This window comes from Epinephelus fuscoguttatus, linkage group LG11 (assembly GCF_011397635.1).
Source record: "Epinephelus fuscoguttatus linkage group LG11, E.fuscoguttatus.final_Chr_v1".
Taxonomy (NCBI): Eukaryota; Metazoa; Chordata; class Actinopteri; order Perciformes; family Serranidae; genus Epinephelus; species Epinephelus fuscoguttatus.
The window spans coordinates 31,587,650-31,876,007 of NC_064762.1; the positions used below are offsets into that span (position 1 = coordinate 31,587,650).

The window sequence follows — 288,358 nt, forward strand, 5'->3', positions numbered from 1 at the left end:
CATTAATCAACTAACATTTTCTTTAAAAATACTATTATTACCCATCATAACTGCATGATGGTATTAGACACATAAGACACCAAATAAAACACATGTATTCATCAAAAGTTTATTTGTCAAAGCATATCTGATTCTTTCCACAGATGTTAGCACATGCTTGCAGATGTGCTAACACCTGCAAGCAATGTCCCCCTGTTGGCACAATGTTGGACCGAAAATTAGATGAATTCAACTTTGTTATAATGTCAGAAGCTCCCCAAATTATAAGCGTTACCTCTCACTCTATGTTCACATCGCTCAAGAAATGTAATTTAGGGAAGATATGAACAATCATTTAAGAAAAGTAGGCCTAACTCCATAGCACAGACTTAAGGTGTAACCTCAGGAGTTTAATCACTAATATGAACTGTGCAGCACAGCACAGATCCACTGAGTTAGGTAGAGCAGTCTTCTCTGTTAGAGCTACAAACTATTGGAACTCAGCAGCAAGTGAGATAAGACCAAGTGCAACAGCTTTGTTGGTTTTACATTAAAGATGAAATCATGGCAAAAACCCAATCATGTACCCATGACATATGAACTCAAACACTTGATCTAACATGATGAAATCTTGTTATAAATTAGTGTTGTAGTTGTATTGTTGCTGTTGTTATTGCTGAGATGACATGTTGTGTTGTCTTCCTGAAGACGTTGTTCCATGAATATGTTCTATTTTGTAATTGTGTTTTTTATATAATAACAGTGTCTTTAAGCAGAGAAGTTATTCTGTTTCCTGCCCAGGGACTAGAGATTAAAATGATCTTACAGCTAACCCTGGTGCAGCTAAGTAGATGCACACTGTCCCTGTTGTATGTATATATATATATATATATATATATATATATAAAGTACAGTTCATAATAATTCAATCATAATTACTCTAGTGAGGACTGAGGAAGGTGATGAATGAGGAATGATGATGATATCTGTGCAAATCATATAATACAGCACATCACTGATTTGCAGCACATGAGGCCTCTGCTTAATTAGATTGACGATAATCCTGTCTACACACACACACACACACACACACACACACACACACACACACACACACACACACACACACACACACAGGCATTAAACCTGACTGAAAAAAAAAAAAACAGAAAAAAGTTTCTTAGGATGAATTTCACACAAAAACGCCTCAGCTCTCGCTCAAGTAGCCCACTCAAATTGTTGTGTTTGTGTTACTGTTCACACACCAGGAGCTGCAGCACTTTTACATGCAAGATACGAATCATCTGATTAATAACAAGTTTAACAACTACAAGAGCTTGTTGAGGGAAATGGAGCTCTTTTCCTCATCATGTCAGTCCAATTGAAACTGTACTGTAGTTTAATGCTAACAAAGCCACCGGCTAAACATGTTAGCGCTTCTTCTTCTTCTTCTTCCTCCTCGGACCCTTTGATTAGCTGATCCCTTTAGCCTGCACATGAAAAGCTCAGCAGGAATTCACATGGTATAATACAGCAATTTGTGTCTCCAAGGTTGTGATGTGTCCTCGGCGGTTTGTTGAATGTCTTCACATCTGAGCCTCTTTGAGTCGGTTTCTGCCCATTGTGCTGCAGGAATAAAGACCCACCAGGGCTCGGTTTATTTATCCCTCCTGTAAAACGCACACAGACTCACATTTTACTTCTCGTTTCTTCCTCCGTTTTTTGCTGAGTTTTACAAAACACTGTGATGTTTCTTTGTGGGATTGCTCTCAGGTGCCATGTGGGGGACAGTGTGATTGGTGCCATTTTGTTTTTGATTGTTTTGGTGGAAAAACTTTGAATCCTTAATTATCTAATTAGCTGAGTACCATAGTGGAAAAATGCTGCTTAAAAACCTACTTACAGTTGCTATAATCAATATTTTTTAATCATAACAAAGCATGAAATTACTGTGTGTGGTGTGAAATGTGTTGCTAGTATTGAGATAATATCACCAACTGCAGCTATACAGAGATTTACTGTAACCTTTAAGCCTTTGTTTTGGTTTAATGGCCCACAACTTTCCTGTTTTGATTCAGTCTCACATTAGAGGCTTGAATTGGGAATCACAAATCTCTGGAAATTTTAACTTTGCAAAAAGACTAATTTCACTGCCAGAATGTGATCACCTCAGCCAGATAACATTTTGAAAGTTTGAAAGAAGGAAGAGCTGCGTGATTGAATTATTTCATCCCCATTCAAGTTAGCATAGGGCTAAACCGGAAGTTAGCCAGCTTGGCTGGTGGAAGTCTCTGGTGAACATGCCCTGCCCATTTCATGACAGATAACACCTAACAATAACCATTTCTGGAGTTTCATTTACCTTGAAAAATGACAGAAAATATCATAAACATTTGCATTTTTTGTGTAGGTTAGGGTTGCAATAAATGCATGTGTAAAAACCACAGGAGTGCGTAGGAGTGGGATTAAGAAACCAGACCCGTGCAGGGCTCTATCTCACAGCTCCAATCAGCTGACAGACACAGTTAGAGACTAGCTGGAGAAGAAAGTGGAGCATGCAGCAGCTATAGAGTCAGATATTTTTCTCAGGTGGTGGTGGAGACCAAAGCAGAGTGCATATTCAGTGCTGAAAAGATTTCACGCGGCATGTGCTGTGAGTATAGGGCACCAGGGCCGGAAGGGGCACCAAAACAGCTCAATATGATCATTATCAACTATAATTACAGATATTGCATTACCTCTCCCAGGTAAGGCCCTCTCAGACAACAGTTAGTGCAGCTGCAGCATGAGCTCGCCAAGCACTGTGCTCGCACTTATAGGTTAATATTAGAGTTATTAATACAGTCATTTGCGTTTTCTTTTACATTGCTCATCAAAACATTGTTGTTGTTATTTCTGGCTAAGCTGCTGCTAACTTGGTTTATGTTCTTGCCCGTTGCCAGGCAGCCAACTCTGCATGGATATGTATGCAAAGTGTATTGTTTTAACAGCATAGCCAACTTTCTGTAACATGACTTGTGTGTTAGTGCATTTCACCACACATAATGACTATTGTGTTTTTACTTTCTATTGCTGATCTGCACGTCTGACTGTAATGCTAATCTGTGTGTTGGTGCTTCAGGTTGCTTGCATGTCTGTTTGTGCTAATATGCTGTTTGTTGTTGTTGTGTTATTGCTGGTGCTCTGCTTGTTGCTTTGCTGTCATACAGTGACCTCAATAGCGACCTTGCAGCCAGGTAATGCAGATGTGTGTCTCCCGCAACTGCTGAAAAATGCCCATACTAAAAGAGCACAAATTGCAAGAAACATGAGTAATATCACTACTAAATGTGTATTAGTAATGATGTTTAAAAGAAGCAGATTTTAGTTGTGCTGTTACATAATGACCTGCAGTTTTAGGGAAATTTACACTTTAAGATCAGTTGGTAAAGGAAAGGGAAGAAAGAAGGAAGGAAATGTCAAGGAAAGTAAAGAAATAATGAAAGATGTAAGGAAGGGGGAAAGGAGTGTAAAACGAGGGGTGGAGGGGCAAGAACATGTGAAAAAAGATCAAAGTGAATTATAAAGCAAAATTGTGCAGCTCAAGTCATGACACAAAAATGAGACCTAAAACTGAATATTGACATGAATATCGACGGTTGTCACCATGGCAAAAGTGGGACAATTCATAGTACGCACACTGTCGATGCAGAGGTAATGTTTCCTTTATGTAGTGAAGCGGAAGGGTGCGGAGGTCAGGCTGGTAATATTCTCGGAATTTCGTTTATCTGACAATTCAGCACCTCACAATATACACCCACTGCCAACCTTCAGAGTTAACACAGGAAGTAGACTGGCCTTTATGTTGCGAGGCAGTTAGTAAGTGTATGGTGGTCAGGGTTGCAGATAGATGTGTAGCACCCTCCATGTGGGTGGTCAGGGTTTGCATCCACTCACAGACCTCCATTTTTTTATGTTTATCATAGTTTTTCTGGTTGGCATGCTCACAGAGTACAGCTGAGGCTGAGGGGGATGTCATTAGTTTTGCAGGAAGTTGATCATAAACCAGTGGAGGAGTATTAGGACTGTGTTGAGGAAAAATAATTGGAGATTTTAACAATAAAATCAAAATACTGCAATAGTTAAACGTTTTAAAGAAAAATCTTAGTAGAAAAAGAATAAAGTAGTAATTTAATGTGGAAAAAGTCATTTTATTTCAAGAAAAATGTTGTAATATTCCACAAATACAGTTGAGAAAAAAGTCATAATATTTTGAATATTTACATGTGTAATATTGTGACTTTTTTCTCGAAATAATAGTAAAACTTTTTCTTATCAAATTACCTTTTTATTCTCATAATAATACATCTTTATTCTCTTAATATCATGACTTTATTCTTAAAATCTCTGATATTTATCTCTCAATTACGTCCAAATACACTGCTGTATAATCCATTGTATTGCAAAGTACTGGACGCATTATATTGTAACCACATGGTGGTGCTAAAGTCAGAGAATGACATAGGTGATGATACACTGTTAGTGTAATTCATCCTGAGGGGAGCATGAATGTGTGTGTACCAAATGTCACAGCAAACCATTCATTAGTTTTTGAGATATATCACTCCCAAAACCAAACTATCAGCCTTATGGTGGTGCCATAGAAGGTCAAGGGATCACTAAAGTCTGTATGTTTCATCCACTGTAGACCATAATTATCTCCACACGATTAAAGAACAGTCCATCCAATAGCTGTTGAGATATTTCAGTCAGTCCTGAGCACCTGTCAATCAAACACCAGTTTAATTTTCAGGCTCATTTCCTTTTTTTTATTAATTTATATTTTTATCTGTCTGTCTGTTTGTTTACCTATGTTCACTGACTAAAAACATCCTTGATCTCCATTATGGATGTTGGAGGTTATGTTGACAGAGCAGCAGCAGCAGCAGGTTTCCACCGCCACAGTCACAAACCCAAACAGTAATAGGATCAGTGGTGAATGTGCTAATTGAAAAGGCAGCAGCGCTCTGCAGCTCTGATGATGTGAAACACTCTTGGCAGAGGTAAAGCGCTTTAATTGAGCTAAATTTGTCTCAATGAAGGCGCTCACTTAAAAGCGAGAGTCGGTGCTGGCAGCGGGCCGGGTGAGATGCAGCGACGAGGGGTGCTTACCTGCACATTAGAGGAGAAGGCATTTTAATAACAACACACACCCTCCCCCCCCCCCCACCACCTCCCTCCTTCTCCTCCTCCCTGTTAGCATCTCGCTGGAGTGGGACTCAATTATTGTTAATGGAAGTTCACCACACATTTTCAAATGGGAGCTCTCGTCTGCTGCAGATGGGCCAATCTGTGCACTGAGTTTCAGTTACACAAACGCAGGAATAATCTTACTGTTAAGTTCAACTTCACTAGGACACCCAAACAAAAATGGGCCACCATTGTTATGTGTTGTCTTAGACACAAAATCTCAAAATCAAGTGCAGCAACAACTCCAGCAACCAGGGGTGAACTGAAAGATGTGTGCCTGGCTGTCAGCATCAGTAGAATGCAACTGTGCATTAATCAAGTGCAAAGTTGACATACTTATACTTTGCTTGAGTGTTTCCATTTAATACTACACTGTACTTCTACTCCACGACAAGACAGAGGGAAATATTGTACTGTTTACTCCTCTACATTAACCTGAAAAGTTGCTTTGCAGTTTCAGATTATTAATACATAAACTAATACATTATTATATATTATTGTAGGTTAAGGCGAGACATTATTATAAGCGAGTATTATTGTAAGTTAAGGGATTCATTTTTGCTTCAGTAACATGTCTTCTTTAGGACTAGTGAAAAGAAAACGTCCAAAATACACTTTTAGGGGTTCATTTATTATTTAAATTTCTGTTCTGTTCTGGAAATGTATGCAAATTATTCATATTTAATTAAATAATGCCTCATATGGAAACTTAAACATAACTTATCAGGAAATTTGTTGTACACACAAAAAAATATTTGTCTTGATCTAAGTAATCAGCTGATGAAGTTTCATGGTGATATCCTTCTAGTTAAATTTTCACCCTATTCACATGTAGTGTCTTATTTTTGATCTTGAAAGGTACAGAACTATAAAATATCTTTAAAGGCCATTTTCTCAAAAAGAGTTTTTCCTCATACTCTGAACTAGAAATCTCCACCTCAATAGCACTTCAATGAAACTTTCAAGTTTTACTCCTTTCTATATTCTGAAGGTTTTCAGAGAGTGGTCTGCTTGTTTATCATTCATAACCTGATTTATGAAACATTTTATTCCTGAAGACATAATGGAAGCAGATTTGTACGACTGTTGACAGTATTTTGTGATTTATGGAGTGATAAAAAAAAGAATTAAAAAGCCTTTGACTCTAATGTGTCAACAAAACAAAACAAGAATTTTGAACCTGTCTTGGCTGAATCAGTGTTCGGATTTTTGTTCTGGAATGCAAATCAGTGCTTATTAAATCAGAATAATTCATTTGCATATTTAACGGTAACATTTCAAGAAAATCATGACACAAAAAAATAATTGTCTTAATGTAAGTTATTAACCGAGGCATTAAGTTTCATGGTGATATCTATACCCTCCTGAGACACTGTGTCCTAATACGAGGACATCACATTTTGGTTTACTTGACCTTATACTTCATTCTGCTTGACTCATGATGTCCTCATTCATGGACACTTTTTCTTCCATCTAGTGGTAGTAAGAGCACAACACACTAATCCATGTAAAAACAAGATGGCAGCCATTTCTGTCAAGTCAGTCTTTAGCTGATCCTGACACAAAAGTAGACAAGGTCCAAAACCAGATCACGTTATGGTCGAAACTTGTTTATTTATGATTAATAATGTTTGTAGTTTGATATGGCAACAAATTTGACCAATTTTAGAGAAAGGAACAAGCTAAGATGCTGTTAATTTAGAAGTACTTGTCTGAGGACGCTGGGACTTTATTATGGTCTCGTTTGAGGATATTGGGACTTTACTGTTGTCCTGTTTGAGGACGTTGGGACTTAATTATCATCTTGTTTGAGGACGTATGGTCTTTATTATTGTCTCATTTATCAGGTCCTACTGACTCTAAATAGGTTGGAGGAACTGAAAAAGCAAACCAAACAAAAGATCGGGTCTCAGAAGGATAAGTTTAAACATTCACTCTATTCACCTGGGGTGTCTCCCCTTAATCTGCCCAGCAGTATAAAGCAGCTTAATAACATCCATCCATCCATTTTCTAACCGCTTATCCTCTTGAGGGTCGCGGGGGGGCTGGAGCCTATCCCACCCGACAATGGGTGAGAGGCAGGGTACACCCTGGACAGGTTGCCAGACTATCACAGGGCTGACAAGTAGAGACAGGCAACCATTCACACGCACATTCACAACTACGGCCGATTAATGTCACCAATGAACCTATCCCCAGCCTGCATGTTTTTGGACTGTGGGAGGAAGCTGGAGTATCCGGAGAGGGTCCATGCTGACACAGGGAGAACATGCAAACTCCCGCACCCAGGATTGAACCAGGAACCCTCTTGCTGTGAGGTGACAGTGCTAACCACCACACCACTGTGCCGCCCCAGCTAAATAACAGTGAGTAGTTCCATACTGGACCTTTTGATCTTGGGTACACGCCTGACAGACAGACAGACAACAGACAAACAGACAGACAGACAGACAGACGGACAGATGCATAAACACCTGGCAAAATACTCAAAACCGCATCTCTGGTAGTTCACGCTACAATATCTGTCATGTCTAGCACATATAAACACAGATCCACAAGGTGAAAACAACATTGTGACATTGTCACAGCTGTTAAAAAAATATATACATATCTCTATCTGCAGATGAAAATTATAGGCCCGTTTCCACCGCAGGAACTTCCGGGTAATTTTACGGGGCCGGGGCCGTTGGTGCGTGGCTCCACCGCAGGAACCACCCCCGAAGGACAGAGTTCCGGAACTTTTACGGGGCTAAACAAATCCCTGCCTTGGAGTAGGTACTCAGAGCGGCACCGAGAAATTCCTGGCTGGGGCTTGGGGATTACTTGGTGCTGACTGGATATACTCAAGGAGGGATGTGACGTTTTGTAAATAACAACATGGTTATCGTAGTTTAGCTAGGCTAACCATTAGCTGTTAGCAGTGTCTGTAATAACTCAATAAACAGTCGGTGAAAATTTTTTTTTTTTCAGCGGATATCTTAGTTACAACATGATTGAGCTAGCAAAGCAGTTTTGTGTTGCTGTGTGTGGTATTTATTCAGTTTTGGGAAATCATAATGTCTAGAAAACATTAGCTGACAGGGACAGCTAACAGCAGCAGCAAAGCTAACATCAGGACGTCGTCTCTTAAAAGCCTCCCGTTGTCGGATACGACATGAAACTACTCCATGTCATGTCCGGAGTTATTACAGACACCTAACGGCTAACGGCGTCCCTACACCCCTACGTCGCCCCGGTCAAAATGGTCGCACAACGATTATGTCACATACAGAGCCCGACAGCTTTACAGGAACCTTCCTCCTACTCCGCTCTCTCAGTGGAGACACGGCGGTTGAGAGGGCCAAGCAAGAGGACATTCCTGTAGTAGTTCCTGCCCCCCAAATAGTACCAGGAACTTCTTCAGTGGAAACGGGCCTAATTTCACAGGACCAAAAGCAACCAGAACAGCTACTAAATGGACCTTGTGGTGGGATTGTTTCCAATGGTGGAAGAAGTACTCAGATCATTTACTTAATAGAATTATTTAATTGAATTTAACTAATTTATATACTGCTGGGAAACCTAATCTATAATAATATATTATAATTTATTTATTGATTATATAATCTGTACAAAGTAGCACAAAATGGAATTACTTATTAACGTACAAGTACCTCAAAACTGTACTGTCCAGGAATAAATGAATAGTTTTCCACTACTGAAAATACATCTGTGAGATGAAACCTTTTGATAAGATACCAGCTTCGCTTTTGTCTGGTGTAACAGTTCTTCAGTTGATACTATGTTTTTACTTGGATAAAGGAAGGATTGAATATATTTCATGACCTTGAGCAGAGTATGTTTGCCATCCTTTCAGTTTGCCAGAACTCATTTCATCACATTGCCCTTGGAGACAAGTCGACAGTCTTTGATGTCCTTTTCTTTATTTTCCCCCAGTTGGTATTACTCCAAAGAAAGTACATACAGGCTTAAAAATTAAAAGTGATATAAAGCTGGCAGTGGTTCAAACAACATCCCATCCATAATATTTTCCCCAAACAACAGAGCAGCTCAGGCCTTGGAAAACATAATTCAGTTAAATGGGAGACAGGAAAGGGCACTTGAAGTAAGAGCTCTTCTGAAATGCATGAGATGGTTAGTTGTTTATTTGTTAATACCTGCTTTGTTGGGCCTCGTTCTGGGCTTGTTTTTCTATGTAAAGCTGTTGTTCTTTTGCTTCAAATGTACAGAAACGTAACATAAAATATAAACTTTAAGAATTACCAGAAGGCACCTGTTAAGCCATTGTGTGATAATGTTTAGGTGCAAGTTTACATACAAATTAAGATAATGTGGTTCTGGTTGGTCTGTCCACCACTTTGGTCCAGGACAAATTTGCACAGATTTTGTATAGATATTCATGGTCCCCAGGGGACGAACCCAATGACTTATAGCTTTTGCAAATCAAGGCCATAATTTTCATATGCTTTTTTAATCCCATCATCTTTTAAAAATTGTTACAAAGAAACCAAGAAACCTTGTCGCTGAGTTTGATGCGTTTATTGATCTATTCATTGCAAAAATTTGCAATATGAGGCAAAATGGTTAGTCACATTTGCTTCTCTTCACTGGTGGTGCCTCTCTAGACTGGTTTTGACAACAAATTAAGTCAATCAAAGAATATCTCCTAAGGATTCAATTTTAAAGAAGCTCCATGTGAAATTCAGAGCATATGAGCTGTCTGGACACGCTTCTTAATGTGGAGGTGGTTAGGCTGGCAGCTAACAGCTAACGGTGCCAACCAATAAACAGTGCTACACAATGGCAACAGTGCTGACAGAGCTAACAGTGTTAAACAGGGAGGGTGGGTGCTGTGCTTCTCTGACAACACTGTCCCCATATAAGTGGCAAAAGGATGGTGATGAGTGAGCTGGTAGGATACACACATTAACATGCATGCACGGTTGGCTGGATTGGCTTATAAAAGCCAATGGAGAAGACTGGATTACAACACACACACACACGCACACAGGGGGCGTGACTTCATCTCTGCTAAGGATGCTGTTTCTCCACTACAGAGGTTTCCAAACTCTTTAGACCATGTACCTCTATGTACTAAACCACATTTCCCAAGTATCACATCCAACTACAGATACCAACAATGCAACAATGAAAGAGCCACCTTGCCTACAATAATAATAATAATTAAAATAATATCACACATACCATTTCAGTGAGATGGATGAGCCAGTTTGGACTGGCATACTCTTGGAATGTCAGACATCTACTTGCTTTAACACACTGTGATAGGCTACATCTGACTCCCTTTGCCATATCTGAAAGTCTAACACTGTGTTGTTGGACAGTGGGACTAGACTGAGCAGTTTACTAGCCTTCTCACCACATATAATATGAGTCATCTCCTTGCATGGGGAAAACAAAATGTTTTTCCTAATAGTGTGAGATGTACTGGCTTTTGCGATACACAAGCTTGCATGATAAGAGGCTACTTCATGGGTGTTGCACAGCTCTTGATGGTTGTCTGTCGTTATTGTAATTCATCTAATTTTCTCTGAAAAAATCCAATGGTCTTGCTCCGCCTCTTCAGGGCCTCATCCAGTCATTGTTAAGAATGTCAGCACACACAAGACACAGGGATTTTTGCTGTTCCTCTGTCCCTATGATAGTAAATCCTAGATCCTAGATTCATTCTCTTGCTGTGAGTTGTGCTGGCAGTGGTGTGGGTGGCCGACTTCAACTCCTTTTTGGCATTAAAATATTCTTCTGACTTGGACCTGTCAGCACCAGGGTGGTCACTTGCCTCTTGACTGTTTTTTGGACCTTGTAGCCATTTCAAAATTCCCCTCATTTTGCTAATTACCAACTGAGAAGTCCGAATCTGAGTTCGTTTGGATAATGTGACAAGGTCATGCTATTTCAGACAGCACAGCATGTCACTTCACGTCATGTCTACACAATGTAACTATGCACAATCTTTATTTCTAAAATATTTAAATGATTGAGAACTCTTTTATATAATTGTCATGTGTTTTTAGAACATAAATGTTAATGAAATTGAATTAAATTACATCATTATTTTGGTTTAACTTTGTCTATCACTTTAACTTGGGCCAGTTTGGTCTTTCAGCAAGGCTCTTGCTTACCACCAGGTTGCGTTACCACACTTTGGGAATCACAGCTAAGTGATACCTTAACATAGCAAACAGTGGTTGGCTGCTATATTATTGCTCTGAATGTTGCATACAGAACCTTAAAAAAATAGTAATAAAATCCTTAAAGAGCCATTTAGTGAAGCTAAAATATGTGTAGCTTCAACAAATTCATTTCTTATATTTTTTGAGTGTTTAAATGTGGCTGTTGGCCAACTACTGTTTATCTTTGGGTCTGTAATTTGTAATTATTCCATTGATATACACACTAGTTGAGTCACTGTGTATCTACATGTAAACAATAATTCATTTGATCTAATTTTATGTCAGTGATGTCATGTGGTGTCCCTGTCCTCCCAGATATAAACCTCTCTGACTTGAGCTTTTCCCTGTAAGATCAGAATTCAAAAATAATTTCATAATATCCAGCGTACAGAGGATAAGCCCTTTTCATTTGGCTAACTACATGACCACACCTGCGGAGGAACTTTACATGTTTGCGCAACTATTATTGAAGATCTAACAGTCGCTTTGATGTCTCCTCAGGGAAGCGCCTTCCATTTCATACATCTCCAGATTCAACCTGCACACACAAGGTCTGTCTTCACTGTGATGTACAGTAATACAGTGTTTTTTTTTTTTTTTATTTACAGTGTTTATTTTCTTGACCCACTTAAATCCCTTGCTCTATTAAAACATAGCTCTTAAACTGACATTACAGTGATCAAAAACACTGTTTCACATCTGAAGAATATACACAAACCAAATGTTCAATCCTCAAGTTCCTCTCGGGGACTTCTTGCCTCATGCTGCCCCCTAGTGGTGAATAGCCACAGCCGCATCTAGGGCCCCTGGGGGCTCTGAGGCTCTCAGATGGCTCCCAAAAGGTCACAAGTGCAAGCCCGGGGCTGTATGAGAGGGATTTGGTGTTACTGTGTTGTTTTTTCCTCAGTCAGTGCACTGGAAGTGACTCTGTTTGAGCAGAGGCTTAAAAACAGATTTGAATGAAGCTGTAGCCGCCACACTTTCAAGTCAAAATGCAGTAAGACTTTGTACACTTGTTTTGTACACAGTATTCTTTCACACTTTAGAGTAGAGCTGCAAACATCTGATTTAAAGTGAGTGATATGTGGGGTTTTTTTTGTGAATCAGTTTGTGTCTTTTGACTCCTGCTGTGTTTTTTTTTTATCAGTTGTGAACTAAATAAAATAGAGGAATGAGGGCTGATATCCGTACTCGAACCCACAGCAGCATCTCTGTTTCTAGCCACCCTAGCTGAACAACTGATGGGATGTTAATGTTGGCTTGTTGGTCCTCCACTCTGGTCCAGACTAAAAAAATCTCAAATATTCACGTTCCCCTCTGGATGAACTGTAATTACTTTGCTTGTTCCTGTCACTTTTCAGGTGGCGCCATCATCTAGTCAAAGTTTTAATTTTTCAACCTCAGTCCCACTTTGTGTTTAGTGTGAATTAGCAAATGTTAGCATGCTAACATAGGCTGACCAAACGTCCTCTTTTGCCCGGACATGTCCACTTTTCACATCCCGTCCGGGTTTTTTTTTTTTATAAATTTATGATAATGTCTGGTTTTCTGTGTGTGTGTGTGTGTGTGTGTGTGTGTGTGTGTGTTAGAGTGCGGCACGGGCCACATATTTCGTATTTTTCAAAACCCGACCCGAGCCCGACATTAGCCTATTTAATTACTAAAGCACTGAGTTTGTGTCACACAGTTGTTACGGTTGCAGGATATTTAACAGGCCAGGCATGCGCTGTGGGTGCTCAGTGGAGAGGGAGACCTCCGTGTTTGAGATGGGAGCGGGAGGCGAGAGGTCCGACGCTTCCAGCGAGGGGAGAGGGAGAAATTAAACAAAATAAGATAAAATAGGAGACACCTGTCTCCCTCTTTTATTTTATTTTCAGCGTTTAATCAAGGCGGAGGCGAGCGGCTGGAGGTCCGAGACTTCCAGCGAGGAGAGAGGTAGAAACAAACAGCCAATGTGTGTCTGTGTGTGTTATGTTCAGGTGTTGTCAGGTAAATAACAGTGCCCAAGCAATAAACAGGACAGACAATAGGATTTTATTTATTTTTACACTACATTTTCACTGAAAGCTGACCGAATCCGACCCGAGCCCAAATACAATTTATAGCTACATTTTTGATCTTAGCTAAGATTTTTGATCTTACACCCTGCTATTATGTGCTGAACTGTCTCAGGAGCATCATTGCACAGCCTGCACCTGGGGTCCTGTCTGCTGTGGTAGACCCCTGCTTTTATTGATCCTGTACTAAGTGCCTGTTCCTGTGCTGCCATGATTAGTGCTTCTGTGCTGTCTTTCAGTCCAGCCTTTTCCAGGTTTTAAAATCAGGTGTGGTCAGATGCAAAGATATTTTGAGGCAGCAGAAAGCAATTGCACCACTGACCAACAAAAAACAAGTCAGAATGGCACAGTATTTTCATGCTAGGTGACCTTTAAAGGTCACATTGTTCAGATAGTAGAATAATAAATCATTAATGAGGAAAATAGTTAGTCTGTAAAATCTGAACATAGCAGAGAGATGAGGTGCTGTCCGACTCTCCATTTAAGAGAGACGCTGTGCACATTTATGTACAAGGAGCAGCGTAACATCATTGATTATTTCAGAAGCCAAAAGTTTAGTTCTGTTTCCTCTGTCATGTTTAGAACTATAGTTTGAGTTTTGCTGCTTAAATGTCCCACTATATTTCCTGGAGTTGGACATGCGCTAAATACATTTGCACCATGTACTTTGGACCATGCACTATAGATTGCTTAAATAAGCCCAAGAGTTATGCAAGGGTGTCCAAACTTTTCTTAATGGGGGCCAGATTAGATAATGTGAAAACACCCGGGGGCCAGCTATCGCTTGCATCACATGGGTTATTGAAAAAAAAGAATCATATAGAAATGACACAAACACAACTGTTTCATCTATAAGCGAAAAAGTATTCAAATTCCACCACTCCTGAAAGCAGCGGCCCGTGTTCTTGACTTTGCACTTCTTTGCCGTGGACATGTCTGCTACCATAGCCCTCGTCTTTATTTTTTTCTGCATTTCTTTCATTCTTGTCTGATTATTTATATTTTTCTTCTCATTTTTTTCCTTCCTCCTTTTTCTTATTTCTTTCCTTTTCATCATCTACTGGTCTAAAAACCTGAAAATCTTGGCCGGCAGTGGAGCTAATCTTCATCCTTTAACCCTGAGTGCTTTTGACTGTAGGACTTAAACCTGTAAGTGAGTCTTCCACCTCTGAAGAGAAACTTTCTCCACTGAATGTATTATTGTTGTTGGAAGCAGAGCTGTGTGAAGACCATTTGTGTTTCCAGCCATTCTGATTCAGTCTTTGACTCTGCGTATGGTTTTGTGTCTAAAAATGTTAAAAACAGCACATCGTCGGTGTAAAAACTCACTAAACTTGTGACAACTTCTGTCCACAGTGACAGAGGCAGCTGGGATGTTTTGATCTGTGTTATTCATCCGGCCCTCCGCCTCATGCTGTGACATTCAAACATTGCTGCGTGTCATTAGCCTGGGAGATCTTTGGCTGCCACATGAAAGACGGCTGATCAGCAGCGGCAGCTCCCCGGGGGGGCGGCTTCTTACATCCCTGCGCCGGAGGATGTGCATAGGCCTGCAACCGCCACCACGGCTTCTCTTGTTTCCTCCAAACAGGAGGCTGTTTAGCAGCAGACTTACAAATGACCTGGGTTGGCCTCGTTTGAAGTGAGGCAGAGAGGGGGCGGCCTACCAACGAGCAGAGCCTCTGCGCCGCTTACACGGCTCATTACTCACACAGATCATACGGACAAAAGGCAGCAGGGAGGAGAAGTAACTAATGAGGAAAAGAGCAGATACTAAACGGAGGAATTACGAGCCTCCTCATCAGCTTTTCTGCTCCTTGTCTGTCACTCAGAGACACTGAGGGGACATTCACCTGAGCAGAGCAGGAGGACACCTGCTGGACCTGTAGGGGCCAGGTAGTGCTAGGAAAACTAGTGCTCCTGCTAGTTTTGTAGCTTTGCCACACTCAAAGGTGCAGTGAAAAGCCCTCTGATGTGATAATTGATTGAGTATGGGTACATTTTCGTGCATTCAAAGTATTGCACTCAGTCGTTCTGAAATTGTGACAGAAATAGTTGTGTAAAGAATGACGAGAGCACTGAAAGCATAAAGGTCAAACCCTGCTTTCTTTCCCACCTCTGCACCCAGATAACTTGTCACAATGTAAAGTGGGTGTCAATGTCAAATTATCATTTTTGAAAAGTTACAAAAATTGTCAGACACAGCTCCTACCTAAATCTAATACTGGAAAAGTGTTGGGGGGGTATGTTTCTGAAACAAGTTTACCAGCAGCTTCCTCAATTATTTCAATGAGATCGCTGCATTAGCAAAGTGGAGGTTGCTGAAAAAAAAGCAGAGTAATCTGCTCCATGTGGCTCAACCTATGCTGCAAAGCAATGCAATGTCATCCAGCAACGTCTGCATTGGCTCAAATAGGTGCAACTACACCCTTTTTGTAAATGAAGGTCGGATCACATTACTTCTGGGTCCTATGAATATTTGCTCCATTTTGCATTAACTTCAATTTTAGCCAGTCTGATCGTGGTATTAGGCTTTGATAAACCACTAAGAACAGCAAGGTCAGGTGATAATAATTTTCTCTGAGAATTTGGGGGTATGAAGGTTTCAGACTCTCAGAATTTTCGAAGCTCCGTAATGTCAGTCTCCTGTAGATTGCCTGTGTACAATTACGTGTACCCTGGTGGGGTTGATTTGTAAATTGCTTAATAAAGACTACATGTGGAGGCAGAGACAAAACACAATCACATGTACTTTAACGCCTGTAAGTCACTTAATTTGTGAACCCTGTTTGTGCTGATTCAGAATGCCACTGCTAAGGTTCTGAAAAAAACTAGGAAATATGAACACATTACTCCCTTTCTAAAATTCTTACACTGGCTACCTGTCACTCAGAGAACTGATTTCAAAATCTTGCCATTTGTGTATAAATCACTCTGTGGCTCAGCACCTGAATATATCTGACATATATCTACTTGCTGCAAGCTTTAAATCACTTTAACTTTTAACTTTCGCTGGAGCCTATCCCAGCAGACATTGGGCGAGAGGCAGGGTACACCCTGGACAGGTCACCAGACTATCACAGGGCTGACACATAGAGACAAACAACCATTCACACTTACATTCACACCTACGGCCAATTTAGAGTCACCAATTACCCTGCATGTCTTTGGACTGTGGGAGGAAGCTGGAGTACCCAGAGAAAACCCACTTTGAATTACCCTAGTGTATGAAATGTGTTATACAAACAAAGCTGCCTTGCCTTAAAACACTTCTGGTCTCACTCTCTGGGGGTCAAAATATGTCGCTTGGGCAGTGTGATGCCAGAGGCACCTTTTAAGCATCTTAACCCTAACCAAGTACTTTTGTTGCCTAAACCTAACTGCCAACCCCTTCTTAGTTATCGTGTGTTGACTCATGTGACTTACCGGCAACCCCATCAAGATGTAATGCAGTAGGCTACACCCAGTGTCCAAAAACTGACAACACAGGGTAGGACCTTATTTCTCTATTAGGGAATTAAACGTGAAGGAGATAAAACTTGGTTCTGTGTAACAACCTGTGAACTTGTGTTTTAATATCAACTGCCTAAATTGGCAGCATCCAGATGTTGGATTATTTTTTAAATAAACAAACAACTTTTAATGTTTGTTCATGTCAATGTACTAACAGGGACACAGTGAGCTGCAATGTGAACACAGCCTCAGTGGTCTTAAACACTGTGCAGAGATAAAGTCAACTCTCTGTTGAGCAAGAGTCTCACAGTAAAATGTAATTGGTGTCTCACAGCAGGACGCCAACTGCAAGCGCTGCCGTGAAACATTAATAAACAACAAACATTACTTCGAACTTGTTATTCACAGATATTTCAAACAAGGATGACACATATTTTCTTCTGTGAAGATGTAACAAGTGTACATAAGCACGGGGAAAACAACACAGTGAATGTTTAATCATGCAACATGAAGATGCTATTAAATAAAAAGAGAAAAAGAATTGAGAATGATCTTTAGATCAAAAGATATATTTCAAATCCAGAACATCCGCTTTGGGCCGCTGCGTCGCCTTCCAATTTGTCAGCAACGAGAATTGAGCTGCTTTAGTTGGATGTGTAATTCTGCCTCCCAGGGGGCACTGGGACAGACCACCAACGCTTTTCGGCCACCATGCTGCTTCGACACAAGCAAAACAAAAGCACAAAGCTGCAGCGGGGACGCTTTGTAGCTTAGCTTTAATGTGGCGGCAGGCCGGCTGCCCCGCTGACCCGCAGCTTTGTCCTGCTGAAGACAACACAAGCACTGCACAGATCCGCAAAGTATCTCTGTGCTCGGAGGGGAAACCTTCAGAGTTTTCTGTCCTGACTGGGACCATACTGGTGGCTTTTGCATTTCTTTAGTTAATTGACAAACCAAACATTCTTCAAACTTCTGCTGGGTATTTTACAAACCATCCTTATAGTTCAAAATTGTTTTTTTTTTCCATACAGACAGTATCAATTTGTGCAAAAGAAACCCTGAGTGGAAACACAGGCTAAAAATGAAGCAAACAGTGCATGTGAGTCCCAGTTTGTGTTACCCACCAGCTAGCAAATCTCCGACACTCTGTACTGCCCTCATATGGCGGTTCCTGCTGATATGGGGATGGCATCATTGTGGAAGTGTAGCGTCCAGCCTCTGGTTAACACTGTTAGCTCTGTCAGCACTCTTGCCATTGTTAGCGTTAGCACCTTATGTTGCCAGTAACAGGTGCGCTGTCCTGTTTTACACAGGAGACAGGAGACATTTGTTGTGTTTGTTAAGCACGTCGCTCTCTGTCTTTATTAACACAATTTATCTCTTCTTTTTTCCACTTAGTTTAAATGAACTGTTTCACAAACTTTGTCTTTCAGTTCACAATAATCCTTCATATTCACAGTTTCACACTTGAGTGTTTACATTAGCACACATAGGTCCATGAAGTCAGAATGGATCTAACCAGCTGCCTTAACACTGTAATTGAACCTGCTTTACTATTTTACTGCTTCATTAAACACATTAGAAAACATAAATGATCATACAGTAATTACAAAACACATCTGGTTATTCTAAATTACCGTAATATCATTACAACAGATGTACAGGTTTATTACTGACCTTTAACATGACCTGAATGAACGACTAGAAACATTCAAATACCTTTCCCATTAATTCACTCATTTAACGGTAATATCATAGTCACTTAAAAACTGTAGAAAAGTACAAGTCAGGGAGCTTCAGTGGCAAAATAGGACAACAATAAAAGTAAGATGGCCACCTTGTCACATTGTTTACAGGGGAGCTAGCAGTGCAATGTGCAGGACACTTTGAAGTTTCTAACTTGACAAAAACTACTATTTTCCAGGTTCAACAAGTCCTTGAGCATGTTTTGTGATGATATAACAGACATTACTAACCTGTTTTCACACAGGAAAAGCAGAGACAGGAAGGTTGTGTTTGTTCAGCAGGCCGTTCCAGTAGTCCCACTACATCTTGCGCTCATCTGGGTCAATACTGCCCCTAATGTCGCAATTAAGCAACTGCACCTTCAAAAGAGCCACTTAAAAACCATTGCAAAAACATGTTCGCATGCGTAAGGAAGTGTATTGCTGCCACACCAGGAAAAAGATAGTGGATCAGTATTATGTTATAAAGTGAAAAGTTTATTGTTCTAACAAGAAGTTTTTCACGTTATTACAATATAGTTTCATGTTTAAAAGTGATAACTTATATTGTAAAAATGTGAAAAGTTTAATGTTGTGATAATTTATATTGTAAGAGCATGAAAAGTTTCACGCTATAACAATATAGTTTCATGTTAACTGTATTTTGGACCATGTTGATACCTGTTCATTGCAAATAGCCAAGTGTCAAATCACAACTGGAGTATATGGGTGCACCTCCTCCAGAGACCAAATACTGCATTATAATGTGGAACTTTTAATGTCCTAACAATATAAATGATCATGTTTTAATGTGAAACTTTTCACGTTTTTAAAATATTAATTATCATGTTATAACGTGAAACTTTTCATGTTTTTACAATATAAGTTATCATGTTCAAACATGAAAATATGTCGTTATAACGTGAAAATGTATAGTTATAATGTGAAACTCTTCTTGTTATAACAATAAACTTTACGTTACGTTATAACGTAATACTGACCCATTATTTTTTTCCTGGTGTGGCAGCAATACACTTCTGTACATGTGGCCTCTTGTCAAACAAAAACATAACACAACTTTACAGTTGTGACCATATATTTGTGGTCTTTATATATTGAGTCAACACAGTTAGCTGCTAGGCACAGGCTCAGGCACCTCCATGTTGAGAACTGTGTGTAGACAATCCCGCCCCAGACTCTGAATCATAGATTTAGTTATTTTTTATTAAATATTTATTTGTATTGGAACAAGTGTGTAGCATACATAAATGCCACACACCACAGCATTTATAGCCATAACTAATTTGCAATGCCCATCACTAGCTGGGCTTTGAGATACAAAAGACACAGCAAGAAGGACACAAGTAACAGTGCAAAGTACAAACAGCAACAGAAATACAGACAGAACAATACAAGACACAAACTGCAATACGTAATTAGCACCATAGAAAAGGAAGCACCAAGTTAGTCTGACTGCATAACTGATTCCTCCTCAAACACTGTTTCAGTTTGAGTTAAAAGTGATCGAAATTAGTATCCAATTTGAGTTAAAGGTAAAGATAGGTAAAGAATTCTACATGTTAACTCCAGCTGTTCATCCAAATGAGTATTTACACAGGGGATCCTAACAGTTCCCACTGGCTGCTCCACGAATTACTGAGCCAGAACCTCTAAGTGGAACCAAAAGGTCACTGAGCACCTGGGGAGCCTGATTATGTAGGCATTTATAGATGAGTTTGAAAATGGCAAAATGATCAAAACATATTTAGTTTATAAAGAACATGGCAATGATGTGCTCTTATTGGTTTCCTGTCCAAAATTTTAATTACTCAATTGTATATCATCATAAGAGAATTAGTAATTGTAGATGCTACTTGTGACCAAGAGGTTACACAGTAACTAAAATGTGAAAAAATGATATCATGCATTAAACTGTTTGCAGTGTGAAATGGGAGACAAATATTTACCGCTAAGACCTGTTCAATATGCTGTTGATTAATATTTAGATTTAACACATTAGCTCCTGTTGATGAGCGAGCCCTGGCAGAAAAGCAAGCTGACACTATTTTCTTATATGGTATGAATGTCACATTCGGCTCCTTTAAACGCCCAATGAAGAGATGAAAATATCAGAACTGTGTGGAGCGATGAGGAGACTGTAACTTTCCTCACTTTAATGCATTAAACAAATATCACAACACCAATACCAGCATCCAGACAAGACAATCAATATTTTGTGTCCTCTTGTCGTGAATATTTGAGACATGTATAGCTGCGGCCACATTCCGTTTGAGGCTTACACGACATGTCCCTACATATTCAAACAAACCCACCAACACGGCAGGTATTTGAACCATGCTACAAGGTGACGTTGTTGTGAATAAATATGAGGCCAAATGTAACCATAACCCACTTTATTAGTTTACTTTGTGTATTTAAAAACATGCTTCACCTTATAAGTAACAAGATATTAACACATCATAGCTAGCTAAAAGCTAACTTAGCATTTTCTTGAGGGCTTTTGTAACGAGGAGCGAAGGGGGCTGATCGTGTAGGCATGGTGGGCATGTAGCTGGTGGACAGGTCATGTTGAAGCTGAAGCTACACCTCCTTTGAAAATCCTGGCAAACACTGACTACATTATGTAACATCCTGATTTTTGTAGAAACTCCAATAAAGTTCAGTCCAGTTTTCACCTGGAGACTCTCTGTTTGGTCAGCCTAGGTGAAGACAAACTACAATTCTTGCATATCAAATTTTATTTAACCTTTATTTAACCAGAATATGTTTGATTGCAATTAAATATCTGTTTCTAGGTAGACCATAATTTAAAAAAAAGCTGCACAGGACCCAAAACACCCCAGAAAGAAAAGAGAAATCCTGCTCACTGGTGTTCACTTAAGACTGTGTGTTAGTCCATCTCTCACTGGTTTGACTTTCCTCCCTGTCTGTGGTTCAAAACTTTAAGCCCATTGGTTCCTACCCAAAATACAGACCTTTAAAAACAGCTCACATATAGTTTGTTTGTTTATTCAGTCTCAGTAATTTTAGTTTTTATCAAACAAACAGGAGGAAAATTGTTGGGACTATTTTTAGCGGTGGATTAATCCACATTTAGTGCTATAGTGAGTATTTGGAGACAGTGTTTGTGTACAAATAAACTGACATGTGTGTGTTCATGATAATGAAGGAACATGTCACCCAGGCAGGAATCAGTCAGCCTGAGGTCCAATTAAACTCCACAAACTGGATTCCATCAAAAGGCTGTTACCACTCCCCTCTCCCCTCCCACTGACCCGCCCGCCACACGGCAGAGACCTTCCTTTCTTCGCGGCGGTGGTGGCCATGACTGAGCTAAGGTCATAGCTAATCCGTAGAGGGGGGTTCTCGCTTTGTGTTGTCAGAACCAGGGGGGTCAGAGGCTCTGAAAGGCCGCGGCTCAGTTTAACATCTATTAGCAGAAAGCTGCAACCCCCGCAGAGCTGCTCCTATTGGCTGCTGTATGAGTGTGTGTGTGTGTGTGTGTGTGTGTGTGTGTGTGTGTGTGTTTGTGGGAGATGCACATTTTCATTCCTCTAGGATGTTGTATTGTTTTATCAATATTTCTACACAGCTAAAACATGCAACATCTTCATCTATTGGTTTTGTTTAATGGCAATTTATTGCAATGTTCAAAAATGCTGACAAAATATGAGGAGCCGCATTACTCTGTGCAGTTCTACAATTGATGTAAAGCTGTTCTGTAACACGTAAAATGACTCTTATAACATCAAAAACAAGCTTCTTACAGTTTATTGCTGATCTATTGATAGTCGCCACGTGGATAAAACCAGCGGCTGGTTTAGTTTGGCCCCATTGTCATGCCTCAGATGTTTCTGGGACTTTCCCAGATATACGTTCATTTAAATAACTATTCTAATGAAAAATGAAATAAAATAAAAAGAATAGGAATATTAATATTAATCTGTGCAGCAGGTTGGGATCCACAAACTACCAAACTTCACTGTCTAATGTAAGTAAAAGCAGCTCCACTGACAGCTACTTGTGCATCGATTCACCGGTATTAACTGTCTAATAATGTAAAATATTTGCAGAATATAATTTGCAGTACAGTAGCTCAGTAAAGCCAGTTTATCTGTATATAAATCTACAATAGAGGCATCATAAAATTATACACTGGATATAAATTATTAAAGTTTCACCTTTTTCAATATATAAGGCAACCCTTGCTTTACTCCTTCATCTGTCAGATTATCGCTGTTGAATGACTAGCTCTGGGAAACCCGTCCGTTCGTCCATCTCCCTGGTGAACTGCAGGTCGACCGCCTCGCCGATGACCACCTCGGCTGTGGTAAACACCTCCAGGTCTCCCATCACGTGACCCCCAACCGTCCTGCCCTCCCCGTCCGACAGGCAGATGTGGACGTGGGCGTCTCGGTTGAGTGTGCCGACCAGGGAGACAATCTCGAACCTCCCGCTGAGGTGGATCACCTGAGGGGAAAGATCAAAAGTAAACACCATGAAACACGGACGCAGATACTGTAAAACCCTGGTTTATTTATAGTAACATAATTTTATTTATATATCCTGTAGAGACAAAAAACTCATTATAGGAGTTTCTAAAATAATAAATAAACATTTTTACTAAGAGTTAAACTACCAACTAGTAATGTATAAAATATGATAGATCAAATTATCTACAGCTTCACCAGCTACAGGAGTAATACTAATGTTATTATACTTATCATCCTCAGATAACATAGTGTACAGTTGCATTGCAATGAAAGGGGCCTTTCTGCTGCCTAATGAGTACTTTTACTCTTGATATTTTTTATTACTAATATTTTTATACTGTTAAGTTAATTTCCTAATTCAGTAATCATTAATTTAAATGATGAGACAAAGTATAAAATTTGGACCTATGCATATGAAATAAACCTGAAAAACAGACACCTTCAACTATTACACTTTTTAAATTTAAAATTTAAATGAAATAAAAAAAAAGAAAAAAACTGTTAAACTGTTTACAATGACACAGGTAGACTTTAAATGAAACAGGCACAATAATGAGTAAATAGACTGTTATAGTTTTATATTTTATAATTTTCTGCTTTATCTGTGTATAAATATTGAAATAGTATTGTTTGTCAACCTTGAACCCTTAATAATCTTTAACCCTGAATATATTTTGAGAGATTTTTATTAAAGAGCTGAACATTTTTGGATGTGTGTGCCTTTTTTCTTGTAGTGTATATAGACTTGTAGACCTTTTCATTACTATTCTATTGGCAGGAATTATAGATTTGTCCCGATTCATTTCCTGTCAGCTACTACATTAGCAAACATTTCAACAGGAAATACAAATGGGCTCATTTATAACATTTATGTTGTCAGTCCAGAAAAGGTGTATAGCTGAGTTTTGTAGAAAATAAAACCTGATACCATGCCTGCGGACATTTTAAAGGTGCTAACTAAAGACAACAATAAACACAGACAGTCTATAATAATTGACTGAAATGAAGCTGGACTCTAGAAAGTGAATCTCAGGCCTTCATGCTGCTGTCAGATACCTCATTTGTATTTGTTGCCGTGGCGTTGGCCAGCCGGAGTGTTGCCTTTGTGACGCTGCCCACACAGGTGATGATGAACGGCGCTCTGAGTCGCCTCTCCTCCACAAACGCCTGCAGAGATCCCAACAGCTCCTGACCTGGACCCAACCGGACCGCATGGACCTGCAGGGACGACCCTCCACCTGATGAACTCTGGGAGAAAAAACATGTTTAAGATTGTTAAGTTTTTCATATTTCTTTTCATTTCTCTTACTTTTTTCTGTTACTATTTACTATATTTTCTTTTATTTCTACCATTCACATAATTAAAAAAGGAAGGTTCTCTGTTTATAATGTAAAATCAAATATTTAATAGGTTTATTTAGAAATGAAAAAAAGGTGCATACATATGATAACATTTAAGATTTTACGGCACAATGAGAACTTTTAATTTTCATACTTTAAGTACATTTCACTGATCATACTTACAAACTTTTACTTAAGTAAGGTTTTGAATGCAGGACTAAAATGCCAGTGGGGTATTTTCACACTGCAGCTCTGTCTCCTAAATCCAAAATCAGGATCTTTCCCTAACCTAATGAATGTGCTTTTGTTCCATAAACCTAAGACAGGACTCTGGATGAAAACCTAAAATTCTGGTGTAAAGGTCCTGCACTTTGTACGCCTGCTATCCTCCTCAACCACCTCCTTGTGAAGCTTGCGCGGTACATGAATGTAGTGTTTCATTAGCTAAAAGAAACGTTGTCTCTGAACACAATGCAGGTGGCGATTATGGTGCCGGAAATCTGACAAAAATCTCTCTTTTTTTATTCTGTGTGTGTGTGTGTGTGTGTGTGTGTGAGGTCCATTCAGATCTCTAACTGGATCACTGTGTTTAACCAAACACCAGTGTGACCTCTGACCTCTCTGGAGGAGGCAGTCACGTGACCACACACTAATGGAGCTCACACTAATCTGCAAGTTTACAAAGAGCTTATAGAAAACAGCCAGAGAGGTGGAACGGACATCACATCAGGCAACATTTATTTACGCCAACATGTTGATGCATTAGTGTATGAACTGTCCCCTTATTTGATTATTTAAAGGTCCAATTTGATTCAGTTTTTATGTTATTTTTTAAACCAGTTTTCCACTAAAATCTGTACAGAACTTGCACAAACCCATTAAAGAAAATATTGTTTACATACAAAAACATAGTGATTGTTATAAAGGTGAAGAACAGTCACACAGATATGAGAAAATGTTATGTTATATAGGTGAGAGAAGAAGTTTTAGGCCTGTAGAGAGGCTGCACTTTCAGTAGGAACTCTGAAACTCAAGATAAGAGACTCAACCTCAATTGTACTGACATCTTATTAATGGCCTGCAGTTAATGGCATAATTGAATTCATTTATGACTCTTATTATCCAGCAATGCAGATGGATTTAATGGCTCATAAGACACAAGAGTAATTTAGTTTAAGAGTTTCCTTATTGTCAGTGTTGAGGATTGTCTGCAGCTCTCTAAGTCTGTAAAGACCTTAACCATGACAGACATCCAGTAATAAATTATATTTAGTCCCTATTTCCTCTGCTGGAGATTGCTTCTAAGCAAACAGATTCTTCTTCATATCTGAAAGCACAAGTCTTGTTACTTATGTTTCTACAAACTACTTCAGAAAGAGCACCCTGTGAGAATAAGTGTGGTGTAAAGATAAAAGCAGTTTGCAGTTTTTAGCTGTCTAAAGTCTGGACATCACAGGGAAACAATCCTGCAGTGTGTGCATTTGAACAGCTGGAGATCTGACATGTTGTTTCTGTTGATATGCTTTGGATTCATTTGAGTTCAGATGTTTAAAAAGGTTCAAAGTAATGAAGTGAGAACTCACCATTCTGCCCGAGTCTGAGGCTCCTAGGGGGACTAAACTCTGAGCACAAACACTTGAGTTGATCATTTACAGTCACACACATGTAAGACCCTGACACACAGTTTGAGTGGGACTGAGCATGCTCAGTAAACAGTACAGACTTCCTGCACTGTGAGTATTTTGTATTTCTGGTCTTTTACTGCCCCCTGCTGGTACTTTAGAGCTAACCAAGAGGAAAACAAGTTTGGGCACTCATGTTTGTAGCCTTCTGTGTTACATATTCAAATATTTGACAACAGATTTTGTTGTTTTTGTATTATGGTTACAGCATACACTAGAAATAGTATATTACATGTACATGTATATTATCTTTTCTTTTTCCACAGTTGGAGTCAGAGACTCTTTAACCAAAGAAAATATTGTCTATATTGTGATGAGGTGGCAATTTTTCCCCCCCATGGATCACAGGAAGAGTAGCTGTTGCCTCGGTAACAGCCAATGAGGATCCAAATATATAGGCCAGAAAAATAAATAATTAAATAAACATCAGTGGTGAAGTTAGGAAATGCAATCTGTTCTCCATAAATATTGATTATTATAATAAATAATGATCCTATGTAATAATAATAATAATAATAATAATAATAATAATAATTACAATATTTTTTAATTTTTTTTATTAATTTATCTGACTGTTCACTTATATTTTTGGTGTATTTAATCTCAGTGTGCAGTGTTTCAAAACCTCTATGATACCAGAAAAATAAGTCTGGTTGAGAAATATGAGGTCGCTTTATTTATTTATTATTGAAAGTGCATTTATTTGTTTGACAGAAACACAAAAAAATCAAATATGGTGAGTCAAAAACATTGGAATCAGCCTTTAAAAACTCAATATATGTAATATATGTGTAACTACTGAGTGCATAAGGTAATTAACACTCCCCATTTTCATAAACAAAACCCAGGACTTTGCATCTGTTACTTGTCTGTCTCCATGCATGAAACTTTATAGGTTCAACAAACTCTGTGAAGACCTTCTCAGTTTTCAACCCTAGATGGCGCTGTGGTTTGGAAAATGGATCCACTTGAAAATAGCCTGACATCACTCCCTGTTTCCCACATTGCTGCACACTTTTACTGGACACCTTTGCTCAAACAGACTGGAAGATCTGAAATGGATCAGTGAGTTTGTTGAGAATCCACAAAACCTGAAAACATTTTATTCATCTGTTATAGTGGTGTGAGAGTCGGTATCAACACAGAGGGGACTAAGATGTCATCAGTGTCAGTAAAAGGTGAACCTAGAGGTTTGTAGGGATGATGCACACACCTGTGAACTCAGTGTTTTACATCTTAAACATTGTCTGATGTTGTAAATTATACTTTCTTATAGATTCATGACCCTTTGACATTTAACCTTTAACTTTATTACAACTAACTGGCTGAAATGCCACAGTATCACCAACTTTCTTCCACTGACACTCACTTATACACTCAGTAGCACTGCTCTATAGTCCAACTGGATGCATACTGTAGCATTAAGATTTTCCTTCGGCCTAAACCCTGAGAAATGACAGATCAAAAGTACATGAGTTGCAAATACATAGGAGTATCATGATAGAGAAAATGGTCAAGAAGTTGGATTTTTGTCATTTGTAAAGAGTGACTTTAGACAAGACAAGACAAGCCAAAAAATCTAACACACTATACACTTCTGATGAGGAGGTCAGCAGGCCTGTAATTCCATGTCTGCAGAGGTCATATCAGAGAAATGCCACCAAAAAAAAGATTTCACCGCTACGGTATAAAGACAAGGAATAGATTTTCTCAGGGCAGTGATCCACACACCTTTATTATTGATGCTTTATGATAAAAAGGCATCTTTAGCTTTCATTCAAACTCCAAAGTTGTTGTGGTTTTTAAATGAAACAGGTGGAGCGTGTATTTTCCAGAGGGAAGAATGCAAATCACGCAGCCACACAGATAAATCACAGACCTGCTGATGTATTTTGTCTGTATTTTTCCGTGTAATAATGAGCAGATTAAATCAGGGCTGTGGCGGTGTGTAGGGGCTCCTGGGAGCCAACCAGGCCACACTCCGGCGATTATTTCGAGTAGAGGCGCTCGCATGTATTCCCCCTGCGAAGCCCTGATTACTATCCGGTTACAGCGTCCATGACAACAGCCTGCAGCTTAAAGCAACAGGACTTTACTGAGCAGGAACAGGAGCTCAGTTCAGTTCAGATTCGTAAAAGTTTGCATTGTTTGCATCCATCACTTGCTTGCAGTCTTCTTCTTCTTCTTCTGCCTTTGCTGCTACATTGTTAGAATATTGTGAAACCATCAGTGTGTGCAGGAGAACCAACAAAATGGGGGCCTTCACATAAAAACATTGTTGTTTAGCAATACCAACTGTCAAAACTCTCAGTGGTGTTTTAATTATTTATTTATTATTTTCGATGCCCTTTGTCACCTTGCTACAGTGATGCACAAGTGTTCTCCAGGATCCAGTGACATCACTGTTAGGTGTGGTTACAGAGCACAAAGAAGATGGTGAAACATTCCATTTCAGCTTGCTGAGTTGTTACTCCTTAAAGAGTAACAACTGACACCAAAGAACTAACAGCCTGAAAGGCCGACTGTTGTGTTGCCTCACGTTGTGTCCCAGCCAAAAAGTTGCACCTGAACACATCACAAAGACTACAGCCAACAGCCAACTAGCATATTCTAGTCTGTATTCGTCATTCAAAAAGGGGTACTGGAAGACAAGACAGATTCAAGATGTTCGTTAGCCATTCAGCACATTAATAATACAACCAAATGCTGAAAGAACAAATAACAATTACGGTATGCTAGTGAGCAATAACACAAACAATTATTAATCCAAATCCCTTTCTGTTAAAGACCTAAACACAATAATCTTACCTGATATAGCAAGTTTGTTTCAGTCTCACTCAGCCTTGACTTGAGCAGTTTGTTTGCTTTCCTCACTTCCTCTTCTCTACTCACACACTGAGCTGACCTGCCAATCAGAGTGATTTCACTCACCGCTGTGCTCCGCCATCTCCTGCCCTTAAAGCTTTGAGTCTGATGGCTCCCACTTCCCTCATCAGTTCAGAAAATTAGAAGACATGAAAGAAAATATGTTTATGTAGACACATTTTCAACCCAGTCTCACTCCGAAGGCATCGAAATCCGGCACTTGAGCACTGACTTGAGGCATCAGACACTGGCGGAAAAAGCCACCCTTTAATGTCGGCATGATATACGGCAGGTTGCCATTATAGTTTAATGATGCACAGCAGTGTCAGGGGGAAACGTGGCAGGAGACGAATGAAAGTTAAGGCTACAAAATCTGAGTAGGGCATCAACTTTCACCTGGGAAAGCAGTGTTTGTGGCCTCCAAGATTCTAAAGCCAAACCCTGTTCTTTTTTCCTAAATCTACCCATGTGCTTTTGTTGCCTAAACCCAACCACATGCGCTAGTTGTTGAAGGAAAATAAAACCCCTTGACTCACAGTGTTGTACCAAGATAGTGCATTTATTTTGAAAGAGACAGAAAGTTAATGGTAAATTTCATGTGAAAACAGAAGCGTATTTTGAAAGAAGACAACGCATGTAACAGGCAGAACTTAATGGCGTCCCACAACGTCAACAACCAACACACTCAGGGTACCTTTCACGTTGTAAATGGATGTGGAAAGTCCATGACCAAACGTTGATATGTGACGAGGTCGGAGTGAGAATATGTTGGCATTTTGGCGAGAATCTTTCCTCCTTAACATAATGTTTTGAGTGAACAGCATTATGGAGGAGGATGTGATGTGTGTGTGTGTGTGTGTGTGTGTGTGTGTGTGTGTGTGTGGAGGGGGGGGGGGAGTGTTTGTGTCAGGAGGTGTGGGCGAGGTCAAAAATCTGTGATGGTATGATTGGTTTATAAAGTCTTTACTGGTCTTTTGTTTGTTTTTCACTTAGTGGAGCTAAGTTTCAAATGTTGTCTTGTAAATTATCACATGAACACATAAATCTGTTTTTAGTGAGTTAATATTTCCACGGTTATTCCAGGAAAATTCCTATAAGCTACTGCTTTGTTTTTCTCTTTAGAGTAAAAAACAAAACAAAAATAAAGCTTAGCACCAGGAGGTTAAGTGTGTGTCCACCCACTCTTCATCACTACTGTACTGTTAAATAAAGAATTAAGAGATAAACCTTCCTTCTGCATCAATTCAGTAATGAACAATGACTCTTTAGAAAATACACATTACATTGTTTTACTGAAGCTTCCCTTTAATAGGATTTGGGCATTTAATCAGTGTTTTTGGCATTTACGTGTGTGTGTGTGTGTGTGTGTGTGTGTGTGTGTGTGTGTGAACTAATTAGGACCAGAAATTACCCCAAACTGTGGCTGCGTCTCCTGCTGAAGGGGGGGTAAACAGGGTTTGTGTGAGGGGCAACAATAGCAGACTGTCAGTGCCAACGCTGCCATGCATGACAGATGTATGTGGACACGCCAGACAAAGGCACGGCTGGCCGAGCGTGTGTGTGTGTGTGTTTGTGTGTGTGTGTGTGTTGGGGGGGGTCAGCTTATGTCCGATGCAGAGGAAGAAGAAGTGGAGGAGCGCTGCTGGCGGCTCAGGCATCGTTCCACGGCACCAGCAGCTCCCAGCAGCCCCTGCTGCCTCAGCCATGACCACCACCACTCCAGAGTTGTCAAACTCCCAGCAGCCCCTGCTGCAGCTCCTTCAGTCCAGCCTGCTAATGGAAGGATGACTCTGTTCATTATAACTGCATCTACATAACCAGCCTGTGATGCATTACTCTGATAGACCTACTGTGTGACCCCTGTTATCATCTAGACTAAGTTCTCTGCTGATTTTACACCTCAGTGTGTTTCCAGGTGATGGTGAGAATTACTGCACGTTTAAATGTTGTATAAAGCCTTTAGTGTCTCTAGAGGGAGGTGTGCAAAGTCTGATAAATGTCCTCAAGTGATGTTACTTGGGTCAGTGTCGGTTGGATCTCAAGCATAGACTTTACGTGAAGATGAACAACACGTGTCCACTTTCTCCCTCTGTACAAAAATGAAGCCACAATATCCTGCATACGGCCGCTGCTATCTTGTGCTGGTGATGTCATTTAGAGCCAGTCTGCACAGTAGTGTTCTCCAAAGTCTCAAGTCTCTGCCCATACATCTGTCCAACCAATCACAAGCAGTGACGTTGGGCGGAGTTTGTGGTCTATACTGCAGTCAGCCAGCTTTTGGGAAGCTGTCATGTCGGTCACCGTATGACAACTACAACTTGTAGTCTGAAACCTACAAGTTGTAGTTGTAGTTAGAAAGAAGTGATCTTATCATACACTACAGAAGAAATGGACGTCATCCATTGGCTTGTAGATTCTTGTTTGAAACTGTGAGTTTGGTATTTCGTCTGTTGCCATCTTGGTTTTTTGTAGCCAGAAGTGACTATATTTGGGTGAAAGGCTGGTGCTGTGGAGGAGCAAGGGATTGATCTGACTGAGAAGCCGAGGACACTATTGGCAGACAGCCTGTGGCTCAAAGCGGCCCACGCTTAACTGTGTAACTTTAAGCCTTACTAAAATGTAAATGAGTAAGTAATATAAAAATGTACCCTCCGTACAGCTGTCATGAACGGGGAAATTAGCTTTCACAACACTACTTTTGTACCAGGCTGTAAACATGTTTATTTCCACATGAGAATTGACTGGCCAGTCTCAAGTGGCCGTTCAAGGAACTGCAGTTTCTGGCACTTCTGTGTTAGCGTCATTCTTCAGCCCCTGAGATTGCCGCTCAGTATCAAGTACGGAGCCAAGAGGCACTTAGCTTAGCTCAGCTTAGCATAAAGACTGGAAGCATGATTTCCCCCCTAAATGTTAATTTATGGTTTCAGGGTCACATGCTGTAATATTTGCATTAAAAAACTGACAAATTTTCATTTTCAAGTTTCATTTTTGTGTAGACAGAGTCAGGCTAGCTGTTTCCCCTGCTTCCAGTCTTTATGCTAAGCTAAGCTAAGATGAGCTAGTTAAGCTAAGATAAGCTAGGCTAGTTGTCTTCTGGCTTCAGTTCAGTAGGCCTACTTCACACAGAAATATGGCAGTTTTATAAATCTTCTCATCTAATTCACGAAAGGAAGGCAACTAACTGTATTTAATAAAATGCAGGGTAACACTTAAATTACTGCTATACTACAGTGCTATACCTCTACTATACTACTGCTTCTTCTGTATGCTCAGTGTGTTACTGATGTTGCTATTGTTACTATGACTCATTTTGAGATGTAGTAATAATCTAAAATAAATAATCTGAAAATGTGTGAAGCCTCAAAGGTCATTACTTCCCCTCCAAAATGAACAAACAACAAACATGCCAGTCACACACACACACACACACACACACACACACACACACACACACACACACACATAAAGTCCTTAATTAGGTTGGAGTTTATTCAACAAGCTCATTAGTGCTTTCGGCCAGAATTTGTCCCCCTGCTGCTTCTCGTTAATTCAACTCGTACTGGCACAGTTCGTCCTCACTCGTTAACTTTTTAGGATGGTGTGGAATTAAATCTAAATTGTCTAATTAAAAGAAACAATTAATTCATTTCAAGGTCACATTATCACGTGAAAGGTCACCGTCTGATATATTAAAGTGGGGACAATACAAGGAGCAACAAACACCAACTGACAACACAGCAGAAGATTTCAGTCTGTCCTGTTGAAAGTCGTTGAGCTGAGATGTTTCCACGTGTACTGTGTGTGTGTGTGTGTGTGTGTGTGTGTGTGCGTGCGTGCGTGCGTGTTTGGGTGTTTTGTGTGAGATACCACTCAGCAGCATGTTGGAATGACATGTATGAACATGTCAGAGCCACAGGCAGCTGCATGTGTCAGGTGCGTCATGGGAAGTGTGTGTGTGTGTGTGTGTGTGTGTGTGTGTGGGTGTGTGAATGTTTCTATGTGTGAAGTCATTGGGACTAGCATGCAGCAGTGTGTGTATGAATGTTTGCATGTATATGTGTATGGGATTTCATGAACATATTTTCTGGTCTTACTAACCCATATTTGATTATTAGAAGTATTTTACTTCACCAGGTTCTTGGACTCTCTCTGATGTGGAGCTCTTGGGGCTGGCACTGCAGAATAGCACTTTCTGTGGCATTATGTTTAAGATGAAACTTATTCACAATACTTTGCACAGATATAATATACTGTGTTTATCATTGATTGAAATATTTGTTTTTAGTTAGTTATTAGCCTACTCCCAACTTTAAAAAATGCTTCTGAGAAAACAGACCTACTACTTCCCAATAAATGTATAATGCAGGAAAAGGCTGCTTATTTTATTATAATGCTTCACTTGCAAGCGCCCAAGAATGGCGTCAGCATTTGAAGCCAATTTTACATAGTGGCAAACGTGGAACTACAACTTCTGGGTCTGTCATGTGATGCCATTTAGTCCAAAAAGACTTCATCAACTGACATGGTAAAAGCGATGTCTTTAAATCAGTGGGTACATTTTTTGAGTATCCCATCCCTTACAAAATGATTAATTTCTCTTTCGGGATTTGATCCATATGGTGTGATAGCATTTGGAAAGTCTAAAGGAGCCACAAGATTAAATCGCTGTTATCCCCATTCAGTTCTCTTTATACATCCATGTACATCAGCTGGCCCACCAGTAGTCTGAATCCAGCTCTGCAAAGTCACACTCCCCTTAGCCGCCTCGTTCTGCTCTTTCTCTCTCTGCAATACTACGCAACGTGATACAGACGTGATGAGCTGCACATTGTTCAGAAGCAAATGTGGAGATTTTTATTCACAGGGCATCTCACTGATTTAACCATTTGTTGGTAAGGGTCCATGTCATTGGTTCGACAGCCCATTAGTCCGACTGTCCGCGGTGCTGAACGGTTCGCGGCGGGCGTATGGTGCGCCACGACCGGATTGAGGCGGAGCAGGCTCACGGCTTATATGTTTGTCACTTTCTTTTTCATTTTAACCCACACCATGATCTTTTCCTGACCCTAACCAAGTGGTTTTTGTGCCTTAACCTAACCAGACCTTAACCACAGAGCATCATGATGATTTCGGAACAGACTTCGGAATAATGAGTTTAATATGGTCGAAACAATGGGATGTTGAACCAATGGGCTGTCGGACCAATGGGCAGTTCCCATTGGTAATCATTCCCACAACCTAAAAAGACTCAACCAACGAAGCCTTCAACGAGCTCGGTCTAACTCTGAAGTTGTCAGCGCTTGGACAGTGACTTGCAGCATCAAAAACCAATGAAAAAAGGCATCCTTTAACGTCAGCATGATATGCAGCTGGTTGCCGTTATTGTTTAACAGTGCCCGGCAGCATCGGGGGAAATGTGGCGGTACAAGGTCAAAAGTTAAGACGGCGAAAGTCTGAGTAGGGCGGGCGGGAGCGATGCTGGTTGAGTCCAACAAACACCGACTTCCACATGGACTTCCACCAGTGTTCACTTCCCATAAGATTCTAAAGCCAAACCCTGTTCTTTTTTTCTAAACCTAACCATGTGCTTTTGTTGCCTAAACCTAACCACATGTGTTAGTTGTTGAAGGAAAAACAACATCGATTCGCAGTGTTGTACTGACATAGTGCGTTTATTTTGAAAGAGACTGTATGTAAATGTTAAATTTCCTGTGAAAACTGAAGTGTATTTCGAAAGAAGACAATGCATGTAACACGCAGAACTTGACATGATGTCCCAGAAAGTCAACAACCAATGCACCCAGGGTATCTTGCACGTCGTATATGGACGTGGAAAGTCCATGAGCAAACTTCAATATGTGACGAGGTCGGAGTGAGAATGTGCTGCCTCAACAGTTGGCATGGCAACAACAGTGTTCCATGACAGGGTTCGTTAAGTTATTTTTTTTTGGGTCTAACTTAAATAACTATTGGGTATTATCACAAATAAAACAATTATTTGTTTCCCCCAGAGGCACAGTCCAGCCAAAGACAGTAAATAGGCGGTTAAAACTTTAGCATGTACTAGTGCACGTCCTTGACTTTTGAAAATTGGGAGCATTTTGGGAAAAAGTGAGGACACTGAAGGGCACTGAAATGAAAGCTTTATTGGGAAGAGACAACATTTTTAAATGTGAAGAGATTTTTGGAAATTGGAGGCTTTTTTGGGGGGGAGGACATCTTTGAAACACAGAGTCCTTTTGAAAGGTAAAAATTAATTCCACATTGAGACATCAGTGTGTTGGTCTGAAAGTTTGACAGTGCAACTTTTCACATGTTCAGGAGCAGTTTTCTTTCCTTTCTGCCACTTTGTATCAACACCCTTTTTGTCTTTTTGGGAGTGCAGCTATTTCTCCTGCAGATTTTAGATCCAATCTTTAGATTTTATTGCTCTCACACCTCTAAAACTTCCCTTATTTTGAAATTTCAGGTGGCTCCAGAGTTGAAGAGGGCGAGAGGCTGCTGGACGGATCTCTGTTCTGATTAAAGACCAGGATTAAGGAGCGGTGACCTTTTGTTATCATGGATTCATCCTCCACGCCGTCTGAAATCAATAGGCGGCTCCGTAGGCTTTCACACATCCATCTACTCTCACAGATCAATCCCCCTACAATCCTCTCCAGCCCTCAGCAGGAGTGCCGGGGGCTTTTAGGGTGAAATTATGTGGTAGTGCTTCTGCTGCTGCTGGTGGTTTAGAGGAAGTAATATGTCGACTTTAGGGCTTTCTCATCACACCAAAATTGCTGTTCGTATTGATGCCACTATTAGCGCTCCCCTCGGCAAAGACTTCAGCCATTAAAGCCTGCGGTCTGCGCAGTACAAGATGGGGCTGCTAGCAAGTGAGATTGGCTATGATAATAGAGCTGCTGTGAGCCTATTAGAGCCCAGTGTGGTTCAACCGCCTCCACTGCAGGTGAGCTGAGGGGCGGAGAGTGTACACTGCAAAAAATATCCACCCAAACAATTTGTGAAGGCTTCAGAGAGAATTTTGAGTGATGGTTTTTCAGGTATTTTTGGTACACTGAATGCCTTTATTAGATAATTAGCATACAGTAAAGAGGCTACAGATGGGAGGGGCAGTTGTGGGGATAAAGAACAACATGCAGCAAAGCAGCTCCCCCAAAAAATTTTCATAGCAGTACCCAAATGGGGCCACTGAAAACCTTGAGATGGCACACCAAAACCAAAATCCACAACTGAATTCTATTATGCTGTTGTAGTATATTGGCTAGTTGAAAACTTTGCCAGTATGAGAGTAAAGCAATCGCATACTGAAATACTTTGGTTTCTTATTTTACAGTTAACCTTTTGAGTTCCACAAAAATCCTGTTATAATGTGTTTTGCATCTGTAAATACATGTTGGACGATTCATTGTTCATCCAATAGACTTTTCCTTTCCTTAAAAAGACAAATATACAGCTTTTACTTGAGAGACTACATTAATTTTAAGGAACAAAGCAATTTTATCAGGCCATGGCCCTGCCACCCCTTCAAAAATACCCATTACAGTTAATTAGACACATCACTGCACTATAGCTATAAAAGTAAAGTCAGCGTTGGGTTGACATACTGCTCCACATGCCAATGGACACAGAGTGCATACACACATACATATACATAATTACAAAACAAAAGGGAATGAAAATATTAAAAAGTGAACGATAGGGTGTGGTAGAAACCTGTACAGACTTATATGAAAACCATACCCGGAAGACATAGGAGTAGTACAATACAACAGTCAAATATGTCAATACATTTTGGAAACTACAATTCAGAAAAATGTCACCATGTAAGTATACAGTTAAAATTCAAGTATAAAGCAACTGCCGTTCCAAGAGCATGGTTTCCAGGAGCGATCAGTGTTGGTACAAATGATTATGACAACAGAGCATTTTAAGTATTTTCTTTGTACAAGGACAATGACATAGAGGAATCCAATAAATTAACATTTTCATTCCATAAAACAACTCCACGAAATCTGATAGAAAGCTGACCACGTTAAAAACACGTCACGTCCGTTGACTTTGTATTGCGTGAGGATGCCTCCTTGTCATTTAGGTCTGCTGGCAAATAACAGAAAAATGCCTAAAAACTGCTTTGTGGTTGGATGCACTACCAACAGGGTAAATGATCCACAACTTAGTTTTACAATCTGCTAAACTGAAAAACTGAGCTTTTAAGCTGTAAGATGTGAGCAATCAACAGAAAGCTATTGTAAAACTGTAGGCTCCTGACACTCAGTATGATTACATGCAGCAAGCATTTTTCAACTTTGGCCAGACAAACTGTAAAGATTGAAGCTGTGTAATGCCTGGTTTTGATCTTTGTTAGGTTAAATGATGATCGTACCTGGTGCGTCGAACAAATATTTGTAAATATCACAGTATGTACCGGTCATTCAGTGGGATCATTTCTCCAAGATAAGCAAGCTAAGAAAGGGGGGAAAGAAAGAAAAGAAAGGGGGCTGTTCGGAAAAAGAGAGATGGGGAGAAGTTATTGTCAGGCCAGTGGCTGAAGCTGGTCCTGATCCTGTTCTCTACTCTTAAAGCTGAGAGCTGCACAAAATGCAGCACAACAACCGCATCCAAAAAGGAGGCTGCTTGGTGAGAGTCCCTTCTGTAGGCTTCTTCTTCTCTTCCTTCTTCTCATTGTTTTTGGGGAAAAAATAGAAGCACAATCAACATGTCTCAGTACAGAAATACAGATGTCTACAGTTCAAATTTAATCTTGAATCTTAAAAAAAGAATGGCAATCAGAAGACATCTTCAAGTCAAAAGCAACTGGACTTGTTTGATCTAGAAAAAGCTTCATCACTTCACAGCTCATGAGGCCTTCGGACAAACAAGCACAAAATTGGAAGAACAAGGATTCTGATGCTTTCAGATGAGCTAGAAAATAAGGTTAAGAAAAGCAAAGAGAGGAAGCAGCAGGAAAGTGCAAAAATGATGAACCCTTGTATTATGTCGGCCTGCAGTTATAAGTATAACTGAACAATATTTCCTGAATGAAAGGTCAGTCCTGCTCCTCTCAAACTATCTAAGTGAATGTGTCCCACCCTGTTTTGCATAGAAATGAACTGCAGGACCAAATGCAGTCTGTAACCTTATAAGACAATTCAGAAATCAAAATGAAAAGCGTTTTATAAATAGACAAAACAAGGCACTCTAAAAAACGTAATGCTTGCTTTTTGGACATTAACTTACATTTCACAGCAAAGATTTTGAGGATATAAGGACTATTTTTCATTGTCAAGATACCTGTTTTACCATGTTCAGGACCATTTGATTGCGTGACATATAAGCTTGTGAGCATTCATTTTAAAACAGCACAGACAGGTTGTTTGAAATAGAAAAGAAACTCATCTTTACTCTGATGGAAGAAGTGTTGAGTGCTGATCTCAGTGTGACCAAATGTCTTCCATTCTTCAACTGAAGAAGCTTGACCGACATACCTGCAGTTTCCAGGCTCTGTAGAGTACAGTTATGGGTTTTAGTATTTTGGGGTTCAGTGTTGTGTATATGGTGACAATCTCCCCCTCTCCTCCTCCCTCTGCCCACTCATCCCCTGTCCCCCCCACCCTACCTCCCCTCTCTGCTTTCCCTGCTGCCTGGCTTAAACTAATCCCATTATCAGTGAGGCGGCCTGACGCTGATGTGGCCTGCTAACTGACCAGCTGCTCCGAGTCTGGCCACCACACACACGCTGCAAAAAATGTCACTCTGGACAAGTGAGTTAGAATTCATGTTTTCAGTCAAAGAGCTGTGAGGTTAAAGTTCAAACAACAGCAGCTGATTTATCGGAGAGATAAGTCACTTTGTGATCTTCACACCAAAAGCATGTTTTCTTGAATGTGGTTTCTTGAGTTTACTCATAGCTATATATATATATATATATATATATATATATATGAGTATATGAGTAAACTCAAGAAACCATGAAACCATGTTTTCTTGAATGTGGTTTCTCTCTCTCTCTCTCTCTCTCTCTCTCTCTCTATATATATATATATATATATATAGATATAGATATAGATATATATAGTATATGTATGCATATATATAGCTGTGAGTAACCACAGTGACAGTTATGATGGTTCAGGCTACATTACCAGTTAATTCTTACTGGTGAAACCAACTTTAACTAAGAGGCTGTAATTAATAAATAATTAAATAAATAAACACTACAAAAGGTAAGAATCATTAATAGAAAAAAAAGAAAAAAAAATAGCTGTTTTTATGCAGAAAATTAAAAAATAAGGGGGAAGGACTGTGCATGAGAATGTACTAATATTCAAGTATAAATAAGTATAATAATAATGATAATGACAATAAAGAGTTATGTATTATTGCTTTATGTGATCTCAAAATAATAATAGTTCAGCACAACAGCACGTTCATAACTGAACAAGGAATCCTTTGTGTCATAATCAACTCTTAACTACATGTTAAATTTTTTCGATGTTTGACCAAAACCACCACCGTTCCCTTATCTTAAAGGACAGTTCACAATTTTTTTTAAGTCTGTCTCATAACAACAGTCACATGCCACGACAAAAACTGTAACTGCTTCATTTGGCGAGGAAACTGTCCAGGAAAACACAAAGAGGGGTTTTTGTATGAAAAAAGACTGAAACTTTGGAGGATATCCACTTTATTTGTGTAACTCAGGCAGCCTCATGTTTGCTTCAGATAAACTTGTGATATATTTTGACACAGGAGGAGGACTGTGCATTTTGTCCTTCATCACTTACATTGAAAGCACATGAGGGATCTTGGATAGTATGACCAAGAGGAATGACTACAGCAACCAAAACCTGTTTCAGTGTTGATATGGAGACCTGATAATTGTTATAGGATTAAACCTGTCCTTTAACCAAAGTGTTTTAGTATCAAAACCTGATCACATGCAGGACTCAAGAAGCAACCCTCCCAAAAAATGCCAGTGAACATATTCCAAATCCGAATACATGTTTTTCAGGGGGACAGAGTTGCCTCAGGATGAGGGTTGCATCCCCATGAGGCTCTATGGAAATATGATAATGCATTATTAACAGACAATGCCCTCTGACTGTTACATAGTTGTGTTGAAAAGCCATTTACATTTAAATGTAAGTAGTCTCAGTATATATTTGCTTATTGGTTTTGTTTACTTTGTGTAATAGAAGCAGATTCTGAGACTCTTCCAGAGGGTCATTTCTTGCAGTGGGCTCTGGCCTGGCAGCCCAGCAGCCTGCCAGCCTGCCAGCCTATCAGCCACGACACTGGCTTCTCCTGACTGCTAGCTAGCGCGCTAGCCCGGACAGCATGTGGCATGGATCCCTGTGGAAATGGTGGCGTTGGGAAGTTCCACAACGCAACACAATAATGCCGAGTCACTCAGAGCGTCGCTAATCCAGCTTTCCAAACAATGAGAGAGGCCCCCGCGGGGTCCAAAGGCAGGTAGAAGGAGATTAGTGCAACCTGGAGACGATTCTTTGTGCTCAGCATGCCAAACGAGCTGAAAAGTCAATTTTAACGAGGCATCTTATTTTAAGTTCGCTCTAAAGACTGTGAGAAGAACTGACAGTTTGATGAGGTGATTGTAGTTTTTCATAACAGCTTACATATCCTTCTTTGTAGGCTTTTTTTTCAGTCAGTCAGGCTCCAGTCGAGATCAACACACTGTTAAGACAGTTATTTAAGAGAAAAAATAGAGCCATGACGTACCCTATGCCATAGCCTGAAATGTAACTACACGTCATGGCGATGCAGACCTCCTGTTTATTTTTGTGAGCTGAAAACCATTTCTCTCAATGGAAACAAAGCTTTTATTTACTTTAATTTCACACATAAGAAACAACAAATTGTGTAGTTAATAAAACCTCCACAAAAATAGCATTTTAAGTCTTGTGTGTGATGTATCCTTCCTTATACTTAGGGATTTATCCTGGTTTCATACTATGAGCAGAGGAAATCTCTGCTTGTTGCTAGGCTAATTTATACAATGTAAAATGCTATAGGCTTGTGCTGATAACGTTAGCATCTTATATTTGTTTGGAAAACGTGATCAGTTGTTTTGCTGGTGAAGCTTGTGATTTGTAAAAGCCAAATTTTATAATGTTACCTTTATTAAATGTTGCTGTTGTCCCTGGCTTCATATGAGAGGATGAAATCTCCACTAGCCACTAGGCTAATTTATACATTGTAAAATGCCATAGGCTTGTGCTAATAACATTAGCATGTTTTCTTTGAGGGGGAAATGCATCCAAACAAAGACAAGCGCTTTGTCTGTGAATGCTGCGACTTATAGTGAAGCCAATTTGTGTACTTGTGTTTGAAATGGTTTCTATTAAGCCATGTTTAATGTGTGTTTAATGTGTGATTTGAATCAACTAAACTTTGCAGCACATTACAGAAACCCCACCGCCAACTAGTGTTTTGGAGGTGTAACTGCAGAGTGACACAGACACACCACTGCACAGGTATAAATGCTCACAGTGGCGTAGGCGATGTGTGTAGGCTATGGTGTAGGGTGTAGACTATGGTGTAGGGTCTGCTGTAAGTATAAATCCCGGTTAAAGAAGGAAAGTGTCCTGAGTTGTCCAGTTAGGAGGCAGGTTGGGGTGGATGGGTCACAAAACACAGGACTTTCTCCAGGAGACCGGTGTTCGGAACTGTGTAGATTTTGAGTCATTTAAGGTATGTCTACACCCTGATTCTTTTCCTAAACCTAAACTCTGTAACTTTACATTAATCATGTAATTTTACATTAAGGACATAACGTCACGCTTGGGTCCCTAATTTGGATATCAAGGAGCTGTTGTGGGTGCATTTTCATAGGATATCAAACAAACAGTTGTATGAGGATATGATGCCTGGTTCATATTGCCACACTTTCTGGACCCGCATTTTGACTTTCATTGTGGCTCAAAAAGAGACACCAATAGAAAAGTTTGGTCTTATTGTGAACCAGAACATTTGGAGATTAATTCCATACCTGATATGTTATGATCCACCACAATTAGACACAACACGAGATGAATTTTGGTTAGAATTTTATTAGTCCCCGTTTTTGTTGTCTTTGCTGCCATCTTGACTGTAAAAGTGCGGACACACCAAACCGACATCAAAGAACTAGCAACGACAAAAGCCAACTGTAGCGTCATCTATGTTGCCTCACGTCACCCTGTGTCAGTTGCATTTGAACACACTACACGGACTACATCAGACGGCCAAGTGGCACGTACATTCTGCACCTGCGTGAGAGACAAAGTGGTACATCATGACAGCCAAGGTGTTACCTATCTGTGCAGCCAAGCACCACTCACCTCCACGGACTATTACATTCAGGCGGTCCCGGTGTTTCCTCCGCAGCCTAAACCCACTGCTTCTTCCCACTTCAACCTGAATAACAATCCAGGGCTCGGTGCTCTGGTTGGATCCAAGCGGAGAGCCGGGGCTAGCTCAGAGACTAGCGGAGGCTAACTGGCTGTGCGTCCCTCTGTCATGCTGCGGCTAACGCTTCGCTAGCCGCTCCCAGCTAGCCCCGGCTCTCCGTTTGAATCCAAATGGAGAGCCGGGGCTAACGTTAGCTGGGAAGCTAGCGGAGGCTAACTGGCTGTGCTTCCCTCCAGTCATGCTGCGGCTAACGCTCTGCTAGCTGCTCCCAGCTAGCTCCGGTTTGTTATTCAGGTTAAAATGGGAGAGGCAGCGGGTCTGTCAAGCAGCTGAGTGAAGTGGAGCCTGAGGAGGAAGCACCGGTTAGCCCCGGTTTCACTACAGGCAGATTCATTCGCTACAGGGACGAGGGAATAAAACCTGAACAGCCAATCAGAGTGATCTCTCTCACGACTAGCTCCGCCGCCGATTCAACGTGCTCAGTCATCCGAAAAGCCGCTGACACCAAAGGGCCGACGGTGCGGGACACATTGCAAAAACTAGGCCGACAGACGCTCACTGACAGCTCGACTTTGGTCGATGGCGGACCATTGGCTTGGTGTGTCAGGTCCTTAAAGGAGCCAGGAGGGACAACTCTAGGCTACTAGATGCAACTGCCAAGAGGTTTTGTTCTGTCTGCTGCACGCTGTCATACCATGCCTGGAGCATTTCAGAAGTGGATTGTTTTGCTTGGATGTTTTTTCTTGCTATTTCTTGTTATTTCTTTTTTTGTTTGTTTGTTTTAATTGTGTTCATTGTCGTTGTTGTTTCTGGGCATTAATTAATGTAAGTCCAATATTCACTTTCCCTTTAGCTCTGTTTCCTGGGGGTAATATCTGTCACTTAAGCTGCTAAATGCTCCACTATGTTCATCAGCTAGTCTCTAACTGTGTCTGTCTGCTGTTTGCTGCTGAGCAGATCGCATATAGTGGCTTTTACAGCTTTGTTGCTGAAAACAGCTGCCTGCTGCGTCCAAAAACAATCAAAGCGGTAAAGTTGCGGGCCATAAAACCAAGAGTGGAAAAATGACATAGGGGAGTTCGGTGATCATTTTCTGTAAGTTCATCACTACAAATTCAATTCATTACTCATCACTTATTAAAACATTTCAAGACTGAAAATAATATAAGCCTGCACATTTTTACAGTCAGTTGTAAGAAACCTTGTGTTGCTCAGCTCAAGAAAAAAGGAAAAAAAAAACCCTCATCTCTTCGCTGTGATTCTTGTGCAGCGGTGATGTCAGCCGTCCTCTGGGCTCAGCTCTAAACCAACACTGATTAATAATTTATGGATCATCCCATTATGCCACTTTACACAGTTCAAAGGCGGCGCATTTGCATCCCAATTTGTTCACTCTGGTATAAAGACACGCTCAGCCTTTTTGCATCAGTATTTCTCTTATAAATGGAATTTGGGACGGTCTGTCCTCACATCAGCGGATAAAGAAGATTAAAGTGCGGGCATCCTGCGTTCCCTCCCACCCTCCTTCTCCTCCTCCTTTCCTCCTCCCTCCATCTCCAGCTCAGCCTTGGGGCTTTGATGTTGCTCGTGGTGCTTCTGAGGAAGGCAGACATGAAATACAGTCGAGTTACATCCAAAAAAGAAAGGACTCAATGCGTAGCATTTGGGTTTCTAAAGGTTTTTTTTTATTTTGTTGATGAAAAGGAGACAAACAAAAGACTCACGAAGGACTATACCAGATATTATTTCCTAAATGATTTCTAATATAACAAAATTCTTTTCAGTTGTCCTTCTTCAATTACACTTTCTGATTATCAATATGAAAGGAACAGTTTCCCCACAAAATGACCATTTGTATATTACTTACTCAGCCCATGTAACATTGAATTTGTGAAGAAAACTTTTTCTTACATGCCTCCACAGGGAATGAAGAATCCAAAAACTGAGTAAATGGTATGGTTTTAGCAAAAATGCATGTGTTTGAGAAGTACCAAGCATAGGATTAGATAAATTACAGTTGGATTACTGTGCAAAGTTGTCTGAGAGTTTGAAAATGGATGTTTTGATATAGTCTTACCGTCATTAAATGCGGACCCTGATTACTCCTATTCATCAAGAATTTTCTCTGTTTTTGGATTCTTTGTTCTCCATGGAGGAATGGGAGAAAAGGAAAGTTTTCCTCACCAGTTCAACATAACACAGGGCGAGCGACTGATACAGAAACAATCATTTTGTAGGTGAAGTATTCCTTTAATCTCAATGAGTGTCAGTTAAAAGACTCCCTGCAAACCAATCACTTATTACAGAACATTTAGTTCCACCAAAAGGGAATAACAGACAAGACAGAAGTGTATTCTTACAAGAAAATAATCATCATTCCTCTTTATTTCTTATGCTTGTTATGACATCTTGCAAACAAAACACTGAACAAGGTCAATAAAGCTTATGGTCAGTGGATTTATTTTATGTTTTAGCTCTTTAAACACAATTAAATATTGTTGGAAGCTGTTCAAACTTTACTTGGGATCCAGAAAGTTTATTAATATACCAAACATATCAGGCTGGATTTTGGAGGAAATGTGCATAAAATGTTGTAGAATACATGAATGACTGATGCCGCTGTATTTGGTTTTAAATATTTCAAACACAATATAGCTGATACACAATATTTGTGATACTTTAAAACAGTGTGTGGTAAGACGACTTAAACAACCATGTCGCTGCTTAAAGGGCAGTAAAAAAAAAAAGGGAAACTGGGTGTTAAAGGGTAAAATGTCCCCCCAGACACAAGTTTAATTTGATGCCTCATCATTAATTTTCCTTTAATAAACTTCAACACGAATCATATTCCAGTGGTTTTTGAATTAAGCAAATATTAGTAGCTCAAACAACATCGTAAAAGTGTTGCCTAAACACTCAAAAATCTATTTTTTGTAAACAAACAGAAGGCATCTTCCTTGAAAAGAATAAAGGTTAAAAGGATAAAACTTTTTTTCCCCCAAAATAAGAAAATCGACAACAACAACAAAGCAACAGGAGGTAAGTTGAGAGACGCACCATTAACATCCTGCTGAAAGGAGGCCGAGCTGCATTAAATGTCACTGCATACATCTGCTTTCTTACAAATGACTATTGATTGTGAGCCTGACACATTCGGCCCAAACTCCTTTTATTTACAGGTTTTGGTTTTCAAGCTGTTTTTAGTGTGATAACGCCTTTGTTTGTCCCCGCCGCCGTTGCTCGCTGCTGCTGCTTCTGGCTCGCCACTTGTTTTTGTGAATCCCTCCACATCGCCAGTATCCGGGCAGATATGTACAGTCTCCCTGCCTGTCTCATTTCAATTGGCCTCCATCTGTTTTGTCTATCCATGAAAAGGTCTATTATGATCCTCTGCTCTTTGTACAAATGGACTACTAAGCGGATAGGGACCCCCACCTCCACCACCACCCCCTCCTCATTGACACCCCCACCCCCCTCCTCCTCCCCTGAAACATTAGATTCCAAGAAGCTCGTCCTGCTTCTGCTTTAATTATCCAGTGCCGACAGAGGGATCTTAATTTTAACGAGTTTTAAAAAGCTCCGTCTTCAGATTCGCTGCAGAAAAGGAGCAGAGAGGGTGGAAGGAGGGGTCTTTATTAACCCTACAGTGACTAGCTAATGTGATTGAAGTGGAACCACCTGGCGGGGGGAACTGTATAGTCAGCTGCCACTGAAGGCCGGCGAATGGGGAGGACCAGGTGCTGCGCTCCAGCCTCTTAATTGTTGCCATGTAATAGCTTGCTTCAGTGCACAGTATGGCTTGGGGCTAGGATTAAAAAAAGCTGTTGCTGCTAGCTAGCACACAGAAGTCCATTTTCTTTCACTACACCCCCCAACCCCCAACCCTCCCTTTTAACCCCCTCACTGCAACACACACACACACATACACACACACACACAGACACTCCTTCAGTCGTAATGAAAGAAAAAGGGAAGGAACTCCGGGAGGAGGGGATGAAAGGAGGCCAGGAGTGCTGTTGTTTATTTGGTTACGTGGCTCGAGGATGATATCTGAGGTGAACAGCCACCGTGTCCAGGGGTTTGGATGCATCTCTATCTGCTGCTGGGTGACAATAAGCTGCTGGATGGAGCCGAATATTTGCCTTCAGCAAATTTGATGCCTTAACTCTGGGAGCCACGGAGGGCCAAATCTTAGCCAGGAAAGAAAGTGCACAAAGAATTATTCAGCTAGAAAGAGAGTGTAACCCTCTGGGGAGGCTGCACAATCTTCTTAATCATTTTTCTGATAAGAAATCAAATATTTTCATTCCAGTACATGCAGCAATGAAAACTGTACAAAATGTCCATCTCATAAAAATAAAAAAATGATCACTGGTTCGTTGACCCGTGACTTGATTTTTTGAAAAAAAAAAAGGATTTTTTTGAGTAATAAACAAGAAAAAAGAAAGATAAGTAGTTCAGAGTTTAGCACTTTAGCCTCACAAACAGAAGACAGTCATGGGTTGGAACTCATGACAGCAGTAGGTAATACTAAATTACCCCAGAGCAAGGAAGTGGACTAAAAACTGGCAACCCAATCAGCGGATAAAGTGTTGCCTTTGTACGCTTCTGCAAACTGCAGATTTATGCTGTGTTATTACATAGCAGATGTTTCAGAAACCCTTTGGTTAACATGTGGTTATCTTTTGACAACAAAAACTACTTACACATGGTTAGGAAATGATCATGTTTTGGCTTAAAATACCCAGTTTTGTTGTTTGTTGTGGTCTGCAATGGTCTGCAGTTTGGCAGGTGACTCGCCTAGGGGACACACCATCCATCATCCACTCAACCACCCAGTGACAAAGTCAGCTCATATATTACGGCACCTTCAAAACTTTGATATGTATGAAACATGCAAATGTAACATATTCATGATTTGCAGAAACGTACAATGCAAACATATTCTTCCAGCGACGAGGCTGGAAAAAAAGGGGAAGTTAGTCTTCCTCCATTTTGTCCTACAGTTGGCTGTTCTGATATACCTGTACCTGTTAGGCAAATTTAAAGCCAAGGTGTGTAGGAATTTTTCCCATCTAACGCTGAAATCATATATTGTATTCAAACAGATGGCGCACTCTAGCGCCTCACTGTTTCAAACACGTATTGCAACAACTGTAGCCGCTGTGTACCAAAAAGCTATGATAACACTGATGAAACCATGTCATCCGATACTACATGGAGTATTCATTCAGGCTCCTACACAGACACATGCGACGCGAGTTGACAAACCCCCTCCTCACCATGCTGGCTGTGTTTACAACGTAGGACTGTTGGGGCGGATGTAAATTAAAACAAAACAATCACGTCTTATCCTTTGACAACTGACAAGTGGCTCAACCTCACACACCTCATCCCTCTCCTCGCATTACTGCGCCGCTAACAGCTATTAGTGGCCAGCGGCACTACTGCCGCATAACAAAGTCCCACTCTTTGAGCATAATGCAGGATCATGTATTATGCAGCATCACGGCAGACGGAATCCTCGTCGCCAAGAAAGTGCACAAGGGAATCAAAAAGGCAGCGTGACCGGCGAATTAAAAAAACAAGGGTCAGCACTGGGTTTGCCTTTCCCAGGTGGAGAGAGCTGCTGAAGGAGAAAGGTAATACAATCACAGGCCAGCGCTAACAGCGGCTAACAGCTTACAGCGGCGCAATGATGCGAGGAGAGAGATGAGGCTGTTAGCGACAGCTAACGCAGTGCTGGCCTGGCTCTCAACGAAAACGCCAAAGGTGGTGCTGTATGTCCCTTGCTGGCGGGTGTATTCTCAAGATGGCGAAACGTAATGGAACCCCACAGACGACTTACTCGCACAATATACAAGCAAATCTGAAATTCTCCTTTTACGAGAATAAGTCAGATTACTGGTGGAGGTAATAGTACACCAGTGATGACATATTTATGAATGCAGTCATCAATTTTTGCCAATAAACAACTGAAAATGTTACACAATGTCCCTTTAAAGCTTGTTTTAAAGAGATCTTGTGTGAGGAGATACATCACTAGCTTTAGCTTTAGAATTCCTCTTTAAAAATGATTGTGTGTGATGTGAGACAAAGCATCCCTACCCAGCTCATTCATTTGGGGTGGTGTTTGTGTCCACCTGATGAATGTAAGTCCAGCGTTCACTCTGTTTTAGCTCTGACAGTTTAGTCTCTTCAGCTGCTAAATGCTCCACTATAATGACCACCTAGTCTCTAACACTGGGTTCTACCAATGTTTTACCAATGAAGTGCATTTATTTTGAAAGGGACTGTATGTAAACCATAAATTTCCTGTGAAAACGCAGTGTATTTTAAAAGTAGACAATGCATGTAACAGGCAGAACTTGACACGGGTCCCAGAATGTCAACAACCAACGCATCCAAAGGTACCTTTCATGTCATACTTGAACATGGAAAGTCCATGACCAAATGTCGATATGTGACGAGATCGGAGTGAGAATGTGTTAGGTTATCATTTTCTGTAGGTTTATCACCACCAGAAACACCTTTCACAAAAATTTAAGTTTATTGCTTCTTCATAAACAAACAAATCACTTTCTGTTTTTTATGTGATAGACTGGTGATTTGGAATAAAAACAAACAAACAAACTTTTATGTCCTTGTTCATGTATTTGTTATTGTATGATTAAAACAGGACTGTTGTATTTGTCACCAGTAGTTTTATTGTTCAGTACAGATTCATTTCATAGTGTGAGCGCTCAGACACACTGTAGATGTAACATAATCTCCCTGAGACTGTGGTCACAGATGGAGCTGATGCAGTGAGGAGGATCAGTGGGAGGAGTGCTGAGTGCTGCTGCGTTCAGGGACCTTCAGCCTTCCCGCTGCACCGGCTGCCAGGTAACCGTCCACAGGGCCAGACTGACCTGATCTCCTGCGGGACCTCGGGGCCGGGGAGGGGCCCGATCTGGGACTGAAGCAGCAGCAGTAGCAGGATTATTCTACTTACTGACAACAGAACAACATGGTGAATGTTTAGGAGGCATGATAACCTTACCCTTAGTTATAAAACAAAAGAGTACATATATGCTGTCTGCATCAAACTAAGCTACATACTTGTACTAATATGGAATGTTGACATACACATCATACTGGTGGAGAGTAGCCTGGTCAATTTAAAATGCTGTTGTTATTCTAAATGAGCAGCTTTTCAAGATGCTTGCAATTTATTTAGCCCATTCTAAAGTTAATAGTCATTCAGATTTCACTTTAAAGTCTCAGTAAAGCAAAAATACTTGTGATAAGTTTGTCGGACCGTAGAAAAATGTTTTATTGACCACATAGTCAAATTAGAATGATCAAAAAAAATTGTCGAGTATAAAAAATAAAGTTATGAGAAAATGAGTCGTATCCTTTGCTCTGAGATGCTGGGGGTGTGTCCACTGAAGGAGCTGAAACAATGAACAAGCCGCTACACAGTGACAGACTCTCATTAGCAGCTAACCCTGAAGCGCACGCAATCGCACACAGCTCTCAAATTGAAGGATGAGAATGCGCAGTGACAGCCTCTCATACAGGAACTAACAGCAGCTAACGCTAGCAGTTACTGCCCACAAGCCAGGTAGCGGCTTTGTGCTGAAAGACCGTAAAGTAGGCTACTTTAGTGACTGCTTGTGTATGATTATGGAATTAACAAACATGTTTATTCATGCATTCATTAGACTGAAAGAGCTAAGAGAGCTTGTGGATTGTAGTGCACTGGAGAAAGAACAAAGTGACAATGAGGCTATACACACTCAAAAGTTAGAAGTAACCTAGTTTTAATATGACGGGGAGAAATTACGTGAAGCATGACTCCACTGCGTCATTTTGCTCTGCTTTAAAGACGAACAGTTTAACAGTCTATTTATACCTCTGCACTGAATCAACACCTTACTTATGGCGTAGGCTCTGCGTTGACGTAGTTGCAGCATCAATTTGTAGCCTGACATGCACCTCCCCAGAAAAGTAACTACGTCAGTCCTGTCTATTTTTGTGAGCTGAAACCATTTCCCTCAGTGGAAACCAGGTTTTATTTACATTCATTAATAAATAAATTGCGAAGACAATAAAGCCTCCACAAAAACAGCATTCTAAGTCTTGTAAGTGATTTATATATGTAGGCTATATATATGATTTATACTTCCGATTTATCCTGGCTTCATATGAGCAGAGGAAATCTCCGCTTGTCGCTAGGCTAATTTATACAAAGTAAAATGACATATTGTATATATATAATGTAATATGAATGAATGAATGAATGAATGAATGAATAGTTTATTTCGGTTACAATATACAATACTTAAATTGTGTGCAATCAACTGACAAAACATTTACATACATGTTTGCACTACACATTTTCTCACAACAAACTTTAACAAGCTCTGTAACCGAAAAAGGAATAGGCTGAAGCCGAGGCTTATTTTTTCCTATCCTGTACAATCCATAAGATAACCCAGAATATCAATAATACAAAAAAAAAACCCACAACAAAATTTACTCTAAACTCTTCTTCTTAATCATTTCACAATTCAATCATTTTACATTGTAATCCTTAATTATTTTACCTTTCAGTGTTTGAAACTCAACAGAGATCTACACAATTTCAACTCATCACTAACCCTATTCCATAATTTAACTCCCAAAAATGAAACACATCTGTATTTAACATTAGTTCTCACATTACTAATTTCAAAGACAATCATTAAATTACATTTTTTTTCTCTTAATTTAAAAAATTGTTGAATACAGGCGGGAAGACTATTATTCTTTACTTGAAATAGCATTTCTAATGTTTTCAAGTATACAATATCTAAGAATTTTAAGATGCAAGACTCTATAAATAAGAGTTTAATTATAGGGTCTATATATGTTCTGTATGTATTTCCCCAAGCCTCAACACAATATGACTTATATGGCATTGTAAGTGAAAAATATAATATACGCAGACATTCCTTGCTCAACAAATCCCTAGTTTTATAAATAATACCAATATATTTAGATAATTTCTGTTTAATATATTCTATATGTGGCTTCCAACTGAATTTATGATCTAAAATTACTCCCAAGAATTTAGTTTCATTAACTCTTTCAATTTCAGCTCCATTTAGGATTAATTTCATTTCACAATTATGCCCAACACCACCAGAGACCATAAATTTTGTTTTATTTTCATTTAATGATAACTTATTGATATCAAACCATTTTTTTTAACATGATCAACTCCTTTTCTACAGTTGTCAACAATTCTTTAATGTCTGGTCCTGAACAAAATAAATTTGTATCATCCGCAAATGTAATAAATTTCAACTTATTAAATACAGTATAAATATCATTCAAATAAAGTATAAATAACTTAGGTCCCAATACCGAACCTTGTGGAACACCACAAGTTACTTTTCTGAAATGTGACGCAGTATTATTAATTTTTACATACTGAAACCTATTATTTAAATAACTTCTTATCCAATTTAGTGTAACACCTCTTATGCCATAACGCTCCAATTTCTGCAGAGGTAAGGAATGATTAATTATGCCAAACGCTTTACATAAATCAACAAAAACACCTACAGCATATTGTTTCTTATCCATAGCTGTTGCAATATTTTCTACAAATTCCATCATTGCTAAAGATGTTGATCGGTTTCTCCTAAACCCATATTGATGGTCACTCAATAACTCATATTTATCCATAAAATCATCCAGTCTATTTACAAACAATTTTTCAAGTATTTTTGAAAACTGAGGTAGCAATGACACAGGTCTATAATGTGATATAATGTGTTTGTCACCATTTTTATAAATTGGAACCACCTTAGCCATTTTCATCTTATCAGGAAAAATACCTGTTTGAAAGGATTTATTACATATATAGGTAAATGGTTTGAGGACACAGTCCATTACTTCCTTTATAAGTGACATATAATATTTGTTTGGAAAACATGTTTAGTATTAGACAGTTATTTTGTCAGTGAACCTTGTGCGCTGTAATGGAGCCAAATTATGTACCGTTACCTTTGTTAAATGTTGCTTTTGTCCCTGGCTTTATATGAATAGAGGAAAAGTCCACTAGCTGCTAGGCTAATTTATACAATGTAAAATGCCATTGGCTTGTGCTAATAATCTTAGCATGTTGTATTTGTGGGGAAAATGTGTCCACCAAAAGACAAGTGCTTTGTCTATAAATGCTGCGAGTTTTTGAAACTGTTGCTCTTTAAGCCATTTTTAATATGTGTTTTGGGTGTGTTTTGAATCAACTAAATTTTACAGCACTCCACAGAAATCCCACCACCTACTAGTGTCTTGGAGGTGTAACTGCAGAGTGACACAGACACACTACCATACAAGTATAAATGCTCACAGTGGCATAGGCGACATGCGTATCTGCATAGAGCTGACGCACAAGTATATATCCCGCTTAACTCTACAATGCAGTACTTCACAGTCACAGTCTTTTTACATTTTCAACAAGTATTTTTAACATGTAACAAGTGTTAAGCAAGAAATCATTTTTTTTGCTTTGCCCAGACTTTACGTCAAGAAAAAATTAAGAGAACAGTCTGAAACTCCAAATGTAGACCTATTTAGTTAACAATGAAACTAACCTGAGAAAAAGGTCAACGTCTTATTACTCGTACTCTTTTTACCTGTAAATCTAAATATAACAGTGATGAATAACATGTATAAACATGTCTGGTGAAGTTTGTCGGCACAGAGTGGCAGAAAATAAAGTTACGTTTATTCTGTTTAAGATATACATTTGGCATTTTACTGCAGTTGCCTTTCAGAACATCTCTCTTCTCCTTTTTCTCTATGAAACATTTGAAAAGCTAAAACTCCAATCTGCAGAAATTTTAAGTGCTCTCCGAAGCACTTCTGTCATGTGGTGCAAAGTGTAATAAGGAATTCATTTCCTCGCCTGCTGTATGCTTGTGCGACACACATGAAAGCATTTAATCAGAGTGCAGGAAAGACCCAGGAGAGGAGAAGAAATAACAAACAAAGGAGAATAACAAGAGTGAAATTGAACTTTAAATCCTCTCATACAACCTCTGAGTTGTGCGTCAGTCATATTCGTCCATGTTTACAAATGGATGAATGGAATAGTAACAGCTTTAATGCTCTGAGCTGCTTCATCCAGCCGGTGCTCAGCTGCCTTTGAGGGGAATGTATCTATAAAATGTCTCAGGGAGCTGTCTCTCCATTTGACAGCCCTTTGGGAGAACAAAGGCTCAGCGCTAATGCAGCACAAATCAACCGCCTGCTTTTCTATTGAGGAAGGTGCCAAGACGCACAGGCTTTTAATGCCGACGCCGGCCGCGAGGGAATGGTCTTCAAAGCCTAATGCAAAGTGAGTCATCCACCACCCTTCTCATCTTAAGTCCCCTTTTAATTCAGCCCCTTTGGTTAATTATTTGCAATTGTGTTTTACCCATCTGAGCCGGTGTCAACAATCACAAAATTTGTTGGAATTAAAGGGCGGTTTTAGTGATCGACCTAAAAGCACAGCAGCCAGGAAGAATGTGTGGCGGTGCAGGCGGTGATGGTCTGTGACCTCTGCACCTCGCCAAACACTGACAACCAGCAGGTCCCATGTGGTCGGATGAGTTCTGCCGGGTGTCACCCTCTTGTTGCTGTTTTGTTGTTGTTATTTATTTACAGAAGCAGTGAGATGAGATGAGCGAGGGGAGAGCTTTGCCTTGAGTGCCAGAAGCAGCCAGGGAGTTTTTTTTAGGGGGGTGGGGGTTGATTTGGCACCAGTGTAGCGTCCAGCGGAGTGCCAGTCCAACCAGCGGACAGAGGGAGAGCGGGGCCGGGCCATCTGTGGGACAGACATGGTAGACGTCTCCCAGCTTGTCTGCCTTAGATGGTGCCAACAAGTGATGGCACTGAGGCTGATCTTCATCTTGACCAGAGTGCATTAGTGCATTTCAAGTCACGTCTGTTACAGACTAACAACAAAAGCCACATGGAAAAGTCATTAAAAACTCTCAGACAAGAGTTTAATTACACAAGTTTGTTCACACCTATACATTAATGTCATATTAGTTTGACCCTAAAAATGCAGGATCAAAGAACAGGAAATATGTCATGCATGGTTTCGTCATAAACATTTTTTTCTACGTTACACTGACAAAGATCTTCCTCAGCTGCCGAGAAGGAACCTCGTCAGGTATACCTGTTTCGTACATCTTTAGGGGTTCAAACCCGAAGCACTGAAACCGTGTTGTTTTTTCTTTGACCACGTTTTTTTTCTTTAGAAATGTTTTCACAAATATCCATGAAATGTCACATCCTAGACACATGAAATTTTCACCAGTTGTGTGCAAATGCTGCTCAGGAAATATGATGCCAGTTGGCCAGATGAGGGCGCTATAATTAAGGCTCAAAAATTATATTATTGAAAGGGACACACCCCTCACACCTTATGTGTGATCGACTTCAAATTTGACACGAGTGCAGCTGAATGTGCTCAACGAAAAAGCCTCAAGAAACATAATGCGACGCCTGGAAAACACCATAGGTCCAATTCATAACAAACTCTCTGTGGATTATTATTTGTACCAAGCTTATCAAAAGTTATTAAAAGCTTGTTGCTATCTCATTGTGTCTTAAAGATACTGACGACTGAACTTTAGAGAGGGCGTGGCTCAGCACATAAATAGACCTAACTCCATAACTGTTGAACCAATCATCATGAAATCTGTGGGAAATGTCCACATAAATACCTTACGCATACCCTGAATTTCTCATGAACCGTACTATAGCCACAATTACATAATTGCGGCTATATTTAATGTTTGGCATTACATTCATACAGGAAGGAAACACTGGGTGATCGTTTGTACCCCTACGGGTGGGAGGATTGTACCCCTTCCACATGCCCTACTCTGATTTTTCACTGCTTTAACTTACATTGCTGTCCAACCGCGTTCCTCCAACACCATCAGACACTGTTACACACAGACAGCGGCCAGCTGCATATCATGCTTACATGAAAGGATGGCTTTTTCATTGGTGTCTGACGGGGAAGTCACTGCCGAAGCACCGCTTATGCATTTTTTAAAAAAAAATTTTATCGTAAGGTTTTCGCAAAAATACATGTGTTTGGGAAGTACTGAGTATACAACTGGATAAATGAGAGTTGGATTATACTGCACGAGTTGTGTGAGAGAATTTGTAAACATTTGTTTTGATATAGATGGTATCTGGTCAGGCTGTTCTTATAAACTGTTCAAATGTTTTCCTACAAAAAGTAATGTGATACATATCCCACATATTTTGAAAGTCTGCGATCATGTGACCAATGCGCCAACAAGAGTAAACAAGGGAAAAGTTCAGAGCAGTCTTGTAAGGAGGCAGGCTGAACTTTCCCCCGGGACTTTTTCCTTGAGTCGCATGTTCAGGATCTTGTGAACTTTGAGTCTTTTTAATATACATCCTGACCATATTTCTTTTCCTAAACCTAGCCTCAACAACTTGACATGCCTAAACCCAACCTCCGTAACTTCACGTTAATTATGTAACTGTACATTACGGACATAACATCATGAATGGGGTGCTATTTCGTAGGATAGCGTACGAACAGATTAATGAGAATACGTTGATTTGGGAAATGGACTTGCACATGTGTAACACCTTTCTAGTCTTCTGACCCCTCAAAGTGCTTTTACGCTACAGAGTCACATTCAACCATTCACATATGGGTGACCAAGGCTCCCGCACAAATTGCCACCTGTTACTTAGTGTAAACACACTCACACACTAATGGCACAGCCATTGGGAACTATGTGGGGTTCAGTATCTTGCCCAAGGATACTTCAACATGCAGACAGGAGGAGCTAGAGATTGAAAAGCCCATCTTCTGATTAGTGGTTGACCCGATATAGTTTTGCTGTTGTTAGACGTGGACCCCATTTACTCCCATTCATTAAGAATTTTCTCAGTTTTTGGATTCTTCGGTCACAGTTAAGACACGCAAGAAAAACAAAGTTTCCTTGATGAATTTAACGTAACATGAGGTGTGTAACTGATATGCAAATGGTCAATTTTGAAGATGAAGTATCCCTTTAAAGCACTAGACTTTGACACAAGAGACCAAAGTTCTGAGTCCTGTAAGTGGTTATGTTAGGCAACCCACGAACTAGTGTTGAGGTAACAAGAAAGATCACAGCTTCAGTTTGTGTTGTTCTTTAAGACACTGGGGACTTTTTCTGGATTAAACTATATCACAAATGTTCCCTAACCCTGAACCAAACTCGTTTTGCTGCCTGAACTTTGTCATAAAATAGTGCTGTCATCATTGCGAGCGGATATTGTAAGATCAGTATCAACATTTCCTCATTCTGTTAATAAAAATTTAATCCAGATTGCATTGCATTTCCTTCAAAGAGAACAAAGGTGAACTGAACATCAGTTGTGCCATAGTCATTAAGCTCATGACCACTGGCCTGAACTCTCTTCACCTTCAGTGAACAAAATCATGATGATGTCTACCCAAAATCACCACACTGCCTTTGTCCCTACACATTAACCAGCAGCAGCAGCAGTGTGATGCTGCCTGTAACTTCAGGAGAGAATGCTGATGAAGAGTGAGAGAATGTCCCCGAGGTTCAATTACCGAGCCGCCACAGGTCCTCTCAGCCTTCATTAGCTGCCTGCTGGAGCAGACACTCCTTCCACAGACCTGATGGTGGAGGTTGTTGTATTGTGTCTAACCTCGGGGAGATGCCTCTCTGTCTCCTCTCCGCTCTCTAATGATCACACCAAGAGCTTTCTCAGAACTCGGAGGCGCTGCTGTGTGCTGTTATGTGGTTTGTTAATACGACTGGGAGGTTGTTCGTCAGCCACCTCCTGAGTCTTCCTGACGCCTCTGAATGCACTGTTCCTGCTGTTCCCACCAGATCGGTTAACTAGACGCCCGGGTGTAGGCATGCCCAGACAGGGTGGAGGCTGATCAGAGCTCTGCAGGGGGGAGAGGGTCACACAGACTCCAGATTCAGCTTCTATATGTCAGATCTATATCTGGATACACTGGTATTCAATATCCAATCACATCTATTCTCATACCCAATTGAGCTGGCAGAAAAGTGACAACCATATGTCATCTCTCTGAACTTTTTTTTTATAGTTTTTTTTTTTTTCAATCTAACACCAAGAGGGAGAACGCACCAATACAATATAAAAAGAATAAAAACAAAACAAAAGAGCAAAAAGTAAAATGGATATTTGACTGAAATATACAAATCATACAGGGTAAAATGTCATAAAGAAGTCTTTCTCCAGTGTTTATAGGATATGGCAGCAGTGTAGTGGTAGTTGATGAGGTGGGTGTACTACTAGGTAGATAGGTAGGTTACCGATGAGGAAGTGGGCATACTCTCCTATATATTACAATGGCTGTTTAGCTGATAGGTGGGTATACGGTCACTGGATAGAACGAGAAGTGGGTATACCCCGAATATACCTGAGTATATCCTCCACTACACCACTGGTTTTTGGTATATATACAGTTATTGATGGTGGTGAGCTTGCAGGACTGATGCAACACAAAGCTGTAATTTTTAAAATGGCTGACATAAGATGGTGTCAACAAACCAGTGACAAAATGGCTGCAAAACCACCATTACAAGCAGTCCATAACATCCTATTTTAATTCAGTTGATTTATCCAGTCATTAAAAAGGATAGTGGTTTTTGTATCCGCTGCCATTGTATGTGTAACACGACAAAACCCCCAAATTTATAGTAACCGTCAGTGGTGGCTCTTCCTACAGGTGACATAGGCGGCGCTATGGTGGATTGGAGTGTGGACTGGAATGCATGTGGAGGGCATTAGAGTAAAGCAAAACCCATCCATACAGTTGGAAAAAAAAGAAAAGAAAATAGAAAAATATGAAATTATCAAATTTGTTATTGTATTATTGTTTGTTAGCTGAGTTGTTTATTTGTGTTGATTTCTCATTCTCATCTCATGATCCTTGTTTGTAACAATTTTGTGTAACATCAAGACCATCCCACCATTGCAGAATAAAGTGGGATTTATAGCTGTGCATTAGTTCTATGCAGAGCCTATGCTAGCCATTGCATGTAGCCCACGCCATTGTGAGCATTTATACTTGTGCGGTGGTGTTGCTGTGTCACTCTGCAGTTACACCTCCAAGACACTAGTAATCATTGGGGTTTCTGTGAAGTGCTGTGAAATTTAGTCCAAAACACACTTTAAACATGGCTAAATAGAGACAATTTCAAACACAAATTCACGCTTCATTATAACTTGCAGCATTTATAGACAAAGCACTTGTCTTTATCTGGACACATTTTCCCCACAAATACAACATGCTAATGTTAGTAGCACAAGTGTAAGGCATTTTACATTGTATGAATTAACCTTGTGGCTAGCAGACTTTTCCTCTACTCATATGAAGCCAGGGACAACAGCAACATTTAACAAAGATAACATTACAAAATTCGGCTCCATTACAGCTCACAAAGTTCACCGACAAAACATCTGTCTTATACTAAACATGTTCTCCAAACAAATATAACATGCTAACGTTATTAGCACAAGCCTATGGCATTTTACATTGTATGAATTAGCCTAGCGATGAGCTGAGTCTTCCTTTACTCATATGAAGCCAGGACAAATCACACATAGGACTTAAAATGCTATTTTTGAGGAGGCTTTATTGTCTTCACAATTGATTGTTTCTTATCTGTGAAATAAAAGTAAATTAAAGATTTGTTTCCACTCAGGGAAGTAGTTTTCATCTTACAAAAATGGACAGGAGGTCTGCCTTGCTGCGACATGTAGTTACATTGTGGGGAGGTACACAGTTAGGCTATGGTGTATGGTATGGCGTCGATTCAACACAGAGGTATAAACCCCACATAATGTGTTAGAAATAAAGGGATGTTTTCATTTGGCCAAAATTGTCTGAATACAACTGAAGATGACAATTCAGAAAGGACCACTGTCATATTTATGTGTTAAGAAGTGCACATATTTATCTTCAGACCAAGAATAAAGAGAACTGTAGAGTGCTATTTTGAGGTACTTGTACTTTACTAAAGTATTTAAATTTTATGAAAATTTATACTTACACTACAATAGTAAGTATGGCACTTTTTAATCTTGTTTTAATGTATCCTATTGTTATAAACAATACCAAACAATAAATAAAGCAGCTAAAAATGATCTCAAACAACTCAGACTATAAAATGCCTCTTTAATGCATCAGTAATATAATACAATAATCTAAAACTGAAAACGGAGCAGCTCTGCATGAATATTCTTATTGTATATATTTTTATTTACATTATGTCTGAGGAGTTGAACATCCCTAAAACCTGAAAATCTAATCTCATTTTCCTTATACATCGTTAAAACACAGTTTCACAGAATATGTTTAATGATGCACTTCAGCAGATGACAAAAACAAACAAAAAAGAGCTAATTTCGGTGCCACTTAATATCATAAATGAGAAACAATCACATTTAGCGGCAATCAAGCCTCATCTCTGTTACAGCACCATCTTAATTCCCTAAACCCTAGATGCAGATGAAAATTTAATCTGCTCACTTATTTGGTTTAATGGGGATGGAAATTAGATTATGGCGTATCTCAGCGCCGAGCCATCTGGGACGAGACGGATGCTCGTAACTTTCAGCACCTCAGTTTTTCTCTTCCAGAACCAGTAAAAGTACCAAGAGGAGTGTTGACGTGAACCAGGTTTAACTACCTAAAATTTGCCTGATATTCACACAGAATGGTCATTACCAGCTATGACTGATGATTCAACCATATGCTTTTTATGATATTTCACAATCTGTCAGCTGTAAATGTGTTGGAAGAGTAGTAGTGGAAAGTAACTAGGTACATTTACTAAAGGGCTCTACTTAAAAACCCTCTTGGATCAGCTGGAAAATTCATCGTCACCACAAAGCTGAAAACAGGGCTTTTTTTTCTGACACCATGAAAAGACAAAGATACAGGACAGCCAGGCTACAAACATCTGATGATCTTATAGATTATGATGCTGTAGATTAAACCCTAAAGTGTATAAAGGAGGTAAAATTAGCACAAACTTAAACATCTTCAGCAGTAAAATGCAACATACACATTAATGTAGTGGTAATATTAATACAAAAACATCAGATAGCCTATAATAATAAAACGCTGACACAATGATTACTTGTACTTTTCAAACCTCAAGTAGTACATTTATGATACTTTTACTTCAGTAAGATTTTGAATTCAGGATTGTAGTGGAATATTTTCACAGTGATAATAGTACTTTAACATAAGAATACTTGTGAAATACTTCTTCCAACACTAGTTGCAGGTATATGTTACTCTTGTTAAAGGTTTCCCCCTGAATCCAGTCTTTATGCTACGTTACAATAGGCTAAACACCATGTCAGTGTTTCCTTCGTCATCAGACCTTCACTCAAAATTCCATATAGAAACATGCTCTTAGAAAATCCATGTCCCTGGAAGAGTGCTCTTTTAATTCGACATTAAGTCTGCACATTACAAACAGTGCAATATTTTGGATGTTTTGTCTGTGCTGGTAATTTTCAGTGACTTCTTTATGTGTTACCTTATGTGTGATTAAGCAAATATTTTGTGTTTCTAGTCAGATTATTAGGAGAGTAATGAGAATAAAATTTTCTCCTGGGGAGCATACTACTGAATAATTTCATTTTCACTATGCACGACTGCGTTGCCACTTGCCAGTAATTTAATGCTGTCCCTGATATAAAGCCCAGTTCAGACCAAATATTCACAGTGAGATGAGTTTAAAACTCAACTACTTAAAACTCTACTACTGCAATGCGCTGTTCTGCAACGTTCTAAAAAGCTGATGGTTCACACCAATGCAACTAGATGAAACGGCGTATCATCTCTATGCAACAGCTCTCTGTTCTGTTTTCCAGCTTTTCAGGATTATTCTGTGGCTGAATATAATTTGTAGCCTCTTAAAATATGAATGAGGACAGTGATAGTAACATACTGGCTTCAGCTGCATTTGTAGTAGTGATGAAATGGCGAAAAACAGAAACAACACAAGTGTCAAATGGTCTGTATTCATAATAAATATGCCACAATAATATTAAAAAACAGCGCTAATTTATCAGTCACTGAAAATGTGTGTGTCTGGGGGGGATGAGGACATACAGCGAGCAGCAGCATTTACTCACCGTCCGACACCGGCACACGTGAGGACGGAAACAGAGGGCTCAGTAGGAGGAGAGCAACTGCCTGCGATTATTTTGACTCGACCGGCGGACTTCACTACAAGCTGATTGGCTGTAGAAACAGGTGATGTGTTTTATGTTCTAAAACCAGCCGTCGGCGATTTGACCAGCTGAGTTGCAGGTGACACCATCAGTCGGCTTGAGTTGTGCTCAGATGGCCAGTTCACACTGCTGCAGCTTTTCTCTGCAAGGTTCCAAAATGGTTTTGTCTTGTTGTGAATCATTTGTCTGAACTGGGCTTAAAGGGCTAGTGCACCCAAAAATGATAATTCAGCCATTATCTAGTCACCCATATGCCGATGGAGGCCCTGGTGAAGTTTTAGAGTCCTCACATCCCTTGCGGAGATCGGCAGGGGGAGCGGCTAGCACACCTAATGGTAGACGGCGCCCCAGACTAACATCCAAGAACACAAAATTGAATCCACAGAGTACCTCCATACTGCTCATCCGTAGTGATCCAAGTGTGCTGCAGCCCCGAAACGTCATATGAACTCTGTTTTTAGCCTCACTGTAGCCTGTAGCTCTGACTGCTTCTCTGTGCTCCGCATTCACATGTGCACGTGCTCAGGGTGATCAGTGATCTCTGAAGAGCAGCAGTCTCGTCAGTACTGATGTCCAGATTCTCAAGTGCAGGCATCGCCAACTCCCAGTCTGAGCAGCAAAGACTTTCCTCATCCGTTGGCATTGCTTTGCATTTGAAACAACTACACCACCAGGTTTCCAGTGCTCGACTCCGGTATTCTACGGCTGGCTGAGGGTTAGGCTCATGAGCTGCGGCGGCTGCTTCGTCCAGTAGCCTGAGTTCCGTCCGTATACTCGGGCTCAAACAAATACGGCTCAACAAAGAAATGTTGTTCCTTCTCAATTTCAAAGTCTTCAGACATGTTGGGCTGTCCTTTGCTAAAAGACCGTAGTGCAAATTATCTTTTAGCTCTGTGGTTACTGCTGTCTCCCCGTGCGGTGCATGTGTCATGTGATGTAAACACGGGTGAGCAAAGCTCATGCTTTCGCTGGTCTTGTGTAAGTGCGCACACATGAATGCGGAGCACAGAGAAGCAGCCAGAGCTACAGGCTAGAGTGAGGCTAAAAACAGAGTTCATATGACGTTTTTCCAAACAACTTTTTATGTCGCGGCTGCAGCACACTTGGATCACTATGGATGAGCAGTATGGAGATACTCTGTGGATTCAATTTTGTGTTCTTGGACATTAGTCTGGGGAGCCGTCTGCCATTAGGTGTGCTGGCTGCTCCCCCGCCGATCTCCGCAAGGGATGTGAGGACTCTAAAACTTCACCAGGGCCTCCATCGGCATATGGGTGAGTAGATAATGGCTGAATTTTCATTTTTGGGTGCACTATCCCTTTAAGCCCTGTGCCCCCTTGGACGTTTGTTCTGCACTCCAGCGGTGTACTGAATGAGACTGACATTGATCTCATCTCACTCTCAGGAAGGAAGGAAATATTTCTTAAACTGCAGTACATTGACTCTAATGACTGTTAATTTCATCATATTGTATATATTTCTCTGTGCAAGTGATCATTGACATTCAGCTGTATTGACTCAGGCAGGAAGTGATGTGTGCCTCTATAGCTGCGCCACACTGAGCCCCCTGCGAACGGCTTCATATTTACGGGCCAATTATCTCTCTGAGGGAAGGTTGTCGTGACCATGGGCCTCTTGAGCATGTTATAGGAAGGTCAACGTTGTTGACGGGGGCTAATTAAGCAACCGTCGCTCGAGAGGCAGTCGAGTGAGTCACCCGGTACTTTACCCATCAGAAGAATGTCTTGTTTCTTGAATTCAAGGACATATCTGCTTCTCAAAGCAGAGACAGTTTCCTCGAGCGTGCTTGACCCACTTCACAAACACTTCAGTAATGCCCCCTGGTGGAATCTTCTTCATGTTTGGGATCGCTTCTTTTGTAATTCATGTTTACAGTTGAAGGAGTGCAGCATGATTCAAGGTTAAAGAGAGCAGAAGCTCCCTCCAGCAAAAACACTGGTGGAAGATAATGACCTGTCAAAGGCCAGAAGATTTGGTCTCCTTACATCATCTTTGAGGTGAGAGACTTCTCATCATGGTCTGCCATCGCAATAATCCCCTCGCCTGCAGCTCCATTAGGCAATGAAACAAGTTGTCCGACTGTGGGGCCGGAGGGGGTTAATCCAGCCTCAGCTGCCACCATCCAAACCTTTTGAAACCTCTGTCAGTTTATGGGGACTTCAGACGACCCTTTCCTCTCTGACCCTTATTGATTCGGGTGTGCACTGCACCCTCTTCAACTCCCCACCACCACACACACACACACACACACACACACACACACACACACACACACACACACACACACACGCTGTCTCCAAAGAGCTCAGGCCCTCGAGCTACAACACTGGGGTGCCGTAATGTTTCAATTACTGATGCCTGTCATTGTCTGGGTGTGACAGGGGAGGACATTTGAACAGTCTGGCTCCACAACTATACATTTTAGAAATATTATCCTAAGTCTCATTACATTTTTCCATCAATATTCTTTGCTATTACTATTAAATAAAACAACTTTATGGGAAAGTTAAAAGAGGCACTTGTGGTGTCACAATCACTGAAATTTATCACTGACTCTGCAGCTTACAGTTATTTAGCTTCTTTTAGCTCATAGTTTTGGTTCTATGTCATATTTACTGTTTCGTCAGTTTCACTGCTCAAACAGCAGACAGATACAGAGACTAGCTGGTGAACATAGCCGAGAATGTAGGAGCTAAAGAGACAGATATTTCATCTGAGTTCAATTTAGTTCAGTTCAGTTCAATTCAGCTTTATTTATCCTGAAGGGAATTCTTGTGCCAGAGAATGCTTCAAATTACAGTTTCACTGAGTACAGGGCCACTCACTGGGCCCAGTATTAAATATACACAAGATAGAAGTGTTTTCATGGAGGAGAAGCAAAAGCCAGTGCCTAATAGAGTAACAATAAGAATAAGATAAGTACAAGAGTTATTAAAAGTGAACTGAAATGGGTGAAAAAACAGACTGCTCCTAATAATCAATGTTAGAAGTTGGTGGAGACCAAAACTGGAGCTAAAAAGCAGTGGTGGAGGAAGAACTTAGATTTAAGTAAAAGTAGCAATACTACATTGTAAAAATACTCTGTTAGTAATACAAAAGTATTATAATAAAAATATACATAAATTAACAAAAGCGAAAATAGTCATCATGCAGAATGATCCATTTCAGAATAATATGTGTTAGATTATTGAATAGTAATTAAAGTGATAACTTGTTTCATTCATCACTTTAATGTTGCAGTTCATTTAAAAGGTCAGGTTAATTTAAAACTGAATTATAAACTGATGGGTAGCTCAAAAGTGTAGTGTGTAATGCCTGGCCACATGCTCCAAAATAATAAGGGGCAGCATTTCACCTCCAAGAAAACAAGTACAAAGTCTCTTAGCTTTTTTAGTCTGATAAATGGACAAAATAAACTCATAAAATGTCATAAAGCAAATGTTTTCACACCTATTTTCCTGTAATTAAACTGCATTAAAATTAAAATACAACAGCACACCTTCTGAATTCAAGTTTCTTCCTTTTACCAAAAAAGACCAGCCTAATGCTAACTGAATTGCCTTGTTAACACATTGTAAAACACACTTTATGCAAACTTAGTTACCCCCCCCCCCCCCCCCCCCAAAAAAAAGCAGAAGCTTGTTCTTCAGAGGCAGACTATTAGTAAAATAAAATGACAAAAATAATTCAATTATAATATAATTCATATTTGTTTCATATGCATATAGCTCATTCACTTTAATTCAATTTAAATTTTATGCTATGCAATAATAAGAAACAGCATGTTTCCATCATACATGACTCACTGTAACAGATGCCATGAGACAAACATAGCTCCACTCATTTCTGCAGAGGGATCAGAGGTCATGGACAGCCATCTGAGCAGATGGAGGTCCGGTGCCTTGCTCAAGGACACTACAGCAGGGACAGTGGGATGTTTTATGTAGCCTCAGATATGACTGTAAAAATATAAACAAACCCTCACAAGGTCGCTCCTTCAACCACTCTCTGAGCAGCTAGAACCCCAAACAGATGTGGTCTGTCTGGGATCAATACTCAGGTCTCCTTGCTCCTCCTGAGTCCACGTAACTAACCGGTTGCTCGTCCATCAGTGGCTCATTTCTGTGAAAAGCTCCGTTTCTATGGAGATCAAGGACACAGGTTAGTTTCATTTCAATTACTGCAGTTGCATGCAGGCATGTAGGGAAAAAATATTTAGCTAATTGAAGTTTATCTGCTGTTTTTTTAAAGCACAGATGGTTCAGTATTGAAAATTGAGCTCTTTTTTGTCCAACAGACCTCAGGATGACTCATGACATAAAAAGCAAACCCATGATGTGTTTCGGTTTATTGCCAGCGATCATTTTGTTCTGAGTGGGAGTCAATTTTCTGAAAATGGCAGTTTGTAAAGTCCTCATTTAGGCTTTTTATATAATTGTCATAAAATGTTGTGATATTGTAAATTGTCAAAATGTGTGCTGTTGTGATGATGATGATGATGATGTTGGTTGCTATAGCAGCTGAACTGGCGATGCTCCATTATGACCCCCAGTTCACCCTGAAGCTGCCTGAGGCTGCCAACATCAAACTCAACAGGACAGACATTTACATTACATTTATTTAGCTGATGCTTTTATCCAAAGAGACTTACAGTGAGTGCATCCAACCATAAGGGTACAACCCTTAAGAATGCAGGAATTAATCAAGCAAGTACATTGCTGAACTAGTTCAAGTGCTGCACTGAGGAACATGAGATTGAGAGTTAGTTTATTTTTTTATCTTTAGCACATCTTCAATCTGAAGATGCATAGAGTTTCTGCTGTCCTGATGCAAAGAGAAGTTTGTTACACCACTGGTAACCAGGACAGCAAGTAGTTGACACTTTGTTGAGTGGAAGCCAGGCCCCCTTCATATTGAGGATGAAGCAGAGCTTAGTGAATGGGCTGGGGTGTATGGTTTGACCATGTCCTGGATGTAGGATGGGCCTGAGTCATTCCCAGTAGGCGATTACCAGTGTCTTGATTAGGACTGAAGCTGCCACTGGGATCCATTGCAGCATGCAGGGGAGCAGTGTAGTAAGAAAGCTGTTTGTATCTATGTTTTCTTCCACTGGTTCCAGTGTATTCAGTCATATCATTTAAGAGGAGTGGGTTAGGCTGCAAGAGTTACAACAAAAATGCTTTGAAAATTTTCAAATGTGAAAAATTGAGGCAGGTGTGTCCAAAGTGTGGCCCAGGGGCCAATTGCGGCCCAGGAAACGATTTTAAACGGCCCGTAGCTTGTTGTTCAAAACAAACTACATGTGGCACACTGCAGAATACTGGGTAATCAAGCAAGAACACTTTGCATTTTTTCCATTCACCTCATGATGGCAGGACCAGAACTCTAATTCTCTGCCTGAGCCTGACAGGGCCTGACCCATCTTGCCAGGTTTGGACTGGGCTGGGCTGTAATTTCTCATTTTGGCCCCTGGGCTTGAAGTGGGTCAGGCTCTCACCAATTTAGCAGTGTTTTTTTTATGTTTGTTTTTATGAAACTGGCAGTTCACATGCGTAAATGGCAGGAGTTTTAATGGGCTGTATGAAGCAGGAAAGGGGGGGGCTGAGAGGGAGAGTGACAGAACAATAGAGCAATAGTGGAGAACCAGGGGAAAGAGAGAGTGCACTCAAGAGAGGGACAGAAACAAGAGACAGACAGAGGGCTACAAGGCAACTTGGTTGGCAGTGTTTCCTTCTGCCTCCTCAGCAGTGGGAGAGATGTGCATTAACATGCAGCAAAGAGCGGCGATCATCATCTGCACCCCACATCACCATGGACCATGCATGCACACTCGATGCACATTTTTCACATCATCCAATCTGACCCCCATCCAAAATAAGTTTGGACACCCCTGAGTTAAGGTAAACATCATATTTTATTGTGGTGGACATAAATTCCGATTGAGCACAGCCGCTGTTTACGAACTTTCCACAGCCACCTTAAACTTCTGGATGGAGCCTACAATAGAAACACTGCTCCTTTACATGGTGGTTCCTTTAACCATTTAAAGTGAACCATATATCTGATGCATACTGAACACCTTCCTGTGGAGGTATTCCAGCCACATTAAACTGATAGGAGTGACCAGAATGCACTGGAGAGATCACAAATCCCATCTGGCCTGGGAACGCCTCAGGATTCCCCAAGAAGAGCTGGAGGAAGTGTCTAGGAAGAAAGACAGCTGGGCTTCCTTGCTTAGCCTGGTGTCACCATGACCCACAGCTGTATGGATGCAGTCATGGTAACATCACTATAAAGAAGTTCAACAGGCAGCTGAGATCTAGGAACACAGTCAGTTTGTAAACCAATGTCAAACTAACTTTGGAAGAGAAAAATGAAGGCAAACAAATTTATGACCGAACTGTCGGTTGTATATGTCTATCACAGTTTACAGACTGACATCCGGTTTAGCTTTGACCTACTGTACATACGTGCATTTGTGTTTCCTGTGCCATGAGGCGTAACAAATAGTTCGTCTGTACTCACAAACCAGAAAATAAGCCCCAAATTGTGATTAATTCAAATTATCCTTTAAAGGGATGATTTAAAGAGAATAATTGGGGCATTGGTTTTTAAGTTTCTTCCTGTCTGCTTTTTTTCCAGGACCACTGGACCCCTCCCTCCACCCCCGACCGCTCCCTCAGCCCAATGGCTCAGGTGTTGCTCTGCGCGGCCTTGTGGAGGTTTCTTTCAGTGATTCGTCATGCCCTCGACTGGGCTGCTGCTGCTGCGCCGGCGCGTGCCAGCTCACTGAGGAGGGCCGCGCCTGCTCGCCAGACGGCCTGCTCGACCCAACAGCCTGCCGCTGTCAGCCAGGGGCCCAGGAGTCAACGTCGGCCCTGGCAACCGGTCCCCTGCCCCGCCCCATCCAGGGACAAGAATAGGCAGCAGCTCTCCCCCCCGACACACACACACACACACACACCTCCTTCCTCTCTGCAGGCTTTTCATTAGCTGCAGTCATCAGGAGGTTAAGACTGAATGAGGCAAGTGGAGGGGTTTGAACCGAACACACACACACACACACACACACACACACACACACACACACACACACACACACACACACACACACACACAGGGTCAACCTTTTATTTTGCCAAACAGATAGTAATATTCTAACATTAAGGCAGTTATGGTGAAAGTAATTCTGCAATAAAAGGCATAATGACATTATATTATAATAATTCATTTACATAATTATGCTCCCGCTTCCTGCAGCGGTAAGGAGACGAGCTGCTGCGACCTCTGATGACCTTTCTGCAGCTGCTGATTGACTCAAACACCTTCACAGCCAAAATCTGAACCAGGGCCCCCAACATGGTCCCTGAACGCAGCAAGACTGAATTACATGTGGCTTCATTTCCTGTGAATCTCATGTGCGTAGGTGGCAATTTAAATCCCAAGAGGCATGGAGGACCCCACCACTAACAATGAAGTAATTACAGAATACATTGAATAGCTGTTGTATCAAAAATTGCATATGATTTCATCACAGTGGTGAGGAATATAGAATTGAGGCTTAAAGTTAAAAGCTTTACAAACTACTAATGGCTGCCCTTTGTTTCTGCAGTAGCTGTTTAATGTATTAACATTAAATGACCTCTCTAGTTTTGTATTGTTGGTGATAAGTCCGCTGTTCCTTTTTTTTTTTTTTTTTAAATTCGGGTTGCCTACACACACACGTATTCTTGTACTTCTATCTTTGTGAGGACCCTCGTTGACATAATGCATTCCCCAGCCTAACCTTAACCATCACAACTACTGTATATGCTTAACCCCAACCCTCACCCTAACCCTAACCCGAACCTTAAAACCAAGTCTTAACCATCAAACAGGCCTTTGAAGAAGTGACAACCAACCAAAATGTCCTCACTTTCCAAGATGTCCTCACTCTGATATCAACTTAAATGTTTACAGCCATACCAGAGCTGTGTTAAGTTACTGCTAAAGCTTACAACATTTTCTGCTACTGCTGCTTCGAATTGAAAGCTGGCAAAACACAGGGCGGCTTTTAGGGCGGTGAAGAAGCCACAGGGAAATGCATAGTACAGTATGTGTCACTGACTGACTTAATTATTAAAACAATATGCTTGTTTGGTTGTGCTGTAAACTGACTCGCCTGTTCAACAAGTGTTTGCTGTAGTATTGAACTAACACTTGCTGTTGCCACAGCAACTGTGGGTGATGCCGAATCAACCAGCACTAACATCTACAACTTTAAGATTTTAAATTAATATTTAAACCTGAGTGCTGTTAGAGCTTTGATGACTACAGTCCACATTTTTAACAGCAATTTCTATGAGTGCAGTTTGCACTCATTAAGTTTATCTTTGTGTAGAAGATCAACTAAATGTTTTAAATTAAATTACATCTGTGTTCATTTCTTAGATTCCTTTATAGGCGGGTTGTCCGTCTGTCCTTTGTTAATCCAACGCTATTGGTTCACATATACACATCTCTGCATTGATGCTAAACAGGCGTTTGTTTCACAGCCGACTGTGAAGCAGGATTTCTGCAGACAGAGAGAGACAGGCTTCAGTTTGCTCATTAGAAATTCATTCTGAACAGCTTGTTATTATCTTTGGCCTCTGGATGTGTGAATAGATTTACAAGCATTAGGACCGGGGCATTGTGTGGGACATGTGTGGAGGAGGTCCTGGCCCCTTTGTGTTTGCCAGGGCCCTCAAATCAGCTGCATCCCCCCACCAAACACACACACACACACACACACACACATCACCCCCCTCTCCTGCCCCACCCATTACCTCAACGCACTGAACAAAAGCTTACAGAACACACTGATGTTTTGCAGGATTTTAGAAATTACAGAACAGACGTGTGCTTTCAACCACAGCAGATGCAAAGAGCTGCTCACCAATTTCTACCACAGCTTCCCCAGAATCTGAAACCTGTCAGTACTAACCCAGTATAAACCCAATAACAAATGATTTTATGCAGTAACTCACATGTAGAGTAAAATGTTTGAGGTTTGCAGGGACAAAAGATGACCATAAGATGCCTAAAATGCCTCAGCGAAGCCAGTAAGGAGCTGATGGAGGTTATTTCAACCTGTAGTCCTTGCTATGATACTCAACGTGCAAAGTGTAATGTAGTGAGGGGCAAATTCACAAAGATCTATGTGTCCTGTTTTAATGATTTTGTTATTACAGCACATACGCTACCATAAGGTTCTGCAGCTGAATGCAATTTTGCCTGTTTTGTGTCTGATTGCTATTATCCATGTGGCATAGTTTGCGCCAAGAACATACTGAGCAGAACAGGGGCAGAGAGAGAATGAAACAGATATTTTCAAACCTTGAACTACAGGTCCCGATGAGGTGTGGTGGCATTCCTTGAAACTTCTGGCAAGGAATTAAAATGAGACAGAGAGAGACTGTATATGGGTCAGAGCTGGAAATGGCAACCCTTATAAACATGCATTTAGAGGCAGTGTTGGATCGCAATATTTGTTCATGTTACTGTCCATCTGTTTTCATCTTTCATATATTATTTATCAGCATGCATGCTTTAAACAGCTGCTGGTGCTTCACTCATACAGAATCACAGCACTGATGGTGTGCTCAGTCTTTGTAAATACAACCTTGTAGTGCAAAAAGTTTAGGACGGTAGCTTTTCTGTGGTTCAGTGTATGTAGTATCTCGTTCCTTAGAGAACTCAAAGCACATAAACTAAACCATGCTGTGGCAATCTCAGGCAGACAAGTAAATACACCTGTGTGTATGTGTTTAGAAAGAAAAAACAGTTCCTTTTGCAGATATAGCAGATGCATGCAAGCACGGACATTTGCCAGATCTAGCCAAAGAAAACCATTAGGATAAATCAAACACTATGTTTTGTGTGTCTGAAGAAGACAAAACACTACACTACAAAATATATTTCTTGCAGAATTTTTGACACTAGAAACAGAGAAGAGTATATCTCAATAACAGCAGCTCTACTGCTGGAACTCCTCTCCGCCTCTGTGCTGCTGGTAGAGTTAATTAGCTTTCCCACTTTGAGATCCTTTCAAGTCAACAAGGCGATTAAGGTTTTACTTGAGCTCTGCTAATCAGAGGGGAGATGGGTATCACAGCCAGCTGTATCCTGCTCTGTAAAGCTGATCAGCAGTCAGCTGCAGACACTGACCTTGGACATGATGTCACAGATCCAAACAGGCTGGATTTACATGACACGCTTTAATTTATATTATTGATAATCTCTTGAGATTTTGTGCAGACAGAACAGGTGCTACTGGAGGGAAAAATGCTTTAAGTACAGCCTTTTCATAGCAGGAACACATACTGTATTCCTACAGAAACTGTCAATTAAATTAACACTTATACATCACATAAAAGCTGCTTGAAAGGTCCAGCATGAATGGAGTCTCTGGTGAATACCTCTGTATGATTTTCATGAGCTGCCTCTAACTTTGTCCTTACCTAGGCCTACTGTTGAATCTTTGTACGTACTGTAGCATTGTTGAGGATTCACTCATTCTAGACAATTCACAGCACTTTAGCAGTTTAACCTTTATAATCAGTTTCACAATCTACACTTGTTGATACGCATCGCCTTCTCAACACACTCTCAAGTTGCAAAAGGATTGTGTCATTGAAACAGGAGAACATACCATAAGCTACATACATATGACATGAATATACTTGTAAATTTGTGGAGTACAAATATTTGGAGGTCACTTTTCCTTAGAAAAAACTATATGCACTAAAAAACTAAGGAAAACTGATAAAAGACAGAGAAAAGCAGACAATGCTGAAAGACTATTTTTGTAGTTGTATTTATATAATTCTATATGTATTTATAAGTGCACAATAATGCATCGTCTGTAAACAGTATAACAAAAGTATAGAGCTACTTATATTACTGAAAACAACAAATCTTTGATCCATGTCATTAATAATTGGACTTAACGGAATTAACTTAAATAGATGAAAAAAAAACAAAACCCCAAAACATTTAACTACATGCCCAGTCAAGATGGCAGCGAAGATAACAAAAATGAAGATTTATTTAATGTCACATCATATTTCATGTTGGTGGATTATAACATATTGAATATGGATTTAATTTGGTTAAAAATAAGACCAAACTTTTCTATGAATGTTACTTTTTGAACCACAACGAGGGCCAAAATGTGGCCTGTAACAGACAGTAAAGCTTGCTGTTTTTAGCCAAGTCATTTTCCCTGAAAACTTGGCTCCAACCAGCTGCTAAAAGGGAAGGAGGAGTCACTAGTCAACGATGGCATAAAATGACCAATAACAGTAACACCGTGCAGCAGAAAGGACAAAAACTCTTCACAGTTGCGCCCAATAGAATTGTCCCTCCCGGCTCCCTTAGAGTCAAGATGGTGGCCAAGATAACAAAAACTGGGACCAATTTATCTTGCAATTAGCATCATGTTTTCTTCTCTGGTCATTGTTCCCTACAGTACCTGCACACACTGCAGTTTACTTTTAATATGTTTATCCTGTTGACAGTTTATTTATTTTATGACTACTGTGCACCAGTCTACCCCAGTATTTCACTTCATTGTTGGAGAGAACCTGAGAACAAAGAATTTAATAACCAAAGCACCCATGTAGCAAAAACTGAAAGGAAATGTGTGGCCCACTCGATTGTGATTGACAGGGGGCCTGTTGGACTTGTGGTGCAGAAACACTACAGTGTATTTAACAAACATGAGGATTTACCACTTTAACTTCATCACCCACATGTTGAGTGAACAAAAGTCACAAACACTCTACAAGTAGCAACAGCCAAAGCTTAATCTGCACTTAAAACACACTGTTCCTGTGTTTGTGTTCGCTTGTTCCACTTGTTGACTCTCGATGCCATGCTCGCCTGCCTCTGACACCAACACCTGCCAGCCTGGAAAATGCCCCGAGGTTTGTTTGACTTACCTCGGCCTACGCAGAGAGGCGGTGAGGCAGCGAGGCTGGTGTTTACTCTGTCTCCTCCTGCCTTTTTCTTTCTTTCTTTTTTTGTCTCTTTTGTTTGAGTGTGTTGGAGATAAGAGGAGACGCGTGCAGGGCTGCAGCAGCTGAGAGAGAGAGAGAGAGAGGCCATGATGGAGGGCAGAGCGGAGGAGGATGGGGAGGAGGAGGAGGAGGAGGTCAAAAGATGCAAGGTGAGGTGAGAGAGGACTGTAGGGAGCTGCTGTGATGTAATTTACCACCTACTCATCAGGAATGTCTGTTCTCTGAACAAAAACTGACATCAAGAGAAAAAGAAAAGGCATTTGAAATAGATGTTCTGATATAGAAAACCATTTTGTGTCTTGCTGTTCTGTATTATATGTTTGAATAATCTGCCTGTAAGACAATTCTATCATCACAATAGTCCAAACAAAGTTTACATTGGTCAGTAGGTTGAGTATTGTCTCCATGTGTGATTGACAGATTTCAACTTAAACCATTTGTCTCTTTTTATGTGTTTTCACACATTGGACAGTGCTCCTGGTGGATGTGGTGAAGAAATGTATGTATGTATGTATGTATGTATGATGGTTGGATGGATGGTTGGATGGATGGAAGGTTAGGTATTTAGTTGGATGTGTGGATTAGTGTATTGACAGTTGGTTTGATGGATGGAACAGTAGATGGATGGACTGATTAATGGATGGATAATAAATTTAGAGACTGGTGGTCTGATTTATGATGGATGGATGAATTTACACTAACTGGGTGGCTGATTGTGATAATGGATGAATGGACAATTACTAGTGTTGGAGCCATAATGTAGTTTTCTTTGTTTATTCTATTTTTATCTAAACACAGGGTAAATATAAATATACACATGCAGTCATGATGTTGTTCAAACATTTTGTTATGTTAAAAGTCACTACAAGTGGGATGGAATACTGGGTGGATGGATGGATGGATGGACGGATGGATTTGTAACAGATGAGCTGATAAATAGATGGCCTAAAAGCAGTGGGGCTGATGAGAAAAGTGGTCTCAATGGTGTGAAACATGAGCAATAACACTACTTGTTTTGTTGGACTTTTCATCAGAGTAACAATAAAATACAAAAATAGAAGCCTTAAAGTCCACAAATGATGCTGTTTATCCCTTATATGTACGTAGACACACACTCACACACGCAGGGTGTAACATTACTCCCTGTCCTGGGCTAACAGCATTAGACAGCAGTGATGTCTGATTAAACCAGACAAATTGAATCACATCGTGTCGCTTTCATGTCTGATAACAAGTGAAGAAAACACACGACAGCAGCACAAAGAACAAAGCCACCACCAGCAGAAACACTTTAACACTGACTGACCACATCTGTGATACAAGGAGACGTTAGAGAAATCATCCATAACAGTTTTGCATAGATAATCTGTTTCTCCTTTCTATCCCAGCATTGATTCAACCTAATAAAGCAAAATTTAAAGGAGTTTAATTTCACAAGCTCTGTTGCCTCCTTTTAAGGACAGGACTTGGACTGGAGGCTGATCTGCACTTCCTCTACAAATGAGCAACAGGTCACCCAAACTAAACATCTGCCATTGCCATACAAAACAACTGATCTGATCTGATCTGAACTGATGCTCCCATAAAGAAATGGTTTTCCCAGTTTGGTGTGGAAGAACTTGACTAGTCTGCACAGTGCCCTGAACTCAACCCCATCAACCATGTTTTGGGACTGGGGCTGGCCCAATATCAGATTTTTTACCACAAGAATTTACAATAATGATATTATCACAATATCTGTAACAAAAAAATTACATCCACTGGTACCAACCATGTAGGCATAGCTTTTCGTGAAGAGGGCTAAATAGCGCACGAAAGTAAGGCCAAATTTTGAAGAGGAAATGACTGCATTGCCATTTCCAAAGGGTTCCCTTGAACTCTCACCTCAAGACATCCGAATGAAAATGGGTTCTATGGGTGCCCACGAGTCTCCCTTAAACTTCAGAAGCCTTGGTCGCAGTAAATGTTTTGTTCCCTACAATCAATGTACTCCTTCAAATTAAAGCTGTATGTTTGTCTTTTTAAGGAAAAGGACAATCAGTCTGCTTAGGGCGCATTCACACCAGGATAGTCTGGGGGACTCAATTTGATTGGGTGGTGAATGCCGAAAAACTTCACACCTTCATTTGGTTTGGTTCACTTTCACATTGCACTTTTTAAAGCGGACCAAACCGCCTGGACAACATCACACAGTTACAACAGCTGCTCGACTGGGGGCGGTATTGCCTAAAACGACCACTGACCAGGAAGAAAAAAAGCATGAGGAAGACGAAAACCCGGCTCATCGATTGGCCAGGATCGAAAACAGAAATCCACCCCCTTCAGCCGGCTTGGTCACCACAAAAATAATGGAGCAACACCAAATTTATGCAGTTTTGGGGTATGCACCTGCACCTCCTCACTACTCCACAAGAAAATTTTCCAACTTTTTCTTTTCTTTTTTTTTTTTTTTTTTTTTACCTCTGCCTCTCCCAGTTCGCACAGTTGGCTTTGTTTTTTCTACCCAAAATGCACTGCGCTCTACGTCACTTCCTCTCTTTGGTTCACTGGATAGTCCGTTCGTATTTCCCACTGTAAGCAAACCGCACCAGGGTTCGCTTGCAAGTGAACCGAGACTCCCAGTTTTCAAGCGGACCAGGCTTCGCTCGTTTGGTCTGCACCAGAGTTCGAATGAGCATTCACACCACTCCAAAAAACCAAACTATCTGTGGAAGTGGACCAGGGTTCGTTTAAAGCGGACCAAATAGTGCCAGTGTGAATGCCTTAAAGAACACCTGACACATACAGATACATTACACGTTAAAACATGATTGTTGTGAACTCAAAATGTTATATGTGCTAAGTTTACATTAGATATAAGAAACCAAAGTATATTATTTAAAATTCAGTGACCCAATCTGGCCACCCCTAGTAAAAATATTGGAGGGTGCCACTACAGGTAGTTGGTCATAAATAAGTTATTAGACATAATGAAATATTGACCTGATGATGGTGCTAGATGAAGATGTTAATAGAGCACCAAAGTTGCTGAAATTCATCAATCATCAGTCAATCCACTCGGTAGTAGTTGAGATATTTCACTAAACTAATAATAATAAAAAAAGTCATATGTCATCCTAATGGTGGCGCCAGAGGAAAAGTCAGAGTATTACCAAAGTATTTGGAATTTATGGGGGAACATGAATGTCTGAACACCACAATTCATTTCACTACATCTTAAAAAAATAACTGAGGAAATATGTCTACTATTGAATAAAGCGATTACTTTTACTGTTGAAGCTCAACTGTGAAACATGTTCAGATGTTCAGTTAAAGTCCTGCAGCTCCGACAGCTGCTGCTTTTTGTTCAGACTCTTTATTTCTGTGGAAACGCTGCTGTGGTCCATTAAAGAGACAGTGCGTATGTATGTGTGTGTTTGTGTGTGTGTGTTATCTGTAGCTCTTATCTGCAGTCTGCTCCCCAGCTGGCTTACACCTGTCAGAGCCACACAAGGAGGGAGACGCAGACTGATGGCCTGCCTCTGTGTGTGTGCTGTGTGTGTGTGTGTGTGTGTGTGTGTGTGTGTGTAGTGAAAGTGAGTGTGTGTGGTAAAAGCTGGAGACAGGGAGAAAGGGTCAGAATGTGCGTGGTGGTGTGATGGAGGGTTTAAGGTGGAGGTGAGACAAAAGGTTTCCATCCAGATGTTGTGAAAATTCTCAGCAATTTCTCTCAAGAAAGTCGACAAAATAAAATGTGTGAGTTCGTTTTTAATCGACATTTCTGTTCTGTCAGTGACTGTTCTGCTACATTCATGAACTTCACCGCTGTTTAAAACACATGGGAGCTTTTGCTGATTTTTCTACTCTGTCCACAGTGTTCATGGAGACTGGAGAACACTCAGAACTGATACATTTATAAACCAATTTATGAATTGAAGGTTGCAGGTGCTGAGGAAGGCAGTCTGATATGATCGAAAGCTCAAGAAGAGACAATAACTGACCTTCTGGTAAGATTATTTTATCAGATGAACTTCCAGTCTCAATTTTAAAGCCTTTATGAACAAGGAGTCCTGAAAGTGTTCAGAAGAAAATGTAAATTTAAACATCTACATTTCCATTGGTAAGTGACAAAGTCCATCTGCTAATGAAGATCATGTGATATGATCCAAAAACTCCTGCAGACTTTGTGTTTAGATTATTTTGTCAACCAGTTTATGGATTATTTCACACAGTTGGCATTTGAATTATTCAAGTCTTCATTTTTGGTGTTGTAAGTCAGAGATCACCATGCAGGAGACAAATGAAAAGTGAGATTTGATTTGAGATGTGAGGCGCATCAGTAAATGGAACAAATAAAAGTAAAAAGCCTTTTAAAAATCACTGTAACTGGGACTCCATTTAAAGCTTATTAATTTATTTAGGACAAAATGATGAAATGGAATTATTAACTAGCACATTTGGTTATTATGTAAATGCTAATTTTAAGACATCAGAAGTAGTTTTCAATATAAATCAACAACTGATTAAAACTAAGAAAGTCAACTGAGTTTTTATTGATTTTTAAAGTGACTTTTGGAAACAACAATTAATAAGGTTATTTGTTCACTGAAGTAGTTAATAAGTTCAACATGCCCAAGTGGCAATAAGGAGAACACATGTCTGACTAGTTAACGTGTCATGTCAATCAAAGAAATACGCACATTAAAGAGTTTTTATTTTTGTAAGTCAACTTATAACAATCTGTACAGCTGTGTCAGTTTCCTTTACATGTTGCTATGTCACATATTTTTTTTATGAATGTAGCCATTTTATTTTGATTGTTTCTCCTAACCAACTTAAATGGCATTAGTGGGCAACACCAGACCAGTTTGCATCACTGCAGAGGTAGTCTTTCTAAATGTCTATAAATAGCTTGGGGAATAATTCTAAGCAGAACATGATGAACACTAAAGTCAATGCTGCACAGGAGAACATCTGTGACGTCAGCAGCCGTATATCTTCTATAGAAAAGCTGAAAGAGAAAGAGAAGAATGGATGGAACTACAGGAATGTCTTTCAGATGCAGAAATGCTTTGTGGATGTTGACCTGCAGGTGACCTCTGACCTCTGGTACACACACAGCTCACTCTTACAGTTCTTAGTTTCTACCTTAATTATATGATTTGTTTGATGAGCACATGAACCCTGCAGCTTCCTCTAGAGTGCTTAACTTTTCTTCTGTCTTCTTCGTCTTTGCAAACATCACATTTGTTAGTGACGGTGAGAAATTTTGAGATGTAAGAGTTGGTGGCATATATATGTTAAGTAATATGTTATATTGTACTTATCCTAATTTATTTTGGGTGTCAAAACCTTGTTTTTTTCCACACTGATATCAGTAATAATGAAAACTCTGCCGGATTTCGACACCAGAAATGTCGAGATGTGACGTCATCTCTTCAAATACCTTCACATGAGCTGCTTTCAGGGACATAACTGTCTTTCAGGACACTGATGTCATGTCCTCGGTGATATCTGTGGGAATTCAGCAATTTAATGACCCTGAGACCTTTACAACATGCAGTGGCAGAGGAAGCACTCAGATCTTTTACTTTACTAGCCATATCAATGTAGCTGTGTGAACATACAATATTTCCCTCTGAATTGTGTTAAGGTATAAAGTGGAAATACCCAAGTACAAGTATCTCAAATTTGTATTTAGGTACTTGAGTTCTATTCCACCACTTACAACATGTATACACATGTTGGCTTTTCAAGGCTTCCTCTGATCTTTTCAGACTAAATCTATTAAAATGTAGCTAAAAAACACATTAATGAAGATAAGATTAAGGTGTTTTGTATCATGTAAGAGATTTGGTTCTTTTTACACAACATTTGTGTTAATCTGGGGTTAAAATCCATCTTTTAAATCACCTCTGCAAATACATTTTTATATTAAAACCACCCAAAAGACACACAGAATAAAAACTGTTTCTCAGTTTGGTTTTTATTATATTTGGACATTTAGCAAAATACTGCAGAAACATCCAAAGCAGTATAAGAGCCAATGGTTACAAAGAAACCAAAAAAACAAAAAACAAAAATACAAAGTGAAATCAATGATTGCATTCATTATTATTTATTCAGGAGCGGCTGATAGAACTCATTGATTGCTATAATGTCACTTGAACACACCGTCCTCCTCTCACCGTTTTCATATAAGTTAAAGAAAATAAATTTGGCTACATCATGAAGAAAAACACGGCAACAGATCACAGAGCACACAGAGCAATAATTTACACAAATAATTTAATAAATACATAAATAAATAGAAGAAAAGGAGTTTGATATACTGTATAATGGTAATACAGAAGGCTTTGTAAAAAATAATAATCATATCGTACCCAGCCAGTGATAAATAAGTAATCAAAAGACAATCAGATCAGTTTAAGGCAGTTTTACAGCAGGAGTTTCTAATCCAAAGGCATTACCGGCTACACTAGTTTTACTCTCTTTTTTTGTTTTCAGGCAACAGCTACTGATCCACAGATCCACAAGCTATGTTAAAGCTAATCAGAGTGATGAGATAAGGTCTTCTCAGGCCTGTGAATTCTGCTTTTTATCGGCTACAGGTCGTCCCCTCTCTTAGGTCTAGAAGCTAATAGCACTTGTGCAGAGATGCTAGAAAAATAAATTAACAGTCTAACCTTTAAGTGTTTAGAGTATGACGTCAGAGATGGGGGGGGGGGGGGGGCGTTATAGGGCAGGGTTCAAACACACACCCAGAACCTGCTGAAGTGTCCTTGAGCAAGGCACTGAATCCCTGCCAGCTGCAGGTGAGCGGCTGACCTCTGACCTCTACAAATTGGTGCATGTGAGTCACATTATCGTTACTGTAGGAGTCACACTGCAAAAAATACCCTTTCATTTCTTCTTTTACCTCAAAAGCTGCCAGGAAATGGTGATGCAAGGACAAATGCCTCTGTATTCTTATGTGATTTGTGCATTTACTTGAATTAAATTCCCCAAATAAGGCAAAATGAGACACGTTATTTTAGAAGTGTTTAAGAAATTTGGAGTTCAGTGTGTTAAAATAGGAGATCTGTTTAGAATCTGGTGATTTTTTAACCAAATAAGAAACAAGAAAATAAATCACTCCCATCACAGTAAAGTCAAACAGAGTTAGCCTACATCTTCTCACCAAAGTGCCATATGTATGTCACACGGTTTTAAAAAAGTACTTTTTAGGAGCCAACATTTAAAAAACAAACTGGTATTTTTGCAGTGTAACCCTAAAATCCTTTCTGAAACAAGGCTGGACTTGGTTGTTATCTGACAGTGTGAAAGCAGCCCCGGATCAGCAGGCGGGGCGGAGCGGCATCTGCAGCAGGATCACCTGCCGGTTCTCGGACGGGTGGCATTTGTTGATGTGTCTGGTGAGTCCCGGGGAGCTGTAAAAGACGGCGGGGCAGTATTTGCACGGGTACACTTGTGAGGAGTGCAGCAGGCGGATGTGCCGCTCCTGGCTGCCTCTGTTGGAAAAGTTCTCCCCGCAGACCGGACACGGGTGGCAGGTGGAGGAGCTCAGGTTCAGCGGCGCCGCGCTCTGCTCGCACACCGGCGCGTCCTCGTCTTCCGCCGCCGGTTTTGGGGAGCCGTGCTGAGACGCCAGGTGCTTCCGCAGGTACGCTTGGCGTTTAAACTTTTTCCCACAGTGATTACAATCATACAGCCCTTCATCTGAGCCGGACTCGGACGGTCCGGGGCTGGGTGTGTCCCTGTCACTAGAATCCTTAGCTTCCTCCGGCGCTGTCTTACCGCACGCAGCCGCCTTGTCGCTCTCCAAATGTTGCACACCGGGAGCTCCGCTCTGCGGCTTCGGTTTGTGCCAGCGACGGTGCGAGGCGAGGTTAGCCGGGCAGCTGAACACCTTGTCACACTCGGGACACCTGTACTCAACCCGGACTATCCTGGAGCACTTGTGCTGCGCCAGAGCGAACGGGTCCGCGTACGCCTCCCGGCACAGCTGACACACGAATTCACCCATCGGGATGTTGTCACCTCCGGGTGGCTGCGGTTTGGGTGTCTTCTGGTCCACCGGAGCCTCTTTAATCTTGAGCCCGAGAACCGGAGATGTGGTGACATCATCCTCAAAGTGCAGTTTCCGGATAGCTTTGGTTTTCTTGGATGACGGTTTGCCTTTGCGCTCGGTGTCGTTGGATGGCCGTTTGGTCCCAGCGGTGGGGAGCGCCGCGGTGGATGTGGCGCTTGTTTCGGTGCGGCTGCTGTTGCTGGAGCCGATTTTCAGGTCCACCGGGGCGAAGAGGTGGTCCAAAGCGGGGAGCGCTGCTGGTGTAGGGAAAGACTCCGCGGAAACTGGTGATCCGAGGTTGAAGCGTCTCTCGAAGTAGGAGCGGTCATGGTCCTGGCTGACAGGGCGGGTGGGGCTGTAGAGCGCCTGGTACACAGCCTCCGGGTTCCCGAATTGCAACGGTCTGGCGACCTGCTCCGGAACCGTGGCCGCCGCCCCGCAGGTGGGCGTCGGCGTCTGTGCGCGCACCGGGAAGGAGGCGAGAGGTGCACAGGAGGACAGCGGCGGCGCATCAGCAGCTGTTTGCTCCGCTTCCTCTTCATCGGAGCGGACCCGGTAGGACACCGGGTTGGTTTTCTTGTTCCTTTTCACCAAAAATCCTCTCGGCATGTTCGCGCTGGATGGAGAGCTGAAGGCACTTTGGACGCTGCTGCGGGGAGAAGAAATCCACTTTCAGCCGCTGGCGGACAGAAACATCTGATGCGTCTTTTTGTTGTTGTTTCCTGCTGCTATTGATCCTCTGTTCTCCTCCCGAGGTGCTTTCACCACAACATAGCTGCACTCTTTTTAAGGCGACATGATGACATTGTTCCCGTCCCCCCTCGTTGACTCATCCCCGACCAATCAGAAGGAGCCGAGGTCCCCTGTGGATTTGGGGAGTGGGTGTGGGAGGATGGAGAGGCTGATGGAGGGGGGTGATGGAGGGAGGATTTGCAGATTGCAAAGCAGATGTACCTGAGGGTTTCATTGTATTGCACCCCCCCTATACACACACTCACCCCACACACACTCTCTCCTCCTCCCCCTCCTCCTCCTCCTCCTCGTCTCGACCCGGGCACACGCCAGGAGCCTCCTGCTTTTACGGTCTGATGAGTTTGTATAGAAATCTACACGTGCCTCGGCTTTATGTGTCTCCTTTGGGTGGTGGGGGCTCTGATTTGTCCGAAAAGGAGACATCCGTCCACATAACGACGTCAAGAAGTGATTGGAAAAGATAACAACAGCAGGAAAATGGAAAATGTAGAACTGCAAACAAATTCGGTTGCAGAGACGGAAAGGAAGGAAATTTGAAAGTGAAAATGAGGTCGGGTTTCAGACACATTTTTCTTTGGAGAAAAAGCACAAAACCAGCTCCAACATTCTGAGTTATAACACTTAATTGAACTGTTTTAGGACCACTCAATATATTGTGCTCATATTTTAGAATTTAAGACTTTCCAGGAAAACTAAAGATCCAAAACCAGATTTGAAAAGCGCATTTACGCACAAAACAATGGAGTTAAAATCTGCCAGCTACATAAGACAAATAACCAAACAAACAAACATTTCAAACCACCATGGCCCTGCAGCATGTGCGCTGGCGTGACAGTTAACTCCGGACATATGAATCCGTCATTTTACGCATACATAATTAATAGCGAGAGGAGGGTTTCCTGCTTTGCATCACAATGGCTGCGCTTGTGCAAGCTGTAGACCCGTCGTGATTGAAAAGGAAATTGCACAGTTGAAAAAAAAGGGAGAAGAAGTGGGGGCCCCCAAAAGCAATCTGGCCCCCAGATACCGTCGGCGCGTGCTGTGCGTAATCAGTGCGCTCTTTCTGTGTCACCAAATGGGGCAAACCGAGATTATCTGCCAGTTAAAACACACCAAACCCAATTCCTGCAGGTCAGATGTGACCCGGTCAGCCGGATATGAGTCTGTGCTCTGCCATGAGGGATGACGGGATGTCACAGGAGTCGGTGCCGAGCTCTGACATGTTTAAAATAAAATAAATGTTTGTGCGCACGCAGTAATCAGCGTGGATGTTTGGAGTAATGTCTAACTGTTGAGCTCAGGATCAGTCTCATTGATTTAGTCACATTTTTGAAAGCTTGTGTCCTAACTTAGAGCTAAAATACGACCAATTATCACCCAAACGCTGCCATTATGTCATTATAACTGCTTAAAACTCTTATTTCCCTTCATTTGTCGTTTGCATTTCAAAATTGTTTGTCTTAAGTAAAAAACATTCTACTCCATCTTTCCAGATACCTGTATCCATAAGTGAGTCCTTGGATTCAACAATTAGCCAGTCAGTTTCAATCAGTTTCTAATAAAAAACAAATTATTTCAAGAATTTTATTAACTTAAATGTCATTTTTCTTGATTCTAGTTGGCTCATTTGGTCTTGTCCTTCAAGATAAGGACACTTATTCATAGAAAAGTCCATGAAACAAGTTGATCTTTACTAGAAACAGGTTGAAATAATCTCAGTGTAGCAGCAAGTCTTTCCACTATTTTAAGAAAAAAATGTTACTTTTACATTTCATTTGATTACTAAAGACAAAAATACATAAACAAAATATGTTATATATATTGCTTGATATACGACAACTGTTTCTGAAAACCAAGAAATCCAGTTGGGAATATAGTGCAGCTATAACAAGTAAAATACACAACAAAATGCGACTAATCACCCAGAACCTAACACCATAAAGGGAAACAAGTCACTGTGTTGAATATTATATCAACACTAATACCACAGGAAATTAAAAACCATCTTTAAAACACTATAAACTGTCTATTTATCTTGAAGGACACTCTTAAAAGCAGCAGTATTAGAATATAAGAACATTACAGTGAGATTATTAAAGATTAGAATAGCATTAAGTGCAGTAAAGTTACAATATGTACATCTAAATACCACAGATACACTGTAAGCCTGGTAATTATATTAAAAATATAAGTATCTTATACTTTTTTATATTGTATCTTAGAATTATATTTATCTTATTTTTAAAAGATAAGAGATTAAAAAGTCCCTATACATGACAGAATTTAAGATAATCTGGTTATCTGTATTATGTAATTAGAACATTTTAAACGTGACTGAATCTGATAATATGTGTATATTTGGACACCAGCAATGTATGTGTGTGTGTGTGTGTGTGTGTATTTTCTCAGCCTGCGGGTTGTTTGTAGGTGCGGACATATGTTGTGTGTGCGGTTATTTTCCCGACAGGCTTTAGCTCAGCCTCATTAGCATACAGCTGTAGAGTGACACCCTCCTCCTCCTCCTCCTCCTCCTCCTGCAAAAAGCTTTCATCTCCAACCGCTATATGGGCCATGTGATTGGACACGCTGCTGCGGAGTCATACTCACAGTTATACAGTGGAGACATTATGGATGTGATGTGTGTGGAAATACAAAACAGATGGGTCAGAAATTCTCATTTTACTTGCATTAAACGATTTAATGTGCATAATATTTAAGTCAGATTAGGTAAGGAGTTTCTAAACTCAGACAAACATCAAAGTAGGGAGCTGACAGGTCTTTTAAAGGGAAAGTTCACCCCTACATCAAAAATACATTTTCCTTCTTTCCTGTAGTGCTATTTATTAATCTAGATTGTTTTGGTGTGAGTTGCTGAGTGCTGGAGATATATGTCAGCCAAAGAGATGTCTGCTGTCTCTCCAATGTAATGGAACTAGATGGCATCAAAACACCAAAAAGTTCGCAAATATTTTATGAAAAATTAAATACATTGAACATATTTGGTAGACACACACAGGCCACTTATCAATGACAATATGACTTTAAAAACATTTAACAGGGTATAAAAACAAATCTGTTAACCTGGTGACATCACTTATGATGTCACAGCTGTCCCGGGTAGGCGAACATAGGCAGCAGGTTTTGGTTGTAGGTCAGATATTTCACAGTGCTGCTCCTCAGAGCCGCTCGAATCTCAGCATCTTTAAATGGGTCCCGAGGAAGGACATTTGAGTCATCCTCCATCAGCTGCTGCCTGGACTCATCGTCCTGCAGGGAAACAGAGGTGGAGGTTATAACGTACACATGCTGCACTGCACTGTTTTGGTATTAGAGTAACATGTTTGTGTGGGTTAAAAGTAGTTATTATATATACTTGAATGTACAGCAAGTGGGTCATTATTGTAATGTAAATCCCAACAGGGTGATGCAGCATCCCAAAGTGAGGTGGAGGGGCATTGAATCACCTGGAAAGAGGGGAGGAAGGAAGGAAGTAAAAAAGAAAGCAAGAAAGCAAGGAAGAAAGAAAGAAAGAAAGAGGTCAGACTCAGATAAAACAGTTGATCACTCACTGTAGTTGAGGTGTTCTGCTGAAGCTCCTGCTCAAAGTCAGAGAATCTGTCATGATAAATGGCCAAACACCAGCTCTGTCTGAAGAAACTGCAGGAGACACAAACACACATTAATACACACTATTATTTTATTTTGTTTTACCACTGCTGAGATCCGAGTCGAGTATTTACTCTGGTGAGTTTCCATCTAATGGAAAAACACAACCCTAAAACACCCTTTAGATCAGTAGTTCTCAACACTGATGAGGTCCCCCTGATGTTCACCTGCAAAATGTCCCTCAAATTAATGTGTACGATCCAGGAAGAGACTCAAAATGAACACAAAGAGACAAAAAAACTCCATAAAGGGGATGCAAAGAGATTACAAAGATGCAAAACAATGACAAAGAGACACAGAAAGACCTCAAAGAGACACAGAAAGACCTCAGAAAGACACAGAATGGCCTCAAACAGATACAGAATGACTACAGAGAGTCACAAAATAACCACAAGGAGACACAAAATGATCACACACAAGATTACCACCAAGAGACAAAACAACAAAAAGATGCGACGACAAAGAGACATAAAATGACAACAACAACGACAAAAAGGGGCAAGACCACCACAAAGCCTGTGTGTGGGGCCTTTTGTATATCTGTGCCCAGTGACCCATTGTCTCATAATCCGCCTGGCTTGTGACCCCTTAATAAAGGCAACGTCTCTACATTTATTTTACAGCTATAGTTACTAGTTACCATTCAGATCCAAATCCATATAATAAAATTATAAATTGCATTATTAGGGGTTAAATCAGTGATTCACAAATGTTTTGCTTGTGACTCATTACAAATGAGTTCCAAGAGACATTGTTTACCAAAAATAAGTAAATAAATAAAAGCATTAAGATAAATGTGTGTGTCAGAACTTAATTTCTCCCTCTTTCCCCTCCCATTAATCATCTCAGGACCCCTCAGATTTATCCGGCGACTCTTTGGAGGGGCCCAACCTCTAGGTTGGAAAGTTGTTAAAACTAGCTCCACCTTGAGCAGCTACAACAGTAACATGTGTTTCACTTTTAATACTTAAAGTACATTTACCTCTGTGTTTTTACTTAAGTAGGACTTCGATTGCAGGACTTTTACTTGGGAAGGAGTATTTCTACATCGTGGTATCGGTACTTTAACTTTAGTATAAGTACTTCTTCCACAACCGCTTATCTGCAGAGCCAGACATCAGAAGACATATATGAGAAACTGTCTACCTTTGTATTTTTGGGTGAACTGACCCTTTAAGTATCAGCAAACCTTTGAAGTAACCAAACACACTAACACACCCAGAGGCCACACTAACTGTATTGGCTGAAAGACCCCCAGCCGCCACACGGTCAATCAATGATTTTAACGGCTCACGATGCTCCGTCAGCCTCCACAATGACTTTACGAGTCAGCTGAGGAATCAGTCTCTGCAGCGGGGAGGCTCTGGCTTTGTCTCGTCCCGGATTGGCCACAAAGACAGATTGGGGAGCTGCATAAACAGATTAGGAGGCGGGGGACAATAGACGTCCATATCTGGGGGTCATTTGTGTTGAAACCTCAGAAGCAGGTCACCCGCTGTTTGACAAACACACACACACACACACACACACACACACACACACACACACACACACACCCACACACCGCAAAGTCACACCAGCAAACACACAGACAGCATGAGGACAAAAGACACCGAAGGCCTAAATCTCTCTCGTCTGTTCAGACCGCTTATGTGTTATCATGACGTGCGAGGTCATCAGTCAGCACATGAATGATGGGAAGTTTCACTACCTGCAGCTTCCTGAAAGCATTTCCTCTATCAAACTCAAAGTTGCTTCAGAAACAGTGAAAGTGTCTCGTTCTTATACAGAAGTTGGTTTTGAAAACAGCTATTCTTACAAACAAAAACCCAACAAAAAAAACTTGACCACCTGTCATCTGTTGCATTTTGACATTTAAATCAGATATCCACAACTGAAAAAACAGCAACATGTATTGTTCCTGAATGAATAAATGAAACAGTACTACTACAGGAGCTGGATGAACTGAGAGAAACACTGTACAAAACACAATGACAGTGCAGAAAATATCAATTTGGGGAAGCTGTTGTTTTGTTGACAACACATGCCAATCATTTCTGCAGATCTGTATAAGATGTTTGTTCACCTCCTGAGTTACTGAAGCTCATAAAAGACTTCTGTAGAAGATGGTATTATTTTTAATGTTTGTTCCATCATTCCTTTTGGCAACAACAAACCCCAGGTTGCAGTGAAATTATGTCCCAAACTGTCTGTTATAAACCTCCATCACAGTTTACAGACTTTCCTGTGCAATGTGGGATTATTACAAACATTTTGAGTGCCCACTTTCAGTTTTGTTTCAGTGATTTAGATAAGTTTGAAACCTGTGTTTTTGCATTTTCTGCCCCATCATAGTTCTTTGTAGCAATTTCACCATATTCCCAGGGGCTGGTTTCACAAAGACAGACTTTGATTATGGCTCAAATTGCACTAATAGTCAGAAGAAGAACAGACATTTTAATCCCTCTGTTGCACAAATTTCAAACTAATAAACATGGCTGATCAAGCAACCGGGTCAATCTGCTCATCTCCTTTCACTCCAGCAGCGTTCTGGAGGAATTCACTTACAAAGACAGAAAATTCAGTTAAGTGTATAACAATACAAAAATCAGTCGTTTTAAATATCAGCAGAGTGCAGACACGCAGCAGAGCTGATATTTTTTTGACCTATGTCGGTCTGTGAGTAAATTTTGTGACTCTTCAGTTTACATCACTGCGCACCAACTGGGTCAAGTGGGAGCTAGCAGTGCCACTAATTTGGTGATTACCGTGACCGTCATCCAGACCCAATGTGGTTGTTTTGGAAATATTGTGCCCATCCTCCAGTCTCACCCCTGGTTGCCCCGGTGAGTACGCAGCTCAATTTTAAGCTGCAAACCCCCTTTAGCATTGTTAGCCTCACAGTTAGCCCCTTAAGCAGTGTCAGCATGGCTAGTGGTGCTAACAGAGGTCACAATGCTAAAGGGGTTTTGTGGCTCAAAATGAAGCCACTTACTCATCAGGGCGACCTGGGGGGAGACCGGAGGGCGAGCACAATGTTTCCATATCCAAGCCATCCCTCAACCAGGACAGCATTACCAGCAGTAATAGCCAAATGAGCGGTGCTGCTTCAACCCAACCCAGTTGGTGCACAGTGCAGAGCAGCCAAGGCTAACATTAGCTAACCAGTGCGGGCTGAAGGGTGGGCAGTGAGCACCATGTCTCTAACCTGGCTAGCTGTCTGTCTGTCAGCAAAGCCAACAAAAAATAAAATCAAAGGCAAGACATTTACATCACAAAGCATTAAAATTTCACCACATCTAAATGGAAGGTGCTTTGAAATGCAGCCCTAAAGCTGACTGAGTCAAAGGAGTGCCCGACTGAAAGGAAAGGTCTCTTGTATTTCACATCGTTTTTCTTTCTAAAAAGTGAGCTGGTTCATTACTTGTTAATATGTGTCAGGCTATCGAAAGCAAAATTAACTGAACTGACTTCCCCAGTCAGGACTTGGTACTTCTGCTCACTCAGTCAGGATAGTTTTCTTTAGCAAATGAAAAGAATTGACGATGTCCTCACTTCTGTATATTTCCAACAGTTTCCTGCAGGCTCTAAAAACTCTTCTCCTTCATACTGCTCGCTTCACAACTTTGTTAATGAACCACATATTATTAGCTATTTTCCTCTTTTTGCAATTTGACACCGTTTTGTGATTGTTACTATGGAAATATGAATCTGTCTTTTTGTCCAACTGTCTAACTTGTTATTATAATAATCAAAGAGCAAAATAGGTCTGGCCTAACAGTACAGGCAAGTCTAAAATCTCTTTGTGACACTGGTCCAAGGTTTTACTACGTAAGACAGTGATTAGCTGACAGTGTTATTACAACTGATAGAATTTAAGGGTGATTTTTTTGTTGATATTTTATACTCTAGAAAAACTGAAAAAAAAGTGGATGTCCCCCCTCAAAGCTTGTGTAGAAATGTGCAAAAGCATAGTAACTGTTCTCTCTCCCACCTGTACAAGTCGCAGATCAGGCCCTTGTGGTAGCGGGTGGACAGCTGGCCCAGCAGCTGCTGGTGTTTCCCGTACAGACACAGGTAATTGGAGACAGGGAGGGGCTTCAGGGAGAGACAGGTGAGCGCCTCCACAAGCTCATAGCTGTCAAGATGCAAACAGAAATAGTTTCCTGTCTCAACCCGTCCTGTCACGATGCCTCTGTCCTGTAACTGTACATGGATGGATACACAAGTTAATGAAAACTTGTTCTTCTTCAGGAGATCTGTTGCGTGATTACAGCTTTAAAAGATGGGTCAAAAGTTGAGGCTGCAATATTCTACAATTGCGTTTTTGTCCACAAATTAAGAGACAAAAAAAGAACAATACATCAGTTTGTTAGTTTCCTTCCCTTATAACCTTACATGTTTAACAGAAGGGCTGGTCAGGTTGGTGGCGGACGGTTTGGTAATGTGCAGGTAGTTGTATCCTCCAGGCAGTTTCCCACCTGAGGACAAACACATCATGAAGGTTGGCATGTGATGTGGTTCATATGATTGAGTTAATAAGATGATGCTGGAGCTTGCTGCTTTTTTTATTGTAAATAAATGAAATATCTTTGGATTTTAACAGTTGGTCTGAAAACAACAATTTGAAGATGCCACCTTGTATTTACTCAGACATTTTGCAGTTCTCTTACATGTTGTGTTCTAAATAAATAATCAGAAAAACAATTGTTAGCTGCAGCCCTAGTTGACAATAATGAAATATAAGAATACTGCCTCTGAAAATCTACAATATCATAGTTAAAAGATCGATCATAGTGTTTTTATCGGAAGAAAATATTAAATAGGATTTGTTTCAGCCCTGAAACATGCACTGGCATCAAAACTAGGACCAGCAATACATCATAGCATGCATTTCACTGTCAACATCCACCCACAGAGGAGAACAGAGCTGAGGCAATGAACTCAGATAGCGGGCGATGATATGGCATCTCTGCTCCCCCTGAACACTGAAATCTCTCTGAAAAGTTCATGTGTGTTTCATTTCTGTGTGAAGGGCGAGGCGGAGTGGCTGTTGTGTTTATGTAACCTGTGGAGTGGCCTTGGTTACTCCGTGAATACACAGCAGCACAATGCGGCATTGTTACGCCCTGCTATGGTTTGAGTGTCTGCCACAATAACATCGGCAGTGGGTGAAAGATTGGAAAATGTTCCACAAAAGCATAATGAACAAATATTGGCAGCACAAATTCTCCCAGATAAAAGGGGACAAAAACATGGACAGACAGGAGGAGGGACACGGAGCAGACTATCGAGGTAAGCTGACGGACCTTGAAAACATATAGACACCTGAGATCTGCTGATGAATGTGAAGGAATTTTGTCTTTATCATAAAACTATTAAATATTTAACTATGATAATTAACATGCCTGTTGCAAATTGAATGAAATCCTTGGGAAATCTAATATAATAGTCAAGTGGGATGAGTGCTTTTAGGGTGCCAGGGTTTTATAAGTCTCATTGATTCTACTGGTTGAATCATCAATTGTGTGTCATCCACTGCGTGGGAGACGGTCCTTTAAGGTCCCAAAAAAACAGACAAGCATCAGTGAAACCAACCAGTTAGTCTTCAACCATGAAGAAATGAAGCAACTACATCTGCGCTTTTCACCAAACATCAAGTACCGGTGAGTTTTTTTCTACCCTCTTGTCTCAGGGAACAGTAGTGAGCCCATTATGGCTTAGAGCCCCATAATAAGGTAACGAAGATGCTGCACTAGAAAACCTTTTTTGTACCAGAAGGTGCACTAGGCTTTAGAGACAATTTTTGCAGTGGCCAAACAGTGCAATTACAACTGTCAAAGATTTTTTTCCCATAGGCTTAAATGGTGAAAGCCATGTTGGTAAATTAGTGAATACAGTTTTTTAAATGTGTCACATCACAACCCCCGCTAAATGACCTATTTTACTGTCAGAATTTGATACATTTGGTCAATTAACAGTCGGAAAGTCTAGAAGAACTGCATGATTGAATAATTTTATCTCCATTAAAGTTAGCAGAGTACTAAAGTGGAAGTAGCCCACTCGGATGCTGGAACGAACACCTAACCCCCTAACCCTAACCCCCTAACCCTAAGTTGGCCTGCTCTTTGGGCCACATACTGCGGAAGCGGTGCCAATCATCCAGGTAATTTTATACACAACTTTAACAGGAATAACCAGGGACCTGGCTCCAGCGCTTCTAGATCTCTTCATACAGCCATGTTTTGGACAATCAACACAAAAAGTGAGATTAATGCTTTATCAGAAGTGTTTCCAAACAGTACTTTTTTGTTTTAAAGAGAAAAGACTTCAAGAACGAAGTCCAACTGGTTGCTTTTGCAAATAAAAGTCAGTTTAATCACCCTAGTCCCATTAAAGAACCGCACAAAACCGCTTCCCTGAACTTGTTTATGTAAGCTTACAGGACTATGTCAAGTGTATTCGAAAACATCTAGTTGTTTTATAAGAACTGTAGACATAAAAACTGAAGGACAGAAATCAGATACAGTGGTTCTAGATTTAACTGTTAAAGTCCTAAACTCCTCAACCCTTGAAACTCATTAAATATATTTTCCAGCCTTGAAATCTGACCTTGAATCTTGGCCTGTTTGTACTGTGGTATGAGGTGATCCATTTCAGCTGGAGCCTCGACCTCGGGTTCCAGTGTTGGGTCAAACAGGGGCAGCAATACAGCTGCCAGGTCCCGGCCCACTTCCTTGGAGTTGAAGTTGGCGTGTGACCATTCATCTGCGTAGTAGCAACGGGAGAATTTGGTGAGAGGCCCAGCACCACAAATGGATGAATCACTGGTCTGGAAAGTGGCATTTATGACAAGTCTGCTGTCAAAGACCAGGAAGGAGTTGTTGATGCTCTCGAAGGCGTTGTAGTCGACTCCTTTATTGGAGAGATTAATGAACACCTGAAAGGGAGAAAATTAAGAAATCAGTATATTTTCTGCTTTCTTGTGATTTTCATACTGATTTTCATCGGTATAAACTAAGGTCCAAATCACATTTGCCACAACCCCACTTTTTCCTTGTTGTGAATGTGATTTTCTGCTCAGCTTCCCTAGTGCTCATCCTTAAGAGAAAATCAATACCAATAGCATATCTCTCTGTTAGATGTGAAACTACAGTCAGGGGGCAATTAGCTGGAGCAGGAGTTAACAGCTACCCTGGCTGTGTACAAAAGTAACAAATTCCGCCAACCAAGGCGTTTGTTAAATCTTTACATACAGCAAACCTACAAGTAATAAGTTGTGGTTTTACAGCCGGACAATCTCTTGGCTGACTTCCCTCTCCGAAGTCAAGTCACTATTTCTGGCCAAGACATAGCCTTACCACTAATTTGTCCCAGTGGCCAGTCACGGGACTGCAGCAAAAATATACCCCTGCCCCAAAAAATATTTCCCCCATTGACTTCCATTATAAGAGACATATTGAGCAAAGCATTAGTTCAGGCAGGACACAATGTCAAGCTCAGCTTACATCCCAGCTACATCAGCTGATGTCAAACAGCCCAATCCACTGATGGAGCAGCTGATTGATGGAAGGGAGTCAGCTGACAGATCATATGATTACTTTCTATGCAACCAATTGGCAAATCTCATTCAGGGTGCCTTATTTAAACCGGTCTGGCCTGTCTACTGCTGCTGCTTCCTCTGCAAGCTGCTTTGCAACCTGCCTCCACCCCAGCTCCTCCTTTTCATGTTGTGTCTGACTTATCAATGACAGTTCTCTTTGTCATTGATGCTACTCTGTTCTGTTCACTGCTCTGTTCTTTCCTGGTGTTCTCCCTGTGTTAACATTTCCATGCAGGAGCATGGAAGGGCAGAGAGGTGATTCTTTGACTGAAGTGTTTCTGACTGAACTATAAATCTGTTGACAGGACACCTCCAGCTGCAAACATAGTTAACTATTACTGTCTATAGTATACATTTTGAAACCATGAAGGTGTTCTATTTTGTTAAACTTTTCCAGAGCCTAGAAAAGTGTTCATTAGTGAGGTACTCCCAATGTAAAGCCTATGAGTCGAGCAGGAGAGATGAGCATGTGCAGTGGGCTGCACAGTGTGGAAGTAAACCCGGAGGCAAGAAAACTTTTTGGATTTACATTCTGACAGAGTAATTTTCACTCAAGTGAAAGGGCGTCATTTTGGAGTTTGTTGTCCAGTTATTTAAAGTTCTTCTCCAGGCATGTCCATTCATGTCTACACCTTTGTCTTGGTATGTGTGTATGTATGAATATACAAATTAATTAAGGTTGGCAGTTAATTTTTGACCTTGTTGAGATTGTTTTGTCAACTGGATTACTGATTTTTTTCTTTGAAAACCCAGATGAAAGACGAAACTTTGTGAATCCATAATACTCTGAGCAAACTGAAATTGTGTGATCATGTGATCATGATCAGATGAGTGGAGCTGGACTAAATTTGTATATTATTGAAGTTAATGGTACCCTGTGGAGTTCTCCTGTAAATGACACTGTTTAAATCTAGTGTTTCTCACAAAAACACACTGTGTGTATCCTTGATGCTGAACAAATGTGTCAAAATATTTCATTCCTCCAAAATAAAAAAAGGCCAAGCCAAATTTTTGAATGTTTTGGATCCTGAACAGTTTAACAGTACTTGCAGAGTATCATCTGCTGGGTGCCACTATTTTAGCTTACAATGACAACAAACAAACAAAAACACATAACCAGACAGTAGAATCCGCTATTGTCTGAAACAATAAAAATGGGAAACACACCAAAATCATTTTGTGCTTGACAAACACAGTCTGCTTCCAGGAGGGAAATTAACACCCAACCAACAACCACAAGCTGCTGAATTCAGTCCGTTGTTTGTGAGCTTTTCAGCTCTACCAGACACCCTGGCCAGTTACCCACCATTGTTTGGAGAACACTTTCTTTTGTAAAAACTGATAACTGACTGGGTAAGCAGTGTAACTTTGACTTACTCCACACTGTAGATGGAGGGGCTCAGCATCAGTGGTGAATGACACAGATGTGAGGGGATCGGGGTGTTCTCCATTGTTCATCTGGGCAAGCAGGCAGTTACGGTGGACCTGGACCTTTGCCTTCTCCAGGGCTGTCGCCACAGTCTTCTCCACGTCAGGGTCGCTGAAGCAGGAGATGCCAGGTTCAGACGGTGGGAGGACTAGATGGATACGATGTCCTTGGATGCCGAGGCAGAGCAAAGTCTCCACAGTGGTGAACACATCAATGCTGTTTCCGTAGACGATGGCATTATCTAGTGGTACACAAGGAAGAAACAATTAACATAGTGTTCATAGTATTCAGAGTGTCTTCAACTTGTTTCAGTGAGAGACACTATGATGGAGAAAGACTTAATATGATGAATCAAAAATATGAAAAGCTTAACACAGAAGGAGGAAGTAGAGAGGGGTTGTGTAGAAAGCAATCAGTATTAACATGAACATATCAGCAGAGTAATAGTAAGACGTGTCAGGCTATAATGGCCACTCTTTACACTGCATGATGTATGAAGTAGATGAAAATGTATGAAGTATGAAGGAATTTCCCCAAAGTCCTGTTGAGAGAATGAAACAGACAAGGTCACAGTGACCTTAACCTTTGACTTATCACCACCAAAATCTAATTCCCTCATTGTTGACACCAAGTGGACATTTGTGCCAAATTTGAAAAACTTCCCTCAAGGTGTTACTGAGATACCACGTTCACGAGAATGGGATGTACGGACGAACATGCAACCTGAAACCCCTGAGGCAGGGTACACCCTGGACAGGTCGCCAGACTATTGCAGGGCTGACACATAGAGACAAACAACCATACATGCTCACATTCACACCTATGGACAATTTAGAGTTACCAATTAACCTAGTCCCCAGTCTGCATGTCTTTGGGCTGTGGGAGGAAGCCGGAGTGCCTGGAGAGAACTCGCGCTGACACGGGGAGAGCATGCAGGCTCCGCACGGAGGGGCTCCCACGCCCGGGATCGAACCGGCAACCCTCTTGCTGTGAGGCGAGAGTGCTAACCACCACACCACCGTGCCGCCCACCACCAAAATTGAATAAGTTAATTTTTGAAGTGGACGTTTGTGCCAAATTTGCAGAAATTCCCTACAGGTTTTCTTGAGATATCACATTCATGACAATGGGAAACACAGACAACCAGAAAACATAGTCTCTGACCATGACTTTTGCCAGTGTGAAATAACAATCACAACATGCACTGCGCGCATTCTCCCATCTCTACTGAAATTTTATCTCTCTCAAGTTGCCAACCTTGGATTGGTAACATGAGTAAGTTGCGCACAACCTGTCAGACAACAGTGACTCTGTTAGTCCGTTTATAAACAGACAGTATATGTTAATCATGTTGGCATATTGCATAAAACTAATGCACTACAAGTTGGATTTAATGCTGTGACACTGTTGGCGGGACCGGACCAACAAAACTGGAAATTGACCCAACTCTAGACAGCTGCTCGTCAAGCAGCTGAAAACAGAAAAAAGACCATGTACTTATGTTAAAGCAAAAGCCAAATCAGTTTCTCTGCAGATAAATTTACTTGAATACATTTTTCTGTAGATAAATTTGATTTAAAGCTGACTCTTCTCTGGTTGATTTGTTTGGAAAAGAGCCATGAAAGAAGTACCAATCAACTAAACAAGCTACTGTATGATTATATTTCATTCTTTGAGTAAAACTATACAGACCACCAATACAGCCATGGAGTGTAAACTGTCTTATCATACTCATAATTTAAATGCCAGTAGTGATGAATAAGATTACAAGTCTATAACCCAGCAGCTCTGTGCGACTGTACGTCAATGCTTATTAGCAAATGCTGATGTTAAAGTTTAGCTCAAACAAAAAGTTCAGCTGAGAATAATGGGAATTCATTCAGTTTTGTAGCTACTTGGGCTTGAACAGCACAAATTAAAATGTTGAAAATGATGATGGCACAAGATGAAAAGTTAAGGGATCATTAATGTAATCACAGTTTATCCACTGGGGAACATAAATGTCTAAAGTTCATCACAACCCATGGAATTGTTGCTGAGACGTTTCTCTTAAAACCACAAATGAGAACTTCCTGGTGGCGCTGAAGGAAAAGTCAGAGGAAACACCACAGTCAGTAATATTCAGCCTAAAGGCAACATGAACATCTGTCCCAAATTTAATAGTCCTACACAATATCTCCAAATGATAGATGATCATCTCTTATTTCTGTTTATGAGATACATGTGAAACATAATGGAAAAGGTTTGAGATTTTTTTTATGTACTAAAAACACACTTAACAACTACCTACTAGGCTACTACAGTAATAACGCCTTTTTTTTTTGAAAAATAAAACCTTTTTTAGGTTCATTTTTCTAAGTTTCCCTGCTCTTGGAGTCACTTCAGATTGCAAGCGCAGTCCATATTATCATACAAAATCATAATACTCCAAATACAGACAAAGCTTTACAATTTAGAAGAAGTGAATGGTGACCATGAAGCATTCATTTCTAAAAAAAAAAAAAAAAAACCAACCCAACAACACTATTTGGATTTTTCCTGAGTGAACCCATTCTATGACGCTCACTGTTAAGAGAAGCCTCTTGACATTTTACAGAATGTACAAGTTCCTATATAATGAGAGTGTGTGCTCCTCATCATCTCTCACTGATTATATTTCATTTAACGCACAAAGCCTGGAGCATCAGGGCCATCGTGAGACACAGATGACAAAAACTAAGATTTACTGTAAATGTAGATCAGAGTTTTCCTGGCTGCTGTTCAGTGTCGCTGTCCATGGTGCTGAACCAAAGGAGCTATGCTGCTACTGAACCATCAAGTCCAGCAGAACACAAAGTGTCTCATCAATATATCTATATTCCACTGATCACTTCATCTGGTGACTCCTTCTACTAGAACTACCTAAGGAAACATGCTCTTTTCTGTGTCTACTAAAAAGGGTGAATGAGTCCCCTTAAAGTCTCGGCACACAGTTTTGTTGGGGTACAAAAATTAAAAAGGCTTGATCACGGTCCTGAGGTAGACTGATGTACAAACTGGATTTGTTTTAATCATGTGCTTACTATGATAAAGGCAGTGTACCTTAATAAGCCAGTGTGCCTTGACTTTTAGGGGGGAATTTCTTTCCTATTTTTAGGGCCATTAATTGTCTCCCCGTGCATCAGGAGCAACTGTCTTGTGTCACATTGTTGTCAGATCCAAGAAGCGCTTCCTCATCAAATTTCTACCAAATGCTTTTTTTCACTGCTTTTCCATCCAATTTCCATCTGCTTTCACTTTATTACAATGGTCACATTAATTAAGTGTGATGTGATGTGATGTTCCAAATTTATCTTATTGTCCACAAATCCCATTAAATGACCAAAACCAAAGGTGAACGTATTCACTAATAAGTAATGTGTGTGTGTATCAAAACCTGATTAATCTTTTTTCCTCTGTGCCATCAAGCTCCATTGTTGTCCAGAAACTATTAAAACACATCAAGGAGCCACACTGTTGCACTGGGTGACATGTTCCTTCATTACCATGACCACACACACTGTATATATTATGAGTCAGTCCCACATATACCGTCCTTCTGCTTCAAATACTCACTACAGCACCAAATGTGAATTATTACGCGCCTGAAAATAGTCCCCAGCACATTTACTATTTCCTCCTGTTTGTTTGCTAAAAAACTACAGAGACAATCTTTTTGTTAAATGACTGAGACTTTTAATGAAAAATGAAACTATATATCTGTATTTTAAAACATTTATGTCTTCAGTAGGAACCCATGGGTTTGGAACAGAGAACCACAGACAGGAAGTCAGAGAGTATCTAAAGACTAACGCTACTAGAGAGTATTTTCCAGGGATTTGTTGAAAAGAAAGTATCCATTAAACCGTGCGCTGAGACAAAACAGCTAGAACTGCTTTAGTCTAATGCAAAAAATTTACATTCACTCTGTCTCATTTTGTTATTATTATTAAAATATGGAAATAAACACAGTATCTGCTGGAGTCTGCCATGGCAATTTGCATTTATTAATGGTTTTCCTTTATGACTGGGATCAACTAATTAGTATATATAAAAGCCTCACTCTAGATCACTGCACAATTCCTTCAGAGAGCAGATTAATTTTGCTTAATGACACTGTATTTTTTCCTGCTCTGAAAAGCCGGGCTCTCAGAGAGTGATATGATAATGGAAAATGGATGGAAGAGGCCGACCTGATTCACAGAGATGAAAGATTTCTCTGCAGCTAATTAGCTGCTAATTATACCGGGGCACTTCAGCGCTGACTGGCTGAGTAATGACATACTACTACAGATTAATTTTAGGTTCGGTGTGTGTGTGTTTGAGTGTGTGTTAGTGTGTGTGTATGTGTATGTGTGTTCACTTACCCTCCAGCTCCACGAAGTTGGCACACAGCCAGCGACGAGCAGCCATGCAGTCGTAGAGGTCGTTGAGGGTGAAGAGGTTGGATGGGACGGGCTCGATGTATCTGGACTGTGCCTGCAGCTGGCTGTTTGTAACGGGCTGGCTCAGATCCAGACCAGAGGGACAGGGTACCTACAGCATCACATGACACACAGACTCATTACATCAAATTTGAGTAATAATGCACATTTCTGACACACAGAAGATAAGATGAGTATATGACAGGAGAGATGAATGGAGAGATGAATGGGATAATCATTATAATTATTATGCATATTTTTACTGGCATTTTTTATTTTGCTTGTAACATGGTTACTTTAGCTAATTAGCTGAGGTCCAACATCTTATGTATAAGATGTGAAAATGTACATCTTGATTAAGAGCTATATGTCATATAACAGCATGGCAGCTAGAGTGAATACTGTTACTGGCAACGTCATCAGCTGTTTGCTGTTACCATGTTGTGTATGAACTGCTACTGGCCTCAGTCTTAAATTAAACAAAAGTACAAATACCACACTGTCAAAATACTTCACTAGAAGTAAATCTCCTGCATTTAGACCCTTACTTAAGTAGAAATATGTAAGTATTATCAGCAAAAATGTAAAGAAGTCATTGTACAGTTAAATGTTGCCTGTCAGTCTTTGGATTAATTTTACTGCTGTATTAATGTGTATGTTGCATTTTACTGCTGTAGATGTTCAAGGTTGTGCTCATTTTTACTCCTTTATACACTGTTGGGTAGTTTAATCTACAGCAACGATACGTATTCTATCACAAAAGAATATGTTAATAGTGTTGCTATCCTGTGAGAAACAAATATCTCTAAAAAGTCAACTTTTCATGATGTCAGAGAAACAACCCTGTTTTGAGCTTTGTGATGATGCTGGAAGGATATGAAAAGTGTAATCAGAAAAGAAACTAAAGCTGTCAGACAAATGTAGTGGAGTAAAAACTAAAATACTTGTCTCTGAGATGTAGTGGAGTAGCGGTATCAAGTTGCGTAAAATCAACAAGCTATTGGCGGAACTATACATCAACCAGTATATCAAACGTTAGCTAGTAAACAGTGCAACAAATTGCCAATGACTCTGCCAGGTAATAAATAAGCTGTTGAAATATCAGGTCATAAATGAGGAGATGGGGATCCCATTCTTCACCTGTAATGACATACAGAGCCATGATCTGTTTGTGAACTAATTAAAAGGGAAACAATGTCAGTAAGCATCACATAGTGTGTTTGTTTTTGTTTTTTGAGAGGACTTTTCAGTCAAAGGTGAAACAACGAAGATATCCGAGGTTTTAGCGTGATTTGCCATGCTCACCCCATCGACTTCAACAGAAATGGCACCAAAGTCTGGCACCAACACATAATTATAATGCTATCATTAACGTCATGACCTTTCCTTCTTTTGTAGTTTCCTTGAGTATAGCCAGGAAACCAATTACCTCACTGGTCAGTCACACTCCAATCTACACACTAAAGCTTGATTTATGGTAGAGCACTCAACACTTTTGATGAGAGTTGCACAACAGAAATTACATATTTTCTACAAAAAAAGTGTAATTTGACACTGACTTTCATTTCATGTTGTGCACCTGGAGAATTTTTCTTTACTTTTAGATTAGTTTTTGTCTGTTGTGTTGCCTTTTTGGACAGCTATAGAGAGAGAGGCTGTGGGTTGGAATTAAACCCTTGCCGCTGCAAAGGACTCAACTTAAATGGGTCACACACTCTACCAGGTGAGCCAGAGGTCACGCCCACCTGTATGAGTATTTCGTTATGTAGTATGCATTGTATCTGATTACCATAGAGACGACTGAAAGTTTTACCACAGATTAAACTGAAAATATTGGACACACTCTTAAACTTCTGTCAAGTGATGCTACCATAAATCAGGCTTCATGTGCACGCAACTATCACAGAAACCACCACTGAGCTTTCTGAAGATGTCGTGGAACTGATTCAACGGAATGTCTGCATTGCAAGGAGGCAACTTGATAATCCTACGTTGACAAACCTGCCAATTTAAAGCAAACTGTAATATTCGATGAGATGATGAAAAGTGCCTCATTGTCTCACCTGGTACTGCAGGCCCGTACAGAGGATGAGGTGATCATACAGCACCTTCCCATAACCAGATACAAGGACGTGTTTGGACTTCCTGTTGATGCCCACCATCTTCCCAGTCACCACGTTGATGCAGGAATGCAGAGGGAGCTGGGCTAAGTCTCTGCTGCTGTAAGTATGACTGCAGGAGGCGTAGAAAGATATTAAACTCTGATGTAGATTAATGTAGTTTTAAATGACAACTTGAGTTTAATTACATACAAAATAATCGTTTGATGTTTTTGGAACGTTCTTATAATATGTGAAGATACTGTACATCTTGTAAATTATTCAATGCCAAAACATGATTTTCAATTTCAGTGCCTGATGTTATATTCCCTCACCTTGTGGACAGAAATCCAACGTCCTCATGGTTGTAGTCGCTGGGGAGACCGTGTGTTGAGATCAGGGTCAGATTGTTGAACCTCAGGTGAGGGCTACGAGAGAACAAACATTACTGAACAGCATGAGTGCTTTTCCACAGATTATAGTGAATACACAGAGGACATAGTGTAAGAGGAATGTTATCCAGGGAAGGACAACTTTAATTTTAGCAACAGCTACCTTCTTCATTCAGTGATGTGCAATAGCATTTAGAAAGCCTGAAAACAAAGAGTACTAATTTAAAATCTCTTAACTTTGCTTTATGTAACAGGAAGGTTTGCACTGTACATGAACACAGATATTCATCTGAAATGTTAAAACTCTTTAAACACAGCTGACCTGTTCAAGAGTCTCCCTGCAAAGACACATTTTAAAATCCTTAGCTGGTGCAAAAGCAGTCTTCTGCAGCCGTAACCTAAACCCAACAGAAAGTCGGCCATCTTGAATTTACTGTTAAATTTATGGGCAGTTGTCGGCCATTTACAGCAGTCATACTTTAACAAACTCCTCCGAGAGATTTAATCTGATTGACTTTAAATTTTGTCTGTACCATTTAAAGACCTTGAACATGCAAAGCTTTTAAAAGCTTGAGTTCTCGTCAAAATGTGTGACCGTATTTAGGTGCTAATTTTCCATGTTTTGCCACGTAACAGGAAGTTGTTTGTAACTCCCCTGTAGATCGTAAAATCTGCCCCAAACCTGTGTCACATCCTGAACACATCAAGATGTAGGGCCAGATCCACAAAGAATGGATTGCTCCTGCTAATAGTGCCATTAATTGCACAGAACTAGCTCACGCAATCTGCCCTGTTTTAGCGCCTTATCCTCAAAAGAATTTGCTCTAATCATATGCCGGCGCTAACACGCCCACAAAGTTTGGCAGCTGAGCGCAATTTGCGACACATGGCCCTGCTGATGGATGACTGTGAGAGCCCTGAGACGCCTGCAATGGGGTTCTGGAAAGAGCCAGATGGAAGAACCTGTAGTGTAGACACTAGAGATGCGGCAGTTATAACCGCCAGGTCGATCGGGTGATAAAAATGAACAATCCGATTAATGGCGGATGGGTTATGGGCGGGTGAAAATAATAGCCTAATAATAACTTTTATTTAAATTGCACCCTTTAAAAACAAAGTTTACAAATTGCTTTGACAAACATTAATGAGGGGAAAATGTATTGCATGCTCTAAAATGTGAAATGAGCCTACTTGTGTCGTGTGCAATACAATAGGCCCTCTATATCATCATGCTTATATCCCGCTGATAAATAATGTATGATTGGCTGGGCAAGCATGCTCTTTAAATGTGTCATGTGGAAGGGTTTATTTAACACAGTGATCCCCGCAGCAGTAGAAATGAGTGTCTCCTCATTAAGAGTGCCAATGTGCGCCTTTACGCAGGGAGTAACGGCACCATTTTATTGATTATTTTAATGTCAGTCAGCTGACGGGATTGGTCAGGATCTAATCTTTCCTGATAATATAAACATGCGGGTGCGGGTGGATGCGGGTCTGTAATTACAGAAAATTAATTTGCTCGGATGGGTGGTGGATGGATGATTGATGGATAGATGCGGATTCGGATGCCGTCAGAGCCCATCCGCGCATCACTAGTAGACACTAATTTGACAATGCCAGGTAAAGCATGGGATCTCTGGGTGGCAGGCTCAATGTCATCCTTGATGTCATCTAGTAGCGCAAGGATCATGCGGCCTGGCAACCGGTATCTGCAAATGATTTCATTGTCACTTAAATCAAAAAGTGATACTCTCTTCCGATAAATCCTTTCTGGTGCGCGCCTGCCATTACGGTGCCTTCGCCTGGCTACAATCACTGCTGCCATGATTACCGGAGTCCTGGCATGACAGCCCTTATATAGGCTATGCTCCACAGTTAGTTGAGTGAAATTTGCAATCATTTTGCGTGAGAGAGAGGGTGAGAGAGGGAGAAAGAGAAATTGCGCGGATTTAATACACGGGTCTCACTGGCGTTAAATAGCATCGCTTTACTGCCTGTGGCAATTAGCGCTGGTCTTTGTGGATTAGTGGTATTTGCAATGAGGCTTATTTGCATAAGAAGGGGGCAATTTTGCGCAGAATGTATGAATATTCCCTAATTTACATGCATGCAAATTGGACCGGCACAGCTAGGAGTGGCAGTGCAGTTTGTGCTCAGTTTGCGTGCATTTCACCCTTTGCGTGTGCTTTGTGGATTGCACGGTATTTTTTTCTCTCATTTGCACAGGTTTAGCGATCGCAAAAGCAGTGCAATCCTTTTGAGGATCTGGCCCGTAATTTTTTAATAGTTATAGCGCCCCCTACTGATAACAGGAAATACATGCTTTATATTTTTGATGTGGCGGCACGGTGGTGTGGTGGTTAGCACTCTCGCCTCACAGCAAGAGGGTTGCCGGTTCGATCCCGGGTGTGGGAGCCCTTCTGTGCGAGTTTGCATGTTCTCCCCGTGTCAGCGTGGGTTCTCTCCAGGCACTTCGGCTTCCTCCCACAGTCCAAAGACATGCAGATTGGGGACTAGGTTAATTGATAACTCTAAATTGTCCGTAGGTGTGAATGGTTGTTTGTCTCTATGTGTCAGCCCTGCGATAGTCTGGCGACCTGTCCAGGGTGTACCCTGCCTCCCGCCCGATGTCAACTGGGATAGGCTCCAGCCCCCCCGCGACCCTCAAGAGGATGAAGCGGTTAGAAGATGAATGAATGAATATTTTTGATGTACTCCCCCTAGCAAGTTGACCAGATCCACCTCAAACATGTACTGCAAAGCCCAAAGACCTCGATGATGCTTTCTGGTGAAAATTGTGAGTTTTCATTGAATGGCATTGTCGTGGCATGGTGGCCATGTTGCACGTTTCACAAATGAGTTGACAATAGGAAATGACATGCTTTATACTTTGACATCCTCCTCCCAGAAGGGTGAACAGATCCAGCTCAAATTTGGTCAGCATAGTTGCAATACCTTGATGACGCTTACTTGTGAAGATTGAGAGTTTACATTGAACGATGTTGCCATGCCTTATTCGCCATGAAACAGGAAGTTATTGTAACTTCCTTGTACTTTGTCCAATCTGCCCCACATCTCACTGTTGTATAAGACTCCAGGCCTGAAGACATCAACATGCCAATTATGTGTCATAGTCATTGCGCCACCTGCTGGCAAGGGGAAGTATGTGTTGTCTGACCGTTATGTTTTGATTTACATGAAAATTGCATGGTGTGGTCTACAGTTGATTTACAGCAACATGACATATTAGTAGTGTGTTTTCCAGCGTCACATAGTGGACACAGGAGGTGGTACAAAATGTGAAATAGATCATTCCAGTGCCCACACCCAGGATACACCATCGCACACCAGTGTGCAGTGTCTGACTTTCAAAAAAAATGAACAGCTGTGTCAACCGGTGTACTGCCAGTACCCAAAGGTGCGAGGGCCTGTTCATCGCTTCTCACAGCTTTAATACTAATACTAATACTTATTATTATCTTTTATGTTTATTGGAGCAAACAGAGAAATAAACAGCTAATAAATCACAAACTATAAAGAATATGGTATGTAAAATTAACAAATGTCATCTTCATTTCTTTCTTTTTTTATTAAACTGTGCTTTGGATAGCATTTGCCTTTTCTTTTTTGCCTTTGCTCTATCATATTCTGTCAGGATCACTCACTGATAAACACATTAAAGTGAACTGTATTGCCAGGACTGTTAGTATCAGATCTTTGAGAAAAAAATATTTGGGTGCAAGAAGAATCGCCATTGTCCTGAATAAACCTCACTAAAAAAATCCAGGTGCTGAATCAGTGGTTCTCGGGTGGAAGTTCTCTAACCTACCAATGCATTTGTGGTTCCTGAGCATCCTAAAAAATCCTGAACTGCCCTCCTCCCTCTTGCATATTTACTGTCCACAGTGTACAGCATCTCTTGTGATGCAAATGACTTCTTTTGTGGTGTCCTACAGGGCATCACACAGCTGATAACAGCAGCTCCAGCTCCTTCGTCCAGTAAATAGCAGAGTGTGTACCTCGCAGTGTTCAGCCTTATCACACTGACGCCTCTGATCACCTCCTGCTCCCTTCTTATCTCGGCTTCCTGTTAAATTAACGCCCACCGGCACAGATCTACAAAACCAGCCACCAAAATGCTGGTAAACTGACTGGATATAGGTTGAACGGCTGCTGTATTAACATTATGCACAAATAGAAGGACTGGACAATACAGGAAATGCATGTATGCTGCGAGTGAGATGGTAGAAATTTGTCAACCAGCAGGGGACAATCAATGACTGCTATATAGTAACATTCGATTTACAGGACTTGTTTTATCAATTTTATTAATTATCTTAATGTCAGGTATCTGCCGTGCTACATTTTTCAAAAACGGACAGTTCTGTTCTAAATTGAATTTCCAGGAACTACATGTTATAATTATAACATTGCATACTGCATAATAAATAATTGTATCCATGTTTCCCATCCTTTCTCTCTGGAGGAGAGTGTGGAACAATCACGGAAATTATGCAATAAACAACTGTTTTTACGATTGATCAACCTGTTGATTTTTTGATTGATTGATTCTTCAGTCTATAAAATGTCAGAAAACAATGTAAAATGCTGTTTTCTCATAGCTGGAGCCTACGCTGATGTCCTGAAGTCACTTGTTTTGTTTAACCAAATGTCTAAAGTCTAAAGATATTCAATTTACTTTGAAATAGAAACCAAGCAAAGCAGCAAATGCTCACATTTCAGATGCTGGAACCAGCTAATTTTTTGGCATTTATGCTTGATAAATGACTTAAATTATTAAAACTCAAATGTTTATAATAAGTTATAATACTGACTTGCAGCAAAATGAGCATGTATATAAATGAAATCAAACCAGAGTTGAGAGATGGATCAAGTAAAGAATCCTTGACTATCATTTCAAAGCTTTGAAATGATACTGGCCTGGTTTTTGTGGCTTGACCTTTGATTTTGATGTGAACATGCAAATAATAGTAATAATCAGCCATCAGACAATGAGTGCAGTCAAACTTTCCTTGTTAATCTGTGCCAGAAGGTGGATTTATGCCACAGCAGTGAGGCATTAAGGCCCATTATTGGTGTCTGGATGTGAGTGAATCAGAAGCTCTGGATTTGCTCTGTTATCAGCCGGTGACAGACGGCCGTGGTAACCCTGCAGCCTGACCGCAGTGAGCAGAGGGCCAGGCTGCCGCAGAGCTCTTTATCTGTCTGACCCCGTCCCAGCCAGTAATGAAGTTGGGGGGGTGGTGCTGGTGCTGCATTCAATGAGCACATGGAAAGCTGTGTTGGGGTGGGGGTGGGGGGGCGAAGGGGGGATGGACGTTTGGGCAGGGCTGATAAGGGGGGCCCCAGCAGTCCGAAACTGACCCATCATTCACCCTCTCAATGCGTCGCCGCCTCACCATTAGTTCAGCGGACACTAACTGCCTCATTAGTCAACTCATTAGTGACAGCAAACACAGATCGCTGCAGCAGATCCCTGACAGGGGGGGAACAGTGGAGTGGCTAATTAAAGGGGGCCAGCGCTGGCCCTGCTGAATGCCAGGCCTCAGACAGCTGCGTGTGCCCGCCCCGGCATCACCGGCGTGCCAGCCTTGCCAGCTCTGAGAGCTACGAGATCTCACTCACACAAAACAATGACCCTGGTTGCCTGGCAGCTATCGCCTGGTTCTGAATCAGCAGCCCTGCGCTTCTTATTATCTGCCGAAGTGGTTAATCTCACAAAGCGAGGACGAAGGCAAACATGTAAGACGTCCGACCCGGAGTCAAGTGACATTTCCAGAGATTGGATTCCTGAAATAAAAGACGATAAAGAAATGAAAGAGAAGCTTCACTGAGCGACTGCCCTCCTCGGGTTCAGGTTTTCTGGACACACTAGAGTATTTCTCTACAGACACATGAGAATCTGTTTCAAACATAATCATATAAATACTTTTCATTTGAACAGCTGCCAGCTGTCTCTTATACCTCCTGCATGTCATACCCATGTGTGTTCAATGGCACTTGGAGATAAAATTGATTATCTTTCTGTTACCTGTCTACATTAGACAAACAGGAACTGACAGATCCAGACTCAGACAGTGCTTCATCTGCTCACAGATCAATCTTTGTTCTTTTGTTTTTTTTTCACATTTTAGATTTTGGTCAAACCTGCTATTTGACACCAAAAATAAAATCTGTGAAATATTTTGGCAAAATTTTGAGAATAACATAGCTTTTTGCCTCTGGTAATATTGTCATTTTTGCCTCCTTAAACTAAATATGAAATTTGGTAGGGGGCACAGACAAAACAGTGTACAACAGATAAAAATGATTGAAAGACACAAGCAGATGTCACATTTTTCAAAAGTGGCCCTTGAATATTTAAAAAAAAATGCAAAATGGGTGGTTTGGGGCTCCAGGAAGTCAAGACATATGGATATTCTCATACTTCCTGCTAAAAAATGTTTAATTTAAGTTTATTGTGGGTTATTGTGAGTGAGTAGTTGGTTATGGGAATGAGTCCATATCCCCTTTTTGGCATCTCAAATAGGCAACAAATTGCAACCTTGACTTGTCATTCTTGCCATATTTTGGATGCTGTTTATGTTAGAGTCTCTAAATTTTGTATAACAATCAAATACTATATTTTTAGCAGGGAGTATGGAAATGTCCATATGTGCCTGGGATCCCCAAACACCCATTTTGCACCTCTTTCCATTTTTAAGAGCCAGCTTGTGTCTTTCAATCATCTGGATCTGTTGCACACCGTTTTGACTGTGCCCATACCAAATTTCATGGCTTTAGGAGTTACATGTCTGAAGATATTGAACCCTAAAAATGGCTTCCAACCAAAGATATTTTTTAGGCTTTCAAAATGACAACATTTCCAGGGGCAAAAAAACTATGCACTTCTGTAAATTCAGAAATATCTTACAGAGTTTATTTTTGGTCTCACATAGCATATGCATAAAGTTTGAACAACATTTAAATTAAAAATCTGACATGGAACAACCCTTAAAAAAGGTTCTGGTTGGGCACAAGTTTTAATTTGGTACCTGGCCATTTACTATGATGAATATTAGGGGTACAATAAACCAGAGCAATTAAGTGGAGAGAAGCAGGAGCGAGTGGGTAGAGCAAGGGGAAGGATTTTGGATGAAGTGCAAAGCTTTTTTTTTTCTTTTTTTAAAAAACCCCAACATTGTTTAGTAGCCTTATCTCCCTCTTCATCCCACTTTGATTTTGCTCTGGTACAACTCACACCAGTTCAAAGCATGCCCAATACAGAATGCGTCTGTCTATTGTACTCACACACTATTTTCTGTCAAAAGTTGGTTGCTGCAAGCTCGACACAGAGGTTTACAAAGTATTTTCAAAAGGAAACGGAACAAGCTGGTGAGCGATTTGAGTGGAACGGTGGAGTGGGATGAAATCTGAGTTGAACACAATATTGAGCGGGGTGTCCTGGATCGGCTTTGAGCCGGGGAGCAGAGAGGACAAACAGCTTCATGAGCAAGAAGCAGAAAATCTCAGCACTCAACTCAGCTCAAATGCTCTGCAGTATACAGATAAACTGAAGTTTATTCAATATTTTTCAATAATTGTATCTCTTACAGAGGGTTCTCAGTCAACATCTCGTTTTAAGACATTTTTTGTCTTAGTTTATGTTGTGCTCACATGGTGTTTATTTCTAAATAAATGATAAAGCTGATGTCACTGGTGTTATATTTTTCCTGTACACAAATCCCATGATAAGGTCCAAACCAACAACATCTGACTTCTCTACCCTGCCTGTGGCTCTTGGCCAAAAGCCCACTGGTTCCTACTGAAGGCATATATCTTTAAAAATAACAAAGGTCCCCAGTATATTATTCATTACCCTCAGTAATTTCCTAAAACAGATGGTCACTGGAGTTTTTATTAAACAAACAGGACAAAATGGTGCATTTGTTGGGGACTATTTTTATCGGTGGATTAATTCACATGTGGTGCTTTAGTGAGTATTTGGGGCAGCAGGTTGGTGTATGTAGGGTTTGTACTGGTTGGTATGGAGTTTTGGGGCAAATAATTAAACTTCCATGCACAGACGGCTGTGTGCACTGTTCTTGATGGGAACTTGGAGATGACAGGGTACATACACAATGCACAGATGGTACTGTGTGTGTGTGTGTGTGTGTGTGTGTGTGTGTGTGTGTGTGTGTATGGGAGGAGGGGGTTAATGGGGGAGTGACAGCAAATTTTTGCCCCAGGGTCCCTTGAAAGGTTAATCTGGTCTTGCTTACAGAGGAAGAATTGTGACGTTATTTGTCACGAGTTCAGAAAAGGCCGGTATACACAGAGTCTGTAGCACATCTGGTAGAAGATGATCATGTTCGGAGTGAGACTCACCAGAAGCAAAGCACCTCGAGGAAAGATAAACCTGTGTCTGATGCTCCCACCACCACAATCCTGGCGTTAATGGTGACCTTTGGCTCCATGGTTAACTTTCTGCTGATGAGGCTGAGAGCAAACGGTGCCTGAGAGAAAAACAGAGAGAGAAGACAGACAGTCAGCTTCACATTTTTTTTTTTTTTTTTTAACAGAGTGAAAATAATCTGGAGGACGTTTGTCACTCCCAAAATGACTGGTGCCATTTTCTGAAAATCAAATGATCTTCCAAATGCATGTTAACCCACTAAAAGCATTACATAATAATTAACCCAATTTTTCCCCATTTTAATATCACAGGATAAAGTAGGAACTGGCTTTTTATCAAGGCACTTAATCTGCCTGCAGAACAGACAGTATGGCTCTCAGGCAAAAAACTTTCTAGTATTTGTAACATTTAAGCAAAGTTTTGGGCACATCTTACATTTCTAAAATCTCTGTCTTATTAAATATTAACAATCATCCTTTTATAGATGCTCAGCAAATTCAGGTTTACTAAAGACCACTGGACATTAGATAAATTTAAGTAGATACACTTTGATGTGCAGACATTTCACAACAGAATTCAACTGACTAAAAGGGTATTAAATACTTGTAATTTATCATCTGAAGCACTCAAGTCAAGAGAGGGAAGAGTTCTGCATCTTTAAATGTCTGAAGTACCCCTTTGTTACAATGAATTTGGCATTTTTATACAACCGAAAATTAATTGCTTTTATTGTAAATTGTGTTTGAAGACAATCCTTTATTAGACAGAGAGTAGAGAGATGACAGGAAATGAGTAGAGATGAGATGAGATAAGATGCACCCAAAAATTGTATTCAACCACAAATGATCTCTTTTGTCCGTCCAAAATGAGACTACAAGTTGAGCTGACAGAAAAAAAAAAAAGAAAAGAAAAAAACATAGGATGATAACACTCTGACCTTTGTTCAATGAAATAAACCTAGTAACTGTTGCTTTTATCATTATCAACCCCTCACACTGGAATAGATTCATTTTTAAAAATGTATTCATACGTGTACTTGGTGTACTTTCCTCATGCTGCCTGCAACTATCTGTGTATTAATCAGGTGTTTTCTCGTCATTCATATGTTCAAAAACCAATAATTGCAGTTAGAAGAATATCAGAATTGCAATAAGTGCAGCTTCACACTGTAATGAGATGGAACCTTGGGGATCAAACATGTGACCTGACAGTTAAGGAACACTTTTCCACAATAATTACAAAAGACTCCCACAGGAATTAGTAGAACACCACGTTCTGATTTACCAATTCCTCCACCGCCAAGTGTCTCCGGTCCTCACCCTGTGAGGCAGCTAATGGCTCCTTCATCATCTGTAATTAGGCAGATTGGCCCCACAATGCACCTTGTTGGATGAAAACAGCATCAAGCGAAAAAGGGGGAAACCCAAGGGTGAAATTAACCTTTGTGTAATATTCAAATAATTTCCATGAGGGCATGTGTGCCCGACATCTGTCACGTACTGAGAGATGTTGTAGCTCAGGGTTTGACTAGTGGGAAAATGAAAGAGCCTGTGCTTATTTTATATGATAAATGTATCTGTGGAAAACAGAAAAATAGGTAATCTTATAAACAGTTTGTACTGCAGCGATAAAACAAAAGCAGCTAATACTTAAGTACTTCATTGTAAAGCCATGGAGTCAGCAATGTCTACATAAACTACACATTCAGGGCAACATATGTATTTGGCAAATGTAACATCACACAGGCATCAACGTTAGCTGAATACACCCATGAGCACCATTGTTCAAGATTCAAGATTTTTACTTGCCATTTCTCAGGTACAACTGTACAAGGCCACCGGAATCCCTGTGTGGATTCTTGCGCACATTGCTGGTCGCTGGGTGAATGTGAGGCAAATTAACTGCACATAATTTGGCAACGATAGCTAACGTTAGGGATGATTGATTGATTAGCACTCACAAATGGGCCTGTTTTCACAAAAAAACATAATACTAGAACAGGTAGTAATCTTAATAATGGAATTTTCTGAATTTTATTTATGATTGTGATTATATTTGCTAATGATGATTAGCAGAGGTGCATGGCTGCCTGTTGTAACACAGCATTTTTTTAAGGTATACTATTTATCAATTTATATTTTAATTACTGCCTTGCTTTAGTACCTACTTCAAAACACTATGAACCTGTTTTATATCAAATATTTAAATACTTTTTTTCCCTTTGCAATATTTTTGATCAGTTCATCATTGTTTACATCAGGTCGAATGTAATAGTGTGTGTGTAACAAGTGTGTGGAGATACTTCAGGAAGATATTTTACCAAGTAGCTGCACTACAGTTGTTCTGTTAGAGATATTTTGGGAGCATGTTCATTTTTGGACATGAAACTCTCCTGGTTGATTCATTAGTACAAAAGATAAACAACTGTGTTAGAAAGTATTTGATTTTTGGGGCGTCGTGTAGTGGATAGTGCCGGCGCCCCATATACAGAGGTGATGCCTCGCTGCAGCGGTCACAGGTTCTACTCCGGCTCGCGCCCATTTGCTGCATGTCATCCCCCCACTCTCTCTCACTCCCCCATTTCACTCTCTCCTGTCAGTTAAAGGCAAAAGCCTGAAAAAAATATCTTAAAAAAAAAAAAAAGAAAGTATTTGATTTTTGATAAAAAGTTGAACATTCAAGTCTGGACCGGAGCATGATTGGGTAAAAGCAGTCAGATACCAGCAGTGATAAAGATATATTTGTAGGAAAATGTTGTTATTATTTCCTACAAAAGACATCCGTTAAATCACATTTATCAAAACAATATTCACCAAATGTATCAGGTAAACAATCATTTTAAAACTGTGTGTCACATAGACGCTGTATTTTGACATTTATTGAAAATTAGTGTTACTTTATATGTAAAAATCCTGTATGTGTTATTGCACAGAGGCAAATTAAATGCCTACATGCATCCATCTGAATACTGCAGGAATTAACCAGATGAGGTAATCAGATGAACAAAGCTCCCGTCTCATCTGCATGTGCGGTGGAGCAGGTGCAGCAGCTCTTATCAGGCTTGAGATGCCTCACCTTCCCTAAACACAATGACCACCGCTCTGTGTAATATGATCCTGTATTGACAGAGAGGGAACAGGTGCTTTAAATTTGATTAATCATCCCGGGGCTGACATCAGGAGGCAGAGACACAGCTCAGAGGTGAAGCTCTTATCTGCACGGTAGCCTGGAAATCATGACTGCTGTGTTACCGAGGTGAAAGGGGGGCAGGCTGGGTTTGATGGAGTGAAATGAACATGTAAGTGTACACAATGACGCCTCGGGTATAAAGAGAGCGCTGCTGCACATGAGGTAAATATTTAAAGTACAGAACATTGAAATAAATCACAGACACATTAACATCAGCCAGGCTCGGAGGATTTAAGACCAGAACATAGGACTTATGGTCGATTTAAACAAAAGAAGAGCTAGGATTATTATTATTCACCTGTCAGTTTCATTTAAGGTTCTTCAGTGAAAAAAAAGAGGAAGCTGCTCTCAAAGTGACACTATCTATGTAATCACACACAACCTATCAGTGAATACCTTTCCACTGACCTGTCCCTTTCTCAGTCTGTAGGGGAACATATTTTGGCCTTCACCTGCCAGCAGTCTTCCAACTGGTGTATTTGTGCCACTAAATTCAAGGTGCCACTTTGATGTAAAAACACCAAAGGCCCTCTCTTAAGCCTGTGTTTGGTTTGTTCATTCTGGGCTACTGTAGAAACATGGTGCTGCAACATGGTGGACCCTGTGAAAGAAGACCAACTCCCTATGTAGATATGAGGGCAGCGTAGGGCTCATTCTCAGCTAACAAAAACAAAACAGTCATTCACTTCAAGTGATTATATGCTAATGAAAACAGAATTATGAATAAACTATGATCAGTTCGCTCAATTTCTGCCAATAAATCCTTCTAAATCCTAACAATGGTCCTTAAAAGGGGTTGTGTGCAAAATTTGAAGCGTATGCTCGTTCTCATTCTGAAGTTGTTAAATACCATCGCTTTGTAAATGATTTCAGCATCAAACACCTGATGCCAAATGCCACCTTTCGTGGAAGTATGATACGCGACCAGATGGCGTCAGCATGTTAATGCAGCTGGACGTAACCTTTCACATTGTTGCGATACACCGCTGGTAGGTCGGACGGCACCTATCGCAGGTTATAATACAACTCTGGACAACATCAGATTGAAAAGCTGCCAGTAACAATGAAATATAAGGAGCTGGAAAGTCTCAATAGAGTGGGTGGGAGAGGTAGTGGATGGGTCCAACAAACCTCAGACTTTCAACCAGGAGCCCAGTGTTTGCTTCTCGAATGCCGAACAGAAATGTTTATTTTTAGACCTAACCACATGGTTTTGTAGCCTAAACCTAACAATGTGCTTTTGTTGACATCTCAGCATTGGTAGCACGTCCTGGAACGTAAACAGCAGATGCAGAAGGATACCTAGCATGGCATATGCAGACATAGGTCAGTGACAAAGTGGTGATGTATAACTACTTGGGATGAGAATGTGTTGGAGTTTTCTGAACACATGGCTGAGCTGGCGGTTAGCAGCTAATGGTGCAAACTCCATAAAAAGTGCTTGACAACAGCAACAATAGTGACAGAGCTAACAATGCTAATCAGGGGTGAACTGGAGAGATGGTGCTACGCTTCTACCGACACTGTGCCTATGTCACCTGTAATTACAACATACAGAACCTTTAAGTGCGTAATGTTTTCAATTCAGCTGACACTTTATCTCCTTTCAGTGTTTACACCTCAGCTAATAAATGAGGATACACTTTAGGACTAAATGTAATAGAATATAAAATGATCATTCCATCATACTGTGTTTCATCTCCTGGTGTACTGGACTTTCTTCTCCATACCTTTAAGTGAAGCACATTGTGTGTCACTCTGTTCGCTGTTGAAACAGCACCGTCTTGTGGTCACATTAACACCCTGCTGTGTTCCCTCTGTCAGCAGCCTTCAGCTAATCTACATTCCCTGGCAGGCAGCCTCCCTGTCAGCCAGCTGCTGCTGTGCCCACCTGGTCCTCGGTGATCTGCCTGGAAGGGGCATTGATGCCAAGCTCCTCCAGCGGGTAGATGATCTGGCGTCGTGGACGGACGGGGACCGCGCAGTTGAGGACAAAATCCAGATGGTGGACGCAGGAATTCTGGGTGCAGAAGAAGAGGGCACAGTGTCAGTGAGCTCAGAAAGAGAGAACCCCCTTGGAGGTTAAACAGCGTCAGTGTGGGGGCTCGGGAGGCAACTAGAAGGCAACAAAGTGATAATGAGCTCAGGTGTAGAGGTTAGATGATGCTCAGGTGTAGAGGTTAGATGATGCAACGGCTGACATGAGCCGACTGAAAAACATCACCCGATGCTTCACCCATCGCCTGCACAGAGATAATTCTCTGGTTATCTTCTGCCATTATTCTATTTGCACATCATCATCTCCCAATCTGGTGCTTGTTTGTGGAAGGTAATTAGCAGAGGAAGTGGAGGCCTCTACATGTTGAGGAAATGTCTTATTATGGTGTGGAGAGGTGGAGCTGGCAGCACTGTCGGCACCTGCTGCCCCGACCCTGGGGACAGCAGCCTGCTGAGGGCGGCACTCTGCAAGAAATGACCTGCTTAAAACATTTTACATGATCAAATCCATCTGTCTGATCAGCCACAGAAGACAGACTGCAAAATCTGAGATGCTGTAGATTTGTCCAAATTGAAGTCTGGTGTATCACAGCAAAAGGAAGAAAGAATGACCTACTTGAGTCTGACAGACAGCTTAAAAGCAACATCAACCGATGGTAACTAATACATCATCTTACACAATGGTGTTCTCTTCTTTATTTCACTTTCCCAATACATGACATAGCTACTTTAGGTACTTTAAAATGCACCCCATCAGTAGTGTTGTCATTGGTAAAAAAAAATGGTGGGGCGACAACTACTTTGGGCAGACGCAAAACCAGGAAATTGCATAATTTTACAATTTTACAATTTGAGACAACCCAAACAGTTTACTTAGTGGAGGAAGAAGCACTCAAATCTTTTACTTAAGTAAAAATAGTAATACCACAGTGTAGAAATACTCTGTTAGAAGTAAAAGTCACGCAGTCAAAATGTTAGTGTTGTAAAAGTATTAGTATAAAACACAATAAAATATACTTAAAGCATCATAAGTAAAAGTAGTCATTATGTAAAATGGTTCATTTCAAAATTATAACATTATTATTATGATTATTATGACATGGCCACAGGCTGGATTTGAACCCGGGCCGCTGTGGCAACAGCCTTGTACAGGGGGTGCCTGCTTTACCCACTAAGGCACCGACGCCCCATGTAATTTAATCATGTTACATACTGTTGAGTATCAACTTATAATAATGCATCATAAATTATTATTGTTATTACTATTAGTGGTAGTAGTTTTGTTTTTTGTATTATTTATCTAAATATGCAAAGTAACTAAAATTATTAAATAAATGTAGTGGAGTAAAAAGTGCAATATTTTCCCTCTGAAATGCTAAAGTAGCATAAAATGTTAATACTCAAGTAAAGTACAAGAACCTCATAAATGAAGTCTACAAGTACAGTGCTTGAGTAAATAGTTACTTTCCACCACACAGTTTAACAGAGTGGATGGTACCTGTTCTCCTCAATTTGCTGTTAAATGGCTCAATTCCCTGTTTTTATGCGCTGTCAGTTTGGGTCAGTTAGCTATGTGTACCCAATTTTACCACATTGTCCTGCTGCTTTCATGTTTGGTAATCCTCTCAGAAAAATGTTTGAGATATTTAAAGCCTGTTCTTGACCAGGTATCATCCCCTCCGAATAACCAGCTGGCAACCCCCACGGCTGAAAAATGAACCCAGTGCCCAAGTGCCAAAAACTCCAATCTCAAATGGCCACTTGAGGCTGGTTCCAAAAGCAAGTACTAGCAGCCTAGCACTAAAAAAAGTTTGGGTTTCTTTAGCTAATTTCCCAATTCTTGACAACTGCAAAGGGGTGATTTTTTTCAAATATAACTCATTTGTTAAAATTTTATTAAGGTTTAAATTCACACATATCAAAGGGTGATGCTACTTTACTTCTGGCTCCAAAGATCCAAGATGGCAGCAGCCCAAATGCCTAACTTGAGGCTTAAAAAGGGAGTTTATTTTATACAGTCTATGCAAATAAGACAAGAGAAGCAAAAAAAACAAACAAACAAAAAACCCAAAACCTATTTTCTCTGACAGGCAGCAGGCAGTTAGCCATGTTTTCCCCGGAGAATCACTCCAAGTTGAATCTGAATATTTTACCAGGGGTTTGGTGTATAACAATACTTCGTGGCTAGTGAGCACCAATGTGTTTCTATCCAAGTTTTTCTTCTTCTTCAAAAAAAAGGCTTTTCAATGTGTGGTGTAAAAGATAGTCCTCATCGATAATGGTGATCGCAGTTGCTACCTTCTTTTAAAAAAAAAAAAAAAACTTCTGACAAATATGAACCAAACAGCATTTGGCAAACAGCCAATCAAACTGCAGCAGGGTAACAGCCAATCAGGTTTGAGCATGTATATTTTTGTTTTCCCACACTTGGGGCACATGACATTGCAAGCCTGTCCAGCAAAGTGCAATCAAAATACCACTTTTAAACTATTACAGCAGCCACTAACCTTAAACTGTAACAGCAGCAACAAGGTTTTATGTCATGGTTTACTCCAGAATTATAATAATTCCCAAATTACTCAGTGCCACTAAAACCACACTTCTTTCTGCTGCTAGCAGGTGGTGCTTTGACAACAGGGTCATTACATTTTTGTCAAAGCTACAAAATAAAAACCCAGATAATAAAAAAGAACACATGTACTAATTATTTAATGCAAATGTTAAAGATCAAAGGTCATAGCAGAGGATTATCAGGACATTTATATCATCCATGATCATGCGTACTATAGCCTCTAGTCTAAAAGGAAAATTGTTTAGGGGTTTCGAAAAAAACACAACCAGTTTGTTTTTAGAGTACAGAAACTTAAGCTAGGATTAAGACATTTCTTTGAATATTTAGCAACACAAAAAGCAAGACTTTTATCAGGCTTTTACCAGGCTTTGACTATTTCGCACAACTTCTTGTTTTCTGCAGATTTAAGTAAGAGAAAAAAAGACTCAAATATATTTTTATAAATATACTTTTTGACTCTGCCTCTCCTCTTCTAGAACATTTGATGTTAAGTAGTTTTTGAAGGCTGTAACAAGTTGACTGCAGCAGAATAGTGAGTTTATAAAAAGTAAACTTTTGGGTTCTCTCTCTCTCATTATCATAAATGATGGGAAACATCACTATAATAAAGTCTAGGTTGAAAAACAGGTTTACCATCGTTGGATTTACTGTATTTGACCTGTTTTTAAACACCTTGCTACTATTCAAAGCTGATTTTGTTGAGCATATTTTACAGAGGAAGATGTGAAATTGGTCTTGATCATTAGAGTGTATCATGTGTAGACACTAAATCATCATGAATTAAATGTCAAATTATTTGTTTTCCTACGATACATTAAAGAAATGATCAAATCCAGTTTTCCTGAATGAAATTCAATTATCTTAGTCGCCTGCGTTATTTTCTATTCAATCTGTATTCAGTGTGTAAAATCAACTCAGCACTGGCTTTGAGTTTGAATGACTTGGGGAATATTTTTTGCAGTGTATGAACTGAGGGTCATTACACTAATGACAATGTACATCTGAGCAGACATGCACAAAGGCTGGAAGGGGCCCAGTGATGAGGGGCCAGTGAGAGCCCTGAGGGTCCCTGCACACTCACCTCCTGGCTGTGGTATGAGGGGTAGACTCTGTAGAACAGGCAGGACTTGTGAGCCAGCCGGAGGACCTCCTTAAACAAGTGTTTGGTGTAGTGCTGGAAGAAGGGTATGAGGACAAAGTGGCGTATCTGAGCGTGCTCCTCGTTGTGGTGATGGCTGAAATATATGAAGTTCTCAATGTTGTAGTGGGCACAAATGTACTCGATGTCCTGACAAAGACAGATGAAATAATGAATTCAGTTTTATGTTGATACACTCAATGACAGAGGTTCATTGCGAGGACAAATTTTTGCATTTGATGTTGCTCTATGTTTATTTGCTTAAGTTTAATATAGTTGCCCTGTTTTTGGTACCATTCAAAAGCTGCTGATGACTGTAGAATAAAAAAAGATTTCAGTAACATTTTGATCTGTCATAGCAATCTGTCCTAGTTTTTTCAACATTTTTTCTTGATTGAAATTACACTAAAACAGTACACTAAAAGAGAAAAGACTTTACCCTACCAGCAGACTTTTCTGTATTTAAAGCCACTACAAGGAACTTTTAACTGGATATGCAAAAGTCTCTCGTTTCTGCTGATGTCTATGCGTGACCTACAACAGCAAATGAGACCATCGGTGTGAAGATAAGCTATTTTTATATAGCGCATATCCATACCTTTACGAAACTGTGTCCGGGTCTGCCGCAGGTCCCTTCCGAAGCAATTTACGGCGCTCAGACGGCACACTTCATCTTACCTAGCTGCTTACATTTAGTGACTCTTATAAATATTCCTCCTCCTCGACCCAGCCACGTCTCAGTCACACAGAGAAAATCCAATCCTCGGGAAGTCAGGAAATCCTTCAGGATAAACGTTTTGTTCGTTAGCAATCTAGCATTTACCAGCCCAATCCTGGCAGGAGCCGGTGGGTCCACGGCATTAGCTGTCCGGGGAGCCACACACAGAAGCCGCAGGTTGCACAGATTCACCCTGCGCCAGCGGGGACGAGGAGAGCAGGGGCCGCAGGGCTACAACACCTCATCCGGGCCAACGACAGGTACCAGCTAGGCGTCGACACGGTCCAGCGAGTGCCGAGAAATAAAGAGGAGAGGCACCGTTCCATACTCAGTCCAAGAAGCCTTGGAAGTGCTCGCCAAACAGGCCTTCAGCCTTACCAGCCGACCACTGTGTCTACCCCGGCGGCGGCACTTACGCTGGAGAGGTGGAGCTGGGGCGTGGCAGAGGTGAGCTAGGATCCCGATAGGAGCGGGGGCAAAGTTTTCCCGTCTTGTTGTTTCATTCATCCCCAAAACAAACACATGCGCGAGCCAGGTAAGCGTCTTTACGACAATACGCGCTAGAGCCCATGGGAAATGTAGGCTTCATTCCGGCAAAACCCTACCGCTTTTGTCTGCAGGGTCGCCAAAATCAACTCAAATTGAAAGTTCCTTGTAGGGGCTTTAAATACAGCTCCTCAATCGTACTCATGTGCAGACAGACTTTGTTGAAACCTTTATTTTATTTTTTCAATTTACCCTTAATTCTGGTGAAGATCCTAAGGTTTTTAAAGATATGTCAAGGTGAATTATAGGGAAATGTGTGCAGAATGACCCATAAGAGTTTTTTGTCTTTAATACTTCAACATAAACTTTCAATGCACATGTGATATAATCTTGATAAAGCCCTGGAGAAAACAGTGTTGAAACTAGTAATTATTTTCATCATCAATTTATCTTTAAAGAATTTTTGATGGATTAGGTAATAGTCCATAAAATATCAGAATATTATGTAAAATCACAATTACCCAGACCCCAAGGTAACATCTTCAAAGTGTTTGTTTTATCTGGCCAACAGTCTAATACAAAACATAGTCAATTTAATATTATATAAAACTGAGAAAAGCCAGAAATCTTGTTTGGCATTTTGTCCTAACAACTAACTTAAAAGTCTAGTGTGTAGGATTTCGAGACATCTAGTGGTGAGGTTGCAGAACTTAAATTTGCCCCATGTGCCTAGCTTGTCGGAGAACTACAGTAGCTGATGCAAACTGCAAATGGCCCTATCAAGAGCCAGGGTTTGATTTGTCTGTTCTGGGCTACTGTAGAAACATGGTGGACTTTGTGTGAAATAAAGGGCTCATTCTAAGGTAACAAAAACACTACGATTCTTATTTTGAGGTGGTTATACACTAATGAAAAAAAAAGTTAGGAATATTATATTCCATTTCTGCCAATAAATGCCCCTAAATCCTACACATTGAACCTTTAAGTGATTAATAAATTAAATTTCAATTGACTTTAATGACCAACAGAGCTATTCTGGTGGAATTTGTTATTGGTTCAGTGTGTAACAGCACGGTTTCATCAACATCCTTCCATCAATTCTTCTGTCAATCAGCTGATCAGGTTGATCTTTACTTATGAAGTAAAACTGATTATTTGTGATGTTGTTAAATAATGTGGTTATTATCTACTTTTAAAGTGACTTAAAAGACTTTTTCTTATTACTCCAGTGATTTAGTTTTGCATTTCCATGAAGTTGGGGGATTGGTGAGACAGATTTAAAAAAGATTAGTCAAAATCTAAGCAGCAGAGGGTGAGACATGCTGACTCTTGGTCCCTTGTATGGATTAAACTCCAAAAACCCTTGATTTTAAAATTTGCATAATGTAACTGTAAAATTAGTTGTGTACCCCTTTGAGGAGGTATGTTGTAAACATGAGAGATTAAATGATTAAAAACCATCGGATACATTCCATGACAACATTTTTTTCTTGTGCAGTGAATTAACGATTAGGTATCGAAAAGGATTTTAATAGAGTTCAGCATCTATTCTTTCTTAAAGACAGACTCAGAATTGAACCAAAAACAACCACAAACCCTAAACCAGTACTTTCAGATTGATCTGAGGACACCGAGTCGTAAACTGCACCTACCTGCTCGTCTCTGATGATCACTATCCCCACAACCTGACATTGCACCTGTGCCACGAAGGCCTGCAGCACCATACCATCCTGTGTGAGAGCAAAACAAAGTATATGTAAATGTACATGTGTGTGTGTGTCGCATTGAATATGCACCTTCTTGTATCAGTCCAGTGCCATGAATACATATGAAGTGGCTGCAGAAGTAATTATCAGTTTTGGAGCTGTGGCAGTGACAGCTGGGGTGTCAGTCAGAGAGGAAAATCTGTTCAACTGAATTCTCACCAATCTGTTCCCTGGCATACATGCCATATTCCTCGTTATTCCAAGACAATCATCACCAGCTCGAGTCACACTTGATCGTCCAAAAACAATCATCGTGTCATTTTAAAGGTTAAAGGGGAGCTAGTTAAAATTTCAACCTTGATATTTAGTGTTAATGATGATTAAAATGATTCCCAAACACTGACCATATTAAAGGCCAGTTGGTTTTCAACTGAGTAGCAGCCTGCTACATCACAAACAGAGACCAAAGACTGGCACAGAGGTGGAGGGCACCATTAAGTCACAGGCTCTAAAACCAAAGAAACTATGCTATTTCCTGCATTTAGATTCATGTAGTTAATTACACATTATGGTGAAATTGGTTATTTTGCTTTCATTAATGCAGTAACACTACTTAAAAGTACATGTAGTTCATTAATAGACAGCTGATAGTTTATAATACCGTTTTCTGTTAATGAACTTTGAACTTCTTTAGGAAAATATTCATATAAAAATACAAGAAAATTTGTGTAAACATTCAGGGAAAAAAACAGTATGGACTTAATTATTGATCCCTGTGGGAAATCAGGGTTGCATTAGAATCCTAACTGCTATATGAAGTTAACACATTTACACAAACAGAGCGCTGAGTGACTGAAGGCATAGGTGAAGTTTGCGTTGGTTCAGGTATTCATTCATCTTCTAACCGCTTCATCCTCTTGAGGGTCGCGGGGGGGCTGGAGCCTATCCCAGCTACATCGGGCGAGAGGCAGGGTACACCCTGGACAGGTCGCCAGACTATCGCAGGGCTGGAGACAGACAACCATTCACGCTCACATTCAATTAGTTAGTTACCAATTAACCTAGTCCCCAATCTGCATGTCTTTGGACTGTGGGAGGAAGCCGGAGTGCCTGGAGAGAACCCACGCTGACACGGGGAGAACATGCAAACTCCGCACAGAAGGGCTCCCACGCCCAGGATCGAACCGGCAACCCTCTTGCTGTGAGGCGAGAGTGCTAACCACCACACCACCGTGCCGCTTTGGTTCAGGTATATTTTTTTAAAACACAACTTGAAGGGACATAGGGATGTGGACAATCATAATTTATTAACAAACAAAATGGTTGGGACTATTCTAACTTAAACATGGCTCACACAAGGCATCATGGATGGCTAGTGGATGGCGTACAACAACAACAGCTGTTTCAAAAGAGATACGATCACACTGGAGCCCTTGTTAGAATGCCTTGATGGCTAACATTAAAAGAAATAGTCTTGCATGCAGTGTTCCATGGATATTTAACATCAGTAATGTTATGGCATATAGACTGTTTCAAATTTGACATAAACATTTGAAATAATTTCTTCTGTATGTTCTATTGTACTGTTTTGCTGTTTATGTGAATGACATTAGCTGACAGGAAGTAAACATGGACTCAAGCTGTTGCCTACCAATGCAATTCCAATGAAACGGTCTATGTGACATTGTCAACCCCAGAGCTAACTTCTATAGTGTTCAGTATGTCTAATTTTATTCTTCAGTCCTGTTCAAGGTATGCAGTTTGTTTTCAGATAATGTTACATGAGAGAAAGATATAACAATTAGTTTTCACATGCCTAATCGGACAACTGCATGTGACATTCTTCTTGCCCAAACCTGCCCCATGAGCCCTGACACTAATAGCTGGGATTTGTATCTTGTTTTGTGCTGGATTTTGTGGTTTGTACAAGTTTAATCTAATTCTTGCAGTATTCTATTATTGGGCATATAAATGGGGATATGGAAATGCACCTGCTGGTATCCTGGTTATTAATATTTGTGTAAACAAAGTTTCTGTTGTACACATTACATTTCCTCTTGATTTTCTTTTTGTGAACCCCCCAACCTTAAAGTTCAAACTGCAGCTATGACTCAAGGTGTGTTGACAAAAGTGTATGTGGACTGACTGGTTCTCTGCGGGTCTCATAGAAGCAGTCCAGGTCCTGCAGCAGGGACTCGCTCAATCTCAGACCCTTCACCAGATCAGAGACAGCCGGCCGGTCTGCAGACACAGCCGGCCTCACCTCCACAATCCTGAAACAAGAACCATGGCATCACCACAAGCTGAGAGGAACACTGGTCTGTAATGATCAAATGTGCTAATATATTTGTTATATATATATAGTTACAATAAATAAACAGGATTATCACCACGCAGACTGTCAGTTTCTACTCTGTATTTCATTGTCTCTGTAATCCACGAGAGTTTCTGCATGGTTTAGTATAGAACACTGTTTCTCAACCTAGGGCCTCTGGAGGCCTAGTGGTTTGTATCAGTACTGCAGAGGGTCCATGAAATGCCTCCGTATGTACACATAGAGATTTTGGCTAAAATCAGACATGAAGTTCATTCTAGGGACGTGCGGATCAAGTTTCTTTGGTCTAGATCTGAGTCATTTATTATTGGGTATCTAGAAAATCTAATGTTTCCAATCTAATTTTTTTTTAACTAGTGAAAGTGAAGGTTAGCACCAGCTGAAAATGAGCAGCTGCTAGTCTGCATAAATGTTTTACACTGCCCATTTTAGAGCTGAACAAAAATCCATATTTTTACCATCTCATTGTCAGCAATCAAATAATTTTTCCCATTCATGCTTTCTTGATTTTTACTCTCATGTGGAGCGAAATGCTTACACTAAGGCTGGATGTGATGTGGCTGAGATGACCTGCGGTGACAAAATGCAGTAGAATACAGTAAAAGAAGGATCAGATTTTAACCAACTTTACTTTAGCCTGTACTGATCCTTTAAAATATGCCCTGATCAACCCACATATTGATCAGGTTCAGCTTGTGACATCTCTGGCTCCCTCATTGATTAAATATCAATCTGTGTCCAACTTTCCTGTCAGGGAGACAACAGTTACACAAGCCTGGTGTTGAGTTGTCCAGATTGTACCTCAATAGCTAGCTTAAGTGGTGCTTTATCATTTTAGTTTTAGTTTTAAATACACTTGTAATTAAAATGCACCTCTTAATTTCACCTTGTGAAGTCCAATCCTAAAAAATAGCTGAAAATGTGTACAAGGTTTGCAGTGAAAGCATCCTCTTTACTCTTTGAGCACTACATTGTATTACAGCCAACGTGAGGAATCATAACTGGTTGGCATGCTTAGTTTATATTTAAGAGAGATCCAATGGGCAAAAAGACTTAAATGTGGTTTTGTACATGTTATTCTCATTACAAGTGGAGCCACAAATGTGTAAGCAACCTCCTCCCTGAGCTATAATGATATTGAAGTTGTTATATTAGTATCCTGGCCTGCATACCAATCAATGATCTGACAAATTTAATTTCTTTAACAGGATGACCAACCTGAGCCCGGTGCGGTGGAAGACGTAGAGTTCATGAGGCAGTGTGCTGGTGGCACAGGGTGGCACCCTGAGGCAGCTCTGCAGCAAAGGGAACTCAGGGGACAGCGTTGGTACGGTGATGATGCAGAAGTCTTGGTCCTGACAGATGGACACAAGGACAACTAATACAGACACACACACTTCACTGAGCAGATATGTTCAACATATCATTAAAAATGGGTCATTTGTAATCTTTAGAAACTTTACTGAAAATCTACGAATCCAGCTTTGGGACTTATTTCTTTACCTTTTCAAACTTATATGTACATATTATCATTCCAGGGACACAGGACTATTTGGTTGATCTTTAACTTATTTATTGTCTGTTTGTGCAGCTTCTAAACACACTCATAAAAAGATGATACTCACAGAGAAACATTTGAATATATATGGAATAATGTCCACTGATCTGGAAGAAAAGAAGAAGAAGAGGAAGTTAAGTGAAAATATGTGTGAGTGCCAACTTCAGAATCCAAGCCAAGCTTGCCAAAGCTGGTGATCACTGTGGCAACAACTGGCCAACCAATCTGCCCGCTGCTTCCAGCTCAACTTCTCGCCTCCAGCTCTGTCACGCTGTCACTTTAAGCACAGCTCTCATTAATAACATGCTCACTCTCGGCAGGAAGCGACTCGACTCCATATTCAGTAACAGCTGGGAGGTAAGGCGGCGGCGAGAGGAGCTCAGCAGGAGCCAACTAACAGTCACTCTCCCTGCTTTAACACAACATATGACTGATGTTACTCTGGACGGCTGCCATCAAATATGTATGAAAGTGGAAATCGTGTGGTATCTGACTTTTGATATGTGTGAATTATAGAAATCTAACTCTGTTATTCTGTTGAATGCTAACCTTTAGTAACTCAGAAGACACAAGTAAAAACAAAAAATCATATTGTATTCTGTTCAATATATTGCAATATTTTGTTTTTGTGTTACATGTCAAAATATGCTTTGTATGTTATGTAATGTAAAGTCAGTAAAACATTTTTCATGCTCAAGACTATCTAAGTATGGTTAATACCCTCACCCAGACCTTATTCTGATCTTACCTCGTCTCATAATTCTTGTCAATAACAAAGAACTGAATACAGACGGCGTTGGGTTTCTCTGAAAAATGTCCTGCGCCAGTTGACTGTGTTTCCTCCTGATGAGATAAAAGCGACAATAACAACAAATATACCACAAAGTAGATGGTTCTAAAACTGATATAGTTTATGACTGCTGTTCTGCTAGACGGTGTTGTTTTTTAATGCTTATATCACCATCATGTCTTTACCACAACTTGTGACTGTAAGTTTCATAATTACCTTATTTGTCTGAACAACACGAGTGAGTGAGTTCACAGATGTGCAGTTAAGTTACCTGCTGTGAATCGTAGGACTGTGTTGGTTTCGTTTCTTCTTGACTGTCTCTTGGGTCGGTCTGAGCAGGAGGCTCATCGTGTTTTATCTGCTGCAGGTTGTCCAAACCGTCCAACTCACTCAACTCAAAGCTGCCGTGAAGCCGTTTCAAATCCACATTAGAAGTGACACTGATGAAGCCAACAACGACTCCATCACTCTGTGGAGAAAACGCAGATATTTTTTTTCATATAGTCATATTCATATTTCCCCCTCGCTGAAGTATATGTCTATATCCCAGCAGCCTTCTAACAGTTAGTTTTAACATTTGTTTTTTGCTTTTGTTTTTCTACTGAACTACACCCGCAAACTGTATTACAGCACTGAAGGAAGTGGGCATCTACTCATGGGCAAGAGGCTGGCACTCATGACAATGTAAGATCCAAACATTAATAGCATCCTCCTTGGCTGAGCTGTAATGTTAGCTAGCTCAGTGGTGCTAGGTGAGCTAGTAGTAGATGCACATTTTCTTCAGCGCAGTGATAACATAGGTGGGTGTAGCTCAGTAGAAAGAAAACAGTTCCCACATGAAACTGCTCACAACAAGATCTGGGTCATGATTTTTGGTCTGACACTGGATTTTTTGGCACCACGAGCCAAATGCCATCTAGTTCCATTATATTAAAGAAATGGCAGACATCTCTACAGCTGATATCTCAAACACTCAGCAGCTCACACCAAAACAAACTATTCTGATAAACAGCACTACAGGTAAGAGGAAAAATATGCATCTTTTATTTTGGGGTGGACTGTCCCTTTAAACACTTGCTGTGTGGCTCCTGCACAGTAAGAGATGGCCCTTTCAGTATAATCAGCACAAGTAGAACTTAGCAGTTGGCATGGGCAGCGAGATCCCTCACAAAGAAAAGAAGGTACCATGGTTGTTTGACTAGCAAGTGATTTCTGGGAAGTGAAGTGCAAAAACAAGTTTTTAGTGAGTAAAATCTATGTGTCTGTTCAGTAGCTGTTCTGGAGCTTTCAATCATATCACATAATCCTCCTCAGCAGGTGGAGTTTACTAGGCTGTCATGGCGTTGAGATGCTCAAATCTCCATTTTTTTCAGAGTGCTTTGTGGACATCTTGTTAATGTTGCTTTCAACTGAGCAAAACCCCTTTACTAATGAAGATCATATGATCCCATCTTAAACACCAGAACAGCGAGAGCCTAATATTGTTTTAGACAGTGATCATTAATAAAAACAATTTTCATTATTTAAAACTGGGCTTACAGACAGCTATTGATTCTCATGCTGGTTTGGGTTTGGACTGAAATCATGCTGTGTCTGTAACAGATCATCTACCAGGATAAGATAACAACCCAACAAATATTTAGATGACGTGTTTGGAGCTTTACAAAAAGGTTATGGCATTCAGCAGAGAGAACAGCCTAACCCTCTGGGGCAATGTTGGACTGTTTGTTCTCTGAGTGCTGAACATATTCAGACAAAAAGCCCAAAATGCTTCAGATGTCTGGACACAATATGTTCAGTGAGAGCATGTCTTGGCCAAGTATCAGCTCGTATCTGCCATATGCCGCCATGAACACATGTCAGCCCGACTGGCAGGGAGGGGAGAGAAGATCTGTCGCCTCTCAGATCCCGGGGGAACGAACCCCAGCAGGGTTTCTGACAATCAGTCAAAGCATCATCAGTGAGCTGCTATAAAGTATGGATCGGAAATGACTGGGGAACAAATCACATAACTCACATAAGATCTGACAAGAAGGAGGGATGAGCACGGGTTAATGGTTTCTCAATTTAAAAGCGTCTGACTTTTCAAAACTCTGTGCTCTCCCTTGAAAGCCAGACTCCACTGACAGAAAAAGAAATTGTACCTTGCTAAATACAGGAGCTGCTGGTCTACCGCTGTATCAACTGGTAGTTTGATGGTGTTATTGTGTGACCTTGGTGAATCTGACCAAACCCTTTAAAATCTGGCTTTGAGGAGAGCAACACATAAGTTTCACTTCTGGTTCAGTTCCCTGTCAGAAAGGGGTTACTGTTTAGAGAGTGCTGAGCATATGACTAGATAAATGAGACTGAGATTATACTGCAAGAAAAAAAGGTTTCTTCATGGATTCAACATAACACTGGATGAATAGATATACAAAGAGTTATCAGGGGGATAAAGTATTCCTTTAAGTGAGGAAAGGGCTAAATGGTGGAACAAACCTCATAAACAGCAGTGTGATTTTCCTCGTTCTGTGCCTCAATGAGTTCTGCCAGGAAGTACGGCTCGTCGGCTGACAGATGTTTTGTCTGCTCTGCAAAAAGGTGCATGATGTCATCATGATCTTCAACCCTATAATGTACAAAAAGAGGAGAAGCCGACACCTTAAAGCTCCCACCAATCAATATCATTTATTTTACAATAATAGTGCTTAACCCACTAATAATTAAGAACAAGTAAGCAGCTCCTCAACACCTTTTAACCTCCTTTAGATCAGTTTTAGTTTTACAGCACCTATGTCACTTTGTTGGGGAGTTCTTCTGCCCCCGAGTGGCCAAAAAAAATCAATTAATGCAGCTTTAATTTTACCCAGTTAGAGGACAACAGATCCACATCCACTGAATTCTCACAGTGTGATTCCAGTGAAATGTGGGCACAATACTTGACAGTTGTTTCATTTTTGAAAGGGCTCTGCTAAAGATGAAGGTAAATCTCAAAAATCTTGTATGCTTGTGCACTTTATGTATTTGAGCTCTGGATAAGTTTCACTGTTTTCCAGGCAGATACTGTTAGTGGGTAGGAATCAGTTGAAATCACCTGGCTGGGCGGATATGAAGCCTCGGACAGTGCTTTTGTCTGTGGCAGATGAGTGCTAAGCATTGAGGCCCGGGGTCAGTTAGACGCTGCAGTGGCTCAAACATTTCATTTAGTGCCGGCTCTGAACAAACAGAAATCACAAGACTCAGTCTCTACAAAGTATAGCTTTTGAATTATTGATAACTTAACAATGAATTGGCAGCAGCTCTTCACCTAAACCACCAACGTTTGGGGTGACCAAGCAGATGTACTCAAGCTCTGAGACAGCATTAAAGACAGCCCTGTCAAAAGAAGCATAGCAACAGGGAATGATAATTTGGCAGACATTGCATTAAAGGAATAGTTCAGATAGGGTGCTTATCTCATCTTATAGTCGGTATATGTCTGTCAGCATGCCCCCAGTTTGGAGAAGAGGCAGGAGCACTGACATAGAAGCTAAGCAACGCATTGCTGTGGACAGGGGCAGCAACAAAACCCTCTAAAAAGTCCCACTTAAAAAAATCTTTATCAGTTCCAGTGTATGCTGTATTTAGAGTATTTTCACCGTTTTACCTTTCCATCAGGCAGCCTGTTCCAAAAGGGAATCTGCTGACCACTTCAGCAGCTCCTGTGTTCAGCAATGTTAAATCACTTTTTTCTTAATGAAGTCTGGTTTTGAAGAGAGCGATATAATGGCCTCAGTTGCCCGTTAAAAATCTCTAACAATGAGGTAAAGAGGTGAAAATATTCTAAATATAATGTACGCATAAATTGATTTGGGTGGCTAAAATACATGGCAGAACATTGCTTAGCTTCTGTGTTTGTATCCAGCCTGCTTCTCCAAACTGGGGGCAGCTGACTGACATCTACTGTATGTAATACACTAACTTTACATGAGTACCTCATACAAGCCCACTTCAAAAGATCCAAACTATCTCTTTAACCCTTGCAAATCTACTCTGTGGTTGCTTCTAACCAAAGCACTTTAGAGAAACTACTGTTTTTAATATTCATGACATTTGGGAATTGAACCCCGACACAGCCCAGCTGTCTATAATAAATAATCATAATGATAAAATAACAATAACAATATGAAGCAAATAAGGCTAGATTTTACAATGTCTTATGGAATTACAGGAAAAAATATTCTAGATAACAATACTGCAAACCCTGACAGTTTTACTCCACTTTTAAAAAGGGCATACGGGCTACCCTTATTTTTCATACCTCATTATTTCCTTTACACTTGCTGTGGTGAAATCATGCTGTGCCACAAAAAGGTGGAGGAAGAGTGTGTTCAAAGGCTGCAGAAGAAAGAAGATTTAGCCAGTTTTCTCCAGGTGTCGGTTCATTTTCTTTTTCACCTGATCTAAAAATACACTTACTTCAAACTTCAAATAGTGACAAAGTATGAGCATGACACCAGGTTAGCTCTGTTGGAGCTACAGATTCATGTGATTATGGATACCATTACAAACTACTGTAGTAGCACACTTAAACAGTATATACAACTCTACATCAGCAGCTCTTTGCAGAATCATCTGAATTCACGAGTGATACGCACTGTGCATTTTTCAACACTGAAGTGTTTCTGCAGGAAAGGTTCCCAGTGAGCCTGATCCACCAAGTCACCAACAGGGTGATCAAAGAAGGAAGCGTGGGCCAGAACGTCATCCTTTTCATTGGCCAGAGTCACAGCCAGATTGGCTTTCTCTCTGGAAGGTCCATGAGAGCAGAGACGAAAGAAGAACCAGAGGATGATATTAAGATAACAACATTTACTCAGTGACTGTTTACAAAAAGAGAAAAGAATACTCCATGTATGCCATCATAGTACTGATGGAAGTGAGGCCTGAGGCTGGAGGTCTGCAGCAGGACACTGTTAGACATATGTGAACTTGTTGCTTTCTGTTGTCAAGTTTAGCCATAACTAATCTGACATTTCTGTTGTACTTAGTTTATGTACTGTGTTGCTTTGCTAGCGTCTATAATAAACCAAATCTACTGGCAAAGAAACTAAACAATGTAATGTTACTGCTGTAGACAGGGGTTGCAGCAAAACGTATTTTAGCTATGTAAAAAAATCATTATCAGTTTTAGTGTATGCTGTATTTGTAATATTTTCACTGCTTTGCCTTACACAAGAGCTGACTGAGGCAGCTGCAGACCAGCAACTTTATTGTTCTGTGAAGTGTCTGTTGGCTTTGAGATAATGGCTTCAGAGATGGCTCCTGTCAAAGGAGGCTGTCTGATGGTATGGTAAAGCAGCAAAACATTTCTTAATAGAGCTGATATTGATTTTCTTAGGTGCCTAAAAACAAACTAACTGAGGCAGTATTTGCTCACACGTTTGATCACACTGGATTTTATGTATGTGACGGGGGGTTTCTACTCCAGTATGTAGAATTTAGTGGAATCTAGTGGTTTGGTAGAGGTTTGCTGAAACTTCTTATGTGTGCCAATTACTATGCTGAACTATGCTAGCTGATATGAAAACGTGAATGAGTGCCCCAGGGATGATGGTTTTCTGTAGGCCAACGCCGAAGTTAGCGTCACACTGGTTCCCTTGTCAAAAAGCCTATGGGATTTTTCCATTGTATTTTGGATTACTGCAAAAAAAAATAAGCTCTGTGGCAAACAAACATTTACACGTTTTGCTCAGATAGATTATCTTTACAAATAAATACCACTTAATGGTTACCAAAGCCTAAATGCAATCACCAGTGGTATAAAGCTAAGGTTAGGCTATAAACAAACTACACTACGGTTGCATGAACTTATTTCAGACATCTAACCAAAAACCTATTCAAAAAACCAAACATGGCTGGATCCATGGAAGAGAAGCTGCTCAGTGTAATGAAAACACAGCAGTTCTTATTTTCAGTTGCCTATAAACTAATGAATACATTGTTGTGAGTATTACATACCATTTCAGCCAATAAATGCCTCTAAATCCTGCACACTGTACCTTTAACTAAATTAAGAGTCTTTGGTTGGTTGGTTATGGTATGTTTGAGCCCTAGAGATGACAGCTTATGTTAGCTACTTGTCTAGCTTCTTGTCTAGTGCATGGCAAATCTCTATAAACAAAGCGTTTAAAATAAATGAATAAACAAAAGCTTTGTCTTACAGAAGATGAATTACATTGACCCTTCCAAAAACCGCCAGAGCTGAGGGGCCGATGAGGCTGTCAATCCCCTCAGCATCCGCCGATTCGCTCCTTCTGACGGTCACAGTTTCCTCTTGGCCGCTGGCTGAAGTTACAGTCCTCATTTTCACTTGGACTGGTGAAAGACAGAGAATCATTTCAGCCAAAACCAAACAACAGCAACAGCAGTAACAACATCTCAACATTAGCTAGTTAAAGCGTCAATGTTAGCCAGCCCAGAGCAACTGGTACTCACCTGTCACGGATTTCTTTATTCTTATTTACCTTTCTATAGCTTGCGGGTCAAATTAGAAACAGTAAATCTGTAGGTCTATAAGAACTGTTAGCAAAGACACTTTATAAGTTCATAAAGTACATAAAATTTTTTACCATGGGTCTCTGCAGTTACAGAGCACAAATTCTGTAACCATAGTAACAGAACGCCGTGGCTGGGGCGACAACTCGCAAGGCATTGTGGGTACTGGCATGGCGGCTCGCGCTCGATGGGGCCATAACGTTTCGTTACCTGTGTATAGTTTTGTAGTTGTTGTGAAACGTTTGAAGTAATTTTGGTAGCGTAGTTATTTGTTTAAAACCTGCCCGCAAAAATGGCGTCCACCGCGGCAGGCAAACAGCGGATACCGAAGGTGGCTAAGGTGAGAAAACAAAACTTACTATAACAGCCATGAGCTCCTGACGTCGGCTAAGCTAATGCTAACAGACAGTTAGCGCTAAGGTTCAATTGAACATCGCGTCAGATAGCGTTCATCTTTGCTTTAAATTACCTAATAAATACGTACAGCATTCATTAAATAACTATTCTAGAGTATTGGTGGCAGACTGACCGGAACCAGACAAGCTCGACAACAGCTAACGCTAAATTGACTTTCATATCTAAGCTAACGAGGGTTGTACTAGCTGTTGTGTTCCTCAACCATGCTACGCGTTGTTTGGATTTTTGTCTGTGAGTGACACACTGGCGTGTCCCCTCTCTGGAAACTCATTTGACACGTTTGAAAATGTTTTGCACTCATTATTGAGACATGGGCTTACACAAATATATTTAAAACGAAAACAAAAAACTAAGTTGGTTGCATGGTACATGTTGTACTAGTAGTAAGAGGATGAGTAATTATTTATACATAGGGAGCCATGCCCACATCTATTATAATGCACCTTAAATGCCATGGTAGTGGAAAAACAATTTGTTTAAACGAAGATATCATCATCATAAAGTGCATTGTCTCCCATTAAAGTTCTATAGTTATGTCTCGAATAAAGAGTTGAGCTCCACACAGCTTAGGACAGATAGTTATCCCTCTCTAGGGAAACAATTAACCTCCTTGTATATGGCGATGGTGTCGTACCTGAATATAGTGCATAGAAATATTAGAATTAGCCTAAATTCTGTGTCGCATATGTTCCTACATTATAGCTGCATTTAGATATTTCTGTCGGCTTAATATTATCTACTCCTACTGCATAAACACTCATATATGCATCACATTAGGTACACCTTTCTTCTTTCCATATTTGTACAGTACTACACATAGTCATAATTTGCTCCCAGTTACCTCTAAAATGATCCCAGTTGACTTGACCAAACATTTTCTGTTAAATTCCTGTTTTGTGTTGACTCAAATTTGCTCTGCCACTAAGCCACCGACGCCCCAGAAGCAAAATCATGTTAAACAAGTTCTTTTTGTATTTCAGGTGAAGAATAAAGCTCCCGCAGAGGTTCAGATAACTGCTGAGCAGCTGCTGAGGGAAGCCAAAGAGAGGGAGCTCGAACTTCTGCCACCACCACCAAAACAGAAAATCACTGATGAGGAAGAGCTGAATGATTATAAGCTCAGGAAGAGGAAGGTAAGTGCTCACATCTCATCTTCTCCCCCTATGGCATGTTCTGATTTCAATGTGGCGAATTTCAGTTAGCAGAAATGTGAAATCTCACCCTTGACTTTGAAGAAAGTGTTTTCTACTCACATTTTAACATCGGTACTCGTCCAATGCAACATACAATTTATTTAAAAGTTTGAGGTACAAGATCATGTGATTATATTTTCATTTGAGGACCTATTTTTGCTCAAACACACATGTTATGGCTTTAATGAAACATGAGTAAACCATAATGTAATAGGAACAAAAGCACCACCCTGAAAAAGATTATCCGACAACTTAATAGTTTTTTGACTTCTTGTCAAACCATTGCCTGCTTTTCATTTAGGGGTTTGAGGACAACATCAGAAAGAATCGCACTGTCATCAGTAACTGGATCAAATACGCACAATGGGAGGAAAGCCTGAAGGAGATCCAGAGGTATTGTGCCCTGTAGCTGTGAACCTAATTTTCCTTCAGCAATCCCAGATGTCTCTGCCATTTAGTTTTCTCTTATCGCTGCTTCCTCTGGTTTCAGGGCTCGTTCCATTTACGAGCGAGCGCTGGACGTCGATCACCGCAACATCACTCTGTGGCTGAAGTATGCCGAGATGGAGATGAAGAGCCGGCAGGTGAACCACGCCAGAAACATCTGGGACAGAGCCATCACAATCCTCCCACGAGTCAACCAGTTCTGGTAAGAATGACATTTGGGTGTGGAATGTATTTCATGAAGGAGCAAACAAAACTAATAATATTTGGAAGTAGAATTTTGGTGAGCCACTGTGTAAAGCCAGGTATCCTCTCATTCTTTAATTGGTATGCGTTGCTAGGAAACTGGTGATTAGCTGCTAACATTACAGGAAAAAAACACTTTGGAAAACTTGGAAAAGCTTCATACCTGATGTGACTGTAATGCCTGGTTCACACTACACAACATTTCTGTCAGTTCTGACAGTAAATATGTCATATTAGGCGATTGTGGAGTCATAAAATCATGCCGTGACTTGGCCGACAGACATGACACACTACACGATGGTCCACACCAATCATCACTGTCTTTCACGACGTGGGTGATGTCATCGGGTTATTCTTGTCCTATTTTTATTATTATTACTATTATTTCAGTCACTGTGTCTGTTCATGTGCCAGCAGAAATGTTACTGTTGTAAAAAGCGCCACCAGATGTCAGGAGCTACATTTGAAGTACCGTACACAAACATACAAGTCACTGAATCCTCCACAACAAGTTCCTGCAAATGTTTCACAATTAAAGCCTATTTAGAAAATGAAGGGATTCTCGCAACCAAAGTTATAATGGACTTTTAATTTGAAACAGATACAGGAAGTGTTGCGTTTAAAATGATGGCGTGATGCATTAACTTTATCAAGGCCAACTGGAGCGGATAAAAAGTAAAAATATAAAATATCGAGGAAATAATAAATAGCTGCCCATTGAGAAAGTAGTCTCTTTCAAATGAAGCTTGTAGCCTCTGCAGTTGAACATAAAAGCCACTATTTTTTAATTTATTTACTTTATGTCCGTCCCCATTATGAAGAGGTAACATTCTTTGCTAGCTTGATGCTAATGGCAGTACTCTCCGGGGTTGATAAAGTGCCTCTGCTGTTTCACACCATAATTTTTCCCTTTTTACTCTGTGTGGTAACATCCCTAGAGAAAATATTAAAAAAGCTAGGGTGTTGAAGTACAGTTGTTCCTACTGGTCAAAGTGACAGCTGTGATGAGAGCAGTCGTGAACAACAAAAAAGAAAATGAAACATGCTAGACTTTCTGTTGGAACGTCCTCTAGTATAACACACTACATTGTCGTTCAAGATCCGAGCCGACACTGTACATCACTGCGTCGGGCTAGAATCGGTCTGATTTGTGTAGTGTGTACTTAGCATAAAGTTATGATGGTAAATCTCTGGTGTGTGTTCCACTGTTTTTACATGGCTATCCAAATATGTACCTTGTGTTAATTTTTTTTTTTTTTTTTTTTGTCTTATAAAAGGTATAAGTACACCTACATGGAGGAGATGCTGGGGAACGTTGCCGGCTGCAGGCAGGCGTTTGAGCGTTGGATGGAGTGGGAGCCTGATGAGCAGGCCTGGCACTCCTACATCAACTTTGAGCTGCGCTACAAGGAAGTGGACAAAGCCCGCACCATTTATGAGCGATATATCCTTTTGTTGGTATTTTTATGTTTTGTGTTCTGAGGATTAATCCACCGAGAGGAGGCTGTGGTGATAAGCCAGTGCACAGTGGTTTATGTGACAGTTCTTGTGTTTTGTCATGTTACTTGTGTGAAACCTCCTTAACTCCACTGCACTTGTCATCGTTCACCCTGAAGTGAAGAACTGGATCAAGTATGCTCGCTTTGAGGAGAAGCACGGCTACATCGCTCACAGCAGGAAGGTGTATGAGAGGGCGGTGGAGTTCTTCGGAGAGGAACATGTGGACGAAAACCTCTTTGTGGCCTTTGCCAAGTTTGAGGAGACACAGAAAGAGGTTTGTGCAGCCAAGGACAGTACAAAACCAGCCTGTAACAGATTAAATCATTTCATATTAGAGCCTCAGTCATTTGGTTTCTTGTTAAGCTGGAGAGAAGTGTTCAGAATATTTAAAACCCTTTTAATACTAATTGTCAGCAGTATCAGTACACAGGCACCAGCTTCACTTACTCACGCTCTCTTATTATTAATGTTTACTATGGTCATTTTGCTGTTCTTGACAGTAACCAAGAAAAGAGTTTTTGTTGTTAAAATATAGCCTTGTTACATTTATATTTTGATATGCCAACATTCTCGGGGGTATCAAAAATGGCATTGAATATCAGTATTTTTCAAGGTATTGTATTGGAGTTATAAATTCCTTTATCTTGACAGTACTACCAGAGAGTTAGTAAAAATGTTTGTATCCCTGTCCTTAGATTGTGGTGCTAGCTTGACATTGTGTTTTGTGCACCTTCTTTTACAGTTTGAACGTGTGCGGGTGATCTATAAGTATGCTTTGGACAGAATCCCTAAACACCAGGCACAGGAGCTGTTCAAGTTCTACACAATGTTTGAGAAGAAGTTTGGAGACCGGAGGGGAATCGAGGACGTCATTGTCAGTAAACGAAGATTCCAATATGAAGAGGAAGTCAAGGTATTTATCATGGAAAATCAATATGGCAACATTCAGGTTTTAACAAAAAATCTTGCTCTTTGTCTTTGATTCACACGAATATTTACTTTTTATGCAGTTTAACATTTAGATCAGAGATTCACAGTACTAAGCCAGGTGGTCTTTGAACATGTTTTCAGAATCATCAAATTATCATGATATAAAAAAAAGTATTTATTTGTTTTACAGAGGGCTTCTTCAACAAATAATATTTTCATTTATAAATGAATGAAATCACTAAGACTATAGAAGTGTTACAAAAGTAGGCTACGTCAGATTATTCTGAGAAGGTCCCTGGTATATTCTCTTTCTTGTAAGGGCACTGCTTTAGTCCTTGAGTCTTATGGCCACATTACATGGGACCTGGTCATGGTGCGACATGTCTGCTGCAGCATGCCCACAGCAGCCCGAAGCTTCTCTCTTCAGTCTATGTGATTAGCGAATGGAAAAAGTTACTTCCTGTTCTCATCATTGACGTTATTCTGTTTGTGTTAGGCAAACCCACACAACTATGATGCATGGTTTGATTACCTCCGCCTGGTGGAGAACGACGCTGACCCTGACACAGTGAGAGAGGTTTACGAGAGAGCGATCGCCAACATCCCCCCCATCCAGGAGAAGAGACACTGGAAACGATACATCTACCTGTGGATCAACTACGCACTGTACGAAGAGCTGGAGGTCAAGGTGAGGTTATCTACATTTCACAGTCATCATCATGATCACTTCAAGAGACCGATGCCTGATGACTGACCTGCTGACTCAGTGTGTCTCAGTAGCTTATTTATAATTAATTAAGATGCCATCTCAAAGAATAACAAATTAACAAAAAGCTGTGCTTATGGCGTTGGAAACATTTTTGTTCTTTTCTTGTCAGGATCCTGAGAGAACGAGGCAGGTGTACCAGGCCTGTCTGGACCTCATCCCACATAAAAAGGTAATTCAGTCACTGTACTGAAAACCCAATGCAGATATAGCTGATATAACACTACAAGTCTTGGTACTGTTGTTTCCAGATTGTGATCATGTTACGTCATGTTTTTGTTTCAGTTTACGTTTGCTAAGATTTGGCTGCTCTGCGCTCAGTTTGAGATCAGACAGAAGAACCTGCAGGGAGCCAGAAAGATCATGGTAAGAGTCATCACAACTGATGAGCTTTTAAAATGTACTCCTGTCATGTAGATCAACACAGCGTGCAGAACAGTGTTATTTAGTTAATTTAAAGGTTTATAAGTGGCTAACACGTTCTGGTATTAGCTGTTTCATCTACATTTTCCTTTATTTAACCAGGTTTACATTTCATCGAGGTTTAAATCTATTTTTTAAGAGATGCTACAATAAATACCAAACAGCCAACGTACACAGGCTTCCCTAGTTTTTAATTTTGAGGAAAATTGTCACATGCTATGAAATGGCACAAAAGTGTTAAAAAAATAGTTTATAGTTTAACAGGTATGAGTTTCCAAAATGTTTAAAATAAGGCAAAATAGTACATTTAGAAGCAAATTCTCAAAATACTAAAAGGCACAATCAGGAAACTTTACAAACACTTCCTGCAGGTGAACTCAGTCTGACTGCATCTGTTATTTCCACCCATCGTTGTTTCTCTTGTTCAGGGCACAGCGATCGGTAAATGCCCAAAGAACAAGCTGCTGAAGGGCTACATCGAGCTGGAGCTGCAACTGCGCGAGTTCGACCGCTGCAGGAAGCTGTACGAGAAATATCTTGAGTTCAGTCCGGAGAACTGCACCACCTGGATAAAGTTCTCAGAGCTGGAGACGATTCTGGGAGACATCGACAGAGCGCGCGCCATCTTCGAACTCGCCATCGGACAGCCACGACTGGACATGCCAGAGGTATCATTTGCAGTTTTTGTCATCCATTCATTCTTTTTTCTGTCAATCTCATCTTTCTTCCATGACTGAAAAGCATTTTCTTGGTGAGGGTCTGTAACTTTGTTTCAGACTGATAAGATTAGGCTAAAAGGGCTCAGGTTGGTCTGCACATAAAAATCATGTGTCTGTAATGTTTTCAGGTGCTGTGGAAGTCCTACATTGACTTTGAGATCGAGCAGGAAGAGTTTGGAAACACCAGAAACCTTTACAAAAGGTTGCTGCAGCGCACCCAACATGTCAAGGTGAGAACTGCATCATGGCTTTTAAAAGAAAAGCTTTCCCAACTAAGATCTGAATTCACACTGGTCCTAATTTTTCTTAACCAATCAACCAAACATTTACTGCTCTGACTTTTTATCATCGCCCTCCTCTGCCCTACTCTCATGCAGGTTTGGATCAGCTACGCCAAGTTCGAGCTGTCCATCGACAGCCCCGACAGGCTGCAGAAGTGCCGGCAGATCTACGAGGAGGCCAACAAGAGCATGAGGAGCTGTGAGGAGAAGGAGGAGCGGCTGATGCTGCTCGAGTCCTGGAGAGACTTTGAGAAGGAGTTTGGCTCTGACAGCACCATGGAGAGAGTCAGGAAGCTGCTGCCAGAGAAGGTGAAGAAGAGGAGGAAGCTGACGGCAGAGGACGGGGTAAGAACTAGACCAGCTTACTGGTTTGTTACAGAGCAGTGTAACTCTGTAGCCAAATTCAAATGTTGATGACCCGCTGCTCAAAATAATTAGTTGCAGCCAGTCCAGTCACATGACAGTCTCATAATCTCCATCTTCTGTCCTGATTCTTTCAGTCGGATGCAGGTTGGGAGGAGTACTACGACTACATCTTCCCAGAGGACGCCGCCAACCAGCCCAACCTCAAACTGCTGGCCATGGCAAAGATGTGGAAGAGGCAGCAGGTAGAGGTCGAGCCTGAGAAAAGTACAGAAAAATCCCCCGAAGCGGCTAAAGAGACGACATCACCATCGTCTGATGAACCTGCAGCTCCTACTGAGAACCTGCCAGAAAATGACTTGGACAGAAACACTGTGACTGAAACACAGCAGGAGACAGAACAGACATACGATGATCGAGATGATGATGATGATAGCAGCAGCAGCAGCAGCAGTAGTAGTGAGAGTGACAGTAATGATGAGGATGAAGGTGGAAAGAAAGAGAGCAAGAGCACAGATGAGGATAAAGATTAGATTGATGTTTTGGAGGAAGGTTTCCCCTCAGATTTTCAGGGTGCCGTTTATCCTGGAATAATTTTTCTACTGATCTGTTTCTTTTTTTTTTTTTTTTTTACAAAAACAACAAAACCAGCTCATGAGCAGTCTTTATTGTATGATCACGGTTTCTTTGCATTATACATACATCAATTCAAACTCATTTGTTGTGTTGTTTCTTACGAAAATGTTCATTTGGAATTTACAGGATTTGAAATTGAGTATTTTATTGTTTTAGAAATTAAAATTTGTACAGTGTGGCTCTCTGACTGTGAATCTGTGACAGTTGAACTATGTACAATGGAGCTGAGCAGGGCCTTAAATTACATATAATTCACATCTGATTATCAGGATGAAGAGAGCAGGGTGTCAGAGAGCCACAGTCTACTGTTATTCGATGTCCTCTGGTCTAACAGGATGTGGCAGCGGGATGATGGACTTCTTCTCTGTGTCTCTGGACAGAGCCTTCCTCATGTCTGCAACAAGGAAAAAAAGAAATTTAAATGGTCAGTTTTTTTCAAGCAAAGTCTCCACTTGTACAGCTCTGTGTGTTCTGGAGAAACACCACCCTAAATAGTTGTGGCGTTATTTAGTGGACAAAATTTCGACTGTCCTCAAAGCTTTGAAAATTAAAAAAAAACAAACAAACAAAAAAAACCCTCATCTTTGCAAAAAACTGTCCTTGTTCCAATCCACAGAAGGCTGTCAAAAGTTTTCATAGAGACAATTTCTTTAGAAGTTCCAATGAAAACTGTTGTTGATTATCCATAATTAACATGGACATTTCTTTCTGGAAAGCCATGCGTGTGTTTAAATATTAATGCTCTGAGCAGCAAAAACTAAATTTAATTCACTTCTATTGTATTAGGTAAGCAAACATGTCAGACATCTTCAAATAAAACCAAACTATCTGCAAGCATTGATGCCACTAAAGGGAGGTGAGAAAATATTTTGTAATTTGAGTGGGCTCTACATACTGAACATTTGGCTTCAAAAGAGGACGTATTGTGCTAATTTTTAGGTTTTTACCAGACATGTCTATGTGCGTTAATGGTCAGAAAGCTTCCTCATACTGGTTGTGCTGGAACACCTGTATTCAGTCACCCTGTCTGAAATGCTCAGTTAAGCACCTTTGTTTTTAAGCCCCCCCTTTATAAAAAGCCCAGTCTGCTCTGATTGGTCAACGTTTCTAGGTCTTTGGTAGCTGCCCTCTCAGCATGTCTCTGCACCATCATTGCAGCTAGAGAATGACTGTGATGGAGTATAGAAGCACTTTCCACCATAAAAAAAAAATCACCAATTAAAGTTTCTAGACCAAATTTTTTACAACCAGACATGTTCCTGTAGCAATGTGGTCCGAAAATTGGAAAGAAATTAGCAACCAAAATGACATAGCATATAGCTACATGTAGCAGTGTAGGCTACATAATGTTCACATTTGTAGTAATCTGCCTAGAGCAGATAAAGAAATCCTCCATGATCTGAGAAGAAAAAATGTTTCAAATATTTTAGAACAATCTGATGCCTATATTAAGCCCCCCCCCCCCCCTCCAAAATGCCAGCCTCGTGCTTTATTGTGGCCATGATCTGAGAATTTGCAAACCTACAGCAGCTGTTTTTAATGTGAAAAGTTGCCAGTCATTACAACTATTTTTTAATAGTTTTGGTCATTTGGGTTTGGTTTCAACAGCTCAATTCTTGGATGCAACACAGCTTTTGGGTGTTTTGTTATCAGATGACTCAAGAGCTGAAGCTTCACACCAGCACCTGAATGCACCACAGAGACAGGCTTTTTTGCAAAGCTATCTATACTTTAAACTACATTACCTCTCAAAGGTCATTAAACCAAAATAAAACTTGAACCAACAGCTGACAGGAAGCAATAAACTAAAAACTGCAGCTTTGAAAATAACCAGCATCGAATGTCTACAAAAACATGTATTGCTCCTTCAGGAGGTTTTTAGAGGGAAAAATCTGATTTGCTTGACAGAACACCTTGAAATTTAAAGAAAAATTTGTACTTGTTTTCTCTTAATATTTGGTTTCAGTTTCGATAACTCATCTCACCGTAAGCGTCTTCGTCAGGTTCTCCATTGCTGGCTGAGTAATACTCTATCACCGTCCTGTAGACACTGTAGCCCAGACGTTTGTACATGTTCACCGCCACCTGGTTGGAGACTCGCACGAAGAGATCCACAAAGAATCCGCCCTTCCTGCAAGACAACGTTAAAGGTCACAGTAACACCTCCATGATGAGGAGAAAACTCTTCTGTTCACAGAGCAAGACAGCATCTTTTACTTCATCAGACAAGATGACTTTCAGAATTAAAATATTAAAAGGAAGGGTGCTCATATGCTGAGTCAATCTTAAGCCTTATAAAAAAAATTGTGTGACATGAATGTTTCCTGGGCAACAACTGTGGAACATTCACAGCAGAGTCAATATAAGTCTGATATCTTTAGCCTGATATACACATGTAGAAAGAAAATTGAAATTTAGAAAAAGGATCCAAAGAGATTCTCAAAACAAACTCACAGCAATTCCATGATTATCATTATTATTATTTTAACATTATTAACAGGCCAGTGCAATAGATAAAGACTTCACTATCCAATATGTGTTGTATACTTAAAGCCATGAGGGTACGAACCTTTCTGAGATCTCCTCCAGCATCTCCATAAGTTTGGCTGCAAGGCCGAGTCTTCTGAACTCGGGGGCGACAGACAGAGCGGTGACGTGACCGTGCCACTCCTCCCGGGCCACAGATCCTTCCGCCTTCCCCATGACTGAAACAAGACACGAGTCACATACAAATAAGCATTACTGAGAGTTTATTTTACCAAAGCAAAGCATATCAAAGTGTGGTAATAAAGTGAAATATGTTGCTGTTGTGTAAGACTGATAAACTAATATTTCCAGAGTATCATGGACTTTTTCATATGCAACAATGACAGTTTTAAATGAACAATTTGATAAGAACAGAACCATATACTTATATAATTATTGAATGTAATTAACAATAGCTTTCTCACAACACAATTTTCAGTCAGTAGATGTGGGAGAGCCACAGGTGTTAGATGTAACAGTAACCATGGCTACAATTTATTCAAGTGTCCAGTAAGCCATGACAGTTTGAGTGAGCATGCATAATACCTGGACACTAATAAATAGAAAATAAATTGAAATCAGCAGCCGTTAGATGTATTTTTCACACCTGGGCTCTCTCTATTGACATGTTTAATGTCTTCCATGAAAAATGGCTACACACATGAAATGTTTAACTTTGTTACTAATGTTTTCATTGAGACTCTTTACTTTTAACATGTCATTGTATCAACTGACACCAAGATGGTACTGAAGGGAGAAATATTTACTTTGCAGGCAGTTGTTTTTTGCTCTGATACGCACTGTCAGCTGTGAGACCATAAGGTGTAGAAGATGAGAAGAGACATGGGAACACCTGAGCTAAATTTCAAATGTCACAGTGTTATTGCCATTGTAGCATTGATTGTTGTTGCCATATTAGACTGTGTCACATTGTTTCCCAAGTGTTTGTAGACAGTTTGCATACAGTACGCTGGTCACTAACCTCACTGTTGCATATGCACCATAATATGCAGTAAAATAAAAATTTAAAAGAGGAAAATCTATTGAAGCAGCAGCTTAACTGTGATGTAACCCCATCTGGAGCACAAGTGGAGTTTGAGTAGATTTTTGTATTGTAAACAAAGTGTTTAATTCGTGGGCTGAACTGTGAAATTCTCTTGTTAAGGACAATCTTTCTGAGCATTCAACCATCCTCGACAACATTGATATATATTGAAAACAACAACAATAAACTTACTGTAGCCCATCAGTTCACCGCCAGGAGCCTCAGCAACGATGAAGTACTCCGGCCAGTGAGCAAGGTACTGGAGGTAAAACGGGATCCCATACTGGAGGTCAAAGGTTAAAGAAAACTACAGACTTCTGTTACATGTAAACAGTTTGTAATTTTTTAATGTAAGAAATGAAAATACGCTTGGCTAGCTGATAGGTTTATCTTAAAATGAAGGATACCGTTTCTGTCAATGGATCCAAGTTGCTGTGGGACAAAACACAGACAAACATCAGTTATTATGATCATTAATTTCATATTTTGCGTTATCATTCATGCCTGGAGTCAATAGTCTTTACCGGTGACACGAACCACACTCAGTCGACGTTTCCTAACTTAACATTATTTGTGAATATCAGCATTTTAAAAAAAATCACTAAAAGTTATACTCATTTCATTAGGGTTTTTCGGTAAACACGAAGCACCAGTGCCTGACAAAACACTGTCAATTTCATTTGTCATCTTTCGCTAACATGCTAGCTAGGTTAGCTAGCTAGCCACTGTGAGTAGGAGAATAATTACATTTTGTACTGAGAGGACAGTAAGTTAACTGATTAAATGTGCGCCGATTTTCCCAGAGGGTTCTAACGATTAACAAGGTGTTTAGTCAGGCATTGACATATTGCTCGTGGCGATTAAACTACAAAATTCTCCATTTTTGAATGGAGTTTGGCTGCGTTCCTCCCAGCCAGCAGTCCATCCACGCTGCTGCACACCTGAACAAGGTGCGCAGATGACTCTGTCACATAAACGCAAGACAGCCTGTCAATTAATAAAATTCATACACTAAAACCGACAAGACCTTACTCACATATTGTTGAATTTAAATAAATCATCGCAGGTGAACGGTCTTAGTGTTGTCATCTCGGCTTTCTGCTGTGTGTCCTTTCACCTCGCAGAGGAAAGGAGACATCGGCTTGTGTTAAAAGGCAAAACGGAATAGAGTAGCGCCCCCTGTTGAAAGGGAGGTATTACATTGCAAAATAGCCTAAGTTAGGCACAAATACACTCCCCATGTACAGTTTATGTGCAACTGTTACAACTGATACAGTCAAATATAACAGTATTGTAACGTTTATTTTTTGTAGAAGCTTTTAGAGAGGTTTTGATTCAACTTAATGATAATTTTGGAGGATTTAGGCCAGTTTGTGGTGCTGCTGAACTGCATTGCATTACACTGACGGGTGTTTCTATTATTTTGTCCACTCCATTCATATCAGTGAAAGTGGGGTAAACAATAGAAACAGACTTGATTGAATTCTAGTTAGTCTTAACTGGTAATTTACTGGTACTTATCACCATCTGCTGTTGAAATAATGAACAGCACCTACATTTTCTGAAAATAGTGGAGGTTGAATCTTTGCTCAAATGATGGTGGAAAACAGACTTAAAACAGACTATTAAATACGCCTACTTATTAGACAAATGGCCATTCTCATTTCATTCGCAGTAAATGAATTGATGATATGTTCTGAAAATGGTAAACACTAACTAATACTAAGATGAGATAAGATAAACCTTTAGTGATCCTCAGAGACAGATATAATACAGATGAATACACAAAGTGAAAGGAATAGATAAGTGGTATATAGCATTAAAATTATATTATACTTAAAAAATAAAGAGCATTCTGAATGATCCTGCAATGGCTTCTTGTGGTAGGCCTGTAAATAGAGGGTTATAATAATCAAGATGACTAGAAACAGCATCTCATAGAGGTCTCACCTTAGCTATATTGCACGAATGATAAAAGGCAGTTTTGGTCAAGGAATCAATATAGGCTTTAAAATTGAGGAACGGATCTGGTATGATACAGATGTACCTGTGGTTGTGTCCGCAAGGCCAGATGTCACAGTTTAGCCGGAACATCCTTGTGATTTTTGTGTCTGTTACTGTGTAGGGCCGCAATAGCATGCTGGGGCCCATCATAACTATCTTATGCCACAGATCCATCACAGTTGATGAGGTATTTCAATAACCACATATGTCAACCACTTGGTGGCACTAGAGCAAAGTCAGGGGATTACTAAGGTCAGTAGGGTTCATCCTCCGGGCAACATCAAAGTCTGCCCAAAATTTAATGGCAGTCCATTCTGTAGTTGCTGGCATGACTAAATAAAATCATATCAGTGTCTTTGTTACCCACCCTAAACAGCTAACTGAGTTCACAGGAACTCTCCTCTTTGTTTTTCAGTGAAAAGTCATAGTCACACTGACACTGAGATTTCAAGCCCTTGGGATTTAGAGTCCTGGGAGGCCCTTTTATGAGGCTTGACCTTTTCCAGCTCCATAATGCAGACGGATAATAGTCCTTACATCAACAGTGAGACTGGACTGATGCCCAATAGGGACATAGTTATTATACATCTTTTAATAATATCACAGGTACATTTTCTCTGTGTGAACAGGCAAAATCTTCTCAGGGTGGAAACACCCAGTCTGAGCTCCTCAATAAAGCCTCCCTGGGGGAATTCAGGTAAGCTGACACTGTTTCAGTTCATCAGGTGATACTGTATGAGGAGGTGGAGGAGGAGGAGGTGGGGTCACAGTCTGAAGGTATGAAGGCTGCCCCTGACATCACCTGTTCCCAGCACTGAGTGAAGCCCCGTGGAGAGAGGTTCACTCATGCAAATGGAGCGTCTCCAGGCGTTGGGATTCTTTGGCCTCATCGTTCTCACTGCCGCCCAGACCACCACAAACAGGTAAACACAGACAGGCACAGGTAAAGCCTGGGAGAGTGTTCTGTACAATTTAAGGGTTTATGTGAGGGTTCTTTCCTGTCAGAACTCTGGCATTTGTTTATTTAAATCATTACATTTAATAATATCATTTGACAAAATACAGAATTTCTTGTATTTTGTAAAGCCATCTGAGGTAAACTGGGATTTGTGATATTGGGCTGTAAATAAACTGAATTGAATTTGTCATATTGCTAAACTATAAAAAGTCACAAGTAGCCTAAACACTGATTTTAGTGTTAAATATGAACTAAAAGAGAATGTATATGACACCTTTTGGTGCTCAGGCTCTCAAAACTGGGCACTTACCACACTAAATTTAACCTATCATAACAAGTCTGATGTAATTTTTATGATTAAACATGTATTATTTTATAATTTGTTTTAAAAATCATTAGTATTTCAGAGAGGTTTGGCACAGTTACGCAGCATCTGACATGCACCAGGATCTTTAACATTTAGACTGGACCTTTGTGCATGGAGCCTTTATTGAGGATTTTTGGTTAAGATTGTTAGGATGTGTTTATCATTATCGTCTTTGGGCTCAACATGATTTTACTTTGCTTTTTACTGTAGGTTTTCAAACAAAAAGGAGAAAAAAGGGCATTTGTTAGAGAGTAGCCTATTTGAGTCAAAATAAACTACAGTGTGTGTGTTCACTGTGTTTTAATAGTTTTTGGACAACAATGGAGCTCTATGACACAGAGGAAGAAGATATCAGGCTTGATACACATACACACTACTTGTTAGTGCTGTACAGCCCGGGCTGGCCCACAGGAGGACCGGGGAGTTCCCCAGTGGCCTGGCCCGCAAGTGGTCTGCTCTGGCCTGCCTGTCTTCTTCTGATTTTTTTTTAAAGTGCGCTCTGCAGCAAGAATCTCATAGTTGCTTGTTCCTGATTTGTTTGGTTTTTCAGCCCCGGCCCTCGGCCCTCCTACCTGCTGCTGGCCCCCAGAACCCTCCGTCCTGGAGTCCCGACATCAGTGTCTGTCACCATCCTGATCTCCTCTGAGGTCACTGTGTCTGCTCACATCGTTCATGACGACCAGAATGTGGCCTCAGACTATGCTACAGTTGAAGGAGGTTAAACCTATTGTGTTTCATCAACAAAAGTCTTCTGATTTAAATAACTTTGCAGTACAAGAAAATAACGTAACTGTCAAATTCTGTTTTTTAAGGTTCAACCAAGCTGCTGACTTTGCCACCTGTAAGTATGACATATCTTTATTCTAAGCTTGTAGGTTTTCAACCTCTCTAGCAGTGTGGCTTTATGGCATTGTTGGTCAGTCCTCCACTTTGGTCCAGAGTGAAATATCTCAAAAACTATTAGACAGATTGCCATGAAATTTTGTACAAATGTTGATGGTCCGCAGCAGATGAACCCTAATAACTTCGGTTATCCTGTGTCTTTTCATTTACTGCCATTATCAGGTCAAAGTTTTACATTGTCCAATATTTTGATTTATGACCAAGTAAACTAATGGCATTCACATCAGTCTCAGCTTTGCTTTTTGTTTACTGCTAATTATTGAATGTTAGCATGCTAACAAGCTACACTAAGATGGTGAGCATGGTGAACCTGCCAAACATCAGTATAGTCATGTACATGTTAGTATGCAGATGTTAGCATTTAACTCAAAGCACCACTGTTTCTATAAACAGCATCACAGAGCTGCTAGCATGCTAATCTCTATAAATAGATACCTGCAAATGTATGAGGAATGTGTAGGCGATGACACATAGTTTTGGTAGTGGAATCGTTTGCAGGCCAGGTAGTATTTACTAGTTATTTCTGAGTGGGCTTTGATTGCCTGCAGCAAAAGAGGCAGAATGCATTTGCCAAAATGCAATCTCAGCACCCATCAGCTATTGTCTGAGTGCCATTTAGCTTTCCGATAGATTTTTTTCCTAATTTATCTGCTCTTATATGCAGATATCTGTTTATAGAGATTAGTGGAAATGTTGTCTGTCTCAAGTTGCGAATTTAACTGTAAACAATAACCAGCAAACGGAAGAGGAAGACTGGTGGTGTGTCTCAAATCACATATTTCCGTTAGTACACTTCCATGTAGTATACTATGTGCACTACTTATTGGCGTAGAGCGCAAATTTCGACAGGGTAGTGTTGTCTCAAGCCAAACATGGCTGTTGGGCACTCACCGGAAATGATGACCACAGATTAGCTAGTTAGCAAACTAGCATTAGCATTCGTGTTATTGTTCACGGTACCAAATCATTACAGACTGCTAAATTAACCCAATAAACATAAACTGCTGGCTTATACCTGACAACAGTATAGTGGTGCTTAGTGCAGAAAACACATGTATTTGTACAATGCAGCGACGTTCACGGTCGCACAGTCCTTGGCTGCCATTTCCAGTTTGAAAAGTGGTCCGATCCCCTTTGGCTACGTAGCCCAGATGGCAACCATTGAGGGCGAGAAGTGTCCATAGTTCGACACTTCTTGACCATTTTGAGTGCACCATCTGGGTACTCATAGTGCACTGCATTTTTCCATACTTCTCAGTGTGAACGCATTTATGCACTCAAAATATTAAGTGTAAGTACAGAAGTACGCGATTTGAGACACAGCATAGGTCTTGCTGCACCGGATCTTCTGAAATATTTGCTGTTGCTCCCAGAGGTGTATCATCATCAGACAATAGCCAATAGATTGCTAGCATGGCTGTAGAGTCTCTGTCTTGTTTACAGACACATTTATTTTTTGTCTAGGATCCCTCATATTTAGGTGCACCAGAGATATGTACTGAGGCAGGATATTTAACAGATGAAAACCTTTCTAAAGTAATTTGTAATTGCCTCCAGCAACTGTTTACTTCACCCTATGATCAGCTCTGTAGAGAATTTGAAAACTTTGCCTTTGGACACTGCTGGTAAATGTCTTCGAGCAGTGGTGAATTTTTTTTTTCTTAATGAAACATAAACAAACACTGATTTCCTGTTTTCAAAGCAGAGAGGAGAGGATTTTTCTTGAAGTGTAAACTGATACTTTTGAACAGAAACAGATATGATGAAGTAAAATTCGGACAGATGTTGAGCAGATCCAAACTTAAAGCCTCTTGGCTTTTATATCAGGTTAGAGCAGCCTCAAAAACAGATTCCTAAAAAGGTCAATTTAGGTTTTAGGTTTCTTGGATTTGAATACAATACTTGTCTTTTGGTGTATAGAGAGGCGAAGTCCCTCCCCTTCCAGCGGACCACCAGTTATTGCTGAAAAATATACTTACTTAACAGCAAGAGACAAATAATTTTTGATCCCATTTGAATTATGCCATGAATATGAATATATTTATAAATTAAATAATTTTGCAAGTGTTTGTTGTACAACTGTTAAAGCATATGACTGAGCATACATAATTAGAGAGCCTACACACCCAAAAGTCATGGACATCATTCTCACTGAAGTTATTATGCGCCATGTGTGTTTTGTATCAGGATGTACTTGAATGAGCAGTGGGTCTTGCTTGTTTTTTTGTTTCCCCATAAAAGACATCAGGTAAGGTAATGGTAGGTAACCCCTTAATTTTGAACCCCTGCAGATCCATGAGAGCAAAACCAGCTACCGGTACCCATATGTGCTGGAGGTCAAAGGTCACATAGGTAGTGTCCAGGTTTTCTCCAACTCAACAAGGCTGCACTTCGACCCCAAAGGCTTCTCCACCTTCATTCAGACAGACAAACTGAACTACCTGCCTGGGCAGCAGGTGAAGATCAGAGTGGTGTCCATTCACCCTGACGGGAAACCCTCTGAGAGTCTTGTGGACATTATCATCAGAGTGAGTGTGACCTCAATATACAGTATACATTATTGAACTCTCCAAATACACTGTGTAGATATACTGCTTCTTTAAATTGCAGCATATAAATAATCAAACATCTTGATTATGTTTATGATTTTGTTGCTTTATTGATACGTACTGACAAAACTTCTTCCTACTCAACATGACCATACATATGCTGATTTTTTTTTTTTTTTTTTTTTTTTAATTTGTGTTGGTTGCTTGACTTTAGCTCTGTCCATCATTATATAGCATAATTTAATTTCTCTCTTTCCATGTTGTACATGATCCAGGACCCGAGGGGAAACCTGCTTAGACAGTGGCTGTCTTTGGACAGCGTCCGTGGGGTTGTGTCCAAAGAGTTTCGCCTGTCCAAAAACCCGCCCCTGGGTAAATGGACCATCGTCTCAACAGTTGGTGTAAGTCTGCTACACTCCACCTAGTCCACAAAGTGTACCTTAAAAGTCACTGAACGATCCTGTAAGATGGCAAACAACAACATGTATTTCTGTGACTGCACTGTGAGACACTGCACAAGCAAAAGAGGACCCAAAAGCAGTTTTTCCCATAGACTAAAATTGTGAAAGAGATGTCTGTACATTTTTTTTTCCATCGTCACAACCCATGCTTAATGATTCCTTTCACTGTCAGGATTTGATTCATTCAGTCCAATAACAAATTGCAAGATTAAATCATTTTATACGCAATCAAGTTAGCGGAGCGCTAAACCAGAAGTTAGCCAGCTTGGCTGGCGGAAGTCTCTAGTACGCCTGCTCAAATGGGCCCTTAGATGAAGAAAATTCAGGTAGTTTTATACTTGGGAAGTTGATTTTGTTTGGCTTCATGCACCACTGAGGAACTTTCATAGGAAACAAAAAAACAAGAGGCTGTAGGCCAACACAGAAAGTCTTGTGAGTTAATGTAATAAGTGGTCTATGCATCCAGCTCAGTCTCCAGCGGTGTATCCAGCTCTATTTATACATCCCTGAGTGTACACTGTTCGCTGCTAGCTGCCTGCTCAGTCATCTCCGTGTTGAGAACCCTGTGCAGTCAGCATGAATCAGACTCTGAATCATAGATAGGCTTTGATCATGTATAGAGCTCCTTCAACAAGAATCTCTACATTAATCTTTCTCATCTCTACAGATGAGATAGATTAATAAAAGAAAGACACATTTATTTTTCTTTCCACTAATGGGATAAAAATGTAAAGTCTGTCCTGCTGGTTGCACCAGAGCAAATGTCATGTTGTTACCTAACTCAAAAGTGTTTGCTTTACAGAGTGTTTCAAGTGAGAAGTGTTTCAATGTGGCTCATTATGGTACGTACAGTTTCTCTTGACCTATAGCGTTTTTGCAAAACACATTTTGATATTATATTTTGTCAACCATGAAACCCATTATCATTGTGTGTTTTGTTGCAGTGCTGCCAAAGTTTGAAGTTGTGATAGAAGCTCCGGATGTCATTTATCATGAGGACACTCTGTGGGGCTCCATTACAGCAAAGTGAGAACCTTTTTTTGTGTAACATAGGCCTATATAACGTTGTTTCATTACTCATATTTACGTTTGTGTTTTCATCCTCAGGTACACGTATGGCAAGCCTGTTCATGGACATGTGAACATAACATTCCTCCTTAACTCTCATGAAGAGGCTTATGATGAAGATAGAGAGGTGTGTCATTTTATCTAAAGCTCCTATATGTGATTTGAAAGCATACTGTGAAAAATGAAAAGTCACAGTTTCCTTATGTAATGACAACTGCATTTATATTGTGTTAAATGTGTGGTATAATTATCATAATGCCTGCCCTACTACCTGTGTAAATGTTACTTAAGATTTTTGTCCAAATTTGTAGTGCATCCAGTGCTAAGAAAAAGGGTAGATCATTTAAGTAATTTATTAAGTTAAAGAACAAACCTTTGCTGGTTATTTGAGGAATGACTAGTTTGTTTTGTTAAAATACTTGGAAGTTTTTGGGATTGTCAGACAGTAAGAATTTAGAAGACATCCCCTTGACACCTGGTAAATTGAAATGGACATTTATCATTATTACTGACTTTTTGTTTGCTAATCAAGAAACTAACAAATACTGTATAATCAATAGATTAACTGAAGACAAGTGAATATCCTTCATGACATCACCATTGCTTTAATTTAGATTGATGGCACCACAGACTTCATGTTTGACATTCCTGACCATGACTATCACACAATGCACAAAAGGGCTCTAGAGATGGCCTATGACGAATACATGGGTGAAGAGTGTCTAATTATTGTGGCTCATGTGACTGAATACCTCACAGGTAAGTAGTTTTTACCTCTTGGCTACACTTATTCATGAGACTTATATTGATAAGTGACGGTGGTCATGTCCTCTTGTGTTGTTTCTGGGAATTTATGGAGAGTTTACATTCTACAAAGTGAATATTTTACAGGTTGCTTCCAGTATATTTTAGCTTAAATGTATTTAAATTGTACTACTTTTACTTCAGTAGATTAACTCCTAGGTCTAACTGTAAATCCATGCAAATTTAAACTTATGACAAGTGAATTTTGAAGCGTGAATCTGAACCATTGACTGATAGCAAGCCATCTTTACAATGCTTACCTTTGAGGAAATGAGTTTGGAGTCCAGAGTGGAAGACAAAGCTTATTAGCTGTGTAACAAACTGCTCCCCAGATTACTGGTTTACACAAAGTTGTGAGACAGGAGTCGAGGGTACAATAATAATGTCTTATTGTCGTGTTAGCAACCAAGCTAGTTAGCTTGTTAACTGATGCTAACTGACAGTTTGCAAGGTAATTAGCCTCAAAGTAAATTAATGTACAATAGACTAATAGCTACCTGTTAGAAATTTGATAGCCCAGCTGCAGGCCCCCCTAAGGTGATTATTATCATATGTAAAATAACAGCTGTATTTGTTGTTGTTTCAGTGGTTTACTCATACAAGTTATCATTTGAAAGCTATGCTCCTTGCGGTTCCATTAATGCTAACCATTTCAAGATACATCCACCACAGCAGGTTCAATAAATACTTCTGTCAGACAAAAAACAAATCGTTATTACTCCCCTGAAACATCAATATTATCCAGACAGAAAAGCTGCTTACACATTCCCAGGGTTCCAGTCAATCTAAATTCAGTGAAATATGTAGTCCAAATACATTATCACATCAGATATCAACAAACTACTGTTGCATCATATCAAACATTTATATTTTTCCACATATTATCCATAATTTCTGCCATTCTGAATGTAAACAACCAACTGCCTGAATATCAAAATGGCAGCGTACTCCTGACCTTTCCATAGACACCTCACTCCAGCCAATAGGAGCTTCCAGTGCTGTTGTTGGGGCCCAGCAAGTGACTGTGTTGCGAGAACTTGCGTTCCTAACATTTTCAGAGATCTAGCCAATCAAAGAGCCAGCGATTTGCCTGATGGCTTATGGGTCTTGTAGTCAATGGCACTCCGGCGCTCCAAAGGAGGTCTGAACTCCTTACATGAAAATTACAGAAATTGCTCCTCTGTTGTCTTAAGGGAACACAAAACTTTGTTCTTATCAATTTAGGTTTTCTATAAGTGTTTTTAAATACAGTAAGCTCCTAAATCCATATTTTTGTCTGTGTTGATTTGTTTTTCACTTATAATCTCACATTCAGTACATTGAAAAGTGCCTCAATAAAACTTGAGAAAAACATATGTAAAATGTTTATTTTCTGTGATATTGTATCTACTTTGAAGTTGGACAAGGTGAGGCTTCATGCTATGGTCCTATTATGTCCTATTCTAGTTAATACCTCCCAGTTTTAGTCATCTGCAGCATCTGGTTTTCCAAGAAAATATTTAGGTGAAAATACAATTAAAAAAAACATAAAACTTTTATTTCAGAATGTTGAAACTCAGTGACAGAAGAACTTAAAGTAATCCTGACTGTTTGGGAAAAAACTGAAGTGTTACCTTTCAAATGAGACCTTACATGTACTAAAATGGAACAAGAACAGCTTTCAGTTTACTTTGGGTATGCCTTGGATAGGCGTTTTAGTAGCCTGGTTCCAGACCATAGACCCCGGCCACTCAACTGAGTAGGCTTGCATCTCTGGTCTGGCATACTGCAATGAATTTGTGATTTATCTCGTCCAAGCGATGGACGGACCAATGAACGCCGGGGGTGGGGGTGGGTCTAGCGATTAGCCAATTAGCGCCACGCTGATATCAAGCTGTACGCCGGTGGGAAACTGGTGAGGATAGCAATCAATGGCAACTGCTGCAGATCCTACAGACCACATTAACGATGCTATCGAGGTATTTCGCCACTACTCGTGTTAATGGAGGACCAAATTAAGGAAGCTGCTAAACTGGATTTAACGGCGATGCAGCTGGGCGTGCATGACGATGGAGGCATTTTAAACGGGCAATGCTCGCTTGTTTTCGGCACCCCCGATGCATGGATACTAATGATGTCAGATTCTGGGTGAGTCGTTTATCTCTACTGATTGGTTAGGGAAAAATCAAATTCCCTCCCCCTTGTAAATTGCCTTCAATGGAAGCCATGTCAGACTGAAGGTTCTGGGAGCTTCAGTCTGACACTCAGGCTAGCGTTTTAGGTGAATTTAGATGAATTTTACAGGATGCTAAAGAGGTTTTAATTAAATGAAGCATTAATGAGTTGCTGTATACTACAGTGGAATTTGTTTATTAACCAGATATAAGTGATGCTTCTCATGTTTCAGGTCTCACATATAACAGTACGGCAAAGGTGTATTTGGAAAAGTACAGATATAAAATTTCCTTTGATGGCTACTCCCAAATATTAAAGCCCTCTATGAACTTCAGTGCTTGGGTAAGGAAAGCAATTTTTTTATAAGTTTAATAATTATTATTATTATAATTTGTAATTTTTTTAAGGATAAATTACTTTGTTGTGCTGATGAATGTGCACCCTCTTCTATAAAATCAAACATACATTTCTTACAATTATAAAAACTGGTATTTTTACGTAAAGTGCTATAATGTGCAACACTTTCAAAAGTTCTCATTAAAAAGTACAACAAGTATTAGTTTCACATTCAGAATCATTTAACTCATTTTACTGCTATCCACAGACAGTGGCCTCATATTGCACATTTACTGCCGCATGCAATTGATTTTACATTGCTCTATTTCTTTATATAAAAGAAGCATACTGTAAATACTTTTCTTGGTTTTGTAGTTGAAAATATCTACATACAACAATCAGCCACTGTCACTTGAGGATCAGCAAAAGACTGTTACAGTGTCAGTGATGCAGCGAAAGCAAAGGCCACTGATTTGGGAAACTTACAAGAAAGAAGAAATGGTGCTTCAATCAAACATGTCTGGCCCTTCAGGGACAGTGCGTCCCCATCAAGAGGAGATGCAGTCTAAAGAAATGGAGTTTCCTGTACCTGCAGATGGAGTTATACCCCTCAACATCAAGGTCATGGATGAAACGGAAGTACTCACAATTGATGTAAGATGATCTTTTTATCAACCTCAATCTTTCTGTTAACCTGACTGAATAGTCAAGTCAATGCAATGAGTGTAAAATGACAAAGACACAGAAAGGATAAAATAATTTTCAGTGTGATTTTGACAGACACTGCTAAGTGTGCAATGCCAAAACAGAAACAGAGAAATATCTCACAGCTGGAAAAAAGTGAGAGAATTTTGGATTTTAGTGCAGCAGATGAAATTGCTTAAATAACCAGAGTTTTTCATCAGGGCACAGCTGAAAATTCGAAAATGTGAAAGGTAAACATACAACTCAACTTAAATGAAAAAAAAATCCCTTTCAGTCAGTACGCTCGATACACCTGTCAAGGCCATGAGACTGTTGTAGACAAGGGAAGACCTGTCTTCCCCTAGGGCTAAAAAAGACCCAGCAAAGTCTCTCAATCTTTTTGCACTTACCTTGCTTAAATTGACTACAGCAGAACCCTCACTAGTGATTTAAGTGTAACTCAGGTACTCAGCTTAGCTAAGGGATATCTGTTTAGCCTGGGAAACAAATTATTTAAACTATTTCAATGCCAGTTTAGCATTAGCTAATCAACTACTTGCTTGTTTAGCATGCTAACTTGCGAAGTGTAATGGCCCCAGAGAATTAAAATAGAAGCTCTCCCAGCAGGTCTAGCAAAGCTAGTAGAACCCAATATCGTCCATGCCAATGTATTGTACCTCATTTACCTCCCTCAGGAAACACTGATAATATTTGTAACCTCTAATTTACAATTGGAAGTAAATAAATTGTGTTCATACCACATGGCATAGTTACTTTAGTTAAACTATGGTAAACAATTTTTAATGGGGAGTTGTCTGTACATTTTCTGTATTATTTCTTATAAAAAAAAAAACAGCAGAGTACATTAATATCTTGTGCAATACGCCACCATTAACACTGCAACATACGGACTACTTAACTACTAATATTTAGTGTGGAATTTGAGCATAGCGGTCGTTTTTATGATGGTATTAATTGAAATATAAAGTGGCGTATCATCTGCAAAGAAGGGAAACAAAAAGCCATGTTAAAAGATTTCCAGCACCAGCTGGAGGCAATTAAACCATCTTCTGATTGACTGGGATAAGCTTTATGATATCAACTGATTTCCAATCCTCTGCTTATTGTAACCCATTTTCAAGTCAACTAAATGTGCTTCACACATCTGCAAGTTCTCTATGGAGTTTTTAAACTCTACTAGCACTATGGAGCATTTTATGTATGAACTGGTCCCATTTTTGATTATCACATACGGGGATTCACATTCACATGCATACCCAAATAACATGATACACATCCCTGTCAGTGGTATGGTATGGATCTAGAGATGCCGATAACATGTCAAGATATTCAGCAATGCTGAATGCAGGACTCATAATTAGGATGCTCCAATGGATATTGTAATTGTGTTAGAACATTATGGTACCTTTGAAGCTGGAAGAGAAAAAGATGTTTTATACAAAGATGTACTTACCACGTCCACAAAAATGCCTCTTCACATATTTATCGTCTGTTGTTTATTTTCAGGCTTATTTTGAGGACAGCCATGGAACTCTACAACTCTACAGAAGCTACACATCCCCCAGTCACTCCTACCTGCAGATCCAAAAACCTTCCACACCTGCAGAGGTAAATTTGAAGAATACAGTACAGTATAGCTTCATCTGTGATACATGGTTTTATCTGGTGGTAGGGCTACACCAATCAATTTTTTTTTTCACTGATTAATCTAATGATTACTTTATCAATTAGTCGTCACAACAAAGCGCTCTGGTATGGTTTTGCTTCAAGTTTATGTGCATAGCAGTTGTACTCCTGTGAGAGGTCATTTTCAATTTTGGGGCTAGATTTTGTAGCTGCTACTTGTTCTCCAGAGGAATCCATGCTTTATCTGGGCACAGCTCACCTGGGCCACACTGCCTCAGTGTGTTTGACAATGCAGTGGCTTGTTGTGCTCCATATGAGTTAGTACCAGCTTTTAATTGTGTAAATACAGAAGTTAGAACAGCAGCCAGCGCAGTGTCGTAGCAGCAGTGCTGTCTGTATGAACACTGCACATGCGCAAGCAGCATCAGTTCAGCAAGGTAGCCGTCACACACTGCTCACACAGGCAGTGTGGCCTGGATGTTACTTAATTGCAACGCACCATTGCATGTTTTGTAAATCAATGTATTTCCAGAATCAGTGATGTTGATAACATTGATGAATCGCCCCAGCCCTATCTGTTAGTATTGTGGAAATACTGTTGGTCAACAGTGGTAAAAATGGGATGTGTATTTACTTCAATGATGTACTTAAAGTCATTCAACATGTCATGTCAAAATCTCCTCTTCCTTTAGACTGGTTCACCCCTACTGTTGCATGTTGAAAGGAATTTTGAAATGGCAGAGATTCACTACATAGTAAGTATGATATTATGACACTGTAAGAAGGTGCTTCATTGAATTCATATATTGCATTTAATTAATTTACGCTTTATTCAATCTTCTGAGACTTTATTTAGAGTGACTTACATTAAGTGCAACTGTGCAATAAACTTGAATTTTTCACATTATCTAGACTAGATTTGTATGATGTTTCCCTGATGCCATATTCTGACATCTTTTATTTTGTTTATTTTTCATTTTTAATTTTTGTGTTTTTACACTGTCTGTTTTACATCTTGTGCAGCACTTTGTGAAAGTATTTTTTAGCAGAACTGAATTAAGAATTAAGGACATGTCTGTTTTTCTGTGTGAAGGTAAAGTCCAGAGGTCAGGTGGTTTCTGCTGGGAAAGGCTCTGGTGTTCTAACTCTGGTCCCAGAAATCTCCTGGGCTCCTCTGGCCTGCATTATCGTCTACTGTGTGCATCCCAGTGGAGAGATTGTCAGTGACATAATGCACCTACCCATCAGCCAAATTTTACAAAACCAGGTGATTTATTCTCTCATTTGTTTTCAATTTTCGTTCAATTAAGAAAAGGCAAAATTATAATTTAGTTGTGAGTATTGTGAGTATGATATGTTATAAAGATGGTAAAACCAGTGAACAGAAAAGTAGAGTTCAAGTTAGCAAATGCTCACTAGCCTGACAGTAATCTAGTAGAAGAAGAAGAAGGAAAAAAAAAAGTAATCTAGTTGATTTGCCTAAACTGTAAGCCATTCACAAGCTTGTGAAATGTTTGGAAAAAGGTTCATTTGGGGGTTAAGTTTGACTTTTCTCCTCAATCAGGGTAGTCCCCGCGACAGAGCAGGACTAAATTACTAACTGTCACAAAGTCAGAAAAAATCTCATCTAGCGAAATTGATCACAAATGCCATCAGAATCTGTCTGTTGTTGGCTAGAAATTTTATTTAAAGGTAGTGTTCATGGATGAGGTCCCTAGTTCAGATGTTAATTGAGATTAAAAAAATTGTGTGGTTGTGCATTTTCATGACTGTCGAGACTTATTTGTTTCACCACAGATTTGCCAGATGTAATGTCTGCTGGTGTACAGTGGTCTAAAATGGTGTACCATTCTGTGTAATGTAATGATGATATATGACTGGCAGGTGTCTCTGAGGTGGAGCGACACTAAGATGATGCCAGGTGGTGAGGTCACACTGAGGATCACGGTGGAAGAGCCCGCCTCTCTGGTCGGGATCCTGGTGGTCGACAAAGCGACAAAGTGGAAGGGATCATACAATGACATCACCAAGGAGATGGTGAGAACAAGTCGCTCCTCGTGCCTTGTTTATATCTCGAGTTTTACTGTTTTATCGTATTCTGACTCAAAAAAACAACCAGTATACATGCCTGTAGTCAAATGAATATACAGTTACCTTAAATTCAGTACTAAGGTGTCATATAGTAAAATACTGACTTATTGATTCTGAAGATTGGAAACGGTTCCAATACTCATTTTCTGCACCTTCTCACTCTCTCTTATTGTCATTGTTTACTACAGTCATTGTGCTGTTCTCTGATACTGACAAAAAAAGGAAACGTTATCGTCATTTTATAGCCTTGTTAAACAGTATTTATCTTTTAATAAATGTACACTCTTGAAAATGATATTGAATATGAATCTTTTTCAAGATATTGCATCAAAGTTAGAAATTACAGTATTGTGACAAAAGTAACTACAAGCATCTTTCAAAAAAGTTATTTCATTGGTTAGACCTTTGAAACTTTGGAAATGTCTTAGCCAGTAAAGACTTCAGTAATGTATACAACGGTTGCTAAGGCTGGGCCCATCATTATAAACCCAATGCTAAATATATATTACATCATCCAAAACCACAAGGCCATTTTTTAATTTTCAAAACCCTATTTAACCCTATAAAAAATATGTGAAGCAGTTTGTTGTGGCTTCAGTCTGACCCTCGGTCAAGGGGATAAATCTTACAGCTTCGAGTCACGTGTTTCTTGTTTTGTGACGACAGTTGATTGCCATATAACCTGCTTTGTTCTTTACAAGTCCTTCCAGTAATCTATGAATGCAAGAAGCTTCCATAACACCCCAGGGTCCTCTCTGGTTTAATACTTTTCCAACAGTTTTTCAGCTATATGTCTGCCCGTATTTTTCCTATGAAACTCAATCTGCCACCCCCCTGCCCCAGTATCAGTTTAACATGAACTGAGGCACCATGAACTGTTTTTATGGCAGCTCCGTCAAACAGGTTTTAAACAATAAGTGCTCTTTTTGTGTGTGGGTCTGTTTTGTTACTCTTTGTGGGCTGCAACAGTAGCAGCTCTTAGGATGTCGGTGTTGCTTTCACAGGTGCTGAAGGAGCTGAAGGAGTACAGCGTTTCCAAAGCTGACGCCTACTCTGACATGATGACAATGGGAGATCCATACTCCATCTTCAAGGTTAGCCTCCCCAGAGACACATGACATGTGTTTGTTCTATCAGTATTATATTTACGCCCTGTTTTATTCAGGAAGTACAGTATCCAGTTGTGCTTGATCATGCCTCTGTCTCACTTATTATGCTTTATTTTTTGTTTTGTTTTGTTATTGTTAATCATGTTCACTTGAAATTAGCAGTGTATAAATTATCTAATTAACAATTATAACAAAAATAACAAAAATTCTCATCTGACACCTCTGTGGTTCACATTTAGTTAGGTTAAGGCACATGACCTGCTTACAGTTAGGGAAAGATGTGTTTATGCTTGGAAAAAAAGTGACATTGATATGACAAGAATCATAAGTCCTGCATCCACTGAATAGGGCTTTGTCACTTGTAAGTAAAAATATGTCATTTTGGGCATTAAGTGTTAATAGACATTATGTTTCCACCTCAGTTAACTAAATAGCTCTGTGTCTGCCATCCCTTCAACTAGTCTGCCAACAACAGTTTTAAAGCTACCTCAGTATAGGCATTTTTAGACCAAACCGTTCTGGGGAGCTCCCCCAAGAACTACATACCTTCAAGGGCTTTTTGTCCATTTGCATTCGCACCACTGATGGGGATTCTGAAGTGACGTACTGTAATCTGGCTGGTGGTGGTATCACAACATCACTTTAGCTTTGACAAGTCAAAGTCACGTTGTATTTCCACTGCGGCATATAAGCTCAGTTAAAGTCTGAACTTCACTGTCGGTCTAATTGTGCATGTTTTCTACCAAGTTTTGTGTTGTCACAAGCTTTTGTTTGTGTATTGTGTTGTCTATTGTCTGCATGGTTAACATGTTTTTTTTAAATACTGGATGCCACTGTTGCATGGGCTATGTTTGACCAATCACTATGTCACCCATGGTTCCCCTTGTTCTGGTAGAGTACCTACCCTGAAATATCCACCCATCCATCTATTTTCAACCACATATCTGAGGTCGCCGGGGCACCAAGCTGAGCCAAGTACTCCAGAAGCCGCTCTCCCAACCAATGCTTTCCAGCTCCTCCTAGGGGAGGGGTTCCCAGGCCAGGCGAGATATATAATCCCTCTAGTCTGCCCCCAGTTGGACGTGCCTGAACTACCTCAACTGGCTCTCCAGATGTCCGAGCACCTTTCCTTTTCTCTAAGGCTGAGCCCAGCCACCATTAGGAGGAGACTCATTTCATTCATACTCTGAAATAGGAGCTAAAAATGTCAATTGAAATGACCCTCTCTGAACTCTGATTATTCCTAGTTCTTGCAGTGTGGACACAACAAAAGGGGTTCTTAGGACTATGAAAAAAATTCCTCCAGTCCGAAAATGCCTTATGGTCCTTCTAAGACTAGGAACAAATGTTATTGACAAATGCACTCATCTCTATTGTGTTTACATAGATGCAGAATTCTTAAAAACTGTCAGGCCATTAAGTGCAGCAGTTTTTAATATAGTTATATATTTTTCCATTTCTAGCCAACTGTGAAGTAAATTTGTTTTTTATGCAGACATGTGATCTTGTGGCACTGACTGATGCCAGTTTAAACATGATGAGTCGTCCTCTGAAGCCTATACTTGGTAAGTTTTACTAAATCAATGTTAATCAAATGCTTGCTTTTTCAAAGTCAGTGTTTCGACTATTGTGACATTTTGACACTTATACAACTGGCACTTGTCGTCTAAGCAGAGGAGGTTGGAATAGCTTTCTTATCCCAGTCAGACAGTTCACACATGGAGCAACAACAGGAGCCACGAAAACGCTGGAACTTTCCAGAGACCTGGATATGGATGGACATCAACACAGGGTAAGGCCACAAAAGACATACAATTGTAGAAAACAAAAAAAAATGGTGACTTTTCTGTTTCTCTTTAGTTTTAGGTGAGGTTGAAACACCACTTTTTGATTACTTTGCTTTAAAAGTTAAATATATACTATAAAGGAATTACCTTTTACTGTTTCAAATCACATACTTAAACTTGGCCCCTCCTCCCAACACTGCTTGTGCATACACTGCTTGACAAAGTTACCTCTGTAGGAATGTTATTTGTTGTAATGGAAAAGCCGATACTTTAGCAAGCTAAATAAGCTGAACTTCTCCTACATGTGAGACAGAAGAAGGAGCAGAATCCATCACTCTTCAACCTTATCCTCTTCTTTAGTGCTCACTAGCACACACTTTTCATGGGTCATATGTGACAGTTGAGGGGGATTAGTTTTGTATGGGTCTATTTTTTTTTTTTTTTTCAGGAAAATCCTGCATAGTATGCCGTTAACAATGAAACAAGGCTTCAGATTTGGGTAAAGAGGAAAACACTTGGGTCAAGCTGAGGTGGGACAAAGAAGACAAACAATCAAACAATCAAGCAGTCAAGTAGCTAAACCTATCCTTCTTTAAGTCAGTATGTTTTTACTTTATTTACACTAAGTGAGTAAGTGACTGCAAACTACATCTGTATGCAGATGATACCACTTTTTATTGTTTTATAGCTCAACAAGCAAACAATGAGGTCACAAAAACATAAACTCAGTATTATTTATTATTATTGTTAAATCTATTAAAACATCTACAGTAATTTTTACAACTGGCACTATACAGTAAAGTGAGAAAATTGGAGATATTACATATCAATGGACCCAAATGGTAAATTGTTACTACATACTATGATGAAATTAAAGCTAATTATTTTAAATAAAGCCAAACAGCATGCAGCAAATCTCATGACACACTTTGCCAGTTGCATTTAACTGTTTTGGGGGCAATAAACAAATGACAAAAGCAGCACTTTTTCTTGGTCACCATTTTGATGTTGTAAGCACAACACGTATTATTTAATTTAAAGTGCACTACAGACATAACTGATATTTCATATGAGGTCTATATAGTAGTTTTTAAATCGCATTGTCTTGCCTTTTTTCACAGAAATTCAGACACAACAGAAATAACTCTCACTGTGCCAGACAGCATCACAACCTGGACGGCCACTGCCTTTGTCATGTCAGAGAATCTGGGCCTGGGCATCATAGAGGAGCCTGCAGAAGTAATTGTTGTTTCAGTATTATTTTAGTCTTCTCTCCTTTGATTTAAAGAAAATGCAGGAATTATACTGGTATTTGTACTGTTTTTATCTGTTAGTATAAGCTTCGTATATTGTCCTGTTAATGGTATTGACGCCTGATAAGACAGTATAAATTTTCCATGTGATGTCCCTGCAGCTCACAGCCTTCCAGGATTTCTTCCTGTCCTTGAATCTGCCTCCCTACATCATCCGTGGAGAGGAGCTGCTGCTGGAGGTCATTCTGTTCAACTACCTCTCAGAGGACCTAGAGGTCAGTCTGCTGCTCCTCACACAGCTAGGCTAGATTGCAGAGGATGGTATCCAAAAAGCTTAATTTTCACACAGGATTTAATGTTGTAAATGGCAAATGATTAAGACTGGATCAATCAGGAGTCAGTGTGTCTCTTTGTTTTGACCATTTACGATTAGCGGTCCACAACACCTCCACCTGCACAGAGCCAGATAGCGTTTGTAAAAGTAGTAAAAAGTGACACCGCATGTAAAATCTACTTTCTGGTATTGCACTCCTCAAGCAGACTTGAAAGATGAGCTTCATATGTAAAGCCCAGCACAGACTAAAGATTCCAATAAGATCACCTGTGACTCAGCTTGTCAAATCACCAGCAGCTAGTTTTAGAATGTACGGTATGTCAGCTGTTTCAACAGCCAATCAGCTTGTAGCAAACTCCACTGACCAAGTCAAAACAACAAAACAGCCCTACATCAGGGCATGGTTGCTGGTGCTGCTCACTGTATGTGCGCATGTCACACACACTTACTCATTGACTGATTAATTGGCCCTTAAATTATTGTGACACATTTATTATGACTACAGTCCATCTGAAGCTTTTGTTTATTATATTTCTGTGGTTTCTTCACTACTACAAATGCAACTGTAGCAAGTATCTCACTATACTGTATCTCTGTCCTCACTCTTACTTCAAGAAGCTACAAATTATATTCAGCTACAAGAAAAGCCTGAAAAGCCATAAATCATAACAAAAGTATAGAGCGTCACTATGGAGTTGATACACTGTCTCGTGTAGTCACACTGGTGTACACTGGCAGGTTTTTGGAACATTGCAGACAGGCACATTGCAAGTGTCTTGTCATGAATCTTTGGTCTGAACTGGGCTCAATGAATTGTTTTTTCCCCTCAGTTTGTTATGGTGGATGATTCTAAATATACTTCTGTGATACCCATGATCCTCAGCTGCTGTTGCTATGAAGAGAAAAAGCCAATCAGAGATACAAATCAGAGCTTCAACAATATCAGAGTGCTTTGTTGCTGTCGTTGGGAAAAAAACATTCCAGTTGTCAATGAAAATGTTGTTATTGTACATTTATGCAAAACATGAATATGATACATTAGAATGTTCATAGAAATCATACCAGCATTCTTAAAGTGTCTTACATGGGCTGACTTTGTCATAGGGAGGTGGATGGGATGGTTGATGGCGTGTCATCTAGGTAGGATGCCTGCTAAGCTGTAGACCACCGCAGACCACTATTCCAGACTAACAAACAACCAGACACATCATTATTTATTGAGTCATTGCTGTTTTTCCAATGTCAGCCCTCAAACATAGGTGTTTTTTTGGCGACATGTTGTTGTGTTTTCAGCAGGGATAATGGAACAATAAGTAGTTGTTTTTTAACAAGACATCACAGGTTTTCCAGCTGGGATTGCGCCCCCCCAAAAATGGGTTCATGGGTTTTTTTAATTTGAGCCAAAACATGATCTTTTTGTAACCATAACCAAGTAGTTTTAGTGCCTAGACCTAACCATGTTAACCATAAAACCGCTAAATGTTAAGTTTCAACATAGCTTCTACATAATAGCCTGTAAATGGAATGTTGTTTTCAGAAATGTACAATGCCAACATTTTTTCTGGCAACTGGGTGGACAAAACACAGCTATAGTTACTGTGTTAATTGAGTTTTCATAAAAAAAGGTATTTTTGAATGCAGCTGTCTGTCTTCTGGACTAATCAGTCAACCATGAGGGTTTCAAGTCCATTAAGCTTCAAAGTGCGCCAGCTGTCAGTCACCTAACATTGTATATGTAGACAATAAACAGGACCTTTGCTTCCAGGATGCCTTAAATAACTCCCACGTTGCAGCTGTATAGTGACAGATGTCATGGTGGCAAAAAAGTATCAAAACATCCATAAACTTATCAAATTACAGCTTAAGCTCTGACAATGACAATAAAGACGTCCCACAGGTATTCTTTGATCTTTAAATCCACCAACACATAAAAGCTGTATAAAAAAAAAGGGCTCACTGACTCCTGAGAGAGCTAGAATTAGTTTTTTAATTTGATATTTGGTTACAACAACAGGCTTCTTTTTTCCCTCCCACACTTTTTGTACTGTCAGACCTCTATTTAATGTGATCTGGGTGGATTGTTCTTCTGTTCTTTGTTTTCAGGTCATGGTCATTGTTGCAGAGAGCGACACCTTTGAGTTTGTCTTCCCTGACAGTGAGGAGCTCTCCACACCCAGTGTTCGTTATACGTCTGTGGGGAGTCAGGCTGGAGCGTCTGTCCTTGTTCCCATCAGGCCACGAGTCCTTGGAGAGATCCCCATCTCTGTGAAAGCCATGTCGACTGTGGCGTCTGACTATGTCAGCACGACAGTGCTTGTCAAGGTACCATAAGAAAACCACAAAGGGAAAGTCAGAACCAGGGAGGTTTAAATGTAGCTGCAATGAAGGGGTTCAAAAATTGGAGGACTGAGAGCAATTTAGGAACATTTGATGGTTAATACAGTGAATTTTACAGTAAAGATATGTTACAGCTTTCCAAAACATTGTCTTATTGACATGTAATTTACTTTAACAGCATTTATAAGCAGCAAATAAACATTTCCTAAATGGCTTATTATAAACTACATGATCAGTTAGAACATTAAAACCACTGTCTGGTAAAGTGAAATGATCAATCCTATCATTGATCAGTTTGATACAATGCAATGTTCTGCTGGGAAACCTTTGGTCCTGACACCCTCCACCCACCCAAACAGCACTGTAGACCAAGCACACCCCTATGGCAACAGAAAATCCCTGATGGAAGTACCCCCCCAGCAAGACAATGCACCATGCCACACCATAAAAATTGCTCAAGAGGAATGTGACAAAGAGCCTCTAACTTCCCCAGATTCCAATCTGATCAAGCTTCCATGGGATGTGCTGGTACCCCACCTCACAACCCACAGGACTTACCGCCAATGCCCTGGAGTTAGACACCACAGGACACATGCAGAGGTCCTGTGTTGATGCCCTGACAGGTCAGAGCCAAGTCTGATCAAGGAGGCCCCACTGTGGATCAGGGGTACCTCTGGGGTACCAGCATCCCCCACAAATGTTTAATAAGGTTGGTATCTGGTGAATCTGGAGGATAGGTCGATGCCTTGAGCTCCTTTCATGTTCCTTGGACCATTCCAGAGCAGTTTTGTGGTGGGGCATGGTGCATTGTCCTGCTGAGGGGGAGGGGCACTGCCATCAGGGAGTGCTGTTGCCAAGAGGCGGGGGATTTGGGTGGGTCGAGTGCATCAAGTGGCATCCACAGGAATGTCAGGACCTAAGTTTTCCCAGCAGAACATTGCATTGGAACAAGGTGATGAATGGTGTTCACTTCACCAGCCAGTTGTTTTGATATTTTGGCTGATGGGTGTATAATGTAGTTGTGAGCAGATGTAAGTGTTTATGAAAAGGGAACTACAACCATTTTCAAAATCTGTACATGTTATCGCTGTGGTCTGAGACAATCCAAAAATATTAGTAAAAATAAACATCTCTCTCCCAAATCTAAAAGTGTTCTAAAACTCAAATTTATGATGTCATAGGGTATAAAATCGGGTGCTACTCCATAATGAATGGTGAAAGATGTTATAGATGACAAGCGAACCCTGGGGAATGTTCTGAGTGTATGTGTACATTTTCTGTTTCAGAGCTGAGAATTCTACAGTAGAATACAGATAATTTGGGTATAAAAAATATTCTGTGGGTCCACAAAATCAGGTTCCCATTCATTGCTTATGGAGCAGCTCCAGATTTTATACCCTATGACATCATACATTTGAGACTTTCTTCTCTGCTTTCTGGCTCTGAGTGAGAGTAGCTGGTGTTTATTGATTTAACTTTGCTTGGCCACGGAAATAATATAGTGGAATTGTTAATATAGGTGGTACTCCCCTCTAATGTATGTGTCAACAACTATAACTTCTGTAGACACCAGTAAGTGAAGCCGGCTGCTGCAGACAACAAAAGATTGTACACAGGGCACAGAGGACACATCCCCCTCAATATTTAGAACAAAACATTTCAGGAGAAAGAGGAACAAAATTAAAGATACTGACACCACGAATTGATGGAGACAGTGCACAAATTGGTGGACAAAAAAATTACCCGAATGCAAGACAGTATGTGTTTGACGCTCAAAATCTTCTGCTGAAGGACCCCCAAACTCCCTCGTTTCATATGCCATATAATAACATATGTTGGAACTTGACATTATTCTGACAGAAATTATGCAGCAGTTGCAGTGCAAGTCGGAAAAGTGCAAAATATATAGACTGCAAGTAAATGACAAAATATTAATGGAAATCCAAAATGAACACAGTGCCAAAAAGTAAACAGGTTCATAAAATAGGTGCAAAGATTTCAGAAAAGTCAGACATTGCGTAGCAGTATCATATTTCCTCTCCTTCTGTCCTAACTTGTTTATCTAGAGGTTACTTCATACTTAATGGGGGCTTTAACCCCAAGATTGAGAACCACTGGATTAGTGTTTCCATTTGCATGAAACCTGAAGCATTTAACTGAAAGTGAAGTAAGAAGTAAAGTGAGAAGTCAGAGGTTCAGCGTCTTGCTCAACTGAAAACATCATCGGCAGTGAGAGTTGAAGCTGTCAGATTATGTTTATCAGAGCGTCAGTCAACCTGCTGCAGCTCCAAAACAAACTCCTCTGATGTAACCACCCCTCATCTGCTGCTCCACTGTAACATAAGAAATCTTGATCTTGTTTTACAGCGCTGCCTTTCCCAGAAATATTACTCATGACCTTTGTTTATGTGTTGTGTGTTCATTTTTCATGGCTGTCGATTTTGCAGGCTGAAGGACTCGAGCAGTCGTTCTCCACTTCGCTGCTGTTTGAGGTTTCTCCATCGCAGTGGAGCCTTTCCAAAGAAGTCACGTTCACCTTCCCACCAGATGTTGTGGAGGGCAGCGAGAGAGCTTCGGTGACGGCCATCGGTATGTAAACACACCGAAAAGACTTGAGTCATGACCTGATAGGAAACAGAGTCAGGCTCAGATCACCACAGATCTCAGGCTGATTCCTGTAAATTAATAACACTTAATGCTTAACTATGCTTTAATGCTCAATTTGATTTGCAGTTTACCCAGTTGCTTTATCAATCATTTAATAAAGGAATACTTAACCGATTTTCAACCAGGTCTGTGTCACTGCAGTATGGTGAGTGTGCACAGATGAACAGTGTCTAGGCTCCCCCTATGCTGCCAGCTACCAGAGCTCCCAGCCTGTGTCGTATGCAGAATTCCCCCAGAAGAAAAAAAATGCTTCATTTCATGTCATCTCTTTTTAAAGACAGTAACTGTATTTAGAATACCACTAATGTAAACAATAACTTAATTACTTGTATTCCATAGTTAGTCAGTTAGCTACTCCCCAACCCTGTCGGTAGATTTCAACTAGTGTGGAGGGGAGCTCCAGGAGCTGGAAGCACAAAGGATTCCTTGACACCATTCATCTGTACACACTTCCTATACTGCGGTGACACAGACCTGGTTGAAAGTCGGCAAAGTATCACTTTAATGCCGACGCGAGCGAGGTCGATGGAATTTGCTATGTTTATGTTAAGTAAATTAAATAGATTAAATGAAAGGTAATAGATACATTTTTTTAAATTTTAAGTGAAGTACTGTGAGCCATCTTTAATATTTAGAAATAAAGGGGTTTTTTTTAGAGCAAAGTCATTTTAATGGCAAGTTCAATTTTTCATCATTTTAGAAAGCAAACAATTAAAGAGTTATGGTTTATGGTTTTTAACACAATTGCACAGAATAATGTAAACGTAATGTCTTCTGCTGCATCAGTAACTCATGTGGCTACTTTTAAGGTGGTTTAATGTGACATCATTTTGACAACTGATACAGCAAGAGATGAAAACTAGTGATCCAGATAAAATGAATCCAGTTGCAGGTAATAAATATATATTTATGTTACTTTGTCGTTAATGCAGCAACAAGGTAGTGCAGTGGTTAGCATTGTCGCCTCACAGCAAGAGGGTTCCTGGGGTAGAGGGTTCAAACCTTCTGTGTGGAGTTTGCATGTTCTCCCCGTGTCAGTGTGAGTTTTCTCTGGGTGCTCTGGTTTCCTCCCACAATCCAAATACATGAAGGTTAATTGGTGACTCTAAATTGGCCGTAGGTGTGAATGTGAGCATGAATGGTTGTCTGTCTCTACATGTCAGCCCTGCGATAGTCTTGCGACCTATCCAAAGTGTACTCCGCCTCTTGCCCAGTGTCAGCTGGGATAGGCTCCAGCCCCCCTGTGACCCCTAATAGGATAAGCGGTTACAGAAAATGAATAATTGAGAATGAATGTTGTTGAAGCTGTGACGGACATAAAACTGGACAGATGACACAGACCCGCATTTCATCACACAAATGGACTCCAGCGTCTTCCATACATTAGACACACATGTGCTAAACAACATAATAAGTAGAGTAGTTCCTGCATGTTTTGTGGACACACATGTTCAAACTGCGAGCTTTGCATGAAGTTTAAAGTGTTACTATTCCATGTAACAAGGTGCAGATGTTCGACATGAAACACACACGTACAACACAAGCTGCAGCCTGCTGAGGTCACACTTTGCTGTACACTCAGGTGTTGAACATGGAAGATATTTTAACAACAGTGAGAATCAGCATTTTAGTGATGTTAAAGGTTACGTGTTATGTCAGCAGTGAGGAGGAAACTTGTGATGAAGCAGCTGGTTGTAGTTCATTTGATCAGTGGAAACATGACTTCACACAGGAGTGACATCAGCTTGGAGTTAAAACTGGCTTTGTGCTGTGTTTAGGTGTGCAGGTGACATTTCAGAAATGTAGCCTCACCAAATGTTTACTTGACGTTACCCTAATGTGATTTTGATAAGCCTCACAAATGGAATGACAAACACATGGGGGACTTCTTTGCTTAGACTGAAAAAAAGAGACTAAAACAGAAGTCTAAATATTTATGTTGTTTCAGTAAACATTAACTCTTTTTCCTCATGTCTGATTTGTCTGGTTTCCATGGTGATGAAGGTGACATCCTTGGCCCGTCCATCACTGGCCTGGAGTCTCTGATCAAACTGCCTTATGGTTGTGGGGAACAGAACATGATCAACTTCGCACCAAACATCTATGTCCTCCAGTATCTGAGTGCTGTGGGTCAGGCGGACCAGGAGACCACAGGCAGAGCCATAGAGCACATGATGGAAGGTAAACAGAAGACATTATGTCACACTAACATATTCATAACTGATAACCAGCTCTGAGAAGATCAAGCCACATTTTCACAACCACCAAAAGTGTTTGTACTAAAATTAAACAATTCAACGTTATTTTTGCAGCCAAAGTAAAATAAATTTCAAAGCAGCTGAACTTCATTCAGTCAGTGAAATGTGAATATATCAGTACTTTTCAGAACACTTGTTTTCTATAACTAAATCTCACTTTAAAATTCAAGAAACATCCATCTTAAAGGGAAATTTCGGTTTATTTCAACCTGTCTCCTATCGTCCTAAATTTGTTTCAAGTCACTAGTGACATAGAAATAATAATTAGCATGTTAGCCGTTAGCCTAGATACAGCTGTAGCGTCAGATCTGTTAAAACGTAATTGAACGGGCATCCTTTCAAGTGCAAAGTTAGTCCACTAAACAAGCTTTTTCTCCACAAAGACCACCTCATATAGTTATGATAAATGTCAGAGAACATATAGAAAACAACATGTAAATGTGTTGTCTTACCTTACTGGTGTTGTTTACCATTTAGCTAAGGCTGCAACTGGTCCCATTTCTTGCAACAGAGGTATTACTCTTCTGTGGGCACTGGGGTACAGCATTCACAGGTAACGTTATACCACCAATCTCCAGAGCTAAAGCCTTCCAGCAGCCATTCCTCCTCTGTCGTCCTCTACCTGTTCTGCCTCTCTCTCTCTCTCCTCCTCCATTCTTCAATTTCACGAAGCTCTTCACCAGTGTATTCTGGCTCAAATAAATAAGGACATTTTAACAGGTCTGACGCTACGGCTGTATCTAGGCTAACGGCTAACATGCTAATTATTATTTCTATGTCACTAGTGACTTGAAACAAATTTAGGATGATAGAAGACGGGTTGAAATAAACCAAAATTTCCCTTTAACATGCAGTTGTTTTTCTGTCAATAATGCCACTTCTTCTTCGCAATGTGTCTGTTGTTTCGAGTTTCTATAGATTAATGTGTGTATATCTAGCACCTCAAAAATGACACAGAATATCACTGCACTAACATCAAGAACACTCTATTGAGTAAAGTAATCAGATTTTGGGCAATATATTTGTTATTTTGTTTGTTTGTTTTTTTCAAAGAACATTATGGAGTATACAAGCAAACATACATGGCAAAGTCTTACATTTTTCTCACCTTTTTAGCCAATATTTTTCACTTCTTTTGCTCTCCACATGGACTATTAACTTTTCCTCTTGACACAACCAGATAGGCAAGGGTTCAATAGCTAGGGCAAATAAGAGGGGAAAAGGGGAACAACTTTGTCTAGTTCCCAGGTCAAGGGGAAACCAGGTAGACTGGAATCCACATGTATGGACAAGGGAAACATATAGTAACCTCCTTAACCAACAAATGAGAGAATCAAAGGATATAAATTTTGGGGTGTGGCACACAGGGGAGAAGTCTCCTTTAATATTTAGAACATGTACACAATTGTGATCTGTTGTCTACAGCAGTTTTGATTACACTCCTTTTCCACCAAAATTAGCGTGTATGTGTTTTTTTTAAGCACGGGTAAACCTGCTAAAAATGGGGTTATAGACTCCTTTCCCATTGCCAGTAGTGTTGCCAGTGCTGTGTAAACGACTCTGCAGCAAACGAGTATGCCTTTCTGTGTGTGTGTCTTTTTTTATTTGTTTGGTTGTGTTTTTTTGGTCTTTCACATTCAACATCACAAACAGGCCAGAAAACAGGTTAGTAAGCAGTAGAAAGCAGCATGGAGGCCAGTGAAAACTTTGTGGTGGTTACTTCTTTTTATATATCTCTTACTATTTCAGTCTTTCTTTCAAACTCGGTGCAGACTGATTTGGAATTATGTTCGAGGAGCGCTTGTGCAGAGACAGTTGGTATCTCGTGGTGGCGCATCATTGCATCTTGCCAGTTTCTTTCCATTTCCATTACATTAAAAAGACAAATGTTAGCGAGTGTTAACAGGTTTTTTGCGCAGTGGAAAAGGGGCTTTAGAAATACTTACTGCTTAAAGGGCTAAACTGACAAATTAACCGACAGCTCTCTTTCCCCCGTCTTTCCTCTACATCATTCCAGCTGGGAGTAAATTTGTTTATTTTTTGTCTCCATTTTTATCATTTTGATTTGACTTCCGTATCCATGTAAAAAATATTTGTGCACATACCCACAAGAGCCCAGAAGACGACCTGAGTGCTGTAAAATCTCTGGTGTCCTTCTCTCTAGGTTTTGAGCGAGAGATGTCCTATCAGAGAGTAGACGGCTCCTTCAGTGCGTTCGGAGACCGGGACTCATCTGGAAGCACCTGGTGTGTTATAAAGTAGTTCATACATGTAGCAGGAACAGAATGCTCCTCAGAAACACTGATAAAGGAAACTCCATCTCTGCAGGCTCACTGCGTTCGTGCTGAGGTGTTTCCTGCAGGCACGACAGTTCATCAACATCGACACCCACGTGCTGCAGAGTGCGGCGGCCTGGTTAGGAGCCCAGCAGGGGACTGATGGGAGATTCAAGGAGCCTGGTCGAGTCATCCACACCGAGCTCCAAGGAGGCCTGGATGGCCCCGTCTCCCTCACAGCCTATGTCCTCATCGCCCTGCTGGAAGACAATGACATCCAGGTGACAGTCAATAAATCAATCAGTCTTTCTTTGTCTATATACTGTATACTTTGTTATATGAAGTGTTAAATCGCTGCACATTCTGAGAGCCATCACTGATAGCTTAGTGTTTGGTCAGTAACATGGGTCTCGCAGTCTCGCCACTCTAATAGAAGATACATTTGTGGAGTTTTCTTTCCTGATTGATTCAAGTGGGAACAGGTAGAAATGTAGAAAACATATGTATTAAGCCAATTTAAGTAACTCATTCACATTTTTAAGTAACCTGATCTGAAGCTAAAATCTGCTAATAGCCAATTATGGCCAACATGTCATGTTCATGTGTAGCAACAATAAAACATCTGAGAAAACTTTCTCAGACAAGACACAGCGGGCAATTTGTTTACCCAGAATGCACTTTTATTTACAGAGGACAAATTGTTTTTATTGTTTGTTTGTTTGTTTTTGGCACTCTTTGACAGCATGAAAGAAGATGAAAGAAAAGAATGTTTGACTTCATTTTGGCTCTTAATTTGGTGGATGTCTGTTTACCCCACAGGGATCACTAAAGTTTGATCTTAGTGAGCGGCCTGTAGGAACATGAGGAGTGAAAGCTGGACAAACTAATGTGTCCGCAGATGGGATAGAGAATAAAAACATTTTCAGGCTCAAAGATGTTCTCTGTGTGTCAGACTCAGTATGGCAGCCAGGTGTCTGCAGCCCGGATGTTCCTGGAGACCCGTCTGGCTCTCGGTGTTTCTAGTAACTACAGCCTCAGCTTGCTCACCTACGCTCTGGCTCTGTCCAGCAGCTCCAATGCTGACACAGCACTCAGCGAGCTGATTGGACGAGCTGAGATGAGAGGTACGATGACAATATGTGTGTGTGAAATAGAGTGCCCCAGGAATGAGTCCTAAAACCTGTAAATGAGCTAGCATTTTACCACACCTGGTTCCGTCGTCTCAAAGTCAGTGGGTTTTTTTGAATTGTTTTTTGGTTAGATGCCTGAAATAAGGTGTTAAGTTAACACATGCTGAAGTGACCTTTACATTTTGTTCTATGACATAAATTACATCAGTAACTACCCCAACTAACCCTCGTGAATTTTGAAGCTTTTATGTGTCTTTACAAAAGGCAGTCACTTAAACGGCTAAATGAGACTACATACTGCTGAAAAAAATGTGTAAGCATCATAAATGTTTGCCACAGAACTTATTTTCAGCAGTAATCCAAAATTCAATGGTAAAATCCCATAGACTTTTTGACCAGGTAACCACGAAGATGCTAACTTGCGTGTTGGCCTACAGAAGAACGTCATCCCTGGAGCATTCTATGAGAGGGTTTTTGCGTAGTTTGGAGAACCAAATTAATCATCATTGGTGGAAAGTAACTAAATACATTTTCAGTGCTGTAATTCCTTACATTTTGTAGGTAATTTACATTTTCTGCTCCTTTATAATTCTACTCTACTACATCTCACAGGGAATTATTGTACCTTTTACTCCACTACATTTATTTTGAGAGGTTCAGTGCCAGACCTAGTACTTTTGGCACCCTAGACAGTCTTCTCTGCTGCTCTGTTATAAGTTAAAGGGAAATTTCGGTTTATTTCAACCCGTCTCCTATCGTCCTAAATTTGGTTCAAGTGACTAGTGACGTACAGATAATAGTTAGCATGTTAGCCGTCAGCCTAGATACAGCCGTAGCGTCAGACCTGTTAAAATGTAAGTGAACGGGCATACTTCAAGTGCAAAGTTAGTCCACTAAACAAGCTTTTTCTCCACAAAGACCGCCTCATATCGTTAGGATAAATGTCAGAGAACATATAGAAAACGACATGTAAACGTCTTGTCTTACCTTACCGGTGTGCTGCCGTGTTTGTTTATCCCTCTAGCTCTGCTTTCCAAAGCACAGCCGAAATATATCTCGCCAGCTCTAGATAAAGCCCAGCTGGATACTAACGTTACTCCAGGTGGAGGTGTGTCGTCCTCAGTCACATCCAGACCTTGAAAATAAGGCTGCAACCGGTCCCATTCCTTGCAACAGAGGCATTCCTCTTCTGTGGGCACTGGGGCACAGCATTCACAGGTACACCACCAATCTCCAGAGCTTTGCAGCCTTATGGCAGCCATTCCTCCTCTCTCATCCTCTAATGTTACCTGTTGCGCCTCACTCACTCCTCGTCCTCCATTCAGGCGACCGTCCGGTTCTGCCTTCCCGCTGTTGTTGCTTGTTCAGGCACGCTATGAGATTGCTGCTTGTTCTTGCGATATTTCGGCCGCGCTTTGGAAAGCAGAGCTAAATTGTAAACAAACATGGCACCACACTGGTAAGGTAAGACAACACGTTTACATGTCGTTTTCTATATGTTCTCTGACATTTATCCTAACGATATGAGGCGGTCTTTGTGGAAAAAAAGCTTGTTTAGTGGGCTAACTTTGCACTTGAAGGGATGCCCGTTCACTTATGTTTTAACAGGTCTGACGCTACGGCTGTATCTAGGCTAACGGCTAACATGCTAACTATTATCTGTATGTCACTAGTGACTTGAACCAAATTTAGGACGATAGGAGACGGGTTGAAATAAACCAAAATTTCCCTTTAAAGTCCTGCTTTTGGAAATACTTAACAAAATGTAAAAGTGCTCATTATGCAGAATGACCTATTTAAGTATATTGTACATAATATTATTGGATTGTCATTATTGATGCACCATTGCGTTCACCACTTTAATGTTACAGCTTGTAAAGGTAGAGCTCATTTTAATTCCTTTTTTTATACTGCGGGTCAGTTTGTCGGTTTCCCCCAGAGAACAACATGACATAACTTAATGTAATGTAACGTAACAACGTAATGTAACAACGCAATGTAACAACGTAATGTCGTAACGTAATGACACAATGTAACGACATAATGTAACGACATAATGTAACGTAACGTAACGTAACGTAACGACGTAATGTAACGACGTGACATAACATAAAATTCTAACATAATATATCTATATTATATTATAATTTATTTGTTGATTATATTTTCTAACATTAATCTGAATCTGCAAAGTAATGAAAGTTATCAAATCAATGTCATGGAGTAAAAAGTACGAAATGATTTGCCTCTCTTTTATGATATGTCAAATAAATTATATTTATGCTGTATTTCCTCTGACTCTCCTCTGTGAGTAGATGGCGTGCCGATGTGGTCCTCCGCGGACAACGGCCTGTCGTCATCGTGGCAGCCTCGCTCTGCGGACATTGAGATGGCGGCTTATCTGCTGCTCGTTCAACACAAACTGGATTACATCGCAGAGGGCCTCATCCTCACAAAGTGGCTCAGCCAACAGCGGAACTCCTTTGGAGGATATGGGAGCACTCAGGTGAGATACTTAATGTCAGGAAAACATCAAAACCAACAGTGAATATATCCACGAACAAGTATTGTGTGTGTATGAAAGCCTGATTTATCTTCTTCCTCTGTGCCATAGAGTTCCACTGTTGTCCACATACTATTAAAAACACATCAGTGAGTAACACTGTTGCACTGGGCGACATGTTCCTTCATTACCATGAACACACACACTGTAGTTTGTTTTGATCCACAAACCGTCCTGCTGCTTAAAATACTCATTAAAGCACCAAATGTGGATTAATCCACTGCTGAAAATAGTCCCCCAACAAATGCACTATTTCCTTCTGTTCGTTTAAAAAAGAAAGCACCAAGCCTTTTTTAAACATAAAAGTATGTTTTTGTGTTTTTAAACATTTATGTCTTCAGTAAGAACCAATGAGCTTGGAGCTGAGAGCCCAAGAGGAAGTCAGAACATTTGAGAGACTAACAGATTGTTGGTTTTGGTCTTTTTATGGGATTTGCTTGTTGTTTTATTGGTCAAACTGGATTCATTTAAATGCAGAAATTCCCTTCTGTGTAACTTCAGCAGCAGAAGTCTGTGGTTTGTGTCACATCAGAAGGATACTGTGGCCGTCTGGGCATGTGGTGACTAAGGACAATTAACCCCATAGCACACATGACACACACACACACACACACACACACACACGGAAACAAAAAAGATATATGGTAAATATTGTGTCAGTGGCTTTAAATACAGCACACTGAATACAGCACAGCAAGGTTTTCTCAGGCTTTGTTAACCAAAAATGACTCAATTTGTCTACAAAAACAGATGCACAGACATATGCAAAAGGGCAGATATGAACACACAAACCTACCCAGCTGTAAACAGGAAGTCTGCACAGAATATCAAAGCAGAGGTCCATCAGCGACTGAACTGTAACGGGATATTTTGGAGCAGATGTATGAATCGTTTTTCCTCTCCCAGGACACAGTCGTGGCTCTGCAGGCCTTGGCCTCATTCGCTGCTCTTGGCAGCTCTCAGGACCCTGATCTCAACATCAGAGTGAACACAGATGCTTCAACCACCGTCGCCTCCTTCCACATCCACCAGGACAACTACCTGCTTCACCAGAGCCAGCAGGTACACTGACACACTGTGCACATTTATCATAGATAAAAGCTGATCAGTGTGTGCGGTTATGATTCAGCATCTGTGGACTATCAATAACCAATGTGAACTCAGGTCATCGGGAGGTGATGCAGATGTATAAATGATATGAAACATTTTTTAGTCCCCTTATCAAAGAACATGGTGATGACTCAGCTGTTCTTTGAGTCAGATCAACAGTGGAGCTAAATCTGATAAAGTTGTCCTGATTTTTGTACTGAAAAAAACATAATGGGGTCATTAAAATTAAAAAGGTGTGGCTACATGGTGACAGTAGTTCCCAAACTTTTTTGCCTTGTGAGCCCTTAAAATGAAACATGGCTGTATTTTTCTCAAAAGTCAAATTGGAACAAAGTCAATTCATTTGAATATTTATGGGATACATATATAGCTTGTTCGTGCAGAGACAATTTATATTATACTGCTGAGCATTAAATAGTACAGTAAAAAGTACATTATTACCTGTAAATCTGGTTAATGTGGACCACAGTAACCTGGAGGCTGAAATTTGTCTCATGTCGTTCCTTTCAGATTGAACCAGAGGAGGAGTTGAGCCTGCAGGTGACTGCAGAAGGTCATGGGCTCGCCCTGTTTCAGGTACTACAACAGAAAGGTTCAAACTATTATGTATGACTAAAGCCGCGTTTCCACCAAGCAGTCTGCTTCAGTTCAGTTTGTTACACGTTACAGGGTTATTTTTGTGTTTCTGTTGTTAGTTGTGGATGGTACCAATAAAACCATTCCATTCCGTCCCATTTTTTAATCACCCCAACACGTGATGCCGTGGGGCCCAAAATGACTTTCTCGTATAAACTTACATAGGGAAAGAAATGTCTGTAAACGTCAGTGGATACTTTTTTTTTTTTAGCACCACAACCACCGTGAAATGATTCATTTTATAATCAGGATTTGATCCAATCAGTCCAGTAACATTTCAAATGTTTAGAGGGGCTGCACGATTAAATAATTTTATCCCATTAAAGTTAGAGGAGGACTAAATCGTAAGGTAGCTGCTGAGCTGCCGTAAGTCTCTAGTGTGCTTGCCCTATGGGCCCAACAATGCAGAAGATCTGTGAAATTTCATACAACGGAAATCAAGCTTTTTGACGTCTATCCACAGGCCCAGCTTCGACGCTGTATCCAGTTCTCTTTATATATCCATGGATCCAATATTAAAAGGTGGTACTATAAACACTGCACCCCACTGATGGTCAAGAGAGAATTGTCGCTTGACAATTCACAAACCTGCCATTTTTAAATGTCATATTGATTGCGACAGAGACTGTAAACACTCCACTGTGTTCCTTTTTTGTTCTGAAAATGTTGGCACGCAATCTTGTTCTCTGAACAATCAGTGAGGTGTAGACATTCCTATGCATCGTCTGTGGAGAGGAAATACAGCAAGAGCTGGATAGAGCAGTGAATAATGAAAAGGTTTTTCAGTTCATTTCTTACCGCATGGCTGTCCACGGCTTCCATCGTGTAAGCATGCAGACGAAATATAAAAAGCTCAGGAGTGACTATAGACAGTTTCAAGGCATCTTTTGGTTACTATGAAATGACGTTGTTCTATTTAGACTTCTGGTCTAGCCACTACGGCATGAGAGCCTATGAAATGCTGTACTTTAGTACTCCTGAACTGAAATACACACTCTGGGAAAATAGCAAAATTAGTTGTAGGACCTTGCTGCTCAATGGTAAGTTGTTCCCTTCGACAAGGTACAAATTTGATGTCAGAAATAAAAGTCTAACACTCCCTTAAGGAAACAAACCAGAGCAAAGTGTGGATTGCAGTGATCACATGGAAGAATTGGACACCTTTAGAAAACCCCAGGGTCTGTAATTCTCATTTCATTACTGGTAGCTAGCTAATCAGTACACATATCACTACTGTAACACAGGCTTAATGAAATCATCATCATGCTATGATGGCAGCAGGTTATTAGTTACATTGAATTACATTTTTTTGCAAAATCTAGAAAATACAACAAAACAAAATGAACAAAAACATAAAATCATGAATATATAATAACATTAATGCCAGAGTAAAATGTGAGACTAAAGAGTAGTGCAAATTACCTCTCATCATGAGCTGTCCCAGACGTTGCCACACTTCATTTTCTTGTTACCAAAAACTGGACACACCTGTAGCATACCTGGGAAATGAGCCTGAGGCAAGAAAAGAGCATTATCCAATCAGAGGCTTATTATGTTTGATATTATTCATGCTCCATCTGTCTGGGGAAGAATAAGCCACATGTGTACCTGAGCAATCGCTGCAGTCTGACCCACAGTGACCTCTGACGTCTTTTCTTGTAACACTGCAATAATGTGATCCAGTGATGGGTTTTTCCAAATGGAATAATCATGCAGTAAGTTAACCTGGTCTCTTTATAAACCCTCACATCAACATGACAACCCTTGTAGCCTGCATGAAGCTTTTAAACTGCTTGTTCCTTGTTGAAAACAATCTGGTCGTCCTCCTGTAAACGCACCTGTTCTTCATCCTCAGCTGAACGTGTTTTACAACATCAGAAATGAGCTGATGAGGAAGAGGCGACAGGCCGACCAACACGAGGCGTTTCATTTGTACGTCGAGTTGTTTGACACGGAAATACACTCAGAACATCTGTACATCTGCAGCAGGTGAGCAGGTTTATGTCTACTCACATTATGTTGGCATGATGCAACTGAATCAGCAACATAATAAACAGCACATGTGTGAGATCTAGGAAACCTTTATTATGCCTGTTTACAAATTATAAAACACAATCAGTAAAGTCAACAAGATAAACTATAAAAACAACAGAATCCACTGACTTTGAAAATTTACTTAAAATAAATGCTGATATGAAAGAATTCACTTTAAATATGTTATATGTATGTTATATGTATAACAATATATTTACTCTTTACTCTGTTAAATGAAGCTCCTGGTATATTTATGCAAAACATTTTAAATTTGTAATAATAATTATTTTTTAAATATATTTATTATTGTTAATTTCATTAAGTATTTTCTGTTAATTTGAATGTAATTGAATACTTTTTATGTTTATTTCTCAGCAATTTATTATCAGCTAAATGTTAAATAAAATACATCTATTTAGGTAATGTTTTAAATTAATAAGTTTAAATTAAGTTTATCATAGAATGAAATAATAAGATCATCAAAATTAAGTAATTATCATATTCATATTTATTTTACTAATAATGAATAAAAATAATAACAATAATAATACAGAATAAAAAGTTTTCATTTAAAAATAACGGTTTACTATATTGTAATTAAATACATTTTATTTTTAATTTATGAGCAATTTATTAACTAAATTAAAGATTAAAAATACAAATGAAAACAACCTTTTTACTGAAATTCAATCATTTTTTATTCACGATCGATTCGTTATCAACTAGATTTATATTTAAAAAATCTAATAAACAATACAAAAAAGCCCATTTAAAATAGATTTTTAAGAATTTTAAAAAATGTCACGAGTGGCTATATGACTAAAGTTTGTATGCTGAAATTAAGTTCTTATGCAAATAAAATTTGTTCAACTATACTGTATATATAATACTAGTAACTTAATAAAATTATTCAATAAAATAATATTTTTAAAAAACGCGTTATACAAATAAAGTTTGTAAAGTAATATTTTGTATTTCTTATAACTCTTAACTCTGTAACTTTCTTCTTTTGGACGTGTATTAAAAATGAATTCTTGTTCATTCATTGTAACTTGTGAATAAAATTTTAAATATATTTTGTACTGATGTAATACAGATTTTAATACTTCATGTTGTTCTGCAGTCTGTCAGAGGCTCTGGGTCTGAATGCGACAGGCATGGCCATCGTGGAGGTTGGTCTGCTGAGCGGCTTCAGCCTGCTGCCGGACGCCGACCTGACCTACGGCGTCATAAAGAAAGTGGAGACAGAGCCGGGGAAAGTCATCCTGTACCTGGACACTGTAAGCTCCACTGAAACATCCTCAATCATGGACACTCTGTGCTCTGACTGACTGACTGAGGTGAAAGACTAAAATATAAAATGTGTTTCCAGGTGACAACAGAAGAGATGTGTGCAGTGATTCCTCTGATGGTGGAGTATAAAGTCGCCAAAGTCCAGGAGGCAGCTGTTTGCATCTATGATTATTATGAACCAAGTAAGAAGTTTAACATCAATATCATCTTAACTTGTACTTTTTATGCTGTTTTATATGCAACTACCACCAATGCTTTTTTGTGCTGTTGTGGTGTAACAGGTTCAAGTTTTTATTTATTTAATCATTTTATTTCACCTTTCACTGATTTTATCACACTTTTTTTTTTACACTTTTACTTTTCTTTCAGTTGTTTTTACTCTGTTTATGTCTCATATTTGATGTTTTTGTTTTTAAACTGCCTCACTACAGAAAGAATTTCCTCTTGTGGGACAATAAAAATCTGAACTGAATTGAATTACAGACAAATTTAAGCTTGCCTGAAATTCCAAGCACCCCACTAACTGGTCAACAACTGTTCCCATCTGTGACTCCATGATTTGGTCACATTGTGTTTCCCACGCAAACCTAAGAGGCAAAGTCAAAACATGATTTTGTGCCCATTAGAAGCAACACATTTTACACAGAGTGGCTTTGTAAATGTCAGAAAACATTTACAAAGGACATGCAAACCCAACAGAAACAGATTTTTAAAAGTTGGCAGACTCATGTTGAATATCTGACCTCTGACCTTTCCATCCTCCAGGACGGAGAACGGTGAGGATGTATACATCAGAGTGGAGGGGCGAGCTGCCTACCTGCTACTACTGTGGTGACGACTGCAGTCAGTGCAAACAGGAAGATCATTATGGCACCAGCATTATGTTAAACAGCAGCCAAAACATCCAGATGACCCATTTAACACCTGCTCTGCTCCTCCTCGCCATCATCATCATCATCTTCGGTGTGTAAATGAAGATGAACAAGTGTCAGTTCAGCATTGTAGATGGATTCAACTCTTTGTGGAAGCTGTGTTTACATGCATTGTGTGACTTTTTTTTTATGCATTGTTTTTAGTCACCCGAAAACATCATGTTAAAGGTGTTAAATGTCTTACATGTTCTGGGTGTTGTTCTATGTTGGCTCTGTAATCTGACAAAAAGTTAGCTTAGTGACTCACGCAAAAATGACAGATTCAGGAGTGAAGTGCTATAATGCTGCAGTGAACCAATGGAAGTTTTGAATCAACCAGTTATGAGCAGACTTGTTGGAAAAGATTAAATTCAAAAAGGGTAGTATGCAATGTTTTCTATTGAATTAGATTTTGCTTGTGGTGGTGGTGGGGCGTGGGGTGATCTGTTTGTACAGGTTAGATCCAGCACTGCCGCTGGCGAAGGATTTGCAGGGTGCGCTTGCTAGTTCTTGTCTCATTTGTGGTCTGATTAACTGTACATTCATCAAATTCAGTGCTCTGTATCACCATCTTGACAGCAACTGTAGCTGTCAGTGGGACCTGTGTGGCATGGTTTCTATGGGAACGCAACCAGTTTCATGTAAGGAAGGTCAGAAAGACAAGAGAGAGACATGTCAGTTGTAAATGTGTTTGTGAAAGTGAGAGAGGGGCTCTGAAAATTGAAAATGAATATGTGGTAGGCAATAAATGAATGTATGGGAAAACACCGACTTAGCAGCTCTACAGAGACCTTTAGCCTCTTTTAGCTCATAGTTTTGGTTTTATGCTAAGCTCCGATAAACCCGCTGCACACTACCTGCTCAGCACCAAACAGCAGACAGACACAGTCAGAGCCTAGCTGGTGAACACGGTCCAGCATTTAGAAGATAAAAGCTCTATTTGCACTGTACTAATATTACCTGGGGACTTCTAGTAATTTGTAATAATTGCAGAGGTTGTCTGTGATCTTGATCCTGTGCAAATCTGTGTGTGTCTTGACTTTGATCTGGATATTGTTGTCAGTGTCAATGTTTGGACCTGTTTGGATCATAATATCTAATGTCTTATCTTCAGGAACAAATTTTCAGACATCTGATGATTTTCTTAACATTCTAAGAAGCTTAATAGGTTGAACCAAGCTTTAACCTGCTGCTCTGAACTTGTCAAAACTAATACAAGAATAAAAAGCTGTGGAGATCATCGTGTTGGTTGTATTTAATTCTATAAACCGAGAACTGTTCACTGTGCATGTGAACACAGCCACTGAATAATGACTGAACTAAATATTTTGTTGAATCATGTCGTAAGTTAAATTTGGAGTTTGTCTCTTCTTCCATGGGGACATTTACTATGATCTATCCAAGGAGATTCTCCAACATTCATTATCTTTTATACAACACAAACATGATCTGCTGGTTTCACTGTTTCATTGATTAAAAAGTTCCAGTCTGATGCTGTGTCTCAAATTGCGTACTTCTGTACTTACACGTAGTGTACTTACACTGAGTGCATAAATGCGTTCACACTGAGAAGTATGGAAAAATGCAGTGCACTATGAGTACCCGGATGGTGCACTCAAAACGGTCAAGAAGTTGAGTGTTGAACTATGGACACTTCTCACCCTCAGTGGTCGCCATCTGGGCTACGTAGCGAAAGGGGAGGGACCACTTTTCAAACTGGAAATGGCGGCCAAGGACTGTGCGACCGTGAACGTCACTGCATTTTATAAATACATGTGTTTTATGCACTAAGCACCACTATACTGTTGTCGGATATAAGCCAGCAGTATGTTTGTTGGGTTAATTTAGCAGTCTGTAATGATTTGGTACCGCGAACAATAACGCAAATGCTAATGCTAGTTTGCTAACTAGCTAATCTGTGGTCATCATTTCCGGTAAGTGCACAACAGCCATGTTTGGTTTGAGACAACACTACCCTGTCGAAATTCACACACTACGCCAATGAGTACACATAGTATACTATATGGAAATGTACTAACGGAAATATGTGATTTGAGACACAGCATGAGTTTCTTCTTTTTGTTTCTTCTGTCATGTTGGTTGTTTTAATTGTTTTTGGGGTGCAGAAAAGTTGTGTCAATGCAGGATAAACAAACAGCAAAAAAAGTTTTAATTGGTCCAACTTTTGCGGCAACAAAATGCCACAACATCGAGACATGCACTGTATCGGCCAATCAAATATGTGCAAGCACACACTAATAGAGTATTCTGTCATGTGAGGGGCAGAAATCCAGAGTTGTAAGATCATGTCTTGTATTTTTAAAAACTCCTCATCAGTGTTTAGGCATCTGGTGAGCCTTAACACTCAGATCTATTACTTAAACTGCACTTCTTGGATTACGTTCCATTGTCTATAGCAACATGTCACGCCTGCAGCACACATTACACGTGTTATATACACAGAAGAAGAAGCCAGGGTATGGTCTCACTTTGTTCTGTCCTTTACTTGACTGCTAAGCAAGTTGAAAGCAATCATGGTGCAGCTCTTACAGTACATGTCATTCTAGTCATCTAGTGTATCCAACCTAGTGCCTGAGGCATCATCTAAAGAGTGCTCCAGCGATTTAGCATTGCAATTTTGTGCCACTGTTGTGATTACAATGGATAGCAAATTTCAAAAAAGGATCAAAATCGATGCAGCAGAACCCATGATATTATTTTTTTATTACACACATAAATCTTTTTGGTCAAAAACTGGTACCTACATTACCCACAATGCAACTCAGATGCCAACAGGTCAGTCAGAGATTGTGGTGTGTTATGCTAGTAGCGCCTAATTTATCCTGAAGCCTCTATCTTGCAGCAGAGGTAGGCAACGGGCTATGGAGGCCTGTAAGATCACTTTTTTCTAACTCTACACCTACACCCCCAGATTGTTTTACTCGTCAGACAGCCTTTAGACTCAACCAATGCTGACTCAGCTGACATCACTTAAGGACACAGCTCCTTCTGGAGACACTAAAGGCTTTACACTCCTTCTAAAACACATGCAGCAGTACTCACTAACACCTGGAGACACACTGATGTGTAAAATCAGTGGAGTTTCCCGTGAACCATGATCTTACAGTCATCTGTACATTTACTGTGCACATTAACCTCACTTCAGTCAGACTGTGATGAAATGAACTGCCGGAGCACGACATGAAGACCTCCCATAAATCTGCATACTAAAGCTGGTGTGCTGCCTCATGATAAGGGAGCACAGTAAATCAAAGTGATGGAAGCATAAACATTTAACGATGACTTCAAAGATCCTGCCGTGACGGACAGCTTGAACTTTCCAGGTGAGAGAAACAGCGAGCTGAGCCCAGAATATTCATCCCAAATGTGAACAATAGGAACAGGTGGAATCGATACTGCCGGCATTTATCTGCCCTCTGGCTTTTTATGGCCTCTGACATTCTGCCTTATTATAGCTGACCTCCACTCGCGGTGCACAATGTCCTGCAGGTTGTCTTTCACTCAGAGCTGGAGACAGCATGAGACGTGTATGTCAAAGAGTGACCAAAAATGGGAATGGTACGGAACTGTTCCAATGGTACCATCCACAATTTTTCACAGTGGAAACGGAAAAAATGTGTATTGAACTGAACCGTATCGTACAGCTCTGTGGAAACTGGGCTTTTGACTACTAGAGTGCAGCAATACCCCAAAACAAATCAAAGTTGGATACTAAAAGTTCATTCTAACTGAAGAAAAGCCTTGTACTCTGACATGCTGTATATCCAACACAACCTTTGTAAGCCACTTGTTATTAGCCTGTCAGTGGCAACAACAAGCTCTGTGAGTGGAAGTACGCTGACAGTGTCCAGTTGCCCTCAGTGTTTATATTGCAGCCTGTTTCCACCTACAGCGCTTTCTCTCGGTAGTGAACCAGTTTCCAGAAAGTATTTCAATTAGTCATCTAGATACAACAACATGGAAAATAGGGTTCAGGTTGAAAATACTGATATTTCACTTCAAGCCGTCAGTGTTCTGCCCATATCGCTCACAGTAAAGCTATACTGTCACTGCTCCTGTTTATATAGCATTTCATAAACCACACTTCCACCTCAGCATCCACCTAGCACCTCCGAGATTACTTTCCTCTAAGGAGGGGAAGTTATTGTCGTCACATAAAGGCTGTACATATACAACATTTACATTATTATCCCATAATGTAATTCCTTGCACTCTGGCTGACTGGACTGTGTTTGCACAGATGCACATGGCATTAAACAAAGAAAAAAATGTTGAAACTTGATGTTTTGTCAAAATTATGTGATACAGATCTGAAAAATATGAGATGCCATGTGCGTCTTTACAAAACAAAGAATCAGCTTTTATAAGCCTATACAACTGGGACACATTAAAAACCACATTCATTGGGAATATCACTGAAATGATTAAATGACTGGCTGATCAACAGAAAAACAAATCAACTATTTTTGTAAGTGATTGATGATTGAAGTCATTCTGTGGTTTCAGCTTCGAAAATATGAGGATTGTCTACTCTCCTGTCTTTTATAATCAATATAAACTGAATATCCTTGGGTTTTAGGGCTGTTGGTTGGACAAAACAAGTGTATTTCCAACATCATCATGAGCTCTTGGAATTTGTGATGGATATTTTTCACAATTGGAGTATGATTTTTGGACATTTTATTGACTAACTGTTCATAAACAAAAATGCTACCAGCTCTGTGAAGCTGTACTGCATGCATGCTAACATTTGTTAATTAGGCTGATGGGAATGTTGATTACTCTTATAGGTGTTTGGTCAGAAACCAAAGTACTTATCAAAAAAACTTGAAGGTTTGAACCAAATTTCATGGCAAACCATTCAAAAGTTGTCAAGATATTTGACTCAAAACCACAAATGTGAAGCTGCTGGTGGTGCCGGAGGAAAAGTCGGCGGTTCACCAAAGTCCGTGGGATTCATCCTCTTGGAACATGAATGTCTGTATAAAATTTCATGTCAGTCCATCCAATATTTGTTGAGATATGTGAATCTGGACTGAAGTGGTGGACCAACCAACAGACCAACATGACAATCTATACAGAAACTCTGGAAAAGCACAAACTTGTGCTGTGTAGCATTCCAAGCTGGGAAAACAAAAGCGTGAAACTCTCACTTTCTCTGTAAGAATGGGATGGATTGTTTTGGATCCCACAGTGAACAGATCAAAACCACCACGCTGGACCGGCGCGCTCATCGCTCAGCCCTGAGAGTGTATCAGATCCTGTCAGAATATAAACACGACTGCAGAGGCAAAATATTTCCTCCACAGAGCTCTTAACTCCAAACACTGGGCCTTCAATGCATCATCTGTCAGCAGGGCAGAGCTGCACCACATGTACCGTACACTGAGTCAACACATGCACTACAGACCACTCCGCTCATTCTCATGGACATCAAACAATGCAAGAATGTCACAATTACACAGCACCAGCGCTACCATATTTCAAGAGAGAGATGAGTCATTAGAACTTGCAGCTGCCGACATCTGGGTTTAATCAGCAGTCGGTTCTGGACCAGAGAGGTTGTTTCTATTGGATAAAAATCTGACAATACTCTGAAAAGCAAAAAAAAGAAACTCACATCCTCCTCTGAGGACTTTTAGTCCCCAATCAGAAAAGAATAAGTGGAAGAAAAGTGGGGAGATGTGATTTTATTTTTACTGATTGCATGATAGAAATGATTGATTATGTGCACGGGGAGTCTTAGAACTTCATAGTCTCTTGGATCACCCTCAAATATACTTCAGTCTGTCCTTAATTCATGTCAAACCTCCTTGAATGCAAGGACATATACTCATGTCATATTACATCCTCTGTCTACTTTAAACAATCCCTTAATTGTTTACCTTTCAATATAATATAACATGTAGAGAGACAGTAAAACCACTATCTCAGTAGAAGAGCTACCTTCTACTCACCAGATGGTTTACCCACAGGTGTTTTCACTTTTTACCTGATCAGACCTCTCCTTGATTGACTGACATCTCCCTGACTCTGTTGTCAGCTTTGGTGTGCACCTGTTGAACATAATTACCCTCAGATCTCTGCCCACCTTCAACCTTCACAGAGATCTAATCAGAACAACTGAAAACACCTGTGTGGGTGCAGAAGGGTTTTTATGAGGCTTGTGTCTTCAATCCAGTAAGGTAAAAAAAAAAAAAAGTATTTTTGTACCTTTACACAGAGGTGGGACTAAGTCACTGTTTTGCAAGTCACAAGTAAGACTTGTGTCTTTGCCCACAAGTCCCAAGTCAAGTCTCAAACCAAATTTTTATTGGTGTAATTTTTCCAACTGGTGCTCAGTAATGTAATAACAGTTTTCTTGGTTCTGTTCTGCAACTTGATTGGATGCTGTTGGACTGGCTCATACAAAGTGGTTTAAAGGGTCAGCTTGCTGGGAATGAATAGTGTTAATGGTAGTTGAATCAGGAAATGAAGGGAAATGAATTGATTCTTTACACACTTTTTAAACAACATACTGTTTAATCTTTGTGGGGAAGGTATCAAGTATTTTTGAGTCAGAAAGTCATGAGTCATTGCTGTTGTCCAAGCCAAGTTGCCATTTTTTTTAAATTTTGTCTCAAGTCATTAAAGTTGTGACTCGTGCCTGACTCGAGTCCATACCTCTGCCTTTACATTAATTAATTAATTAATTAATTAATAGTCAAATTGAGTATATATTCAGCCCAGTTGGTAGAAGAAAATGTTGGCATTGTAATTTGCTGTGAACCAGAAGATAGGTTATATTTGCACGTTTCATACCTACCATATCAAGGTTTCTAAAGCTACGTAGTATATGATCTGACTTTGTCATCTGGAGGTGGAGAGCATGGTGGATGGTGTGTCGCCTAGGCAAGGTGCCTGCAAGACTCCTGCTCAAGACCAACAAACAACAAAACAGGTTGTGATTTAGCGAGTCATTGCTGTATTTCCAGCAGCCTTTCAGCCCCCAAATGTGGGTGTTTTTAGTGACCCCTTGCTGTGTTTCCAGCTGCTTTCAGGCTTGAAAAGTGTTGACCAGGACATTGATGTTTTTCCTGATGGAAGAATGCATGAAAGGCTGTTGATTTCTACAGAGACATTACGCTTTTGCTGCCAGTATAGTGACACAAAAAGCAGATGTTTTTTTTTTTTACAAGACCTCATTCTGTTTCCAGCTGGGATGATGGCACAAAAAGTGGTTGTTTTTTTACCAAGACATTGCTGTTTTTCCTGCAGGGATTGCGTCCCCAAAGATATGATCTTTTCCTAACCATATCCAATTGTTGTTTGTGCCTGAACCTTACCACACATTAACCACAGCATTGTTCAAAAGTAAAGTAACAAAGTATCAGCTATTATAACATGCAAATGTAATGTGGTTTGCAGAAACGTGCAAAGGGAACATTTTTTTTCCTGGCGATTGGGTTGATATATTTGAGACAATCAGTGAAGGCAGGCTTTCTCTTTATTTTATACATGTATTGAAATACAAGGACACTTATTGAAAGTTATTGAATTTATTTATTTAACTATGCTTTGGTGCTATTTTAGAGCATTATTTGTTCATGAACATACCCATTTTTGCAGTAAAAATGTTAAAATAAATTTGAACAAATCTAAAAATAGGGATTGGATGATGACTGACAGTAACCTTTATATGTGTCTAAATGTTGTTTCTTAAAAACTGACTAATAATTCATATTTTTGACCCCACTGACACCGCTGTGGTTCCCAACTCCAGCAGTGGGTGGCAGTCTTGCTCAGGGAAAGAAGTCCCAGTGTGACCTTCTCCAAACGACAACTTTCCATGACACAAAGGTAACAACGGGAAACTTTTTATAGAGGCTTTCACATGGGCTGCGTAAGTTGAGTCTGTGTGAGAGTCGAGCCTCTCTGGCTGCCACTGTTAATGGGAGGCAGATGGACCTGGCCCGCACGCTGCAGACTAATGAGGGAAATATGGAATCAGTGGAGGTTTCACACAAGCAGGCGGGCTGGATGCTGGCTGATTGTATATTTTGCTCTGTCGCTGTCAGGCACAGAAGGGGTGCTGATCCTGTTATTCTGCTCAGAGTAATGCAACTTGACATTTAAAGACTGTAAAAAACGAGGCGCCATGTTGGATTATAATTAAATTAATAAGACTTTAAAATGTTGTGATTCTACATTTACATCTCAAGTAATATTCCAGCAGATAAAAGGGTGATAATCTGACTTTAGAGCACCACAAGCAGATTGTAACACAGATACTTCCAACAAAAAAAGTGGTCACGCAGTGCACAGTAATATGGAAACAAGCTGATGTTAACTGTAAACTGAGCTGATTCTTTACAGCCCGCTTTGCAGCCTGAATGTGGATTTAAACTGAGCCACATTCAAAAGGCAGAGCTCCATAAAGCAGCCCCTGGAGAGGATGAGGTCAAAGCTGAGAAACTTGTTACACAAGCCTGAAAGCTTCAGTTTGAGACTGTGACAAGACAGCACACACACTAATGTTTTCTCTGTAGTGTGTATAGGTAGACACACACACACCTGTGTTCAAACTACAGAGTGTTTAATGACAGGAAGTGTCTCAGCCTGACAGTTTGACAAGGAAGATGATGTTGAAAATTACCAGCAGGGGTCAAATTAGCATTTAGGGGTGTGTGTGTGTGTGTGTGTGTGTGTGTGTGTGTGTGTGTGTGTGTGTGTGTGGGCAACCCTAAAGTAAGCGTCGCCCTGATTCCCTCAACAAAAAGTCACTTTTTTCCATCAGATTTTGGATTATTGCAGAAAATAATCTCTGTGGCAAACAAATGTTTATGATACATACACGTTTTGTTCAGCAAGATGATCTTCATATATGAACACCACTTACATGGTTTTTGAAGCATGATTGCAATCACCAGAAGTAAAAAGCCAAAGATAGACTATGAATAAACACCACTCGAATAACTTCAATGTCACCGTCAGAGTGAGGCTGTAAAGCCATGTTCACCGTGATGACATTCTGTAGTCTCACTTAGCCACTTGTTAGCAACTGCCTAATAAAACTATAGTAGTGCAGTTAAAAGTAAAACATTTCCCTCTGACATGTGGTGGAGGAAACATAATGTCACATACCCAAACCTTTACACAGTGCTGAAAAACAAACATGGCCTTTACACCTGTTATTTTAAACCTGCAATAACTGACTTTTTTTGGCCACATGAGGGCATCAGAATCAACTTGTGAACACGGCGCTGACATATCGTCATAAAGTTGTTGGCAAATATTCACTTATTTCCACATCCCCCAGTTACCAAGCACCATGATGATTCATTGGGAATGGTGTTGTGTCCATCTGATGAATGTAAGTCCCATATTCGCCCTCTTTTAGCACTGTTTTTAGTCTCCACTAACGCCTGAGAGAAATATCTCCCTCTTAAGCAGCTGAACGGTCCACTATGTTCACCAGCTAGTCTCTAATTGTGTCTGTCTGCTGTTTGCTGTTGAGCAGGTAGTGTACGGTAGGAATTCACAGTTTTTTTTCTGAAAACAACGCTATGAGAGTGGTCAGACAGATAAGGACAGATAAGTTGTGGGCCGGACTGATAAACATTGAGCTGAAACTCACTATAAAATTCCATAAAACTGAGGGGAGCTGCAGATTCTGCTGATAATTCTGTGGAGGTTCATCACCACCACAGATGCATTTCACACTGTTAGCAGGCAATAGAAGTATTGATTGAAGTGTAGTGTGTCTTGCAGAATATGTTTATCTACTACAAACCACCCCATGTTATTTGGCTTAAATGCAGTCTGGAGTTTGGCTACTGAGAATGATTGCAAGCATTTTGGTACCCTTCTGCCCCTGGAATACCAATAACACTTTAAAAAACATCTATCTGCTTGTTCAAACATATGATCACAGCTGTATGATGCCTTCATTAAGAAGACATGGGAACAATGAAAAATATTATAGATGTTTTGTGGGTCATCCTGACACTTTGGAAACTTTTGGAACTCCACAAGAGTTTAAAGTAAAGTTCTGAGGGTTTGAACACTGCTTGTCTGTACGGCTTGAGTTTGTAAAGAAGGAGCCACCAAAGGTTTTCTGCAGGAATGGAAAGGTTTGTCAAATCACAATTAAAAGGCAGCAACTGATGATTTAGAAATACTACTCTAACCCTGGCATCTGCCTCCTAAACTGACCTCGTTTATGATTTCTGCAACAGACAGAACAAACCAATAAGGCCAAGTTCAAATTGATGATCAGTCCAGCTGACAGTTATGTGTTTGTAAGTGTTGGCTTGTTTAGGGGTAAATCTGTAACCTCAGACCCCCAAGTGGCTCTTTATTCTCAGTCTTGAACACCAGCAGCCAACAGAAACTCCAATCAGCCGGCTGTGATGTGGACGTCTGAGGGATGGCCAGCTGATCAGTGGCTTGAATAGGACCTGGATCAGACCAGCACACTCAGGATGTGATCGCCAGTTTGTTTTCTTTGGTCTCAATCAGAGTGGAAAAGTTCGATCTTGTTGTTTGGCTCTTTCAGCCTCACACTGACCAATTACAAGTAGACCACAGCTTGTAAATCAAAGTAATATTTTATTTATTGGACAGAGTTTTGGTAATAAATCATCATGAGTGGTCAGACTTTGGGGTTGTTTTACGTCAAACCCAAATTGATCTCTGTCAAACTCAGGATGATCAGCCTGTCTCACATAAAGAAGTAGCTGAATGCTTTTGGTCTACTTGGCTTTCTATGCATGATGAGTAACTCTGTAAGACATGCAGGGGCTTTATTTTGTAGGATCTGGATGGCTGACTGAATGTAACACTTACTTCAATGCAAGTTCTGTATTGGAGAGCCAGTTGAAGGGAACTCCTCAGTGGCAACTGACCCTTTGCAAAGCCCTGACTCTTTGCGATGGTCCGTCAAGCTGTTAGCATGGAGCCCATACTGTCACTAACTGCACTACCTGAGGACTATTATAACATTTTTGGAAAAATGAAAAAAGCAATTTCAGACAGAGAGAAGTAGACAGAGGGGTCTACAATATGTGATTGAAGGATATATCAAGTATGTCAAACTGACTCAGCAGCAAAAACACATTAAAAGATATAGACTGTTAGTTGCTAAAGCCACATTAGAGGCTACTGATGACATTGTAAGAGTGAATCCCTACATTACTTGCGATCGAGACTGAGACAGTGAATATAAACGGAAACTTAACCAATATTTAACCAGCTGTGTGGCATCACAGTGTGTGCAGATGAACAGTTTGGCTTCCCACCATGCTGCTAGCCGCTGGACCTTCACAGCTGGACGGGTGGGGATCTCCAAGAAAAAGCCAAACAACGTTCATCTGCACACAATGTGATGACACACAGCTGGTTGAATATTGAGTACAGCAGGGTAGGTTTATTCAGTGTTATAATCATTAAAAGCAAAAGCAGCATGTGTATACATTCAGTAGGCTATATCTTCAGTAGCTGGGTAGCTAACCCTACACTTTTCAGGGTTTGATTTGGATTTGAAACAGGGAAGAAACATATATCTTTTTCCAACCTCTCCAGGTAACAAGTATCATTAATACAAGACGTGCCCCAGGTTCAACATTTCGCTCAAAATCCACAAAACCAGCCTGAAAATGAAGAGAGTCTAAAACGACTGCATTAGAGTCAGTTTTGTCGGATCCTTATCGGAGCTGGCCAAAGCTACACGATGATTGCCCAGTCTGTGCTCAAGGGCAGTACTTAGCGAAGGGTCAATTCAGGACCACAAAATTGCTTTCTAGACCAAAAGTACTCTGCTATGATTAATATTTTGTTTAACATGGTTATTTCCACATAATATTCAAACAAATCAACGCAGATCAACTGTTTCTCCCTCATGGACAAATTCTGGATCTGGCCTCTACTATGCCCACCACCACTGCTTGTGGTGGGTTTCACTTTTGCCAGCACTGGCACAGTGCAACTAGCAGTACTTTGACCAGTGAAAGAGCAGTACGTATAAAGATGGCTGGAGTTAGCATTAGAGGAAACATCACAGAGATTCATCCATATGTGTTTAAGCCTCAGTCAGACGCAGACTCAGATGAGGAATCTCTTGTGCACTAAAATCAGCAACTAGCAGACATATCAGAATAATAAGTGTAGTTAGCATCTTTTATTTTTTTTACATTGTTTGTTGGCTTGTTAGCTTGTAGGCTAACTGGCAGTGGCTGACACAGTGTTAATGGTTACATACAATGATAAATACCATGATGGTTTTTTTGGTAGATAGTTGAAAGAAGCTCCAGGGTCTGGTTTACATCCAAAAAGTACACACTCTAACATGTTTGCTGTCAATACTTTCACTATGCTTATGCTAACTCTGCTCTATGTTCTGACAAGTCCACTCTACGCCAGAGGTTTTAGGTTTTTGCCAGTGCTGTGTTGTAATACAACATAAAAAAACAGTCAGATTGGCTGAAGATGTGTGGGTTTCTTTAGCTATTTTTTTTTTTTTTTTTTTTTTTTGGGCATTTTGCCTTTATAGATAGGATAGTTACAGTAAGTGTGAGGGGGGATGGCATGCAGCAAGGGGCCACAGGCTGGATTCGAGCCCGGGCCTCTGCGGCAACAGCCTTGTACATGGGGCGCCTGCTCTACCCACTAAGCCACCGACGCCCCAGGCTGAAGATGTGTTTGTCATGGTGATAGCACCCATTAAAGCACGACAAGTCAGGATTTGGTTGTTTTGGCAGATCTCCATAAACTAAAGAGTCAGCTATTTGTGTTCCCTGCATGTAAACCACTTTGTATTAACTGTTTTAGTCAGTCTGCATGCATTAAAAACAGTCTGAGTCAAACTATAAATGTGACCCTTAAACTTACTGCAACACTGTATCCACAGAAAAGGGTCTTACTCCTTTACTATTTATGTTACAGTGATGTAAAGTAAGCTACAGTTCATTGAGACTGTATGGAGCATTTATGATTTTGGAGTGATCCTTATAAAAACAGCAGAGAGGTTCTTTTATGTTTCCTGAGAACATTTGATCATAGAGCACAATGAATCTGACACGTGGCAGCAGAGACGCAGTTTGTTGATGGAACGTGTTCCTCAAGATCAGAAAAAGAGATTTAGGATTTAGGGTGGAGAACATGTAAACATCAGAGAAGTGGTTCAATGTGCTGAAGAGTGACTAATGATTTATGCAGCAAAGTTATTGTATTGGAAATGATTATATTGGGGTGGATTTCTGTCTACAGGCTGCAGCTGTTAGAGCACAAGAACAAAGGTATTAAGGGTCCAGTATGTAGGATTAAGGGGATGTATAGGCAGAAATGGAATATAATGTAATAAGTATGTTTTCTTTAGTGTATAATCACCTGAAAATAAGAATCATGTTGTTTTCATTACATTAGAAAGAGCTGTTTTTATCTACACAGTGAGCAGATCCTCATCCATGAGACCTCCATACTGCATTGCCATGTTTCTACAGTAGCCAAGAATGGACAAACTGAACACTGGCTCTAGATAGGGCTATTCACATTTTTGTGTCGGCCACCATAGTTACAAACCGCTCTACAATGTAAGCGTCAGAAAAACCCACTGCTTTACTTTAAATCAAGTTGTTTATTTTGCTTTTGTTTATTGACCTCTTCAGATAATTCAGCCTCTGGTAAAAACCTCCTGAATGTCTAAGTCTTAAGTTATATGAGAAAAAAGGTGAACACCCTTAGCAGGTGCTGGGTGTAGTAGAAACACTGATTTGAGACGTGAAACTGCTTTATTCAGTGTTTTTACCGGTTTAAATCATCTGGTGTGTTTGTTTTAGAGAGGAAGAGACTGCTATGGATAACTCTGCTCCCGCTAGAAAAGTTTCAACATGGTTGCTATGTGCAATCCTCACCACTAGATGCCATTATATCCCCCTAAATCTTACACACTATTCCTTAAATTGGCATGTCACTGGTATGAAATCTTCAGATCACAGGTGTCAAAATGTCTGGCTAAATCTGGACCAGATTACTTTAATGTAAATAATATGCCAGAGTGTATAAAAAGCTTCAAATAAGAGCTTATTTTGTCAAAACAAATTTCAGGGTTGGGTTCCCCATACCCCTTGACACAGGTCCAGGCAAAGACCCGACTGACCTCAAATTCTAGAAACACCCCTGTGGACACCAGACATGTGCATCGCTGCTGCAAGTGGCCCTTGGCCTCATGTCATTTTGTAAAATTGGTCCCTGGGCAAAGCAAGTTCTGTATCCCTGGTTTAATCTGTAGCACAGTATCATATTTTATAAACTGATCATATGTTTTGTTTGTAAAATCTAAAGCTGTTAAGTAACTAAAGCTGTCAGATAAATGTAGTGCAGTAAAAGTACAATATTTCCCCCTGAAATGTATAAGTATACAGTAGTATTAAACAGAAATACTCGAGTAAGGTGCACGTACCTTAAAATTGTTCTTAAGTACACTGCAGTAAATGTACTTATTTGCTTTCCACCACTGATTCTGAAGATCTCATGCTTTTGACTCATGGCCCAAAAACTCTCAATCTTTCCAATATGCGCTGCAATTCGATCACATTAACACTTTTCACTTCAAAACAGCAAGTTTCCGTTGTTGTGTGAGGAGACATTAAAGTGATAACATCCACCAAAGCTGCAATAAACCTCACACGGAAAGATCTTTGCTTTGGCCGCAGACCAGGTGTGATGTCATGAGTGGAAGCTGTCTCTCAGGAAGTGCTCGTCTCAATCGTGACGAGTCATGGAAAGTCTGCTTGATCATCATCCCGCTGCTCCCTCTCTGCTGTTAAAGCAGCTTACTCATAATAACACAGTCTGGGGTTAATGATTCAAAGGGGCCCGAACACCACACTGCGCTTTGTTTCCACTACGCTAACACATCAGGCTGTACCCCATAGTCTGATGGAGGAAGTACTCATATGATAAGTTCAAGCAATGATGATGCTGAACTATTGTGATTTTGTACAGACATTCATGTTCCCCTCAGGATGAATCCTACAAACATGGTGATTCTCTGGGTGTTGATCCAACACCACCAGCCGGTCAAAATTTTAGCTTATCCTGAGAGATGTCCCGACATTTACTAGCCAGATTGGAACAACCTTTTCTACAGGCATCTGTGGTTTGCCAAGAATCCCAGCAGGTTGACACATGTGGTGTCGACTGAATTGACAACTATCAGATATAATTAATGTAATTTAATGTAACTGACATTTACACACATTTAGGAGGGGCATAGTAATTTTATCAGAAAGTTACTGTAGATTGTAAATCAATAAAAAATTCAATAAAAAATTATTGACATTTCACCCAGAAGCAGAAAACCTTTAGCTTACTTGTTTGCATCATGTTGAAAGTAAAAATCTGTCTTTATAGCCTCTAATGTGTTTCTGGTATGAACCCACCCTAACTGTTAAAGTTTAAAGCCTCCCCCAGTATACAGTGAAAAAGCTGTACGAGCAGCTGCTGGTGGAGCTGCAGGGAACCCAGCGTCAGAATGATCAGAGGGGAGAGGCTGGTATCCATCTACATACAAGAAGAATGACTGTTGTTTAAATGTGGAGACGTCACCTCCCCAAGAATGTTCATTTATTGCAGTTGATGTAAGCAGAAAGTGGAGCCATGATTTATGAATGGAGCCATAAAAACCAGACAGGACCATCTACAACAGGATCCAAACCTCCAGTGACTTAAGTGTGAAACAATAGGTCAAAACTTACTATATGGCTGGACTGTGAATGAAATAGAGGGCTTTTAATTTGAAAGAAAGGGCATTCACTCAGATGCTGACGTTGCCCCTCTGTTGTGGTCCAGCCCAAAGATTAATGTAAACACATATTAAAATGAGGAACAGTACACTCAGACAAACTCTCACAGCAGAAGGGACCTGCTTTTTTTTCTCTGGAGCTGTAGGCTAGCCATCAGCACCTCTATGGAGGGGGCACCAACACAGACCAATAAGATCATCCAGCCCGTTCTCACTCCCTATCATCAAATACCACATCTCTGTCAATGACTTTGGTGTCAGACACCAACACAAAGAGACACTCTTCATGGCAGTATGATATGCAGGCTGATGCTGCCAGCAACTGCCGTAGTATAAAGAGTGAGAAAGTCCCTGAAGGGAGGGTGGGAGTGGAAGTGAATGGTCACACAAACACCAGACTTGCACCCAGGAGCCTGTTGTTTGTGTCCCGTGACAAACCAAAAGGCAATGGAGTTATTTTAATAACAGCGTAGTATGCTAGTACATGTAGCATGCTACATTAGTAATGTATGTCACATGACATATTTCGTGACATGACATCGTGTTAGTAAGAACCGTATTTTTTTTAAGCCAAACCATGATATTTTTTTCTAAACCTAACCTGCTGAACTTGCTCAGAAGCTGTTACATGACCTAATTAACAACAATTTAAAGCAACTCTTGCATTTCACACAGCACTTAGAAAAATTTGAACATCCACAACTCCCGCCTTCCTCCAAAGTCCCATCCTCCTCCTCCTCCTGCAACTCCACCTCCCTCCAAAGGCCTACTCCCCCCTCCTCCATTACATCCTCATTACGTCTATGATAGACGTAAGCCTTGGCATGGTAACATTAGATACACGGAGGAGGAGGGCGAGTGTAACGTTACAAAAGCAACCCCGGAGTTTTAAAACTCAACCGGAGTCAGTGATGACTGATGAGTTTTAGAATAAGGTTACAGTGCTAACGTTAGATAGTAATGGTAATGTTAGTAGTAAGTGGAAACGCACAAGGAAGATAACGTTAATGTTTCAGAGGCTATGCTACAGTAGGCTAACGTTAGCCATTAGCAACTGGATACTGTGTTGTCATATATAACGTTATGAACTGAACTGAACTTTTTTATTTGTCATTTTTATGCGCAGCACAAAAAACAAACTGACATTTCGCATACCACAAGCAAAAACAAACAAAACATTTACAAACAATTTGTGTAACATAGCCTACAAGAAAGAACATATAGTGCAATAGTAAGATGAAAAGGGTCGACATTTCACAGTCAAAAACTGTTTTTGACTGTGAAATACACAAATTGTTTGTGTATACACCACAGAGCTTACCAGATGATGCAGCCTCCCTGTCTGCTCTATGTAGTGTTAGCCTCCTTAGCTCAACACCAGCGTCTTACACTATATGTTACCATTCATCCGTGTCTCAGTGAACACAAGGACGCAGCAGTCCCTCACTCCTCACTCAGTACGTTTACATGCACAGTTTAATTCCACTTTGAATCGGAATGAACGGCCATTCCGATTAAAAGTGGTCATGTAAACAGTCATTCCGATTGAAAATTAAATCCGATTAAAGGGGGTGGTTTATTCCGTTTGTCATTCTGAATGAAAGAATTTTGTGTGCATGTATACACTCATTCCTCTTTAAATTCATTCCGGTCTTTCTGCGCATGCTCGTTTCCTTGCCCTTCTGGCGTGATGACGTATATAGCGCGCGTAGCAACGGGCTGCATAGCAACAGGCTGAGATAGAGCAGTCGGACTTGTTGCACTCACCGGTTTCTATTCGCCACAGCACGGTCTTCTATCTCCCTTCTTCGACATTCTACCTCTCTTCTCCTCCTTAACAGACGAAGCATTAGCAGAACAAGGTTGTTGTCGTACTGCTGCTTCAAGAATATAAGCAAAACATGCCCGAAAAAGGCACTAAGTGCAGCATCGTCAAACATCTTGTTATCCAGAGCGAGGACTACAGTATTTTCTTCCGGTAAGCGTAAACACGTAACATCCGCTCTGCCCCCTATCCAATCAGAAACCTTCCCTGCCCCAAACCTTGCGCAGACCTGAATAAAGGCGATTGAACTGATCTCCCATGTAAACCCTCATTCGGAATGAATATTTCCCATGTAAACTACCTGGAAAGACTTTAATTCCGAATGATTTCATTCAGATTTATTTCATTCTGAATGAGAAGCTATCATGTAACCGTAGCCAATGAGTGGATCCCCATTGTCGGATGTAATCCATTTTGTGTCCACTGAGCAGACGTTCGTCAGAAGGTCACTGGGAACAGCTGGTTTGATGGGGTTAGCTGTTAGCATAGAGCTAACCCCTCCGCGCTTCCCCCGCTTCCGTGTCTTGTCACAGCGCTGCCAGCGTCTTCCCTTTGGAACAGCTCCAGGTGAAACCATCATCATCTCAGGTTACTAGTTTATATCCACAAGCGTCCCTGTTACTAGCATATTTGTTGTCTCACAGGATCTGGGGTGGAGGGTGTGGGGGGGATGTTACTCGAGCGGTTACGTCTGTCAGAGGCCTCCACGTGGGGAAGACAGACAGGACAGGAGAAAACTCCTACCAATCATTGCATTCGGTCCAAATGCAGTGATAGGTTGGAGTTTTCTTAGAACCATATGAGAATGGTATAATTATGAGTTTTCATCTCTGGTGGAATTCACTTACATTTTAGTGTGCCATCAGCGTATTAATAGCATTTTAACCTAAACCAAGAAAAGTGTAAAATTTCCAGAAAGGTAAGTGTTACTTTAAGTAATGGTGTTGGGGCAACAAAGAAATTGGGCACTGAAATGGCCAAACTGCTGATAGTAGAGAGAGGGGCAGTCTGCTTTAAGTCATCCTCCTCCTCCTACATGTTCAAAGAGGACAGGTTATAGACCCTTTTACTGTTAGTCAACAGTATTATGGTTTTGGTGGGTGGGGCTTTGCTGGGGGCAAATCAGTTCTCCACAGACATTAGCTAGTGTTAGTTAGCAAGTTCTGTTGGCTTGTGTTAGTCAGTGGAGAAAGATGATGAGAGAGGTGCACTCGGAAATACTCATTCTGAGTGCTGGAGGAACAAACTGGACCGTTCGTAAATTCAGAACGCTGCCTGAATGTACCTTTCAGTTATCCAGAGCACTGCACTCTGGGCACTCTGGCTGGGGAAATGGAGTAGCAGTGCACCGAGCAGAGTGCATGTGTGATTAACTTACAGGGATAGTGCACCCAAAAATGAAAATTCAGCCATTATCTACTCACCCATATGCTGAGGGAGGCTCAAGTCAAGTTTTAGAGTCCTCACAACACTTGCGGAGATCCAAGGGGAGAGTGGGTAGCAGCACAACTCCACCTAATGGAGACTGACGGCGCCCCAGATTCAAACGTCCAAAAACACATAATTGAAATCACAAAATATCTCCATACTGCTCGTCCGTAGTGATCCAAGTGTCCTGAAGCCCCGACATAAAAAGTTTGGAAAAACGTCATTTGAATTCTGTTTTTAGCCTCATTGTAGCCTGTGGATGGATGATTTGACAGGATTGCTGAAGGTGAGATGGCTGGCTTTGTGGTTGGTTACTATGCCAATCTAACAAAGCAGGATGACAATTGAACAGTCTCCAGTTTGTTTTGCTATTGAAGCTAACACATGTGATGATGATCACCTCCATCAAGTCCTTTTGTCTTATGGCATTTAACCAAAGTTGTCTTTGTTTTTGTGGACGGGCAGTGGCAGCTGGTATGTGATAAAATTTAAGTTTTGAGCCATGACTCCTTCTATTTTGGCTCCCAATAACACAAGAAGAAAATGTTTTAAGACTCCTATGTAGCCTACAGCCCTGTGGTGGAGAGTTGTGTTTTGTCTCCAGCTAATAAAATTACATCATGGTGACGTCGGCCCTAAAAGGGTCTGTAGTGTAAGTGCAAAGAAAATATTAAGTAAATAAATAAAAACTTAGATATACATACACCAATTAGCCAAAACATTAAAACGACTGGCAGGTTGAAGTGAAGAACATTGATCATCTTGGGTCCTGGCATTTACGTGGATGCCATCTGACGTGCTCCACCCACCCAAAGACCGATGCAGGCCAAGCCTTTGTTTTATTGATTTAGTTTATTGAGATGAAACGTACAAGCATGAGGGGTCAAACTTCTGGCAGGTGCCAAAGTTGGGTTTGTCTAATTCAGGAAAGGATTCTGGATTGAAAGGATAAAGTTGCATTAGCATTAGCTGTGGCTACATCAATAACTGCAGCTGAGTAGAAGACAGATCACACGCACTTTTCAACTTTTGCTGTGTTTCTTAAAATGAATATATCAATTATTTAATACAAAAGGTCAAAAGAGGACAAAGATACTGATATATTAAAAAAGACTAAAATGTTTTTGTGTGGGAACAGGAAGGCTTGGCCACACAAATGTTATCCATTAATATTAGGCTAGTTGTTATTATGTAATTTGTCAGACTTGTTGTTATCTAGGACTCTTCAGATGAACCTGGCTGATTCCCAAATATGAATCAAATAAAAAACATTAGTCAGTATTACAGTAAATTAATTGCATCTTAATCAACACAGACTTTCTGCTGAAGGAAATCCGCACACATGTCAACTATTAAGAGAGATTTAATGATTAACATGTGTTCGCAGTTTTCAAATTCACAATTTTACAATCCAGTGCAAGAGAGAAAAAAACTGTAGCTTTAACCCAAAATGTACCTACAAGGATCAGAAGGCTACATATCTGTTTATCTGTTTGTATGTATTCATGGAGCTTTTTAAGGAAAGGATCTTATGAATGCAGAGTGTGCAGGCAGACTGTTTACCTCCTCCATGTGACTGAAGGACCGTTTCTGATTCAGATCTGTTGCAGCTGCTGAGAAAAAATGCAGCGTCGTAACGGTGCATTTCTGTTGTTGGAGGGATCAAATGTGTTTATCACACACTCGCACGAACAACAAGGAGGACACCATATCTGACATGAAAAGATCTTGGTTTTGTTTAAATCTTAAAAACTTGGCAATCTGCGGTAATTAACTTTTCCTGCAGAAGGACAAAAAATATTTGAGAACTGTCAGAGGTTATTACTCTGGTGAATTCAAGTCACTTTATAAGGACCTGGAAAATAGCACTCCATCTTAACTGCATACTATTTAAGCTCTTGTGTATGGTGCATGACAGTTTCATTGGCCTGTTTATTTTGTGTGTAAAGATTTCCTAAATTGATCCAAGTATGTGTTATAGGATTTGTATTGGCTAAAATATCTGATTTAAATGCCAATACTTTATTTACTGAACTCCTCTGTTTAGTGTCTACCTCAGCCTGAAACTGTTAAAAGCGTTGCAACTGTCAATCATCAAAGCTAATGAGCCTTATTAGCAAAGAGCAACTTAAGAAACATTCAGGTAGCAGTTTCTTATTGTTTGTGAACAGTTGCTTTCACCAATTAAAACATCAAAACACATCACTGGCAGCGGGTCATATTTGCTGTCACTAATTAATGTCAGTTCTGTGAGTAACTTGGGCAAAGTTAAACTTCTCTGTTGTCACGTTTGTCTGTCTGGAACATAGACTGTACGTAAAGATGGATGACTTGACAGCTCCCCAAAAGTGAAGCCAAAATATCTTGATCGGCCCTTAGTGGCGTGCTGCACTATAGGTCATAAGCCCCATCCCCTCCACCTTAGTGTGGACATTGGCCACACTAAAAAATCAGAGTACACACCAAATAAAATTTTTCTCAAAATGTTTTCTTACATTTTAGATAGTTTTTATAATGCTAATGTATGTTCAGGTGCTCATCATTCTGATAAGTTTGGGATAAGTAGTATTTGACATCATGGGGTGACATCATGATTGGCAGCTGAGTGTATCAGTGTGTATGCTCGCCATCAGTGGTACTGCTCCTGATTGGGTCACATGGCTTAATGGGCAGGACCTTGATACCGCAGCATCACCAGCTGATCTCTGCAGACTCTGGCTCCAAATGACGTCACAGGTGCAGGATTGCAGTGCAGGTATTCAGGATCAACCTGGTCTCATTCTGAAGTTGCTGAATACCGGTGCTTGGGCAGGGACGTCCGCATCAGACACCAACGAAAAAAGCTGTCCTTTTGGCAGGTATGGCATGACACGCAGTCGTCAGTCGCCATAACACACTGATGGCGTAAGGGGGAAATGCAGCCAGACAACAACATAAGTTATGGGGGCAAAAGTCCAAGTGGGATGAGTAGGAGGGGTAGTGGAAGGGTCCAACAATCATTGACTCTTGCCTGGGAGGCTGGTGTTCGCTTCCTGTTTGTATGTAAAGGCAAGCCCTGTTATTTTTTCAAAAACTAACCACGTGCTTTTGTTGCCTAAACCTAACCAGGTTTGTGCGTTGGCTAAACGTAACCACGTGCCACAATGCATGCAACAAGCAGAAGTTGACACGGCATCCCAAAACGTCTGCAACAGATGCCCCCACACTACCTTCTACATCATATGTGGATGTAGAAAGTCCACAACCAAGCAGTGATACGTAACAAGGTGAAGGTGAGGATGTATTGTTGTGATATTCTGGCTTTATTTGTATACAGTTGGCAGAAGTGGAAATGCGTTGTCCATCTTAGTCAAAGATCTTTTGTGAAGGAGGAAACTTTGTGTTTTGTAGTTTCAAAACATGCGACATCAGTTTTAAAGTTCCACTGATTGTCACACAGCTGAGTGTGTAAAATTTGTTCTCTGCATTTGACCCATCCCCATGTGGTGATCTAACCCCACAATTCCAACCCCTGATGCTGAGTGCCAAGCAGGGAGGCAATGGGTCCTATTTTTATAGTCTTTGGTGTGACCCAGCCGGGGATCAAACCCACAACCTCCCAGTCTCAGGGCGGACACTGTACCACTAGGCCACTGAGCTGGTGTTACATTCACAAAGTTTTATTTATACTGTATTGATAATTTAAGTCCATCAACTATAGTTCTGAAACAGGACCTTCAGTATTTGGATCAACTAGCTCATGAAAAATAAGGTTAGCCAAATTTAGTATCTCCAGCTGATATTTCAATAGGTCAAAATTTCATGTTTAATCAACATTTAGGGCCGGACCTGGTATCCACAGATACACAATATTAAACCTGGACTTGGATCAAGATTGGCGCAAAAACACTTGAGAATATTCCTGATTGTCTGTGTTGCATTTATTGTCATAACCGTTTTTATCCCACCGTGTTGCTTTTAAATGATCATCACTTGTGGTAGAAATGTGGAGTCCATGCAGAATTAAAGAAGACATGGGAACAAGTTAACATCGTGCATGTGCCTCCTGGCAATTGCTTATTCTAAATGAGACTTTTACCTAATTAAATACAGGAAATGAAACAAAGGAAGTAAATACTGTGATGTCGTACCACCAAACATCCCTGTACCTGTGTGTCTGAGCATTTGTTGATCATTTTGAAAAGCACACTTCACACTCCAGGGTGAACAGTAATAATAACCACACCACCTTCCCAACTCCCCTTCAGCCTTTTTAAACAACACAAAGGACTGTTACATCAGATCCTGTGCACCAGTAAAAGGCAGAACTGTGTTTATGACTTCACTTCAGGACAGATTATCTCTTCTATTCCTCAAAAACTTGCTCGCTGCCAGACAACGGAAACTGCTGGAGAGCCTACAGTTAAAGCCAGATTCCTATTAGCGGAAGAGCTTTATATTCAGTCTGAGCCCAGCGTGAGTTTATATGTAGGCAGCTGCCATAGACTTACTAAATCACCAATTAGAGTAATGAGAAGCAGGCAGCAATGTGTTGTTGTTTTTTTCAGTCACGTGTCATCGGCATACATTTGAGTGTGAAAACAAATTAATTAAGTTCATCTCATCCAGTTCGGTGACATCTCATAAAGAGAAATTGTAAAGAAATTAAGAGAGCAAATCTCCAAATTAAAGTTGTTGTCAGGGGATCAGACCCAGTACAAACTGAACGGCTGCAGACAGGCTGACACTTAAATAAGCAGGACCAATAAATATGCAGGATTTTGCCAAGGTGACACAATATTAGCTACTGTTTTCCCAGAGCCAGTACTAAAAGATAAATGCTTCCATTTATCGTGACTGCCTCATACAAATCTTTGCTCAGAGAGTTGTTAAAAGCCAGGTGAAGCTGAATTGCCTGGATTAGTTCTCTAGATAGTGATAACCACACAAAAGACGGAAAAACAGAGTCTGCACACTAGACTATGCTCCAATGAATATTTAATTGAAATACCACTGAGGTGACATTTTGAGCTTCACGCTCCTCGTGTGATAACCACTCAAACATTTATCAGTACATCCAGCATATCCTCATACAAAGCAGTGATGGGAATTCCGGCTCTTTTTAGAGAGCTGGTTCTTTTGGCTCAGCTCACTAAAAAGAGGTTCCCAAGGTTCCCAAGTGGCTCCTCAGATTTTTGTTGCTTAAATTAATTTATTACCAACAATAATGTAAAATAAATTTCTAATGTAAACATATCAAATGTTTATTATTTATATGGCTTTATATACTCTACAGAGTGTTTTAAAATTAACGTATTGTATCGGTTACTGGGTGAAAAAAAAGGCCTAAAATAATAGAAAAATATCGATTTTGGGGAGAGAATTGATTTTCAGAATTGTCAGAGAAAAAAAACGATCAATATAAAAATCGATTTCTTTCCCCCCCCTAGTGTTTTTACAATGTCCATCAAGTGTAATCAGTGTACTGTATATGGTAACTGGAAAGTTCATACATCTGGTAAGTTTTAACAATATTAGCCATGTTACGATCATAACTCACACTGTTACAATCAAAACACAATTGCACTTTATTTGTAACATCAAACAGCACCCCCTTTCAGTTTAATTCCTGACAACTTGTTTTCTCTGTCAAGAAACTTGAAGTGGTTTTTGATGGCAGACACATGTAGGTAATTTGCCTGAAAATATGACACATGTAGATAAAAGAGTCTCCTAATTAAAGAATGTCGACTCTCCCCTACTCTATGTAAGGGTACGTAGGTTAGGTATAGGAAAAGAATGATTGTGTGGCGTCACATTATGTACTTAACCTAAAGTTACGTAGGTTAGGTGTAGGAAGAGAAGCATGGCTGGGCATCGGCATGTTACGTACTTCTCTTAAAGTTGCATAATTAACGTAACGTGACAAAGCACCTTTAAATAACTCAAAGTTCGCATGGTTTCATAAGACAGTTGTGTGTGTTTGTCCCATCCATCTGCCCAAACTGCCTCCTTATGTGGACTTTCGCCATTTATACTACTTCTGTCTTTCACACCTCTTTAGTGCCTTGGTCATGTAATCTGAGGGCTGCAATAATGTGGGTTATATGCAAAGGTATAGGTACAAACAGCGCATGAGAACAGTCTAATTTGACCATAGTTGCATCATGCCAAAAGAAAAACTGTCTGCACACAACAGCATGAGTTTGTGACACAATAGAAAAATATAAGATAAAGGCAAATCTTCAGAACAAAGTCCAGATCATGTGATTCTACAGGCTTAAATAGGTCGGTCAAGACAGTAATGGCCAATCAGGAGGAAGGTGGTAAAAGGTCCATCAGGAAGCAGTTAAAACTGCCTTAAAATATCAATTTCTCACAAAATAACAAGAGTTCTTTTCAGGAAACATAATCAGTGCTGTGGTTAGAGAAACATCATATTAAATGATTAGTTATGTCAGTGTCCATATGTGATATCAGCTTTAATTATATTCTTTCAGGTAACTCTACCTTCATGACCTTCTGACAGTTGCTTGCTGCCAGAAACAGAAATCTAGTCGGATTCAGTGACTCATAGTAAATGCCGGTTTAAAAGTGATATAAATATGGGTACTGAATGATGAACCTCAGGCAATGATTGTTCTCCAAAATAAATACACAGCATTGTGGAAATGAGCACTTTGTTTGAGCAAACATGTTGTAAAACCCATTACTTTTCACTGGGTGTGTGTGACCTTTTAAAAAGTGTAATTGAAACAGTGCCGTCCACAAATGGAATCAATAAGCAGACGCATGTTTTGTTGTTGTTTATTTTTTAAAGAGGGCGAGCAGAGGAGGAAGAAGAGCTCAAAACTGTTAAGATATAAGCACCATGCAGTGCAGCAATACTTAAGTACAAGGAATGCAGTATTTTTCTTTGGTAAAATAACATCTGGGGAACAATACAGTTTGGTCTTTCTGTCAAGAGGACAGTGTTTGTCATTTGCATGTTGTCAGATCAGCTTAGGTAAGAAGGAAGGGCAGAAAGTAGGAAGAATTAAAGGAGAAAAGTGATAAATCAAAGGAGTAAAAGATGGATAGATCTGCAAAAGGAATGCAGGATGGATAGGAAGGAAATAAGAATGAAAGAAGCAAAGAAAGACACAAATACACAGTTGGAATCTGCAAAGTAAAGCTTCTGAATTTAAAGCACTGTACAAAAACAAATTGGCCTCATATCAGAGCAGACAAAAGATATTTGCTCAAAAAAAATATCAACATGCAAAGCACTTACCAGGTTTGTTACAAAAAACACTGCAAGCCTCTGAGATGTAGCATTCTGCAGCTAGCAACATTAGCATTGTAGCTAAGGCGGCGTTGTTTAATACAGAACTATGGGGACCTCTGGAGTGCTAAAAACTGCACCAACCCAAGAAGAACATGTGCAAGACTTTCATATTTTTTCTGTAACGTGAATATGCCTTAAGGATCAAGTTACACTAGAAAACACCGAGATCATAAGTGTTGTCCGATTACGATGGAAATCAGAAGTGTGTTGTTAGCAGAGTAAAAACTGGTTGACATGAGAGGGCAAGATATATTAAGATTGAATATGAGAATAAGGATCAGCTCCACACACCTGGCCAATTATGGCATGAAGTGAGTATTAATGTTAAATTGATGTTTTTGAAATCCGACAAGCAGTTCTGACGGTTACCATGTTCACTATTTTGGTTTGGCTTTTGCTAACGAAAAGTAAAGTAGTGCTGAGTCTAACAGAAACGTGACTAGTTATGCAAGTATTTGGTCATAAATCAAGGTAACCCAGTTCATCCTGAGGGGAATATGAATGTCTTTACCAATTTTTCATGCCAAAATCCATCTGGTAGATGACCAGCTGGTTGAGAAAAAAATTAGGGGATCACCATAATCTGTAGGATTCATCCTGAGGGGACCATTAAAATCTGAACCGGTTTTGTAAGGCCAAAATCCATCCGGTAGATGGTGAGTTATGCCTCTGAGTAAGTGAAAGTGTTGAGCTGCTGGTTGCACTACAGAAAAACTCAGGATCACCAAAATTGGTACGATTCATCCTCTGGGGAACATGAATGTCTGAACCCAATTTTATGGCAGTCTAGTCAGATATTTCAGCCTGGGCCAACCAACTGACATTGCCACCCCTTCATCCTGCATGGCTAAAATGTTCTATATTTCTCTATGACAAAGAAAAAGTAGAAATAGTAAAAGCCTGACTCTGTACTCATGTGCAGCAGTGGAGGGAAAGTACCACAGAACTGTTTCAACAAGAGAAAAATTATGCCTATATGCATTTCATGTATTCATTTTCCATAACCGCTTATCCTGTGAGGGTTTGCAGGAGGGCTGGAACCTACCCAACGTGACATTGGGTGAGAGGCGGGTACACCCTGGACAGGACACCAGAGTATCACAGGGCTGACACATAGAGACAGACAACCATTCACGTTCACATTCACACGTCACAGCTGATTTAGAGTCACCAATTAACCTGCATGACTTTGGACTGTGCGAGGAAACCGGAGTACCTGGAGAAAACCCACGCTGACACGGGGAGAACATGCAAACTCCACACAGAAGGGATTATATGCAATGTACACTTCAAATATTGTGGTTAACACACCTTTTTTAAAGGCACTTACTTTCTCCTGATCTGTTATTCTAAGAACTGCTGGTGGACAGAAACTACTTATCGACATCACTGCATAGTTTTTCTTTTTTCTCACTCAAACTGAAAAATAATCATCAGGTTACCAATGTGCTGAGCGAGCTTCATGACCGCTGGAACCACAAAACTGAACGTTGTGTAATTTCAAATGCACGTGCCTGCTGTGTAAAAGGATTTTTTTACCCTCTGATTATACCGTACATGTTTTTTGTCCATCAGCAGACATCTGAGAAATACTGGAGGGTTTAGCTGTATCCACATGGTCGAGTAAATCTCGTATAGATGATGTGCGGACATTAACGGAAAGCAGGAACGTAAAGACTCCATGTGGAGAGCCAGCTGATCCTAAAATTACTGTCTGAATAGCAGCAGAGTGACGTTTATCAGGTGGATTTACTGTAAGTGCTGCTGCATGTTATAGAGATCTGAGAGAATTCATAAAAACCTCTGTGTTTTTAAAACCTTTATTGGTAGAAAAATGTGGGGCCATAAAGGCAGATATGCCCTCCTCCCTGTCCACACAGCAGAGTGGATACTAAAAGTAGCAATACCACAGTGTAGAAATACACTGTTACACGTTAAAGCAATAGAGTCAAAATCTTATATGAGTAAAAGTACAAAAGTATTAGCAAAACATACTTCAAGTACAAAAAGTACAATTATTTTGTAGTATGGCCAATTTCAGAATCATACATATGAATTTTAATTTTGGATGCACTAATGTGTTCATCATTTTAATGTTGGAGCTGGTAAAGGTGGGGCTAATTTTACCTGCTTTATATACTGCTGGGTAGCTAAATCTATAATAATAAATCAGAATTGATTAGTTTCTTTATATTTTGTTCACATATTCTTAATCTGCAAATTAACTGAAGAAATAGTAAATGGAGTGTTGTGAAACATACAGTAATGACCTCCAAAATGAAGTAACACAGAAGTATAAAGTAGCGTAAAATGGAAATAACCATGTAAAATACAAGTAAAGTCTAGTTCACATTACACGATTTTCACCGTGATTTTGACGTCGCAGAGGATCTTGAGAGCCACCTTGGGTCCTCATGTGTGAACAAGCCTACGAGCAAGTTGCCCCCTCGTCTGTGACTGGGACTGGATATCTGGCATGCTAGAAAACTGGAGAAGTCAGTCACAACTGACAAAGAGCATCAGCCAATGAGAGGTGGGATACGTCCCACGACAGCACGCAGGAGGACGGAAGAAATGTGAGGAGGACAAGCTGCAGGGTTGCCACTTGCCAGATCTGTTTATTAGCTGCGACTTTGGGCTTGTTTCTAAAGTGGAGTTGCTTATTTGGGCTTGCACTCTAAACATCACCACAACAACAATGGCAGCGTCCACAGGATCACGGGGCGCGCGTTGTGTTTGTACCCAGGCCCTGGAGGCAGATCTGATTCAACACTGGGAAGAAAATCTATGCCTTTACGATGTGTCGTCTCCAAGTTTGGTGATGTCACCGCGTTATCTGGGGCTCTGTCGGCAAGGGCTCAGTGGAATCTTGTGGTGTGCACACAGGTCATAACGCAGTTGACGAGACTCCCAATGACAAAAACACATGGCACCAGGTATGAACACTCAAAAGATTCCGATAGTCTCTGTGATGCAAAATCAGGGTGAAAATCATGTCATATGAACTAGGCTTTACTTGAAATTGTACAGTAAAAAAGTACAGTACTTGAGTAAATGTACTCAGTTACATATTACCACTCCTCAACAACACATCACATTATACAAAAAAAAATCTTTCTGAGATAGTATTGCTACTTGTTTACTGCAGAAGTAACTTTCCCTTTTTCCTGTAGACACTTTATATTTTCCTACTGCAGACATGAACAAGTTGTCCTGAGATTACATCAAACGTGTGCATATGTGGGCGAGACGAGCAGCCAGGCTCACATTGTATTTATTAGGATGATTTGTGATGTCTGGATGTTCCACAAACATTCATTGGCTGCCCACTTTGACTCGGGGTGAGCTTATCAGTGTGTCAGAGATCCTCCCAGACAAAAAACTGGACATCACTCGTTTTTCCGAGGAACTTTGCGATGTTACATGAGATTCTACAGAGTTAAGTAATTTACATTTGATGGCTCACTTCAAACATCTGAGGTCCACTTGAGAGGCGCTGTCAGCGGAGATAGACCCTGGGATTACAGTGTCTGGCAAAAAGTACAAAAAAAAGGAAAAAAAAAAAGAATTGGGACAGATGCGTCACAAAAGAAGTGTCCGCATCTCTGTCCCTCTTCATTTCCGAGACCCATCAAGCTGGGGCTTTCCCAAATGACACACAACACCCTCTCCCTACCCACTTCCACTCCATTTCCACAATTAGTCTACCACACTGAATGCCAACTCAAACCAATTAGCTGGCAGTGGGTGGATTATAAAACTCTCCAACAGTGAGTTAACATAGATGCTGACTTAGGGCTGATTTATAGTTGTGTGTAGGCATCTAAACTGTAACCTACAGATGTTGCATATGCCATTGTGAGCATTTATACATGTGTGGTAGTGTGTCTACATAGCTTTGCATTACACCTCTAAAACGCTTGCTGGCTGTGGGGTTTCTGTGCTAATGTGTTGGGTTTCTGGGAAGTGCAGTAAAGTTTAATTGATTCAACTAACACATCTAAGACATTAAACATGGTTTAAGTACAAAATTCAGCTCCATTAAAACTCAGTGTTCAGACGAAACACTTGTCTTTTGCTAGGCACAATTTCCCCACAAATACTACTTGCTAACGTTATTATCCCAGGCCTATGACATCTCACATTGTATAAATTAGCCTCGCGACTAGCAGACTTTCCTCATACAAAACCAGGATAAATCATGTAAAAGACTTCACAATTTATTGATTCATATGTGACTTAGAAGTAAATAAAGCTTTGTTTGTATCAAGGGAAATGGTTTTCAGTTTACAAAAACAAACAGGAGGTCTGCGTCATCTCGAAACGTAGTTACATGTCGGTGGAGGTGAACGTCAGGCTACAGTGTAAGGTACGCCTTATATAGAATGTAGATTCAATGCAGAAGTATAATGCAGGCTTTACTGACCATTACTGTGTTGTGTTTATCATGGAAGATGCTCCATACAACTGTAAATCTGGTGCAATAATCCTTACAAACAAAATCTGCTCAAACTAAGACATTTACAGTAGCTTACACTGTCATATGGATGTTAACAACTCAGAGGTTACATTGTATTTAGGACTGAATATACCCTTCTCTAGTCTAGAAAACTAGACATGTTAATTTGATTAAGTGTTGTATATTTCCAGGCACTGTAACCGAGCAGTTTATAAATGTCAGAGTAAAACCAAGATGTTTACCCCCAAAAAAGGAAAAAAACATACATAGTACATATGAAGGAGGTAAAACAGGTCCAAAGGTACCGCCTAGCTGACATTCTTTCCCAGTGGTCACTCAGGGTATTGCACCCAAAAAATCCCCTGCAAGTCAAAAAGCATTTTCCCCGAAGGCCAACATTATAAAGGAGCTGTCTGTACAATTGTTAACAGGACATCTCCAACTGCAAACTAAAGGCCATTTATGATTCTTTCTATTATGCATTTTTGATCCATGGAGGTTTTATATTTGTAAGACTTTCCTTAAGCTGAAAAAAGCAATCTAAAAATCTTAAGTGTCATCACAGTGTAAAGTCTATAAGCTGAGCGGGAACTCATGGGCGGATGCAGCTGGAGAAACACTACTGCGCTAGTCAAAGGGCCGCATACCACAAAAGTAAACCCGGACGATGGAAACATTTTTTGGCGTAGGTGCCAGGCAAGCAATTTCACTGGAATGCATAAAGCACCATCTTGGATCTGTTATATAAATGGAGTAGGTAATAGATGTATTATTATACATCTAAGACAAAAAATGAGAGTAATTTTTACTTTTTTCCATCGTTACAAAAAGTTACAACAGCTCCTGTTTCTGTCATAGAAAGAGAAGGTCCCCCAAAGCTTCCTGCCGTATTTATAACCTACACCTTAAAGAGGGGTGCTTCATTCAGCTGTGAAGGTGACAGAGTTAGCTACTGGCCATGATAGGGTGGAAGTGGGGAGACTACCTTTGTCATTCTCTATCTGTCCACCACCAAGGCTATTCAAAGGAGGCTAGGACAGGCTCTTTGACCCCATGGGAGCTACGAAGTATGACACATGTGCAATGTAACTGGAGCTGTGATGTTGGAGAGTTAAAGCAGATGGAGCAAGAAATAAAGGGATGGTGTCCACTAGGTGCTCTTTGGGAGCCTGACAGAACTTTTGGGTACACTCAGACGGATGTCAGCTGATATACAGTGGAACGTTTGCGTGTAGACAGCATTTATGGTATTTTATTAAGGACCTTTTCAATAAGCACTGATTTGTAATTCTCACCCATATCTTTACTTTTCGTATGAAGACATTCTGACACAAGGCTGTCTGCAGATGCCAATAATAGTCCGCCACCTATTGAGCCTTTTGGCAGGTGCAGACCAGATTTCACTGTGCATGTGTTGTACCCCAATGATATGCATGATATGACCCCATGACTTCTCCTCTTTTTAAGCTCCTTGTCCACCACATGTCCAGTCACCTTATTCCTACATCCAGCCAATCCCACCTGACCTTCTCACCTGTTTCCACTTTGCTTCATCAGCCCTGCAGTACATATATGAGCCCCTTTTCCCGGGTCAGTTGCCTTTTGAGCCTCTGATACTCAATTGTCCTGCTTCCTATCTACCTGTCTCCCTGCCACATTCCTGATATCCTCTGGACTCCATACTCCCTCTGTTTGGACTTGCCAGTAAACCTACGTATGTTCACCTTTGTAGTAAATCCCCAGAGTCTTACAGTCTGTCTGGTTGTCTACATTCAGGTCCTATTTCTTATTGCGTGACAAGAGGTTGCTTCAGCAGACAGTTCAAGACAGTTCAAAGCTCATACAGGACGTTTTTTCCTGAGAGACATGTTGCTGTTATGTTATTAAAATGTCATCTATGCTCAGAGTAGCACAAACTAAATTCCATTCAGCTCCATTGCACAATTATGTAAGACATGCTGTTAGGGTAACCGTGAGGGGAGGGAAATAATAAATGTTGGAGGTATTTAGAAGTTAGTTTCAATATTTAAAAAACAGTTTAAATTTGGTGGAAAAAATGTCAAAAAACATGCTTTGTGATAAAGTCTACCCATCTAATCATAACATACCACATTTAAATTGTGACAGGGCAGAGCCCAGCAGAAAGTTTATCAATGTATGTACTTTTTTGTTTTTAGCACTGTATTTTGGACCAAAAATGAACAGTGGAAAAGAAAAGGCCTCCCCCAGACCATGCAACCAAGTCCTTAAGAGGTCAAGAGCTGTGACAGCCGAGGACACTCAACAAACAAATGAGAAAGAGTCTCTGTGTGCAAACAGAAACTACACCGCTCCCCTAGCTCTGGATCAAGGTGTGCTCTGTATCTGTTCGTAGCTATTGCCCCATATACGACCCTCCACTGGATGTCAGCTGTACGCTTCTCCAAGGGGATCTTGTACAGGGGCCGCCAGCTGCCTTTCGGGGAAATGTCTGGGCCAAAGAACTCAGCCCACCTTGACTCCTTCAGCCCTGCCAGAGAGCGCAGGTTCAGAACCTTAACGCAGACTTCACAGACTGCCTCTTTTCCCACCACCTCAAAACTGTTTAGGCGAGGGGTTTGTAAGGAAAGCAGCTGATCCTCACCCTCCTGCCACTCCCCCACAGCTGGGGTAATGGAGAGAGAGGGGAAACTGCACTCACAATCATCATCTCAGTGGCTGTGGCAAGGCAGCACAGACTTCCTCCACCACTCTGTTGATGAGCCTGACAGAGCTGATGTTACTTTTCTCCATCAGGGCTTCCATAGCTGTGGCCGTCATCTTCATAAGGTGACCCAGCTTGTTGCAGCCAGCCAACTGAAGACTGGCTCTCAGGCTGGCAGACTGCAGTGTACGGGTCTTAATGAAGGTATTGTGAAACAATGGCTCTTCAAATAGCCACATGCCCAGAGGCGCATTTGAGCCCCGCACAGCAGGCCAACTGTCCTGTTCTCCTCAGCAGCAGGCGAGTTGTATCACACCAGCGGAAGCCACAGTCGTACAGCAGTCTGAGCAGTTCTCAGTCTGAAGGAAGCAACTTTGGACTGGATGTCGATCAGTTTCTGTCCTCCTTCAGCCACAGGCAGGTGAAGAACGGCTGATCGGAACCAGTGCTTGCCCGACCAGAGGACGTTGAGGATGTCTTTCTGGATGTCCTCTATTAGACCCCTTGGAGGCGTCAGAGCGACTCTTCCCCTGTACAGTAGCTGGGGTAGCAACCATATCCACTTAGACAACCGAGCACACACTTTCTCCTTCACTTCCTCCCAGTTGTTTCTTTGAAACCCCCCCAACAACAATAACATACTGAATAACATTCAGAATACTCTGAATAGTGCAATTACAGGTTTTCTTCTCCTGCTTAACAAGCTATGCAAATATCAATAAAGATGTAAACAATACAAACATTAGAACAGGACTACTTTTTTCTAAGTAGTTACCAATTCTTTACAAGCAAAAATGTTATTGCCCTATATAGCCCTGTAAAATTCTTATAGGTTTTGTGCAAGAAAAACAAGCCTATTAACAGCCTCAGGTTTCAGGGATGCCCAGTGGAAGGTTACAATGATACCACTGCAACTGAAGATCCTTTCAGAAAGGGAACTAGTGGCTGGTACGCAAAGATACTTCTTTGCCAGGTGGCTCAGTGCTGGAAAGACGACTTCATGTTCCCTCCACTATTTGAGTGGATCTGTATCACTCTCTACACTAGCTGACTGCAAGTAGCTTGAAAGTTCGTTTTCAATTGCCTCTCAACTGTGCTCTGCTTGAAGAAGCTCGCCAGTGACCTCTTCTTCTTAGATGGTGGTGGCACTGCTTCTTCTTGGTCTGCAGGCTCGGGCCCAGTAGGCACAGCTGGGTAAGGCCTGCAGCTGCTCTGATCAGCCAGCAGAAACTCTGCCTTCAAGACAGCTTCTTGTTCAGTGCATCAATATTTTCACTTGGGATGTATCTGGCCCTGAACAGTGGATCCAAAAGTGAGGCCATGTCCAACAGGTCACCAGTGGTTGGGTCGGCATACTTGGCATTGAGGTAATCCACAGTGCACGTCTTGATGGATTTGCAAAGCTCACTTTCACCCTCCTTTTGTGCCAGGAGGGTTGTGTGAGAGAGGTTTTAGAGCCTTGTGGACTGCCTCCAGGACCTCTGTGTCCTGCCATGTAGGGACAAGATGCCTGGACTGTTTTGTTTTCAGAGGACAGGGCTTTTGTGAGTGCTGCCTCCTGCTCCAGGACCCTCTCAATCATCTGCTGCCTCGATCCCCAGTGTGTGGCTGACTCTGTGATGAGCTGGTGAGCTGGCAGACCCAGCTGAGTCTGAGCTTCAGCCAATTCTCTTCTTTTCCTCCAGCTGTAGGAGAAGCTGCTGACGATTCTCTTACACAGGGTAATGGCTTGTTTGACACGGTTGTCATCCATGCCATGTCCTGTAATTATTCAAATTATTTACTACAATTAAAGTACCATACTATATATATAAAAAATCCTTTGTAACAAGTTTTAGCCCTGCACTAAACTGTCACTTAAAGAAAATGTAATGAAAGATTATAGGTCAAAATACTCAATCCATAAAAGTGTACCCTGTGACTGTTATATATGATATCAATAGGTTATTGTTACTCATGCAATAATTAAAAAGCAGGATTTTACTGTTGGAACTGGTGAAGGTTAAGTTTTTTTAACTATTTTGTATGGGATTTCAATTAATGATCATTATCTCATTATGTTAGTAGGTATTTCATTTATAACAAAACCTCATACTTTACAAGCTCTCTTGTTCGTATGTTTTGTATGCAGAAAAACAAAAGAACTGTTCAGTCACTGAGCCTGTCAAATAATTGTACAGGTGTAAAAAATACAATATTTCCCTCTGAAATGGAGTAGAAATATTCAGTAGCATGAAAAGCAAAGACTCAGGAGTACAGCACTTAAATGTAGTAAATTACATTCCACCACTGAATATACTGTTAAAAAAGCATTACCGTGAGTGCTCTTACTGCAAACAATCGTTTTGCTTAGCATGATAGTCCTGACATGTATGTTTTTTTGCCCAATCAGTTCCTTTAACGCTGCACTCACCAATTGTCAGATGAAGTCAGTGCCCAAAGCACTGCATCCTCAGCCAGTTGTTCAGTCCCACTGCTTTGATGATGTTGCTCCCGTAGTTGGTTGTGATAGCAACCAATCTTTCATCCTCAAGCTTCCAGTTTGTGAGGGCATCCTGCAGGGCTTCAGCTATATGCTCTCCAGTGTGATCTTGGGAGAAATAGCTGGTTTGGAAACACTCAGTTTTCATCTCACACATATAAGGCTCGCATGTCCGGCTTGACTACATGTCTGTGGTCAGCGCAAAATAAGTCCCTTTTGTGAGGCGGTCAGCAAGCTTCTGTCTGACCTCTGTGTACACTTCTGGCAGCACTTCGTTTGCAAAGTATTTGCGACTGGGCAACTGGTATGGCGGGTCAATGGTTTTCGCAACTTTTTCAACTGCCTTGATTTCAGCAGTAGAGTGTGAAGTGTACTGCTGACTGAACACACGAGTTTGAGCTTTGCCTACCTCCCATCACTGCTTTAAAGAGCGAAAGCTGCTTTTCTTTGTCCCCCAGTGTCTCCAGAAACTCCCAATGCTCTGACATAAGGTGCTGTCTTGTAAAAGTTTGTTGTCGAAATGCCAGTAAGATTTGGCCCTCTCATCTGGTGAAATTATCAAGTTTATACTGACTAGGTGGTGGTTAGTGACCGGGGTTATGATACTGCTGACTAATCTGGTGTTGAGATTTTGTGAGATATAAAACCTATCTAGTCTAGCTGCACTGACTCTGTTGTTTCTGATCCTTATCTATGTGCGCTGTCGGGTGTGTGATCCATCCAGACCAACAGGTCTCTTCAACACTCCCACTGATCTGATGAACTTTTCAGTGTCACTAAAGTAATCATGCCTCATGGTGACAACAACAACAACATCACAAAGAGTGTTTAAGAAGTTAATATTTAAATCCCCATTTTCCCCCACAGAGCATAAGACCCCCCCAACAGCCCATGTACAGGTGAAAGTCTGCACATCATCCACCATTAGATCATAAAGGTGTTCAACCTGCAGGCGGGCGTTCAGCAGTCCCTGCAGAACCATCACTAGCTCCACACTGCCCAAACATTGAGGCCAGTTTCTGTGTGTCAGCCAGATGGCTAATGTTGCAGAACCAGATAAAAAAGTTTATGAGTGCAAAGACGGCCCTTTTCCTTTTCTACAAATCAAAAGAAAAAATCTCCCACCCTCCCTTTCTGAATGTCCTCTATCAGGCCTCTTGGTGGTGTCAGACCAGTGAGTCTATGCCAGAGGGTCAAGGCAGCCAAGTTATTGACAACCAGAACTCTTCCCCTCTATGACAACTAGGGTAGTAACCATTTCCATTTAGACAACCAAGCATCCACTTTTTCCTTCACTCCCCACAAGTTCTGTCTCTGAAAGCCCTCGGTGCCCAAAAATACTCCCAGCGCTTTCAGTCCCATCTTCCCCCACTCAAGTCCTCCAGGCAGACTGAGCATTATCTGATCCCTATGCTGTCCTACCCAAAAGGCTTCACTCTTGGCCCAATACACCAGTGCAGATGACGCCTTTTGATAAAGGGACAGGGTGTCCTTCAAACTCTGAGCATCCCTCTAACTGGAGACAAAAAGTATTCACATCATCTGCATAAGCAGAGAGGGTAGGAAAACCTTGATCAAGATTGAAAGACCCAGTCAGTGAGAGACCACTGAGTCGACCCCTCAACTTGCACAGCAAGGATTCAATAGCTAAACTGTGCAGTTGTCCAGAAATGGGACAACCCTGTCTTATCCCACGCTTTACAGGGACTGGCCAACTCAACCCTGCCCTCATCTTCACCAAACAATGAGCATCTTTATACAATAAACCAACCCAAGCTAGAAACCCATCACCAATGCCAAACACCTTCAGTGCAGAAAACAAATAAGAGTGATCCACACTGTCAAAAGCTTTCTCTTGATCCAGAGAGACAATACCAAAAATGACATAGAAATATTTACACAAATCAATTACATCAAGAATGAGAAAAATGTTGACCATGATTGTCCTATCAGGAACACAGAACACAAGTTTGATCATGATGTACAATCATACCCAGGATGTCCTTGAATCTGTTTGATAAAGCTTCGGAGAGCATTTTATAGTCTGTGCAAAGGAGGGCCACTGGCCTTCAGTTCTTCAGAAAGGCCAAGTCTCCTTTCTTTGGCAGCAGGGAAAGTACTGCTCGCTGACAGGAGACCGGAAGAGATCCTGTTCTCAAACAGTCCAAAAATACCACTTTGTAAATCAGGTCAAAGGATGCTCCAGAAGTGCTTGTAAAAGTCAGTGGAGAGACCATCGATCCCTGGTGCCCAGCCAGATGCCATCTGGTTGACAGCAACTGTCAACTCCTCCAGAGTTGGTTTGCAATCCAGAGCAGCTTCCTCCTCCTGGCTAAGCTGTGGAAGCCCCTCCAGGAGCTCCTTGCAGCAATCCATGTGGCATTGTTCTTCTCCGAAGAGGTTGGCAGAGAAGTCCATTGCATGAATCCTCATTTCACCTGGAGTGGTGGTGACTCTGCTTCCTGGCAGCTCGAGACAGGTCATATGCTTCCTCTGTGCCACTGACCTCTCCAGGTTGAAAAAGAACGAGGTCAGAGCATCCATGTCCTTTAGCTGAAGGAAGCGAGACCCAACAAGAGCTCCTTCACTCTCACCTGCAGGAAGACGCTCAAAGCCAACCTCTTCTCCTGCAGCTGGTGACCCATAGTGGGATCCAAGTCTCCATGTAACCTGTCTTCAGTGCTCTTGATGCAAGCTTCAAGCTCCTGAACTGCTGCCTTAATCTTATAAGTTGAATTAGAGGTGTACTGTTGGCAAAAAAAACCAAATCTGTGCTTTACCCACCTCCCACCACAGTTGCAAAGAACTGAAGTTGGCTTTCTGGAATTTCCAGTGTTGCCAAAAACACTTTAAATTCTGACAAAAAGTGTTGTCCTGCAGGAGCTTTTTATTAAAGTACCAGTAAGACTTCACCCTGTCACCTGGCGAGATGTTCAAATCTACACTTACAAAAAGATGGTCAGTGAAAACAACTGGGTTTATGTTAGTGTGAATGAGTGTGGAGCTGAGGCTTTGTGAAATGTAAATCCTGTCTAATCGAGCAGCACTGACCCTGTTGTTGCTGATCCTCACCCATGTGTACTGTCTGGCCTGTGGATGTTTGACCCTCCATGTGTTTAACAGATCAGGGTGTCTGATAATGTTATTAAGACTATGAGCTGACTGAGGGTGGGGTTCCTCACTTGTCCTGTCTACAGTGAAATCTGTGGCACTGATCCTGATGGTAATTTTTTAGCTCATTTTTTAACAGCGTGAAAAAACCTACTCTCTGCTCCTTAATTTGGGGCGTATACCTTTATAAAACAAAACAATTTATAATCTACTGGCATTTGTTGTTGTTTTAAACAGGACCGCTACCATAGTGTCATGGCTAAGAGATGCATGATACAAGTCCAGTCCACATGCCAAGACCAGAGTTGTCTGCTGCCGCGCTGCAAGGCAGAGGGGCAGAGTAGATGTAATGGCCACACACACACACACACACACACACACACACACACACACACAGACCAAAATCCCCCCAAAGACACGCAGCAAGAAGGCACAGCTTACAGCTTCAGAGGATCAGAAGAACCACAGTGCACTGCCAGGCACCCGCCAAACTGTGGACCACGCTAAACAAAGACACCAGGCTCCGGGAAGAGATGAGAATGCTGAGCACCAGGCACCTGCTCAGATAATAGTTCTGCCAGTCCTGCCCAACAATCAGGGCGCAGGCCATTAATGAGCCACACCTGGCTGCAGGGGGAGAGAGGGGCAATGATCCCTCTTTGTCACAATTGTAAATGATAATTTAGCAGAGATGGGACCAAGTCCCACATGTGCAAGTCTCAAGTAAGTCTCAAGTCTTAACCTTCAAGTCTCAAGTAAGTCCCAAGTCATTTTTTCTTGGGCAAGTCCAAGTCAAGTCACCTTATTATTGTAATTTTACCTGCAGAATCTGATCTTAATAAAGTGAAAAGACAAGATATAAGTAACTGTCAGTAAACACCGACTTCATTGCTGCAATGTTTACTTTGCAGGGAAGACCCCCATGCATGCGCACACACACACACACACACACACACACACACACACACACACACTAACCAAGGCAGCGGCCAAAATCACCCATTTAGCTCATTTAACCCTGTGTTGCTCGTTCATAAAACGTACAGCCGGTCTTGTGATGAACCGGTCGGAATGTTCGCTTACGTTTTCTGGGGTTAATGTTAGCAAATAAATTAAAAAACAAGTTCCACCAAACCGACCAACCCAGCCCCTCCACCCCACCCCCGTATCGTATAAGCTAACGTTAGCTAACTACCGACTAACCAGATAATATTAGCTAATTGACAAGCACTTACTGGGCAGAATGGCTCTTCAAATGACGAACAAAGTTTGAAGTTGTCACCTGGCTGTCCGAGATGTTTATGCCGCATGTCTTGCACTGTGCTGTTCGTCTTTTGCCGTAATAATGGTAATTCCGAAAGCCGAAGACAATGCCTATCAGATGCCTATCTGATATAAGAGGGCCTGTTTCTCCAATAAACACGTAAGGTATGTAGAGAGGGCATGACTGATTGACAGGGTAGTGATCCAATCATGACAACGCCATTCTCAGCCTGCGCTCCTACCGGGTAATCAACATTATTTTTTAAATTAATTTATTAATTTTATATTCTAACCAAAAACATGATGTGAATAACACTCAAGTCATTCAAGTCATCATGTCTCAAGTCAAGTCAAGTCCCAAGTCTTTAACTTCCAAGTCCGAGTCAAGTCTCAAGTCTTTTATTTTTTGTCAAGTCACAATAACTCGAGTCCCCATCTCTGTAATTTAGAACATTTTTTCAGCTGTTGTCTTTACTTCATTACTCCATTTACTCTTAAAAAAGATCCAGTAATATATTCTCCCTAAAAGTGGCGTGACTCTGAGAATACTGGTGACATTTGTTAAAACTTGTACAACAACAATATAGAGTGCCAAAATTATCATAGTATCCTGAAACCCCCTCAGTCTGCTGAGGGTTAATGACGTACACCTGTTCCAATGTGTCTCTGAAGGATCCTTCCATGCAAGAGCCATCACCATGATTCACTCTGAAGGATACCTCCAGAGTTTGTGTAGGGGAGTCCAGGAACATGAACATTTCAGTTTAGGATCCTTACATCCCAAAGTCACAGTTTTAAACCCACTGGCAAACTTACCTAAGCTCTGAGGTTCATTCTCCAACAGCTTGTTGGGAATAAATGGCAGACCACCTGATAAGGATGATGAACACACCGCTCTTTATCAGCTGATGAGTGAGACGCTCATCTTTCAAGAACACAACAACTGCTTTATTCATCCTTGATGCAAAGCATAGTTTATCGTGTCCAACCTGCTCACCTGCAGACAACAACTTCCTCCACAGTAATGCCACTATCAGGTGGGACTATCCTCACTCTCTGCCGGACAGATGGAGGTGGCATCTCGGTAGACGCCATTCCTCCTGAAAACCACCAGACAAAACCACTAAACACTCATCAAACACTCAGCAGAAATATCGGGAAAAAACGCTTACCTGATCATGCACAGGAGACAAGTGAAGAAACCAGATGAAAGTCCAAAGGAGGGACAGCAAACCATTCAAAACTTTGCGCCAGTCGCACACCTCCACTCGCGCTCAGACTCACTGGAAACAGAGATTAGGGGAGAGGAGGTGGAGGGCAAAATGAAGTGTCCTGTTGTCTGCATTTGATTTTTAAACAGAGGAGAGGAGAGGGCAAATTTTGACTCACTTAGAAAGGTAAGTATCAGTTTATCTAATATCATTACCATATCTCATGAAGTTCAGTTTATCTATGCACAAATTATTTGATGTTTTTAACTTACTATACTACGTACTATATTTGCTCTTTACAGAGGAGAGAGGAGGAGATGAAATGAGATAATGTGGATAATTTGGGTTCTGATTAAAACCTCCTCAGCAATGAACACTGAAGAAATTCTAACCAGGAGAAGTCTGAGCTGATTACAATTTGCAATCCTCACCACCAGATGCCACTGAATCCTGCACACTATCGCTTAAAATTTCAATTTATTATATAAAAAAAAAACATGTATAAAATGTCATTAAAAAGTCAGAGAATAGTTATAGTATTTCACAAAAAATGAAATAAAACACTCAGTGTGTGCACTTTTTCTGTGCAACCCTCAAAAATATCCTGGCTCCCTAACATGGCACTTAGTCGTCAATACTTTGAGAATCTTAATATCTAATATTTTTGTTTCAAAATGTTCAGCTGTCAAGTTTCTAAAACTTTTGCCTGGGGTGCAACCTAATGACAGAAATTAACCTTTCAACCTTCTTAAAACGTAATTATTAAATTTCTTTGCAAAAGATCTCAACATTGTATTATCTCATTTCCTCCAACTTTAAGAACCAAGCTTTGTCTCTTTTCTTCCACGCTGATGATTCAGTCCTCTTCCTCTGGTCTTGTTGGTGGTTGCATGTGTGTAAACACCATAAATCCTGCTGTTTACACACAACACATGACCGTGAATGAACCACACATGAATCAGTTATTCACAAAGTACACAATACAAATGCAGGTCTCTGGAAGGCTTCAGTACACGTAAACATATTCTAACACCGGCCAATCCTGCAGCTCACAGCTCTTCTCTCATTTCCTTGCTGGAGTGTAATGGTTGGATGATTATATAAGAAAAAAACACATGCTATCCTTCAGACAAACACAAGAAAGGTGAAATAAATACATAGTGTAGAACGATAGGAGGGTGAGCATTTTTAAAAGCGGTCTGATGTGGTTTAGAGGTGATGGATGAGGCTACATACTTTTCCTCACTTTGATATAAACAGCCACCAGTGTGCGAAAGACTCCTCTGATGTTTTGACCTTTTCTTGCGGGACGACTGACTCACTGATCTCCCAGTCAGACAGTTTTTAAGACCAAAATTTTTTTTATATGTAAACCACAAGAAGTTCAGCTCTGACGTGATAAACTCTCATCACCTAAATGGCGGAGAATGAAAAATCACAGGCCTTAGTATTGAGGTGGTTTGTGTAACTTCTGTCAGCAGCAGACCTCCAGCCTCTGGCGGCTAGTAGCAGCTAATTTGAGTCTGTCTGCAGCAGCGGTGAGTAATGCCTTTGAACAGATGTACTTTTAAAAAGCACATGTCATCGAAAACACTGAAGTCCTGATGGCCCTCTGAGGGAACTGGAACATTTCTGTCACTCATACGTTTATTCGCCTCACCTTCATCTTTGCAACATATCTGGTGGAAAAGGTAAAGATTAGTAACAGAAATGTTATTTCATTCAAAGGGTAAGTAAGCCCAAAGAGTGGGTCGGCTTTTGCTTCTCTATTTATTCAAAATTTGAACTACTATTCGAGTGTGGGAACTGCAGCTGCCTTTAAGTAGTAGTTTCTATCCAAATGTAGTATACATTGTTTGACAATTCCCATTCCCAAGTTGAAGAAAACTACAAAACTACAGTCATGCAAATATGAATTGGTTCATCGTAATGAACAGTAGGTGGCACTAATTTTCCAGCTGGGTAACATTAAAACACTGCAGAGGAAGAGGATGCAATGAGGTGACATATTTAAAACCATGGATGTATAAAGAGAACTGGATACAGCATTGGAAGCAGGACTCCATTCTTTCCTATGACAGTTTCTCAGTGGCGCATGAAGCCAAAAAAAATCGGTATGAAATTACCTGGATCTTCTGCATTGTGGGGCCCATAGAACAAGCGCATTCAAGACTTACGGTCGCCAAGCACGGCTGAGCACAGCTGAGCAGATGACTTCTGGTTTAGTATTCCACTAACCTGAATGGGGATGAAAATAACTTAATCATGCAGCACTTGTAGACTTTCGAAATGTTATCGGACTGAGTGGATCAAATCCCGATATTGAAACGAGTCATTTCATGGTGGTTAGGACAGTCAAATAAATTCATCCATTGATTTACAGATGCCTCTTTTGTCATGCAAGTCCATGGGAAAAAGTGTTTTGGGGCCCCATGACATCACATGACGGGCCTAGTCATTGTAATTCCACTTTTGGTCATGGGCTTGTTTAAAACAGGTACCCTGGAAGTGCACCAAGCTTTGAAGCCAATTTTTGTTGTGGCCAAACAGTGGCATTACATCAGTTATGTATGAACCAAAAAGACTTATTCCCATAGACTTTCATGGCAAAAGAGACATTTGTAAATCAGTGCATAAATGTTTTTGAGCATTGCAGCCCCCCAAAATGACTCGTTTCAGTATTAGAATTTGATCCATTCGGTCCACTAACATTTGGAAAGTGTAAAAGAGCTGCATGATCAAATCATTTTAATCTCCATTCAAGTTAGTGGAGTCCTAAACCAGAATTTCTCTGCTCTGATGGCAGAAGTTAACTGCTCAGCCACGCTTGGCTTTGCTTAGCTGACATAAGTGTCTAATGTGCTTGCACTATGGGCCCCACAATGCAGAAGATCAGGGTTAGCATGTCTAGTGTGCCTGGTCTTTGGGCAACCCAGTATGAGCACAGTGTCCATCATCTGGGTAATTTTATGTGCTGCAGTTGAACTTTTTTGGATTCATGCACCACTGAGCAAGTAACAGGGGCCCACCTCCAATGCCGTATCCAGTTCTTTTTGTACATCCATGATTTACAGAGCACCAGTCAAACCTCAAGAGATGGAAAACCATGTGGAAAATATGGAAATATGACATTTATGTTTACATAGATGCACCAACTCTACCACCTTGACAAAGTGTAAAACTTTTTTTGCAATATTTTTTTGCATTTCCTGCATTTCCACTCAGGTTGTTTAATGTACAAACTGAAAACAGAACAGGTAACTGGGTTATTTAGTGAGGCAGTGGAGGTACTGCAATTGAATGTGTTTGTTACTGAGAAGATTGTCCTGACTTTGTATTTTTAATATTATTTCTATAACATTTGCGATTTACTGTTCTAGTCTATTCAATATTATTCAATTCCGTTTTTATTTCCTTCCTCTTAAGCTTATGACCCATGAATTGAATCTGCTTTTTAAAGTGTGTTATGTCAAATCAAGTCAGGCCTTCTGCAGAATCTGAACCTGTGAGCTTACAGGGTTAAATACATGTACCTATATCAGGTGGTTTTCTTGTTACTGCAGAACTCCAGGTTTCAAGGTTTTGATAAAGTGATGAGATAATCCCATATTTTCAACCAAGCAACAAAGGTGACCTCATGCATCTGCCTGCTGAAAGGATTAAATATGGTCACGTAGTCAGGCAGCCATGTGAACACAGTATACCTGCTGCACATGTAAAACTGATCGTTTCCGTGTCATACTCGTTCCTTTAGATCAGACTTATTACAGATCTTGATGCAACTTGACGGTTCGTAAACAGTGACTATAGCCAGACTGACATGAGGTAATTTATGTCATAAACGGATGTGACTGAATCATTCTCAGAATTCTGTTCTCTGGAAGTTCTTCACATAAATTCTCTGCTTTATGGGGCACCAACATGGAAATATGTGTGAGAGCAGAATGACAAAAGCTTTCAGGAGAAAAAGCTGCTCAGCTCCTCCTTCTTCTGCAAACCCTGTTATTAGGATCAAAGTATAAACCTCAACAGAGTGAAGCTCTGCAGAGACAGAGGAAAAGAATAACACTGTTACCAAAAGCATGGTCATATTAACCAGTAGGAATTAGTGGTGCTAGATTAGATGAACTGACTGAGTGGCTTACTTTCAAAATGTAAAATATTAAATATTACCAGATACTTTCTTTCCAAAGTATTTTTATTTTACAATATTACACTACTGTTTTTTAGTTTCACTAAAATAACCACAGAGGTATGACTAGGAATTATAGAATGGAAGAAGGTAGTGTTTTTTGAAAGTGGGTAATCAAAGCACAGAAACGCAAGTTTATTGTAGTTCATTACAAATCCAATGATGGGCGTTAAGGTTATTCCTCATGAAGGCTCTCTCTTTCAGTAATCAAATTACAAATGAGAGAGGAATTAGCTAGCTAGTGTACCCCGTCGTCCCCCTGCCTCATGCACGTATTTTGACCTGAAATTCACTTTTTTCATAACCTTAACCAAGAAATCCCTTCCTGACAGAAAGCAAATGTCTCCCAACAGCCCACTTCAGTCCCCACCACTGGGAGACTACCTCACTGGGCAGGATGCAAGCAAGTAGCAGCATCAGAGACATAAAACTCAGCTAGGTGGTGTAGCAACCCGAATTTAGCCAGTCAGTGCAAACCTGGTGGCTTCACAGCAGGCTGGTGGCCAGCGGCAGCACTGGGTCTAACCTGTGTAATGGCAGCAACATAAAGTTTGCTGAGTGAGGAGTCTGGAATCAGACCCTCAGCACTAGGGTTATACAGTAATGTGCTGGAATGATGCACCAGAAATACTTTTAGTGCAGCAAAGAACTGTACCTGAAGGGTTCTTTGCTGTACTAAAAGGTTAAAGGCCAAGGTCTGATGCTTCTAAACACAACTTTTTTAATATTCTGAAACACACTTACAGAAAGGTTTTCTTCACTGTAAAACTCAGATAGTTCTGCACAGAACACTTTGTGCTATAAAGAAACTAGCTCATCAATGATCACTTGGAAAAGGGGATTCTGTGCAATGCATCCCCATACAACAGTTTGTATGATATCCTATGAAAATGCACATGTGACAATTGTATGATATGCTACAAATTAGCACCTCACAAATGATGTTACTTAACCAAAATTTACGTACTGTATGATGTAAAGTTACGTAGTTTAGGTGACAAGTTAACTTTCTGTGGTTTGGATTAGGAAAGGGAACATGGTTTGGCGTCCTTAGGTTTAGGCAAGTAAAGCTGCTATTGTTAGATTTATAAAAAGAAACATGAGGACGTACCTTGAAGTGACTCAATGTTTACATGGTTCTGAACCCCGGTCTCCATGGAAAAGTCCTATGTTTTGTGACCCATCCACCACCCCAACTTGTATCCTTACAGGGATTTTTCCATCAAAACTCCTGTTAGCACATTGGTCACATGAACGCAGCCTTCCCAAATACGTGGGTTTTACACAAATTTGTGGCTTATGATTATGTACGAACAAATTTTGAAGCATTACTTTTCATAGGAAAACGTACACACAGTACATGAGAACAGCCTTTTCACTGACACTAAACTATGATGAGTCTACGTGGAACTTTTTAATGCTATAAATAACCTTAGAGGATGACCTCTCAAGAAATCTATCATGGTTTAGAAAGAATAATTTTGGTGCTCAAGAACCTGTCATCAGTGTTGGACTCGCTGTCTAAAAATGTAATAAATTACTCATTACTCTTTTCAAAAGAAATAGCACTACTTATTAGTCCTTGCCAACAGCAATTTGTTACACTGCTCATTATATTACTTTTCTGTTACACACCATAAAACTGGTTTTTGCGTCCCCAAAATTCAAATGTGTGCCCCTGTGTGAATGTCAGGGTAATCGCTGTTAAGTGTAGCCAAGGCTAGATAGATTTTTTTTACCTGGGGATTTCCTGTTGCCTGTGACCGGTATTTTCCCAAGGAGAGTCACCCATGGAGCAATATTTCATCCACCACTAGCCAACCACAAGCTTACATCTTTGTAGCTGCAGCTGTGTACGAGTAAAATCCAGTTTGGTTATTTAGCCAGTGTATGGCTACTGCCAACCTTCGAGCCGAGGAGGCCTCACCTTTGGTGGGGTGTACTTCCTGGAACTTTGCGTTGCTGTTCTGTCTGTTTCAGACTGAAGATTTTTGCAGGGGAAAGAGTTTTAGTTCGACTACCCGCGGAAACAGTGTTCTTGTCATCTTTCCTCCCAACAAAATCAAAGTCATGGGAATATTTCCAGCTGCTAAGGTAAGCATTCCCATCTTCCAAACTAGCTTGCTGCTCTGTGGAAAAGAAATGTTGTAACAAGTTGTTTGGTTTTCGGGTAACTGTTATATTCGTAATTAGTTACACTACTTGTTACTGGAAAAAGTAATATTACTGTTATTGCCCAACACTGCCCGTAAAGTACTTCAGCACAATGCTCAAATGATTCACCATAAAAAGACAGCCTTCTGGTGTTGTGAAGAATTCTTGTAAAAATGTTTTCTTTTATGCAGAACTGCATGTTATTAGTTAATAAATATAAAGTTTTAAACAAACACAGTTGGTCATTATTAAGAAATTCTATCAAAAAAACATCTGCATTCATTGGGCTTTCACATTCAGTTCATGGTGGTTTGTGTTTGTGTTACATTCTTCACAGGTAAAAATCAGGCTGGTACATCTCAATTACTGACTGTTTGACACGTGTCAGACATTCCCTCCTCTGTGATCAGCACATCAACTTGCATGTTCACACACATACCCGAGAGAGATTTTCTTTTTATTACAACACTGTTGACTTTGATGCCAGCTCTTTTTTTATTAACACTGGGTTTTTCCAATAGCCTGAGGTGTTGGAATACTTTCCAGTCGAGCCACATTAACTCTGCTCTCTCCCAATTCCTTTAAGGATTAATGCACATGTTAAATTTACTGTGGTCCTTAATCCTTAAATGCGATAAGCCTTTTCTGCTGTTTAGGAATCACACTTGTGTATGATGTGAAAGGAACACCTCTGCTTCTCAAGTGCTTGTATATAATCACTCCATTGTATTATTTAATTTGAAGTTTTATGTCTGAAAATTACATTAGTACATTCCTTTAAAATTACACACATAACCAACAACCAGCGGTACTGAGGGCCAAATTCCCAGAATCCATTTCTGCTGTGATCATAGATTTGTTTTTCCCTTGGTTGCTGTTGATTTTATATTCGTAAGGAAAAGAGAAAGCATGCTCTGTTTGTCAAAAGTGTCCATTGGGATAAGATGCTGACTGTCAACTCTACAGTTGCATCACTGAATTTATTTCCTACTGTCACGCTGTTGCTAAACCCCACGCTGGGGGATTATACATTTATGACCAACAGTAATACTGGCGACATACCATATGGTAAATTCTCTGAGTGTTCGCAAGTCTCTGTTTCCCAAAACATGTCGTGAAAAAGTTGATTTCCAAACATTTTCATGAGACATTTAAGAGCACCACCCTTCATTCATTCAAACTGATCCCAAGAATCCACACATGGAAAGAATTTGGCTTACTTACCACTGTTGTTTGCATGGGTTTTAATTAACCACAAATTACCAATGCATCAATGAATAGAATTTTTAAAGGTCCAGTGTGTAGGATTTAGGGGCAGCTATTGGCAGAAATGGTATGTAATATTCATAAATATATATTTATTTCTTTTTAATCACTGGAAAATCACTGTGTTTTTGTTACTTTAGAATGAGCCGTTTATATCTTCATACAGAGTGGGTTCCCTTCCACAGAGTCCACCATGTTTTTTTTACAGTAGCCCAGAACAGACAAATCAAACACTGACAGGGCCATTCATGTTTTCATGTTTTTTGTGTCTGTTTCTGTTCTACTACACACTTGGCACATGGGAGAATTTTACTTCTGCAAATAACCTAATTCAGCCCGTTCTCACTCCCAGCTTATCAAATATTAACACTTGGTTGGTGGCCCTCGGTGTCAGACACCTACCCACAGACACCGTTTAGTGTTTAGTGCCCAAAACACCTTCAGCGGGAGGCGCCCAGGAGGCATCCCAATTCACCCAGCAAGATCAATAATGTGTAACTAAATACAAAATCACTCACATAGACTATGTGTAAGCAGAATGAACTGTTTGTTTGTGTGTTTTATTGACTTAGGGTTAGCTGTGACCCATTTCACATTACACAGTTGAGCCATTTGATTACTTAAGCTCTAAATGTCCATTAAAGACAGCTTTAATTTTTTTAATTACATTGTGACAGCCACTAGTCCTGCAGGCAGTCTCTAGCAAAGCTTGTTACACAAGATCACTTGATGAATGTTGCTTTGCCACTTCCTATAATGCCTCTTTCATGAGCAAATGAGAGCACCAGTGAGAAGGTTGACTATTTCTGTAAAGTTATATTTAATGCTTTTACCCAGGTTTGATTCACCATGAGATCAGAAGAAACAATTTCCAACACACAGATCGGAAGAGCCAATATTCACATTTTCTCAGGCATAGTTTCACAATGAGTAGTACGTTGGCCAGTTAAAAGGAAGCAGGGGGAGATTTTTTTTTGAGGATTTTATGTTTGACGTTAAATTTTGTGGTAATGGCTGATACTGGGGCAGGATCAGCACAGAGAGAAAGACAACAAAGAACCAAAGAACAAATAAAAGCTTAAAGGGACAGTGATAGAGCACGAGCGAAAAGAGGATTCAACCTTGGTCGGTCATTCAATAGATGAAGAGAACACCGGGATTTGAAAGACTTTAAAACCAATCCTAAATTGGCCCTCATCGACTTAGACAGGTATTTCATATTTTTAAAATACATTGCATGAATTTGTGTTGGTGGCGAAAACAAAGTTCACTTTGTTTAAAAAAAAATCATCATATTACAGTTATCAATCTTACAAATCTTACATTACTTCATCACTGCATTATGCACACAGCTGTGTTTAAAAAAAATTTGTAAAAAAGAAGTTGCGTCTTTTTACTCACTTCCAAAACAACTGCACATGCTTGGGCTAGCCAGATCATGATTGTTGCAACACAAGATGGTGGTTCTCATGGAAACACTACTGCCTTTGTCCACAGGCGGACACCTCAATCAACACAATATGAAAGTTCCTTTTACTACTTGTCTTGTTCTTGTTTGTTTGGCTGCTGACCTTCCTTTATATCCTCATCATCTCCACTGTTCTTGTCTTCAAGTGCATCTTGCTGACAAGCACAAACAATGGTCTGAAGAAAAAAAAGGATTCGTGGGGATCATCCAGTAGATATGAACACATGGTTAAAGGTATAACAAAGTTTTAAAAGCATGTGTTGTAACCACAATGTTTGAGAAGTGGAGCATCTTCAGTCTTCATTACCATGACGTAACACATGGATTTCTCAAAATGTTGGAGTGTTTCTTGGGAATATAAATGACAGGAAATATCTGAAGCTTCAGGAGCAAACAGAAATCTGCTTTCTTGGCTCACAGATTGAATGCCATCACTGTCATTACCCGTAATACGGATTCATTCAAACAGGAAACCATCACTCATCGTCCAGCCTGAGATGAGCTGCACAGTCATGTCTGAACCTGCAGGTGGTCTGAGGCCTCCTCAACTATATGCACACTCAGATTTCTCCTCGGCAAAAGCAGTCATAAATATCTAGTAGCTGGGTTAAAGTTTGGGTGGATTTATGTGAATCCCTGATGAGTGGGTCCTGAGCTGCAGTGATGACTTTCCAGTGTGTAATTCATACACACAAACACACATTCAGTCTCTGGATACATTTCGACGTCATATTTTGGATAGAATGTGTACCTTTTAATATCACTTTGGGACTGAATCAAAAAATCCAATGAAATCATTTGTCTTGATTTGTCTTGTTGAATTTCAGCTGGATTGTAGGACAGACACCATGTGGACGAGCAGCAAATGTCAGTGGAGAGAAAAATATCATTGCTTCGACATATTTGTCAAGTTTTTGCTAATTTTATAGATTTGGACTCCACGTTGATAAATGCAGCTGAAGACTTTTTTTCCCTACCTTTTGACATTTTGAGGGTTTCATCTGACAACAGCAATGTACCTAATGTGTTCAATTTCTTAACAGTTCAAGACAAATTGCTGACTCTATCTCCTTCTTTCAGTAAAATGGATCTCTGTCAGTTTGTCCAGTCACTGATATTTTAAAGTTTTTCCTTGGAAAACATCAACTGCTGATAAATTCAACACAACTAGTTAAACTGAAATACCTGGAGAGCTTTGTCTTTATTACATAGTTCTCTCCAGGAAACTTAGAAGAAATTATTAGAAAAGTACTTACCATTAAAATAAAATTTTACAATCTTTCTAAAATATTTTCACCTTGAATTACCATCAAAAACACAGACGTGACTAATATATCCTTTGTCTTCTTGTGTTTCAAGTTTTGTGGCTGTGTCTGCGATTTTTGTAGCTTTGGCTTGGACGCGTGCTGCAAGGCCCACTACCTGGTTAATACCTTTTCATAGAGTCCCAGCCTCACCTGTGTACTGTTATTGGACAGGGGCTACATGGCCAAAAACATCCCAACCACTGCTAAATAAGAGGAAAATAAGAAAATACAGGCAGAGGGCAGAGTCTCTGCAGATAAATTCACTGAGAGTGGATCATAAATGATGATAGAGAGGGATTACTTTTGTATGACTCTATACATTATTTTTTTAGCACCTTTAATATTTCCTGATTTATGATGTATTTATTTAATCAAAAACATTGTTAATGTCAGTATTAAAAAAGACATTTGGTGCTTCCCAAAGGCAAGGATGCTCCCTTGGTAGGACTGGTCCTTCTTAGTCAGGTCCTACAGAGGCGAGACAAGACTCCTTCCTAGCATTCGGTGAACACACTTTGAAACACACATTGAGTGCCTAGGTGTGCATCATTCAAGAGGCCTCGCCTTCAGATAAACTGTCCACAAAGAATTGTGGGTACTACATGCCCGTTACGGAAGGATACACAAATGCATCTTTGAAAATTCTCTGAAGGAAGGACTTGGTCCTCGGTAGATTTCAAAGATCCTTGACTTTGGAACAGTCCTCCTGCAGGATTTGATGACGTCTGAAGTCTGAGTTTGTGTTGGGACTCTGCCCTCCACCCATTGACAGTTTATAAACTGGAGAGGTTTAAAAGGAGGAGAGAGGATGTCCTGCAGGAACGCCTTGTTGTTTGTGAGCTGTGTGTTGAAATAGGACTCCCAGTTGACTGATAGTGGGAGGTAATCCCGACTTTTTTTAAATTGGGGAAACCACAGCAGTTATTGTGATGCTCGGTTCAAAACATGCTGCAATGATAGAACTATAAATCTCAGTGTTATGTGCTTGGTTTGTTTATTTGATCATTTTCAAGCACCATTATATTTGATATTTATGAAGTGCACGAACACATGCACTTTATTTTAGCTTAAATTAAGTTGTTTAGTTGTAGTGATAGGCCACCAACATCCTGATGCAGTGCATCTCATGACAAATTAAAGTGGTAGATGACAGCCCAAACAATAGTACTAAGTTCACACAAGTGTTTTAATTCTTTCTGAAACAGTTTTATTCCTCACGTAATACTTAAGCTCCAATTACACTTGTCATTTCAAGTCTCTCATATTCAGATAACTTCCAGATGACATGTAAGACACATTAATTTACCAGATCATAAATCTGACTGCAATCCATCTTGGTTTTCCTGGCAACATCAGGGTCAGCCCTCCTCCAGTCCAGAAGTAATGTAACGATACTTGAAGCTGTGAGGTAACTTTAAAAAACGTCAGAAAAAGAATAACTTCTGAGCTTAAGCAGTTTGTTTATGACAATAATAGTTTAGCAAACAACTAAACACAACCTTGTAGAATTTAAAGGAGCAATAAGCGAAATTCATCATTTCAAGATTGAAGGAATTAAAAAATTGCTATGTGAAGAACTAGAGGTGTAATTTCATCTGGAGTATAGCATGACCTCACACACCTTCTCTCTGTGTTGATCTCCAGCCCATTGTTTACAAGCCGGTCTGGCTGCGCGTTCATGTACATTCATGTGAATCCACTATTTTCGAAATGAAATGGCAGAGTGGAACGTCCACCTGAAGACAACCAGGATCTGACATTACCTCTAAAGAAACAATGGTTGTTGGCGAAGAAGTTGTCGGATAAAGAAATGGACAAAACTCGGATTAACATTGGCCTTGCATTTCCAAGGTGGAGAGCACTGCGAGAGCTAAAGGGGCTTCAATCTGACTCGGAGCTAGCTCTTCTTCTCCTGGACAGGTACAACATAAAGTCAAAGTCACATAAAGTTAAGCACATGTCGCTATGTCGATTCAATTAAATTTAATGTTACAATCATAGCATGGGTTAATGTCCGGAGCTTGAGTTATTAGCGGCTCGGTCCCAGCAATGGGTCAGGCGTTTCGGTTGTGTTAGGTGAGTAGCCCAGCAGCCCAGCTAACATTTGCAATTAGCATTGTAAAATGTAGCCCGGCGGGCAGCCTGGTGGCTGTGTTTAGCTATTCTCCTGCCTACTTCAATGATGATGGTACCTGTAATAAATGTAATATATTTGCTGAAATGGAGGTGAGGCTCAGTGACTAGAGGAGCTGGTAGCGCTCCATAGCTGTAAGTTATTCCAGTAGCCGTAGCAGCTCTAGTGCTAACTCTGGGAGCTAACGCTAACATTCCTCTCTTCTCCATGAGCCCGTGAACCCGCCAGGCTCACAGGCTCACGGAGAAGAGTTGGAACGTTAGCATGGCAGCCGACTAGTGCTGACGCTAACGTCCCCACGCTTAAGCAGGCTCCCGGAACGTTAGCATGGCAGCCGACTAGTGCTAACGCTAACGTCCCCACACTAGAGCTTGCTGGAGCCGACAAGCAGGCTCCTGGAATGTTAGCATGGCAGCTGACTACTGCTAATGCTAACGTCCCCATGCTTCTCGGCTCCGACTCACTGAGCCTGGCGGAGAAGCGTGGGGACGTTAGCACTAATGGGCTGCTATGCTAACGTTCCAATTCTTCTCTGTGAGACCGTGAGCCCAGCTCCTGGCTCAGTTGGAGTTGGAGCGTTAGCGTGGCAGCCGAGTAGTGCTAATGCTAACAGGAAAGCAGGGAAATAGCTAAGCACAGCAGAGACCGAGAGTGAGTGAAAGACATTGCTAACTACTAAACTAAGTTGGCTGTTTAGGTTTTATTTCCTCGCCCCTGTAGCGAGTGAATCTGCCTGCAGTGAAAGTGGGGGCTAACCGGTGTTTCCTCCTCATGCTCCACTTCACTCAGCTGCTAACACGGGAACTGCCCATTGGTTCGACAGCCCATTGGTTCGACCATATTAAACTCATTGTTCCGATGTCTGTTCCGAAATCATCATGATGCCCTGTGGTTAAGGTCTGGTTAGGTTTAGGCACAAAAACCACTTGGTTAGGGTCAGGAAAAGATCACGGTGTGGGTTAAAATGAAAAAGAAAATGACAAACACATAAGCCGTGAGCCTGCTCCGCCTCAAGCCGGTCGCGGCGCACCATACGCCCGCCGTGAGCCGTTCAGCACCGCGGACAGTCAGACTAATGGGAACCAATGGGCTGTCGAACCAATGTCATGGACCCACTAACACAGCCATTTAGCCTTCGCTAGCTTCCCAGCTAGCGGCTCTTCGTTTGGATCCAACCGGAGCACTGAGCCCTGGTTTGTTATTCAGGTTAATGTGGGAAGAAGCAGTGGGTATATCAGGCAGCTGAGTGAAGCTGAGTGAAGGGATCGTCTGGATGTGATAGTCCGTGGAGATGCTGCGTTACTTGCCGGCACAGACGAGGCGAGTCGGGGGGGTGGGGGGTGTTGGAGAGCAGAGGTAGAGGTGGCTCATGACACACTTTGTTTTGCTCTACAGGCAGTGCACAACAGCACACCTAGCGGTTAAACGATTTCGCTTATTGCTCCTTTAATGAACTACAGAAGTTTTATCTTCACAATCTTTTAGTGAATGAACTGGATTAGATGTAGTTGACTGTATGTGTAGAAATCACCGAAACATTATTCCTTGTTGTTTTAATGAGACAGAACATACAGCTTTTTTAATTGCAACTTTAGTTCCCGGTATCATGAGAACAGAGGAGACAATTAAAGGAGACCTATTATGCTGATTTTCAGGATCATAATTGTGCTCTGGGTTCTACTAGAACATGCTGATGTGCCTTAATGTTAAAAAAAACACCTTATTTTCCCTTATACTGTCCTGTCTGGAAAAAACTGTCAACTGAAAGGCTCCATTTTGGTGCCTGTCTCTTTAATCGCCCCTCCTGGAAAGCCCAGTCTGCTCTGATTGTTCAGCATTTCCGGGGCTTCCTCATCTCAGCGTCTCTGTCATTACAGCTGGGGAATGACTGCAACAGAGAATAGCAATTCTACCTTTAAAAATCACAAATAAAAGCTTCTAAACCAAAAACCTTCGCACCCGAACATGTTCCAACAGGAGTATGACCTGAAATCAGGGGCAACCAAGATAATGTTTTCCTGATGTTAGCATTTAGCTCCATTTAGCAGTGTAATTTAAAAACTTGCAGTAGTGTGCCTGGAGCAGATGACCATGTAACAAAATCCATGACGAGCTGATGTCATCGTGTCTCTAAAGTAGAAAAAAACTGTTAGAGACAGTATTCAGGATGGTCTGGAACCTGACATTTTTGCTCACGGGGATCACTTTTACAGATGTTAACCTCATTATTTGAAACTCTTGCCATGTTTAATATGAACATCTGACATTGTAACATTATATATATATATATATATATATATATATATATATATATATATATATATATACACACATACATATATGACAGAATATAGGCAAAAGCATAATAGGTCCCTTTTAATCATACAGTGACAGGATATTTCCACAGACTGCGTACTGACAGTTACAGCTGGGATGAGTAAAGACGTGTCTTGGAGAGACGGATGTATTGACATACTTTAAATATCTGGCGAGAATGCTTCTCAGTGCCTCTTGGAGGCGTTTACACTCAACTTGTTGGGGATCAGAAAGTTTTCCAATTTACGTAAGACACATGAAGTGTAAATGGGGTAAAATATGCTTGTCATTTTTCACCAAAAAACAGCAGTTAGCCAACATGGCTGTTCCAGGTGGCTACTTTCTGAGCTGCAGACTCAGACACAAGTGCTTCATATGATGATGTATTTGTTTGGAAAGCTGTAGAAGGGTTAAGACCACATTGATTTGTGGGAGTCCTAACAACCCATAGAGTCTCAATAGCCACATTTATGGGAAATACGGCAGGATTAAGTATACCATAGTTTTCCTGTAAGTTTGGCCTCTCAGCTGGGACCAAATGACCTCAGGGGAGTCTCTCATCAGTGGTTGTTCTCTCAGGGTCATTGGGTTCATGCAAACCCTTGAACCTGATAAGGTGGTGATTCTTGTAGAGGAATTTGAAACGATCAGCCTCATATTACAGTAGCTCAGATGTCAGAGACACTCAGCCTTCAAAAAAGATGGCATGAAAAAAAATTCAAAATAAGAAAAGAAAAGAAGATGTGTTTGCACTCGAGGCTGATGGGAACTGCTTGGTTTGTGGTTTGCGATAAACTCAGCTGAGTCTGATTCAGCAACGTGGCGGAGGAGGAGGAAAGGTCCCAAACACACACACACACACACACACACACACACACACACACACAGAGGAATGTGGGGAATGCTGGGAAACGAAACCTTTAAATGAACTGATGTCATCAGCGCAGCGAGCAGCAGGGTGGAGGGAAACCTGTAGGCGAGATAACACATCTCTGTTTATCAGTCAGAGCTGTGTTCTCTCTTTTTTGGTATTTGTTTTGGTGGAACTTTTACATTTTTCCCTCGTTTACATTTTCCCATGACTCCGAAATAAAAGCAAGTGACGCAGACTTGTTTGGGTATTTTTCCAACAACTGCTGTTCCCTTTTGTATGACCAAAATCAGTTAAAGAGACATTTTTGATCATTTGTAGTGTGACTCATAGGAAACCTGTCAATCTAAAAACATTTTTAACCATATAAAGTGAAGTGAAACAAAATGTTTGTTCAGGCATAGTGCAACTCCAACCTGTTTGGAACCCATCTGCCTTTTATCATTTATTCTTTTTTATTTCATTTTTTTTTATATTGCTAAAGATAAAAGGTTTGGGTTCAGGTGCGAGAGGCTGGAAAGCAAAGGCGCACTGCAGCACTGACTGGGGAAAAACAGTCTGGTATACTCGCAGGCTGATTGGAGAATAGATGAGAAAGTGGAGGAGCCAGGTGACTTGGACAGGTGGAGAATGACTGTAAAGATTCAGAGATGAAGGGGCCTGGGAAATTGGGAATGTGGTCAAACTTTAATATTTCATTTTATATCTGAAAATCTTGGTTTAAAATATTTAGGGAATGTCTTTTATATTTGTAACATACTGTACATCCTGCTGCGACTCTCCTCGTCTGTCCGCTGACACCGCAACTTGTCTTTAGGGTCAAAGGTCACAGTATTTTTAACCCTGGTGGTCACACAGACTCCTGAAGAGTTGTCTGCAGATGGAAGCCTGTGAGGTTAACAAAAGGTGAAAGGTCCCTGATCCCTGTAACATCTACACATCCAGCTGAGGAGCATTAAGGCAACATACCGTCAGTTTATTTGTTCTCCTGCTCTGAACCAGAGTGGAGAGGTTGCACACATTGTTCTGTTTGGTAGCCTGTAATCCAGAGAGTGCAGTGGTGTGGGTATGTCAAACTGTTTTTATTGTAGTCTCTGTAATTTAGTCTCAGTTTGATGCACAAGTCATTCTGACATCTCATCAGACTGACTGATTTCCTTCACCCCAGGTAGCCATCGGTGTCTATTTATATTCTTAGAAAGTCAGCCTTCTGACACTTGAAACCATACTGCCAACCTTCAGACCTCAAAAATAGAGAGGATTTCCAAACAAATGCGTGGGGTGGGGGTACTCCCTTAGAAAAAAATTTGTTTCAGAGACTCTGTTTCCTGCATTTTTGGTGACTTCTAGAGACTGAAAATAAAATCATAAATACCGTGCATCTGCATTTTTATGTATAACACATTTAATTTGGGTCATTCCACTGGTACTCAAGCAGAGTACCAGGAGGAGGGAGGGAGGCTTGGCCTTGTGCCAGGGACCCACAGCTGGCTGTCTCCCCACACACACCCCTGGGCCCTGGATGCCTAAGCGTGGCGGACATAGAGGCTTATGGTCTCAAGACAGCTGAGTACCCCATTGTGGCAGAGGAGGGCAAGTCGGCCTTCTTTACCCCTCAACCCCCCACTAGAGCTTCCCGTCTGACTTACACACAGCGAGAAGGTGTCCACCAGCAGCTGAGCTTGACTCATGTGGGCCCGACAGGTGCCCCTCTCCAGCTCCAGCAAGGGTTTGAGAAGAATGGATAGAGGGTGAGGCACCAATGAGGAGGAAACTGTAGACTTTTGGAGGCATAGGGCTTATAAACCCTGTATGGTACTACAGACAGGTTGTGATATGAAAAGGACAAAAAGGTGTGAAAATTTGTCATCAATTCTGAGAAATAGGGGAGAATGTGACCCCAGGAAGAAAGCAGGAGAGAGAGAGAGAAACTTTCCAGTATATACTAATATTTTGCAATTAGTATCAGCAAAGTTTACTGTTTTATACAGGTAATAAACATGAAATTATACCATATGTGTGACATCGGGCAAACTGTAGACATCAAAATGTTTTTCTGAGGATACAGACACAACTCTTAAATCTATTTCATATTTCTTGCTCCTCCAGCTGCCATTAGGGGTCAGCAGTGCTCTCTACAGGGCCTCCCCGTGTGCAGAGGGAGTGGGGGTTGTCGGTGTGTTGCTGGTGGTGGTGGTGTTGGTGGAGGGGCTGATGGGTAGTGGTCCACGGTGATATCATTTTCCATCGGTTCCTCTACCTCCTCTCTGCTCCGACAGGCAGCAGCAGCAGCAGCACAACAGATGAGGTGAGGTGGAGGAGGAGGAGGAAGAGGAGGAGGAGGAGATTTTTCCACTACCACATTTCACCTCCGGGCGACCGCGTCTGGAAAGACAATATCTCCAGAAAAGAGGTCATCAGTCAGAGTGAACAACATCTAACCCAACGACAGAGTGCCAGTGATTCCTGTCTGGAGAGCAGAGAGGGAGGCTTAAAACATGCAGGGAGAAAAGTGTGTGTTTCTATGGACAGAGAAAACTCTTTATCTAATGCTCCATTACAGCCAAACAACTCCTGTAAATCTTCCTCTACTACACATAAACTCACCCTTCTGTATCTTAGATGGGCGAGTTATTACATAAGCAGAAATTGTTGATCGGTGACGAAACTGTCAGTGACGTCCAAACATCTTTATAAAGACAAAAAAAACCCACTCTCCATTTCCCTTAATGGATAAATGTTTCTCCTGGTTGTCAGGATGAAGATTTAAATGCGTCACTGGTCTGTGGCTCCGAGAGCAGAGCTGCCAAACACACGTCCCAGCATTCACATCATCTGCTCGGACACGACGTCACCGAGCTGCTGCAGGAGAGCTAAACTGAACCTACAGTTTTCCATCATGACAAACATGACAGTTGGACAGATGTTATGTAACTGGCAGCTGCTGAGACTGTGCATGTTGAAGGTTTTGGATCCTTCAGTAACATTTTTGCTCAGTTTATTGTTTCATGTATGTGGTCCATGTTTGTTAAAGCCAAGAAACTGAATATACTCACTCATGTTTTCTAAGATGCAGACATTTGTAGATATTTAGAAACCTTTTAAGGCAGGAACATCATTCAGTTATGCTATTCTTATAGTTTTACACAGCAGTCCCCACAGCTTTGGGATATATCTCGTGCATGTGGAAATATAAATACTCGCTATAAACTGTGTATAGACAATGTAACTTATACTTCATCTTGAAATGCTCAGGTTAAAGGGACAGTTTGACAACACTCTTTCAATTTTTTCTCAAGACATAGATGTGTGGATTGATATCAATCTGATGACGGTTATTTATAGCATAAATAAAGACTGGAAATAGCTAGCCTGAGCCGTAACTCAAACCCTGTTGGTTCCTACAGAAGATGTTAATCTTTCAAAACACAAATACAAAGCTTAATTAAAATAAAAGGCTCAATAATTTCCTAAAACAAATACAAGGATATACCTCATTTGTTGGGGACTGTTATCAGCGACAGATTAATCCTCACTTGTTGCTTTAGTGAGTATTTGGGGCAGCAGGTCGGTGTACGTGGGATGTGTGTACTCATGGTAATGAAGAAGCATGTCACCCAGTGCAACAGAGTGGCTCATTCATCATGTTTACATGCACAAAATATTCTGGTTTGTGTCCTTATTCCATAAAAGACAGTAACTCTACTAAGTTGTTTACATGGCTAATGAAAATGAATATTTCACTGATATTCCTTTTTATATACAGCAGTGTATACTTAACTATCATGACCTAATGTGTTGATATCATGCCATTTCGCTTGCAATGCATCAATGCAATGCATTTTTTCAACCACCTTCTTGAAGAGGTCAGCATTGCAATATTTGAGCAACCAAAAAACCAAAAACCTGTTGATATCCAAGTCTTTCATTATGTTATAAAGTACGTGTATTTCTCCTTCCAACCACAGATGTGGGCATCTCGTTTGGGCATGCATTTCTACCCAAGCCTTGAAAACTGTTTGCAAGTTAGTTTGTGTACAACACATCCATGACAACACACAGTAAACAGGCAAGAGGTTGTGTGTCACAAACTGCAGTAAAACCAGTTGAGATGCATATTCGGAATGCAGCATTTACATGTCCCAAGAATGCTCCTAAATAATATCTGCATGTCTCATATCAGAATATCAAACGGAATATGCTGTTTACAAGACCAAGATCAGAATAATAGTGGAATAACAGTGTGCATGTACATGTAGTCACTGATGTTTTTTTTATTTTTGGACAGCAAGGTAGCACTATGGCACAGAGGAAGAAGATATGTCAGGCTTTGATACCCACACATTACTTGTTAGTAGTTACATTCACTGTTGGTTTTGGTCTTTTTATGGGATTTGTTGATAATAAAAACAATATAGAATACCACCAGACTTAGGTCCCTACTGTACATACTGTACTATGGGTAGACTTATGCTGACAAAATTTCCATCCTAATTTCTAAAATTCTGACAAAAATAAACTCTCCTGTGTTCACAATAACTTTTGGGACATGGCTGTTGGCATTCTGTGAAATTAAGATGAACATTTTTAAAGTAATTCATGCATCAATCTCCAACGTTGTCTGCATATTAAACCCCCGCTGACAAACGCAGCAGTGACTGACACTTTACACCTGTGGTGTGTAACAGTTTTGTGCACTTTGCCATGAGCTTTGACCTCTGAGTGATTCACTTAATTCACTCTGCACTTTGACTTCCAAGCTTTCCATCAGTGTGAGCTACTGCTGGTTAAACCTGTGCTGATAAATGAAACTCGTTATCTTCATTTTCCACAGCTGTGGGGCTCAGAGCCGTGAGCTGCAGTGAAATAATAATGAAGTCACTACTGGTAGAAAGTGTCTACCTCAGGACAGAGACATGTGATACAAAATAAAAACTAATTTGCACTGAAAACAATACCTGACTTTACAGTTATTTTGAATAATGCTTTTTAGTTACTGTTTTAAAGTTCTTGAGATATGCAAAAATGTAATTTCATGTAGAGCTGGAACATCAAACCAATTAATAACCTAGTCAAGCAACAGACCCTTTTGCAGGTTTTCACATAGGTCGTACATAAACATTATAAACTCAGCAAGACACAGACTGTTTAACCAACTCACAATAGATCTTTTTCACGGCAGCCATTTTGACTTGTTATAGTAGGAAAAGAACAGGTGTATTAATGGTGCGTTCCAGGCAACCTGTAACTCGTGTTTTCACAACCTGTAACCCGTGAAAGTGCACTGGAACGGCAGTCAAACCCGTAACTTCCCACCCGTGAACTCGTACCAGATCGATGTACTCCCAGTTACGCTTTCTGACGTCACACAGCCCTCTAAACCAATTACCTTACTCCTCTAAATAACAATGGCAGCCCTATGGATGCGGTGTTGATGCAGGTGATACAAGATGAGAAATAGACATAAAATAACCCTAATGTTAAAATTGGCAGCCGCTCTAACAGCTGGTTTCCAGTGCAAGAATAATCAATACAACATACGTTTCCAAACACACAGATAATGTAAAATAAAAAGTATAATAGCATCTGTGACCTTGTGCACTGTTTTCCTCCTCCGTTTCGCTCAAAGCAAGGAGCAGGCACCTTTGGCGATAGAAATATTGGGGAAGCACAAACATACGGTTCGCCATGTTCAGCGTTAAACAGGAAGTAACTGGCAGTTTGTCGTAACTTTCCTGGAACGCTACAAAGTCGTAACTCGTGACTTGAAGTCGTGACTTACGAGTTCAAAAGCCTGCCTGGAACGCACCATTATTTACATTAATGATGGCTGCATTCCACTTAGAGAAGGTCCTGGCATTGTACATGCTGGACCACTAGAACAGCTTACTGGGACACTTAATGGAACTAAGCCATTGTTAGTGTTATCAGTTCTACCTTTGCATGTCCTATTATGGCAAGTCAAAATGTCTGCTGTGAAAAAGGTTTACTGACCCTTCACTAAGCCCCTCTTTGGAACGGCCACTGTCCAAGCCTACGTGAGCAATCATTACCAGGCACGGGAGATGTGTCAATTTTTAAAAACAAGGGAAACTGTGAAACAGTAAAATGGAAGGTCAACAACAGCTCCAGGTAAGATGCTAACTAGCATTACGTAGCTCAGCACATTAGCAAACAAAGATGGTTGAATATTAATTAGAAGTAGGCTAACTTATGTTTTAACTTGTAATTTTAGAATTGTGGTTGTAACGTTACACCATTTGAGGCTGTTTGTGCTTTAGTTTTGTCATCAATGTGCTAAAAAACATTATCATTAGCCTAAATAATGAAAGCTATAGGGAGTCATAACTTAATGTTAGCTTAAATTAGAAGCTGACTTACCCTGCTGTAAAAGAACATCAGTGTTCCTGTATGTTTGTACTTCACATCAATTGTCAAAATGTGGGCTGCTCTACACTTGCATTGGAACCAATAAGCTTTTCTATCAATTTTAATAGGAGCCGTCCACATGCCACGTCTTGACCATCTGGAAAATGCGAGGTTGGGCGCCCAGTGCTACTCTTACGTCATTGCTGTGTCAGCTTTCAAGAGCACAGCCACAGGTTGCATCCAAAGTTGCTAAGCAGCCTTAACAAGCACTGTATCATAGCCTCTTTACCTGAAATCCTGAGTGCAGAGCTGATCTTCTTCCAGGCACCGTTTGTGTGTAGGCCAGGTGTAAAGCTCTGGCAGCCCTGCACTAAAATGACTGTCTTCTTTTCCATATTTACCACAGACTGATATTTAAGGATGAAGGTAAAGATATCTGTCAGCTGTGATTGGTTGTTCCTCGTCACATGACATATGGTGCGTGCTGCTGCATTGCAAAAGTTGCAAAGACTCAGTTTATCTTGGGGTTTAGCCGTCGCACCCTGAAAAAGTAGGTGCTTGGGAATACCTGCGCAGAAATGCCATCGCTGCGTCTATATTAAAAGCAATGAATTTGAGGGCACAAAAAACACAGTATGTGTACAGCCCCATATCCTCCTCATTAGCTTGACAGGCAATTGCTGCCGCTGATTTTGTAAACTAGCCAAGATATGGGCATGTAGTTAAACTAGACCACCTAAGGCATCCACTGGTACCAGCTGTATCATACTAGCTTTTAGATAAGGGTGCTGAAGGCTCCAAATTTTGGCAAGAAAAAAAACTAGAATGGTGATTTTAAAAGGGGTCCCTTGAGCTCCCAGCTCAAGATATCTGAATGAAAATGGGTTTTCTGGTTACCCATACTCAATTGTACTGGTTTAAGTCTGAGAGTGCTGCAGACATGGGTCCTAAAACCCAGAAAAGAGCTAGCATTTTTGCGCTTCCGGTTTCCTAATCTCGAAGTCAATGGGTTGTTTTGTTAAATGTGTTTTTGGTTAGATGTCTGAAATAAGGTCTTTGGTTGACCCAAGCTTAAGGTTTTCGGGTGGATTTTGTGCGTTTTCCCTTCCCCCTTCCCTTTCGGTTTCTGTTTCCTGCCAGGCTTGTGTGTGGCAGGGGGCATGGCTGGCTCTTCCCACTGCAGCTGATGAGGCACATCTGTTTCCACTCAGCTCATCAAGCTGCCTACATATACCTGGTTTTCACTCAACTATTCTGACAAATAAATCTGTCTGTGTTGGTAATGCCAAGCGTACTTTCTTCCAGTGTTGCTTCTCTAGTGATTTCTTCTCTAGGGATTTTTTGTGGTTTTTGTGCCATGTGCGTTTTTGTGCTTACTTGTAGTTTTTGCCCTGTTTTCCAAAGGCTACTAGGTTCACAGAACCAAAGTGTTTTTTCCGTGTGCTCAGCCCTTGTGTCACCTCTGAAGATCAGTCTCTCTTCACCAATGGACAACCTCCTAGCCAGCCAGCACCCTGCCTCCGCTGCCTGCAATTTTGTTTTTCCTTCACCGATAAACTCTTTTCTTTCCATACACCTGCGTCCGTCCCTGCTTTGGGGTCCAGCCAGAATCTGAAACCTAACACTATGACATAAATGACATTAGCAAATACCCCACACATGAATTTTGATGCTTTTATGTGTGTTAATAAAAAAGAAAAAGTAGCTATATGGAACTATAGAACTTTGTCACGCCAGACGTGGCTTTACAGTCTGTTGTTGTGGCCATGTTCAATCATGCAGCCATAATGTATTTCTTTTATAGCTTAACATAAGCTTTTTACTTCTGGTGATTGCATTTACACCTTAAAAGCCATAAAAGCAGTGTTCATTTATGAAGATTATATTGCTGAGCAAATGTTTAAGCATCCGAAATGTTCGTTTGCCACACAGCTTATTTTCTGCAAAAATCCAAAATCCAGGTGGAGCCAGTGCAGCACTAACTGGTGCATAGGCTTACAAAGAAACGTTACCCCTGCAGCACTCTGTGCTCATCAGATAATTAGTAATATTAACTGTAAAAAAAGAGCTTAAAGTATATCAGTGTGTGATTGTTTAACTCCCATATTGACACAATTTAGCGTTTATACTGCAACAGCATAATGGAATTCTGGAATTCAGTTGTGGCTTTTGGTTTTGGTGTGTACCCAAGACTTTCAGTAGCCCCATCTGCCCATCCCATGTAAGATTTCTGGGGGGGGCACTATAAGGGTGGTGAGACTTAGCGAAAAGTCAATTAATTAGTTCATATGAATTCGCAACATGACTACCGCTAATAAAATCTGCAAGCAGCAGCTGTTATTTCTCAGTAAAAATCAACATTCACCGACTATAAATGAGAAACTGCTTCTGTCTATTGCTGTGTGAAATCAAGGACTATTCTAATTACGCAACTCATGTTAAACACCAGACCAGAAGCTGTTTGCGATCATCTAACTGTGCAAGTGACAAATACAACAGGTGTTTTTTTTCCTGAATAATTTCAAAACATTTCAAAAACATGCTAATATATTGTTTCAGTGTGATACTGGGTGACCTGGAATCCATCACAGCTGTCAGTTGTTTAATATCATGGAGGACAGAGCAAGAAAAAACTTTACAGATCCACAGTTCAGTTGCTACATCAACTAGCCAGTAACAGTATCAACAGGAACTTGGAAAATTTGTATCTCAGTGTAGATCTGTGGATTTGAATAAATTTAACCAAACTGTGGGAGTGATGAAGTCACCGGGGTCAGCAGGTTTTAGAATGTTAAAATTGTTGGTGGCATCATAGCAAACATAAAAGCTGCAGACAAATAAACAAGAATCTACATCTGCAGAACTGCCTTTTTTGTGGTTTAGCTGTCATTCTTGACATTAATCTGCCTTTGTTCTATTAATTCGTAACAAATGAGTGATGAGACATGCAGTTAAAAAAGGCCTGGGAGGTGAAACATACCATGACCATGCAGGAAGTGCCGCTATGCCTAAAGTAACAACAGACATTAAAATGATTTGTATCTAAACCAGAGGGGACACATATGGACAGACAGAAAATATTATTGGTGTTGAAAATTAATTCAACACATATGTACGATAGAGACACTCATGAATCACAGTTATGAATCACACTGAGGCCTTCACTTAACCGCGGGAATTAAAATTATTAACACTTAATTATAGGCGGCAGCCATAACAAAATTAAGTCTATTCAGCACATCTGTAGTCTTTTCTGGAATGTGTTTCATTTGTTGCATAATTGTTTTAATTTTGTTGCGTGATTTATTGTTAACTTGTACGATGTTGTAATACAACACGAAAGCATGTTTTTCCAAAGAAGATTGAAATGTTGCACAGATGTTGGATTTTAATTGGGTCTAAAGCAGAGTATTGACAGACTGCTTAATGGCGACCATTCATAGAGCCTTTTCTAATTATTACAAGGCGTTATTTGAGGACAGAAGTCACAACAAGCTGACAGATGCTTTTGCCTGGTAAGTCTCAAAGCTTCCCGCAGACACAGAGCAACATACTGTAATCTGTCAATAGAAGAGGTATTTGCGTCCACCTGATGAATATTGTCCAATATTCACTCTCTTTAAGCTTTGTTTTTGGTCTCCACCAACTTGTGAGGGAAATATCTGCCTTATTAGTTGCTGAGTGCTCCACTATGTTCACCAGCTTGTCTCTGTCTTTCTGCCGTTTGCTGCTGAGCAGATAGTTTGTTTAGTGGAAACACTGAGACTGTACCAACAGAAAATGTGTTGCACAACAAAACCGTAAAGTTAAAAGAGGCTACAAAGCTCCACAGAGCTGCAGACTGGATGATCATTTCCTGTGGTTATATACTGCCTTCAACTAGAGTCGTGTTGACCATATTTACGAGATGAGTCCACATTAATGCCCCTTCTGTTCTGGTACCCAGCACCTCAGAAGTGGAAATTTTCTGAAAGCTCAGACCCCATGAGTTGTGATGTGTTAACTGATGTCTTCAGAAAAGCGTGAGGAAGTTCATTTTTTGATGGGTGAGTAAAAGGAATGCTTCAGAAAATGTAAAATGAGCATTTGTATATCAATTACTCATCGCGTGTTACCTTGAATTTGTGAAGAAAACTTTATTTTTCTTGCATGCCCCAACAGTGAACAAAGAATCCAAAAAGGCTGAACATTTTTAATTAATTTAAGTAAACATGGACTGCATTTAACAACTGCAAAACTATATCGAAACATCCCTTTACAAACTTTAACACAACTTGTGCAATATAACCCAAGACTCATTTTGCCAGTTGTATATTCAGAACACATGTATTTTCACTAAAACATTACAATTTAAAACCCAACAGTACAACAGTGTCATGCACCTGCCAGCCTATCACCTATCCACACATCTCCCGCTCCTGCTGGTCCACCACACCCACCTCATCAAGCCCGCTTCTCTCACTTGTGGATCATTACCTCCCACCAGTATGAGAGGCCGTTTACACGTTGCCGGCTATTTTCATAAACGGACATTTCACCGTCTCCGTTTTCAAAAAGATCTTCGTTTACACTTACCCCTTGTATATATACACAAGAGCATGCCAAACCTGTAGGTGGCAGTGTAACGAGAAGCTCAAGCTTTCCATGTATCCATTGTCACCATAGCAACATAGGTCGCACTTTTGACACAGGCGCAAGTTACGGCGCATACTGTGACGTCGACTGCCTATAACTCCGTTTATTTCCGTTTATCTCAGTTTACATGCAAACGCACAACCGGAGTTTTCCAAAATCTCCACTCCGGCCGGAGTTTTTAGAAAGACTCGTTTTCAGAGGAGAAATCTCCGTTTCCGTGTAAACAAAGGGCACAAACAAAGGAAGATGTCTCCGTTTATCAAAATCACCGTGTACGTGTAAACAGCCTCTGAGACTCCAGCTTCACTGACCCTCCTTGCCAGATTGTTCTTTGTCATACACATGCAAGACTTTGTCTCTGACTCTCCTGCTTTGTCCACTCCCTGGTAAACCACTCAGCCTTCTGTCCCCAGTCAAGAGCTCCGCTTTTACAGTTGGCTCCACACAGATGTGTTGGCTTCTCCCATGTGTGCTCCTGATTCTGGACTCCCAGCTCACCAGACATTGCCTTCTGTCTACTCCCTCACAGTACTGTCGCACATATTTGAACTGTTGGCATTTGTGTGAATCAAGCAGATGCCACTGACTCACCTGCTCTCTGCTTTGGTGTGTCACACCAAGCGCTTTAGACTGTACTTGTGTCTTGGAAGGTTCTGAGCCAACTAATTGACTCTCACTGTTTGTTTTTTTCCCATCTGCCTGCTCACTCTGTTGGACAAGTGGTTTTGTTAAAGACTATTATAAACTGCCCTTCTGTCTTTAGTGCTGCTATTGGTTTCAGACCACAACCACAACATTTGGATTATACTACACAAGTTGTGTGAGAGTTTTTACATTGGTGTTATGATATAGTTTTGCTGTAGTTAAATGTGGACCCTGTTGACTTCAATTCATGAAGAATTTTCACCTTTTTTTAACTTGCTGTTCACCTTTTAGGCAAGTGAGAAAGGTTTCAGAATGCATTCAAGGTCACAAGTAGTGAGTAATTCATTAACAAATGGCCATTCTTCCTGTAATTTAATTGTATGAAGACTGTCTTCATAATTTTTCATGTCCAATTTTCACAGCAGCCTTATCTTTTTCCCCTGTCGTGCTTTTGTATTTCCTGGATTACGATACTCACTCCCTCATTAGCTTACTAAATGGTTAGTGTTGGTGGCTACTAGGCACCATTATCTTCCACGGCCTCCACCATTTTTAAAGCGTAGCGTAAGTAAACAAGTCATTAACTCTGTGATTTCAGAAACTTTCCACTTACAGGGTTGTACAGTTGTACATATGTATTATTTTCAGGAACACAGTAAACACGATCAAGTCTTGTCATAGAGACCCAAGGATCCATTTAATAGACAACATTTTGTAAGAATGACCATGAGATGATGGGGTGAATGATAATTTGCCTAGTTGTCTAAAATGGTTAAATAATGCTACAGTAGCCGCTCTTTTTAGCTGTAAGGTGCAGAGCTAAATGCTAATGTCAGTATGCTAACATGCTGATGTTCAGCAGATATAATGTCAACGCAATTGCCAGAATAAATTATGGCACTATATGTTTCAGCAAACCACGTAAATGTTAAATGTGCATGTTTCTTATTTATTAATAGGTTGAAACTTTGTTTCAATTTTCTATTATGTTGTGACATCACTGTGATTAACGTGTGGTTAGGTTTAGGCACGAAAAACACTTGGTAGTCAGTAGGATTCATACTTTCTGTAACATGAATGTCTGTACAAAATTTCAGTTCAGTTCCAACTGCATTACTGCCAGCCATTGATTCATGCTGCTAGCATGGCTAAAAACCCTTAACCATCTTGTTTGAAATGACATCTTTACTCACACATTTTTACTCTACAAGACTTGGAGTCGGAGCCGGTACAGACAGCAGCGTTGGTTAAAATGAAAACATTTGCTTTAAAAGACAGACCACTGAGACAATTATAGGGTCACATTTAGTAGAGACAAAGCTTAAGGGCTACTCTCCATCCTCTTGTGTTCAACCTCTTATTTCCCTTCAGAGGAATTCTAAGAATATTCTTCCCAGTGACTCTCCCCTGAAGACACTGGGAGTCAGCGTCATGTGGTGTCGGCCACATGAGGAAAGCTTTGTGGTTGGTGTGTCTGGTGCAGAGAGACCTCCGCTGTGAATTAAACCTCCAGAGTTGTGTTCTCTAAAACAGCTGAAGCTTTAAATCTTCCACCTTTTTGTTCCCAAAATGTTCACATACGCTGTTTTTTTTCACTCTTCACCCAGTGTGACCCAGTCAACTTCGTGTCATCTCTTTCTGTTTCTCAGCCTTCATTGCTTCACGTGAGGAATTACTTTACGTTAGAGCTAGCTAATGGGCTTCAGTAAAGACTGAATTTGCTCTAGTGATACTGGACTGGGTGGTAAACCAAAGGATTACCAACCAACACAAGCAAATGGGAAACTCATTATGTCTCTGTATTGTAACCCTCAGAATAGTATCAAATTCACCATATTAATTCCCCAATAGACAATTCCCTGCCACTATTCGAGGGTATCTCCGTTATTTTGGATGGATGTTCTGCGGTAAAATACTTTTGGGAGAACTTTTACGCTGTGCTACAGCTGCAGAAGCCACAGAAGCTTAAGTAAAAACACCCCAGTGGCAATAATATTAATTCTACATTATCATTTAGCATGTATATGTTACCATGTTTTTTTTTTCTTTGTAGTGTCAGAAAGAGACCAAAGAGAATGTGAATGAAAGATTTGGTACTAATAATTTTGAAACACAGTTACAAAGTGCTGTGCAGTAAAAACAACTAATAAAAGTAGATAAAATTCAAAACATAAGATATAGAATTGTTGGCAGCAGAGCTTACCCAGCAAACACTGAGATATTAAATGATCGTTATTTGAACATCCAATCAAGACATCCCGTTATGCTTCAAAAATAGTCTAAAAATGTGTTTGGTCTCCGTGACATTTCCTGGCCGTCAACTGGCCTTCCTTCCTTAACGTCCTCGCAAAGTTGAAATACGACCAAATAATAAACCAATGTGGACCCACACTGTTCTCAGTCCCTAGTCATATTTGTCTGCCTTTATATTACATCACCTGAAGTACTGGCAAAGAGTTCTCCCATGTGCGATCAAAGACAAGACTATTGGCTCTTGCAAACACCACAGGCTTAAGACGATGAGGCAGGACATGACATCACTGTCTGACCAATGTTTGCTGGGTTATTAATCATTTGACCAACTTGGAACCAAATCCAAAATGGAACCGGCTGTCATGACCCAGCATAAATACAATCAATTTTTTGTGGGAATGAAAGCATTTTTGAAGTGATGGTCAAGACAGTTGTGCCATGTGTGTGAGGCATTGAGAAAGAGAGAGATTTTAGCCTTTTGCTAAATGTGATGGACGAACACTACAAACTAAACAGGGACCCACTTGTGAAGGTATTGTTTTACAGTGCTGCTAATGAAGTTGAAGTTGTTTTTCCCAAACTAAGAATGAATAGTTATAAGAACTGACAGATCAGGTCTGCATTATTCATAAGGAACATTTAATCCAGCTGGTTTGACACAATGTGTCTTACAAGAGCAACAGATGAAACACAGAAAAGTAACTGCACAAATAAATGATGCAATGGATCAAAATATCACAAGTTAAGTATTTTTTCCTGTTGAAGAGACATGTTGTAACTAATATTTTTATTGTTGCTTTTATGTCTCACAAACTACTACACAGACACAACCAGCATAGTCAAAATAAATACTGCCATAATAAACTTTCACAAGAGCTCATTGTAGTCTAAAATAAATAAAATTGCACATTAAATCACTCCTTTCCAAACCAGCAAGAGAGATAATTGCATCTTAATATGGGTGAGACAAACCTGTAAAGTATTTTGTTCGGAACATTGTTTCCTGTTGTGTTGATTATACAAGTATGTGGTAAATAGGTCAACCATGACGTTCCTTTGCCGAATCCAAGTGTTTACACCTGTTCAACGAGCATAAACAGCAATATTTTAATCTGCTTTGTCTGCAGTGTCTCATCCACTATGTTTTACGCAAGCACATTGTGCTTACTAACCTCATAGCAAATTGTTACAAACAGGCTAAAACAAAAGCTATCTGTGTGTAGTCAAACTGTTTAGCTTAGTTTGCCACGTATCTTAAAATTTGCCAGCGCTTCCTGCAGGCAGTGAATGACATCAGCAGCAGAGGGAGGAGCACAGATGATAGGAGGAGGGACTGATACTGACTGATGTCTGTATTCGTCCTTCTTTTTAAACCTCACTCAGAGTTGTGACTTCAGGGATATGATTCATTTTATTGACATTTTAGATTTGTTTCCAGTGACATATTATTGAGTTTATATAGTGACTCTGCTGTTGTAAACATTACTGCTGCTGCTCTAGAAACAACATTTAGTTATAGCTAACATATTCAGTTCTAATCCTGTTTTGAAGTCATTATTTTTTCAAATGAGACATTTCAAAAAGTTAACATACAGTGATGGAAAAGAACTGATAAGAATTGTATTAAAGAAGAACAGAACTGAAAAGAAGTATTAATATGAGTAGTTAAGTCAGAGCCACTTAAGTCAAAGAAAACTTTATTTCCATTTGCAGTATTACATTTGGCGGTATGGCTCTCTTCTGGGGCCTCTCTGCCTTTCCTCGGGCCTACTCAGAAAGCCTCCTCCACACGCCTATGTGGAAAGCCTAAGGCAGAGAGAGCAAACCTCCCTGCCCTTCCATGCGCCTGTGTGGAAAGCCTAAGGCAGGGAATGTCGGAAATGACATTGATAAGCTTGCAGAGGAAGCAACAACAGTAGGCAGGCTAGAGGAGTTTAAATAGAGTGTCCTGAATGAGATTTGCCAATTGGTTGCATAGAAAGGAATCATGTGATCCATCAGCTGACTCCCTTCCGTCAATCAGCTGATCCATCAGATGATTTGGCTGTTTGAGATCAGCTGATGCAGCTGGGATGTCCTGCCTGAACTAACGCTATGCTCAATGAGTATAAATAAAATTCTAATGATACTCATCTCTACGTTTCATGGACAAGTCATGGAAATTTATCAGTAAAAATGTGTTTGAACTCTGATTTACACTGTATAATTTTGGGTGATCTGAGACAAAAATTTACAATTGTGACAAAAACTTAGTAAAAGCCATTTCAAATTGTTGGCCCTAGATCACAATGTGGGACATTTGGAGCTTTAGAGGAATAATTCATCTAAACAATATTGTATATAGTATTCACTTCTCTAGGCTTTCTATCGAATGGTATTTTGGAGTGCAGAGCGCCCAAAATAAATGCCAAAAGACTTTAACGTAGGCTTTATGAAAGACAGCTACTAAGGTTAGTCGTTTAGAAATCTAAACACAACTATTTTCCCTAAACCACTGCTCAACAAAGCATTTCCCCTCGGAGTCCCATAGGGGAGACTGGGGTAAGTTGAGCCAAAGGGTAAGTTGAGCCACCCCTTGTTGCTAGGAAACCGTAAATAAAATTGAGCATGTGACCAAATATTTAGGAGGAAGGCATCATTTTATGGAGTCTGTGAAGGTAAGAACCACATGAGTTAAGTGGTTAGAGATTCATGTCCAACAAAGCATTTTTCACTCATTAAAGTGAATTTAGTCTATCGTAAGTTTCGTGGGGATTGTGTTTAGACCAAAATAGATCATTTTTAATTTGTTTTATACATCAATTGTGGTATCTATTAACTACAAAATGAGGTAGTACAGCTAGCATGAAAGTGCACCATTTTAGCTGTGGGGGCTAATAAAGTGAATATGGTAGCTATGGGGTAAGTTGAGCAATTTGAACAGGGGTAAGTTGAGCAGTAAGTTTCTGAGAAGAGGCAAAGCTGGATATGGTAAACGAAGTTTTACTTTCAAGGAGAAAGATGAGGGATTCTTCCCAAGAAGCGATGTAATCGCAAAACTCCCCAAACCTCAGAGTCCCAGCAGTAAAGGGGCAGGTGGGATATGGATGGAAGGAGGGAGGGTGGTGGATGGAACGAGAGTAAGATGGAGGGAGGAGTTTAGAGAGGATGAAGGAGGACATATAGAGGAAGGATGATGAGAGAATGAGAGTTTTGGTTCAGAATGCTTTAATGTGTCAATAAACAAGTTCAAAATATTATAATACCTTCATTTCCACAATTGGCCCTCCCTTTAGCAAGGACACCAACCTAGGATTCACGTCTACGGATTTAGTTCAGTGTTTTCTTTCCAAAAACACAGCTGTTAAGGTTGTCTTGCTAAGCGTACTTTAAGGCATTCTCAGGCCTATGTTAAAATGTTTTGAAGTTGTTATATGCAATAATAATGTAAAAAAAAGATTTGTACCTGTTGAATTGTGTATTGTAAATAAAAATACACATGGATTTGAAGAAGCGTCTTATTTAATTCAGTACAGACATGTACGTATAACTGGAATATCTTAACCCAGGGAGGGAGGGAGAAAGGGGGAGGAGAGAAGGTGAGGTGGGGGGGAAGGGGGGTAGGAGGGAGGGCAGGGGGAGGGAAGGAGGGAGATGGCTCAACTTACCCCTGACACGGGGTAAGTTGTGCCACGAGACCACTTTTTTTGGACATGCTATATTATCAAAACAGTTATGTTTACACTCATTCTGTTTGTAGGGATGCACAACATCCTGAAATATATGCACATATATTAGTTAGCAACAAAGCTATAATAGCCTTGATGTAGTGATCCTGAATATGAAAAGTGGCTCATCTTACCCCAGTCTCCCCTACTGACGCTGAAGCGAGTTACATGACACAAAAGTGGGTGAAACACATTGTGACACGTGGTCAACATTCTAAAACGCTCATAGTAAGGTTTAGGTGACAAAACTAGTTGGTTAGGTTTAGGAAAAAGGTAATGGTTTGGCTTTAAGCATGTTCGTTACGTAATGTCATGTGATGTAAATAGGTCTTTCTTGACTATGTCAAGGTTGACTTGAGATGCAGCCATCTTCTGGAGGAAAGTCCTATGTTTGTTTGGCCCAACCATCTTTCCCCACTCTCACCCTACTCAAACTTTCTCTTTATACTGCGTTTCTTGCTCTCAGCTCAAAAATAGCCACTGACTGGTTAACATTGAAGTTACTTGAAAGCCCAGTGCACCTCATAAACACACTAAAGCGTGCCTTTGGTGTCATGCCAAGGGTGTGACAAAGCATCAGAATTTAATTATATGGGAATGAAAATGGGTTTGAAAACTAGGACCAAATTCACTACAAAGCAACCAATAAGAATAAATCATAAAATTACACAGAATGATACACACAAACAAAAATGATGGCGGCAAAATGAAATTAAAAAAATGTATTACAGTTTACTGAATTAACATTTTGGGGATGTATTGTAGTGAGCTTATTATTGTTTTGCTGTTTCTTCTGTCTCCATGGCAGCAATAGCCATTGTGTCCTTGGGTTGTCTGTCTGTCCATCTGCCCCATTCTTTCAAACACCTTGGTGGGATTTCTTCAAATTTGGCACAAACATCCACTTTAAGTTAAGGATGAAGTGATTATAATTTGATGGTCAAAGGTCAAGGTAACTCTGACCTTGTGTCCATCTCATTCTTGCTTTGAGTTTTGATCATAGGTTTTGTTGTTCTGAAAGTCAATCGTGCTAAAAGGCTCGTTCAAGATGAACTGTTCCTCTCCTGGCAAGTGGACAAGAGCAGGCAGCTGCGGAAGGGGGCGGTGACAAAAAGCCGCAGTGAGGTCGGACAGTTTCCTGACAGTTTCCAGCAGCCTTCAGTCTGTACAGGAATTCAAAAAAACACTCACATCCTGTTAGATATGATGTTAATTAATAAAATATAATCAGACTCATATCAGTTTGTTCTTAGTCTCCTACTGTATCATTTTAATTATGATAGACTGATTTACGAAAATGCTTTACAGGCAATCTGTAATTTATGTTTATGGTTTATCCTCCATTTGACGTGAATGAATTCTCATGTAAATCAGCATCATATCAGTTTGACCTGTCCCCTCAACTACACAGGCTGAATAAACTGTGTTTGACTATAAGGTTCATATTTTATACAAGACAACAGCTTTCATTAAGGCTCAGTCAGATACAGTCAGGGCTTCACATCTGTACAGATGTTAGTTTAAGAATCCTCACATCCCACTGACCACAAGTCTCTGTGTTGCTAAATACTTCAACAATTAAAACAGTCCAGTGTTAATATACAGTAGACTCTGTATAGTTTATGATTAATGTATTTAGTCTCTGACGACTAAACTTCACCATCAGTCACACAACATGTTTTCTGTTAATAGAATAAACTTTCACATCAGACAAATAACATCTAAATCTCTGAAATTATCACAGTGCACTTCTGTATGACGTCAGAGCAAGGGTGCCGTAGCGTTGTTCCGACCTCTCATTGTTCCGACCTCTCATTAGTCTGACGTCCTGTTGTTCCGATATGTGATTATACTAGGCTATACTGTATTTATGTACCATAGAGGATCAGCAATGCAACAAAAGTAGGCTACTGGTCAAGATACAAGTGTCATAGAGAGAAGAGAATGAAACACCATAACCTCCTGTTATTAACTCTGGGATCCGGGTTGTGTGGGGAGCTTTCTGCGGTGCTGAACGGCTCCCGGTGGGCGTATTTCGACCTTGACGGTGCGCCGCAACCGGCTCTGGATCAACTGGGAAAGGCTTGAGGCAAAGCAGGCTCACGGCTTGTGTGTTTGTCACTTTCTTTTTCATTTTAACCCACACCATGATCTTTTCCTGACCCTAACCAAGTGGTTTTTGTGCCTAAACCTAACCAGACCTTAACCACAGGGCATCATGATGATTTCGGAACAACGGGACTTCGGAACAATGGGTTTAATATGGTCGGACCAATGGGCTGTCGGACCAATGGGCAGACCCCAGAGCAAATCGGGATGAAGTCGGACAAAAATCTAACTGGCATGCATTGTGTGGTGTTCGCTGTTGGAGTTTTCCCTGCACACCTGTCCTCTATTAGTCTTGTTTGCGCCACTCTAGTGTTCCCTACCACACCCTCACTCTCACTGTCAGCCAATTCCCGTGTTTCCCTCCTTTTGCCCATGCCCACTTACTAGAGCTGTGTCTCGTTGTTGTGATTAGTTTTCTGCGTGTGTGTTTGTATTTATACACACCTGTGCCTTTCCCTTTGTCAGTTTGTCTGTATTGACAGTGTCTTTACTGTCTGATTTCCCCTGCCTGCACTGATCTCTTGTGTTCTTTATTGGTTTGCTTCCCTGCTCATCCCCGTGTTCTTCATGCCTTCCTGGTTTGTTCTCAGTTTAGTTTCAGTTCTTCTTTCTTTTTTACTTTTAGTTATGGCTGCCTGTTTTGGAGGAGTGTTACCAGCTGCATTAAAGCTCCATTTTTGTTTAAACCACCTGCCTGCCTCCTGTTCTGCATTTGGGTCCTCTGTTGAACTGAACTGTTACACATGTGCACGCAATATCTCAGGAAAGCCCTGGAGGAATTTCCTCAACTTTGGCACAAGCATTTGCTTGGACTCAAGAAGAAACTCATTAGAATTTGCTGTTCAAAGGTCAAGGTCACTGTGACCTCTCAAAACTTGTCTTTGGCCATTACTCAAGAATTTGTTCACTAATTATGACAAAATTTCCCACCAGTGTCTGATAGAATAAAATGATGATGTGATGACATGTTATATCCAAAAGGTCAAAGGCCAACTTCACTGTGACATCATAGTGTTCTGCAAAAACACTTTTCTGGCCATTACTCAACATCATATCTCAGGAACAGATACTGGTCAGATGCTGAATTGGTGACACTAATCTTGGGTGTCCACCGTGAAATCTTCTGCTGCTGAGGGAAACGTGTGCGTGTGAAGCATCCGTGTTAAACTGTAAGTGCAACTTAACTGGTTCGTGGAGGCATACAACCGCAAGACCGCAACTCTAGTTTAAAACATAAAAGCGGCTACAGATGGATGATGTGAGGTGATGACATGCCTCTGCTCTCATACACTTTACTCTGTTTCCAAGATTCACCACACTCCTCTCACCATCTTGATCCAGAATTGAGTTCAATTGGGCCTATGGCCATTATTTATTCATTTTTTAAATGTATTTAATTAGATGGCAATAACAGGATGTGTTCTGACAAAAATGAGGACATCCATACAAAGTTTGTCCCCAGTAACTGTGCTTAATTGAAATGATTTTAACACATTTACAGAACAACTATGGCCATGATTGGAAGTGTATGAATCTATACTTTGCAAAAATAATACCACTATGTTATGAACCAAATCTGCAGTTACAATTGTATGTAGACATGAAAGAAATCATCACTAATAGAAATATGTTCTAAGAGTTTACAGTTACTACTCTGCACAGCTAAACTGTCGTTAACATTCACATTCCTCCACTGAAGGTCATTTCACTAGTTTAGCAAATGAACACCTGATAGCTGATGGGGGGAAAGAGTTCACTCAGATAATAAATTATCCAATTTGTGTTTCTCCCTTCAGACAGAAGCACGGAAAAGTGAGTCTAATGTCATCGTATATTATCATGGCAGGAAAATACAAAAGAGATTAATAGAGGCTTTTACTTTGGCTCAGAGGGAGCCAGATAAAGTCAAAATCTGAACGTAATGGAGGTAATTATTCTGCCTCTCTGCTACTTTTCACATTCATGGATCTTTGCCAAGCTGACACACAATATCGTTTTGATCTTTAGGGACACATTCATTGGGTTTCCTGTGTTATTATGTGTTATTCAGTCAAAATGTCTTAATGATTGTCAGCTAAGTTCCTCACATACTTTGTAACGTTATCTCTCCTTTTATGACATGAAGCAGAAAATAAATGGGGACATGAGTTTCCCTCATCTATCAACCCTTTCTTCGTTTTTACTTGTGATAGTTATTGGCTTTTCTTTAAATTTACATTGGAGTGCAGTTCTTTGTGTAACACTTTTGAAACAGTTGATGGCTGGAGTCACTAAAAACTGTGAGTTTAATCTCAAAGTGCAGCTGGGAGATCCATCTTGAAAGATGTCGACCCTTTCTCAGCTGGATCTCTATCAGCCAAAAAAACAAAAAAACCAAAACTATCTCACCTAAAATCTAAAAACAAAAGATCTCTTGTGGACACATTTGTCAACGGGTGTGTTTTGCCAGGAAACAGATCTGATGAGAATTAGAACTAAATGTGAACTGTGTGACCAATAACATCCTGGAAAACAAAAATGTCCATTAAGCGTTTCAGAATTTGCGTTTTTTTGTGTGTGTGTGTGTGTGTGTGTGTGTGTGTGTGTGTGTGTGTGTGTGTGTGTGCACTGTTTCTGTGATTTTTGTAGCTCCCCTTTTGGGTGCGTGCTGCTTATAGTCCGCTCCTTGTCACTACCTTTTCATCAAGAAGGTCTCACCTTCCCCCTGTGCCAAGGAATGTTCCAACCACAACAAAATAAGAAAAAGTAAGAAAATGCAGCAAAAGGCAGAGTCTCTGCAGATAAATACACACACTTCTAGTGGGTCGTAAGTGATGATTGAGAGGGATTACTTTGTACGAGTCTATACTTGTTTTTTTTTTAATCATGCATAGTTTCATAGAATCAAATACTGCTAAATGTAAAATAGGGTTGCTTTAAGTGATGAACCCACAAAGAATTATCGCCCATCTCTTCAGTTCCCCTCAGAAATTTATGATCATCTCATTGTTTTGATTTTACGGCACATTTAATATGTTGGCTCTCATCAGCATCAGAATTGTTTTTCACGAACATAATGCTGAATTCACTAAATGTCTGCGGAATGGGAAGAACAGGAAAAAACTTGTAGTGTTCACCATTGTTGGACAAACTCAGATTTTTTGGTTAATCAAAAGTCAAAGTATTAATACTACAGTGTAGAAATACTCTGTTTAAATTAGAAGCCCTGCATTCAATGTCTTGAGTTAATTGCAAAAGTAACATCACAATATACTTAAAGTATCAAAAGTAAAAGTATACACGTTTTTAGAATGTTATTTATCATATCATTGTATTATTATCATTGCATTCTGAATCATTGTGTTCTGAATCATGGCAGCTGGTTAAAGGGCCAGTGTGTAATATTTGGCATGGTTTATTGTCAATCTGAATCTGAATCTGAATCTGAATATTCTACCCATTAATATGTTTATACAAGTGTATAATCGCTATAAAATAGAATTCATTTGGTTTTCGTAGCCTTATAATTATGCTTATATATATATATAGCAAGGGCCTTGCTTTAGAGAGGTCGCCATCTTGCGCCGCCATGTATGTACGGCAGACTGAACGGACAATCCAGCCAGCCAGAGAATACGTTTCGCGTGTATAAATGAACCAGCGAAGACAGCGGAAGGAAGGAAGAAGGAGGAGGAAACAGCAGAGAATGTTAGTAGCTCGTCGATGGAGAGTAGTGAAAAGTTTTTTTAGTTATAAAGTTTGCGAATGGACCACACTTACCACGCAACAGGAGAGAATGAACCCGAACCGTCATCTGCGAGGAAAAGAAGACGCAACTTCACTCCTTGTGATGCATTCTCTGCTGCGCTTTTCCTCCTGATGATATATCTCCCCAACGATGGTAGCACCGAATCCCATTCTGTGCATTCAGCCTCTCTTCTCGCCTGCTCAGCATCGAACACATGGAGTTCCTCATCTGTATGCTCCGGCTCAAACAGGTATGGCTCTGGGTCTGTGTCCACTACAAGAAACTCTTCAAAATCACGTTCAAAGTCGTCCATTGCAGCTACTATGGTCCGGAGATATTGCTAGGCAAAATAAACAGCTGAGCTCTGTTTACCAGGTACGCTGTCAGTCAGCGTGCAGGCTAGAGATTGGTGGAGCAGAGAGGGGAGGGTGTGTGTAGGGTGTATGAAGTGTGTGTGTTACACTAGAAGAGTCAGAGTTTGGGACGGAGTCTTTTACCCCCTGGAGTGTTACCAGAGTTTTTGGAGTGCTCAAATAAACTGGCCTTTTTCCCGAACGCTCCTCTGGTCTCCTGCTCATGAGGGATTCATTACAATATCGTAACATGGTTTAGATTTCTAAATAAATATTCACCTCGTCGCTAGATAGACCTACTCCTGAAAAACTCGTGCGCAAGGCTTTTTGTCCCTACGAGGCTGCCGTCATTTACCCAACGGGAGGGGTGAGCGAGTGAGCCCTGCAATCTAGAATTTGACCACTGATGTCACTGTTTTCAACCCATTTTACACACTGGCCCTTTAAGATGGGACTCATTTTAACTACTGTATATACTTTATGTATTACATCCCTTAAAAGTGGTTGTTTCTGCCACTGACTGCCTCAGATTGTTATTACAAAGAAACTAGTGCAATGCCCGTTCAGACCTATTACTTGGCCTTCTACAACTTCCCACTCGACACCATGCTTCTTTAGCTCCTCAGCAGCACACCTGGGCCCAAACAGCTATATATTCATTACAATGAATATAATTATAAAATTATATTGCTATTCAAACTCATTGTGCCCCGAAATAAAGTAAAAAATTTGGAAAAACATGCAAGTCAATGGAATACTGTGTACTTGTAGTTCTACATCAGAGGAATGTCATTGTAGGTTTACATTTACATTTACCTGATACAGACATGTGAGGCTACTGAATCCAGTGCAGATTCAGATTTTACTCCAAAAAAATATAACAATTAACATATGATGCAGTATTATTCATTCAACTATTAAGCATTATATGAAAATTTTAAGCTCCACTGTGAACAGATGTCAGGTAAATGTAAGTATATTGTGCTGTATTTACTTCCAAATCAGTATAAGAGTCGCTTACTTGGACATTACCACTGCTATTATAATGTAGAACATGGATTAATTAGTGGAGATATTTTGCTCATTGTAATCTTATTAGCATTGTAAGTCATTGTGGCAAATGCAGGAATGAATAGATTTAAATAGCGGATATTTTTAATAAGGGGTATAGCACACGCATACCTACACACAATTGGTGATTTTCTCGCTCAACTTAGCAACTTAAATTCCGACCGTTATTTCAAGTTTCTGCTGAGAGTAATCTCAGTCAGCGGCTCCTCCTGTAGCAGCACAGCACCTCTCCCTTGCTTTACTGGGTCACCAAGCACACGTAGACAGGGGAGAGTTATTAGCCGCTCATTTAAACAACTTGGAGTCAACACAGCACTCCCTTGGGTCCAGGAACAAGAGTGTTCTGTCATTCTGAAAATTTGCTGATGCTTGAAAAGTTTGAGTTTGCTACAATTTAACATCTCCAGTCTGTCTTTCTTCTGTTGTGAGGACATGCTTTTCTCTCAGCGGAGCCCTGAAGCCCCGCCCCCGCACAGAGGCACAAAGCGCTGTTTGCTTGTTTATTCAAAGTTGATTAATATTGATCGTGTCCAAATCCCACCAAAGTCGACAATGCACATCATTGGGTTGGCAGCTATACACCTGCCAAATGTGAAGTAGATTAGATGAATGGTTCCCAAGATATGTGAAGGACACATGTACACACATACAGAGATAGCTTGCTTTATGGTTAGATAAAAAGTTTTTCTTAACCTTTCTCTTGATCTGGTCTGTTTGTAATTGTCTTCCTGCAACAACTCAACTCTCATGAAGTTCCTCAAGACTTAACAACTTGGAATCTCTTCTCACACTCAGCTTAATCTACCAAAGTAAAACACTGACGATAACATCTAATGTTTGAGTTGGCACAAAAACATTTCATTGAAGTTACCTGAAATTGCCTCAGTTGAAATGAGAACAAAAACATTTTCTCTCTCTCCTGGCGTATGTTTGTTTATGCATTTGTTCTCTGAACCTCCTGTGCAGGACTTTAAAGAGGTTGTGCTGCAGAACAGATGCAACAAGTACCAGGATGCAAAGGTGCAGAGTGTTAAACAGCCTAAATAAATCAAAAACACATGTGTCAGACTGAGACAGTCTGATTCATCTCCTGCCAAGCTGGCCAGGAACCTAACTGTGTTACCTGCCGCAGTTCATTTCTGCCCACATTTGGTTGGTTTGCTGGCAGGTGTTCATTCAGACCCTACAAACATATGCACAGGTACAAGCTCACGTATGTTAGTGATGGCAGGAGGCCAGGTTCAGATGCAGTGTCTGGTAGCATGTCAGGTGTAGCGGTGAAGAACTCAGACCATCAGTATGATTGACAAAATGTCTGTGCTCAGGTATTCTTATGAAACATGTGCATCACACCTGGACAACTCATCCATTTCCTGCAGCTTTAATGCTCAGACAGTTGCTCAAATCTGATTTATTTGCATATCCAGGAAGATTTATGTAACTTAATTCTTTAAGTCCCAAAAAGAACAGTGTGGAATCTGATGTATTAGTCATAAACAATCTGTCAGCCAGCTATTTTCCACAGCATACTTGTGATTTTGTGTGATATACTATGTGTGATATATTATCAGTGATGGAAATTAACTAAGTACATTTACTCAAGGACTCTGCTCGACTCTCTTCAATCATTATAATCCAGCCATAATAAACAGTATATCATTCTAAAATTGATCCTTCTGCATAATGAGTACTTTTACTTTTGGTACTTCAAGTACTTTACGATTCTTGTGGGGGGTACTGCAGGATTAGGGGGTACCGGTGTCAGTACTTTGAGCCATCCAGTTCCTGTATGACCAAAGTGAGAGATGCATCAGCATACTCGGCATAAAGTCAAACATGTTTTCGGTGGGTGTTGGTCTCTGCCAGGGTTTTCCTTTGTCACCAATCCTGTTTGTGATATTCATGGACAGAATCTCTAGGCACAGGAGGAAGGGGGGGGTCCGGTTAGGTGACCTCAGAATTGCGTCTTTCGATTTACTGGTCCATCTATGTCCCAACCCTCACCTATGGTCATGAGCTCTGGGTAGTGACCAAAAGAATAAATTTGCAGATACAAGCAGCCAAAAAGAGTTTCCTCCGTGGGGTGACTTGGCTCAGCCATAGAGAAAAGATAAGGAGGAGATAAGGAGCCTCCCATAAGAGGTTTTCTGGGCATGTCCCACTGGTAGGAGCCCCCGGGACAGACCCAGAACATGCTGGAGGGATTACATATCTCATTTGGGCTGGGAACGCCTTGGGGTCCCTCAGGAGGAACTTGAAAGCGTTGCTGAGGCAAGGGACATCTGAGTGCTTTGCTTGGCCTACTGCCCCTGCAACCCGGCCCCGGATAAGCGGATGGATGGATGGATGGATGGATGGATGGATGGAATTTAAGTATACTTACACTTTTGTGTAAGACTAAGATGAGTAAGAATTTAAATGCAGGACTCTCTACACTGGCATTACTACCTTTGACTACCTAAGGTTCTGGCTGATTTATTTATCAGTTTTCACTTTGTCATTGGCTCTTCATGTCTCTCTAAGTGCCTTTTGAGCAACAGGTTTGGATGTTCAGTGACGGTACATCAATTTATGCTTGTTACATGTATTGTTACTTTCTAAAATTAACTTCCATTTACATAGGAAATGTAGAGTTTCCACTCATTAAATGCATACAGTGTCTTTTCAAAATAAGCTTGGAATATAGATAAAAGAAATTTAAAAAAAAAAAACAACAATATTTTTAGGTTTACTTCCTTAGGTTCAGGCAACAGAAGTACATGGTGAGGTTTAGAAAAAAAAAATCACTTTTTGAACTTAAATTAATAGGGTTAGGGTTGGGATTTTAAACCTAACTTCATGTGACATATGTCACATGCTTCACATCACAGTCTCTCAGGTGAAAGTCCAGAGTTTGTTTGACCCATCAAACACCCCTCCTGCTCCTGCCGAATTTCTCGCTCTTCACACAGTGGCAGTGAAAAAATTCTGCCTGGTGCATCTCATGCTGCCGCTAAAGGGTTCTGCATGTGGATATCTGGTGCCACAGGCCTCTAACTAAGCATTGGTATTTGGTGAATTGGGTGTGAGATCGGGTTGTATAGGAAAGTAATATTTTAACATTAGCATGGCTCTTCTGTACTTTGAGCATAAAGCTAGTATTGCATGCTAAGGTAATCTTAAACCTCTAGTGCTAGTTTGAGTGTAGCCTAATGAAATGACTGGTCGGTAGAGATGGGAAGATAGGTGTAGAATTGCAGAGTTATGAATTTTGTGCACTGACAATATAACACTTTATCTAAAAATATTTGAGATAATAGACTAGACGAGACTTAGACTTTATTGTCCCTGAGTGGAGATATTTTTTCCCAGCACTGTACAACAGCACATGCACAGCACACAATAACAACATGGATGACATCATATTAACTTTACAGTACAGCAGCACACAATAACATATTGGACAGTATCAAAGTCACAATACAGACAAGAGTGCACACACAGGGCTGTTTAGTGTGGCCTATTATTTAAGGCAGCTATATGGCTGTGGGGATCAGGCTCTTCCCAAAGTGAGCCCTTCTGCATCTCAGTGCTCTGTACCTAAGGTAGTGGGGTTAGGTGGGGATTGAGTGAATGTGTGATGTCCTGTTCTATTGAGGTAGCAATGCATGAAATGGTGCCGATGTTTGGTGCAGGGGGACCAATTATCCTGGCAGCGGTGTTGGTGATTTGTGTGAGTTTGGCCCTGTTAGTAACCGATAACATGTTACAAGCAAGTGGAGCAGTACAATAGAATCAGCTGAATATTGCTCTGGTACAACAGTAGGAGGAGATGGGGGACAACATGGAGTCCTTTAAGCTTGCAGATGACTGATAGTCTTCTTTGGTGGCTCCTTTTAACAGTGTCATTAGTGTGCTGGTTGAATCTGGTTTGCTGACATTGGGTGTCCATGTTTGTTTGGTTTTCAGGCTCTTTGCATTATAAGCGCCAAGTCAGATCTTTCAGTTTCCCAGTCGTGACTGGTATGTTGACAATTTAGAAGTCTGAAACTGGTAATAAAATTGACTCTTGATATGACATGAACACAGCATTTGGATGTCTGTGGCTTCTACATTAGTGCCACCCTTAGGACAAGGTTGTTTTCTTGCCCACCAAGGATCAAAGAACAGCAAAGCTGCCTCACCATTTTTCATCACGACAATATTTTTGTTTTTCCAAGTGCAGGCTAAAGATCATTACAGCTCCATCAGGCCTCTTTTGTGGCTAGAGACACGCTAGGGTCTTTTTTTTACTTCACTGTGATTTCCTATTTACCACCTTTATTTCCAGCTGTTCCCAGTCTAATGTGAGCAGACCTTTGATCCAATTTAACTAAGTGGAAAAGGATGTTGAGGGTAAATTAAGTCGCCTGCAGCTGCAAATACAATGTGGCACTCAACTTATAATAAGAGGATCACACACACACATACACTTACAATTGGTTGAAAGAGCAGGAAAATTTCCAGAATTTGTCATAGTGGCAATTTATTTACTGATGTGATACAAACAGGATTTTAGTGTAAAGAGACAGAGCACGATGACAGACAGTAAACTGTGTGACAGTCACAACTGGAACAATCATGGTGGTAAAAAATGACAAACAACCAAAAGTCCAGTGACTCCCAGCCTCTTAGCCCAGATGGGGGACGTGTGGAAAAAATAAAGCAAAAATAATGGCAAAAATTTTTCTGTGGCATCAGTACACAAATAAAATCAGTACACCCAGTCATCAGTCTGTCATCATTAGTAAAAAAAAAAAAAAAAAAACATTTATGGAGAATTATTGTATGTTTAGGGTTTTGTTTTGTTTTTTTTTTTAAATGTGCATTTCCCATCCAACAAAAAGCTAAATTACTATAATTATCACCTGGCAACACAAAACTACTGGGAAGAAACTTGAAGAGGTGAGATGGAAGTAGGAAGGAGTGTGCTAATTTTTTTTTTTTTTAATAAAAGAGAGGCAGTGGCCAGTGTCACAAAATCCACAAGATCATCCAAGTTCTCCCCTATCATTTATGTGTGTCTGGTTTTGAAATAACATTACACACTTTGGCAACTTAAGGCAGGCTGAATGTGGAAACTAAACCTAAAAAATGGTGACCCATTCCCAGAGCCAGACTGGGATGATAAAGCAGGGCATGAAACTAATGTCAGCTCAGGCCAATGTTCACACATTCACAACAGACAACATACACTGTGACAACTTTGGTGAGATAATTTTCTGTTTACTGTTTATGCCAGAATCATATATTTTAGTGCTAACTATAACCAAAACTGCTTCCAAACACCCAAATATATTCAGTTTCAGGAATCACTGTACTCCCATAAATAAGGCTGCAGGAATTAACATCCCTAATTTTCCCTGTCTGATACCAATGCATAGCCCAGCCTTTAAGCATCTGACCAGGATTTCAACCAACTCCAATGCAAAACCATTCACATCTTTGACAGAAGGATAAAGAGCAAGACAATCTAAATAGGGTGGGAGGGAGGTTGATAGGTCAAACAAACGCAGGATTTTTACACAGGAGACTGCTGTTCCTGTCCAATGTAAAACTAAAAATTTATGTGAGTTTTTTTTTTTTTTTTTAACTAAGTAATTTAGTTAACATCACATGGCATCCATGTCACATCACAGACATCGCATTCCTTAATTTACTCAAGTAGGTGAAGTTCTGTGACAAACATACTTCCAACAAGACTTATATAACCACCAGAGTTGGGTATACTTTGATTACTTTTTGCAGTAACGAGTAACCTAATGCATTAGTTTGCTGTTTGAGTAATCAAATACTTAAGTACATTTTCAAACAAGACATCAGTTACTTCCGTTACTTTTAGAACGCTGGTCCTTCAGCTCCAAAACAGCAACAGCTGTCCTATGGTTCTAATAACAGAGATAACGTTAAACCTATCAGTCTGAAAGGAGCCACAGAGATTGTGGCTCGCTACGTGGTCGGAAAATGTCATCCTGTTATTCTTGTCCTATTTTTATCACCTTTACTATTATTTGAGTCACTGCCAGAACTGTGTCTGTTCATGTGCCAGCTGACATGTTGTTGTAGTACCTAAAAGCGTCAGCAGATGGCAGGAGCTACATTTGAAGCGCCATACGTAAACTGTCAAGTTACTGTATCTTCCACCAGAAGTTATGACAAATGTTTCAGAATAAAAGCCTGTTTAGAAAATGGAGGGATTCTCTCAGCCGAGGTTATAAGGAGCTTTTAATTTGAAACAAGTGTTGAGTTTGAAATGACGGTGCGATGTGTTAACTTTACAAAGACAACGGAGCGGATAAAAAGTAATTATATAAACACACAGAGGGATTAATAAATAACGGGCCGTCTATTATGTAGTTTGTTTCAAATGAAGCTGGGAGTCTCTGCAGTTGTGGTGAGTAAAAGCCCCGCCACTATTTGTTAATGTTATTACTTTATGTCCGACCGTGAGGATGTACCACTGTTTGCTAGCTTGATGCTAATGACAGTAACGTTAACTCAGCGGGTTGACAAAGTGCCTCTGCTGTTTCACACCATCATTTCCCCTTTTTACTCTGGGTGGTAACATCCCTAGAGGAAATATTAAAAATGCTGGGGTGTTGTTGTCATACAGTTGTCTACGGCAGCAGATCGTTGTGTGTTTCTACTGGTCAAAGTGACAGCTGTGATGGGAGAATTGGATCTCAGTGAAGGGCAAGTGGTCCATAACTTTAATTTTGGAGACAAAAAAATGTAGGCTTAGCGCCCTGTGGTCCATTGCCCAATAGGAAATGTAGAATACTCAAAAGTACTTTAAAAGTGCTTGAGTTACTTTACTCAGGGAGTAACACAGTAAAGTAACTGGTTACTTTTTTAAAAAGTAACGCAGTAACATACTTTGATTACTTTTAAAGTAACCCTTACCCAACACTGATAACCACCACCAAAAAGACATACATTACCATTACCTTTCTAATAGTTGCTGTTTTAAACACATCCTAATTGTCTCCAAATCTACCTGGCTAGTTTAGGCAACAAAACTAAGCTGTTAGTTTTAGGGAAAACTTCATGGTTTGGCAAAAATAAGTATACTGTTACTAACGACAAAGAATTTACATCACATACAACACGTCACATTCACCATTAGCATAGCATGCTGCACATATTGTACTAGCATACTAGGCTACATTGACCTTCGGACACTAACGCAGGTCTCCTGGGTGAAAGTCCTGTGTTTGTTTTATCCATCTACCACCCACTCTACACAGGCTTGATCAGTAGTTGTACAACATAACATGGACATCGACACTTTATATGCTATGTCACACCACTTTTGTCATATCTATACTCTTGTTACAGTTATGTACGATGTGGTCGCTGCCATCTTGTGCTGATGATATCATTTGGAGCCAGCCTCTGATAACAAACTTATCAGAAAAATAAACACCTGACCATCATCAGTGTGATAAAAACTACCTAAAACATTAACATGGAGGGGGCGGGCTTTATGACCTATACTGCAGCCAGCCATCAGGAAGCGATTGAAATGTTAAACAGTTATACAGTCTATGGTAGGGCCACTGACCAAGCTGCTGTATTTGATGAGTTGGAAATGAAAGAATGTTGCAATGGCAGCTTAAATCCAGCGTCCAGGTTACGAGGGAAACAAGAAAGCAAGGAAGAAAAGGAGGAACAATTCTGAGGGACATGAAACTCCTGCACAGACATATTTTGACTTCTGTTCATGACCCCACCTGAGATAAACTCAGTCATTATGTGCAGTCAGCAGGAGACACAGAGGCTGCAGGTGTTCAGAAGCCTCTAACAGATGAATGATCAGGAACCTCTGTGTAGGAAGTCCCAGTAAACAGCCATTTCCTGAGCCATGATGTAACTGTTAAGCCAATTAACCTGCTAAGTGTAACATCCGTCATTTAGTTCGACATGATGAGGAAATGATTACGCCTGAACAGAAGCCTTAAGACACAAACACACGTTGACATCCTTCATTGACCTCCCCTCACCCTGTAGTGTCCTGCATTAGAGGCTCTTGTGAAAGAAAGAAAGTTTTCTCCCTATCATGCTGGTTGCCCAATAATCCACACAACTGTTCTCTGAGTCAGGAGTGCAGACTTTTTAAAGACAGTGGGAATTGTTACCATCTTGAAGCTTTTTTTTTTTTTTTTACTTCTCTTCAGCCTCAAAGACAAACCAGGCAACCACATGTTCTTGTTTTCACTTCAACCCAGTACTCAGATTTGCATATTTCTGCGCATGTGGGCTGCTCACTCCTGGCTCGATGTCAAGTTATTTGAGACGTATCCTCATAAAAAGTGACATCAAAAGAGTGAAAGTGGCAGATGGGCACAGATTACGCTACACTCTGAAGAAGCCATGTGTTTGTTTGGCATCACATCTCTGTGTGTCTTTTTTCTACACTCTTGTTTAGTTGTTCTTAACCAACCTGTTTTCCAGATCTTATGAATCACAGGCGGCACTTTCTGTTGGGCCGTTTATGCTTTTGGTCCCGCTTCGCTGCAAGATGATCATCCAGCATCTTTTTTTTCCTTTTTTTTTTTTAAAGGAACTTTGACTTGAAAAATTGCTTGCTTTTTCACAATCACCATGCTCCATATTCACATTAATAGAAAACCATCTGGACACAAGCCTGTTTCTCAAACCATCAGGTCTTTGTTACCACTCCATACTTCTACAGACTGCTCAGTATTACACTTAACTTGCTTCTCTGACTGCACATGACTGTGCTCAGGTGATGTTTTGAGACATTTGAGGGGTTGTTTCTTTTATGCTTGTAATGATTTATACAATCTCTCAGCATCTTGGAGATGTTTGAAATTATATTTTATTGCATCTGAATACAGTATCTAATCCATCCATTTACATCCACTTATCCGGGACCTGGTCACAGGGGCAACAGGCCAAGCAAAGCACCCCAGACGTCCCTATCCCCAGCAACACTTTCCAGCTCCTCCTGGGGGACAACAAGGCATTCCCGGGCCAGATGAGATATGTAATCCCTTCAGCGTGTTCTGGGTCTACCCCAGGGCCTCATACCAGTGGGACATGCCTCGAACACCTCTAACAGGAGGCGCCCAGGAGGCATCCTGATCAGATGCCCAAACCACCTCAACTGGCCCCTTTCGACACGAAGGAGCAGCAGCTCTACTTCAAGCTCCCTCCAGGTGTCCAAACACATTACCCTATCTCTAAGGCTGAGCCCAGCCGCCCCACAGAGGAAACTTACTTGGGCAGCTTGTATCTGCGATATCATTCTTTTGATCACTATCCAGAGCTGATGACCATAGGTGACGGTTGGGACATAGACGGACCAGTAAATTGAAAGTTTCGCCCTCCGGCTCAGCTCTCTCTTCATCATGAAAAATTCTTATTAAAGCCAAATTCCTTCAAATCCATCATTGAATCCAATTACAGGTTTAACGTTCAACATCAGGTAGCTAAAGATAGAAAAGTAAAACTTATTTGTGTATATCCTACATTTTTGGGAGGACTGCAGTCACATGACAAATGCACTGAAAGGAATAAAGAAGGAAGTAGTATAAAAACTGAAAATGAATAGGCAAACAAACACAGGACTTTCCCCCAGGAGACCGGTCTTCCAAAACAAGTGAAATTTTTAGTGATTTTGAGGTACATCACCACTTTACCTAAGTTACCCAACTTTACATTAAGTACATCATGTAATGATGTTTTCCTATACCTAACCTATGAAACGTTACTTTTCTAAACCTTTTTTATTATTATTTTTAATTTTAATTTATGTGAAGATGCCCTTGCTGACCAGGAACCACATCTAAAATGGACCTAGCTTTGGGAGTTGAACTCTAATCCTTGCAGAAGTCTAATACATGCATCACATGGAAGAAGTAACAAAGTCAAAATCAAATGCAAAAAACATCCCGACCTTTAATCAAAGATTTTAGACCATCTATTTGCGCACTTTTGAATTATCTATCAAATTACAGCTCTAACAGACTAATAGCTTGTTGTTAGTAAAGTCAATCCCTCACTGATGACTGATGAAGCCATTTTTTAGTGTTAATAATGTTTGTTTTGTTTTTTCCACAAAGCAGCATACAGCTTTTTATAGAAGATCCTCATCATTTTAGTGCACAGGGAGATTTGAAGGTCAACTCTTAGGGCTGCAAAGTGGAAGATTCCTTTAAAAAAAAAAAAGCCTTTGGTCCACAGGTGAGTTTTTAATCCTAAGTGAAACACCAAAATAAAACTGGGCAAATTTTATTTAAACAGAAATTTAGTGTAATTAGCAGGTGTTTCAGAAGAGCAATATGACCTTTAAAGTCCTGGTTATAAAAACCCATTAATGCTCCAGTAAATAAACAGCTGAATCTTTGCTGTCATCACTTTAAAAACTAGGCTCCTTGTATCTCCAGACTTTACCTGACAGCAGCTTAATACAAAATTTTGTATGCTCTCACTACTAAAATTATTAAACTGTCCAGATGCCTTATTTCAGCTTTTGCGACTTGACATGAATGTTTAGTATTCACTGTATTTGTATTATTCTGTATCTTTATGAGAGTTTGTAGCTTCCAGAGCAGAAAAGAAAATATTTCATGGCTGCTCTGTTGGCATGTAGCTGTCAGGACTTTTGATGAGATAATCTCTCATAGTGACAACCTGGACACATGATTGACAATCTATCACATAAAATGTTTTAGGATCTTAAATTTATAATCTGTGTTCAGTGGAGTCTGTCTGTTTGACTGACAGCTTACCTAAGACTCGACACACAGAGAGGTACGCTTCAGGTCAGGTTTCCACAGTACTTCTCATCCCGTCTTGTCTGTTTGGAACAAAACTATCTCTCCTGATTACTCTGACTCACATGAACCCTGGATTGAGCTGTAGCAATATATTTAACTTAGTTTATCTTAGAGACACTGTGTTTGTGTTTCTGTTTGCAGACCAAAGGATTAATGATGAAAGCTCAGCGAGCGGCTGATGGATGGTCACTTCCAGAGAGTTGAGAAGTTCAACATTAATAGAAATAAGCACAAAATTATCATAATTACAGCATATTATGGTGGAAAGGTAAAATATGAATAATATGACAACTTTGGAAACATTTAAACCAAAGTTTAAACCCAGCGATATTAGCGGAGGTATGCAGGTAAAATATGGCCAATTTTGTTCTGTTTTCACTGGGTCAGGCTGACATATTAACCATAAGCTGTCAAATGTTCTCCTGGATATTACATAACATGTCAACAGAGAGATAATGGAGATATATGTAGCCTGTAATTTGTAGACACGTCATTCTTACTGCTCTATCTTCGGGATTTTAGTTGCTGCTCTAGCTGCTGTATGGTTCTACAGGCAGTTGTTGTTTCTTAACTTTAATTAAATGGAGACTTTTTTGCAACAGCCATATTACTTAGAAGTACAGCATGTTATATGAATACATTAATTTGGAAAAACTGAACCCAAGTCATTACTGATATAGATGGACTGTCAGGCTGTGATTCCATGGCTCATTTTCCGCATTTCTGCCTCAACTGCTAATCAAAACATAAATAACTTTGGTAATTTACAACCTGGACTGTATTTTTCTTGAGTCTATTATTGAGCGAGAGTGCTGCAGCTAGCAACAGCAAAACGGGTTACAATGTAACCACTCAGGCCATGTTCGCACCGTCAGTTTCCATCTGCTAAAAATTCTTGTTTTTGCGACTGTCAGGAGCAGATTGTTTTTCTTAGTGTCTGTCCACATTAAGGAAAAGATCCCTACAGAGATACACCTTTTTGCTGAAGAGTAAGATCATTTTTGATTACCCAGGAACAGCGCTGAAGTCACTATTGCCAAAGCCGCCAGACTCCATCACAAAAAACACTTCATTCAAAGTCGACAGAAACAAAATAAAAGTCACAAAATGGCCTTGGTTCATTGATTCACTGTTCTAACAATCACCAGCTGTGGTTTAGCTGAATTAAACCCTTAATTCAAACCCAAATAGATGTATAGATATGCTGACTCAATACATGTCAGAATTAATGTTTAACTAAATGGGGTTGGTGATTTTGGGGTTGTTTCTGGTTAACAAAAAGGATTTTACTCTTCAACAAAAAGGTCTATCTCTATAGGGATCCATTCCATAATGTTGTCAGACACCTGTAATACAATTTGAGCCTGTCAGTGGCAAAAACAAGCACTCTCAATGGACGTACATTGACAGTGTGAACATGCCCCAAGTAGTTGCACTGCAACCTGTTATACTGTTGCCAGCTGAAGCCCTCTTGCTCAATATAGTGTGAGTGTGTATGTATAATAGATAGCATCCAGGTTAAAATATACCAAAGTTAGCAGATACAGGTATTTATGGGCTCTAGCTCCATTTGGTTTCAACTGGCAGTGATGGAAATACAGCATCCACAGGACACAGTGTCTTTAGCCCCTTTGCCAACCTGATGCAATGACACACCATGACAAAATGCTGTCTGTCTCCTTCCAAGAAGCGCTGAAACATTATTCAAACTGTGGTTTGCAACAAGTTTGAAAAAGAGACTGAATAAATAGGAGGTGCTGCTTTCTACTGTTTGCTAACCTATTTGCTGGCCCATCTGTGACATTGAATGTAACACACCCAAAAGAAAAACAAAACAAGCATACTTGTCTTCTGTCTACACAGCTCTGGTTTACTGGCAATGGGAAAGCAGCCTATCGGCTATTTTTATTGGGGTTTATCTGGATTTCAAAAACTTGCACGCATGTGCAAGTTTTGTTGGACAAAGGGTATTTGTAAGATAATTTAAGTGTCAGGCATCAGCATTTTCCTCTGAAGTTTTGCTGACCTTGACAGTTTACTCGGATTAAGTTTTTTGTGACAGTCCAGGTTGTATTAATTTGTGGTGTTAGTTTTCTTTGCAAAGTAAAAAGCAGGTGCTTTCTAATGTTCATCATCATCTTTGGATCCAGCTCCACACAATACAAGTACAGCAATTTTGTCAAAACTCAAGACAAATACCTTTTGACTCAATTCAAAGATATGTTACAAATCAAAATATCTAGGAATAATGAAAGTCTCCAAACAATATTTCAACAACAAGACAGAGATTATCATCACAAGGCCCTCATTATTTGGGCTTACACTGCTGTTCCAAAACCTCTTCGCACAAAGTCAGATGATCACAAACCAGCTGACACACAGTAAAGTTGACGCTCTTCCTAGAGGCCCGGGTCTCCAGAGCCGTTGACCTCTGGAGAAATATTTAGCTAACTGTTCTGTAATGTATACTTTACAAGTTCTCTGTACAACTGTGCTCTTTTAAAATGACAACAGAATTGAAACAAAGTGATATATTACTTTAAGATGGAGGCAGGGCGGCTGGCCCTCCCTCCTTCGTGTCGTCCTTGCTCTGTGGGCGTCTGCAGCTGTGCAACAGGCAGCCGCTCCCCAGAGGGCATCACCATGAAAGAGCTGTTTAGACATCAGCTTTCATCACTTAGACTATTATAGACACAGAAAAGGGCTAAATGAGGGTACTGTAAAGTGAGGAATGATGACCTCTGTAATGCTGCTCCCCAGCATGATGCCGCCGTCTTCTGAGTTGTCCTGCTCTCACAGATGTGTGAGGAGCATGTTCAGCGGATGGAAACAAGAGGACATGTTATCAGCTCCGGAGCTTTTACATCAGAGAGCACCTGCAGATACAGCAGAGGTATTTCTGCACAATAACAGATTATCATAAAGATGAGATAAAAGATAAAATTTAAAGAGCTTTCACGCAGCGTAGACCATCGCAGTGATCCATCTGATGATCGTCTGTAAACACTAAGATAAAGAACAAATGTAGCAGCAGGTGTTCGCTGACAGATTTTATTCCAAAACACTATAAATCTGTTTTGGAAAAATTAAATATGACGTGTTTAATGACATTGATCAGTTTAGATTTTTAAAGGATTCAAGAGAGGACAATGGGCTCTTAAAATGTGACTATTTTGTTAGCAGATGTCTAAAAATGTTGCATAACTCAAGTTGTAAATCTTTTCTTTTTCAGTGATGGAGGACAGAGAATTATTTTAATAATAAAGCTTCAGGGTTGATATGAAACTGAAAAATGATGTTTTACAAAATAAAAATACTTTTAATGAAAAAAAATGAAATAAATGTCACGTATAGTTCTTTTTTTGTACTTTACATGTTAGAGGAGCTTGTGTATTTTTATATTGTGAATAATACTGATTATTTTTTGTATGAGAAAGGGCATTTATGCCTGTACACTTTCAAATAACTGAGGATATTTCCATCTTTATATGAAGGCTTTATACAATGGTTTGCAGACCTGATTCTTATGAGTTTGGTCCGTCTGCTGGTCAAAGAAACTCTCGGGGGAAACCCAGGGTGTGTTCAATTTTCTTTTATTTGTCGCAGTTGTTTAAATTGCACATTTTACATGTCTTTAATGTGTCACTGTGTCTGTCAGGATGAGACGAGTACTGTGGTTTGGTGGCTGACAGGTCAGAGTGACAGTTATACAGACTGTCCTGTTATAAGTGAGTCAGAGGAGGTTTGTTTGGACAGACCTGTCTTCTCTGTCAGTCTGATGAGAGTTATGTTACTGTACCAGCTGTTCATGTGTCACACAGATGTAACACACTCTGACAAATTGGAGAGGGTTTAGACTGCAACCATAAAGTGCAGTTTTTCTGGAGGAAGTAGGGGACGCGTCCTCCTCAGTATTTAGAACATGTGCATTTGTCCCCCTAATAACAATGTGAAAGTAGCAGAGGACTTAGCAGAGACGTCACCTTCACCCTCTGTACTCCTGTACAGCGGTGGAAAGTAAGAAGTCATTAGTTTATTTACTTAAGCACAATATTTCTTGAGTATTTCCATTTTATGCTGCCTTTGTCTTCTGATCCATTACATTTTAGAGGGAGATGTTGTAGTTTTTACTCCACTACACCACCACTATAACATTTTAAGAAATTTAAAAAAAAAAAAAAAAAAAAAGACATAAAGAAAACATAAAATAAGCTTATATAAATACAATATATTTTTAAAGATTAAATCTGTGATTTCCAAACTATTTAGCTCATGATTTCTTCTTCTTCCAAACAAAAAAAAAGCTGTCTTTATTTGTTTCTCCTTGTCATGTGTCAGATGTCTATGATTGAGAGCAGTTTCACCAAATTATGAACAGGCCATTTTAAAATTCCAATGGTTATTGAGCAGAGACTTTTATTTTGAAGGGTTCTACAGCCCCTCAGGTGTATACATAAAACAAGTTGTACCCTTTCCTATAAAAGGGGATGGTCTGTGTGTTTTAACAGCAAGTTTAGTGATTGTTTTATTTTACAGATCATACTTGCTGCACTTTACTTCTTCTTTTGTTTCTTGGCTCTTTACTTCACCACTAGATGCCACTAAATTCTACTCACTAGACCTTTAAGTTACTTTAAACAAGTGTAAAGGGAAAGCATTGTTATTAAGTTTTATTCATTTTCATTCATAATGTGTAAATTAGAAGAGACGTTTGAGGACATGGTGTCTTGCACAAAGCATTTAGTGACTCTGTTCATGGTGAGCAGGCTCAGAGAGCACTGATGCAAGACAGACCCTGTGGAGGCTTTGATTCTCCAGGAAGGTATGCCGATGCCATTGCTGGTACCTTGAAATAAATTGCTGTAAAACAGCTCTGGGAAGTGTGTTTATTGTCCACCTTACAACTAACCCAGTCACCAGATGACAGTGTTGGCATTGTACATTTCTACAAACTTAATACATAGTTAATGCATTTCATATCAATGTTCCTAAAGAGACATAGCGCTGATTACATGTACGTGAGCTGAGTTTGCTACTGGGAGATGAAGGGGGCGGTTGATGGTGGGACACCTTGTTAAGATGGCTGCCAAGCTGTTCAAGACCAACAAAAGACAAAACCAGGTGTTTTTTAGCAGTGGCATTTCCCATTGCCGTGATTGTGCCACCAAAAGCAGGTATTTGAAACCATAACATGATCTTTTCCTAACCATAACCAAATAGGTTTCATGCCTAAACATAACCACACGTTAAACACAGTGTGCTATGCATAGTAACATGCAAATGTTACATGTCCGTGATTTGCAGAAATGTACAACAACAGTATTTATTCTGGCTATTGGGTTGACACAACACAATGCACACCCAACAACCCAAAAATGCTACCATTTCTGGTAAAGGGGAGGAAGTAGCAGTAATAAGTGCAGCCCCTACAGTAAAAAAAAATACCCATCAGAGAAAAGAAATGCTAATATGTTTCTGCTTCAGCTACAGAACTGCCACTCAGAGTTTGTCTAAGGTCAAAAAGCTCTTTGATTCACCACAGAGTCCTCACTGTGTTTCAGTTAAGAGAAACAGCTCAGTTTTTCACGGACCCTGTTGCTGATGGTTTTAAATGTACACGTGGCTTTGGTCAGATGTGCCCGAGTACAGACTCACAGTGGGATCCGGCTGGTATGATCGGCCCGCCGTGCTGCCTCGTGGGCTGAAGAGGTAATGGAAAACAAAGCCAGTTTCAGGAGGACGGCTGAAGAACGTGTCCTCAGATGACGGCACGAGGGAACCATTAAACTTTATGTGTTTTATTTCATTTCAAAAGGGAACAGATAAAAGAAATTCTTCCAATCCTCAAATGTGCTTCACTGTGACGCATGCACCTTGCATTGTTCACATGTGTTCAAATATTTTTATCTGTGATGTCATTATCAACACAGAGGATTGATTTTCTTACAGCTGCAGTAACATACACTGTTATTGAATGAACTGATCTTGTTGTGTTGGTGATCAGCTGGCAGCAATGTGAAATCATGATTGGATGATGATTATGTATCGTCATTTTCAGGATATATCGGTCATCAGATATGAACAGGGACTCAAAGAAACAAGTAATAATACTAAGTGCTGATACAGCTGTCTAGATTGGATGCCTATAACTTTAATTAACTTTCACAGATAGGCCATGTTACAACAAATTAAACTATAAAATTTCCAAAGAAATTTTGACGGGGACCTGTTACTGCTGCTGAGTACCAATGTACATATTGTATATTGTAATGTACTGCATACTACATGTCTTGTATATTACATGTACTACAGGCACTGAGCACTTTGTGTGTTTTATATTGTATGTATTTACAGTACATGACAACATGTATCTAACATCCATAATCCCAAGTCACAGCACACCATTCCCAAATTTTCCACTCATTTTAATGTATCTTCTGCCTATGTGGTGGCAACACTGTGGGAGGAGTAGCATGCCAAAGTTTGTACAGAAGAAGACAGAAAAATAAACATGACTGATTATATATTGTTGCCTTGCTGTTGCACATCAGGCACCCAAATCATTTCCATGACAGCTGAGTAAGGCAAGAATATGTGTGACAAAATCCACAGAGGGAGGGAGCTTAGGGTGATAGATGAGTAAAACAAACACAGGACTTTGACCCAGGAGACTGGGGTTTGTGTCCTATGTGAAACCAAAGGTATTTTAGGTTATGTACGCAATTTCCTGTCTCATTTTGCATCATGTTAGGCGTAGTGATGACGCCCAACCATGACTCTTTTCCTAAACCTTACCTGAGCAGTGGGAGCACAAATTCGCAATATATCCAGCATTTATTCATAAGATATCATACAAACTGTTGTATGAGGATGTGTTGGTCTGAAACTGAAATTTCTTTTATTTCTGTCAAACTTAAATGAAGACAAATATCAAAAATATCATATGTCCCCATGTGAAATACACTCACTGGCCACTTTATTAGGTACACCTGCACAATCTAATACAGTCAATACAAAAAGCCCTGCCTTAATATCCATATCTGTCAAAGGCATGATGTTCAGTTTTGCATAACACACCACCATTTCTGTTTTGTTAAACGTTATACTACATTTTTGATGGGGCTGAACAAAGCCCTGATGCTCCACACCTGTGTGTAGGGAACATGTGTCATTGTAATGTGCATTAATTCTTTTCTTTCTATCAAGAATCAGACCATTTAAAAAATATTTTTTATTTCTTAAACAATGCCAAAGTATGACCTGTCTGGCTGATTGTATAATCTACATTAATGTTTAACAGTCAACAAAGAGCAGTGTCATGAATTTTAAAGCCTCTTTGCCTTTGTGTCTTTGTTGCGGTCTGTTGTCAATAGTTATCACATTCATGCTGGATTGTTTCCACGTAAGATTAAACAGCTTGAATCTGACAAACAGCATTAATTCTTTGCATCCAATAAAAGAAAGAATTCTCCTTTTTAACAGCTCGCAGCAGCTCTTTCATTTGATGCCAGCAGCAAAACTCAAAACACATCAGACACCTTGATTCAGTCATCCCAGCTTTGCTTGTTTGTTTGTTTGCTACCTAGTTTACTGTTCTCAACTAATTAACCCATTTATTGACACAGCGCACAGTTAAGTTGATATAAAAACCTAGCATGTCTTGCGCCAGCCCGGCCCTGTTACCTCACCCCTCAGTACACACGTCTGTCACATCTCATCCTGATTTTGAAATGAACCAGATATTTTCTTTGGAGTTTAAGAAACAATTATTCAGTGATTGTTTTCATATGACTCAGATTCACTGATTAAAAATAACACGTGATGTGTCATGAATATTAATGCCCCACTTTCAGCTTATTATCAAATCGTGCAGGATATACAGGAGACACATATTCCATTCAGCTTTAAAGTGCACGTTTGACGGTTACTGTGTAAACAATTATTCGTTTCCATGGTGGATCACACTCTTGGTTTCAGGAAAGACTGTGATATTCCATAAAATTCAGACCATCAGAAAAAGATTCAGCTCTCACCGTTAAGTTAAACCGTGTGATGTTATGCTGCTTCATAGTCAAGGAACACATCATCCTCTTCGGTTCCATGAATTAATTAAATCACATATTCAGTCATTTTGAGTCAGCGGGCCATGTGTGCTACGACTTACCCATGACCAAACTTTCAAACTTAGGTCACATGTCAGGAATTTAGAAATTTTTGTCACAGATTTGTAGCTTAGCCTATTTTAACCTCTATGTACTTGATGAATGTAATGTAACATTTCAATATAAGCTCCCAGTAGCTGGGAGAGTACTTCCGGTGCTGACACGCAGACACACCGCTGCTGAACAACGCTGGTAATAAAAGTTAAAATAAGGAGTTTAAAGGACTTTTATCGAAGTGTATATACTCCACCTACACTGAGAAATTGACTCAAGGGTGCTTTACTGCCATGAATCGATCCTGGAGGGGTAAGAAGAAAAGTTGAAATTGTCTGAAACGTCTCAACCATAGGCAAACAAATCAGCCACCAGCTGTGTTGAATGTCGGGAGGTTTACGGAGCAAGATCAATACAACTGCTGAAATGGCGAATGCGCAGCTACTGGAAGAATTAAAAAAAAACTGCAAAATTGACGACCTGAAGATAAGCTTTGACAAGAGGCTTAATAGTAAGGTCGACAGTTTGGAGAAATCACTGGACAAGATAATGACAGAAAACCAGAAGCTGTTAATGGTGGAAATGGAGAGATGCTGGAAAGAAATGAAAGAGGGACTGGACTTGGAGACTAGTCGCCTGCAAGCGCGCATGGAGGCACTGGAGCAGAAGATACCGGGGGGAAACACCCACCACGGTTTGAGTCTGCAGTGTCTCTCATAGTTTATGGCCTGCACCAAGAAATCAATAAGAACAAATTGAAGAAAATTAATCTGATGTTCTCCGAGGGTCTTGGCAGTGACATCCTGGCAAAGGAGGTGGAGAGGATGAAAAAAAGAGGAGACGCGCCTGCTGCTGTTAGGGTGGAATGTAAATCAGCAGAGGATAAAGTCGCAATCCTGAGACTGAAGCAAAAATTGAGAGAGCAGTCTCCCTATGAAAGGGTATATGTGAAATCTGCCAAATCCTACACCGAGCACTTGATTGAAATAAACTTTAAAACCATCTTGAAAGAACTACGGCTAGGAAAGGATTACTTCGTATCGGGGAACGGCAGGCTCGTAAAGAGAGATGATGACGTATCAGCAGGAAGGAGGAGAGGGGGAGAGAAGAGATCCCCAAGTCAGAGGGGGGGGGCTATTGAAGATCCCCAGAGATGGCGAGTACTAAACAGTTTCGTGACACAATTTGACTTGCACATTGGAACGTAAATTGGTGGACAGTCAATAATCATGAACTTAGAGCAGCTATCCTACAGTCACTAGATGTAGACATTATTTCTTTGAATGAAACCCACCTGCGAGGAGATGACATTATTGACACTGACGGATATGTATGGTTTGGAAATAACAGAATAACACATGTGAGAGCTCCCAGAGCATGGGTGGGCAGGCGTATGTTATGCACAATGAACACAGGTGCATTTTATTGATGGCATTTTGAATGCACAGAGATACCCTGACGAGATCCTCAGGCCCATTGTTGTGCCATTCATCCACGACCATCACCTCATGTTGCAGCATGATAATGCATGGGCCCATGTTGCAAGGATCTGTACACAATTCCTTGAAGCTGAAAACATCCCAGTTCTTGCATGGCCAGCATATTCACCGGACATGTCACCCATTGAGCATGTTTGGGATGCTCTGGATCGGCGTATACAACAGCATGTTCCAGTTCCTGCCAATATCCAGCAACTTCGCACAGCCATTGAAGCGAAGGAGATGTGTTGCACTGCATGAGGCAAATGGTGGTTTTTTTCTGACCCCCCCAGACCCTCCCAATAAAGCAAAACTGCACATTTCAGAGTGGCCTTTTATTGTGGCCAGCCTAAGGCACACCTGTGCAGTATTCATGCTGTCTAATCAGTATCTTGATATGCCACACCTGTGAGGTGGGATGGATTATCTCGGCAAAGGAGAAGTGCTCACTAACACAGATTTAGACAGATTTGTGAACAATATTTGAGGGAAATGGTCTTTTGTGTATGTAGAAAAAGTTTTAGATCTTTGAGTTCAGCCCAAGAAAAATGGGAGCAAAAACAAAAGTGTTGCGTTTATATTTTTGTTCAGTGTATGTTTGTGGAGACTTGAATGCTCGAATAGGAGGACTAAATGATTTCATTCCTGATATTGATGGCATTCCACCACGAATCGCTCTGGATGATTATGTGAATAAGCATGGTGAATCATTGCTTGAATTTTTAAGGGACTCTAAAATGTGTTTGATCAAAGGTAGAATCTCCCCATTGGATGATCATTTTACATCAGTATCTACAAAGGGTAAGGCGATTGTTGATTATATAATTACCCCTTTTGACT

The 288,358-nt window shown here is 40.4% G+C and overlaps 6 protein-coding genes across 8 annotated transcripts; 2 read left to right on the top strand and 4 right to left on the bottom strand.

Moving 5' to 3' along the window:
* Nucleotides 1-19,842: 19,842 nt before the first annotated feature.
* On the bottom strand, nucleotides 19,843-26,191 carry LOC125897512 (bifunctional protein GlmU-like). The gene is made up of 3 exons (XM_049590891.1): nucleotides 26,075-26,191; nucleotides 24,207-24,398; nucleotides 19,843-23,127 (listed from the first exon to the last, which is right to left on the bottom strand). The coding sequence occupies exons 1-3, from the start codon at nucleotides 26,138-26,140 to the stop codon at nucleotides 22,888-22,890; spliced, it is 498 nt and encodes a 165-aa protein (XP_049446848.1). The 5' UTR covers nucleotides 26,141-26,191; the 3' UTR covers nucleotides 19,843-22,887.
* A 54,353-nt stretch (nucleotides 26,192-80,544) lies between these two features.
* insm1a (insulinoma-associated 1a) lies at nucleotides 80,545-82,882 on the bottom strand. The gene has a single exon (XM_049589977.1). It carries the CDS (start codon nucleotides 82,499-82,501, stop codon nucleotides 81,158-81,160), a length of 1,344 nt encoding a protein of 447 aa, XP_049445934.1. The 5' UTR covers nucleotides 82,502-82,882; the 3' UTR covers nucleotides 80,545-81,157.
* Nucleotides 82,883-85,228: 2,346 nt separating this feature from the next.
* cfap61 (cilia and flagella associated protein 61) lies at nucleotides 85,229-134,067 on the bottom strand. 3 transcript variants are annotated; one of them, XM_049590079.1, is made up of 26 exons: nucleotides 133,642-133,799; nucleotides 133,368-133,521; nucleotides 131,802-131,952; nucleotides 131,465-131,541; nucleotides 130,472-130,539; nucleotides 130,259-130,379; nucleotides 129,664-129,793; nucleotides 127,454-127,651; nucleotides 127,141-127,235; nucleotides 126,460-126,499; nucleotides 126,053-126,189; nucleotides 124,646-124,772; nucleotides 122,446-122,523; nucleotides 119,533-119,739; nucleotides 115,773-115,901; nucleotides 110,665-110,792; nucleotides 102,220-102,312; nucleotides 101,849-102,017; nucleotides 99,729-99,897; nucleotides 95,292-95,584; nucleotides 92,924-93,251; nucleotides 90,710-90,792; nucleotides 90,306-90,517; nucleotides 86,215-86,302; nucleotides 86,019-86,109; nucleotides 85,797-85,912 (listed from the first exon to the last, which is right to left on the bottom strand). In XM_049590079.1, exons 2-26 carry the CDS (start codon nucleotides 133,508-133,510, stop codon nucleotides 85,905-85,907), a joined length of 3,363 nt encoding a protein of 1,120 aa, XP_049446036.1. In that variant the 5' UTR covers nucleotides 133,511-133,521; nucleotides 133,642-133,799; the 3' UTR covers nucleotides 85,797-85,904. The 3 variants fall into 3 exon arrangements, with proteins under 3 accessions (XP_049446035.1, XP_049446034.1, XP_049446036.1); XM_049590078.1 differs by lacking the exons at nucleotides 86,019-86,109; nucleotides 133,642-133,799 and adding an exon at nucleotides 134,061-134,067 and having other exon boundaries at nucleotides 85,229-85,912; XM_049590077.1 differs by lacking the exon at nucleotides 86,019-86,109 and having other exon boundaries at nucleotides 85,229-85,912.
* Nucleotides 133,860-141,521, top strand: crnkl1 (crooked neck pre-mRNA splicing factor 1). Its single transcript, XM_049590080.1, has 14 exons — nucleotides 133,860-134,041; nucleotides 135,099-135,251; nucleotides 135,613-135,704; nucleotides 135,802-135,960; nucleotides 137,279-137,445; nucleotides 137,597-137,775; nucleotides 138,244-138,414; nucleotides 138,928-139,119; nucleotides 139,310-139,369; nucleotides 139,483-139,563; nucleotides 140,049-140,288; nucleotides 140,468-140,569; nucleotides 140,717-140,965; nucleotides 141,121-141,521. The coding sequence occupies exons 1-14, from the start codon at nucleotides 133,994-133,996 to the stop codon at nucleotides 141,514-141,516; spliced, it is 2,289 nt and encodes a 762-aa protein (XP_049446037.1). The 5' UTR covers nucleotides 133,860-133,993; the 3' UTR covers nucleotides 141,517-141,521.
* A 114-nt stretch (nucleotides 141,522-141,635) lies between these two features.
* naa20 (N-alpha-acetyltransferase 20, NatB catalytic subunit) lies at nucleotides 141,636-146,343 on the bottom strand. The gene is made up of 6 exons (XM_049590081.1): nucleotides 146,227-146,343; nucleotides 145,598-145,622; nucleotides 145,383-145,473; nucleotides 144,189-144,324; nucleotides 143,605-143,750; nucleotides 141,636-142,013 (listed from the first exon to the last, which is right to left on the bottom strand). Exons 1-6 carry the CDS (start codon nucleotides 146,277-146,279, stop codon nucleotides 141,928-141,930), a joined length of 537 nt encoding a protein of 178 aa, XP_049446038.1. The 5' UTR covers nucleotides 146,280-146,343; the 3' UTR covers nucleotides 141,636-141,927.
* Nucleotides 146,344-148,040: 1,697 nt separating this feature from the next.
* On the top strand, nucleotides 148,041-185,678 carry cd109 (CD109 molecule). Its single transcript, XM_049590993.1, has 33 exons — nucleotides 148,041-148,117; nucleotides 149,070-149,236; nucleotides 149,332-149,360; nucleotides 151,714-151,950; nucleotides 152,247-152,372; nucleotides 153,235-153,274; nucleotides 153,377-153,458; nucleotides 153,540-153,627; nucleotides 154,115-154,259; nucleotides 156,691-156,800; nucleotides 157,170-157,448; nucleotides 159,006-159,107; nucleotides 159,818-159,880; nucleotides 160,219-160,392; nucleotides 161,010-161,162; nucleotides 162,221-162,310; nucleotides 163,821-163,890; nucleotides 164,000-164,117; nucleotides 165,234-165,351; nucleotides 165,527-165,640; nucleotides 167,803-168,021; nucleotides 170,484-170,625; nucleotides 172,708-172,884; nucleotides 175,126-175,207; nucleotides 175,290-175,518; nucleotides 176,190-176,361; nucleotides 178,683-178,873; nucleotides 179,837-179,992; nucleotides 180,551-180,616; nucleotides 182,532-182,665; nucleotides 183,834-183,990; nucleotides 184,083-184,185; nucleotides 184,769-185,678. The coding sequence occupies exons 1-33, from the start codon at nucleotides 148,041-148,043 to the stop codon at nucleotides 184,972-184,974; spliced, it is 4,416 nt and encodes a 1,471-aa protein (XP_049446950.1). The 3' UTR covers nucleotides 184,975-185,678.
* Nucleotides 185,679-288,358: the final 102,680 nt, after the last annotated feature.

Excerpts from the sequence above, each read along its gene's own strand:
- LOC125897512 (XM_049590891.1), bottom strand. The coding sequence starts at position 26,140 with ATGATCAACTCAAGTGTTTGTGCTCAGAGTTTAGTCCCCCTAGGAGCC. Across the intron at positions 24,399-26,074 it reads CCTCAGACTCGGGCAGAATG|AGTTCATCAGGTGGAGGGTC; the intron begins GTGAGTTCTCAC and ends TTTTTCTCCCAG. Across the intron at positions 23,128-24,206 it reads CGGCAACAAATACAAATGAG|GTGATCCACCTCAGCGGGAG; the intron begins GTATCTGACAGC and ends CTTTCCCCTCAG.
- insm1a (XM_049589977.1), bottom strand. The coding sequence starts at position 82,501 with ATGCCGAGAGGATTTTTGGTGAAAAGGAACAAGAAAACCAACCCGGTG.
- cfap61 (XM_049590078.1), bottom strand. The coding sequence starts at position 133,510 with ATGAGGACTGTAACTTCAGCCAGCGGCCAAGAGGAAACTGTGACCGTC. Across the intron at positions 131,953-133,367 it reads GTCAATGTAATTCATCTTCT|AGAGAAAGCCAATCTGGCTG; the intron begins GTAAGACAAAGC and ends TGGACCTTCCAG. Across the intron at positions 99,898-101,848 it reads GTACGGGCCTGCAGTACCAG|GTACCCTGTCCCTCTGGTCT; the intron begins GTGAGACAATGA and ends GTGATGCTGTAG.
- crnkl1 (XM_049590080.1), top strand. The coding sequence starts at position 133,994 with ATGGCGTCCACCGCGGCAGGCAAACAGCGGATACCGAAGGTGGCTAAG. Across the intron at positions 135,961-137,278 it reads CCACGAGTCAACCAGTTCTG|GTATAAGTACACCTACATGG; the intron begins GTAAGAATGACA and ends GTCTTATAAAAG. Across the intron at positions 140,570-140,716 it reads AGCGCACCCAACATGTCAAG|GTTTGGATCAGCTACGCCAA; the intron begins GTGAGAACTGCA and ends ACTCTCATGCAG.
- naa20 (XM_049590081.1), bottom strand. The coding sequence starts at position 146,279 with ATGACAACACTAAGACCGTTCACCTGCGATGATTTATTTAAATTCAAC. Across the intron at positions 145,623-146,226 it reads TTATTTAAATTCAACAATAT|CAACTTGGATCCATTGACAG; the intron begins GTGAGTAAGGTC and ends TTTGTCCCACAG. Across the intron at positions 145,474-145,597 it reads TGGATCCATTGACAGAAACG|TATGGGATCCCGTTTTACCT; the intron begins GTATCCTTCATT and ends TTTGACCTCCAG.
- cd109 (XM_049590993.1), top strand. The coding sequence starts at position 148,041 with ATGCAAATGGAGCGTCTCCAGGCGTTGGGATTCTTTGGCCTCATCGTT. Across the intron at positions 148,118-149,069 it reads GCCCAGACCACCACAAACAG|CCCCGGCCCTCGGCCCTCCT; the intron begins GTAAACACAGAC and ends TTGGTTTTTCAG. Across the intron at positions 161,163-162,220 it reads ATGACATCACCAAGGAGATG|GTGCTGAAGGAGCTGAAGGA; the intron begins GTGAGAACAAGT and ends TTGCTTTCACAG.